Source organism: Typopeltis vanoorti, chromosome 14 (genome assembly GCF_054136105.1).
Source record: "Typopeltis vanoorti isolate ZY-2024b chromosome 14, IOZ_Tvanoo_1.0, whole genome shotgun sequence".
In the NCBI taxonomy this organism is placed as follows: Eukaryota; Metazoa; Arthropoda; class Arachnida; order Uropygi; family Thelyphonidae; genus Typopeltis; species Typopeltis vanoorti.
The window spans coordinates 45730235-46018592 of record NC_143562.1 but is presented as its reverse complement, the minus strand read 5'-3'; the positions used below and the strand labels follow the sequence as shown (position 1 = coordinate 46018592).

The following is a 288358-nucleotide window of genomic DNA, read 5'->3' as shown; positions in this document are numbered from 1 at the left end:
TCTTCAGTAAAAATTGTGCCTAAGTAGCTGAAATGTTTTACTTGTTCCACAGGTTCTCCATTCACAACACAGTTGACATTTTCAATGATTCTGCCTATTTTCATTGTCTTTGTCTTTTTATTGCTGACCTTCATACCATATCTATTACAACAGCTATTCAATTTAGTCAGAGAATCTTGCAGACTTGTAGCGGATTTATTTAGAAGTATAACATCATCCGCATAAAGCAAAGAGCTGACATTAACATCTCCAATTTTAATATCAGGTTTAATACCACATTCCTTCATAATGTGATCCATATAGATAATGAATAACAGAGGGGATAATGTACATCCTTGTCTCACACCAGATTTAACATTAAACCATCTTCCTGTACTTCCTTCAATTCTAACTGCTGACTCACAACTCAAATAAAGACTAAGTATTGCTTGATATAATGCCCCATTGACACCATATAACTGCAGCGTATTGAATAGATTCTCTCTTGGCACCTTGTCATATGCCTTTTCCAAATCGACAAAACTTAAATACAGATCTTTGTTATATTCCCATGCTTTCTCGACTATTTGTCGTAAAGTGAAGATCTGATCCTGACAGCCTCTATTTGGCCTGAATCCAGCTTGTTCTTCACCAAGCTTTTCTTCCACAATTCTTCTCAACCGTTTCTCAAGTATACTTGCATAGATCTTGCCAGGAACACTCAGTAGGGAAATACCTCTGTAATTCTCACATTCAGTTTTATTTCCCTTTTTATATATGGGTACTATGAGAGCTCTACTCCAATCATCGGGAATTCGTCCCTCTGTCCAGGCTTTCTGAACTATGCAGTGCAACCACTGTAAGACTCTTATACCCCCATACTTCAGCATTTCTGGTCGAATATCATCTACTCCTGCTGCCTTTCCACATTTCAAGCCTTTGATGGCTTTTTCTACTTCAAGTATAGATATGTATTCCTGACTGCATGCCTGGTCAGTGTTTTTTATCACTGTGCTGTCATCACTGCTTGTTTCATTTAGCAGTTTTTCAAAGTAATTACTCCATACTTCAAGGATATCTTTTTCTCCTGTTTTCATTTCACCTTTATCATCTCTAATTCCTTTTACAGCACTCTTTCCTCCATTCCTAAGCTTCTTCAACAACCTCCAGAATATTTTGCCACCTTCTTGATATTTATTTTCTATATTCTTGCCAAAGTCCTCCCATGACTTTTGTTTAGCTAGTTTTACACACTGTTTAGCTTTCTTACATTTGTCTCTGTATTCTGTAAGAGTAAAAGCTGACTTATTTGCCAGGAACTTTTGATATGCTTTCTTCTTTTCCTTCACTGCCTCTTTAACTTCCTGTGTCCACCAGGGAGTTCTGATTTTTTTATCTTTGCACACAACCTCACCACATGCCTCTCTGGCAGAATCAATCAATGTTTCCTTCAGAGTTTGCCACTGAATCTCCAAGGTTTGATTCCTGTTCTCAAACTCTTTCATTTTCTTTTCAATAATATTTCTGTATTTTAGTCTACAGTTTACATCTGAGAGCTGCTCAACTTTTATTCGCTTTAAAACTTTCTTACATGTTATTCTTTTCAATATGAAATTCAATTTTATCCTGCTCAAGACTAAATAGTGATCACTTCCAATTTCAAATCCTCTGTACACTCTGGTGTCCTGCACCAGGGAGAAAACATCACTATCAACAATAACATAGTCAATGAGACTTTTCTTATTCCTAGCCTCTTCTCTCCATGTGAATTTGTGCACATTTTTATGTTGGAACATGGTGTTAGTAATAACCAGTCCATGTCCTGAGCAGAAATCCAACAGATATTTGCCATTATTATTAGCTTTGCTCTTTTCTCCAAATTTTCCCAAAATATTTTTGTATGTCTCACAATCATTTCCTACTCTACTATTTAGATCCCCAACAAGGACCAACTTTTCCTTTTTCATTGTGTCAGTTGCTTTTTCTAAAGCCTCAAAAAATTCCTCCACTTCTACCTTAGTAGAACCTTCTGTGGGACCATAGGCACAAATAAGTCTCATTGTCCAGTTCCCCATTCTCATATTTGCCCACATTACTCTACTTGAGACTGATTGCCATTCAAGAAGATTAGCCTCGTATTTTGTGTTGAATACTATGGCTACTCCTTCTTTTCCTTGATTGTTATTGCCTGAATATAACATTTTGTATTTATTGCTCAGAAAGATCTCACCAGTTTTGGTCTTTTTTGTTTCAGTCACCCCTATTATGTCGATCTGGTACTTATCTAATTCCTCAGCTAGCTCCATTTCTTTGCCATTCAGGCTTCTTACGTTGATAGTACCGATCTTTAACTCTGGTGATGTTGAGTTGGGGTTTGTTTTCAGATTTGTTCCAGTAGCTGACTTTTCGCTGTTCGCCCTGGTTCCCTGGCGAAAACAACGGGGGCCTTGTTTAACCGGGCGACGCCCCAGCCGGCATGAAATTTTGTCATGTTGTACCATCATTTTTTATTTTGGTTTAACCAATAAGAATACAATTTGGTCGGCTAAATCCCAAATTGCCAGCCCATCCTCGTTCGTTCAGTATCAAAGTAGATACCCAACAGGGTGCACCACGAGAAGGTGAGGATTGGACATTAGGTCAGAAGCCCTGGTCGGTTCTCCGCATTCCTTTAAAGGCTATGTGGAGGTCTCCTCTCAGTTATACAGCTTTGACCCTTAAGCACAATAAAAAATTGGTATTTTTTAACAAAAACATTTCTCAATCCTGGAAGCTTTCTACATAAGTATGTTGTAATGTTTGCTCATTTTGAATGGTACTTGTTTCAGTCTGAAAAAAATAGTGTTAAATATGTTAACAGTTACTATGCTACATACTTGAAAACTAAGTTTCTTTTCTTTATACTTTATTAACAAAGTATAGATATAAAATTATATTGAAACTATAGTGACCATCATGCTTGCTCACACATGTACAGAATCTTAAAACATTGAATCAAATCCTTTCTGACATTAATTACAAAATGTCTGCAAAAGCAAAAGTTAAGATCTATTCATTCAGAGATTAAACAGATATAACAGAAAACATGGCTAATTTTGCAGGCATGTCTTCCACATTGGGAAGCAGTGACAATAAATTTCCTTGCTCACAGTTAGCCAAGAAAATGACAACTCATACCTGTAACTTCATCATACCTTACTTACAAGCAATATCACTTTCTATTTAAAAGAGGTACCAAAATCATTAAAAACAGTTGATTTCATGAACTTCAACTATCCAGCAATGAAATAAAATACAACTATTTTGCAATGTTCTTGTGTTAATACTTGACAGCTCTCAGTTTCATAAACATGGACTAGCTTTCTTTCCAATCTTCAATCACACAGAAATACAAAATTGAAGATTGGAAAGAAAGCTTGTCATCAAACATCTGTTTTGCTAACCTTTCCTCACCCATTCTATTTAAGTGTCCAATGCCACCTTAGATTAGCCCTAGTCATACATTATTGAATGCTAACAGTGTCAAGCTCCTTTCTAATATCTTTACTTCTAATGATTCTGCCACTGATGCCATCTTTTCACTCTCCCAATTTTTCTCAGAACTTTCATGTCTGTGGTCTTTAGTTTTTGATCAAGTGCTTTATTTCTTACCCAACTCTCAGATCTATGACTTAAAACTGGTTTGAATAGTGTCTTCTATACTGCTAGTTTGGAGTTTTGGCTAATTTCTCTTATTTCATGTAAATTTATTCAACTGGCTCCCCACCATACCTTTGCTTATTCTATTGTATATTTCCAAATTTGATTTGTCCTTTTCACTAAAAACTCTGCCTAAATAGCTGAAATATTTTACTTGTTGTATAGGTCCTTGATCACGAGCTATTTTGACAGAGGACTCTATCCACCATCCCTCCCCCCCAGGACCCTGTAATCCATTACCATCAAAATGATACAATGTATGTAATGTTTTCATCCCAAAGTGCATTAGCTTACATTTTGCAACATTAATTTGACAACCAATGTCCTTTACCCACTACCATGTTATTTATATCATCCTGCAGGATATCTAAGTCACCTTTATCAATTATTGTCCTCCCTAGTTTTGCATCATCAGCCAACAGCTGAATATACCCCTTTAAATTTTCTACTATTCTATTAATATGTACAAATTAGATGGTAGCAGCCTTAGTATAGAGCCCTGGGGGCACTCCACTGGTCACCCTCATTTGCCTTGATTCCAGTCCACCATGGTAACCTTCTGATGTCTGACCCCACCCCCATTCATGCCACTTGCCTCATATCCATTCCCATTTGCTGCAACATACATAATTGTTTTCTATGCAGCATTCTGTCATATGCAGTGTCCAGCAGTATCCAATTCTGCTGTCACCTCATTGTAAAATGTGAATAAATTATTAAAGCATGACCCACCTTCTACAAAGCTGTGCTGCTGCCACCCCTTCCCCCCATGGAGTATCATATTCCTGTCCATCTATTCCTGAGTGTTACCTTTTACAGGGTACAAAGGTAGGGAAGAAAAAAAAACATACAAAGCAAACATGGGTTTTTCTCAGGCACCATTGTATACAGTAGAAATAGTCCAGTAGATTGAAGAGTCTCGGCATATCTTGGAAAGTGCTGAGAGAGTGGACAAAGGGCAAAGTAATTCTGTTACATAAAGGAGGCTCCAAGACAGAGGTAACACATTAACAGACCATCAGTATGTGGGGAGTGGTGGTTAAAAATATTGGAGATGTTGGTAAAAGCCGGAATTATAAAGTGACAACTGAGTTGGATAAAGGAAATGGCTATAGAGTGAAAGGAGATCACAAAGCTGGACTTTGCTAGGATAGCACATGGAACCCTGTTACATAAATTTGAGTGAATGAAGTTGATGATATGGATAAAATAGTAGCAGATGGGCAGGCATCAAAGAATGAGGGGAATTAAATCCAGGAGATAACAAGCAGGTGATTAGTAGTGTACTGCAAGGCTCTGTATTTTTGCTGCTGCTATTTAATTTGTACATCAGTGATGTAAGAAATAATTTAAGAAGAAATGTCCAGTTGTTTGTTGAAGATGCAAAACTGGGAAGGCTGGCAGTATTGGCAAAGATAATGGCTGGCAGTTTAATGTTGCAAAGTTTAAGGTCATGCACTTTGGGAAGGAAAGGAGATCACAAAGCTGCATACTGCATTGATGGAACTGAAAATTGATACGAGCAGTGAGCCATGATTGTGGCATATGACACAAGTGACTAAAATAGCTCATTAGATTGAATGTTGAAGAACACACTGACAAGCAGGGATAGGAAGGTTATTATTCCTATTTATAAGGCTTTAATAATGCCACATTTAGATTTAATGTACTCAGATTTGGCCTGATTTTGTTGGGGATGCGGACATAGCGGAAAGGATCCAGAGACAACTGACTAAGATAGTAACAAGCCTGTGGAATGCTTCCTATGAAGACATATTGAAGGTTATGGGTTACATAACCCATAATGGTTATGGGTTACAGTTGATAGATGGAAAAGAAGGATTTGACAGAAATATATAATTTATTAAGGGGGTTTTGTAGGATTGACACAGAAAACGTTTTTTCAGTATATGGCAGGAAGTGAGAAAACTTGAGCACATCTTGGAAAATGCCATGGGAGTGGACAAAGGGCAAAGTAGTTCTCTTGCATAAAGGAGGCTTCAAGACAGAGGTAACACATTAACAGACCGTCAGCCACTCCCATTCATGCCACTCGCCTCATATTCATTCCCATTTTATGTGTCTGTTATGGAAATTATGTGTGTGTGGTTAGCAATTGTATGTAAGTGTTAGATTTTTTCTTGGAGGTTAGTGAATAGGTAGCTAGAGGCAGTTATGAATGTTTCATTGGTGAAGTTGTTGAAGGAGACATATGACAGTTTCATTTTAGACAAATTATGGAGACCGTGACCATGTTAGAAATGATTACTTTAATTTCCCGATGTTTCAACCTTCATATTAAGTTCATCATCTGGAGTATACACACACACACACACACACACACACACACACACACATATATACGTATGTGTGTGTGTGTGTATATATATATATATATGTTAAGAATACCAAGCAATTTTAAACTTGGTTTTTTATATATATATACAAAGAATTGAATGAATAGAACCGAGATTTAAGTAATAGGGTGTTGATATAAAAACACAACTAGTTTCAGCTTGTAATAGCCTTCATCAGGTGACTTTATAAAAGAAAGAAAAAACACTAAAACACTGAAGCTTAAATAAACCATGAACATCGTAGAGAGTCTCTATACATAATTGACATTAAATCGTTGTGGTTGTATTTAAAGCTGTTCTTTCTTTAGTTGTATTGTTGGGAAAGTGCGTGCTAGTAGCATCTCGTGAATGCCAGTACATGATTACAGCTGAATGACAATCTGGGAGGTTGTAGCTCAAGTTATTATTTAGATGAACAGGATTGAAGATGATTTCTCTAGATTCCACGATTTTTCTCTCTAGTTCATCATTGCAATGGAAGATGTTAGTAGATTTTTCCCAGCAGACTTTGTGACTTTGGTTTTCATCATTAGGATTAGCCGAGAAAAGGATATGACTTGATAATGCACTGACTCGTGTCTCTTGTAAGTAATGTCCCTCATGTGTTCTTCCATACGCAATTCGACAGATTTGTCTGTCTGCCCAAAATAAGGAATATCGCAATCACACAATATGTTATATACACCAGGGTATTTGAGTTGATGATGACAAGGTTTTGGGTGGCTTATTAAGAAACGGATCTTTGGAAGTGGAGTGAACAAGGTTCTGATATTGTATTTTCTTAGAGCTTTTGCTAATTTATGTGAAACTGTACTTATGTAAGGAATAGATATGTTGCCTTCGAATCTATTTGTTTCTTCTCAGTGATGTCTAGGAGGATTAAGAATGAATCTTTCAACAATTCTCTTGGAATATCCATTAACTTCGAAAGAAGTTTTGAGATGGTTTATTTCTGTAAGAAGTTCATTTTGGTCATCCAGAAGAGAATGGGCTCTATGTCCCAAGGTGAAAATTATTCCAAGCTTATGAGGAGGGAAGTGATAGGACTGAGTATGCAGATATCTGTTGGTATGTGTAGGCTTTCTATATATCGATATTTTGAGTTTACCAGAAGAGCGAGTTAGTTTGACATCAAGAAAAGGCAAGGAATTATCCATTTCAAGCTCGGCAGTAAACTTAATACTTTGATGCCGGCTGTTGAGATGTTCGAGGAAAACCATAAGGGAATCATGTCCATGGCTCCAAATAATGAAGACATCATCTATATAGCATTTCCAAACTTTAGGTGTTAAAATGAAGGAAGAGATAGCCTTGGTTTCAAAATCCTTTAAGTAAATATTTGCGAGTACAGGGGATAAAGGATTACCCATAGCCAGTCCATGATTTTGGTTGTATATAGTATATTGAAATTTGAAGTAACCGGACCTAATGCAATGTGTAAGCAAGGCTAACATTTTTTGGATAACTTGTCCTTGAGTAACGTTAGGACTTCATGTGTTTGGGACATTAGTGAACAGAGAAGTTATGTCCAAGCTAGCCATGATTTCATCTTCGTTAACTGTAATATCCTTGATGTATGTAGCAAATTCTGTAGTGTTCTTGATGAAGGATGGTGACTTGCCTGAAAAACTTTTTAAGTATTTGGCAAGATATTTTGAAAGGTTGTACGTCAGAGAATTGATACTTTCTACAATTGGGCGTAGTGGGGTGTTCTCTTTATGGATTTTTGGAACACCATATATACGAGGAATTAATGGATGGAGAGAGTGTAGAGATAAGCGAACGTTTCGGGATAATTCAGTTGTTTGTATGATTTTGAAGTTCACGAGTTGGATCTCTCTCGAGTATTGAGTAGGTATCATTATGTAGTAATTCAAGCATTTTATTCTGGTAATCTTCAGAGTTGAGGATGACTGTTGCATTGCCTTTATCCGCAGGAAGGATAATTATATCTCTGTTGTTTTTATGGTTTTCCTCGAACATCTCAATAGCCGGCATCAAAGTATTTAGTTTACTGCCGAGCTTAAAATAGATAATTCCTTGCCTTTTTTTGATGTCAAACTAACTCGCTCTTCTGGTAAACTCAAAATATCGATATATAGAAAGCCCACACATACCAACAGATATCTGCATACTCAGTCCTATCACTTCCCTCCTCATAAGCTTGGAATAATTTTCACCTTGGGACATAGAGCCCATTCTCTTCTGGATGACCAAAATGAACTTCTTACAGAAATAAACCATCTCAAAACTTCTTTCAAAGTTAATGGATATTCCAAGAGAATTGTTGAAAGATTCATTCTTAATCCTCCTAGACATCACTGAGAAGAAACAAATAGATTCGAAGGCAATATATCTATTCCTTACATAAGTACAGTTTCATATAAATTAGCAAAAGTTCTAAGAAAATACAATATCAGAACCTTGTTCACTCCACTTCCAAAGATCCGTTTCTTAATAAGCCACCCAAAACCTTGTCATCATCAACTCAAATACCCTGGTGTATATAACATATTGTGTGATTGCGATATTCCTTATTTTGGGCAGACAGACAAATCTGTCGAATTGCGTATGGAAGAACACATGAGGGACATTACTTACAAGAGACAGCGAGCCAGTGCATTATAAAGTCATATCCTTTTCTTGGCTAATCCTAATGATGAAAACCAAAGTCACAAAGTCTGCTGGGAAAAATCGTGGAATCTAGAGAAATCATCTTCAATCCTGTTCATCTAAATAATAACTTGAGCTACAACCTCCCAGATTGTCATTCAGCTGTAATCATGTACTGGCATTCACGAGATGCTACTAGCATGCACTTTCCCAACAATACAACTAAAGAAAGAACAGCTTTAAATACAACCACAATGATTTAATGTCAATTATGTATAGAGACTCTCTGATGTTCATGGTTTATTTAAGCTTCAGTGTTTTAGTGTTTTTTCTTTCTTTTATAATGTCACCTGATGAAGGCTGTTACAAGCCGAAACTAGTCATGTTTTTATATCAACACCTTTTTACTTAAATCTCAGTTCTAGTCATTCAATTCTTTATAAAAATATGTATGTTAACCGAGATAATGATCATTCTTTCATATATATATATATATATATATATGAAAGAATGATCATTATCTCGGTTAACATACATATTTATATATATATATATATACATACAGAGACAATGATTTGATCAACTGTTATTCTACTGGCCTGACCTCTAGTGAAAAAAAGAAAAAAAAATACATCAAAGCTATATTCTATTTATAACATTATCAGAGAACAAATTCATATAGATAGTTTTATTACAGCAAAAGTGGTGTCCTAATTTATCATGAGAGGTTTATATTAGAGTTAACATCCTAGATTATATACTTACAGTTCTATTTATAATTAACTCTTGGACTATGGACTTGGACTTGGGTTATGTGGGTAGAATATGTGCCTTCCGTGTTCTTGGAATGACCATCATTATTGTTAAGATTAGGTGGTTGATAAGAATTTCACAGGCCTCCTTAAATTTACTTTCTTACCTTGTTTTGGTGGGATGTAAACAACAGGTGCCTTTCCAGTCAGTTCTATGAAGGGTATTCAGGAGATGATCAGGAAGGCCTGCTTTACCATAGTTATTAAATTTAATGTGCCCTTTATGTTCCTTTTTTCAGATGGGGATTGTGCATCCTGTTTCACCTATATAGGACAAATTACAGGTGCAATGAATACGGTATACTCCAGGGTGTGCCAGCAAAGGAAGTGGATCCTTGGATGAGTTGAATAAGTTCTTTCATTTTGCAAGAAGTTTAAAGGTGGCATTAAGGTTGTATTTCTGTAGTATTCTGTTTATTTTATCTGATATCCCTTTAATGTATGGAATGGTTAGTTTTATTGTAATCCAGTTTATTTTTGTTTTTAAGTGAGGTCTTGTGAAGAATTTTGTTGATAGTATTTATACTATAGATAGTATAACACTACTATATGAATTTGTTCTTTGATAATGTTAGAAATAGAATATAGCTTTGAGATATTTTTTATTTTTATTTTTTTTTTATTTCTATTTTTTTTTTCACTAGAGGTCAGGCTAGTAGAATAATGGTTTATCAAATCATTGTCTCTTTGGCATACTTTGAAAGGTAATATTGCTTGTCTCTGTATATATATATATATATGTGTGTATAATCCAGATGATGATGACCTTAATATGAATGTCAAAACAACAAGAAATTGAAGTAATTATTTCTAACACAGTTGTAGTCTCCATAATTTGTTAAAAATGAATGCTGATCACTGTATAACACTAAAGGAAAGTACATATGACAGATGTTATGTGAATAATGGTTAGTACAGGCCTCCCACAATTAGTTTTTGAATCCCTGGATATTCCCTAGAACTTAATAATAATAATCTTGATAGCATGCTAATGAACAAAGTAAATTCCCAAAGGTATAGGCAGAGCTCGTTTAGCCCTAGCTAACATTTTAGAAGATAGTGGATAGCCAGCCTCCACCATAGGCCATCACTGATAAATGAATCCAAGGTGGCTGATTATGATCTCACAAACTTCTTTAAATTTGCATTCTTACTAGGATATAAGGATCAAGTCCCTTTCACTCAATTCTTTTGGAATTCTGGGGCCAATCTTCCAGAATTTTGAGCATGCATTGCTGTTTATTTCATAAGCATACAAGACAAAGAAACAGAAAAAATCATCAGTATGTCACCTTCCCTTTTAAGATTAAAACAGATTAAGCCATTGCTATTCAGATATTGCATGAATCAGTGTGTGTGCGTGCACATGCACATACACCACACACACACACACACACACACACACACACACACACACACACACACACACATTCAGTACTTCAAGTGAGATAGAATGTCGTCATATTTCTTCTCAGCAAGGCCTTAAACTATCTCATTGCCATTACCAGTTTTCCAGAATTATTCTATTTCCTTTCAAATCACAATTTGAAGCTTCTTTTTTTTTTTCCTTCTCAAGAACTGTAGTTTTACTGTTTTTTTGTTTTTTTTTTGTGAAGGTTTCATAATTTTACTTGAGAGGGATTATATTCAGTCCAGCCAAGCTATAGGATGCCAGAAAATCCTGTCACAAATTCTGGGTACTGTAATTCAATAGTACTACAGTACTGAATTACTTTTGAAATGTTTAAAGTTTTTTTCACTTGGTTTAATCTTTTATCCAAGTGTAAGCAAACAATATTTGCACATGAAGTATCTTCATGACTGGACTACTTTTATATAGAGGCTGATGACGTCATATCAGTTGCCTTAGTATCCCATATTACCAAGCACACACACCCTTTGGGATGTGTATAATGCTATGAATTATGGGAGGGGCCACTACCCAGGCTGGTTTCAACCTTTATTGAGGTCTCATCAGTGGGAGCCAGACCCATAAGAAATACCAAAGTTGAAGTAATACAGAAGTTATATATTTCCCATATAAAAATAGTAAAAAGTTAATGCACCATATTATTTAAATACTCTGGATTAGAGAAAGATGTTGAAAGTTTTTACTTCATGCACAAATATTGTTTGCTTGTGTTGGATCCTACTTCTTCTCAATCTATACTTTGGATCCGACATGATTACTATTACGATGTTCTTAACTAATTGATAAGTTGTAAGTTGATTTCTAACTCAAATATAAAGAAAATTTATATTTAAAGACTGTGCCACTTTATATTTGAATTAGTTCAAGAATTGAAGATAAACCAACTCTCAACTACCCTTCCTTTATATGTTGTTACTATATATACTGGCCGAGAATATTCTTATAAAATATTCGAACCCGCTTTGGTTCGAATATTTTATGAATGGTGCAGTAAAAGAGATTCATGCAAAATACAACTTTTGATTAACAAAAACAAACATTTAATTTTAAAATCACAAAATTTATACTTAACTTCAAATCAGTAATTAAGATATCACAAACATTTTTGCTTCTCTGATAAGTACAATCATACAAACTCAGACTATGGTAAATCTGTTATCTCTATAATACAGTCTTCTCACAGTTCCTTAAGTTCCAAATACAATAAAATTTGCAGTAACACCTCTTCACAAACAAACACTTTTAATTTTACACTTCAGCTAATTCTCCGCAATAGTTACTGTTAGTATAAGGAAATTCTAGGATGAAACTCGAATACCACTGTATAGAATTATTAAAGGTTGGAATAATCTTACCGATAATCTTTTTTCTTCATCAACTTACACACAAACACTTTTTATAACTGTAAACACTTTATACAATAAACGGCACTCATTGAAATAAATCTTCTAAGTAATAACTGAATTAATTATCGGTCACCATACACATAAACAAACGTTCTTGCATGAAGTACTACTGATCACTCATGAATTAAGGCAACACACAATAATTCTTAACTTGAGGTTTTATATGCACAGTTGTTCATTCCTCCTGCATTCAAATAATTCTTTAGGCACTATAATTCTAAACACAGCTAACGGTAAACTTCAACTTTACAGCCTCTACTATTCTCTAGTAACTTTGTACTTTGCTTCAAGGTTCTGTATGTCCTTGAAAGGTCGGCGCTGAAATTAAATCTAAACTCCAGTATCGCTAGTCTATTTAATAGTCTCTCTCTCAGCTGTTTTCCATAGCTATAATTGTTATTCTACAACTTATTAGCTAACTGCTTCTCGACTAGTAGACTTAAATTAGCCGCTTGAGTGACTTGCCGACTCACCAATATCGCACTTTGATTCCCCGAATGCTGAATGCTCCGATTCCAACCGAATGCCAATCTCTCTCTTTTCACTCTCTAATCTATGTCTCTCTAATCTATATTTTCAGCGTTCTTCCTTTTTATATCCATTCTTCCCGCCTAAATTGTTCTTGTGATTTCTTTAACTAAACTTTCAGCTTTTCTCCCTCACGCAGCGTTCCAAACTCGCGCTCGCTCACTTACATACTTCTCCATGACAACAAAACAAAACAATAAAATTGAGCTATTGCATAATGTTAAGCTTCTACAAATAGGAATAAATAGAGAATATTTAAATTTCAATTAATGCGCAGTTAAATTATCAAATACAAATTCTTATAATATTAACATAGTAATAAATAAAATAGCTTAATAATATTTAATACAGTCTTTTCATTATTAATACATATATCTTTGGATAATTAATTAAATATTAGATAAAATTAAAGGTAGTTATATGAATATTAAATTATGAACAAGTGATTTACATTAATTAATTACAAGTCTAGCCTTCGTGTATGGTAGATTATGTTAACTGTGAATGAAGAACAAAAACATACAAAATAATTTCATTCATAGTTTAACACTTGCACTTGGATAATAGATTAAACCAAGAATGTAATTTCTTGGCAACTTTAACTTATAGTATAACCAAGTGAAAAAACTTAATATTTCTTCTTGGTCTGCTCATCATTCAGTTTGCATATTTCCTGGGGAGTAGAGAGGCTCTACTCAGTGGCAGGTTTTTCTCTGTCACTCAGTAGAGATGACAGGCAATACACTCAGATGAAAGATAACCAAGGATATAATTTCTTGGCTGCTTTATTGAATTACTTTATTACAGTATATATATATATATATATATGCTTCATCCTGACATTTGTTATGATAGAATTCTAGATAGAATCTAGAATTTTGTTATATGCTTCATTTGGCACATTGATAATAAAATTTTAAGCAATTTATCTTTAATATTTTAGGTGCCATGTGTGAATATTGCACTAATTTTCCTTATTATTTCAGTGCAAGGTAATGCTAAAATAGATGAAATCGATATGATCTATGAAATAAGTAAGCAAATAGAAGGTCACACTATATGTGCTCTTGGTGATGGAGCTGCATGGCCAGTTCAGGTTGGTTATATATATATGTGTGTATTTTTTTTTTTTAATTCTTTTACTTTACTGTTGTAAAATAAAAATATTTCAGATTCATCTTATCACTCAGAAATTTGATGAACTAAAATAAGAATATTAAAGGTAAAAGAAGCAGACTGGAACTGCATACAGATAAATATATTAATATAACCACAAAGTTTCATCTTTGTAATAGAGATATGTTTGGTATAGAAACAATTGGTTTAAATGATTGAATAGTGCAGTTAGTTGAAGACAATACAATTAAATCTGGCAGTGTTATATTTAGAGTTATATTTGAAGCTTTCATTTTGCTGTAACATTATTTTAATGAAATAAATGGATAAAAGTAAATTTGATGAATACGTAAGTTTGTGGTTTAGCAGTTTTGTAGAATTTCTAGCATTGAGACCACATATTTTTAGATGGAAGTTTTTTCACTTGGCTATGCTACCAATTACATATTTGGTTTAATCCTTTATCCAAGTGTAAACAGATATTTACGCTTGGACAAAAATATTTTCAGGAGGCAAATTGTGGTAAAGGTGGTATAAGTTCTGATCACTTGCCTTAGTATCACATAATGCAAAGTACATATCCTTATGGGTATGTACAATGCTATGCATTATGGAAAGGATCACTACCCAGACCAGTTTTGACCTTTATTGAGGTCTCGTCAGTGGGAGCTAGACCCAGAGGTGGTGATACTAAGGTGGAAGTAATGCAAAAGTCATATCACCATATACCAGTCAAAAGGTGTCAACACCTTATTATTAAAATTCTCTTGATTAGAGGTAGTTGATGGAAGTTTTTTCACCTGGCTATGCTACCAATTACATATTTGATTTAATCCTTTATCCAAGTGTAAGCAAATAAATTTTGCGCCTGAAATACTTTCAGGATTGGGGCAACTCGTGCTAATAATAATGTGTTGACACCTTTTGGCATCTGGTATATGGTGATATGAATTTTGCATTACTTTCATCACCTCTGGGTCTAGCTCCCATTGACGAGACCTCAATAAAGGTCGAAACCAGTCTGGGTAGTGATCCTTTCCATAATACATAGTGTTATATATATATAGCCATAAGGATATGTGCTTTGCATTATGGGATACTAAGGCAAGTGATCAGAACTTATACCACTTTATCACGAGTTGTCCAGTCCTGAAAATATTTCAGGTGCAGACTTTGTTTGCTTACACTTGGATAAAGAATTAAACCAAATATGTAATTGGTACACATCTTTTTAGACAAATAACGAGCTCGAGCTCAATGAAATAAACAAATATAACCCTACATGTTTCGTATGTTTTCAGACTTACATTGTCAGGGATACTAGCAAAACATACACGTAAAATAACAATGCTAGAGACAATTACACATATTAGATGTTGTCAGAACTTCACAATTGGCACATACAAATAAGTAACCAGAATAAAAAAAATATTAAATGAATTACTGTATAGATGTTGGAATACTGCTAATGGTTGCTGTCATGTTTTGTAGCATGACGTGTTGTGTTCTAGGTCTATGGTAGTTAGATTTTTTAAATAAATGATCTAACTACCATATCAAATTTGATGTAGTATTAAGCCTTGATTTTTGTTACATTGTGTGGGGATCTGTAGCATTTCAGAAGCTTCCTTGAACTTTCTTGTAAAACAGTTATGATCAATATATGGCATTTTTGTTTCTTGCCAAACTACCTGATGGTCTGTGTTAGTTGTGTAGGATGCCAAACCTGATTTATGCTGGTGTTCTTTGATCGTTTTTTATTCGAATCTCCCCTGTCTAGCCTACAAACAAATGCCACAAGAGCAAGAGGAATGAATCTCATAAATACTTGGTTATTTCGTGGGATGATATGAAGGTAAGAACCTGAAGATTTTATACAGTGGGTAAAAAAAACAAAACACACACTTTAATACTGTAATCATGGAGCAACAGTGCCACTTTGTAATATTCTTGATGTAATGTGATTGCATTCTAAAAATTTTGTTTAAGTAAAGTAGCATGATTGCATTTTAAGAATTTTGTTGATTGTTTTGGACCCCTAACCATGGAGGGTGAGAGTATGCCTCAGGTTGTGCAGTTCTTCATCCCCATTAATTGACAACAGCTAGTATTTCTCCAGTCTGTTATGGGCATAGTGACTAAGGAAACAGTTAAAGAACTTTAAAATTAAGTCATTTAGATAATTATGTTGAAAATGCAAAGTGGCTCTCTTAAAGAAAATACGACTTTAGTACTATATTAAAAGATATGCTTAAGATGTCTCTCAAATCCAAGAAACCAACATAGACTCATTCTTGTTTGGATTTAACTGGTGTAGAAATTTTAACAAGATTTCTTCAGTTATCTCACAAATTTGAAGGAACTGCAAATGAAGAAGTGCCATTTAATATGGAAGTCAGTGTTTTTGCCATTATTACCTACTTTGGACATACTTTGTTTTCAGAAGTAGATGTAATCCACATCGTCTTCATGTCTGAACTCAACAGAACATCTAGTTTGACAATAGTAATTGGACCACATAAGCAAAGAAATGATTTGTCAACATGGAAGTTAAAGCAGAAACCAAAGATGCATTTTGTTTTTGGTAGAAGGGAAAAAGGAAGCTAGTATTTGAACTGGGGGGGTCGAATTATTTTCCATTTCCATTTTGAGTAGGAGGTGAGCACTTCTTTTAGAAACACCTTTAACATAAGTAATAGTTATCTGATTTTTATTCTCGTCGGGTCATTTGGGCAAATAGTTATTTAATGTCTCATTAAAAATGGATAGATTTTAGGCATTTAAAGATATATCATTCTGTATGTAGTCATGTTATATGATATCTGTTATCATATCTGATATCAACCGATGTGATATCAGATATTCACTCAACCAAATAATATGGGCTCAAGTTCATCTTTAGAGACAAATCAGATAGCAGAGGCATCATCATCGTGAAGTTGCAGAAATATAGTGGCAAAAAATTGTTCTTCAAAGTGAAGAAAATTGCTAGTTTTGACAAGTAAGGGCTATTGTTGCTTCCACTTGCTGATAGAACTTTCCTCTGTATTCTGTTATTCTGAAATAGCCAGAATAGCAAAATCGATATGTTTGATAATATCAGGAGAAAATTTCTTCATTAATTGTGTACGGTTATCCTGTAATGATATATCAGTGAACAACGATGTAATTCAAAGCTTGCTATTGTCATTTTGAGTTAGTATTTTATATATATAAATTCCTGTTTTATGTATTTTTCGTAATCCATAAATTTTGGGTGGTCTACCATGAAAACTACAGAGTTGGGCTAAAGAATCTTTATTCCAAGATGTTAATGTTATCCAAAATTTTGCTCAGACTTACAATTTTTGATGATCATTAGAAAGCATTCTGTTATTAGTCATGTCACATAACAAGACATCTTTTTTTGTAATATTCTTAGGATTTCTGATGGCAGCTTTCCTTTTGTCAGCCTTAGTATCAGGTAACCAAAAAGTTTGTGCAGTTTTCGGTAGAGTTATCTGCAATGATTTGTTTTATTATGTAGTGGTTTGCAGAGTGCAATTTTTATGTACGTCATATGCATCAGTCAATCAGTACACTCTAACTTAGTGTGTACTCTTTTTCTGTGACTTTGAGCTCTTTTAAAATTTAAAATGTCATTTGAACCTGGTGTAATTTGGGTTTGTTTCCTTTACGAATTTAAACTGGGTTCGAAGGCTTCAGAAACATCCCATGAGATATGTGTGGCATTTGGAGAAGATGCGGTAGCAGAACGTACTGCGCAGAAATGGTTTAAATAATTTGCTTCTAGTGATGAATTACTTGAAGATGCACCACATTCAGGAAGACCGTCCATTATTGATAATAAAGAATTAAGTGTCACTGTTTGTTGAAAATAATTCAAGATTAACATGTCAAGAACTTTCACAAATGTTGAACATGAGTGGTGAAACAATTTGTTTATACTTGCATCAACTGGGAAAATCACGGAAGCTAAGCAAATGGTCTCACATGCATTATCAGATGACAATAAACTTCAAAGGTTATCAATTTGTTCTTCACTTCTTTCAAATCATAAAAATGAGCCGTTTTTGGATTACTTGCTCACCTGTTATCAAAAATGGATCTTGTACTCTAACAGAAAGCAAACTTCTCATTGGTTGTCACCAAACGATCCAATACCGCACACTCCAAAGGCATCGCTTCATCCCTAGAAGACTATGCTTTTGTGTGGTGGACTGGAGCTGGTATTGTTCACTACAAGTTTCTCACTGCACGCCAAACAATTATGGCCGAAATCTACTCAATGCAACTTGAGTGTGTGCAGGAGGCGTTACTTCAGAAAGAGTCAGGACTAGTTACAGGACAATGCAAAACATGCTCACGAGAAGATTTGTGCTTTAGGATGGGAGATACTCCCTCATCCTCCATATTCTCCTGACATTTCTCCAAGCGATTATCACTTTTTTTGTGCTAGACAATCACATGCGAAATAAACAGTTCTGCAGTAAAACATAGATTGAAGCAGAGGTTGCTTGGTTTATTACTTCTAAAGACAAAACATTTTATAAAAGCGGAATTTACAAATTTGTATCTCATTGGGAAAGAGTTGTAGATAGTGAAGGTGCTTATTTTAATGAATAAAACATTTTATAAAACTTTAATTTTTATTATGAAAAACCACACGAATATTTTTTGGTTACCTGATAATAACTGAATTGCTGTTTGAGGCTAAGCTAAGTATTCATTTTTAACAGTGTTACAGCTAAGGATATTAACTTGCAAAACTTGAGCAATTTCAAATTGTAATGTATGAGCACTTGGAAAAAGAAGGTCATGAATCTCTTGAAATTAATCATGCAATCAGAAAATGAAATCCATTGAGGTGTAGCCATGTTCTGTATACTTGTTAACTAAAACTTTAATGGACTAAATGATTAAGTACCAATTTATTAAGAGTATCAGAAGATAAATCATGCAGTTTGTATTTCTTCTGGAAGTGATTTTCAGATTTTTTAATTAATTTCCCTTTAATTTAAGAGAGCAGAACAACAGATGATTGATTTGAAATTATATAAACAATTATAACAATAGACATGACTGTTCATTAACATCATTCAGCAAGTTTCTTTTACTGTTAACTATTTTTTGTATTCAGAAAGGCTTAATTGTGTTACAATATGCAGTCGATCAAGAAGTAGTAACTTTTTGGCATTTGAAATAAGTTTACTATTACCAACAGTTTACTATAGTCTCTTGTTTGTTTGTAAACTTCTCCACCATATGTCTGTTTTTATCCATTTGATTTCATTAAAATAATGAAAGATGCTATACAGCATAATCCAGCATTTTCACTAGAGTTGTAGAGAAAGCAACTTTCCTCCCAGAATTGAGAAAGATGGAGACATTCATTTTGGTTTATGTAAAAGGACCTTGCAACTTCTCTTGTATAGTTTAGACAGAAAACAGGACTTATGACTGAGTGACACAGCTTGCTCAGTTAAATTAGATTGAAATTTGTGACAATGAATGTAATATTTGATTTCTTCACTTTCCTTCCACTTTGTTCTTCCCATAACCATCCAGTTTGACCAGAATAACATGAATGTGTAGAAAATGTTGGTGTTCATTTTTGTTATGTTTCATATTTTGTTTATTATTAACTTGCAACACCATTTTAGGATGAAATAAACTATGGGGAAGAGGATAAAAAAGTAGTACCTCCAATTTTTTTATTCTTTCAATTCAAGCATGGCAGAAAAGCTTTGCATGCCAATGAGTGGCATTGCAGTTGATTATGTGTGCAGAATATTAGTAGATCCAAATGGCACCGTTATAAATGCATGTATGAAGCAGAGTGATGATTGAATTCCTTTCAGAAGATGCGAGTCCAACAGAAATTCCTACCTGCCTAAAAAGTACTGTTGACATGAGCACAGTTACACAGTCAAACACTTTTAAAGTGGTGAAACCAAGGTCAGAGACAGCACTGAAGTAACTGGTCAGTAACCTTAATGATGACAGACAACAAGAATTTCATTGATGTACTGATTAAGGTGGATTATTGCATCACAATTTGAAATGTGCAGTACAATCAGTATCAGAAAACCAGTTGTGATGACCATCGTTAACAACCTCAGCAACAAGGCTTGTGAAGAGTGGGACCCAGAAATGCTTATGACCAATACACAAAGTCCTGGAAAGTCATCTATATGGAATTTCTCCAGTGCTATGGGAATGAGGATGATGATTCATGAATTCACCATTATGACCTTGGAATAAAGAGGCAGCCCATGAAATTGCATCCTCTCAACTCACTGCACACAAAGAAATTCAAAAGATAGTCTTCTGTGGACAAATTTATTGCAACTATACTCTAAAACAAAGATGGGGTCTTGTTTTTGGACTTCTTGGAGAGAGAGAGAGAGGCACCATGAGTTCAGAATGATCCATGGAAACATTGCAGAAATTGAAAAAATGCATCCATAGAATTCAGCCCACCAGAAACACAAATGAGGTCCTCTTCCATGATAACATCAAATTTCACACCAGTATTGCACATAAGGGATCCAATTGCAATATTTTGGCTGGACTGACCTTCCTTATCACATAGCCTGGACCTAGCATCCTCTGACTACTAGTTTGGCTCATAAATGTACTCTGAGAATACCATTTTGCTAATGACAAGGAGCTGAAACAAGCTATTAGTGAAGAAACCCATGATTGAAGTAAAGACTTTTACAAGAGCAGCCTACAGAATCTCAGTGATGAGATATCACAAAAGATAGAGAATTAATCAATGTAAAAGCCACTCTTAAAACAATAAATTGATATGCTTTCCTATTTTCCGAGAAAAAAAAATAGGAAAGAATCATATGAATTTATTAGATCTACTAATTGTAGCTCAAAGCTTAATATAATAAATTTAGTTTAATCCTTTAAGTGTGAGCAAACAAAGTTTGCGCCTGAAAGTATCTTCAGGACTGGGGTAAGGTGGTACAACACCAGGGCAACTCGTTGCAAAGGTGGAGCAAGCTACCAACATTCCTATCTCAGTATCTCCTATAATGCAAAACACATCTCCTTGCGGCTATGTCTAATGTTATGCATTAACGGAAGGGCCACTATCCAGACTAGTTTCGACCTTTATTGAGGTCTCTTCGGTGGGAGCCAGGCCCATGTGAAGATATCAGGCAGAAGCATTAGCAGGTCATCTCTACCTATAGGAATTGCCAATTGGTGTGCCACCCTTTTTTAATAATTTACTCTGGATTTAGAGAAAGATGTTGAAAGTTTATTTTTCACTTGGTTAGAGTATAATAAATTTAGTTTAATCCTTTATCCAAGTGTGAGCAAACAAAGTTTGCGCCTGGAAGTATCTTCAGGACTGGGGTAAGATGGTACAACCTTATGAGGAGAATGGTGGAGAATCCTCTCCACCATTCTCCTCATCCCCAGGAAAACCTGGTGACCAGAACTGAGCACAGTGATCCAGATAACACTTTATAAAGAGGAATGATAATGCCCTAATTGCTGCAATATTATTGAAGAACACACTAATCAAGTAATCCTGGCTACTTTATCAATATGCCCTCTAAAATTCAACTCTCTGTCTCCTGCTCCTCCTACTACTACTCCTAAATCCCTGGCTTCATCAGTTTCCTGGAGTACAGTTCTCTTAGTGTGGTACACAGCTTGTAACCTTTTTACTCCAAAATGCTTAACTTTACACTTTTTCACATTAAATTGACATCCATTATGTTTTGCCTGTACTGTCAACCTATTCAAATCATCCTGCAAGCTCTCTACATCACCTTGATTAACTATTACCCTACCCAAATTTGCATCATCAACAAACAACTGAATAAAGAGTGAACAACTCCCCTTCAGATTATTTCCTGTATCACTTAGGTACAGGAAATAATAATGGTTTAAGTTGGTCCAAGCACAAACCTGCAGCACACCACTAGTCACCTGACTTCTACTTTTTGGTATCTGTCCATCAGCCACCCTTTTATCCATATCACCAGTTTCAAATCCATTCCCATTTGTTGCTGTTTGTGTAACAGAGCTCCACGTCGAACGCTTTTGCAAAATCCAGCAGTATCATCGTGTAGTCAGTTCCATTATCCAATTCAGCTGTCACACTACTCTGTTCATGCGTCTCTGTCACATATGCTACAACAGTAACCTCACTTGGATGAATACCCTTGCAAACTGGTCATTCTTTAGCTCAACAATTTTGTCTGCCTCTGTTACCTCTCTACCATCTGCACTCATTAAAGTTATCCTTCCATAATCATTCTTCCTCTTACTTGCCACAGAAAAGCTCTTTGGAATTTTCTTTCATCTGTTTGGCTAATTTCTTCTCATAATCTGATTTTGCCTTCCTTACCATGCTGGTCACCTATCTTGCCTGATCCTTGTACTGTTCATGAGTTAGCTGGTCAGCTTTCTTCTTATATACCCTCCACAATATTTTCTTTTTTTGCAGCTCATTTTTAATGATACTACTCACCCATCTAACTCCTACCTGATTTACCCTCCTGACTTTGGATATGCAGTGTGATATTGCTTCCACCAGATATCCCTTGACTATCCCCCATGCACTGTGAACATCCTTCCAGAACTTTATTCAGTGGTACTGCTTCAAGCAAGCTGCCTCCTTAGTGTATCGTAATCATCTGCCTTATAGTTCAAATATGTCCTTTCTTAACTGGAATTTTCATGTTTTGCTACTTTACAAGTCGAGACCACATGATCAATTTTCCCAAAATTGGAAGTAATATAGCCACCTTAGTTATGGACAGGTCTTCTGGCCTTATAACAAGATCCCACACTCTCATACCCAAAGTATCTCTCCATCACCTTCTGCTTCAATTACTGTATTTGCCAGTGTATAAGACGCACCCCATTTTTTGTACATTTTTTTTTAGATCTCATTCTGATTCTGCCAAGTTCTTATCATTTTCTCAGTTGGGGGTGGCCCGAAATGCCTCTCTGCAGCCCTGTTTCCATGTTCTTTGGCATACGCAAGCACACGTAGCTTGTATGGAATATTGTAGCAATGCTGACGTTTTTCAGCCATAATTTGCCAAGAAATTTAGAGAAAATTTAATGGCAGAAATTTATTACCATTCACAACAACCGCGACAACAATTGGAAAGTTTAAACTAACAAGAACACAGCTGTGATTGTCGATGACAGCGCATGTGTATCCACTGAACTCTACGTAGCTGGAATGCTCTCACACACCGCAAGCAAAAAAGAAATCGCTTAACTCAGAATAGAGAAAATTTCCAGAAATGAAAGTAATAAAAAACTGATTATCGGCATATAAGACGCGCCCTGTTTTTCAGACCTATTTTCAAAGGAAAAAAGTGCATCTTATACGCCGGCAAATACGGTAATTATCTCTTAGCAAGTGTATAAATTCAATTTCCTTTCTGCTATGTGATTTTCAAACAGACTAAAATGGTGAATTACCCTTTTAGTCTGTTTGAACTCAAAATTTTACTATTCAGGGTAAAAATTACATTATTAAGTCTTGTTCACGGTATTTATTTAATTTTTTTTATTTTATTTATTATTTGATTTATTTATTTATTGCTGTACTTAATTTTTATAAACCATAGATGACAAAAAAAAATTCCAAGTTGTTTGTCATCCATGGTTTATTAAAAATAATATTCTAAAAAAGAAATATGTGAACTCACCATGTTTCTAAAATTTGAAAATTCACATTTAAAAAAAAATACTTTGAATTTGCATTGCAAAATTCCTCAAGGATTAATGCATTTTATTAACATTAAAAATGCACTTAATAAGATTTACAATTTAGTATCCAAGGTAGAAACCAACAATAATTGTAATGTAAAAAAATCTGTAAATAAAAAGCTTAGGATGAGGACTGTATGCCTTTTGCAACATCTGAGACTAGAAATTAAAAAGAAATTACTAGGTTCATGTCCCACTGACTGTATCCAGTACTTATTTCTTTTACTAACACAAATATTACTTGCTTAAGTAATTTATTACCTCAGTAGGTCAAGTGGTAAAAAAGAAATTTTCAGTACTGTCATTAAGGGAACTTAAAATGCTCATTACATTTAAATTTTTGTCTTAAGTAATACCAAGTATTCAGTCAGTCTGCTATAATTTCATGCATAAGTTAAAATTTTAATACATTCCTTAACTTATATATATCTAGGGCTTAGTTCGACACTTCAGGTCCCTTATTGAAGCACGTATTAAAGAATTTGAAGAGAAGAAACCACAGCATCATCAAGCAAGAATATAAGCTGTGGTTCAGTTTGCCTTAAATTTTAAAAGTAAAATTTAATGAATGTTGTATATTGTTGCTACTGTAGTATCCAGGATATGTGTATGTGAACAATGATGAAAGCTTGTAACTTATGCTGTCCAGCTAGACTAATAAAGCTAGAGTTTGTAAATAAGATTTCAGATTTCAGATAGTGTGCAGTGAGGAATAAATTATTTAAAATGACTCTTGAAATATGTTGCATTATGAGTTGTTTAATTATATGACTAATTTATGCTAAAAATGAACTAAGTGACAATTTAAAAAAAAAAAGTACCGTATTTTTCGATAGCTAATGCGCACCCCCGACATTTTCATTGCTTCTTTTGATGTATAGATAACGCGCATGCACCAACTAGCGGTAGAGTTAGGAAGTACAGACAGAAGATGGAGGAATTCTTTAAAAGCATGTGCTTTGCTATTAGCAGTGGTCGATTATTCCGTACATCCTGTTTTAAAATATTTCATAAAGTAAATCATTATTTGTTTATATTTTGTTATTATTGGTAATTCAGATCTAATTCTTGGTGAAAATCTTACACAGTGCAGTTCAAGCTTGAAGTGGTAGAAGTAGCAAAGGAAAAAGGAAATCATGAAGCTGGTAGGTTGTTCAGTGTTGGAGAAAGTAGTGTTCGTGAATGGCAAAAGGCTGAAACAGTCCTGAAATGTTTACATACGAGGAAATGTGCTATGAGGTTTAGAAGGTGCTTGTGGCCAACTATAGAAAAAAAATTTGTTTGATTGGGTTGTTAGTGAAAGAGCTAAAGGTATGAGAATATCTATTGTCCGTGTGTTGCAGGAATTGAAAAGAATTGCGCAAAACAATAATATAAAGGATTTCAAGGCCTACCCAATTTTAATGCGCTCCTCCACTAGTGTTGGACAAAATTTGCCATGCGACTGGGAAGAGAAAGTAGCTAAATTTCGTTTGTTTCTAAGAGAAAACTTGTATGGGGTTGATGCTTGTCACTTTGGGAATATGGATGAGGTTCCCGTAAGTTTTGACATGCCTAGTTCTAGGACTGTGAATCTGAAGGGAGCAAAAGAGGTTTCAGTTGCCACAACAGGGCACGAAAGGTCTAACTTTACTGTGGTTCTCTGTGTAACTGCAAATGGTTCCAAACTGCCACCGATGGGGATTTTCAAAAAAAAGACTGTTCCAAAAGATTGTGATTCCAAAGATATTATTCTTACTGCTAATGATAAAGGTTGGATAAATTCCGAGGTTATGAAATTTTGGTTGAAGAATGTGTGGCGAAAGAGAAAAATGGCATTTTTCAACCCAAAATCTTTGTCGTGTGTGCCCACACGACAGCAGAAGTTAAAACAATTGTAAGTATTTTAAATTGGCCGACATTCCTGGTGGTTTAACAAAAAAACTCCAACCCCTTGATCTTGCAGTAAATAAACCATTCAAAGACAATTTGCGGGCTAAGTGGGAAGACTGGATGATGAATGGCATCCATGAATTATAACAAAACAGATCAGATGAAAAGAACATCATATAAAGATATAGTTACATGGATTGTAGAAAGTTAGACTGCTGTAAGTGAAAACTGTGTTAGAAATGGATTCATTAAAGCACAAGGGAATGCAGTGGTGTCCGGTGACAATGATTATGAAGCTGAAGAAATACCAAACAAAATTTTTAACGCAATTGATTTTTTAGATATTGAATCTGATGAAGATTTTTTGGATTTGAATAGCGTAATGTTCAATAAATATTAAGTAATACTTCTACCTTAGTTTTGTTATTACATTTGATTTACCTCTCATACCTTTTTAATGTATACCATGCATGTTCATTTTTGATGAATTTAGACTTTTTTGTATAGGTAACGCACGCGTTATCTGTCGAAAAATATGGTAATAACACTCCACTCTGCAAGAACATTTCAGGAAATTCTGTTTGTATACAAAAAAGATTAAGTGATATGATCCATAAGTCAAATATATAGTAACTATTATTAGGAAGAGATATCTTTATAATATTAACTTTGTGCCATATGTTCAACCTGAACATTTATCAACACAGAAAAAATACTGTTTAGTTCACTGGGACCATTCATGCAATAATTTGTTATAAACTTTTACACTAACAGTTCTTGAATTGAGTGAACACATTCTTATTTTTTTATTCTGATAATCTTTTGTATACAGCCTTCAGTATTATACAGGGTTGCACAAAAGTCATTCACCATAATGCCAATTAAAGTAAATCAGTAATGATTACTCAGTTTGTAGCTTTAGTATTCCACATATTACAGCTGTCTTCATTTTCTCATTCTTAATTAATTTTGCAGCAATTCACATATCTGGAATGTAAGAAAAAAAAAAAAAAAAATACAGTAATTACTAGACTGGTTATAATGCAAGAGTTTTGCAATGTCCTGTTTAACAGTTGTACTCTGATGGTAATCTTCATTTGCCATAGTGCCAATTAGGAGTCTCCGTAGCTTTGATTGGAACGACCTGGGTTCGATTTCCATCAGTGATGTGAGGAAACTTTATCTGGTCTCGTTCGACTAAAGATGAAATAACTGGTTCAATATGGAGGTGAAGGGTTTCTTTCCCCCAGTAACTCAGATTTTTTATCCCTCAAAACAGGCAAACTGCTCCCATGAACACACACGGCTACAGTCATAAAAAATATACTGTGACAACAGGGAAACCACCTTGCTCATAATCATCTCCCTAGTATGGTAGGATATAGCTACCACCAGCCGTATGCTGAGGGAATAGGATAGGATAGGGCCAATTAAATCAGTAGCAATTACTCGATTTGTAACCCCAAATTTTTTGCACTTCAATTTTGTAGCCATTCACATACCTGGAAAAGAAGAAAAATACTGCTATAATGCTGGAGTTGGGCATCAACCAGTATTAAAAAAATAGCCAGTTAATGAGAATAAACTATTATTTAGATATTGGTCAAGTGTAGGTGAATAACTATTTTAATTACCAACTAGTTTCGCCTGCTTATGCTGTCGGCTTCATCAGGGTACAATCAGGAAAGCAAAGAAAATGAAAATTACAAGCTAAACGTTAACTGACAATTCTATTTCAATAACAAAATAGTGCGTGTGAAACAATACGCGTGTCACGGATATATGACTTACTTCACATGGTGTTTTCCGGTAATTGGATTGTATTTTTTTATATAATAAGCTATATAAAACACATGAACTGATAAAAGACCCAACTAGTTTCGTAAGTCGTTTGACTTACATCTTCTGGGGAAAGAGGTAACTTAAAGTTAAAACACAAAGAAAAGAGAAATTATTAGTAATAGTTCACTAAACAGTTGTAGCCATCTGATTATTCATAAAATTAAAAATCAGAGTGCAGATTCAAAGTAATGATGAGTTACTTGTTGAGATGCATTTTGTAGTTTGCACTGAAGTTCATTTCTTGTGTGTTTATTGTTCTAATTAAAGTCTTGGAAATGTCTGGTAGGATTAAACCATGGTTCCTGTTGAGGCTATTTGTGGAACGGGCATCTGTAGCAGCTTCTTTGAAGATTCTGGAATGGTAGTTTTCTTCTATATATGACATAAGGCTTTTATTCCATTAAATTATGTGGTTGGTTGTAGAGAAGTGGGAAGAAAGGCTAGAGATATCTTGTCTGTTGTTTCTAACATAGCTGATGTGTTCCTTTTGTCTCACTTCGAGGCTTCTAGACGTCTGACCAATGTAACTTAGATCACAGGAACAACGGATGTTATAAACTCCTGCATGTTTGTAGGCAGGATTGGAATCTTTTGGTGATCTTGAAATTTCTGGATAGTTTCAACTGGTTTGAAGGTCACTCTAATATTGTTTGGTCTTAGGAGGTGAGCTATTTTTTTGAAGATGGTACCAACATATGGAATAGTTATAGTAGATATATATTGGGTGTCATCACATTGTCTTTGTGGTATATCAGAGAAGAGAATCTTGTTAACAAGTCTTCTAGGGTCGTAGTAGATATATATTGGGTGTCTGGGTGTCATCACATTATCTTTGTGGTATATCAGAGAAGAGAATCTTGTTAACAAGTCTTCTAGGGTAGTCATTTAGTAAATCGTCATCATTATCATCAAATTCCTGACGTACAGGATATGATAGTACTACATGAAGGATTTACATCATTACTAACTTCCTATCTACAATTTTCCTCCAAATCAGTCTGTTACTTGTCAAGACTCCAACGTTATCAGATCTTATATTTCTATCGTCTAATGCACTTTGTACTGTATCAATCCACCTCTATCTTGGTCTTCCTCTTGGTCGTTTTCCTGCCAACCTGGCAGAGAACACTTGTTTTGCTAATCTTTCCTCACCCATTCTGTTTAAGTGACCATACCACCTGAGATTAGCTCTGCTAAAGCATTCTAGGATGCTGACAATGTCAAGTTCTTTCCTAATATCCTCGTTTTTAATATGATATTGCCATTGATGCTATATGTTCACGCCTCTAATCTTTCTCAGGACTCTCATATCTGCGGTCTCTAGTCTTTGGTCAAGTGATTTACTTCTGACTCAGCTCTCAGATCCACAAGTTAAAACTGGTTTGAACACTGTTGTCTTGTATACAGCTAATTTAGTGTTCCGACTAATTTCTCTCTTATTCCATATGAATTTATTCAATTGACTTCCTACCCTACCAGCTCTGCTGATTCTGTTGTCTATTTCCATATTTAATTTACCACCTTCACTAAAAATTGTACCTTAATACTGAAATGTTTTACTTGTTCTATAGGTTCTCCATTCACAATGCAGTTGATCCCAGATGAGTCCTTGGCTCCATGAGGTCTTGAGATAATAATATTTTCATTGCTGCCTATTTTCATTGTCTTTGTCTTGTTATTGCTGACCTTCATACCAACTGTATACCATATCTTCATACCAACAGTTATTCAACTTAGTCAAGGAATCTTGCAGACTTCTAGCAGATTTATTTAGAAGTATAACATCATCTGCATAAAGCAAAGAGCTGAGATTAACATCTCCAATTTTGATATCAGGTTTAATACTACTTTCCTTCATGTAATCCATATAGAGCAACAAAGGGAATAACACACATCCTTGTCTGACACCAGATTTAACATTAAACCATCTTCCGGTACTTTCTTCAAATATAACTGCTGACTTACAACTGAAATAAAGACAAAGTATTGCTTGATATAATGCCCCATTGACACCATATAACTGTAGCGTATTGAATAGCTTCTCTCTTGGCACCTTGTCATATGCCTTTTCCAGATAGACAAAACTTAAATACAGATCTTTGTTATATTCCCATGCTTTCTCAACTATTTGTCGTATGAAAATCTGATCCTGACAACCTGAATCCAGCTTGTTCTTCACCAAGCTTTTCTTCCACAATTCTTCTCAACCGTTTCCCAAGTATACTTGCATAGATCTTTCCAGGAACACTCAGTAGGGAAATAGAAATTCCTCTGTAATTCTCACATTCAGTTTTATTTCCCTTTTTATATATGGGTACTATTAGAGCTCTACTCCAATCATCGGGAATTCGTCCCTCTGTCCAGGCTTTCTGAACTATGCAGTGCAGCCACTGTAAGACTTATACCACCATACTTCAGCATTTCTGGTAGAATATCATCTATTCCTGCTGCCTTTCCACATTTCAAGCCTTTGATGGCTTTTTCTACTTCAAGTATGGATATGTATTCCTGACTGTATGCCTGTTAAGTGTTTTTTACCACTGTACTATCACTGCTTCTTCCATTTAGCAATTTTTCGAAGTAATTACTCCATACTTTGAGGATATATTTTTCTCCCATTTTCATGTCACCTTTATTATCTCTAACTCCTTTTACAGCACTCCTTCCTACATTTCTAAGCTTCTTCAACAACCTCCAGAAAATCTTACCACCTTCTTGATATTTATTTTCTATGTACTTGCCAAAGTCCTCCCATGACTTTTGTTTAGCTAGTTTTACACAGTGTTTCGCTTTCTTACATTTGTCTTTGTATTCTCTAAGTGCACAAGCTGACTTATTTGCCAGGAACTTTTGATATACTTTCTTCTTTTCCTTCACTGCCTCTTTAACTTTCTGTGTCCGCCTTGGAGTTCTGATTTTTCTATCCTTGCAGGCAACCTCACCACATGCCTCTCCGGCTGAATCTATCAGCGTTTTCTAGGCTTGCCACTGAATCTCCAAGGTCTAGTTCCTGTTCTCAAACTCTTTCATTTTTTCTTTAATAATCTTTATGTATTTTAGTCTACAGTTCACATCCAAGAGCTGCTCAACTTTTATTCGCTTTAAAACTTTCTTACATGTTATTCTTTTCAATATGAAATTCAATTTTATCCTGCTCAAGACCAAATAGTGATCGCTTCCAATTTCAAATCCTCTGTACACTCTGGTGTCCTGCACCAGGGAGAAAACATCACTATCAACAATAACATAGTCAATGAGACTTTTCTTATTCCTTGCCTCTTCTCTCCATGTCAATTTGTGCACATTTTTATGTTGGAACATGGTGTTAGTAATAACCAGTCCATGTCCCGAGCAGAAATCCAACAGGTAATTGCCATTATTATTAGATTTAGATTTTCTCTTTTCTCCAAATTTTCCCAAAATATTTTTGTATGTCTGACAATCATTTCCTACTCTGCTATTTAGATCCCCAACAAGGACCAACTTTTCCTTTTTCGTTGTGCCAGTTGCTTTTTCTAAAGCATCAAAAAATTCCTCCACTTCTACCTTAGTAGAACCTTCTGTGTGACCATAGGCACAAATAAGTCTCATTGTCCAATTTTCCATTCTGATATTTGCCCACTTCACTCTACTTTAGACTACCTGCCATTCAAGAAGATTAGCCTCATATTTTGTGTTGAATACTTTGGCTACTCCTTCTTTTCCTTGATTGTCATTGCCCAAATCTAACATTTTGTATTTATTGCTCAGAAAGATCTCACCAGTTTTTGTCTTTTTTGTTTCAGTCACCCCTATTATGTCGATCTGGTACTTATCTAATTCCTCAGCTAGCTCCATTTCTTTGCCATTCAGGCTTCTTATGTGGATAGTACCGATCTTGAACTCTGGTGATGTTGAGTTGGGGTGTGCTTTCAGATTTGTTCCAGTAGCTGACTTTTTGCGGTTCGCCTTGGTTCCCTGGTGAAAACAACGGGGGCCTTGTTTAACCGGGCGACGCCCCAGCCGGCATGAAATTTTATTATGTTGTACCATCATTTTCTATGTTGGTTACAATTTGATCAGCTAAATCCCAAATTGCCAGCCCATCCTCGTTCGTTCAGTATCCAGGTAGATACCCAACAGGGTGCACCATGAGAAGGTGAGGATTGGATATTAGGTCAGAAGTCCTGGTCGGTTCTCCGCATTCCTAAGTAGATAGTTTGATGTTTTATTTAATTCTTCTTGTAGATCATTATGGTCTGTGGAGAATTGTATAGCTCTTTTCTTTAACATGTGAATGTATACTGAGTTTTTGGGAGATGTGGTGTGATGAGCTAAAGTTTAGATAACGTCCCGTATTTGTTGGTTTTCTATAAACTGATAAGTTGACACTGTTATTTTCTTTTTTCTTAATTATGATGTCTAGGAATGGTAGTTGTTTGTCCTTTTCAAGATCTAGTGTGAATTTGATAGTATGGTGGAACATATTGATTTTGTTTAGGTAATCTAATAGCTCTTCCTTTTTGTGGTTCCAAATGATAAAGATGTCATCAACAAATCGAGAAGCTGAACCATGCCTTAGGTTTTGGATTAATTTGAAATAAGATTTTACTTTCAAGATCTTCCATAAATAAGTCAGCACAAGAGGGTGAGAAGGGGAGGGTGGGGCTGCCCGTTGCCATTCCGATTAATTATTTGTGAATTGTTTACTTCCATACAAAATAGTTAGAAGATAGACAGTGGCTAAACAATGAAGAGAAGTTTTGTGGGAATAAATTTTCTAAGATGTTGATAACTTCAACCACTAGAATGTTGATAAACAGGGAAGTGACATAAAGGCTGTCAAGTATATCGTTTTCAGAGATAGAGATGTTTTTTAATTTTTCTATAAAATGTGTAGAGTTTTTGATATAAATATCTGAATTATGAATGTGTTGTTGTAGAATTTTAGCTAGATATTTTGACAGTAAATACATTGGAGAGTTGATTCCGTCCACTATTGGGCGTAGTGGGGAGCCATCCTTATGTAATTTTGAAATGCCTTATAGTAGGAGTTAGAGGATGCATGAAATCTTGTATGTTAGAAACAACAGACAAGATATTTCTGGCCTTTCTTCCCACTTCTCTACAACCAACCACATTATTTAATGGAATAAAAGTCTAATGCCATATATAGAAGAAAACTACCATTCTAGAATCTTCAAAGAAGCTGCTACAGTTACCCGTTCCACAAATAACCTGAACAGGAACCATGGTTTAATCCTACCAGACATTTCGAAGACTTTAATTAGAACAATAAACACACAAGAAATGAACTTCAGTGCAAACTACAAAATGCATCTCTACAAGTAACTCATCATTACTTTGAATCTGCACTCTGATTTTTAATTTTATGAATAGTCAGATGGCTACAACTGTTTAGTGAACTATTACTAATAATTTCTCTTTTCTTTGTGTTTTAACTTTAAGTTACCTCTTTCCCCGTAAGATGCAAGTCAAACGACTTACAAAACTTGTCGGGTCTTTTATCAGTTCATTGTGTTTTATATAGCTTATTATATAAAAAAATACAATCCAATTACCTGAATACACCAAGTGAAGTAAATCATATATCTGCAACACGCATATTGTTTGACACGCACTATTTTGTTATTGAAATAGAATTGCCAGTTAACGTTTAGCTTGTAATTTTCATTTTCTTTGCTTTCATGATTGTACCCTGATGAAGCCGACAGCATAAGCCGGCAAAACTAGTTGGTAATTAAAATAGTTATTCACCTGCACTTGACCAATATCTAAATAATAGTTTATCTCATTAATCCTTGTGGTCAAAAATCAACAATTTTGAATAGCCAGTTAAATTTCCAATCCATATTGTATTTAATTGGCATGTGAATGTTAAAATCTTTGAAACATTATTATACCAGCAGGCATACTGGGACCTCCCTGAGACAGGACATAGAGCTGGCCAACTAGAATTGCTGCTAGTTATAAACATGCAAATGGTACTTAATAGCGTTTTTTTTTTCTCCCTGAAGCAACTAGACATAGCATCACACAAACATATGCACCTTCAGGAGGTGTACAGGATAATTATGATATTACTAAATGAAAAAGTTACACCATTACTAACTTCTAATCAACAAATTTCCTCCAAATTAATTTATCTATCAAGATTCCAACATCATATTATCAGATCTTCTATTTCTATCTTCTAAGGCACTTTTTATTATCAATCCATCTACATCTTAGTCTACCTCTGGGTCTTTTTTCCAGCTATCCTATCAAGGAACACTTGTTTTGCTAATTTTTCTCTCCCATTCTGTTTAAATGACCATACCATCTGATTTACTCTATTAAAATATTCCTGAATGCTAACCAGTGGCAAGTTCTTTCCTAATATCCTCATTTTTAATGTGATACAGTTATTGATGCCATTTGTTCACTCCACTAATCTTTCTCAGAACTCTCATATCTGAGGTCTTAGTCTTTCATCAAGTGTTTTATTTTTAACCCATCTTTTAAATCCTTAAGTTAAAATTGGTTTGAATACTGGCTTATATATAACTAATATGGTGATTTGACTAATTTCTTTCTTCTTCCATATAAATTTATTCAGCTGACTTTCTACCATACCAGTTTTGCAAATTCTTTTGTCTGTTTCCATATTTAATTTACCATCTTCACTAAAAATTGTGCCTAAATTGCTGAAATGTTGTTCTATACATTCACCATTCAGGATACAGTTGATGTTTTCAATGTTTCTACCTATTTTCAAAACTACTTTGTCTTTTTCTAGCTGATTTTCATACCAAATTTATTATAACAGTTGTTCAATTTACTCAGGAAATTTTGTAGATTTGTAATGAATTTATTTAGAAGTTTAACATCACCAATATTCATATCAGATTTAATACCACTTTCCTTCATAATGTGATCCACATAAATAATGAATAACAGTGGAGATAATTTCTACCCTTGTTGCACACCTGATTTAATATCAAACTATCTTCCTGCACATCCTTAAATTCTGACTGCTGGCTTACATTTTAAATAGAGACTATGTATTAGTCAATATAATATCCTGTTTACACCATGTAGCATTTTCAAGAGCTTTCTTCTTGAACCTTGTCATATGCCTTTTCCAGATCTGCAAAACTTAAATACAAAGCCTTGTTATATTCCCAAGATTTCTAATCTGTTTGTCATAAAGTGAAAATCTGATTCTGACAACCTCTGTTTGGCCCAAAATCAGCTTGTTCTTCACCAAGCTTCTTTTACACAATTTTTCTTAGTCACTTCTCAAGACGTGTATAAATCTTACCAGAATTCTCACGTTCAGTTTTATTTCCCTTTTTATGCATGAGAGCTCTACTCCAGTTATCTGGAATTCAACCCTCTGACCATTCCTTCTGAATTATGCAGTGTAGCCACTGTAAAAACTTTTATACCTTGATATTTGAGCATTTCTAGATGAATTTCATGTACTCCAGTTGCCATTCCACATCAGGTTTTTGATCACTTTTCCTACTTCAAGAGCGGATATTCAAGAATCCCAATTCCTATTGGGAGTTTTCTACTGCTATGCTGATGCTGCTTGTTTCATTTAGCAGTCTTTCAAAGTAATTACTCCAGACATCTAGAATATCTTTATCTTCAATTTCAATGTCACCTTTATAGAGGAAAGAGTACTTTTACAGTACTCTTTCCTCTATTTCTAAGTTTTTTTAATAGCCTCAAGATTTTTTTGCCACCTTCCTGATATTTATATTCTACGTTCTTATCAAAGTCTTCCCATAACTTTTGTTTAGTGAGTTTTACAGTTCTCTGCTTTCTTACAGTATTCTCTATGAGCACAAGCTTGACTTACTTGCTATGAACTTTCGACATGCTTTCTTCATTTCCTTGACTGCCTTTTTAATTTCTTGAGTCCACCATGGAGTTCTGATTTTTCTATCCTTGCAACCTCACCACATGCCTTCTCTGGCTGAATCAGTCAATGTTTTCTTCAGGGGTTGCCATTGAATCTTCAAGGTCTGGTTCTTTGTTCACACTATTTCATTTTTGATTTGAATAATGTTTGTATATTTGAGTCTTACCTCAGAAAGCTGATTAATTTTCTTACATACTCATCTTTTCAATATGAAATTCAATTTTATTCTGCTCAAAACTAAATAGTGATCACTTTGCATTTCAAATTTCTTGTATACTCTTGTGTCCTGAACCAGTGGAAAACATTGCTATCAACTATAACATAGTCAATGAGAATTTTTTTATTTCTTGCATCTTCTTTCCATGTTTATTTGTGCACATTTTTATGTTGGAACATGGTGCTAGTACTGACTATTCCATGTCCTGAACAGAAATCTATCAGGTACTTTCCATTATTATTAGTTTTGCTCTTTTCTCCAAATTTTCCCAAAACATATCTATGTCTGGTAATCATTTCCTACTCTGCTGTTTAGATCTCCAACAAGGACCAAAATTTCCTTTTTCATTGTGTTAGCTGCCTTCTGTAATGTCTCAAAAAATTCCTCCATTTCATTAGTACAACCTCCTGTTGGACTATAAGCACAAATAAATCTTATTGTCCAGTTCTCCATTTTGACATCACTTTACTTGATATTGTCTGCATTCAAGAAGTTTATTCTCGTATTTAGTGTTGAATACTATAACTACTCCTTCTTTTCCCTGATTGGTATTGCCTGAATATAATATTTTGTATTTGTTACTTAGAAAGATCCTACCTGTTTTTGTCTTCTTTGTTTCAGCCATGCCTATTATGTCAATCTAGTACTTATCCAATTTTCTTTTGCTAGGTCCATTTCTTTCCTGTTGATGCTTATATTGACAGTACCAATCTCGAACTCTGAGTTGGGATGTGTTCTGGGATTTATTCCAGTAATTGACTTTGCAATGTTCTCCCTGGTTCCCTGACTAGAAGTGGGGCCTTTTAATTGGGCGACACCCTAGCCAGTATGAAATTCTATCATGTTGTACCATCATTTTTGATTGTGATTTAAGCCAATAAGAATACAATTTGTTGGCTAAATACCAAATTTTCAACCCATCATTCATTCTGTATCTGGGTAGATACTAGGTCAAACAGTATTAGATCTGATTATGTTGTCAGAGGAGTTTCAGTAAAAGACATTACGGCTTCGCTTCCGTTTGGTGACAGTGATCATGCTCTACTAATATGGAAGGTGGCTAAGTGTATGAATATTCCATTTAGAAAAGGTTACATGCTGAACTAAAGAAAATTATGACCAACTCTCCGTTCTTGCCATTCCCTCCATCATAATCTAGTTTCCCCGACTGTATTACATATATAAATAAATAATTTCTGCTGACTCCTGATACAAGTGCAGGCAGTCCCTCATATAAATTCTTTCTTTCAAACTCACTCACATCCAAAAACTCAACCATTCTTATCTACACAATTTCAAACTTGAATTTCATCCCCCCACCGTTCCTTGTTCTTTTATTCTTTAAGAACTTTTATTCTGTCCAGATGGTCTATTTAATTACAACATAACAAATGTTCCCTCATAATGCATAGCTAAAAATGGCTTGCCAAAAAAAAAAAAAAAATATCCAAGGTTTATTTTACTAGACAAATAGTTTTGAACATGTTGTGGATTACTATTTTACTGTAATTTAAATTTAGTAAAAATTTAATGATTTTACTAATAATTTAAATCAAGTAATAATGCTACCATGTTTCATTTCATTAACCAGTAGTAAAAGCTCAGTATAAAGAGAATAATTCTAGCACACATGAATGGTTACTATGAAATGAATATCCGAAGATATATCTCAATCAGCTGCAACATACAAACCAAAAAATACATTCAGCACCATAAAAAAAATAAATAAAAATCTACTCATGCCTTTTATTATTATTACGTGATCCCTCCATGGGGTCCAAAGACTCATCGAGGGAGGGCACCTACTCTACAGCTCTCTCCACCACTCAATCCATGTACAACTACCATCATCATCTACACTAACACCATCTATTGCCCACCACCACCACTAGTATTTTTTCAGACAATCACGAACATCCATGCCCACAGCGGAATTTGAACCTGCAGCCTTTTGGCTTGAGAGCAGATATGCTAACCGCTCCACCAACCCAACCAGGCTGGCCTATCTAATTCTTGGAGACTGAGGCGGGGGGGGGGGGGAGTTCAGTCTCCACTTGTAGCAAATCAGACAACTGGCCCAATATCACTAATTATACACCCATCCAGTGGTGAAGAAAGGTGGCTGAAAAGCATCGCCATCTCTTGGTCCTTGATCCTAACAGTATGTTTACTGTCTGAAATAGTGTTGCTTTTCTTGAGTTTATTAGAGAAAATCAGTTGCTAGCCCATGCTATAGATCGACTAACTCAGGAACCTTGACACAAAGATTTAGGAAACGTTCCTCAAGTCAGCATCTGGAAATGAACATACAGCACCCTTCCTCTAGGCTGTCTAGCAGCATGGATGCTACATGTCTCTTCCGCTGAGCTACACAGGCTCCCAATAATAATATTCCAGTACGTAATTTTTAATAATGAACATTTTTGGACACAGTGATTTAGTACTTGAACACAATTACACTAGTGGTCAAAATTGTCTTTTTGAAAAAGTGTATTTTTGAGATTTGATAGCTCATAACACCACTTTTTTTTTGGTGTAATACCATGAAATTATATATCAATGGAAAGATAATTTAATCAAGAATGTAATGCAATAACTTTTATGAAGGATTTTTTATTAGAACAGCAGTTATAAAGAAGAAAAATGAGATATACAAAAATTCTCACAATATGAGTTAATACTTAGTTGAGTAACCTTTAGCGTTAATTACAGACTTACAACGCCTTCCCATGGAGTGAACCAAGTTTTTTTAGTTCTGCAGCTTTTATAATATGAAACCAAGATTGAACTATTGCTTCTATTGATTGGGTTTTATTGTTGGGTTGCTTTTGACTATCAAGTTTCTTTAGTCAGCTCCATAGATTTATGATTGAGTTAAGGTCTGGGCTATTCCCAGGCCATTCCAGCAGTGGAATATGATTATCTTGAAACCACTTTTTCACACAGCAGCAACATGACATGGAGCTGAATCCTGTTGAAATATAAATGCTTCATTATCTTTCAAAAGATCACGTGCGGAAGGCTTCGGTTTGGACTCAAGTATTTCATTTATGTATTTTTGGGCATTTATATTCCCATTAATCACACAAATTCTCTCCACACCTTTTGATGTCATACAACCCCAGATCATAACACTAAGTGGGTGTTTCACAGTAGGTGTAATGCAATCAGAATGCAAATCTTCTCCGATTCTTCTCTTTACGTATTTTATGCCATCACTACCAAACAGGGAGATTTTGGTCTCATCACTCCAAATAACAGTCCCATTGTTCTGCTGTCCAGTTAGCATGGGTTTTAGCCCAGTTTAATCTTTTCAACCTTTGCTTGAGAGATAAAAATGGCATTTTTCGTGGAATTCTAGCATTTAGACCAAATTCCTGCAGTCTGTGCCGAACAGCCCTTGCACTCAACTTCACATTTCATCTTGTATATACCCAGATTATTTTCTTCCGTGAAGTAGGCACAGTCTCTCAATTCTTCTATCATCACTTGCTGTTGTGCACCTTTTCCTGCCATTACCAGTCTGGTTTTGTAATGAAAGAGTCTTCTTATACCTTTTCAAAAATTTAGAAATGCCACCTTTGGTTAAGTTCCTACCAATTTTTCTTTTAATTTAATTTCTTCATAACTGTAGCATTGTTCACTTAATAGTACTATTTTACACCACTTTCTGGGGTGACCAGTCAACTCTTTGCACCATTTCTTTAATTTTATTACGTTTTGCAAACTCACTAAATGAAAGAACAAAAAAAACCAACCAACTTGATAGCAATCACATAACACACTGACAAATGTCCTCCTCTCAGCTCCAATACATGACATCAATAGCTGAATTCTACTGTGACCTTATTGGCTCATTGTCAAAACAAGATGACACCTGATTGTCTCTCCAAACACTCGTGCTCATTGGCTACGTTCAAATGAAGGAAAACTACTTCATATCAACCTAAGCAAGTTGTGCTTCTTTTTTCTGGTTATTTGGCTATAACTTTTCATAGAATACAGATAATTGAACGGACTTTGTTGTATTACATTCTTGATTAAGTTATCTTTCCATTGATATATAATTTTATGGTATTACACCAAACAAAAGTGGTGTTATGAGCCATCAAACCTCAAAAATACACTTTTTCCAAAAGGTTTCCACAATTTTGGCCACTAGTGTACTTGTTAATCGACACATCCATTATTAATAATAATTTGTTGCATTCAAGCATTATGTAGAGATTGAATACTTATTACTAACCACCAGAAGAAAAGGAATGCATATGTGAAAAATGCAAACAGATAAATTCCTATCACTTTTAGTTTTGCTAATGTCAAATGATATTGATGTTTATGGAAGCAGCATAAGATGAGTGGTAATAACCAGTTGCAGAAGTGCATAAAGAGAAGGCAAGGGAGGTGGCTCTCTTGGTGAGAGTGGCAAGAGGGCAATACGAGCAATGGCTAACTCACGAGGGTAAAAAGAATGCGAGGGAATTTTTTTTTTCGATACATTGTCAATAGAAGAAAGAATGATTATGGAAAGATGATACTGGTTGGTGAAAATTGTAGGATGATAACTACAGAGGACAGGGCCATCGCCAGATTAGATCGCACCCTGAGGCAAGCAATTAAATATTGCCCCTGATGGATTATGACAAAAATATAAGAAAATCTTCAATTGCTATTTTGTTTTTATTACAACAGAAACGTTAATGCAAAACATACATAATAATATTAATGAAATGTTTGCTCTACAGGGATATCACACAATAAAACTGTTTATAAGCTCTTCTAAATTTAAATTATACGCTATGTCCGCTTCTATCGATATAGTTGCTAAACCAACCAATCTTTCTTAGGTTAATGAAACATTTCTGAACGTTGCTGTTTGCAAATAATTTTTAATCAGTTTAAGCTTGGAAAAACTTCTTTCAACACTTGTTATGCTAACAGGAATTGTAAACAATATCCTTTGGGCAGTGGTTATGTTGGAATAAATTTCTACAAGATTTTGGTTTTATATATACATATGATATAATTTGGTGAGGAGCACTTTTCCCTTGTATTATTTTTGAGAGAATTTTTAATCCTTGAAATAAATCTATTGCATCTACATCAGATGTAAAATATGTTGTCCTAATACGGCTAATACCACAATATGACTGAACGAGCGCCCTTAATTAAGCGTGCTGTGAGGCAGACTGCCTCTCTGCTACCCTGTCGACGGTACTGGCAGAAGATATACTTGAGATGTTTAATGAACATTTCACAAAGGTATTTAATTCTTGAGAATGTAACGTCATGCAGTGGGAAGGAGATAGTCATGATAAGTGAGCAGAAGGTATATAAGGAATTGAGTAAATTTGATGTTGATACTGCTCAAATGACATACCACCATGTGTTTTGAGGGAACGTTCCAGGAAATTAACATCGTGGACATATCTTTTTAACATGAGTCTTGCACTAGGCAGAGTTCCAAAAGAGTGGAAAGAGGATTAATTTGTTCTACTTCATAAAGAAGGTGATAGGATTAATGATTCGAATAATAGGCCAATCTGTGTGTCTGGAGTTGTGGTTAAAGTATTAGATAAATTAGTCAGAACCAAGATTCAGAACTGGGTTGATAACAGCAGCATTCCTTTTGATGGTCAGCATGGGTTTACTAATTGGGAAGATTGTGTTTTAGTAATCTGCTTATGATAACAAGGTGAACAATGCGCATTGGATGAAGGTGATGCATACACAGTGGTATATTTAGATTTTGCAAAAGCCTTTGATAGATTTCTACATGATAAGCTGGTGAATAAACCAGAAAGCATTGGGTTGTATAGTAGATTAGTGCATTGGATAAGAGATTTAACTGTCTCATAAGTATCAGCAAGTTGTGTATGGAGAAATGATATCCAAGAAGAGTTACTGTTAGTGTACCCTCACCTCTGTTATAAAGCTGTGCTGTAAGGTTTGAATGGTGATATGTGGTTGTTTGCAGATGATGCAAAGTTGGGGACAACTATGAGGAAAGAAGCTGATATCATGGCTTTGCAAGGGGAAATGAATGATGCTGGCTAAATTGGCAAGTAATTGAAGTTACATGTTCAATATTGCAAAGTGTAAAGTTATAAAATTTGGAAGCAAAAATGGGATGTAGAGTACACAGGTAGAAATATCTTAGAAAGAGGTAGAGGAGATGAGAGATCTAGGAGTGATTGTGGACAAGGCCTAAGACAGATCAGTGGGAAAAAATGCAAATACAGAGACTAATGGATAGGAGGAGAAGAGGGGTGGGGGATGATTGAGACACATTAGTTATTAAGGGGTTATTACCTGATTAATATGGTTAATGTGTCATTAGTGGACGCTGTATAAGAAGGGTGTGAGGAGCAGGTTTTCTGCATAGTCAGTGGTGCATTACCTAAGAGTTTGTGAATGCAGAGAGCGTAAATTAATTTAAGGCATGGTATCATGAACTGTGTGTGTGATAGTGGAATCTCCCACAATGAGTCTCTACTCCACGCAGGTCTGATAATAATAATATGTAACAAGAATTGCAGTCTCAGTTTCAAAAGCCAATATCTACATCAAAAAATAAATAAATCAGCTGACGCCGTTTATTCCCTTATGGGGAGTAGATGATGCCTTTACATCCTATCTCACTTTTGGAGACTGAGTGGGCAGTTCAATTTCCACCGCTAGCCAATCAGCGATAGCTGACCCATGAATATCACTAATTATAAGTTGCCACTGATGAAGAGATGGGCAAATAAGTGTTGCCATCTCTTGGTACCTAACCTTAACAATGCCTGAAATAATCTGGATTCTACCGTCAATTTTCTCGAGTTTATGGGATAAAAAGCCCGAGTTTCTGATGAGGAAAAAATCCATTTGCCTATGCCAAAGATCTACTAATTCATGAACCGGTCAAAGATAGGCTTAAAAAAAGTTGCTCCAGTCAGTGACTAGACTTGCAGTTTGTAGTGAAGTTAACACATATTCCAAATTTTCTCATAGCATAAAGCAAATGGAAGAAAAAGAGAATCTTGAACTTTTCAACAGATCAAGAGCCATTTTCTCTCTCTCTCTCTCTCTCTCTATATATATATATATATCATCATCATCATGCATATCAAGGATTTAGGCCTACCATGGCCTGTTCTGGCCTTAGAAGTCATTGTTGAATCGTTTAAGAGGACGTCCTGGTTTTCTTTTTCCTAATGGCTTGTACTTTAAGACCTGGTTTGGTAATCTTTTTGTTTTTTCTTTGAACGTGTTCCATCCATTTATGTTTATATTTTTTAATTTTTTCTATTACTGGTTCTTGGTTTAATTCTTTCATAATTTCTTCGTTTCTTTTGTGATCAAATAGGGTATACTTTGCAGTTCTTCTCATAAACTTCATTTCTGCTGTTGTTAATCTTTGTTTGCCTTTTTGTTTTATTGTCCAGATTTCGCTTCCATACGTTAAAACTGGTAGGGCTAATGTATTGTATACTTTTGAGTCTGGTTTGTTTTTGAACTAGGTTTGGTTTAAATATAGAGTTAATTACACCTGTTATTTTTAAATATTTTGCAATTTTTAGGTTTATATCTTTTTAATGATATAAACTAATTCACTTGTTCTAAGATCTTGTTATCTATTGCTATTTTAGTTCTTAATGATATAATCACGTAATCACAAGAAAGATATTTATTTAACCAAATATTTCAGTCTGGAAATAGCAGACCATCGTCAGGTATTACAAGAACAGTTTAAAAAATACAAGCTAGAATACTAACAATAGATCGTTAAAATTAGAACACGCCTCGTGATGTTATATCACTAAGTATGAAACAGACTATTTTGAAGTAGAAACATGATTGAATTTGCTATTAAAAAAAATAAAAAAATAAAAAAAATTAATTAATGAGTAATCTTGATTAGACTTTCCCAGATTTTTGATATAGATATACAGTCATTACAATTCAAGGTGGGGTGATGGAGCAAGGCCTCCATGCTTTCCTTGAACAAACGTTCAAACCTATAACGGGATCTATGTAAGAGGCGAGTCCTGGACCAAAGAATGCTGTGGTCAGTTTCAATCCCGTGTTGAGCCAATCCAGATTTTTCAGGTTTGTTATGAAGAATGGATGATTGATGTTCTTGGATTCTTTTTTAAAGAGAACTTCCAGTTTGTCCAAAATAAGAGATCACAGTTGCATGGAATTTGATAAACTCCAGGAAGAGATAAAGTTGAGCGTTTGTCTTTAGGAGAAGGAAAATGAGAAGACAATTTGTTAATAGGTGAATACGTAGTTGTTAAATCATATTTCTTTAAAATTCTTGCGATAGGTTCTGAAATACCGGAGATATAAGGAATAGTCACTCGACATATTGAAACTTTGTTGTTTTGTGGAGGATTATAAGAATTGAGAAGACATTGAATACTTTTTTCAGAAAAGCCATTGAGTTTCATGTGTTGCTGGATAGTAGAAAGTTCTTTCTGTAGATAATCAAAAGTAGAACAATTAGTTATGGCTCTTCTGATGAGGCATTTTATAATTCCTGTTTTTTGACATAGATGATGGGCTGATCATCTGTGTCAAAAATATTTGAATATTTGAAGGTGATCGGATGAGGAGAACGTCTAAAAAAGATAACTGGTTGTTTTCTTCTAATCCCATAGTAAACTTTATGCGATGATGCAAGGAATTAATACTGTTTAAAAAGGAAGGTAAAGCGTTTTTGCTGTGAGGCCAAATAGTAAATATGTCATCTATATATTTTACCCAAAAAGATGGTTGAGGGAAAATAGATACGAAGAGGACTTTTTCTAAATGTTCTAAATAAAAGTTGGCTAAAGCCAGAGAAAGAGGACTTCCCATGACCGTTCCTTCTACTTGGCTATAAAATTTGTTTTGACATACGAAATATCCAGAATGTATTACGAAATCGAATAGTTTTATAATATCTTGAGGAAAGATGTCAGCAAGTAATTTTAAAGTTTCCTTGAGAGGTACATTGGTATATAAAGATTCTATATCAAAACTAACCATAAGATCTGTAGATTGTAATGAGACTTTTTTAATTGTGATCTCTCTTATTTTGGACAAACTGGATGTTCTCTTGAAAAAAGAATCCAAGAACATCAATCATCCATTCTTGACAACAAACCTGAAAAGTCTGAATTGGCTCAACACGGGACTGAAACTGACCACAGCATCCTTTGGTCCAGGACTCGCCTCTTGCATAGATCCCGTTATAGGTTCGAACATTTGTCCAAGGAAACCGTGGAGGCCTTGCTCCATCGCCCCAACCTGAATGGTAATGACTGTATATCTATATCAAAAATCTGGGAAAGTCTAATCAGGATTACTCATTAATTAATTAATTTTTTTTTTAATAGCAAATTCAATCATGTTTCTACTTCAAAATATTACGTTTCATACTTAGTGATATAACATCACGCGGCGTGTTCTAATTTTAACGATCTATTGTTAGTATTCTAGCTTGTATTTTTTAAACTGTTCTTGTAATACCACTAACGATGGTCTGCTATTTCCAGACCGAAATATTTGGTTAAAAAAATATCTTTCTTGTGATTACGTGATTATATCATTCAGTCTTATGTCGCAAGACTGAATGATATAATCACGTAATCATAAATGATATAAACCTTGAAACAACAAATTTTAGTTCTTACTGGATCTTGTCCTTTAAAGGCCATAGTTTTTGATTTTTCTGTTGATATTATCATACCATAATCTTTGGCTATCTCATTTAGATCTAAAATAGCTTTCTGTAAGTTATCTTCAGAATTTGTAATTATTATTTGGTCATCAGCAAAAAGGAGAGTGTTTAAGTTCACAGTAGGAGAAAGTTTAATACCTTGATGGAAATTTTTATTCCATTTTATTGTTATTTCATTTAGGTAAATATTAAAGAGAGTTGCTGAGAGGGGGGCATCCCTGTCAGACCCCTTGGTTTATCTCTTTCGTATATGATAGCTCATGATTTAATCTTATTTGTATTTGATTATGAATTGTGAAGTTTATAATAAATTAATTTATTAATTAATACTTTAAGAATACTTAAATATTCTTAAAGTTGGACCTCAGTAACTATTACCAGATATTTGTAAAAAAAGGAAGACATTATTTTGCTTTTACTTCTTGGTCTATATAACTTACTAGATTTTCTCATGATACAATCACTCTGCATAGTTATTTGTGATACCAATGAATTTCTTACTTTCAAAATTTCTAGAAATCAGTGTTTTCTTGTATTTCAAAAGATTTATACTACTATAATGCTCCAGAGGTAGATTACATGTCTAGCTGGCATGGTTGGCTGAGCGATTAGTGTATCTGCTCTCCAACCAACAGGCTGCATGAATCCTGTCATGGGCATGGATGTTAGTGATTGTCTTTAGGTGGGAGTTGAATTTCGTTGCCTGGTGTGAGAACACTGTCCCTTTACTTGGAGGTCTGGAGTGGCTTGAAAAAGTTCCATGTTTGATTTGTAGAGTAGGATTTCAGATTATGTAAAAAATGAATAAAAATACAAAAAATGATAAGATTAATAAAAAAAAAGGAAAATATCATTGGTCCATTCATGGTACTAATTATTATAGGCTTTACAACTGTTCACAAGTGGGAGTTATATAAAAAAAAATAAAAAAAGATTTGAAAGAGGTAATATGAAAAATACACTAGGCAAAGCCAAAGACCTTAAAATATAAACTATTTTTTGCAAAAAAAAAAAAGTGAGTTAATGGGCACATTATAGACAAGAAATTTGTGCCTGAAAGTATCTTCAGGACTGGGTTAAGGTTTTCCTGGGGATGAGGAGAATGGTGGAGAGGATTCTCCACCATTCTCCTCATCCCCAGGAAAACCTTAACCCAGTCCTGAAGATACTTTCAGGCGCAAACTTTGTTTGCACACACTTGGATAAAGGATTAAACTAAATTTATTATACTCTAACCAAGTGAAAAATAAACTTTCAACATCTTTCTCTAAATCCAGAGTAAATTATTAAAAAAGGGTGGCACACCAATTGGCAATTCCTATAGGTAGAGATGACCTGCTAATGCTTCTGCTTGATATCTCCACTTGGGCCTGGCTCCCACCGAAGAGACCTCAATAAAGGTCGAAACTAGTCTGGGTAGTGGCCCTTCCCTTAATGCATAACATTAGACATATCCGCAAGGAGATGTGTTTTGCATTATAGGAGATACTGAGATAGGAGTGTTGGTAGCTTGCTCCACCTTAACCCAGTCCTGAAGATACTTTCAGGCACAAACTTTGTTTGCTCACACTTGGATAAAGGATTAAACTAAATTTATTATACTCTAACCAAATGAAAAATAAACTTTCAACATCTTTCTCTAAATCCAGAGTAAATTATTAAAAAAGGGTGGCACACCAATTGGCAATTCCTATAGGTAGAGATGACCTGCTAATGCTTCTGCTTGATATCTCCACTTGGGCCTGGCTCCCACTGAAGAGACCTCAATAAAGGTCGAAACTAGTCTGGGTAGTGGCCCTTCCCTTAATGCATAACATTAGACATATCCGCAAGGAGATGTGTTTTGCATTATAGGAGATACTGAGATAGGTAGCTTGCTCCACCTTAACCCAGTCCTGAAGATATAAACTTTCAATATAGACAAGAAAGGCAATAGAATTGATAATGGAAGCATCAAGGCCATTCTTTCTCCATACGGTTCTATTAATGTTATTCACATTATTTGCTAATTTGTCTAGTGAACTGTTATATGCATTTTATCTCCAAACTGTCTAATCTACCTTATTTCTTCAGCTGATATTGCAAATAATGGAATAAAGCTTTCTTAGAGAGAAGCAGAACAACAAACTTTTAATGATCTTAAATCTGCTTTGATAGGCCCACCTTTTATAAGTCATCGCTCTGCATTAGAATTAGTGTTTTTCAATTCATTAGGATTGTCACATTATAAAAAATAAAAAAAAAAAGGACAAAAAATAAACAAAAAATTCGTTCTACATTTATAAGTAGAATTTTATTATAATATTATATGGATATTACACCACATAAGAGCTCAGCTTTAAAATTTACATAAACATTTTTGTTTCACTTTGCAGCTTCTGTTGGACATATAAGTTTCTCACGACAGGGTGCAGTATACAGTTGATGTTTGCAATGTTCGTGTTTTCATGTTGTCTTTTTGTTGCAGCAGCTGTTCAATTTAGTTGAGGAATCCTGAAGACTTGTATGGGATTATTTAGGAGTATAATATCATCAGTATAAATTATGCAAAGAGTTGAGTTTAACTTCTCGAATTTTTTACATTCTAAATGATGACATATGGTCTATGTATTGCTCTGTATAATGCCCCATTTATGCTATATAATTGTAGTGTTTGAACAGCTTTTCTCTTGGTACCTTTGCATGTGTGCTTTTTCCAGATCTACAAAGCTTAAATACTGAACCTTGTCATATTTGAACCACAGCGGGATTTGAACCTGCAGCCTCTTGGCTGGAGAGGGGATACACTAACCACTCAGGGCATGGATGTTTGTGATTGTCTGTAGAGATAATAGTAGTGGTGGCAGGCAGTAGTTGGCATTGGTGTAGTTGCAGTTAGTTGTAGTTGGTGAATTGAGTGGTGAAGACAGAGAGTTGTAGACTAGGTGCTCTCCCTCGATGAGTCTTTGGACTCCCTGAAGGTGTCACGTAATAATAATAAGATAAAATCTGATTCTTACAACCTCTATTTCACATCGACCAGTTTGTATTTTTTCAGGTTTCCTCTCCCCAGTTTTTCTTAGCCTCTTGTCAAGTATGCTTTGCCTGGAACACTCAGCAGGCAAATTGCTCTGTAATTCTCACATTGTTTTATTTCTCTTGATACAGATGGATACCGTGAGATCTCTCAATGTTTCACTTTCAACGTTATGTCCAAATTGCTGGATGATTTACAGTCTTGCATTGTGTTGTTGGAGTACAACCCACTTTTAATTCCTTACTAGGTAGCACTCATGTAAAAAGAACATAGTCCAGTTTCTTTACTTCCCTCTCAGCTTATAAAAGCTTAAGTGCTAGTCCATGTTAATTCACTATTCATATGCAAATCCTGCTGAACCAACTTTCCATCTTACACTGTTTCATGTATCTGATGTTAGGCTCATTCCTTCTAGAATAAAAACTTTATGATTCACAGTCTCAACGATCTTATGTCCACATTGCTGGACAATGTGCAATCTGACATTGCATTATTAGAGTACTATCACTTTTGACTGACCACTGCTGGTAAAATTCATACAAAAGAGCATGCACTCACTCTTTACTTCACTTTCCTCTAACTCTATAAAAACATAAGCTGCTAGATCAACGTTCATTTACAGTTGAAGTGCATACCCACTGAACCACCTTATCTTCCAATTTCTTCTCTCAACCTCTCCTCTTGAACAACCTTTCATGTGTAATGTTCCTAATGTTCCTGGGATTATAATCTTCACCTTAAATCAGTAAATTTCTTCTCTATTTTTTTTTTAAATTTTAAACTATACATGAAAATGTGCTTTATATATTGTGCTATAGGTTCTGAAACCTTTAAGTATCAAATTAATGGTAAAAAAGAATTTTTTTTATTTTCATTGTACTGTAATTGTCTGATTTGAATTTTAACCTGAGAAATAACTTTAAATTTGATAGACTTTTTTTTCCTTCACTTGGCTATGCTACCAGTTATATAACTGGTAACGCATATGAAGCATATTAATTAAAGGCAACTTTAATGAATAACTTCTATATTTCGGCAATGTCACGTTGCCATCTTCAGGAACATAAAAATATGGTATGTGCACGCAGGCACTAACAAAAGCAAATGAGGAAGAAGGCAAGAAACTAATATTGTTCCTAAAGTCCTAATGATACCCTCTGGCGGGCTAATTTTGTTGTGTTGGCCGTTGGGCTGAAGTTCTCATAATGTAAGTCTCCCAAATTTGGGGAAGTTTCATGCACCCAAATTTGTTGAGGTTTGGAACGTTTTTAGAGCTTCTGCTGATTCCTTGAATAATCTTTCATACTTAAACTTGCTGCGGTGTGTTATTTTAGCACTCACTGCACTATCACGTGGCCACCGTTTCGCCCTAGCTCCTAAAAGAATACCTGCCGAGGAAATCATGATCCATATAGAACGTGGGATTCGCAACCTTCCTAACCATATCGCCAACAATGTCAGACTGGTGTAGCTGGTGTTCTCACCAAAGCAAAACCTCCAAAAACCAACTTATCCAAAGACGAATATGCAGCCCTACTAGAAATGAAGAAAAACAAAAAAACAGTAATCACCAAAGCGGATAAGGGAAACGGCACTGTGCTGCTCAATCAAAAGGACTAAAAGGTAAGCTTAATGCTTTAGACTGTACTACTTACCTCCCTATTGAATATAATCCTACCAGCTCTCAGATTAGAACTCCACAGACTCCTTAAAAAAATCACTTCTTGGCCTGTGGAAGTCACTAACAAACTAAAACCTTATAACTCTAGACCCCCCCCCACGATTATATGGACTCCCAAAAATACATAAACAAAATGTGCCATTATGTCCCATAGTGGATGGAATTGATTCCCCCACATATGAATTAGCCAAACATTTAGCCAAAACGCTCACACACTATACTGGCAACACACCATCACACATAAAAAACTCAGCCCACTTTAAAGCCAGTATAGAAAACCTCTCGCTCCAACACACTGACATAATGGTCAGTTTTGACGTCTCCTCCCTATTCATTAATGTCCCACTCAAAGAAATCCTAGAGCTCATCCAAGCCAAGTTTCCTCCCGATATCTCAGCCCTATTTCAGTTCACAATGAACTCAGGCTGTTTTGTTTGGCAAGGAAAATTCTACAAACAGATAGAGGGGACAGCCATGAGTTCACCACTCTCCCCACTCTTGGCCAATTTCTTTATGGAGACCTTTGAAGAGAAAGCCTTAAACTCCGCCCCACAAAAACCCACTATTTGGTTTCGATACATGGATGATATGTTCGCTATTTGGCCACATGGCTCAGATCACTCCACTCCTTCCTAACACACTTAAACATCCAACACCCCAGAGTCCAGTTCACCTTAGAAAAAGAGGAAAACAACACCCTCCCCTTCCTAGACACTTTAATCACTCGCCAGCTTGATGGATCTTTGGTTTTCTCTGTTTACAGAAAACCCACCCATAATGGCAGATACATTCACCAGCAATCCCTCCCGCCTCACAACAATATGGGTTTATAAAAACACTATATAACAGGACAAAATTAATTTGCTCAGATGACAAGGCCCTAACCACTGAACTAAACCACATCCACAACACTTATTAGCCAATGGCTATGACCCCCCAAAAAACAAAAAATACTAAAACCAGTAAACCACAAACCCCCCTTTCACAATAAAGATTGCACCAAATCTATCACCGTTCCCTACATCCAGGGCACCTCTGAAAAAATAACCAATATCCTCAAAAAATATGACCTTACTTCTTGTTACAGACCATATAAAAAAAAAAGTTGGCATCCCTTATCTGCTCTACCAAAGACCAACCAATTCCCCTAGACCTACCTGGTGTATACCAGGTGCCTTGCAGCTGCAAATTGTCTTACTTTGGCCAAACCGGCAGGACAGCAAATATCAGGATTTCAGAACACAAAGACTACATCCGGTTTCACCAGTACAGCCACTCTGGGCTGGCAGCCCATGTCTTAGATACCCACCATAGAATTCGTTGGAAGAAAACTAAAATAATACACAGCAGCAAGTTTAAGTACGAAAGATTATTCAAGGAATCAGCAGCAGCAGCTCTAAAAAACATTCCAAACCTCAACAAATTTCGGTGCATGAAACTTTCCCAAATTTGGGAGACTTACATTATGAGAACTTCGGCCCAACAGCCAAGACAAAATTAGCCCACCAGAGGCACCATTAGGACTTTAGGTACAATATTAGTTTCTTGCCTTCTTCCTCATTTGCTTCTGTTAGTGCCTGCATGCACATACCATATTTTTATGTTCCTGAAGATGGCAACGTGACGTGCCAAAATATAGAAGTTATTAAAGTTGCCTTTAATTAATATCCTTCATATGCGTTGTTAATTCCGTAAGCTAATTACCAGTTATGTATGACCAACGTATAAGCCTTGCTACTAGAATTACCAGTTATATATTTTATCCAAGTGTAAGCAAACAAAGTTTGCACCTAAAGTATTTTCAGGACTGGGGCAACTCATGGCAAAGGCAGTATAACTTCTCATCACTTGCCTTAGTATCCCGTAATGCAAAGCATATCTCCTTGCAGACTTGTATAATGCTATGCATTAAGGGAAGTCACTACCCAGACCGGTTTCGACCTTTACTGAGGTCTCATTAGTATCACCACTGCTGGGGCTGGCTTCCACTGATGCGACCTCAATAAAGGTCAAAACCAGTCTGGGTAGTGACCCTTCCCATAATGCATAGCATTATACATGTCTGTAAGGAGGTGTGCTTTGCATTATGGGATACTAAGGCAAGTGATGAGAAGTTATACCACCTTTGCCATGAGTTGCCCCAGTCTTGAAAATACTTCAGGTGCAAACATTGTTTGCTTACACTTGGATAAAGGATTAAACTAAATATATAATTTGGTAACTTCAGATTTGATAATTTAATTTCTGAGCTATTAATTCTGTTTGTCAGCTCCACCCAAGAGGTTGTGATTTATGTGTCTTATATGAGCTAGAGCTTGAGAAAATATGATGTTTTTTTAACAGCTAGTATTATTATTATGAATGGTCCTCTAGGAAGTCCATGAACTCGTCAAGGGAAGGTCCATCTAGACACTCATACTTAATATCTCTTCATATCTTAATATCTGTCATATCTCTTCTTGGACACATTTTCTGAAGAAGCCCATTCCGCATAGTCACTACATGTGAGAAGAACCTGGGCCTCCTTAACCACACCTATCAGCTTATAGGAATAACCATGAGTTCCATCTCCTACCATCTATAAGTTGAAAAATCTCACTTGTGTCTGCCTGTAAGATCCCTATAGTAACTTGTATGTTTCATGTTATTTGATGTATTATTTAGGGAACATAAAACAGTTCCATAGAATAGAGGAAGATGAAATGAAAGGTAACAAATCCCAGAAGCAAAGTATCCCAATCTTCAAAAAATCGGCCTCCGACTACTCGCTGTTTCTGTAATAACTTACTGCTGTGAATCTCTCTTCTCTGTAATGAAATTTGTCAAGTCAAAACATCGTGATATCCTCCCTGACATCCACCTAATCGAACTTCTTAAAACAGCTTTGACATCCTACCTGCCAGATTTTAAACTATTAACTGCATAAATGAATAACCAATCAAAGCCATCAACTAGTAGAGATTAAGCATATTCTTGGGTGAGTAGGACTACTATATAGTTATATTTTTATTATTATTTATAAATACAATTTTACAATAATATTTACTGCAGCTGTTGAACATTCAAAATTGTATTATATGCGGCTCGTATTACCGAAGAACTTGCCCACCCCTGCTCTATAATAAAACATGCTATAGATGAGCGAGTTATAACATCGAGTTTTCCTAGAACAAAAATTACAAAAATAACGCAAGTAATTCAAAAACAGGAAAGAAAAGTAAACGAAATTGTAGTTGTAGGAGGTACGAACGATTTAACTGGCGATAAGTTCAGTATGAGAGAGGACATGAAAGGGTTGTTAGAAGAAGCGAGAGTGATGAGTGAGAAAGTGAAAATCGTCAGTATTTTAGCTCGCAAATAAAAAATGAATTAACAAGAAGGGCTATGATGGTAAACGATTCAATGCGTAGGCTGTGGTAAATAGAGTAGGAGTCAAATGGATGTGTAATCTTATTATGCAAGAGATTCATAAGAAAAGGACGATATGGAAGGAATACTGTTTGCATAAGGATGACGTCCGTTATGAACGCTATAAGCAGCAGGCTAGAATAGTTAGAACTTGTACGGAAAGCAAAAGTCTGAGTATGAAAATAAACTGGCGCTGCGTACTAAAGACAACCAACAAGAATTCTATCGCTATGCTGAAAGTAAAAGAAAGAATGAATAGGAAAGAATAACTCTTCTAAATCCAGATGGTGTGAGAGTTACAGATGCAGAAGAGGTTGTTTAGTTAATGGGTGTCCATTTTGTTAAAAGCTATCCACCTGGTGAACGCAACAGAGAGCTCACTGTTACCTCTTCACTAGATGAAGAAATCCAGGTGGGTGAGGACAAGGTGTTAGAGCTGTTACACAAATTGAATAAGAATTCAGCAAATAGGGACTGATGGAATATCTGCATGTGTGCTAAGAGTGTTCAGCTGAACTGGCCATTCCTTTGACCAGGCTGTTTAATATTAGTTTCAGAACAGGGAAGATTCTGCAGGAATGCATCGTAATTCCATTGCACAAGGGTGGTGCAAAGACCGATGTATCCAACTATCGACTAATTAATATCGCAAGAGTGGTGGTGAAGATTTTGGAAAAATTTGTGTGGACCCCGCATTCTGAAATGGGTTGACAGTGAATATCTACTTTGCAACGAACATCATGGGTTTACTAAGGGAAGGTCATGTTTTAGCAACTTGCTCACATTCTATAACAATGTTACCATTGAACTAGACAAGGGGAATGGATACACCATGATATTTTTGGATCTATGTCAGTGGATTAGACTGACTGACAGACATCAAAAAGTGGTATACGGGAGATCTGAGTCTGAAAGGTTTAAGGCCTGGGAATCCGAAGCGTTGTCTTGGCTTGCACATCCCCTGAGACACTTCGCAAGTGCGGCAGTAGGCGGCCTCCTAGGGGCGATTCCTGGATACTTTCGGGTGACGAACTGGCTTGCTATGCTATTCCTCCATTCCAGGGTTAGCAGCCCTGGTAGGGTTAAGTTTCCTCGCTTGCAATAACGCATCAGATGAAGGCTCCGACTCTTATTGGCCGGAGCCAGGAAACTCGTCGAGTGTGAATCAGGATGTCTGTTTCTTGTATGGAGGTGATCCTGCCACCCATTCCAGCGGCGTCTTCAGGAAGAAAGTTGAACGAAAGCTCTGCAAAGACTGTCATTAACCGATTTATTCAAGTTCTCATCATGCTTGTTCTGGCGGTCGAGACGTTCCCAATCTCAGACACTTCGTATATCAGGTCTGCGATCATGCATTCTCTACTGCAGTTGGCCTTGACGTGCATCGCACCTCGAAACATCCCGCCGAAGCCAACGCTGCAATAAGAACAGAGCGCGTCAAAGCACGTTGGACTGACGAAGAAGAAAAGATCCTTGCCGCTCATTAGATTGAGTTGACGGCTCGAAGGATAAAGAAAATCAATGAGGCTTTATTTAAGGCGTTCCCATTATGATCCTTGGATGCCATCATGTGTCATAGACGGAAAGCCAGTTACAAAACCTTACTTCAAGAATTGGCAGCCCATCCGCCACAGGTAGGGACAGGTAATATCTCCTGCCCCTGCCTCTCCATCTTCCAGCCACCATCCTGCTGTTGAAGAAGAGTCTTTGATTCTCAGACTGACATCATCTCTAGATGATCCCCCTCTTCCAGAATATAACCATCAAATTCTTAAATGTGTCATTCAGACTCACCTGGGAAAGAATATCACAAATCAGTTGAATGACTACCTCCACGCTGAATTCTCTGAACACTTCATGCCTCGTCAACATCAGCCTACGTCTAATTCTACAATGACTTTGTCAAATAGGAAGCAGAGGAAGAGAGCCTATGCAGGCCCTCTATTAAAAGAATAGAGTGCAATGTGCCAAAACCATCCTTGACAGTGCCTCCCCTCCACCTCTAGCAGACTTACATGATGATTTTGTCAAATCCTGGAGTACAGTATCTTTTGCTCCACACTACAATATTGATGTCCATTCCTACCCTTCAAATATACCAGCCTGTCTCCACCCAGGAGATTAAAGCAGCTCTTCCATCCAATTTCTCTGCCTCCAGACTTGATAGCTTTCCTGTGTCTAGGCTTCGGAAGGTGCCATTGAAGATTCTTCAAGACTTAGTGGACATTCTACTTTCCACTAAAGTAATACCACCATACTTACTTGCTTCAAGAACAATCTTCATTCCGAAGAAAGAATCTTCAAGCTGTGCATCAGACTTTAGACCTATTACCATCTCCCCTGTGTTACTTAGATGCTATCACAAAATATTAGTTAAATGACTTCAGCAACATATACAGAATGATTATAGACAGTGAGCTTAAGCCTCTATATATGCCGTCGCTGGACCTCCACAAGGCCTTTCATAGCGTCTCAGTTCATGCACTCCTTTGAGTGCAGTCTACTTCTGGAACACTTCTGGAACGGATATAGCCTAGTGTTGCTTTTTGCACCCATGGGGTCCGCGTGAGGAGGCATGATGCCGTGGTCTCCATTCTGAACAACCGCTTTAAGAACAAAGGTTGGGAGACTGCAGTGGAACCACATTATAGGACCTTCGCGGGTTTGCGTAAGCCAGACTTAGTGATTAAAAGAGATGGTGACGTTTGGGTAGTTGATGCCCAGGTGGTGGGAAAGTGCGCCCTCTCGCCTACAGCCATAATAATAAAAAAAAAACCAGCTAACGCCTTTTTATTCCCGTATACGGGAGTAGGCGAGGCCATTCAGCCCTATCTAACTTTTGGAGATTGAATGGGCAGTTCAACCTCCACTGGTACCCAATCAGAGACTGATGGCCCAAAGCTATCACTAATTCAGCGGTATGCAGTGAAGAGAGACGGCTCAAATGTGCCGCCATCTCGTGGTCCCTAACCCTAACACAATGTATTTAATGTCTGAAATAATGTGGGTTCTACGGTCGATTTTCTTGAGTTTACAGGACGAAAAACCCGAGTTTCCGGGAGGAAAAATCTGCTTGCCCGTGCCAGAGATCGACTAACTCGGGAACCGGTCGAAAAAAGGCTTAGAGAAATTTCCTCTAGTCGCCGACTAGACTCGAAACGAAGTCTTCCTTCGTGCGACCAAGCGCGGTGGTGTGCAAACGCCATATCCACTGAGCTACACAGGCTTCCATAATAATAAAGTAAATTATTATAAAAATAATCAAGATCTAGTTAGTAAGATACGGGAGGAGCATGTGGCACTCCGAGGTTTACCAGCGTCATCATCTCTTTATGTTTGGAGTGCAGATAGTTATAAGGACATAAAACAGCTTGGGCTTACACAAAAGGATATAAAAGTTCTTTCCTTGAGGGCCGTACAGGGCACACTGGTTGCATGGTGTTGCCATCAGAGAATGACTACAATGATAACTAGAACAGGCATAGGGTAAAACACTTGTAAAGGCTTAGCCCTATATCAAGTCTGGACGTGATTTAAGGGTAGTACTGCCCATTATCAGTTCAAAGATTAATAAAAAAATAATAATAATAATAATAACAAGTGGCATACCACAAGGATCAGTGCTTGGTCCATTGTTGAATCTGTAGAGTAATGATATTGGAAAGGATTTGACAAGTGACATGCAGTTATTTGCTGATGACGCAAAGATAGGTAGGGTAATAAGGAAGTTGCTGATATGCAGTCTTTGCAGAATGATTTGAATAGGCTGGAATTGTGGCCATGGGTAAACCGGTGTTAGTTCAATGTCAGTAAATGTAAAGTCATGCACTTTGGCGTGATTAGATATCCAATTCGTATTATATTGGTGGGATTAGGCTAGAAGAAACTGATGATGGTAGAGATCTTGGAGTGTTAATAGATAGGAAGTTGAAGTTTAGGGGGCATGTGGCAAAGATTGCAAGTACAACTCAAAAGATAACTGCAATGCTGAAACGAACGTTGACATGTAAAGATAAGGATGTTATTTTGCCTCTTTACAATGCCTTGATAAGACCTCACTTGGACTATTTGCACAGATCTGGTTTCTGTTGTGATTTTGATATATTGGAGAGAGTAAAAAGGAAAATGTTAAAAATGAAATCAGGATTGTGTATACTGATTATGAAGACATATTTAGAATTTGTAGACTGCAGACACTAGCAAACAGGAGAAAGAGGGGTGATATGATTGAGATTTACAAACTTCTGAAAGGGTCATACAGGATTTCGATTGATGGAAATTTTTAATTTATGTAGGGTGACGAAAGGACGAGATGCCATCCTTGGAAACTGAGAATGAAGGCCGCCAAGAATGGTGTGAGAGCTATATTTTGCTCTCACAGGGTGGTGCGTGATTGAAATGGTTTGCATTGGATGTTGTGAGTGCAAGCAGTATGAATGAATTCAAGAATAAGTATGATAGCTGGTGTATGTAATATGTGACCCCCCCCTCGATGAGTCTCTGACTCCCTGGAAGTCTCTCTTAATAATAATAATAATAATAATAATAATAATAATAATAATAATAATAATAATAATAGAAGCCTGTTTAGCTCAGTGGAAGTGACGACGAAAGATTTTGGTTCAAATCTAGTCGCCGACCAGAGGAACACTTTCTAAGCCATTGACCGGTTCCCGCGTTAGTCGATCTTCGGAACGGCAATTGGGTTTTTTCTCCCGGAAACTCGAGGTTTTCGTTCCGTAAACTCAAGAAAATCGGCCGTCAAACCCACACTATTTTCAGAAATTAAAAATATTGTGTTAGGGTTAGGTTCCTTGCTAATCGCTTTCTTCACTGCGTACCGATTAATTAGTGATAGCCTTGGGCCAGCTATCTCTGATTGACTACCAGTGGAGATTGAACTGCCCACTCAGTCTCCAAAAGTTAGATAGGGCTAAAACGGCTTGCCAAAATGGAACAAAAAGGCGTTAGCTGATTTTATTATTATTATTATTATTATTATCTGAGACCTCACCAAATACCAATACGCTATTTACGCAAACCTATATACGATGTGCTCAACCTAAATATCATAATATAAAAAGAAATACTCCACAATAAATATATTTCACTAAAAACATGAACAAGTTTACAGTATTAAATCAACCTCCACCCACACTCATCATTCTTAAACTTAAACATTCTTAAGTTACTTAGAACACTTGGTGACTCACGTAACAAAATATTCTGCAAATACGCTGAGGAAGAAACATTTACGGACATCTGCATAAAGGTTTCTAATTTAGTGTCTGGTATATGTATAAATAAAAACAAAACAAAAATAATGTATAATAAATACTTCACCAAAAAGGCAGTACATCTGGAACACCAAGAGATTGATATAGTAACCTCCTATGTTTCCTTAAGACAAAAGATCACAATAAAGGGAGACTATGAAGAAGAAGAAACTATATTTAGAATTCAACTTAGTGGGATTGGTTATGGAAAACACCATAAGCTCTCAAGAACATCTGAATCTGCCTAAAAAAAATCGATAGTTGTATAGTTCAGTCATGACATGGAAGTGAAACGTGGACTTCGACTAAAAAATTGACCAACAAGTTGAGAATTACCGAGTCGAAATCCCATTATTTGGTATGCCCTTCTAGATAGAAAGCGGAGAACTTAGGTCAGAGCTCAAACTAGTATGAGAGATGTCATATCAGCCATTAAAAGATCACTGAAAGAACATTTCCTAAAAATCCTTTTTCCATTTCACTCCCATATCATACTAATCTAATGATATTTAAAAAAAAAATCAGGTGACGCCTTTTTGTTCCCGTATACGGGGAGTAGGCGAGGCCATTCAGCCCTATCTAACTTTTGGAGACTGAGTGGGCAGTTCAATCTCCACTGGTACCAATCAGAGATAGATGGCCCAAGGCTATCACTAATTAAGCGGTACACAGTGAAGAGAGACGGCTCAAATGTGCCGCCATCTCGTGGTCCCTAACCTTAACACAATATATTTAATGTCTATAATAATGTGGGTTCTACGGTCGATTTTCTTGAGTTTACGGGACGAAAAACCCGAGTTTCCTGGAGGAAAAACCCGCTGCCCGTGCCAGAGATAGACTAACTCGGGAACCGGTCGAAAAAAGGCTTAGAAAAATTTCCTCTAGTCGCCGACTAGACTCGAAACCAAATCTTCCTTCGTGCGGCCAATCGCCGTGGTGTGCAGACGCCACATCCACTGAGCTACACAGGCTCCCGTAATGATATATTTTCTATAAACATTTCATAAAATTCATTACTTTTATGGGGATAGACTCATACTGGCCTCTTTTTTTTTTTTTTTTATGATCGCTGAAACACATCAGTTTTATCTGGTTATACGCGCTCTACGTCGTCACAAGAATTTGTTTATACTAAGAAAGATAACGAAATAATCAGATGTTATTGAAAAAGGTGCATTAAGAATTACAATCATTACTCATTTTCAGTAAATACAAGGTCTACTAACTAAAATAAACTAGCTTTATCTATATCTCTTGAGAATTTGTACCTTTTAAGGATTTCTTAGAAGTGTTCTTCCTAGCCGGCAAAGGTTGGTCGATTGGTAGTGGCTCTGCTACTAATGGCTCAGTTAAGTAAGTTTGAGCGCGGTTAGTAGTTGAAAGGTGGCCAATCGTTCTATGCTGTTGGCACACTCTCCCTCGATGAGTCTTTGGACTGCCTGGAGGTTTCAAATAATAATAATAACTTAGAAGCATTTTATCTGCATTTGCCAAATTTAGAATATTTATCTGCTAATGACTTTTATTCCCTATAGGTGAAATGAGGCCGTTTTGGTCTATCTAACTTTTGGTGACTGAATAGAATTTCATCTCCACCAATAGCCAGTCAGATAGTTGGTCCAAGGCTATCACTAATTATAAAGGACATCCGGTGAAGAGATGCCCGACTTTCCTGGAAAAAATACGTCTGCTTTTACCCGAGATAGACTATCTCGTGAACAAGTCAAAGAAAGGAATAGAAAGAGTTCCAGTCCTCTAGTTGGGGAGTAGATACTGGAGTTACACAGGCTCTATTAATCCCAGTGGTAGTTATCATTTGTCATATTCAATTTTTGGTCGAAAAATCTGAATACTCATCACTAAAAAAATATTTTCTTTCATGTAACAAAGTGAGTTACTTTGTCACAAGGATATAATGACAAAGTATCGAGTTGTCGGGAGAGGAGAACCTATCTCACTGTACCAAATATCAACTAATTTGGAAACGGTCTGAAAAAGGCTTAGAAAAGGTTTCTGTATTTGGCAAACAGTATGTATTGAACTTATACTTTTTTTTTATTCTGGAAGTCTAGCACTAGATTTCGGTAAGTCTAATGCTATGGAATTAGATGCAGTTTTCCACATGGCTACAAGCATCGGATCATTATTATTGTTATCTTATATTGCCATTAAATGTTTTTATAAATAATCAACCTGACAAGTATTTTATTTAACTAAATCGTATTTATTAATTAAGTCCTGTACAGTCATGTGAAATGGTATATGCATCGATAACATTGAGTAGCTCTAATAAAGACCGCTATAAGTTTAATTCTAGTCGACGACTAAAGGAAATTTTCTTAATCCTTATACGATTGTTCTCGAGTTAGATAATCTCTGGAATGGAAAATCAGGGTTATATCCAACAAACTTGAGAGATTTTAATCCCTCAAAATTATGAAAATCGACCTTAGAACTCACAAAACTCCTGAAAAGAATATATAATGTTAGGGTAAGGGACAACGATGTGCCGTTAGTTTCTTGCCATAATACTTTAGATCCAGAATGTGTATTTATTTATTTTATAAGCTAACGCCTTTAATTCCCTTATAGGGAGAAGGCGAGGCTTTTTTTTTAACCATATCTAGCTTTTGGAGACTGAATGGGCAGTTCAACCTATTAAAACAATTATTGATAGCCTTAGCTGTCACACCACCGCGCTTGGCCGCACGAAGGAAGTCTTGGTTTCGAGTCTAGTCGGCGACTAGAGGAAATTTTTCTAAGCCTTTTTTCGACCGGTTCCCGAGTTAGTCGATCTCTGGCACGGGTAAGCAGGTTTTTCCTCCCGGAAACTCGGGTTTTTCGTCCTGTAAACTCAAGAAAATCGACCGTAGAACCCACATTATTTTCAGACATTAAATATATTGTGTTAGGGTTAGGGACCACGAGGTGGCGGCACATTTGAGCCGTTTCTCTTCACTGCGTACCGCTTAATTAGTGATAGCCTTGGGCCATCTGTCTCTGATTGGGTACCAGTGGAGATTGAACTGCCCACTTAGTCTCCAAAAGTTAGATAGGGCTAAATGGCCTCGCCTACTCCCGTTTACGGGAATAAAAAGGCGTTAGCTGATTTTTTTTTTATTTATTGACGCAAAAACAATATAAAAAAAACATAAAATACAATCTGAAAATAAAATAATATAAATATATCTGCTAACACCTTTTATTCCGTTATAGGGAGCAGGCGAGGCCTTTATGCAATATCTAACGTTTGGAGACTGAGTGGACATTTCAATCTCCACCGGTAGCCAATCAATGATAGGTGACCCATGTCTATCACTAATTATAGCAGCCACCGATGAAGAGGCTAGCAAATAAGTGCTGCCATCTCTTGATACCTAACCCTAACAAGATATGTTACTCTCTGAAATAATGCTGGTATAGTACGCCCACAGATGCGAGACCCTTCGACACCTCTGCGCATGTCACAAGAAGGAGAATCCATTCCGATAATAGGGTAATCAATCCCTCTTTTGGGATGAGTTTGTTTATTATTACAGGTCGGAAAATTTAGCTTTTCTTTTACACACATTGTAGTTTTCAAAGTAGTAACTATTTTGCTTGTATAACAGTTGAAATAATTTACGTATAATATTAACAAAATTAAAAAAGTATAACATAAAATAAAAATTTAACGAAATTTATTTTAAGGAATGTTTTGTATAAAATTAAAATAATTATACAGAAAAACAGAAATTTTTTTAAATGAACTTAGATATTGTAAACTTATCTTTGAGAGAACTGAGACACTTTAATGTCCTAAACCGATTAATTATTTATGACTTGTTGTGATTCTTTAACAAAACCATGCAAAATAAAGTTTGAAGGGGGAAAAATACCATGATCAAATCCTTTTAATCTTCAATATTCATCTGAATCGATGTCCGAATTGCCATCACTTTCTCTTAAATTGATCACCAAAGGTTCGCATAATTCTTCGATAATTCCGTTTCTGCCCCAATACATATTTTTCAATGAGATGACATGAGAGCAATATTTTCCCCAGTATTGAACTGTAATACTTTCAATCGCCTGTTCTGAAAGCTTAAAAAGTTTGAAATATCAATATCCCCAGTTACGTTGCGATGACGAATGAAATTTTTCACTTCTGCGCAAACATACTCAATAGCATTAATATCATAATGGCATGACAGTAGCCTCAAAGCTAGGAATCCATGCTATTTGAGCATCGTGTCGAATTTAAATAGTTTAGTTGTGGGCTAGTTTCTTTTGACCAAGTTAAGTAATTCAATTTTTCGCATATCTGGGGAATGAGAAATGTTATTTTATTTGTATAGTGCCAATCCATAGGAACTTGCTTCTTATTAGACCAATTTGGAACTTGGTTTAATTGAATGGAGCGATATGAAGCATTATCAATTATAACAACAGCATTTTAAGGAAGATTTGGAATCAGTTTTTCTTGTGCCCACTTTTCGAAGATCGTAGAATTCATTTGCCCGTGGTAATCGCCAGTAGTTGTATTTTTGCATAGAAAGTTTGAAAGCCTGTGTAGCTCAGTGGATGTGACGTTTGTACACCACTTCGCTTGACCGCAAGAAGGAAGACTTGATTTCGAGTCTAATCGGCGACTAGAGGAAATTTTTCTAAGCCTTTTTTCGACCAGTTCCCGATTTAGTCGATCTCTGGCACGGGCAAGCGGGTTTTTTCTCCCGGAAACGCGGGTTTCTCGTCTCTTAAACTCAAGAAAATCGACCGTAGAACCCACATTATTTCAGACATTAAATCCGAGATGGCGGTACTAGTTGAGTCGTAACTCTTCACTGCGTGCCTTGGGACAGCTATCTCTGTTTGGGCACCAGTGGAGATTGAACTGCCTATTCAGACTCCAAAAGTTAGCGCTAAAAACGGTCTCGCCTATTCCCTATATATACGGAAATAAATAGGCATTAGCTGATTTTTTTAGCTGAAGTTTGAATTCAGTAAAAAAAAAAACAAAAAAACAAAAAAACATTCTCCAGCCGCACACAAAATTATTATGCGTCGCGAGGCATTTCCTGCTTGTAGCACTCCACATTCTTCTTTAGATTGCCAACATTTTCCAGAAGTTAAATTACTGTCAATCCAAGTTTCATCTATATACACAATCGTCTTTTCTGCTCCCTGAAACGTCATATTGCTCTCAAATTATATCTCAAATGTAACTTAATATGTATAAACTCCACTGTATTGAATAAACTAATTACACTTATGGGAACATATCAATATTGCAAAATATACCGAGCAACTAATTAAAAGTAAACAATAACAATTAATCTAAAAATTAATGGCTTCCTTGGGCATGTGTTGCCAAACAAAGTTTATCATATGATGGTAATATATTGGAAATTGACAATGTTAGTTCTCTTTCTATATTTAACTACGATCTATATTTTGTTTTTAAGGCAGCCATTGCAGAAAACTGGATTTCACAAAGATAAGATGTTGGAAATGGCAAAACTGCACGAAAAGCTCTTGACCTTAATGCAGAAAGTCATTATCAACATTGGTCCAAAATTCAAACAGCGATTTAGATGCCAATTGTCTTTTGATTTTGCCGCTTGACGCGATGTCTATAAATTGTTTCTCTTCTTCAATTGAAAAACCTTCAGGACTAATTTGAAATGGGGTTCCAACCCACTTCTTAGGGTTAGAAACCCATTTCAAATTACTCCTGAAGATTTTTTAATTGCCATTATGTTGTCGTCGGTTATAAAATAGTTTCTAAAATTCTTCGTCAACATCGTTATGATTGATTTAAATAGGCTGGACTTGTGGGCATGGGAAAATAGATGTCAGCAAATGAAAAGTTATGCACTTTGGCGTGATTACATATCCAGTGTCGTATTACATTGGTGGGATTATGCTAGAAGAAACTGATGAGACTGGGGATCTTGAAGTGTTAGTACATAGCAAGTTGAAGTTAAGGGCCATGTTGCAAAGATTGCAAATACAACTCAAAAGATAACTGCTGAAACGAACTTTGACATGTAAAGAGATTGACATTTTGCCTCTTTATAATGTCTTGATAAGACCATACTTGGACTATTGTGAGCGCGTCTGTCTTTTTGTTTCCATTGTGATTTTCATACAGTGGAGAGAAAGAGAGAGAGAGAGAGAGATAAAGAGAGAGAGAGAGAATGCAAACGAGGGTGTTAAAATGATATCAGGTTTGTGGAATATTGAGTATGAACAATTGAGAATTTGTAGACTGCAGACACCAGCAAACAGGAGAAAGAGTGGTGATATGATTAAGACTTATAAATATTTGTAAGGGTCATACAGGATTTCATTGATGAAATTGTTTATTTGATGGAGGGTGGGGAGAGGACAAGCGGACAACTTTGGAAGCTGAGAATGAATGTCGCTAAGAAGGGGTAAGGGCTAGATTTTTCTCTCATAGAGTGGTATGTTATTAGAGTCAATTGCCATTAAATGTTGTGAGTGCAAGCAGTGTAAATGGATTCAAGAATAAGTATGATAGCTGGTACATGTATTATGTGGCCTCCCTTGATGAGTCCCTGGAGGTCTCTTAATTATTATAATTATAATAATAATAATATTTTGTTTTATTTTTTTCAATGCATTGTGTGTGTATGTACTAAAGTCGATGTATAGATTTATCATGGAAAGTCTCCCTCGTCCAGAAAAAGAGATAGAGCAGCTGGTATTAATTTACAATCCAATACCGACGTTAGTACACACACACACACACACACACACACACACACACACACACACACACACACACACACACACACACACACACACACACACACACACACACACACACACACACACACACACACACACACACACACACACACAGTGTACTTTGTCCTTTGAATCTTTTTCCATACCCAATAACCTGAAGAACACATGGTAAAGCTGAATGTTCTGGTATGAATATACCAGTTCTTCACATCAGCGCATTTAACTTGCATACACCCACCCCAACAAATATTCACAAATTCTGACTCATAGAGTCCTTCCTTTATCTCTTCTGCAATACCCCAGATACCTTGGAGCACACACATATCTTACTTGTCCTGCAAACAGAAGGGTAATGCACATTCCATCGGTGCTGCATAACACCTGTAACTATACACATAACCATGACGATTACTGGCATCTACTTCATAGACTAGAAAATGCAGAGGATACGTAACTCGCTGTTTATTCCTGTCATCTACAATTTTCAATTAGGAAACACATCAGAAAACCAGCACCCATTCATCGCCCATTCCAAGCAACACCTCAAGCAAAGCTTACGTAGAAAGCTATACAGTCGATTGTTGTTCGAATACCACCACAGAATACAAGATACCCTAGTCCAATTCAATTCAGAGTGGAATCCCAACGGTGCTCTTCTCTGGATTGAAGAATATAAATAAACTTTCTTGTATAGACGAGAACCCCATCCAGATCTGAAGTGTGTTCTCAATATCAAGGGAGAGTTATCCGTCCTTTCTTCTCTCTTAATTTTTGTTTTGGATAATTTAAAAATTATCTTTATCCTTTTATATGTATGATGTAAAATGTAAATAATTTGTTTGCTTCATATTCTTCAATGTATAAATTTTACTATTAAATAAGTAAAAAAAATCAATCGTACAAGAAACAAGAATCATTCAATCCCATTTTGCATGTGTATGTGCGGGCGCGTAGTTTTCTTCGTCGGCTCCACTCATCCCGTCACTCACTTCATGCGGGGAAAACCTGGAAAACGGGACGGTGGTCTCACAGTGACTGATGAAATGAAACTTTCCCCACCTAAACCTGAACATCCATGCCCACGGCGAGATTGGAGAGTGTTAAAAATGATATCAAGATTGTGGAATCGAATTAGTGGCTTCTTGTTTAGAGAGCTGATTTGCACACACACATAGTATGTGTTATTATATACAGTACTCAAAAATCTACATCACTTACTTGGTACATGTTTTTAAAGATAATTTTTTGCCCTGATATATAATTTATAATTTGCAATATTGTTATTTTATATCGGTTTGAAATTATTTTATAATTTGTAATTTCCTTTGGGGAGAAGGCAGTAGACGATTTAGTTAATTTAATTTCTAATTTGAAAAATTTGTAATTTCATATCAGTTAGTAATCATATTAAGAAATAATAAAAAATATTTTGCAACGTTTGATTTCTAAGTCATTAAAATTTAAACATGAGCGGTGATTGTAAAAATTTCATAATGATATGTACCTCTGATGATTCATTCGGGTAGTAGATTTGTAACTTTTAGTTCCTTTAAGCAATTCCAAGTTAATGGTACACGGATTGCAACACTATAGCAGCTTGCGTCAGTAATCACAAACCTTGAATGATTTCGTGTCGTAATAGCATATATGCATCACGATGACGTCACAAGCAATTTCTTGCTTTGCGGGTGTATATTCACGCTTTATTCTTTGAGATCGTGTATGTGCTTAAGTTTCTGTGGTTTGCAGCTTATTTTCGTTCTGAATCAAATTCAGGAGTTTTAACCAATTTGGAATTCATTTATTCAATAAGGTATCTTTTTTTTAAATAATATATTTATAAATTCGACTTTAGCTTCCGGGAATAGTTTCCCACTTCAAATTACGCTATTAATATGTCTCAGAGATTGTCTCCCATTCTTTAAAAACTACCAGTTTGGTGTTGAATGATATTCTTTAGATCCTAAGTTAAATAGCAACCTTCGAACAGGTCATTGTCAAATGTATTTCTGGTTGAAGTATTGTTGATGATACTAGGTGAAAATTTCTTATTCGAATTTTAAAATACTTCATGAGTAAAAATCGATATTTTTAAAAAATAATAGCATGAAATTAAATTAAATCGCTATCGGATGTAATATCTTTCTAATTAATTACACGTTTAAACTCAAAAGCCTTATTACTTAAACAAGTTGTTTTTTTGTTTTTGTTTAACAATAGTTTTGGTATCTTATCCGAAAAAAGTTTTGCTTATCGATGTTAAGATAAAATTTAAGAAGCGACTAATATTCTTTTTTATTTAAGTTTTTTATTATTATTATATATGCTGTAGTTGTGTTTTAGTAATAATTACCCGTTTAAGTCAGTGGCTTAATATAATTAAGCCACTGACTTGAACGGGTAAATATTAAATTTCTGACTGAAGGTTTTTGGCAGACTAAATATAGTGAAAAGCTTGGCCTTGCATAATAGTAATTTAATTAGGTTTGTATATTATTGTTTAAAGATTCTCCATAAGCGACGTATTAGAAATTTTATAGCCACAGTGCACGTTAGCTGTTCATCGCTTACACTTACTTCCGGATAGGCGGAATTTTCAGTACCAATTGCTAATTATGGAGACCAGATGACGCAATCAGATTAGTGTAATTTTATGTATTGGCTGTTATAAATGTCATCTTCATAGTCTCCTTTCGAAATCGATGCATTCTCCCCTATTGTTTGCAACATTGGAAAACTTGTAATAAGATTTGTCAGTTTATTTTATTTTTTCTGGTCTCAAACTCGTCTAATCGAATGGTCATCAATTATTTAAGATGATGGTTGCTCTAATAAGTTATTACTTATTAGTTATACTCCAAGCGAGGTAGCGAATGAGTTATATTTTTTCGCTGTTAACGCCCATGGATAGAGTAATTATGTATTCACTGTCTGTGTACAATAAATTTATACGTTTTGCACGTTTACGAAAAAACTGGAAGCAGTTTGTATGGTATTTACTGGATTGGACATCAAGGAGTGTGTTAACAGAATGCGCAAAAGAACCGAAAGTTCTTCTGACATTGTTGTATAACAAGTCCAGCAGTGGGGAAAATAGTGTCACTCTTTTAGGAACGTCGAAGTTAGTGGCTTCGTTTTTATTTCTGGGCAGAGATCTAATCATTTAGATATGTGAATAATAAGGAAATATAGAGATGGTCCCGAGTTGAGTGACTGACCTTGGACAGCAGAATGATGAGGAAAGATTTAGGGAATGGTTGTGTTCTGGAGAACTTGCCAGACAGAAGAGCATAGGCGTAATATGATTGAAACATGTTGGTGAGGATGGCCTATTGGGAATTACTGCTATGAGGAACCATTCCTGAAGCTATACACGGATCATGTCAATAAGAAAGTGAGAAGAAATTTTTTGCATAGAGGGTAGTAAATGAGTGGAATGCATTGCAGTTTGTAGAAATTTTGACCGAACTGTGATGAATATTGTGACACAATGGCAGCAGCATAGCTTGGTTGTTATCAGTGTTCACAGATTTGCAGTTCAGCATCTTAAGAATTTCAATAATTGATAAAATATCTTGGCACTTGCACACTTGGTTAGCACAGTTTTTTTTTCACTTGGTTATACTATAAATTAAAGGTGCCAAAAATTATATTCTTGGTTTAATCCTTTATCCAAGTGTAAGCAAACAAAGTTTGCATGTGAAATCACTTCACAACTGGGCTACTTGTATATAGAAGCTAATGACTTCATGTCAGTTGCCCTGGTATCCCATAATGTGATGCACACATCCTTATGGACATGTTTGTCCATAAGGATATGTGCATCGCATTATAGGAATGCTATGTATTATGCACTATGTATTATGGGAATGACCACTACCCAGACCAGTTCTGACTTTTATTGAGGTCTCATCAGTGGGAGCCAGACCCAGAAGTGATACCAAGGTTGAAGTAATGCAGAAGTCATATTTACATATACAAGTAGCCAAAAGGTGTCACATCTTATTACTAAATAATTTGGATTAGAGATAGATGTTGAAAGTTTTTTCACTTGGTTATGCTATAAATTAAAGATGCCAAGAAATTATATTCTTGGTTTCATCCTTTATCCAAGTGTAAGCAAAGAAAGTTTGCATGTGAAGTTACGTTATGACTTGTCATTTTTAATTTATAGTATAACCAAGTGAAAAAAACTTTCAACATCTATTTCTAATTTAGAGTATTTAGTAATAAGGTGTGACACCTTTTGGATACTTATGGAAATATGACTTCTACATTACTTCAGCCATGGTATCACTTCTGGGTCTGGATCCCACTGTGATGAGCCTTCAATAAAGGTCAAAACTGGTCTGGGTAGTGACTCTTTCCATAATGCATAGCATTATACATGTCTGTAAGGATTTGTGCATCGCATTATGGGATACCAAGGCAATCGATGTGAAGTCATTAGCCTCTATATACAAGTACCCCAGTCATGAAGTGACTTCACATGCAAGCTTTGTTTGCTTACACTTGGATGAAACCAAAAATATAATTTCTTGGCATCTTTAATTTATTGTTTCCTTTGGTAGCTCCCCACTTCCAAAGTGTTCCTACATCTGTGGAGGCCTGGAAATTATGATTAAAAAAAAATGTTATAATTATCATTGGTTTCAGCTGCTTATATTGAATTATTATTTTCTAGGTGGTGTAAACAAGGAGCTCAAAAGTAAATTATTTTCGTTGCAGATAACTTTAAGAGGATCTCAGTGTTCATTACCTGAAACATAAGTTATTTTTCTTTAAACTAAAAGAAATGGTCACAAGTGCCACCAGCTGTTCAAGATGAACCACATGTAATTAACACAAAGCAGGAATTTTTAGACAAAGAATATGTGCAGTGAGCTTTAAGAATACTTCCACAAAAAAGTTTTCAACTATTTAACTTCTTAAATTCCAAAACCTTGTTCAGATTTCTCATGAGTGTTATGCGTCCGTTGCGACTGAACATAAATCATGCTAGGCAAAAACAGGAGCAGACTTTCGAAAAATTGCCATTATCTGGTGCTGGTTGTAGTGGAAATCTCAGCCCAGACTTACAACCTGCGACTCCTGTATATCCAGCAAATGGAGAATTACTTAGTGCCAGTAGAGTGGGTAATTATTTGCTATGGAAACCAACAGAAGGAAGCTCACTATATCCCTGTTGCAACATTCAGACACAGGAACAGCTTGCTTGTAAGGTAAGGTTTTTATTTATTTTTAAATGAACATTTCTTGAGAACTTTAATAATTTCAGTAAGATTTATCAGCTTTGTTTCCAGGATATTTTAAATGTTAGCTCATTCTTAAATTTTTATTTATTTATTTTTATATTATATAATGATAACATAAAAACAGTTTTAGTAGTAGTTATTTGGATGCTACTGTTATTATTTTCTAAATTTATACAATCTGGTATTAACTGAGTTTGCACTGCAAGTTCTGCCTCTCTAAAATCAAGTTTGAGATGGAAGAATGCTATACTACTTTGATTATTAATTTGTCTTCTGATTGCCAAACATTGATAATTTCAAAATTTTATAAATGAGAGAGAGAGAGAGAGAGAGAGGTTAAGCTGAAAAGGTTTTATTCTTATCTATCTTATCTTTCAGTGATCGAGTTTATTCGCACCAAATCATTGGAATAAGTGAAACATGGTTGAATGAAGGTGATATCATAACGGGAATAGAAATGGAAGGGTACAGTATTTTTCATGAGGATAGAAAAGGCAGGAAGGGAGAGGGAGTGCTCATGATAGCAGGGGAATTAAGTCCATATAAGGTAGACGTGAAAGGGGGAAATAATGGCAATGGTTATGAGGCAGTGTGGTGTAACGTGGAAGTTGAGAGGAAGACATTTAGTTGGATGTTGCTATAGGCCTGGGAATGTGGAAGGTGGTGATGAAGAAATGTATAAACAACTTGGATTAGTGAACAAAGGAGGGTAATTATCATGGGTGATTTTAATTATAGATTGGAATGAAGAGAAAGCATTTGGGAATAAGGAAAGTGAATTTCTCGAGTTCTTGAGAAATAACTATCTCAGGCAGCACGTAAAGAAAGGCACGCAAGGATCATGAGTTCTAGATCTGATCATTTCATCAGAGGATGTAATTGTTAGAGGGGTTTTACATTTTCCTCCAGTTGGTGAAAGTGATCATGAAGTAATCACCCGTGTTGTGGCTAGTCATATGCAGGCTTTTGCAAGGAAAGGATATATGTGGAATTATAAGGCTGGTGATTATTATTATTATTATTTCGACACCTCCATTATGACAAGCTTAGGAGACTACTTCGAGTTATAACATGGAACGAGTAGTTGAGCGGTAAGGAAATAAATGCTGCATGGGAACTTACAAAGAAATACATAACAGCATCAATATACGAATGTATCCCAAAGGCAAAAAAAGGCTGAATAAGATAGGTGTAAAATGGATGAATGTGGAGCTAAAGCATGAAATCTGGAAAAAGAAATTATGTTGGAGGATGTACAAGATGAATAATGGTAATCAGTCACACAAAGAATATAAAGAACAAGCCAGGAGAGTGACTCAGTTATTAAGGAAAACAAAAGTAGAGTAGAAATTTCCAAATCAGGCTAAGAAAAACCATAGAGAGTTTTTTAGATATGTGGCAAGTAGAAGGAAGAATGATCATGGCAAGATGAAGTTAAGGGATGAAAGTGGTAGAATGGTAACTGCTGTAGAAGACATTGGTAAGGTAATCAGTGATCAATTTATACGTGTGTTTCATCCTGATCAGGGTGGAATCATGGGGATCTTAAGTGTAGAGGACATAGGAGAGGATAGCTTAATTGTGAGTGAGCAGGAAGTATTTGAGGAAATAAATAACCTTGATGTTAATAAGGCGATAAGATTTGATGACATTACCACACATCTTAAGGGAATGTTCCAGGGAACTGGCAGTAGCATTGGCACGCCTGTTTAATAAGAGTTCTGTAACAGCACGGGTTCCAAGGGAGTGGAAGGAGGGTAAAATTGTTCCACTGCATAAAGGTGGTGATCAGGCTGTAGCTTCCAATTATAGGCCAGTCTGCATATCTGGAGTTGTGGTGAAGGTCCTGGAGAGATTGGTGAGAAGTAGGATACAGAAATGGGTTGATAACAGCAGTATTCTCTGTGGTTATCAACATGGGTTTGTTAAGGGAGAGATCATGTTTCACTAACTTATGTGCTATAACAAGGTGACAAATACCTTGGACAGAGGAAATGCATATATAGTGGTGTACTTGGATTTTGCAAAGGCCTTTGATAGACTTCCACATGACATGTTCTTAAATAAATTGAAATGGGATTGGATAACAAACTTCTGTGTTGGATCAGTGACTGGCTGTCAGATAGGTATCAGAAAGTGGGGGTGCAGTATCTCTAAAGAGAGAGGTCACCAGTGGTGTGCTGCAGGGATCAATTTTGGGGCCATTGTTGTTCAATTTGTATGTTGATGATATTGGGTTGGGTTTAACTAGTGATAAACCTTTACCTATAGAAAAGGTTTAACTAGTGATAAACCTTTACCTATAGAAGTTGCAACAAGGTGTTTTTATTTTTAATAAAAATCTCTGGAGGAGATATAGATGTAATAAATTTTTTAACTTGGGGATATTGTATATTAGGATAACCAAGTAATTTTATAAACTTAGTTATAAAATTACTTGTATCCTCCAGAGATTTTTATTAAAAATAAAACACCTTGTTGCATCTTCTATAGGTAAAGGTGATAAGGCTCTGTATTACTAAAACCTTGGTATTTAGGGTCTAGCTACTCACTGAGGAGACCTCAAAAAAGATTGAAACCAGTCTGGGTAGTGACCCCATCCATAATGCATTGCAGTATACATCTTCTAGTGAGATGTGCTTTACATTATGGGAAAATACTAAGAATAGTGATCAGAGCTTTACCCACCTTTACAATGAGTTTCCCTGGTGTTGTATCATCTTTAGACTTGAACTTTGTTTCAGGCGCAAACTTAATTGTTTGCATACTTGGGATTAGGAATTAAAATAACCAAGTTTATAAAATTACTTGGTTATCCTAATATACAATATCCCCAAGTTAAAAAATTTATTACATATATATATCAAATTATTAATGGAAAACAATACTAAGATATCCAGTTAACCAGAAAAACTATTATTAATACAATGATGTATGCAGGTGATTTAGTTTATATTATAAAACAATGGAGATGACCAAAAATCAGTTTATGAATCAAACAAAATAAGCCAACAATATCATTTAAAAATTCCACAGAAGAAAACAAAAGTCATGGCATCGAGATCATATTATTATTACATGACACCTCCAGGGAGTCCAAAGACTCGTTGAGGGAGGGCACCTACTCTACAGCTCTGTCTCCACCAACTACAATGAACAAATGGCAATGATACCAACGGCATCCACCGTTCACAACCACTAGTATTTTCACAGACAATCGCAAACATCCATGTCCATGGTGGGATTCGAACCTGCAGCCTTTTGGCTGGAGAGTGGATATGCTAACCACCCAGCCAACCAGGCCGGTATTAGATCATGGTTATAGAAGATAAAATAATAGAACAGGTGACAGTATAATTATTTAGGTTGCATAATAACCTATCTAAAAGACAGAGATATAGATGAAAAAAATAAAGAAATTTGAGAAAATCTGGAACAAATTAAAAGGATGCTGAATAAAAAAAACAAGACAAGAAACCCAAGTTAAATTTTATAGAGTAATGGACACTCCCACTCTATGACTCTGAAATATGGACTGTTAAAAAGAAAGATTAAAGAAAAATACAGGCACAAATGAGATTTTTAAGAAATTTAAATGGTGCACAAAATTAGACCATATAAAAAAACAGACATTAGAACTGAGCTAGATATTTACATTATAAATGAAAGATCAAGGAATATATATAGAGAAATGGAAAGAGCATTTATATAGAATGGAAAGATATCAGCTACCAAAAGAAGTGCATAAATATAGACCAAAAGGAAAGAGAGAGTCAGACCAGTGAAGCTGGAACAGGCAAATGCCTAATCCTTGATGAAAAGAAGCTTTACATATTGTAGTTTTTTGGAAATGCAAAAGATGTTCCAAAAGACAACAGTAGAGGTGATGAACAAAGAGGGGAAAAAATTTCTTTGAGTGGAGTTGAAATGTGAAGATATTGTGATTATTGCTGCATATATCTTAAGATTTGAAAAACAAATACCATTGCCAATCCTTCTGAACAGTGACTTTGGAAATGTCTGTAAAAAAATGGGCACAGCTGAAACTGAATGCCTTTGTCAAAGAGAGTGGAGTAATTTTAAAATATATCTTTAGTCAGCTTAATTGTCCTCTTCTGTACTGTCAATGATTTTTAGGGAACTCTCAGGTGTACATCTAAAAGGAGTATTAAGTGGACTGTTATTTGTGAATCCCACTTGCAGTAGCTTATTGTAAACCTTTTACATTTAGTATTGTGCATGGGCCAGGGATGTAATCCAGAACCTGCTCTTGAGTTAGATCAGGTTGCTTTAGATATCCAGTAAGCAGAATGACATTCTTAAACTGGATGTTAAAATTTAATACCCACTCAACGATGGTTATACATATCTGTGTCATACTAGATTTCAAACTTTTTGATTACAGAGCAGAGATGCTATCCACTTGGCCAGCCAAACTACCTCTACCAGCTGGTAGATTTTCAGAGCTTAATGTCTGAAACAAAAAAGGAAACCTAATTTCTTGAATGCAGAGGAGATGATAATTATGTTCATAATCAAAAAAAAGACTAAAGACTTGTTCAGGTTAGCCAAGTGGTTAGAGTACCCGCTCTCCAACCAAACAGGTCACTGGTTCAAATCCCACAGTGGGCATGGATGTTTGTGATTGTCTTTAGGTGGTGATGAATTTCATCGCCCAGTGTGAGACTTCCACCATTCTTATTGCAGGCCTGAAGTGGCATATAAAAGTTCCATGTTTGGTCTCTAGAGCAGAGTTTCTAGACTATTTAGAAATTTTAAAAAAAGTACAAAAAAAATTAATAAAAATGGGGGGGGATCCTTAACCCACCCATGGTACAAATGTACTATACGTTTACTAATAACCTTTCTTGGGTTATTAAATAATTTTTTTTAAAAAAAATATGGTGAGAACCACATATTTAAAGAAAAAAAGTTATCTCAAAAAGAGAAATATCTTATCTATGGCTTTGGGTATATATTTAAAATTTAGTCTGGAAGAAAAAAAGCTTTTTCATTTGAAAAAAATATGACAGTTGAGTTTTGATATTAATGTAGTTAAGTTAAAGGAATTATCAGAGCTCCAGAGAATGTTTGGAGATCAGAATTTATGATTGCATACATGAATATTTAAGAAGTTTTGCTCGTTTGTGTAGTGTGAAGTTTGTCAAATGATAGAGTGCAAAGTAATATCATTACCACAACTACAGATTCAAATTTTTGATCAACTGGAAGAGGTTGGAAGGAAAAGAGTAAAGAAATAGCTTAGCTCTTTGGTATTAGCATTACTATTGCAGAGTTGGAGAATAAAGGTTAATCCATTCACCACATCACATATTGGGCAGCCAGAGAGAGAGGGAAATTGACAGACATATCATAAGAGAGCTTGCTTAATTAGGCTTCTGCAAAACATAATCAGATTCCTTGGAGACATCACTTGAATTTCTCTAAACTTTTCCATGGCATTTGTCCAAAAGCGGATGGCATGCACAGAACAGATCCTCTGGTAATCAGCAGTGCAGGATTTTATTACCTGAAGTTTCATAGTGTAAAAGCAGACTGCTAATGAATTTCTCCATTATTTTAGAAAGAATTTAAGCGAGTGGAATAGTATAGTAATTTGATGGTAAAGATTTCTTGTCTTAAGAATAGTTTAAGCATAGACCAGTTTGTAAGAAAATTGTGCACTGTTTTTAAAGTATTATTATTATTATTAATATATGACCTCCATGGAGTCGGACTCATTGTGGGAGGTACACACTATTACACACAGTGCTGATTCAATATGTACATATACAACACACTCAGGCAATGCATTCTGCTCACCATGTAGTCTTGCCATTATGCTAAGATTTGATCTGTTCTGTTTGTCTTTCTTAAATGGCTTACCACATTCAGTGCCACTGACACTTCAAAGCATCAAACTGATATTTGCTTATGTGCTACTTTTAAGTATAGTAAGACTGAAGTGTTTCTATGCTGCATTACTCAGTCTGGCTTGGGTCGTGATTGTGTGGATGTGTAGGCACTACGGCAAAGTTATTCTGAATGGCCTGGGACATTCTGTGATAAATGAGTGGCAGTGAATATGTTAAGCATATGAACTGAAAATGATTACAACATCCCTCTCTTAATGTTCAAGTGCTGAAGGATGATGGCAACTTTTTTACTTATTAGAATGATTATCTATAGTTTCTTCAGTGCACATGGTGATCTGATAAATAAATAAAAGTGTAAAATCAGAAACTGTAATCAGCAAAGATAGTCTTTAATGAAAGCTAAGTTCTTTTTCATACTCTTCTTTTGAATAATTATAACAAGTACTTAAGATGCATCCTATTAAATGGCATTTCATAATCTAGAAGTATGGATTGTGTCACCCAAAAAAGTTGCATTTATTCAAGAAAAATGGAAAAAAATCATAAAGAAAAGATAGTATATAACCAGTTTCCTTCACGAAGCAATAATGTATGCAATGTTCATGTGGCAGTTGAGTTATTTGGAGATATGCAAGAATATTGGAATTATTGAAGAAAGGAAAAGTTGACTGTTACTGATTATTGATAGGTATTACATTCCATTGACAAAACACTGCCCTCCTTTTCATTCAGAACATGCAATCGTGGATTAATTGTGGCTGAAACAGATTAAAAAGGTGACATGTTCAGAACATCCAGTCCCTTCAGCATTTGGATTTTGGTTGTTAATCAAGAAACTGAGGCTATGTAAGCTTTAATAACAATGCATGAATAGCAGTAAATTTCATTTTGGAGAGAATTTCTATGTTATACTATTCCTTTACTGATTTCATTTAGGTAATCACTGTACTTAAGATACCAATTATACTCATAATAACTGTTTCATTATATTCATTTTATGTATTTAATTTCTTATATATCTCTTTATAAATCTTTATTATTGTTAAGAGAGGCTTCCAGGGAGTCGGGGACTCATCGAGAGAAGCTATATACTACATGTACCAGCTGTTATATTTATTCTTGAATTCATTCATACTGCATGCACACACAACATCCAATGGCAGTCCATTCCAATCACGCACCACTCTATGAGAGAAAAATCTAGCCCTAACCCCCCACTTCTTAGTGACATTCATTCTCAGCTTTCACGGATGCCCTCTTGTCCTTTCCCCACCCTCCATAAATTGAATAATTCCATCAACTGAAATCCTGTATGACTCTTTCAGAAGTTTGTAAGTCTCAATCATAGCATCCCTTTTTTTCCTGTTTCCTAGTGTCTGCAGTCTACAAATTCTCAGTCTGTCTTCATAATCACTATTCCCCCAATCTTGATATCATTTTAATGGTCTCCTTTGCACACTCTCTCTCTCTCTCTCTCTCCATTGTATCAGAATCACAACAGGAGACAGGACCTGTGCATAATAGTCCAAGTGAGGTCTTATAAAGCCTTGTAAAGAGACAAAATGGCATTTGTATCTTTACATGTGAAAGTTCATTTCAGCATTGCCATTATCTTTTGAGTTATATTTGCAGTCTTTGCTACATGGTCTCTGAACTTCAACTTCTTATCTACTAACACTCCAAGATCCCTAGCCTGATCAGTTTCTTCTAGCATAATCTCACCAATATAATATGACATTGGATATCGTATCATGTCAAAGAAGTGCATGACTTTGCATTTACTGACATTTTCCCATGCCCACAATTCCAGCCTATTCAAATCATTCTGCAAGTTACTGCATATCAGCAACATTCCTGGTTACCCTACCTATCTTTGCATCATCAGTAAATTTATATTTCATAACAAAAATGATCAACTATAAAAATGATATAATATTCTTATTATACCATTTTTATAGTTTATGTAGTCTATAACGGTCTACATGGTAACTGTGTTACCTTACAGATCATTCTGGGAGAGTCCCTTTCTGAAGTAAGATGAAGCATCGTCATGTTGCCACCATGATGTGGCAGTATTTTTAATCTAAGAACATTATCATAGCTGCATATTTTCTTACTTCTTGGCCAGTTTTATAAAGAAAAAATTGATTCTACAGAATTTTTATTTTTATTTTTTTTGAAATTTTTTTCTTTCTTTCTTTGTGGTAAATTTTTTTAAAAAAAATAATTTTATAGTGAAGTAATCCAATACTTTTAATTTACTGTCACTGACAATATTTATTCATTCATTCTGAATTTTATTATAGTGTAGACCCATATAAAAATACCTTGTAATAATGATGTACTTACTGCAAAAACAGCAGTTGATTCTAATGGAATTTGATTTAATCCAGAGTTGAAAAAATCTCGAAGTCTGTTCATCTGAGTAACTACATATTTCATACTGACACCTTAAGTGCTTCCTGCCATGCAATAATGCTATTTTTTTTGTGGCCATCAGATATTATTAGAGTACATATAATAATAAATCATCATTAAACATTTTAATCGGTTTATCCCAAACAAATTTTCCAGATTGGATGTATTTTCATGTCATGCTTAAATTCCCCATGTTTTGAGTCTAAATTCCTAACAGGGATACACACCATGTTATAGCAATGGTCAATATTTGGAGTACTATCAAAATCAGTTTTTCTTGTTATAGTAGAGTACTGATAAGTACATGAACTTTGCCATCTTTTGTCATTAAAAAATATATTTTTTTTGGATGCCATCCAGAACAGTTTTCTGGTATCATTCAAGAAAATGATCTTTTAAATGCACTCAAATATTTTTTTCTCATTTTTAATTGGTGATTTTCATTCTTTTTCCAGGTAATTTCAAAAGATCACTATCGAGAAGTACTTTTGGGGCACTTTCGATTAGATATCCATCCTCATATCAATCCAGTTGAAGAAGTACTAATAGGCAAGTCTAATATATATATCTTTTTCCTGTGTTCATATGGTGATCTCCATTCATTTGTGAGGAGTAAGCGAAGACTTAGGGAGCAGGAAGCACAACCTCTTTTTCGGCAGATAATATCTGCAGTTATTGCATGTCATGAAGCAGATATTGTTTTAAGAGATTTGAAATTGCGAAAATTTGTTTTCAAGGATCCAGAAAGGTTTGTACTTCTTAATCTTTTTAAAATTTTTTTAATGTTCCAAGCAATGAAATTGTATTTGGTATATTTTTTTTCTAATTTGAATTTTCAGAGAATGTTAACCAATTAGATAGGTGAGCAAATTCAGCAACGATAGCTAAGTTTGCAGTGACTGGAATGTTTTAATGCATTTAGCTGCTTTTTTTTTTTTTTTTTTTTTTATTGTTGCAAGTATGATTTTGCATCTTTAGCCACATGTCATTCAAGATATGTAGCTGAAGTGTGCTTTCATAAAATACATGACTCTACTACATGCTATTATTCTCTGCTCAAATAGGAAAATAACTTTTTTTTTTTTTTTTCCAAGAATAGATGTCTCTAGGATGTGGTCAACTGGGACAATTATAAAGACAAACTTTTCCACTGTCATCTTTGTGTAGTGACATTATCACAGCATTTAAGTATAGAAATGCTTTCGTCTTATGTACTGTAGATAGCTTATTCATTGTCATTTGCACATATTTTTTATATCCTTTTGCCACTAAAAATTCTCAATTTAAACAAATTTAGATAACGTGAAAGATTTTATTAGAAATTTTTAAATACTGCAATTTTTTTTAAAGGAAATTGCCACCACATTCCTAGGAAGAATGTAATCAGTATTTCATTAAAAAAAAAAAATTAACATGACATTATAAATCTTTATATCCCTCATAAAATTCAGATAATATTTTGAAAATTAGCATGTCCAACAGTGAATAAAACATGCAGATAACAGGAAACAATCTTGATATACTTGTACAATCAATGTTCAGAGACATTTTGGTACTGCTAGAATTTTTGTTGTAAAACTGCTAAAAAGTACTAGGCAAAGTCATATTGGACAGTAAGGGAGTTTTCTGTATCAAAACCTTCCACTATGACAAATTAATCTTTTAGATCCTTATGTTTTATGTTATGTTTCATATGTTTAATTCTCACTCCACATAACTCCATATTTGAACATCAGAAAGTTTTGCAAATTTCTGGTTATTAGACTGATTCATGCAAGACAATGGGTTAAACTGCTTATTAAAAATTATGAATCATATACAGAAGGCCAGAGGGTGGGTTTCCTCATTCTCTGATGATAAAATACAAGAATAAAATGCAGGTAGACCATAAATGATGTGAGTGATTACAAAAGTTTATTTCTAAAACAAACGTATTGTAAGTCAAATACTATTAGACCATGTTAATGAGACCCATGTGCTCAGTATTGAATAGCATGTAGAAATGTTGGTCTTCTTACTGCATAATACCAGTCTTCAACTTTTCTCCATTCCAAACCTTGAAAAGAAAAACATAATTATAGTATCACCATGGGTGCAACATACAATGCCAGTGTACTATAGATTTGAATTTGTCCTAATGCCTAACTTCTTATCTAGATTTTGCACACAAACTGGAGATTTTCAGTATATATTTGTTTTTGAATATACAGTAAAGGAGGATAAACCAGGTTGGCTGAATGCTTAGCACATCCATTCTCCAACCAAGAGGTTGTGGGTTCAAATCCTGCCATGGAGATTGATTGTTTTGATTGTCTTTAGGAGGGAAATCATAATCATCGAATTCCTACCATGTACCATCAAGGGGGTGTACAGGATATGATAGTACTAAATGAAAAATTTATACCATTACTAATTTCCTATCTACAATTTTCCTCCAAATCAGTCTGTTACTTGTCAAGACTCCAACATTATCAGATCTTATATTTCTATCGTCTAAGGCACTTTTTACCATATCAATCCACCTATATTATGGTCTTCCTCTGGGTCTTTTTCCTGCCAACCTGGCAGAGAATACTTGTTTTGCTAATCTTTCCTCGCCCATTCTGTTTAAGTGACCATACCACCTGAGATTAACTCTGCTAACACATTCCTGCATGCTGACAATGTCAAGTTCTTTCGTAATATCCTCATTTTTAATATGATATTGCCATTGATGCCATCTGTTCATGCCCCTAACCTTTCTTTGGTCAAGTGTTTTACTCCTGACCCAGCTCTTAGATCCATAAGTTAAAACTGGTTTGAACACGGTCTTGTATACAGCTAATTTAGTGTTCTGACTAATTTCTCTCTTATTCCATATAAATTTATTCAATTGACTTCCTACCATATCAGCTTTGTTGATTCTGTTGTCTATTTTTATATTTAATTTGCCATCTTCACTAAAAACTGTGCCTAAGTAACTGAAATGTTTTACTTGTTCCACAGGTTCTCCATTCACAACGCAGTTGATATTTTCCGTGATTCTGCTTATTTTCATTGTCTTTCTCTTGTTATTGCTGACCTTCATACCATATCTATTACAACAGTTATTCAATTTAGTCAGGGAATCTTGCAGACTTGTAACAGATTTATTTAGACGTATAACATTGTCTGCATAAAGCAAAGAGCTGACATTAACATATCCAATTTTGATATCAGGTTTAATACCACTTTCCTTCATAATGTGATCCATATAGATAATGACTAACAGAGAGATAATGTACATCCTTGTCTCACACCAGATTTAATATTAAACCATCTTTCTGTACTTCAATTCTAACTGCTGACTTACAACTCAAATAAAGACAAAGTATTGCTTGATATAATGCCCCATTGACACCATATAACTGTACCGTTTCTAATAGCTTCTCTCTTGGCACCTTGTCATATGCCTTTTCCAGATCTACAAAACTTAAATACAGATCTTTGTTATATTTGCATGATTTTTCAATTAACTGTCATAAAGTGAAAATCTGATCCTGACAGCCTCTATTTGGGCTAAATCCAGCTTGTTCTTCACCAAGCTTTTTTTCCACAATTTTTCTCAACCGTTTCTCAAGTATACTTGCATAAATCTTACCAGAAACACTCAATAGGGAAATACCTCTGTAATTCTCACATTCAGTTTTATTTCCATTTTTATATATGGGTACTATGAGAGCTCTACTCCAATCATCGGGAATATTTGTCCCTCTGTCCAGGCTTTCTGAACTATGCAGTGCAGCCACTGTAAGACTCATACCAACATACTTCATCATTTCTGGTCGAATATCATCTACTCCTGCTGCCTTTCCACATTTCAAGCCTTTGATGGCTTTTTCTATTTCAAGTATGGATATGTATTCCTGACTGCATGCCTGGTCAGTGTTTTTTACCACTGTACTGTCATCACTGCTTGTTTCATTTAGCAATTTTTCGAAGTAATTACTCCATACTTCAAGGATATCTTTTTCTGCAGTTTTCATGTCACCTTTATCATCTCTAACTCCTTTTACAGCACTCTTTTCTCCATTCCTAAGCTTCTTCAGCAACCACCAGAATATCTTGCCACCTTCTTGATATTTATTTTTTATGTTCTTACCAAAGTCTTCCCATGACTTCTGTTTAGCTAATTTTACACAGTGTTTAGCTTTCTTACATTTCTCTCTGTATTCTCTAAGAGCACGCGGACTTATTTGCCAGGAACTTTTTATATGCTTTCTTCTTTTCCTTCACTGCCTCTTTAACTTCCTCTGTCCACCATGGAGTTCTGATTTTTCTATCCTTACAGACAACCTCACCACATGCCTCTCTGGCTAAATCAGGGGGGGGGGTGCTTAAGGGTCAAAGCTGTATAACTGAGAGGAGACCTCCAGATAGCCTTTAAAGGAATGCGGAGAACCGACCAAGGCTTCTGACCTAATGTCCAACCCTCGCCTTCTCATGGTGCACCTTGTTGGGTATCTACCTGGATACTGAACGAACGAGAATGGGCTGGCATTTTGCTATTTAGCCGACCAAATTGTATTCTTATTGGCTTAAACCAAAATACAAAATGATGGTGGGAAATTATCCACTGTGAAACCATTGTTGTGCTTATTAGAGACCTGAATGGGCTTGAAAAAGTTCCATGTTTGATCTCTAGAACAGTTCCCAAACCAGATAAAAAAATAAAATAAATAAAATTGCCAAAAAATTATAAAAATAGAACAAATCCTTAGTCCACCCCATTATATTAAAGAACTGCTTGGTTTGCAACCGATCTTGGGTGGAGTCACATAAGGAGAAAAAAATCATGTATATTGAACTGAAAGTTATTTTTATTTGCTCAGACTTGTATATTATGTGGAAATAAATCCAGGATATGCCTTTATTTCTTACGTCCCCCAAATCGGTAAATGCATTATTAGGCAAAAACCAAACAAACTGTCTTGATTCACAATATATCATATTGTTTTTCCTTGACTGTATAAATATAGAAAAGAAAAAATAACTAGGAGTAAAATAATATCTTTTTTTTGTGTGAGGTTATTCAAAGTTTTGCCACAGATATTTTTCAGAATAAAATATGTATTAGAAACAGCAGAAATTTAGTGTACGCAGTTATTGAACTATCCAGCTCTCGATTACTAGGTTTAGCAGATTTCCAGTGGATGTTATCATGGTGAACTTCAAAATGCAGTCAAAGGAAGCATGGAGAATATCATTTCGTGACACTGCCAAGGACTCATTGCAGGATGACACTCCACTCTACAATGCACCATCCACAGTACTTAATCCACCATCTAATGCCCACCGATAGTATTTTTTTATCTGTAAATTGCATATGTTTTCTGGTCGATTTGCTTGTATGCAGGATGAGAAACAGAGCTTCTGAGAGTGGAAAAAATCCTACTACCTCTGAAAGAAATCGGGTAACTTTTTTTTTTCAGTTGAAAATACCTATATAAAAAATCCTATCATTGCAACAATCAGACTTCGGTCTTTTCCCATTCAAAGCATACAGTGTCCTGCAGTTCTTAAAATTGTGCTATGGAGATGCATATGTAGATATCTACACTAGGACAAAACTGAGATTTATCTAAACAAGAGAACTCTAATCTCTATATTCATTAATACTGTATCCATCTGACCTTAGCCATAATGCCTAAAAATATTCAAAGTACAGATAATATTATGAACTTCATGAGTTGTTGGCAAAATATGAGGCAGCTTGGGGAAGATTATTAGGACACAACATGAATGTGCCATTTCAGGTCTCGCCAACCAATAATCCATGAATTTGCATTATAACAAACTTCTCCCCATGCACATTCAAGTTCATGCAAGTTTAAAATAGCTTCCACTGTAGAAAAAGTGATGGCTGATATCTTCATTAAAGAAGTGATTTGGTTGAGGTTTTCCCATATCACCTTCCTTTTGCATTTTAAGATCAGTGTCTGCTATTGGCTAAGTAACCTGGAACTTTGTAAGTCGAATTTTTGCTAACAATAGGTTCGGCCTTATGTCTTTCATTGTTTCTATTCTCTAGTTGGTTTGTCTGCCTTGTATAAGAAAACCTGGAAAGGAGAAATCCTGCTGCCTCTGTATGAGACTGTTTAACATTAAAACACTTACGTTTATATATATATATATATATATATATATATATATATATAAAAAACATATATTTTTTTTAATATTTTCAAATCTCTTTCACCAATATCCTGCTCTCTCTTGCGCTCACACACATACACACATGTGTATTAATAAACATTAATATATCATTTTGTAATATCATTGATAAATTAATCTATTTATTTATAACTAATATGAATAAAGTTGCTCATTTAAAATAGATGGCATGCTAATAACAGTTATTGTTTCTAATTATTAAAAAGTTGCCCTTTCTACTGTGCATTTTGTTCAACTAAAATTGAAGTTGATGAATAAACTTGTGTATGGATGGACAGATGGTCAAAACCAATCTAATGGGTGTTTATGTATTTTGCAAATGGAGAAAATCGTACTTTTTGGCATATGTATGATTGTGTAGGTGATCAATGAACATCACCTCTGACTAGACACACAATGATCTTACCGCATACCTCATGTAATCCTTTGCCAGAAAGACATCAGAAATATCTTTCAAGTCTTGGATATTGTGATGTGATCTTGGCAGCGATGTCGTTCCTCACAGACTGTCTTAGGACTACAGTTATGCCCCTTAGACAAGAAACACAAGTTATTTTTCTGCTGATTAAACACCCAGGATATCTAACTTTTTGAGAAACCAGTCAGCTCTGCCTTTTTCAAAATCATGGCTCCAGCCAGATGGGTACCCACAATAACCCTTTTTCAAACTCCGAAAGATACTTTGTTTTTTCCATTGTGATCAACACTATTGAAGTTTACTGCACAGCACATTCTTAAACAGTTGCCTAGAACAGGGTTTCCCAAATTGTGTTCCCCCGGAACATTCGTATTCTGCGGAAAGTGAATAAGTGTTGTGTGATGTCAGTGACCAAGCCTTGTATTTTTAAAGATGGAAGTAATTCGGAAAAAGGGAATACCATATTTATGACTGGTCATAAAAATTGCCTGCAAGCTGATTACAACATTTGGCGGCGTATCCTCTGTTCTCAAAACTGAACGAAATAACATCTGTGTTGCAAATGTTGGTGACCAATCAGCAAGGAAATATAAAGAAAATTTTTCCACTGAAATTGATGATCAAGGTAATCTGTATCTGGTTCTCAAATCTAGTAATACTGAATACTTTCTTTGCAAGTTTGTATGGTAGGGTGAAAGTGCTTGTTTCAAAACAGTAGTGCCATTATTTTTTAAAAATAATAGGCCTCCAGATTTAAATTTTAATATGAATAAGAGACAAGGGACTTTGTTTAATTTTGGTGTTAAGAAATCTCTTATTGAAGGTTTGTGACCACAGATAGCGATTCATCCACATCCTGGAGATTGCTGCAAAGCGATCTCCAGGATGTATAAAAGGTGGGGAAAACTAGCAGCACACAGAAGAAAAAATCTGGATTCACTCGTAAGTACTTAGAATAATGTTATAAATTTTTGGTGATCAGAATGGGATATGTCAATGAAAATCAGCACAAATTAATTTAATGATGTTGGCCCAAGAAAACTACAATATGCTACAAGATTTCATTAGTCCAGTGATCGATAACTGATTTAAATGTAATTTTATATTTGTCAACATGTTACACCATATACATAAGTGTACTAATATGCTTTGATTATGTCATAATTAATTATTAATACATTACAAAATAATCAAGGTGTTCCATGAAAATTTCAGGATTTGTGAAGTGTTCCGTAGTAGGAAATATCTGGGAAACACTGGCCTAAAACAGTGATGCACATGACCAAGTAATTTGCATATACATACACTGCATAAGTAACGATTACATACATCTGCATGGATGTTTCTAATTCAGTGGCTAGTATGTGTATATACTAATTCTAGAACCATCGGCATAACAGGGAGGTGTTTTTGGCATTGTTTACTGCAACCTTGCCAGAAGTTATAGGCATTAGTGATATTTGGCTAGCAGCAGATGATGTAGTTACAGGAAAAGCATGCTACGGTACAAAGTGCCTTAGAAGATAGAAATATAAAATCTGATAATGTTGGAGTCTTGACAAGTAACAGACTGATTTGGAGGAAAATTGTAGATAGGAAGTTAGTAATGATGTAAATTTTTCATATAGTACTATCATATCCTGTACACCCCTTGAGAGTACATGTCAGGAATTTGACGATGATTATGTTTTTCAGACAGAATGCAGATCAGTTTCTTCCAACCAAAAAAATATACCATAGCTCCCAACTGTGCCATGGAGATTGGCATTTCTGATGATGTTGACATCAGAACCTTAAATTCTGAAGTATATATTGCTCTCCTACAAAAACTAGAATGCGAGATTCACTGAGTTTCATTAGTGAAATTTAAGGGGAAAAATGTCCTGCATGATAGTACAATATAAGGTAGCACATCACGTTGCAGAAAACAAAGCTAAATTATGCTTCACAAGGAATTATATGGCTTTCATCTTTATTTTCTCTAAGCACGAACAAGCAAGTTTCTGCATGAAATATCATAATGACCAGACTACTCATATATAGAGAGCAGTTGACTTTACAAGTTGCCTTTTGTGTCTCATAATGTCATACATTATGGTAGGAGTCTTTATGCCAGTCTTGAGGTCTCATCAGTAATAGCTAGATACTAAGAGCTATCTCATTGTTAGTCATTTCCATATGTAAGTAGCAAAATGGTTGATAAGCATCTCATTACTCTAGATTAGAGATAGTTGTAGAAAGTTTTTCTGCTGTGAAGTAAATTTATACTTGACAAGAAATTGTATTCTTGTTTTTATCCTTATTCTTCCAAGTGTGATTAAACTAACGTTTGAGAAAGATCTGACTATGTTGCTTGTATACAGGCACTTGACTTCACATGAAGTTTTCCTTTGTATCCATAATGCACCACACACATCTTCTTTATTACAAAAGACAACTGGAAGTGAAGCCAACTACTCTCTATATTCAAATAGCTTAATTGAAGATATGTCATGCAGATTTGTTTGCTCATGCTTGGATAAAATAGAGATGAAAAGAAGAATATAACTACTGTTATCCCATATGGCCTGTCTATTAGCCTTCCTTTCCTTCAGACCTTTTTGGTTTTTGAAGAATGCCATAAGGAAAAAAGTTTAAGGGTTTAAATAAGGGGGGGGGGTTGGAATTGAAGTGACTGCAGAGGAATAAAATAAAATTTCACTCACTAGAAATACCATCTCATCTTTTGAGGTGAAATAAAATTTTTTATACAAAACAAGGAGATATGGTGCAAATAAAATATTTATTCATTCATTCATCTTCTTTATACCCTCTTTTTACCTTGCGGTGTCGAGGGTCCATTGATCATCGGACCTCAATCCGTTTACAGGATAAGGTGGTCAGCCTTATGCCCCGGTGTATCCTATGGCCTGTAGTGTTGAGTTCTCAAGGCCAGTTTGCCTGCTTTGCGGGATGAAAAACCCCAGAATAAACTGAGGAAAAAACCCTGCTGTCCACACCCAAGACTGGCTAACTTGGCTATGGCCGAGGAAGATCCTTCAGCTCCTCACGTCACCGACGGGAATCGAACCTAGGACACTCCTTCCCCAGGCATATGGTTGCGAAGTGCATAGCCACTAGGCTAACCGCGCGGACCAAATAAAATATGCAAACTAGAAATTCATCTCTCATGAATCTGTTTCTTCTGAGAGAAAAAAATTGTACAGCAACATGTTTGATTAACCCACATAATTATTAACAAAATTAATGAATTAGTTTTTAAAATATACTATTTGAACTTTAAGATTTCAATAACTACACAAGATATTATTTAGTCAGTTAGTTTTTATTCTATTTGACAGAACCCAATTGAAGCTTGAAACTTTAGATGATGCTGTGATTTTGGAGCAGGATGATGATGGACTAAAGGATAAACATGGATGCCCAGCATATGTAAGTCCTGAAATTCTTACAACAACAGGTAGTTATTCTGGCAAAGCAGCAGATTGTTGGAGTTTGGGTGTAATGCTATATACAATGCTTGTTGGACGGTATCCTTTTCATGACACAGATCCAAATGCTCTTTTTACAAAGATTCGACGAGGGAGTTTTTCTATTCCAGATGCACTGTCTTCCAAGGCCAAATGTTTAATCAGAAGTCTCTTAAGAATGGATCCACTAGAAAGGTTGACAGCTGAGGAATTGTTGGACCATCCATGGTTGAAATTGACATCATCAAGTGATATACAAAACGAATTTAATTTTCGTGACATTTCAGATAATTCAAGTACTTCAGACCAGATAGTACCAGACATTGGTCTTCTCTGATTATTATTCAAATTTTAGGTTATTTGATAAATAAAACTTTGTACAGTAGGTGTAAAATCATTTGACCTGTTGTGATAATTCAGTTTTATGTAATAAGGCAAAATTATACTTGTTACTTAAATATTTTGTTGTTGAAACCTACAACAACGTAAGCTGGGCTAGTTTTAAAGCCTGTTGTATAGTTGCCGTTGCTCTCAGGAATTGTCGTATTGGTAAGTTCACCATTTTTCGTGTTATTTAAATCGGTACTTTGTTCCTTTTGAAATATATATATATATATATATATATATTTTAAAAAAAATGCCCTAATTGTTGTAATTTCCAAAAACTGATGTTTTTTCTTTTTCCAAAAAAAAAAAAAAAAAAAAGTTGGGAATACTTACATTAATGAAATTGCTATTCATTAAAGGATAAATTCTTATGTCTTTTATGTGTCTTTTATTATCAGCTGTTATATATCTATAGTAAAAAAGATGTAGTAGTTCAAATACAACAATTTATCTAGAAACACAAACAATTCAAAAACAGAAAAGAAAAAGTAAATGAAATCGTAGTAGGTGCGAACGACTTAACTGGTGATAAGTTCAGTGTGAGAGAGAGGACATGAAAGGGTTTTTGGAAGAAGCGAGAGTGAAGAGTGAGAAAGTGAAAATCGTCAGTATTTTACCTCGCTATGATAAAATTGAATTAAGAAGGGCTATGGCAAACAATTTGATGCATAGGCTGTGTAGAAGGAATGGATGCCAGTTTTTGGATGTGTGGAGCGAGTTTGAGGGAAGACTGGATTTGTATAAGAGGGGCGGCCTATACCTGAATGCATTTGGTATCAGGAGTTTTGAAAAACTAATAACTGGTATGAGACCTAACACAGAGAGTCAGGGAAACTAAATTATAAAGGGAGGAATGGTTTGAATTTGAGCGTAAGAGTGACAATGTTATATAAATATGTTAATGACATGAATGGGCTTTGTCATGGAAATATTGACGAGGAGAGAATGATTTTGGGTTTGTGTTCGTCCGGTTCTGACCCATCAAATGCATGCAAAGATGTCTACCTGTGTAAGGCATTAGAGGAAAAGAGAGAGATCTGCAAGTTGTCCAACTGCGTCAGGCAGATTGCAGACAAGACAATACAAAAGAACAAACAGTTAGGAGTATCAGATACAAAGGGTTAGTTTGTTGCCTTAGTCAATATGTTGCAACCTCAGATTGTAGGTATTAGTGTGACCTGGCTATCAGAATCAGACCTACTAACTGGTATCGAGTGTCAAGGGCACAGTATTTTTAGAAAGGAGAGGAGGGGGTGTGCTGCTAATGATATCGGATGACTTGAATCCAGTTAGAGTTGAGACCTATGATTGTAGTAATACTACTAACAATATTTCATGTGGTATTGAGTTTGAAGCCATCTGGTGTGAGGTGGAATCTAACAAGATCAATTATATAGTGGGGTGTTGTTACAGACCTGGTGGATTGGTTGCTAATGATGAACAAAGGCATCACCAAATAGAAATGTGTGCAAAAAGAGTAATCATAATGGGAGACTAATTAACTAAATATTGATTGGGTAGCAGTAGAATCTCAATGGAAGAATGAAAATGCATTTATCGAGCTGTTGCTGGACAACTTCCTCAAGTACCATGTGATGTAAGGAACTCAAGGGCAAAGAGTGTTAAATTTGATTATAATGTCAGAGGGAGTTTCAGTTAAAGACCTAACTATTCTGCCTCTGGTTGGTGACAGTGATCATGCCGTACTCACTTGGGAAGTGACTAAGTTTATGAATGTTCCATTCAGAAAAAGTTACATGCTGAACTACAAAGCAGAAAATTATGACCAACTGAGGAGTATACTGAGTTCAGTGGAATGGGATCGGTTGCTGAATGGAAAGAATATCGACAGTGCATGGGAAGCATTTAAACAATACTTAATGATGCAATATCAGAATGTGTCCTTAGAGTTCAAGGAATAAATAGAGTAAGATTTAAATGGATGTGTAAGCTTATTAAGCAAGAGATTCATAAGAAAAGGTCAATGTATAAAAAATACTGTTTGCATAAGGATGATGTTCATTATGAATGTTATAAGCAGCAGGCTAGAATAGTCACAACTGTTGTACGGAAAGCAAAGTCTGAGTATGAAAAGAAACTTGCTCTGCATGCTAAAGACAACCAACAGGAATTCTATCGATATGCTGCAAGTAAAAGAAAGAGTGAATATGAAAGAATAACTTCTAAATCCAGATGGCGTGAGAATTACAGATGCAGAAGAGGTTGTTCAGTTAATGGGTGCCCATTTTGTTAAAAGCTATCGACCTGGTGAACACAACAGTGAGCTCACTGTTACCTCTTCACTAGATGAAGAAACACAGGTGGGTGAGGATGTGGTGTTAGAGCTGTTATACAAATTGAATAAGAATTCAGCAATAAGGACTGGTGGAATATCAGCATGTGTGCTAAAAGAGTGTTCGGCCCAACTGGCCATTCATTTGACCAGGCTGTTTATTATGAATTTCAGAACAGGAAAAATTCTGTAGGAATGTATGGTAACTCCATTGCACAAGGGTGGTACAAAGACCAATGTATCCAACTGTCGACCAATTAGTATCTCAGGAGCGTGGTGAAGATTTTAGAAAAATTGGTTAAGGCCTGCTTTCAGAAATGGGTTGACAGCGAATCTTTACTTTGTGATCAACATGGGTTTACTAAGAGAAGGTCATGTTTTAGCAACTTGCTCACATTCTATAACAATGTTACCATTGAACTAGACAAAGGGAATGGATTCTCCATGATACTTTTGGATTTTGCTAAAGCTTTTGACAGGATACAGCAGCATGGTAGACTTACATAAATTGGAGAAAATGGATTTAGATTGTACAATATTAGAATGGGTAAGAGGATGGCTGACAGATATCAAAAAGTGGTATACTAGGATCTGTGTCTGCAAGGTTTAAGGAGGAAATGTCTGGACATGATGTAAGGGTAGTACTGCCCATAACAAGATTAATAATAATAAAAAAAAAAAAAAAAGTGGTGTACCACAAGGATCAGTGCTTGGTCCACTGTTATTTAATTTATACATTAATGATATTGGGAAGGATTTGACAAGCGACATACAGCTATTTACTGATGATGCATAGATAGGTGGCGTATTCACGAATGCTACTGATATGCAGTACTGTAGAATGATTTGAATAGGCTGGAATTCTGGGCATTAGAAAATGGATGTCAGTTCAATGTGAGTAAATAAATGTAAAGTAATTCGTTTCGGCATGATCAGATATCCTGTGTCGTATTATGTTGGTGGATGAGGCTTGGGATCTTGGAGTGTTAATAGATGGGAAGTTGAATTTCAGGGGCCATGTGGCAAAGATTTCAAATACAAGTCAAAAGATAATTGCAATGGTGAAACGAAATCTTCACATGTAAAGATAATTTTGCCTCTTTACAAGGCCTTGATAAGACCTCATTTGGATTATTGTGCACAGGTCTGGTCTCCTGATTTCCATTGTGATTCTGATATGGAGAGAGAGCACAAAGGAGAGTGTTAAAAATGAAATCAGGATTGTAAAATACTGATTATGAAGACTGAGTATTTGTAGACTGCAGATACTAGCAAACAGGAGAAAGAGGGGTGATATGATTGAGACTTACAAACTTCTGAAAGGGTCGTACATGATTTCAATTGATGGAATTTTTCAATTAATGGAGGGCGGGGAAAGTACAAGAGGGCATCCTTGGAAGCTGTGAATGAAGGCCACCAAAAAAAGGATGTGAGGGCTAGATTTTTCTCTAAGAGGGTGGTGTGTGATTGGAATTTAGTGTCTTAGGATGCGAGTGCAACTAGTGTGAATGAATTCAAGAATAAATATGATAGCTGGCGTATGTAGTATGTGGCTTCCCTCGATGAGTCTCTGACTCCCTGGAGGTCTCTCTTAATAATTTTGATCTCTTCAAAAATAAATATTGCCAGACTCCATGGAGTCAAAATGATTCTCATCAAACTGCAGCTTAAACCTCTGTTTCTGTAATAGCCAGATTCTAAATATGTTAGTGTCATAGTAGAGAAATATTCACCTTCTATGATGAGTTAGTCGATGGCCAGTGATAGCAACGTAACATGGATTTATATAAACTTAATATCGTGGAAGTGTGACTAATCCTTTCAAGACAGCCTTTTATGACTATCAAAGTAGTCATTTAGCCAGTCTGTTTTGTAAGATGAAAACTCCAGTTTTTATAAATACAGAATCCTGCCACCAATTCCATCTCGATTGTGAAAAATTATTCCTATCCTTTAGATGGGATTGAGATCTGTTCTTTCCAACCAAAAAGGCATCATTATACGAAATGAGTTATGCAAACACTAAAAAATTGTTATCTGTAGTAAAATTATATTTTACTGAATTCATGTTGAAATCCATAAAATTGATTTGCATGACAGATGTTTAATTTCAATGGTGATTCTTTCATAACTTATGAGTTCAATCCCTCTTATTTTAACTAACATGATTGCCCATTAGTCTTTCTTAAACATCAGTGTTACTTCTGCATGCCATGGTCTTAGTGCTCGATTATTGGTATATCATTAATATATTTTATGATCTTGTCATAGAAATTCCTTTTTATTTTTATATGGGTCCACTTAAATGTCAATGCTAGATAACTGAGAAGAAACTGCCACATCCTGTAAGAAATGCAAAGAACTGACAAGCTTCTGATAAAATGTTCATCCCTCACCTTTTCATGGCATGTCCGATTATTAGATATCTGCTTGCACAATGAATGAACAAGGATAAGTTGACAGCCTGGGACTAAGCCAACTACTTTGTATTCTGTATCGACTGCAACAACAATAGACAGGATGGAACAGTGTGTGTGATGAAAATGTCATGCTGGTTTAACAAGGCACTGTTATTTGCATCAGGAAACCAGTGTAAACATGATAAACATGATAATTCAGGTACTGGAACAAAAAAATTCTAAATTAGAGAAGTGCGATGTTGACATAATTGGCATTACCGAGATGAAGCGGACAAACACGTGAGACTACCAAATGATAAGAAACTATATATTCACAACAGTGCTCAGAGAAAGAAATCTATAATACATATTTGACCAAAAATGCTTAAATATGGAGGAATAAATGTTTTGCAGTGGCTGCACTGCATAATTCAGAGGACCTCAGTAGGTTAAATTCCAGATGATTAGAGTAGAACTTGTAATTCACATGTAGAAAAAAAAAGGCAAAGCTGAATTTATTATTATTTGTATAATATTTCATTCACCTCATATGATCTTGACTGTTTTCGAGATAAGATTCATGCAAGCATACTTGAAGTTGAAAAAAATTGTGGAAGAGAAACTTGGAGAAGAACAACCTAGGTTCAGGCCAAATAGATGTTGTCAAGATCATATTTTCAGTTTATGACAAATAGTTATGAAATCGTGGGAATATGACACGGATATGTTAAGTTTTCTAGATCTGTGAGAGGCATAATGGTAAGGTGCCTAGAAAAAAAGCTTTTCAAAACAATACAATTATATATGGGGTAAATGGAATATTATACAGAGCAATACATAGTCTATCTGAGTTGTCAGTCAGCAGTTAGAACCAAAGGAAATACAGGAAGATGGGTTGATGTAAAATCAGGAATAAGACAAGAATGCACATTATCTCTTCTCTTAATCATTTCTATGGATTGCATTATGAAAAAAAATGTGGCATTAAGCCTGATATTAAAATCAGAGATATCAAACCTATGCTAGTGGCCAAAATTGTGGAAACCTTTTGGAAAAAATATTTTTGAGGTTTGATGGCTCATAACACCACTTTGTTTTTTGGTGTAATACCATAAAATTATATATCAATGGAAACATAATTTAATCAAGAATGTAATGCTACAAAGTTTGTTCAATTATCTGTATTCTATGAAAAGTTATAGCCAAAAATAACCAGAAAAAAGAAGCACAATTTGCTTAGGTTGATACGAAGTAACTTTCCTTCATTTGAATGTAGACAATGAACATGAGTGCTTAGAGAGCCAATAAAGTCACAGTAGGATTCAGCTATTGATGCCATGTTTGGAGCTGAGAGGAGGACATTTGTCAGTGTTATGTGATTGCTATCAAGTTAGTTGGGGTTTTTTTTTTTTTTGTTCTTTCATTTAGTGAGCTTGCAAAACATAATAAAATTAAAGAAATGGCACAAATAGTTGACTGGTCACCCCAAAAAGTGATGCAAAATAATACTATTAAGTGAACAAGGCCACAGTTATGAAGAAATTAAATTAACAGAAAAATTGGTGGGAACTTAACCAAAGGTAGCATTTTTAAATTTTTGAAGAGGTATAAGGAGACCCGGTCACTACAAAAAAGACTGGTAAAGGCAGGAAAAGATGCAAACAGCAAGTGATGATAGAAGAATTGAGAGACTATGCCTACGTGACAAGAAAATAAGCTGGGTGTATACAAGATGAAATGGCGCAATACAATACAATGTGAAGTTGCGTGCAAGAACTGTTCAGTACAGACCACAGGAATTTGGTCTAAATGCTAGAATTCCACGAAAAAAGCAATTTTTATCTCTCAAACAAATGTTGAAAAGATTAAACTGGGCTAAAACCCATGCTAACTGGACAGCAGAACAATGGGACAGTTGTTATTTGGAGTGAAGAGACCAAAATCTCCCTGTTTGGTAATGATGGCATAAGATACGTAAGGAGAAGATTTGTATTATATACCTACCGTGAAATACCCACTTAGTGTTATGATCTGGGATTGTATGACATCAAAAGGTGTCAGAATTTGCATGATTAATGGGAATTTAAAGGCCAAAAATACATAAATGAAATACTTAAGACCAAACTGAAGCCTTTGCAACGTGATATTTTCTAAGATAATGAAGCATTTATATTTCAACAGGATTCAGCTCCATGTCATGTTGCTGCTATGTGCAAAAAAGTGGTTTCAAGATAATCATATTCCACTGCTGGAATGGCCTGGGAATAGCCCAGACCTTAACCCAATCGAAAATCTATGGAGCCAACTAAAGAAACTTGTTAGTCAGAAGCAACCCACCAATAAAACCCGATTAATAGAAGCAATAATTCAGTCTTGGTTTCACATGATAACAGCTGCAGAACTAGAAAACTTGGTTGACTCCATGGGCAGGCGTTGTAAGGTCATAATTAACACCAAAGGTTACCCAACTAAGTATTCACTCACATTGTGTGAATTTTTATATATCTCATTTTTTCTATGTGTTTCACATTTCTTCTTTATAACTACTGTTCTAATAAAAAATCCTTCATAAAAGTTATTGCATTACATTCTTGATTAAATTATCTTTCCATTGATATATAATTTTATGGTATTACACACAAAAAAACTGGTGTTAGGAGCCATCAAATCTCAAAAATACACTTTTTCCAAAAGCTTTCCACAATTTTGGCTACTAGTGTATCTTTTTGCTTTATGTAGATGATAATGTAATCCTAAATGCATCCATTACAAGTTTCCAGGATTCTCTAACTAAATTCATAAGAACTGTAATAAATTTGGCAATAAAAAGACCAAAGCTATGAAAATAGGCAGGAGCATAAAAACTTTAGCTGCATTCTCAATGGAGATCCTATAGAACAAGTAAAATATTTCAGCTATTTAGGCACAGGTTTTAGTGAAGATGGCAAATAATTAAAACTATCAGTATACAAGACTTCAAGCTAGTTAGAGATCTCAGAGTTAGGTTAGAAATAAAACACTTGACTGAAGACGTGAGACCACAGCTATGAGAGTTCTGAGAAAGGTTAGGGGAGTGAATCAATGGTAGAATATTAAAAATGATATCAGAAAGGAATTTGACATTGTTAACATTTAAGAATGTGAGCAGAGTGAATCTAAGGTGGTATGGCCACTTAAATAGAATTATTATTATTACAGGCAACACCAAGGAGTCCATGGACTCATTGAGGAAGGCCCTAACTTGTCAAGAACAACTATTCGACATTCACACAGTATCTATCATACCTTGTCTTGAACTCGTTTACAGTCATGGCATCCACAACAGATTCTGGCAGCTTATTCCACTCATTCACCACTCTCCAAGTAAAAATCCTGGCTCTAATACCCCTGCTAACCACACTCTTGCCCAGCTTTCATGTATGGCCCCTAGTCCTCCCACCACCAATCCTATTCTCAAAAATATCAAAAAGAAAAAAATCAGCTAACGCCTTTTTATTCCCGTATACGGGAGTAGGCGAGGCCATTTAGCCCTATCTAACTTTTGGAGACTGAGTGGGCAGTTCAATCTCCATTGGTACCAATCAGAGATAGAAGGCCCAAGGCTATCACTAATTAAGCGGTACTCAGTGAAGAGAGACGGCTCAAATGTGCCGCCATCTCGTGGTCCCTAACCCTAACACAATATATTTAATTTCTGAAAAAATAATGTGGGTTCTACGGTCGATTTTCTTGAGTTTACAGGACGAAAAACCTGCTTGCCCGTGCCAGAGATCGACTAACTCGGGAAGCAGTCGAAAAAAGGCTTAGAAAAATTTCCTCTAGTCGCCGACTAGACAAGAAACCAAGACTTCCTTCGTGCGGCCAAGCACCGTGGTATGCAAACGCCACATCCACTGAGCTACACAGGCTACCAAAAATATCAAAAATATCTTCTGAATTAATCTTATAGAAACCCTTCAGTAATTTGAATATCTCAATCATATCACCCCCCCCCTCTTCCAGCTATCAACCAATTTCTGTAACACACAAACCTTCGACCTGTTCTCATAAAGTTCATTCCATAGACCTATCATCTTGGTCACTCGTCTCTGGATCCTCTCCTCCGCCTCCCCATAAGAATAAACCCTGGCGCCCAAATCTGGGCATAATAGTCTAGATGGGGTCTTATCAAAGCTCGATACAGAGGAACAATAACTTGCTTTGTCTCCACTCGTGAAAGTATTCTTCATTAACCAAGTGATTTAATGAGCTGATTTAGTCACTTTTGCAATGTGCTCCCTATCCACCAACACTCCCAAATTCCTGGCCTCGTCAATCTCCTAGATCACAGTTCTACCAATGTGGTATACTTCTGCTAATCTTTCTCACCCCCAAAATGCATAACCTTACACTTTGCCACATTAAATTGACATCCATTCTCCTTAACCCAGTCCTCCAAATCATCCTGCGAAATTTTGACATCCTGTGCATTCACTATTGCTCTACCCAACTTTGGATCATCAGCAAACAAATGAACAGTTCCTCTCAGATCCTTCCTATATCGTTAATGAATAAATTAAACAGTAGTGGTCCAAGAACAGAACCCTGTGGCACACCACTAGTCACAGGCCTTCTTTTGGACTCTACTCCTGAATAAACTACTCTCTATCTCTCCATCAACCACCCTCCTATTCATTACACCAACCCTATATCCATCCCCATATGCTGCAGTTTACTGATTAGAATTCCATGTGGTATCCTGTCAAAAGCCTTAGCAAGGTCCAGCAAAATCACTGAAAACGATTACCATTATCCAGTTCAGCCGTCACTGTGTTAAAAAACGTGAAAAAGTTACTGAGGCATGATCTACCCTTCACAAAACAATGCTGTCCCCCCATACAGTATCCCATTTTCATCTATCCATTCACGTATTTTCCTCTTGACTACTCTCTCCAGAATGGTTAAGGAATGGTTAGCAAAATAAGTGTTTGATGCCAAGACGTCAGGAAAGAGACTCAGGGGTAGTCGAATCTAGTGTTTACTTTATTTAGGTATAGTTTCGTCTTTGGAAGTACAATTTTCGCTGAAATGTACAACTGCCTGATGTAAATAACATGGCAGTAAATGTCGTTTGTTGTAAACAAAACTGAAGTTCTTCAATGGCATCCTTGTAAAGTTCAATATTTTCTTCTCTCAAGGTTAGGTTATACAAATAAACTAAATTAGAGGTGAGTCTTTTATACAAATAAATATCGCAACGAAACAGTTTGCGATGTGCTATAAGTGTAAAAAGATTTCTTACACACAGTAAGCATTTCTAATTATAAGAAAGAATAGCTTGAAGTCTTATATGCTGATAGTTTTAATTTAATTTGCCATCTTCACTAAAACCTCTGCCTAAATAGCTGAAATATTTTATTTGTTCTATGTTCTATAGGATCTCCATTGAGAATGCAGCTGAAATTTTTATGCGTCTGCCTCTTTTCATAGCTTTGACCTTTTTATTGCCAAATTTGTTAGTCACAGCTCTTATGCAATTTAGTTAGGCCTTTGTAGCTCAGTGGAAGTGACGCTTGCATCCTCTGCGCTTGGTCGTTCGAAGTCAGACTTAACTTCAAGTCTAGTCGTCGACTGGAGGAACTTTTTCTAAGCCTTCGTTCCACCGATTCCCGAGTTAGTTGATCTCTGGCATGGGCAAGCGGTTTTTCCTTCAGGAAACTCGAGTTTTTTATCCCGTAAACTGAAGAAAATCGATCGCAATACCCACAGTATTTCAGGCAGTAACATATCTTGTTAGGGTTAGGTACCAAGAGATGGCAGCACTTGTTTGCCTGCCTCTTCATCGGTGGTTGCTGTAATTAGTAATAGAATTGGCCAGCTATCTCTGATTGGCTACCGGTGGAAATTGAACTGCCCACTCAGTCTCCATAAGCTAGATAGGGTATAAAGGCCTCGCCTGCTCCCTTTAAGGGAATAAAAGGCGTCAGCTGATTTTTTTTTCTTCTTAATTTTTCAGTAATTCTTGGTTCCTTTTGTGATGTGACACCTTTTTTTAGCGTCTCAATATATTTACCAGATTGAAAAAGACCAAATTTCAAGAGGAATGTGAAAGCTTTACTGCGAGTTCAAGATGGCTTGACAGTTTGAAATCGAGCTGGACTGCATAACATAAGAATAACTGGGGAATCTGCTAGTGCTGATAAAGATTCTGCAGCCAAGTTTTCTGAAGAATTGCAAAGGATAATTCAGGAGAATGATTATGATGATTGTCAAATATTCAACGTCGACAAAACTGGTCTCTTTTGGAAGCGTATGTTGACAAAAACTTTCCTAGCTAAAACTGAAGCATCGCAATACAGATACAAAGTATCTAAATACAAAGTATCTAAAGATTGTCTTACACTTTTATTAGGAGGTAATGCAGAAGGCGATTTTAAACTCAAGCCTATGTTAGTTTATCATACGCAATAATCCAGGGTCTAACATTATAGACGAAATCAGCACAACGGGAAAAGAGCTTGGATTTAATGAACTGGATGATGAAGATATGAAAAAATTTGTTCGATTCCCATTCAGAACACTTAAGAGAGAGAGAATGATCTCCTTCAACTAGGAAAACAGGGTGCATATGAATAAGAAGATAAGGAGTGCGAACAAGAACAGAATGTTACGACTGAGAAGCAAACTGAAATAAAACTTGAGCTAGTTTTCAATCACATTGAGCATTCAAAGGAAATTTTGTTTAATGCTGATATGGAACGAAGCTTCGAAATCTTGATAAAGCGGTCGCCAGATATTGCAAATTGCAATGCAAGATGGAAAATTCGAGCACTATTCAGACATCTTTACTTAATCTTTTTTTTTTTTTTTGTAAAAAAGTAATTCCATCAAATGTTTAGATACTACATAAAAATTTAAGCAATTGATTTTTAGCTTTGAAGATTTTATCCTTTAATATAATATAGCTTATGCAGTATTTTTTTTTTTTTTTCAAATTTACGCTAACTGAGGGATGAATTATGATTATTCCTATTGTTTATTGTATTCGCTTAACGATTTCGCTTAGCGCACATTAATTGATGGATTAATTAATAGCGTTAAGCGATGTTTTCCTGTATATTTAGGAAATGTTCACATAAATAATAAAACGAAAAGTGTTACAGTAGCGACCAAATTAATCCCGACAATCCGAATTTTCGTCAAGTTTTTGGTTTTTGTTTCAGTTATAATTTTGGTTTTGGTTTACTGTATTTTCGGTTGTGAATTTAGATCACTATTTTGGTTGAGTGCCGCCTGTTTTAACAGTCTCTACGATGTTTATTAATAGTGTTGTACTTTTTTTAATAGTGTAAACAAGTTGACATTCCGTGTTTTATTCATTTTGTGTAGCAATAAATACATCTCTGAGAAAGTGTTCAAAAATATTTACTTTCGCAGCACATACCAGGACTCAAAGACAAATTGCTAAGGAGTGTGGTGTTGGTTTCGATACTGTTAATGCGATTTTAAAGACGTTTAGGGAGATGGTGACAAAAGGAAAATGTGAACGAAAAAGGAATACTACACTTAAGATTGTCTACTAGGTAGGAAAAGCAAAATGAATCCAAGATTGTCTCCTATAGACTTAAATAGAGACTTGGAGCTAGTGGGATTAATGTTTTTGACATGACAGTGTCGAAAATTGTCAGTAGCAAGGTGGACTTCCCCCAGATCCCCCCCCAAAAAATTGAAGGCTATGCAGGAAAAAAGGCTCCAATAGGCTAAAGTGTACAAAGATTAGACTTGAGAAGTGGAAGAAGGTCATATTCTCGGATGAGAGCCATTTCTTTTGTCCAAGGAGGGCAAGTATCCTATGTTCGCAAATCAGAGCAGATAAGAAGACTTCAAGTTTTCTCAGCTGCTGTTAACTACACCCACTGGGTGTAGTTAAACCGGTGTAGGTAACAGTCTAATCTTTGTACACTTTTGCCCATTGGAGCCTTTTTTCCCTACATAGTCTTCAATTTTTTTTTTTTTTTTTGAGTGTGTGGGCAGTGATTGTTGGTAGCATCCTTGCTACCAACAATCTTCGACAGACTCTCATGTCAAAAACATTAATCCCACTAGCTCCAAGTCTATTTAAGTCTATAGGAGACAATCTTGGATTCATTTTGCTTTTTCTAACTAATAGATGATGTTAAGTGCAATTTTCCTTTTTTCGTTCACATTTTCCTTTTGTCACCATCTCTCTAAACTTCTTTAAAATCGCACTAACAGTATTCAAACCAACACCACACTCCTTAGCAATTTGTCTTTGAGTCCTGGATATGTGCAGAGAAAGTACATAATTTTGAACACTAAACAAATTGAATAAAACACCGACTGTCAACTTGTTTACACTACAGAAAAAGTATTTTGAACACTACACAAATTGAATAAAACACCGACTGTCATCTTGTTTACACTACAGAAAAAGTACAACACTATTAATAAACACTGTAGAGACTGTTAAAACAGGCGACACTCAACCAAAATAGTGATCTAAATCCACATCCCAAAATACAGTAAACCAAAACCAAAATTATTAACTGAAACAAAAACTTGACGAAAATTCGGGTTGTCCAGATTAATTTGGGTGCCACCCGGTTAAAACGATGTTCTTTGGTAGTTTTACACATGATGGATGATGATCACTTCTGTCTGTTGATAGCATGATGAAAAGTGACAATACATAAAAATATTGGATTGGAGAAAAGAATGGGCATACAAATCCAGAAAGACCAAGAACTCATATTCTAACAGGTTCTCACGCCATATGAGGAATTTTTAAAGAATTTCACTTCAAAAAAGTGAAATTCCTCAAAAATCACATCAAATGCTTCAGTGGCCATGAAACTCTGCCGATATTAGCGAATTAATGAACTTATTAGGAACAGAGGAGCACTATAAATTATTACGTAGAGTTGGAGTTTAATTTTTGTACTTATTTTCTTCGAAATTAAAATATTTCTTTAAAATATGAGTGTTAATATTAATTTTTTTGCTACTTTATCATTTACTTTTTATTTATTTAATCATAATCAGCCGCCACTAAAAAGAATGTAAGATAATTTGATAATGCTAAATAGCAAATATCCTATAGCCCCATCTAATTTTTTTTTTTTAGATTGAGGGCAAAGTTCGAAATCCACTGGTAGGCAATCAGATAGCTGGCCAGCAGTAGTGAGGCCACTTTGAACCAGATGAAGATAAGATAAGAAATCGTAACGTCATTGGTTGATAAGGTGATGACGTCATGAGTTTGGAATGTTTGGAATTTCCTTGGGGGAATATTTGTCAATCTCTTCAGTTCTTATGTTTTGGTTCGCTATGGTATTATGGGTGATGGTAGACATAAGGAATTGTGTCGTCGGTATGCGTTGTTATCAGATGTAGATAAGTGATGTAATTTGTTAGTGATGTAACTTGTAATTTACAAATTACATAAGTGATGTAATTTGTAAATAAGTGGCCTAATTTGTTAGTTGTAAATAAGTGACGTTATTGTTTTGAATGGAAAAGGGAGATATATTAGTGGATAAGTATTCGTGTCGTAATTAGTGGGACACTATAAACCAAATAGGGGTAGGGTGAATGGGGGAAAGCGACGTCAGTGTTTTGGAAGTTGTATTGTTATGAGTTGTAGATAAGTAAATGGTTTGCATATGGCATTATGGGTGATGGATAGTGATAAGATAAATTTTGGAATGTTTTGAATTTCGCTTCCCCCCCATTCTGTGAAGGACATCGCGTGGTGTGTTGGGTTCGCGTGAAGCATTGTGGTGTTTTTAGAGATAAGGAGTCATCACGTTAGTGCTTGGAAATTTCTGGGGAGCATATGTCTCTCTGTGATATTATATGGTGTTTTGGTTTGCCTATGGAATTGTGAGCTGTTTTTGAGATAAGATATCTTGGAATTTTCCCAGGGTGACACACATCCGTCATTGTCGTGAAGTTTTGTGTTTGGTTGTCTATAGATGGGTGTACTAATTTTCAAATACAGTTTGGGGGTATTTCTTTCCTGTTAAACGGTGGGAATTCTTAGAATAGAGTCGCGATGGCGGCAGTGATTAGGCTTTTCTGAATAAGTTAATTACATGTATATGCTGGTGTCCCTCAAAGACACACGCACACACACATCAGACATGAAAAGTTGCTAATGTATCCATGTTGATACTCTAATATGTACCTTATGATTATTCTTATGAAAAAAAAACTATTGAGTATTAGAATTACACTTATCAAAACATATAAGCATTGATTATTGAAATTACAATTATCAATTGTTATGTTTAAGTTAAAAGAAAACTTGACTTACATTTCTTTCCAGAATGGGAACATCTTGGTACTATCTAGGTTTTCTGAATATTCCAAATTGTTGATTTTTAACATATATTCACAGCACAGAACACAAAACACAAGTCTGAAAATGCAGTTGATTTTTTCATTATAGGTTACTATAGCTAACATATATTCACAGCACCAAAACACACAAAACATAGGAGTTGAAAGATATTTCTGTAAATCATCAGAAAAGCTAGTTAATTTAGATTACTATTCGATTGGTTCTCTATATTAATTCCTTCCCACACTTGCTCATGCTATGTTTTCCCAAGCTTGGTGTGAAAGTCTATGCGCCGTTTTGTTTAGGGTAAGTGTTATTTCCTGTTTCGAATTCAGAGTGCTGTTAGAGTATGGAATTCTGACAAGTGAAATTATTTATTTTTTATTTTTTTTCAAATTGATTGGTTATTTTCTCTATTTTACTTTTAAAATTCAGTCTAACTATCAATTCTAACAGAATAACTGAGCAAAATTAATAAATAAATAAAATATATGTGAATTTATTTTCCAACACTGTAGATTTCTCATTAAGTCTTATCTTAAAGATATCTCTCTTATCTGGTTGCCAATTTTGTTGTTCGTAGGTGAGAAAGTGTGTGTTTATGCTGGAACTCTTCGTTTCCCATGGGAAATTATTGCTTTAGTAAATTAATGCTTATATTTTTTTAAAACCAATATGACTATTAATTTAACTTTGATTCCTTGTGCTCTTGACCTATTTCTGTAACTGAAATTTGTTTATTTATTTTTTCTTTAGCATTAGTAATTTTAAGTAACGAATATGAGAAGACAAACAAGGTTTTGAACTTGCCATAGCGTTTTCTTTTAGAAAACTTTTTGCCAGCACGACAAATAAATAGTTATTTCTTATTATTTCAAATTAATATTAGCTCTGTAATATAAAAAAAATCAGCTAACGCCTTTTTATTCCCGTATACGGGGAGTAGGCGAGGACATTTAGCCCTATCTAACTTTTGGAGACTGAGTGGGCCTTTCAATCTCCACTGGTACCAATCAGAGATAGATGGCCCAAGGTTATCACTAATTAAGCAGTACACAGTGAAGAGAGACGGCTCAAATGTGCCGCCATCTCGTGGTCCCTAACCCTAACACAATATCTTTAATGTCTGAAAAAATAATGTTTGTTCTACGGTCGATTTTCTTGAATTTACAGGACGAAAAACCCGAGTTTCCAGGAGGAAAAACCCGCTTGCCTGTGCCAGAGATCGACTAACTCGGGAACCGGTCGAAAAAAGGCTTAGAAAAATTTCCTCTAGGCGCCAACTAGACTCGAAACCAAGTTTTCCTTCGTACGGCCAAGCGCCGTGGTATGCAAACGCCACATCCACTGAGCTACACAGGCTCTGTAACATATACTGTGTTAATTTCTATGTTGCCTTTTATTTGACTGTAATATTATTAACAAATTGTATTTACTGAATCTAACATGTAGAAATTAAAGAAAGTGAAAAAGACAGTATTTTTTTTTCTTATTCTTCTGATTTAACATTTGCACTGATGTTCATAGTGTACGATTTTCCACTGGTGTTTACACGTAATTCATGTGATTTTTCTCCATGCGACATTTCAAAACAAGTTGAACTATGGTTTTTACATAATTCAACTATGTAAAACTCATTTCCGTTAGTCCCAGTTGACTGTTGTCTTCTCAGCCCAAGATTTATTTCACAGTAAAGATATTTATATATATATATATTTAACACAATTTTTATATTAGATATTCTTTCCAATACAAATAAATAATTATTTATTCTTATTTCAATGAAAATTAGCTCAGAAAGAAAGAAAGAAAAATTGTAAAGAAAAAATAATGTTTACCCATCAAATAAATATTTATAAACGAAAATTTTCTTTGTTGAACTCTTTGGAAAATGTTAAGAGTGCAAACTAAATATTGTGAAATATTTTTAAGTAATTACATGTTTTGATTTTTTCTCTGTGAATATACTTGTAAATCATATTTCAGCAAAATAAAATATGCAATTCTAAACTGAAATGAACAGAGATGTGTGTCTTTGTTGTTGTGTTTTCCACAGTGAATTTTTTACTCGGTTATTCTGATTAGAATTTGATATTTAAATCCACAACTTTATATCTTAATGCATTCTGTTTAATTATTGTAAAAAAAATCACTACTGTCAAATTAATGCCAGAAATGGGGGGGAAAAGTGTTGAAAACTAATATCCATGTAATTGATTATTTTAGAAATTGTCTACTGCTACCTATTGACATTGTTTGAGTTATATGAAAACATTTCGTTCATATAATCAAAAATCTGAACTGTTAGAATTTGGTTGTTTTACAGAGAGACAGCAGATGATTTAACCCAAAGACGTGACTTAAACTCTCATATTATCTTATGAGTTGTATTTGCAATCTTTGCTACATGGCCCTGTGAACTTCAACTTGCTGCCCTGATCAGTTTCCTCTAGCATAATCCCACCCACATGATACATTCAATATCTAATCACTCCAAAGAATTTCATGATTTCACACTTCAAATAATTTTGCAAGTATTGCATATCAGCAGCAGTGCTGATTACCCTACTTATCTTTGGATTATCAGCAAATAGTTGTATGTTTCTTATTACAGCCTTCCCAAAACATAAAATAGCGTACAGATCGAATAACAGTGGACCAAGGACTGATCCTTGTGGTACGCCATTAGTTACCTTAAATCTTGCAGAATCACACCTCCTGTATTCCACTTTTTTGATATCTTTAGTCAGCCATCCTCTTATCTACGGTAATATTTTATAATCCAAATGTATATTCTCCAATTTATGCAATAGTCTTCCATGCTGTATTATGTCAATAGCCTTAACAAAATTCCAAAGTATCATCGTATATCCATTCTCCTCGTCTAGTCCAATGGTAGCATTAGAATGGGTTTCATAACATAACACATAATGCGAGTTTAGATCTTCAACTTCTGTCCAAAAAAATCCTAGATTTAAAAAAATTATTGTCATACTTTCTTTTAACTTGCGCTTTTCTTTTCAGTTTCGTTTTCTTTTCTTGATCATTTTTCAATTCAACAAGTATGTCAATAATTTCCTTGCTATCCTCATTTTTGCAATAGGATTGTCATTCGCCTTAAGTTCAATTTTATCTTGACTGTTTTTCACATATTTGTACTGTTTTCACCATTCACTAAATTTGTGCTTCCAAGTTTTAATGTTGAGTTCCGTATTGTTTGTACTGAATCTTTTTCTATTGATTAACCTTCTTTTCCAGCTAATAGGACTGATATGTAAAAATAAACTAATTTTGCATTAAATTATTACAGCGAAATTATATTAAGTTATTACGCATAAGCGTATTCCTCTAAAAAATCAAACACGATCATTCCCGGCAGTTTACTACCCTTCAAGCGGGTAATGAGACAATGCATTTCTCAGTGTGTGACACCGCATTGCCAGATGTCATCTACCACCACATTGCCAGATGTTATGTACCACTACACTCTCATGGGTTGAGATATATAGTGTGTGACAAAATATTATGAATATTATTGTACTGAAATTAAACAACTTATGTAAAACAATTTTCAAATTAATAGGATTTTAATATATCATATTTTAAAATGTATTTAAAAACTAGATAAAAATATTTATTGACTAATAAAATTCTCTCACTTCCAAATATAGCGACTGCGGACACACTTTCAGAGAGGCTGATCTAAAGGATTAAAAAATATAACTGCATTCAAAGTGTACAAAATGTGAATATATTTTCATCAAGAGTTTAAATTAAATGCAAAACATCGAAAAAATTATTAAGTCATTTATTAATTATGTGCATTTTGGACTTTCTAGTTTGAAAGTGAGTAGTACGAAGGTGGTAGGGTTTTTCCTACTGGTAACTCGGGTTTTTTTGCCCCGCAACCAGGCAAACCGGCCAGTAGAACAAACGTAGTTTATAGACAAAGAATATTATAGGCATAGGAATAATTAGCTCCTTATCTTAGAATTTCATAGAGCCACTAATAATGATGATGAACTTTCTAATTCCCTACAGTTTTAGGTTTCTAATTCCCTACAGTTTTACCTTCTATTCCCATAGAAGGTAAGGCATATAAAATATTCGCCTGATTGTGTGTCCTTTTGAATAATTATTTTCAGTTATTTAATAAATTTCTTTCTTTTTTTTGTGTGTGTGTGTGTGTGTGTGTGTGTGTGTGTTTTGATATGTGGAGCCAGAGCAGGGATCCCCATACCCAGGTATAAGATTATTATTATTTCTCTAATAGTTTTCGATATCAAGAAGTGCTCGAGACATTTTCCTTCTCATCGACACTTCGCTTTTGTAGTTGGTGGCGCTTTGCTCTGCCGGGTTATTTTTTATTGTGGTGATGATGGGAGTGTGTCATTTCCACATTGATATATTCGTAAAGTGAAAAGTATTTCCGATAGTAGTATGATGTTCCAGTTGTTTTGTAGAAATGTTGAATCAATCGTTATGTATGAGTAACACAACTTGGACGATGACTGAAATTTTTTTAAAGCATGTGGTGCAGTTATTATTACTACTAGAAAACTTTCATTGCAGTCTCTCTCACACACGTGTGGAATTCATTTCACGAGTATTTCACAATCTTTCAAACATCTCATTAATGAAAGAAATTTAGTGACTAGCATTTACATGAGTACGGTGATCGAAATAAATGAACTGTTATTGGTGATGATTGCTTACGTTAGTCGCGAAAGCGATGAGTGTTGGGATATCTTCAAGCACGTTTGACACTTGTTAGAAATAGTAATTGGACTCGAAAGAGACTGTTTTGTAACCGCTAGAAATTAAAGTTTTTCTGTTAATATTTTGTGGAAGTTAGTTTGGCTTGTTTCGTCACTTCAACGTATTTCAGAATTGTATGATGCATCTTTCTAGTACATTGGAAAAAATTCGCAAATTTGATGCATATCCGAAAACACTAGAGGACTTCCGTATTAAAACTTTTGGTGGTGCTGCAGGTAAGTGTAGAGTTAATTATGATAATATACTTGCAGCTAACTACTTGGTATCAAACAGGATGTGATTACCCGGTTTGAATTCGGTATATGACCTGAGATAAGGGTTTTTAGCTGAAGGTGATAGTGGATCCTAATGGATGGTGGCAGGGAATTTCGTCTCGCAAAACAGGCGAGTCAGCCAGATCACACATAATTAACAGACACAATATACGAACTTCACAGCCTAATTTTCTTGAGCTGTTATTCAAACCAATCCATTCCCAGAAACACACCATTGCATTGGTCAAGTAATATTTTCAACTCTATTGTGCCCTCCACCGATAACCATTAGTTTCAATTTACACGGTATATATAGATGCCAAAAAAATGTCATCCTAGAAGGGGGGGGGGATAGGGAGGAGAGAAAATAAAATAAATAATTTTCGAACTATTTACTTTGGTTATATGGTGCGTGTGTATATATCTATTCTATATATATAAAAATATAAGCCGAAATTTGAAACATTTTTATGTAACGTTTTTTGTCTTACCGGCTTACTTGGGGTGGGGGATTGGGCGCCATGGGGGCGGAGTCCCCTATGTATAATAGAGAAATGCGCTCATGTTTTGTCCAGTGGAGAAGTATTATAAAGAAAGTTCTCCACAGAACAAAATATGAGATCCACTGGAAAAATGATGATGGATGTGACACAGGTGCAAAGAAGGGGAGAAAAATTGTACAGTGATTCAATGATAAGAGGAGTGCTTGAGGAGAGTATGACAAAAGTGTGTTTCCCTGGAGTCCAAATTAAGGATGTTAGCAATGCTGTAAAGAATGTAGAGAGTGAAGGAGATATTTATTTTGATTGTTATGATTGATCTATCAGGTGGCAAGTGTGGTGTGCAACTTATTGAAAATGAAATGAAAAGTGCTGGTACAAATGAATAAGAAGAATGAGAAAGTAAAACGTTGCAAGAATGGTGTGGAGTTGAGTTTGATGGAAGGAAGGATTTATATAGGTTGATCGTTTGCATTCAATGGATTTGGAGTTTGGTGTCTTGAGAAAGTAAGTATTGTTCACTGAGAGTTCAGAAGTGCAGAGTCATTGAAACTAGAATACAGGCAGTGATAGAAGAGATTTCAGTTCCGTGGCATGGGTCATGTGGTCTGGTGCACTACATTAAATTCACTGGTTCAGACAACTTAGAGGTTAGTAAGTCGGAGAGTGATCACTTGATGTTGAATGTTGCTCTCCAGGTTCATAACTTTAGTGAGTTATGAACCTGGAGAGGTTCATAACTCACTATAAGGTGTAAGGAAAGTTGCGGGATGAGATTGGTATTGCAGTTTATGTATACTAATGCCAGAAGTATTCAGGATAAGGATGAAGAGTTTTTGGCATTGATTAGCTTAACTTGGCCAAAAGTTATAGGCATTAGTGAGCCATGGTTGACTGAGGATGATATACTCATAGGGATAGAATGCAAAGTATTTTCAGAGGGAACAGCAAGGGGGATTGTTAATGATAGCAGAACTGAAGCCAGAAAGTGTAGAAGTACATCAGGAGGATAGGGATGCAAAGTGCAGTTCATTTCAGGTCTGATGTAAGATAGAGGTCAACAGAATGATATAATTAGTTTGCTACGATAATCTAGGGGTATAAGATAGATTATAGGTGGCATGCATTAGTAAATTAGCATGATGAGTTCAGGCCAAGTAATTATTATTTGGTGGGGGGGGGTTCAACTATGGGGATATAGATTGGGATGAAGAATGGTCACTGGGAAGGAAATGAAATTTATACAGCTGATAAGAGATACTTATGTGAGACAACAAAGACATTTGAGAATGTTGGATCTGATCTTGAAATCAATCATTCATTCTTGACCTGGAAGATTGCATGCAGAATTTTCTGTTAAGGGGGTATATGGGAGTTGCAAAGCAGTTGATTTTAACAAGATGAGTCAGTTTCCAGCAGTGCCATAGCATAAGATCGAGGAGAGAGATAGTGGTGCATGGGAGCTGGTCTAACTCTTATCTGATTTATCCTGCTGTCTCAGAGTCTGATATTTCTTTATTAAAACAATTTAAAGAAAGCAATGTCAGTCTCTGTACCTAGAGTCAGGAGGATAAATCAGGTAGGAGTTAAATGAATGAATAGCATCATTAAGCCAGAGTTGCAGAAAAAAAGAAAAAGATTAGAATGTCCATGAGTAGTACAAGGCACAGCAAGAAGGGTGCCCTATATGATAAGGAATCAAGCTAATTATGAGTGGAAGCACTGTAAGGCCAAAAAAAATTTCCAAAGAATTCTTTTACTAATGTGGAAAGTAAAGGGAATGACTTTAAAAAGTGCTGATGGTAGGGAGATAACAGAAGCAAACCAAACAGTTGAGTTACTGAGTGATCATTTTGCAAGGATTTGCCATCTAGGTGGTGATACTGAATTAAACCTTACAATGTGACTCATTCTAAGGTTTAATAGAATGCATACAGCATATATAAATAATTAAACACTAGTTTAATTGAACCTATATTTCGTTTCAGTCACTGAGACATCATCACGGAAGCAATATTAAAAATTGCAAAACGCACAAAAATGCACAAAACAATAAGTGGAAAACGTAGACTAAAAGCCCAAAGTGCTATGCTACGAGAGCATCCTCTATGGGTGCTGTTGAGTAGGAGACCTAAGTTTCCCAAATCTTGGGAGTTTAATACAACCACATTTATTAAGATTAGATTGTTTTTTATTGATTCTAAAAAAAAGAAGTCAAGTTTCTATTTGTGGTGTTGCAGCATAGTAGTTTTCTTCCATTTGATTCTGTGCAAAGTATCCAAGTCATGGTCAGCTAGACCTGACTAATCATACAAAGAGTGGCAGATGTGTTTTTTATGCTCTTATAGGCAGATGTTTGCAGATCTCTGTTTGATCATAATATGGTAAGTTGGAAGAACATGGAACTTTGTAAACAGCTGCAACAGGGAGAGGTTTCTTGGGAGAACAGATGAGGGCAGCCAGCTTCAGATGAGGTTTGAATGCAGTACAGAGATTGTACGTTTTTAGAGTTTTGGTTTTTTTTTTTTTTTTCTGAGGTTCCCAGATATAAGGAACAAAATGGCATTACTAGAGTCTGCATGTTGAGAGGGGTCTGAGGAACAGTAAATTTGTTGATACGTTGTCATTGTGGGTGTCCTCCTGTGATGAGTCTACGGACTCCGTGGAGGTGTCATGAATAATAATAATATAATTATTAAAACTATAGAAATAGCTGCTGTGTTATAGTAAAACTTCAGTTTAATATAAACCAAAATAACCACTTGACATTTCAACCTTAATATCAAAGTCATAATTTGGAGTATTCAAGTTTTCCAGCAAACTTTACTTTAGGACTCTAAGCAATAATTTCAGCTCTTATTGGCCACCATATATACTATTTTGTTATGATTTATGTGAGAGCATGTTGCTCTTTAGCCTAATATATTCAAAACAATTTGAGAACCTCTAACTCGGTTGGTATCGACAATGCCCTTTGGCTGAAAAGACCTGGGCTCGAATCCCATCCGAGATGTGAAGAACATTTATCAAGGCTTTTCATCGGAAGGTGAGGTGTAGGGTTTTCATCCTGCATAAAAGCGAACTGGCCAGAAGAACACCCATAATTTACTAACATAATTCACTGTTCTCATAGCATTAGTTGTTTTGGCTGTAAATAAAAAACAATCAACTAGCCAACAGCCCACAGAAACTTGAATAAACTACACAGTTTATTCATGTTTTTGGGCAGGAACATGAGCATGTATTGTATGTAAGTGTGTGTTTATGCTGGTAGACATGACAACCTTATGAAAGTTCATTTTTTTCATTAAAAAAAATTTAAATAAAAACTCCATCACACTTGTGCAGTAACTTGTTACAACCTCCCATATCATTCAGGTGATTACAATTTTTTAGGAGACCAGTGCATCAGCAATAGTGAGATCAGAACATAGATTACTGATGAGGTTTTCAAAGTTCATTTGCTACTATCAGCTGGCTGAAATAAATTCGAAAACTTTGAAGGATATATATAAAACATGAAATAGAATAAAGTTTTATGTTAAGGCATTTTCAACCTGGTTCAACATGCTTACTGCTACAAGCCACTAATTGGTAAATATTACTATTTAATTAAATTAAGAAAAACAACATGTGTAAGCTAGTTTATTTGTTAATTCCTAATTTCATTTTCATGTTGAGGATTTAAGAAAGGGAAATAATACAGAATTGGTATCCATTTATCACTGCTGTAAAAAACAAATGTTGATATATTTCAACAGTAATAAGATTTTATCTTTGGAATGCAAGAAAGTGGAAGGATATAACTAGTGAGCATTTTAGTACTATAGTGACTTGTATGCTTTTTGACCCAGGATACTACATATGTCCTGTTAGCTGAGTAGATAGCATACCTACTCTCTAACCAATGGCTGGAAAATTCAAATCCCAATATCGTGTGAATGCTTGTAATATCTTTAGGTGACAGATGATTTTCATCAGAAAGATCTGAAGTAGTTTAAAAAAAAAGTAAGTTTGATCCATGGAACAAGGGAACTGGATTATCTAACTTTACTGTTCGACTTAAAATGCATAAGAGTTTTAAACTTTTTGGTGGGAGTCATGATCATGTAAATTAATTTACATGATCTTGACTGTAAATTGACATGTAAATTAATTTATACGACTGTGAACAAACTTAACTTATGTGGATGCCCCTATTTTCTCTTTTCACCTTCCATATGTAACCAAACACCTATGCGATAGTGGGGGGGGGGATGAGTAGTTAAGACATTTTCAACCTGGTTCAACATGCTTACTGCTACAAGCCACTAATTGGTAAATATTAATAAGTCTAATTGCTCCTCTGTATTAAGTCAAGCATTTTGAGGGAGCTTTTAGGGACCCTACCCATATGTGAGAGCAGTATTCAATAGCTGGGCGAATTTGTATAAGGTTAACAGTTTTCAGGGGTGAAGTAATGCCTTGAGAGAAAGAGAAATCCTAGTTTTTTTTTTTTGGAAGCTGAGGATACATTGGTTGTTATATGTTTATGCCAGGAGAGGCTTGATGTCAGGGTAATTCCAAGACGGGAAATCTCAAATTGTCTGGAAATTTGGGTGTTGTCCAAAATAATACTGGGAGAAAATGGTTCTTTTTTATGAGAAATAAGACAACTGGGTTTTATTAGCATTGAAATCGACAAGGTTATCTGAACCCCGTTGGAGGATGGCTTGCAGATCAGAATTGAGGGCAATGGTGGTAATTCCGTAGTTTGAGGTGAGTTGTGTAGAGTAAGGTTTATCAAATATAAGGGAGGAATGCAATGTGCTGTCATCTGCAAAACTGCTTATTGGTTTGGAGGTCATTGATATATATCAGGGAGAGGGGTTGGTAAGAGGACAGAATCTTGTGGAACCCTGGCATTAGTTGAATGGTGAGAGGATAGGGAACCATTTACCACCACAACCACATAGGGTGCATCCAGATGGAAAGCTGGCAATCCAACTACAGAAGTCCAGAGACAGACCAAATGGTGGTCTCTTAAGTAGTTCGCTTAGTAAGCCTTTGTGCCCGACCCGGTCAAAAGCTTTGGAGATATCAAGTGCAACCACTTCAGATGGGTGACATGTGAGTAGATCCTCTTGATTGGCAGTAACAGAATATATACTGGCAGTTGTGTATTAGGTAGTATAGTGTTGTTTATTATCTCTTCAAAGTAGTATAGGAGTTGAGAATTGATGATTTTTTTCCATTACTGTAGACAGGACTGAGGTGAGCGACATAGGATGGTAGTTGAATGGCAGCGACTTGGCGCCCTTCTTGGGAATGGGTTGAATATAAGCCAATTTCCAGGCTGTGGGATAGATCCAGTGGAGTAAAGGAGTATATACAGGCAACATAGGATAGGAGTCAGTTCTGGTGCACAAACTTTCAGGGAGCCAGGAGACTTTTTTTTAGTATTTTTCAGATCTTTTTCTGCCAAAAGGATATATAGGGAGCATTATATGTTGAGCATCTGGAATGCTTAGGGAGCATTTACCACTGTCAGTAATGCATGCATTGGAAGCAAAGTGTCAAGCCAGAAGATTGGCTTTTTTGTGGGTGATGATGCAGTAGAGCCATCTGGGTATGATAGGAGTGGGACTAATCACTGGGCATCTTCCACATCCATTTGATTGGTAAAGGGTGTAGTTGTTAGCTTTGCTCTTTTGCTCAGATTCATTGCTCCATAACACAGTTTTCCAAGCTTCCACGTCTCACTGTACATGCTCTTTGTACCACTGAAGACGACACTGCATGTTGGTTTGGGTAATGTGGGGCTTGCATATTGTGGTTCTACCATGGAACTCATGCTGTGAGCCTAGGTTCTGAATGTTTTTGTGTAGATTCATGTTCATTCCGGAACTCAGCATTACATTTATCTTTCGTAGCACCCTACAGTCACGTTTAGTGAGTGTGGTGGGTCCACTGCAGGTACCATTTGCTTCTCTCGTATGGTATCACTGATCATTAACCTGGTATGGATTAATTTGTCAACAGTTTGCCAAACAGATCGACCTGAAACATGGCATCTTCTCACATTGCCCCTTTCAAACTTCATCAGTTCCCTTCTTGCAGCCATTTCACCCAGATGCAGTGTACTGATTTGGGCACATAATATTCCTGAAATTTATACTGGCTACAAACTCTTGACTCGTTACATAGCTCAATTCATCTTGCCCATGGGGATGTCCAATGACTTCTTGACAAGTAGTGTATACATATGAAGGTGGTCTGAAAAAGTTTGCGGCTTAACAATGTAAAAACAAATTTATACAGAACCCCCCCCCACACACACACAGGCAGATACATTCACAAACTCTCCCACCACCACCACCACCCCTCTCAATAATATGGCATTATTAAAACTCTTACCAAGAGAGCCCACAATCTTTGTTCCAGTGGAACCACCCTCACTACTGAGCTTAACCACATACACAGCACTTTCCTCTCCAATAGCTACAGCGAACACAGTATCAAAAAAATAATCAGTTCTTCCCCCATTCCCCGTCCTTCTCATCAACAAGAATTTAAAAATGCCATCACCATACCCTACATCCGTGGCACATCCGAAAAAGTAGCCAAAATACTAAAAAAAGTACAACCTACACACGGCATATAAGCCCCACTGCAAACTTGCTAACCTTATCCATTCTACAAAAGACCAGCTCCCTCCTCTCTCTCTCTGCCTGGAGTTTACAAAGTACCTTGTTCCTGTAAGCTGGCGTACTTTGGACAGACAGGCAGATCAGCATCCATCCATCTAGAGGAACACAAGTCTTACATCTTCAAACACAACTATGGCCATTCAGGCTTGGCTGACCATGTTTTGGACACCACCCACAGGGTATCATGGAAGAAAACCACCATGCTCCACCACAGCAAATTCAAGAAAGAGAGACTTTTCTTAGAAGCAGCTCTCAAAAACCAACCAAATCTCAATAAATACGGTTGCATTAAGCTTCCGAAGATTTGGGAAACACTCATCACCAGAGTTCCCACCTTACATTCCAGGCCACCTACTACTGCCCTTAGAGGGCGCTCTACCTAGATAGGACTTTAGTGTCACTCACGTGGTTGGGCTTAGTATTGTCTGTTATTTGTGTATATGTTACATTAATTGTTTTTGTAATCGCCGTAGATGTCCTAGTGACTAGGACGAAATATAGGTAGTATTAAATTCTATTTTAATTCTTTGCTCTGATGTTGTCTTGGTTTAATAATCTGATAGACAGAGAGAGAGAGAGAATTATACATAGTGCGAAGTGAAAACTCAAACTCAGATTACTGAAAATATTAATTCTCATTTTAAAATTTTTATTCTCACTAGTGACTGTCATCAGTGGAATAATCATGATTGTCCTGTTTATATCAGAGTTACAGTATTTTATGACCACAGAAGTGACAGAAGAATTATTTGTAGATATGTCTCATAGTGAAAAGCTTCGGATTAACATCGACATTGTTTTTCCACACATTTCCTGTAATTGTAAGTATATATCTAATTTCTTTTGATACTCTTATGATTCCTGATGTATTAAATTTGAAGTAATGAACCTGTGAAAGAGTGTACAACAAACTATAATGGTAAATCTAGGATTGAGTTTGCATACTATCTTTCTGTCAGTAATTTTCTTTCATATTTGTCAGATCTCCACTAGTATTCAGACCTTTCATGGCAGTCTTCTAAGGCATGACTCACTGTATCAATCCACTGAAATCTTTGGATATTTTTCCTGCCATCAAACATTTCTATTATTGCTAACCTCTAAATCTCCCATTCTGTTTATGTGACCACCAAAGATTAGCTTTGCTCACAGATTCTTGAGCAGATTCAAATTCAAGAATCTGACACTAATGTCAGTTTCCTTTCTAACATCCTCATTTTTCATATTCTGCACACTGATACTATCTGTTTTCACTCATATATGTGTGTGTGGTCTGTAGTTTTTGATCCATCATGCAGATCTATAAGTTAAAATTGGGTTTGAACACTTGTCTTTTGTCTTGACTGCGTATTTTTTCGAATTCTTTTCTTGCCGAAGTGCATGAGACGTCATAAAGAATTGTCCAAAGATCATGGCAAATAGTAATTACCAAAGCGGATAAGGGAAACGCCACCGTGGTGCTCAATCAAAAGGACTACACAGGTGAGCTTAATGCTTTAGTACTAGACCGTACTACTTATCTCCCTATTGAATATAATCCTACCAGCTCTCAGATTAGAACTCTCCACAGACTTCTTAAGAAAGTCACTTCTTGGCCTGTGGAAGTCACTAACAAACTAAAACCTTATAACTCTAGACCCCCCCCCCCCCATTATATGGACTCCCAAAAATACATAATGTGCCATTACGTCCCATAGTGGATGGCATTGATTCCCCCACATATAAATTAGCCATACATTTAGCCAAAATGCTCACACGCTATACTGGCAACACACCATCACACATAAAAAACTCAGCTCACTTTAAAGCCAGTATAGAAAACCTCTCACTCCAACACACTGACATAATGGTCAGTTTTGATGTCTCCTCCCTATTCACTAATATCCCACTCAAAGAAACCCTAGAGCTCATCCAAGCCAAGTTTCCTCCCGATATCTCAGCCCTATTTCAGTTCACAATGAACTCAGGCTATTTCGTCTGATAAGGAAAATTTTACAAACAGATAGACGGGACATCCATGGGTTCACCACTTTCCCCACCCTTGGCCAATTTATTTATGGAGACCTTTGAAGAGAAAGCCTTAAACTCTGCCCCACAAAACCCCAAAACCCCACTATTTGGCTTCGATACATGGATGATGTGTTCGCTATTTGGCCACATGGTGGCTCAGATACACTCCACTCCTTCCTAACACACTTAAACAACCAACACCCCAGAGTCCAGTTCACCTTAGGAAAAGAGGAAAACAACCCCCCCCCCCTTCCTAGACACTTTAATCACTTGCCAGCTTAATGGATCTTTGGTTTTCTCTGTTTACAGAAAACCCACCCATACTGACAGCTACATTCACCAGCAATCCCACCACCACCGCTCACAACAATATGGAGTTATAAAAACACTATATAACAGGGCAAAATTAATCTGCTCAGATGACAAGGCCCTAACCACTGAACTAAACCACATCCTCAACACTTTCTTAGCCAATGGCTATAACTCCCCAAAAAATACTAAAACCAGTAAACCACAACCCCCCCCCCCCTCCCCAGTAAAGATTACACCAAATCTATCACGATACCCTACATCCAGAGCACCTCTGAGAAAATAACCAATATCCTCAAAAAAATATGACCTTACTTCTTGCTACAAACCATATAAAAAGTTGGCATCCCTTATCCGCTCTACCAAAGACCAACCACTTTCCCTAGACCCTACCTGGTGTATACCAGGTCCCTTGCAGCTGCAAATTGTCCTACTTTGGCCAAACAGGCAGGACAGCAAATATCAGGATTTCAGAACACAAAGACTACATCCGGTTCCACCAGTACAGCCACTCTGGGCTGGCATACCATGCCTTAGATATTCACCATAGAATTCGTTGGAAGAAAACTAAAATAATACATGGCAGCAAGTTTAAGTATGAAAGATTATTCAAGGAATCATCAGCAGCTCTAAAAAACGTTCCAAACCTCAACAAATTTGGGTGCATGAAACTACCCCAAATTTGGTAGACTTTCATTATGAGAACTTCAGCCCAACGGCCAAGACAACCAAATTAGCCCATCAGAGGGCACCATTAGGACTTTAGGAACAATACTAGCTTCTTGCTTTCTTCCTCATTTGCTTTGTTAGTACCTGTGTGCACATACCATATTTTTATGTTCCTGAAGATGGCAACGTGATGTTGCCGAAATATAGAAGTTATTCATTAAAGTTGCCTTTAATTAATATACTTTATATGCGTTGTTAATTCCGTAAGCTAATTACCGGTTATTGTTAGCTTTGCTTTTTTCTCCAAACATTTCTGTATATCTGGCAATCATTCCCTGCACTACAGTTTAAATCTTCAACAAAGACCAACTTTTCCTTTTTCATTCTGTCAGCTGCTTTCTGCCATGTTTTGAAAAATTCATCTACGTCTTCCTTAGAACCTTCTGTTTGCTCATGGGCACAATAAATCTCACTATCCAATTCTCTATTCTGATATTGTCCACATCACTGTATTTGGGACTTTCTGCAATTCAAGAAGATTATCCTCATATTTAGCATTGAATAATAACTACTCCTGTTTCTTTGATTTGCTTGTTTCTATGCACTGATGATGTACTGTTATTTTCAGTACAAAATATCTGTACTTTCATTTTATTAAAGTTAATTATTGTGGTTATTGTGTAATTTGTTGTTTATAGTCATGCCACAGGTATACCTTTGATATTAAATTTGATATTAAAGATATTAAATATGAGGATATTAGGAAGGAACTTGTTAGCATCCAGAATTGTGTGAGCATAGTTAAGCTATGGTATGGTCATATACCATAGCTTAGAAAGAGGGAAGAAAATTAGCAAAAGAAATGTTTGTTGAATAGATCAAACAGTATTGGAATCCTGACAGATAACAGAGTAATTTGGAGGAAAATTATTGATAGGAAGTTAGTAATCATGTAAACTTTTCATGTAATGTTATCATAAATATTTTATATGATTCTCTTTACCCCCTGAGGGTACATATCAGGAAGTTGATATTGATGACAATGATAACTTGCATTTCATTGACATTGTTTAAGCTGCCAGAAAAATGCAAAACATGGAAATTAAAATTGTACTGTGTAGAACTAATTTAAGTTTTTTGAGTGTCAGAGCTAGATATCTGTGAGGTTACCTCACATATATGGACTATAAGGAGTGCAGAGAACAAACTGTGATTCTGATCTATTGTCCGGTCCTTCACTTCTTGTAGTGCACTTGATTATTAAATATCCTCATGGATACAGAACAAATGAGGATGGACTAGCAGTTTTTTTTTTTTTATGTGGCTCCCATCCACAAAGGGTTTTTGTAAACCTGTAGTACATTTGTACCATGGGTGGTCTGATGATTTTTTTTCTCTTTTTATTAATTTTATATATTTTTTTTAGTCTGTAAATTCTGCTCTATGGACCAAACATCGTATTTTTTCAGGCCTTCAATAAGCAGGGTGGTGTCTCACACCAGACAGTGAAATTCATCTACCACCTAAAGACATTTGAAACATCCATGCCCTCAGCAAGAATCAAACTTGTGGACTTGTATGTTAGAGAGTGCATATGTGTACCACTTGGCCATCTAGGATGGCAGCATATTCTGTATGATAAAGCTTGGTTACCACAAACTCTTTGTGAGATTTATAGTCACAGATTGTTCTAGTAGGGACAGAGTAGATGAGTTTTTCAAGTCTTCAGAGAGAAAAGTTGACATAAAGGAAAACTAGTTCCTCTTGGAGACCTAGAGTATGATATAAATACATAAATAAAGATGTTTTGGAAAAAAAAAAAAAAAACTGAAAGAAATGTGACCTGACGAGAATGGTAAATACTTGCTGGATTACTTTTCTGAACATAGACTGTCATTACTAACACCATGTTCCAACATAAAGGCGAATTAAGACTTCTCTTATTTCTTGTGGGTGAACTCACATAGAATTTACCAATAAAAAATAAGAGGTTTTATTGACTGTATTATTGTTATTGATAGTTGTATCTTCACCTACACTGTCTGAATCCTGAAATGCAGGTGAAGATACAACTATCAATAACAATAATACAGTCAATAAACCTCTTATTTTTTATTGGTAAATTCTATGTGAATTCACCCACAAGAAATAAGAGAAGTCTTAATTTGCCTTTATGTTGGAACATGGTGTTAGTAATGACAGTCCATGTTCAGAAAAGTAATCCAGCAAGTATTTACCATTCTCATCAGGTCACATTTCTTTCAGTTTTTTTTTCCAAAACATCTTTATTTATATCTGAATGTTTTAAAAAAGAATGAGAGTTCAGCAGCTTTCAGAGGTGAACTCTAAACTTGATATATCCAAATATTATTGGAAACAAAAATGATAGTTGGAAAACAAGAATCAAATACTAATTGGAAACTCAGTGACAAAAAATTTGAAAAGTGGTATCGATTGATTCAGCCAGGGAGCCATGGTGAAGTTGTCTGTAAGGATAGAAAAAAATCACAACTTCGTGGTATATTCAAGAAGTGGCAGCTCTAGAAAAGAAAAATTCATATCAAAACTACTGACAAGTAAATCAGCATGCCCTGAGACAGTACAGAGAAAGAAGAAAGAACCAGGGCAAAAAAAAATAAAAAGAAAAAAAAGTCAGCTACTGGAACAAACACATCAAGAATTGAAGATAGATACCATCATCATAGGAGGTATCAGTGGAAAGGAAATCAGACTTGCAGAAGAACAGGTAAAGAATCATTTGGAAGTAACTGGTTTTACTGTGACAAAGAAGACTAAAAACAGTGTTGGGCATTAATGACCAAGGAAAGAAAGTAGTAGCAATAGGCTTAAAACCAAGCACAAAGATAAACTTTTTGATTGAAGACACCTTCAAGTAGAATTATATGGACAGAGTTCAAAATGGAGATATGGACAATGAAACTGGTTTGTGCCTGTGTTCCTTATATAGAAGGTTCTCCTAAGGAAGAAGCAGAGGAATTTTATGAACATTAGAGAAGGCAACTGGCAAAGAAAACAAAAGGCTGGTCCTTATTGTCGGAAATGAATCCAATGCATATGGAAATGTTTTGAGAAAATATGGAGAAAATGGCAAGGCAAATAATGGTAAGTACCTGCTGGATTTTTGTTCAGAATATGGACTAATCATTACACATAGAAAACAAACAAAAAATAAGAAATGCCTCATTGACTATATTATTGTTGATACAGCAAGGATAAAAAAAAATAAGAACACCATGGTAGACACAAGAAGTTAAAGAAGAAGCCTAGAAAAGAAGACAGGACTGAAAAATGTAAGGGAGCTAAGCTATGTGTAAAAGTAGCTAAACAAAAGTCATTGGAAGACTTCAGTAAAGTATAGAAGATAAATATCAGGAAGATGGCTAAATGTTACAGAGGCTATTGAAAAAGCTTAGACATTCTGAAAAGAGTACTGTAAAAGAAATCATAATTATTAAAGATATTCTAGATATCTGGAGTAATTACTTTGAAAGTCTGTTAAACGAAACACACAATGATGGAACAGTAGTAAAACATATTCAGGAGGAATACAAACAGGAGTACATATCACTACCTTCTTTAGTTAAAAAAAAAAGCTATCAAATGTCTCAATGGAAATGCAGATGAAGTAGATGATACTCAACCAGATATGCTCAAATATAGAGGCATAAAAGTTTGTTTTGCATAGTTCAGAAAGCCTGTAGATTACAGAGTTTAGTGAATAGGGGAAAGGAAATGATATGACAGATGTTTAGGTTAGCAAGGAGACTTTACTGGTTTAATACAGAAGGCATTATAATGAAAATGCAAAGGTGAAAAGAGAAGAAGGAAAAGCCACCTCTAGAAGATGCTGTTAAGGTTTGGTGAGGAAGAGTATCAGGAATTGATTTTTATATGATTAGTGAAACATGTTACCAAAATGTGTTCTTAAATGTGGGGAGCATAAATGTGTTCATAGTTCAATATGATAGACATGCTGTTAGTTAAGTGAGCCTCCTACATTGAGTCTGCTGACTCCATGGAGGTTGCTTTAACAACAACAATAATAATTTATAAATTACAGTAGACGCCACTTATTGTGATCACTTTGGGACAGTCGCTTTTCAATAACAATAACCAGCTGATAACATTAAGCAAAGGATATAAAAAATTGCATCATTTATTTCAATTTATTGTTATGAACAACATTTTAATAATCTACAACATAAAATTTATTTTAAAAACTTATCTAGTATTATCTGTTATGTAGTTCATTTATTCATGAACTACTGTGTTTGAATACAGTATTTCATGAATAAATTGTTCATACTCATAATGCCTTTTGAAGTTTGTCGCTCTATGTTGCACACACACACACCATGATGAGGTACAGCAATCTCTCGATTAGTGCGCCTAATGCGTTATTTAAAACAGGCGCACTAATCGAATATAATAACCTATGGGGAAAAGTATAATTCATTCCTCAAATTTCTTTCTTGAACCTTAATTTTTTTATAAAAGAATTAAGGTATGTCTCAGGGCCTAGTTAAAGGAAAACCATGAAGCTGAAAAACAATAAAACATATTCAGAATATAAATTTTATTATTCTACTTCTTAACAAAGAATTGAGCTAATGTAGTTTGGAGGTCATTTTGTTTCTTTTTTTCATGCAACCGACGGTATGGCCTTATTGCCTCTTCTACTCTTCTGCAATTACTGCTTCTCTCTTCATCAAGGTCAGCTCTAAGCATTGCTGCTTAAAAACTTCGATTGTACGAAAAATATTTTCAAATTGTTTCTGTGAAATCTCTTTTGGCTGACTATCAGTGGTTAAATTTTGTTCATATTCTTTGGGATCTTCCTGCTGTGCATCTAAATTTAGCAGGTCGGAATCAATCAGTTCTTCAGAATGAGATTTAATTAACTCTTGGCATACTACACTACTTTCATGTACACTATGTTCCAAATTTTTACCGCCAAAATTTATGTCGTCTGCCATAGTACGCTCACACATTCGAGACCCTTCGACATTATCATTGAAGGGGAGAAAGAAAGGACGTACGAATTGGTTGCCAATATGTGAAATCACGTGCTTTATAGATAAAGTTTCCCAACTGTTATACAAGCTAAATAGTTATCACTTTAAAAACTACAATGATCATAAAAGAGAAGTTAATTTTCCGATGTGTAATAATAAACAACTCATCCCAGAAAACGGATTTATTACCCTATTATCGAGTAATCAATCCATCTTCTGAGAAATGTTGCATATCACAAAAAGGAGAATGGATTCTCCTTTTTGTGACATGCACAGAAGTGTCGAAGGGTCTCGAATGTATGAGCGTACTATGGCAGATGACATAAATTTTGGCGGTAAAAATTTGGAACATAGTGTACATGAAAGTAGTGTAGTATGCCATTAAAAATATCTTTATAAAATGTTTTAAATCAGTAACTAAATTCTGATGAGTGATTTTTTAAAATAGTTAGCCATAAAAATCTATAGATAGAAAATTTTTAAGATCTGTAACATTTTAATTAACATGAAAAGCCAAACGGCTATATTTTCTGGCAAAGTTAATTAAATTGAGGGAATAAAAATCCCTTATTATTTTACAGCCAGTATGCTAAACTCTAAGATCTTAGAGTTTAGCATACTGGCTGTAAAATAATAAGGGATTTTTATCCCCTTAATTTAATCTGTAACATTTATTTTTAAGATGTATATAGGCGCATTAATCGAATTTGGGTATCGAAAAAAAATGACGCACTAATCGAGGGATTACTGTATTCGTAAAGCTTCTTGCATCTGGCCATTGGTTGCAGCAGCTTCTAAAATTTGTTATTCTATACTTGTATTAGGTTCACTTTCTTCTATTAGTTTCAAGTTCTCTTCAGAAGCAGCTTAAGATATTTCTGACACTGTCATTGTAGCCGCCACTTCAACGTTGTTATCAATATCTGACCAATTTTCAAATTCTTCTTTTACATACTGACTGGGGTTTTATCAAATATTTGTAAGATATTCAAATTCTTAGGAAGAAGGAGTTTCAGAGTTTGTTTTAAAAAATCCAACATGGGAATTTTCCCAGAAATAAAACCTATAAAAAATACACGTTTTTTTGGAAGCAGTTTTTAATAGTCTTCTCTGAGACTATTAAATGAGACTTCCATGACATTGCTACCAAATGCAATCCATCAAGAAGATAAATCTCTTTTGCAATTGCACTTGCATCAGATTGGTCTTTTATATAATCAAGTTCAGTTATAATTCTCGCACGAACTTCCCTGCGATAATAAGCTTTAAAAGCTCGTACAATACCTTGGTCAAATGGTTGAATTAACGATGTAGTGTTCGAAGGCAAGAAAATTACTTTGATGTTCTTTAATTTAAGATCCCACTTAACTAACCAATTTTTGAAAATGTCATTAGTCATCTAAGCATTTGAACTAGAACAGTAGTCAACAGGCAAACTTTTGACACCTTTAAAACAACAACAATTTTTCCTTTTTCTAATCACTAGGAGCTCTCGTTTCTCACCTTTTATATTAGCACAACAAAGAACTGTCACTTGCTCTTTTGAAGATTTAAATACTTTAGTACAGTACTTTCATTTTTAAACAAATAAGTATGCTCAGGCATTGTACAAAAAATAGTCCTGTTTCGTCTGCATTGTAAATATCTTAGGAAGAATATTCAGCAATAATTGTTGGCCACTCGGTCTTAATCCATGCATCAGCTGATAAAAAATCAGCACTTTTTTCTTCACCATGAATATGCTTATACACAATATTCTCTCGCTTTTTCCACCTTAAATTTCACCACAACTGATGGATGTTAAATCATCCATCAGTTGTGGTGAAATTTTCTTTGCCCATTGTTTTTGCAAGTTCTACTTTTTGACGCATCAAAGGCCCATTAATTGAAGCATTCTTTCATGAACATTACTAAACCAAATTTTTAATGCTGATTCAACTCGAGTATCCTTACCAGATCAGGCTCTCTTCCGATCCATGTTTTATTAGTAAGAGCTGAAGTGTCAGTGGTTGATGTTTTTTAAGATCTTACACAAGAGTGGTTGTGAAAATTTTAAATGTACAGCCACAATTACGCTGACTCATTTTGGGCAACTTATCATAGCACTCAAAATTCTTTGCTTTTCTTGAAAAGATAAATTTTTACGTTTTTTTACTTGCTTCTGCCATAATGCCAAGGGCTGTTTTAACGAGCATTTAAAGTCAAATTCACTTACTGAAAGAGAGCATGAAAATAAACTGGAAAATTCACAATTAGACTATTTATATCCCTCCCTGCATTTGCCCGGAAGATTTAAGATTTACAGAAGATTAAGATTACCCACCTGCATTTGCCTGGGGATTAAAGGAAGATTAGCAAGAAAGTCAGATTTCAACAAATGTTCTTTGTCAAATTTTCTCCTGATTAACCCTTATTTCTTAGAATTCTGAGACACAAAAGGCTAAACATTTGAGGATTTTGATAACAATAACCAGAACTTTGATTATAATATATGGATTATTTTCAATTCATTTTAAATGGTGTTTTGGGACTGACCGATTTTGATAACGATAGCTGATTGATAATATTATCCGTGATCACAATAAGCAGATTCTACCGTATCATGTTCTTCAAAGCCAGCAGCATCATGAAAATAGTATACACATTCTGTGTATACCATATGCAGTTTATAAGTATCTTCCCTTTATTTTATTGAAGTAGCATAGTATGCAATAGTAAATTCTTTTTTTAAATTATAGTTTTGTAGTTTAACTAGAATGAGTTCTTAAAATAATAAAATTCAACTTTAGGTCTATAAGGTCTATTCTATGGACTGCTATAAGTTTGTGAAGTTCTCTCACTGCAGTATGACTACAATGATACGAGTGAATTTTTTGGAATCATTTAGTATTGAAATCAATATATATGTTATTTAAGGAGAAAATCTTTTACAACTAAAGAACATTCAATAACAACAAGGAAATTTATTAGTCGTTAAAATTCAAAAAGTACACTTGCTAGTTTGTGCACCTAAAAAGAACTGGTGTCTCTGTTGGGACTTAGTAAACATCAAAAATATATAGAGAGATAACAGAGTTGACTAAGCACTGAAAAACCATTGCAAGAAAAATAAATAGTTCATGCTAATAGATAAATATGAAATCATGTGGCATGCATAGCTGTCTGCAGTTAATAAAAGAAGGTGATTATTAGCAAAATTGAAGTCTGTGATGTTAAAAGATTTATTAAAAGTGATTTCCATGTGTGACTTAATATCAGTCCTTGGTTTTTATTCAGTGATCTGCTTGAATGGATAACTGTAAATGATTCCTTCAGAAGTCCGTAATAAAAAATTTTTTCTACATAAGGCATGGTTGATATAAGTATAGTTGGCCAGACCAGATCAATCTTTTCTTTTATGCTCAACATCTGCAACGTATTCCTTCTTTCTTACTCTTCAAATCCATGGCTTGTCTGTCCTGTGTAAGTTAAATAAAAAGAGCATGGAATTCTTTATATCCCCGTGTATTTGTAGCACAGCATGCTATCTTTAGGAGATCTCATTAGCTGTCTTTGTCATGAGGCTGCAAACAGGTTGCTCTGATGTGATTTTTGAAAAGAGATGCTATTTTAATTGATAGACTGCCAATATATGGAATTGTAACTGAGTCTTTATATTGGATGTTCTGGTTATTGAGAGAGAGGTAGGTTTGAAAATGAAACCCTGTCAACTGTTTTTTTTTGGAATAGCCCTTGAGAACCAAAAAAAAAAATCAAGAGAGTCTGAAGTTCAATCTTGAGTTGATCCTCATTTTGCATGATAGAAATTGCTTGATTCTTTAGGGCAGCATTTCCCAAACTTTTCCGACAATGGAATACTTCATAAATCCTGAAATTTTCATGGAACGCCTTGGTTATTTAGTAATGCATTAATTAATAATTAATTGTTAATTTAGCTGATTTTTATTATTAATTAATAATTGATCATTAATTATTAATTGATGATTAATTAAACATCAATTAAACATAAACATTAAATTAATTTGTGCTGATTTTCATTGACATATCTCATTCTGATCACCAAAAATTTATAATATTATAAGTACTTATGAGTGAATGCAGACTTTTTCTCCTGTGTGCTGGTAGTTTTCCCCTCCTTTTGTAAATCCTGGAGATCGCTTTGTAGGCTGGTGGTGGATGACTCACTATCTGTTGCATCACAAACACCTTCAATAAGAGATTTCTTAATACCAAAATTGAACAAAGTCCCTTGTCTCTTATTCATATTACAATTTAAATCTGCAGGCCTATTACTTTTAAAAAAATCACTGCACTATGGTTTCGAAACTTTCACCCTACAATACGAACTTGCGAAGAAAGTATTCAGTATTACTAGATTTGAGAACTGGATACAGACTACCTTGAACTTCAATTTTAGTGGAAAAATTTTCTTTATACTTCCTTGCTGATTGGTCACTAACATTTGCAACACAAATGTTAATTCTTTCAGTTTTGAGAACAGAGGATATGCCGCCCATTCTTGTAATCGGCTTGCAGGCAATTTTTATGATCGGTCATAAATAGCGGTATTCTCTTTCCCGATTGTTGAAAGATTTCGATATGTGAAAATTAATGATAATTCATGAATATTTCCATGTTTAAAAATATGCCGCTTGGTCACTGACATTTGCTACACAGATGTCATTTCCTTAAGTTTTGAGAACAGAGGATATGTTATAATCCACTTGCAGGCAATTTTTATGACATGTCATAAAGCGGTATTCCCTTTCCCAAATGTTGAAAGGTTTTGATGTGTGAAAATTAACTGTAATTCATGAATACTTCCACGTTTAAAAATACATGGCTTGGTCACTAACATTTGCTACACAGATGTTATTAGGCGTTCTGGGTCTGAGCTTTTCGACATATTCATGAATATTATTCTTCTCAGAATATATTTCCGCTATAAAATATTTATTCATGAAAAATGCTTAGAAAACTAAAATGACAAATTCCAGGAGAACTTCTCGCGGAACACAGTTTGGGAAACCCTGCTTTAGGGTGTGGATTATGCCTAATTTTTGAGAAGGATGGGGAAGAATGAAGCATGAAGATAATGTCCCATATGTGTAGACTTACAATACACCTCAATAGTAAGAAAGGGTCTAATATAAATTTGATAGCAGGTTTGTAAAAGTTAAGAGATTGGAGAAAGTGTTGCAGACTTTAGATGATCATGTTTACAAATGATAAAAATTCCATCATCACATCTCCACCAGTCCGCTGGTTTTAGCCTTGTTCCTACCAAGAAAGTTCTCCAAGTTCTTAAAAATGCCAGCTGAAGGAGGAGGAGAGAGGGGGTTGCCCATCAAAAGTCCCAATAGTTGCTTGTAAAACACGTTATTCCATTGGAAAAAATTGGACTGGAGACAGTGTTCAAATAAGCTAGTGATGTCTGGTGGGAAAAAAGTCTTCAATAAGGTTTCATTAAGTTACCCTATTAGTAAATTGGGATAAATAGAGATGCTATGTCAGGACTTGCAAGGATGTCAATGGGTGATATGTGATGGGATGAATTTTTGATGTAAGAGTCAGGTGACTTATGTGATGTCCTAGTAGATTTGCCAGATGTTTAGATAAGGTAAGAGCTAATGCCATCTATGATTAGTCACAAAGGAACACCAGGCTTGTGTGTTTTAGGAGACCTGTAAATTCATGGAGGAATAGGATGCAATGACTTCAGCTTTCATAATAATTCTGGAGGCCAGTTTGGGACATTTTAAAGTAAATCATTGGTCTTGAGGTATATCATAAGCCTACACATAAGGGATGTTGTCTTTATGCTCACACTTTCACCATCCTTCTTAAAAATTAGGTATAATTCACACCCTAAAAAATTTGAGACATTTCTATTATAAAAATGAGGTTCAACTCAAAACTAAACTTCAGACTCTCTCAAATTATTTTGTTCTCAATGTTTGTTCCCAAAAAAAAAAAACAGTTGACAGGATTTTATTTTCAAATCTACATCTCTCAGCAAGTAGAACATCCGATATAAAGACTCATTTACAGTTCCATATATTGACATTATATCAATTAAAATAGCATCTGTTTTTCAAAAATCACAACATCAGAGTAACTTTTAAAACTGATAAACTGTTTGTAGTCTCGTGAGCTCTCCTAAAGATGGCACACCCTGCAACAAATACACAGGTATATAGAATTCCATGCTCTTGCAGTTTAGCCTACATAAGACAGACATGTCATGGATTTGAGGGTGAGACAAAAGGAACATGTTACAGAATGCTGATCACAAAAGAAAAGATAGATCTGGTTCTATCTAACTGATTCTGAAGGAATCAGTTACATTCATTCAGTCACGCTGATCACTGAATAAAAACTCAAGGACTGGTATTAAGTGACATATGAAAATCACTTATTAAATCTTTTAACATCAACTTCAATTTTGCTCCATCACCTTTTGTTAACTGCAGACATTTAATGCATGCCACATGATTTCATATTATCTGTTAGCATAAATCTGTTCACTTTTCTTGTAATGGTGTTTTGGTTAGTCACTCTGTTATCTATTTTTGATATTTGAGGTGTGAATGAAGTAACTAGTGTTTTTAGGTGCATGAAACTGGTAGGTATATTCAAATTTTAATGCATAATGAATTTTTTTGTTGTTGCTATTGGTTAATGTATGTTAGTTGTTAAATTTTATGAAATCATATATTTTTCAGTTCTTAGTATTGATGCAATGGATGTTTCTGGAGAACAGCATCTGAATGTGGAGCATAATATTTATAAACGCCGACTAGATCTTGAGGGAAAGCCACTGGAAAAACCAGAAAGGGGAAGTATGTTGAAAACTATCATATGCGATCATTTCTTCTTTTGTATTTATATATTTTAAATTTAATGACTGTTCCTATGATGATACTAGTTATAAGGTATATATTTGGATATATACACATGCACAAACCTATCCATAGCAAAGTATAACATGGATATGTTGTAGTGTTTGATTAAATCAGCTTTGTAATATCAACATTTTTGATGTGTCATTAAATAGGATCATTTGTCATATCTGACTTCTTATTCTACTGTTCTTAGGCCTTTAAGCACCCATAACCATCCAAGATGGTATCCTTGAATTTCGTAACCATGCTTTCATGTTTACAAAATCCAGGATAAGGTAGTTAGCCTAAGCATTTTAATTATATTTTGTATATAAATTGCATGTGTTCTGATGGCTGGTTTGCTTATATGTGTGATGAAAAACCTTTCTGATAAACACTGGTTTTAGAGAAAGATGTTGGAAGTTTTTTCCCACCTGGTTAGACTATAATAAATTTAGTTTAATCCTTTATCCAAGTGTAAGCAAACAAAGTTTGCGCCTGAAGTATCTTCAGGACTGAGGCAACTCGTGGTAAACGTGGACCAAGCTCTCATCACTCCTTGTCTTAGTATCTCCCATAATGCAAAGCACATCTCTGGACATGTATAACATTATGCATTAATGAAGGGGCCACTACCCAGACCAGTTTCGATCTTTATTGAGGTCTTGTCAGTGGGAGCCAGATCCAGAGGTGGTGATACCATGGTGGAAGCAATGGAGAAGTCATATTTACCTATACGAGTTGCCAAAAGGTGTCTCACCTTATTATTAAATTACTCTGGATTTAGAGAAAGGATTAAGCTAAATTTATTATAGTCTAACAATTGGAAAAAAACTTCCAACATCTTTCTCTAAATCCAGAGTAATTTAATAATATGGGTAGACACCTTTTGGCAACTCGTATAGGTAAATATGACTTCTCCATTGCTTCCATCTTGGTATCACCACCTCTGGGTCTGGCTCCCACTGACGAGACCCAATAAAGGTCGAAACCAGTCTGGGTAGTGGCCCTTCCCTTAATGCACATAGCATTATACATGTCTGCAACTGAGTGATGAGAGCTTGGTCCACCTTTACCACGAGTTGCCTCAGTCCTGAAGATACTTCAGGTGCAAACTTTGCTTGCTTACACTTGGATAAAGGATTAAACTAAATTTATTATAGTCTAACCAAGTGGAAAAAAACTACCAACATCTTTCTCTGAATCCTATCTAATCTAATCTGATCTAAAAGTATTAAACTAAATTTATTATAAACACTGGTTGACAAAGTACCAGAGGCTGCTTTGTGAGTAAGTAGGATATCTGAAAATGGTAAACTACCAGAATTTTCTTTTTTCATGGTGAATTGAATGTGTGGGTGAAGACTGTTGATCCAATTTAGTAAGGTGGTAAGTTCATTTTGGAATGAAGCCAAATCAATGTAACAAAAACACAGAGAACATTAGGGATGAATGGACAAGAACAAGGTATTTTCCAGATGGTTCAAAAAATAGTTTGCCAAAGGTGAAGATAGAGGGCTACTCATGGTTGTATCTTCAATCTGTTTGTAGATAATGTTTTTTTTAACCCACACATTCATTTCACCATGGAAAAAGAAAATACTAGCAGTTTAACATTCTTGGACATCATTCTTACTTGTACAGTCGCTGTATTTGTCAGCTGGTGTTTATCAGAAACTTATCTTTACTGGCAGATACATTCATCAGAAGTCATCCCGCTACCCAAAGATTTGTTGTATCAACTTATTAATTAATAGAGTGCATAATTTGTCCTCCTCTCCCTCAAGCTTACAACAAAAACTTCTCACTCTCAAAATTTTAATAGAATTAAATGGTTACAGCCCTCATGAAATCCAACAAATAAAAAACTTCAATGCTCCAATACCTAAGGATCCTTCAAGATGATTTCAGGGTTCTAATCCCTTATATTTCTTGTATCTTTGCATCTGTTGCTAGAATTTTGAAGAAGTATCACCTTAATCTTTAAAATTTGGTCACCTGGTTTTCAAAAGGATGAGAGATGTTGGAAAGGGTCCAGAGGTGGCTGACTAAGGTAATTTCTGATCTCTGGAATGTTGAATATGAGGAAGGGTTGAGAAGATGCAATTTACAGTCTAGTGGATAGGAGGAGGAGAGGTGATATGATAGAGACCTACAAGTTAGTAAAGTGATGAAGAGGTTTTACAGAAAATGGTGGGAGATCAGGATAAAACCAGATTTCATCCCTGGAAGCTGTATAAGGAGGGTGTGAGCAGGGGAGTGAGAAGCAGGTTTTTTGCATGCAGACTTATGAATAATTGGAATGCCTTACCTGAGAAGGTAGTGTCTGCAGAGAATTTGACCGTGTTTGAGGTGTGGTATGATGAGCTGTATGTATGACAAAAGGACCTCCTAGATGAGTTTTTAACTCTGTGTGGTCTTAGGATAATAATAATCCCACATGTTTGCCTATCAACAAAATTTCTCATCTGTTACCATCTACAAAAGACAAACTGTCACCCCTATCTTTAGCTAGTGTTTACCAGATCCCTTGTGAATATAATTTGACATAATTTGGGCAGACAGACCATTCTGTGGGAAAATCAATACAGCATTAAATATGTGTAACCTCAAAAGTCTGGTCTGGCACAACATAGTATTGACACTAAACACAGTATCCTGTAAGGAAGCTCTCCTTCTCCATAAAAGCAGTTTTAAATATGAATGCCTTTTCAAAGAAAGTTGTAAATCCATTTATATCAGCTTAACCTGAATTGGATTGATTGTCTCTCTCTCTCTTAAAAAGTTTATGTAAAGTTTGTTACATAAGAAGAGAATCTCCCAAAATCTGGGAGATTCTCATCTTAGGTAAATATCAAAAATTGTTTTAATATTATTTTTTAATATTAATTTCTAACATGTACAATTATGTTTAATTGGTAAACTGATTGCAGTATGTATCCTGTTCTTTGATTCGATTGTTGTTTCCACACAGGGGTGATGGTCTCTTATTTTTGCACAAAATATTTGTACTTTCATTAAAGTTTATTACTGTAGTGATTGTGTTATTGTGTATACACAAAATTAACAGCTTACCAATATAGCAGTAACACTCGAAAGTTAATTATTGAATTTGTTCTTTTATGCAAATTCCTCTACCTGCAGGTAATTGTGGCGGTGGAATATATATATATATATATATATATATATATATATTATTTATATTCTTTCCCCTCTTTAATCCATAAAAAAAACTAGTTTCTACTATATTTAACACACATGGTTTATCAAATACTGCTGACTTCTTCAGGAATAATAACTTATATACAAACTACAAGTTCAGGTCACATCACAGTGTAAATAAGAAGTGTAAACAACAATTAAACTGATGCAGGGGCAAAAAACTGAATTGAGCCATTGACTCAAGTCTCTTATTAAGTACATTGTATGAGCAAAATGTAATTGTTGCCATTCAGGAATTTGACTTATATGAGACTAGCGGCATCCTTAAAAAGCATTTCCATTCAGGAAATTCATCTGTGATTTAATTACCTCAGCTACCACTTCAAAATGTGGCTGGTGTTATTGGCTTGTTCCAGTAGTGTGAACATTACTATATTGGATTCATATATTATCATTCTGGATACTGCATGATGGCATTTCACCTGGTACTCCTGTCTTTTTGCAGATGAAAAACCCAAATATATGGGAGGCAGAAACCTTGCCATCTCTGTATGAAACTGGTTGTCTCATCATCATTTGAGAAAAGCTCATTAAGTAGTTAAGTAGTCCTCAACTTTTTTGTTTTACATGATATAGGTCTTCTATCATTATATTAAGGTTTTCTGGAGTGTTTGCAAAAATTATGATATCATCTGCATATCTTAGGTGTGTTAAGTTTCTGTTATTAATTTTCATACCAAGGTTGGAAAAAATTGGTTGACCATTGCCAAGAACAGAGAAAGATGGAAGGAACTGGAGGAGGCCTTTGTCCAGCAGTGGACAGAAAATGGCTGAAAAGAAGAAGTAGTCTTTCCCCTTATCTGTGGGGGATATGTTCCAAGACTACCCTCATGGATACCTGAAACTGTAGCTAGTACTGAACCCTATATATACAGTTAACCCTTGAACAATGTGGGTTTGAATTGCATGGATCCACTTAAACAGAATTTTTTTCAATGAATATAGTGAAAAATTCTTTGGAGATCTGCAACAATTTGAAAGACTTGCAGATGAACATCATAGCCTAGAAATATCAAAACTATTAAGAAAGAATTAAGCATGTCACAAATTCATAAAATTATATGTAGATACCAGTCTATTTTATCATTTACCACCATAAAGTATACACAGATCTATTATAAAAAGTTAAGATTTATCAAAGCTTACACAGATAAAACATAAACAAACACAAGCTTATTATTTTATTAAACTATTAAAATTAATATTGTTGAAAGTACCTCCTTTCTTTTTCAGCATTAGGAGAAACTTCTAAGGAGAATGGAGAAGTAAGTATCTAAATAAGAATTAGTTTAAAAAAAATAATAAATGTATTTACTTTAATGCATTAATTAAAAATTAATTATTTGTCTTAAAAGAAGTTGAAACTACATCTATAACATGTTCAGCTAGTACCTTTGCTTATAAATATCAAGAAGTCAGAAATCACCAGTAGTTATCAAACTTAGAGACAATTCTCTTATGAATGGACAAATTTCTTGAAGTTCTCAATTCTTTGCTTAATTTTTTTTTCTGATGATGCAGCTGTTTTGCTACATTAGTAAATATATCAGGATCATCCATACTACATATAATAATTTATTTGACAAAATATTTAATCTGAGGAGTGACAGTACGATGATGCTGAATTTATTCCTGTATCATTTCATGCAGAACATTTTGGTAGTTTCTGTTGACCTTGTCGGCTGGTTAACATGACATTTTACAGTTTTCTTTGGTGAATACCTTGTTCATTAAAAAAAAAATAATAGAAATAAAAAGCTTCTTTTGGCATGGTTAGCTAAGTAGATTGCTTGTCTGAGCTGAACTTGAAAATATGACATGTATATCTTTAATAGTAAATAATTATTATTGCCCATTGTAAGACCATCTGACTTAATAGAAACCTAAAGCTCAGGAAAAAATATGTGATCTCTAGAAGGTATACTAGATTATCTAATCTTTAATCCACATGTGGATTAAGTATTAGCTCATGTTAGTAGCTGCAAACAGGACAACATGGATATTTTTTATTTAATAAAAAATAACTTTCTAAATGAAATTTTTTTTTTTTTTAATTTTGAGAAAACATAAAAGAATATGCATAATATAAAAGGCCATTCCAGTGACAAAAATTATGAAACTGCGAGTCTTACCCAGTGGAAATACTAAAGAATGCCATCAGTGATCTGCCATCAGATAAACCTATTATCACAACCATTAATTTGCAGTTAGACCAAAAACCACAGACAAAGAGATCTTGGAACTTCAGAGAAACAAATTGGCCTAAATACACACAACTATTAGAAACATATTGCACTAGCACACCCACTAGTAAAGAACTTGATCAGCAACTACTAAAACTAACTAACAACATACAGAGAGCTGCAAAAAATTCAATTCCCAGAGGACTCAGGAAAAACAATTGGGTTCCATTTTGGAAAGATCATAATACGAATGCTGTGATCACTGAAAGAGATATTATTAACTAACAGTTAAAACAAAATAATACAGAAGACAACAGAAAGAAGTTAATAGAATTAACTCAAAACATAGAAGATGAAATTTCTAACTGCAAGCAAAAAAAGTGCTAAGAATTCTGAATAGACTAGATCCAAGAAAAGACTCATAACACTGGAACATCATCAAATTATTAAACAATGCAACGCTACCTGATACTGATCACTCTTCAAACACAGTCTCCACAGGAACCAATACAGCAGCAGCAACAAATAAACAGATGGCAAATTTACTAGCTAAACATTACTCCAATGCAAGCAAGCTACAATACAACAAAGAAGACAAAAAGCGCAGGAAAATTGCAAAACATCTAATATGATCCAGAACCCATCCTTCTAAAGACATCTTTACTCAGGATCTCACAATGACAGAATTAGAAACAGCAATTAGTCAAATTGACCCTGACAAATCACCCGGAATTGATCTTATCTTTGGACATATGATTAAAAACATGGGGAAAAATAGTCAAAAACTGCTTTCTGAAGATATTTAACATTTAATGGAATGCAGGTAAACTACCAAAAATCTGGAAAACATCAGTCATTATGCCCTTACTAAAACCTAACAAAAACCCTAGTGACTCTAAGAGCTACAGACCAATAGCTTTGACTAGCACTCTCTGTAAACTAAACGAAAGAATAATACATACTAGACTTATGAATTGGCTCTTAGAAAACAAAATCAACTTCTACCAACTGCATACAGGTCTCAACACAGTACAGAAGATCAATTATTTTATCTTTGCCAATCAGTCATAGATGGCTTTCAAGAAAAACCATCAAAGAAGACGATAGCAATATTCTTGGATCTCGCAGCTGCCTACGATCGTGTCTGGAGACAAAAATTAATAAAAATTGCATATGAAACAGGAATAAGGGGGAATGCATTACTTTGGATTTCAGATTTCACGAAAGGAAGAAAAATGAAAGTAAAAGTTAATGGAATTTATTCCAACATGCATCGAACTTGGGCTGAAGTCCCACAAGGTTCTGTTTTAAGCCCACTCCTATTTCTCATCTATATGAACAATCTCCATCCTCACATAATAAATTACACAAAAATAGCATGCTAATGAGATGACATAGCAATCTGTCCCACAAGCAGTAATCCTCAACAATCTGAAAAAGTCCTAAATAATTCAATAAAAGGTTAGAAAAATGGGCTAAGGAACTTAAACTACAGATAAACCAATAAAAAAACAAAACTGAGCATCTTCTCCACTGATAGAAAAAATAGACACAATTACAATCCCCAAATCAAAATATATAATACCAAAATAGAAAAAAAAAAAACAGTTTCCAAAATACTTAGGCCTAATCCTAGATACTGAACTGAGCTTTTGTGATGTAATGGTACTTTGTTGTCATAGTATACAGTCAATAAGATGATAGGATATGTAGGCATTATTAAAATATTTAGCCGGCCTGGTTGTCCGAGTGGTTAGCATATTGCTTTCCAGCCAAAAGGCTGCGGGTTCAAATCCCGCTGTGAGCATGGATGTTTGTGATTGTCTGTGGAAATACTAGTGGTGGTAGATGTGGTAGGTGGTGTTGGTGTAGCTGCGTTTAGTTGTAGTTGGTGGAAGAGCTGTAGAGTTAGGCGGAGTTGTAGAGTGGGTGTTCTCCCTCGATGAGTCTTTGGATTCCCTGGAGGTGTCATATAATAATAATAATATTTAAAGTGCACCAAAGCATAACACAAAGTAACCAGCTATTCATGATACAGTAAAGTGTTATATTTTAATTTTGTTTGAATTATTTATTTAATTAATTTATTTATTTTTTCACGGTAGCATAAAATAGAAATAAATCAGTTACCAATAGCAATAATCAGCTTATTTTAAATCCAGTGATGGTATATGCAAAATTTGAACCATTAAGAGGACATATTCAAACTTGGAAGGATAAAAAAAAATATTACCGGTTTGCTTTATATTTTCCCAACACGTATAATATTTTTTATATTGATCCTAAAAACAGAACCTAAATGTTTTTCAAATGTTTTCTCAGTTGCTCCTGCATCATGTGACATCACTGGCTCTGTCCATCTGCCAGAGATTCAGAACCAGTGAGAATTCAGAAAATCCACTAGTGTAGTTTAATGTGTGTGTAGACTTAAGTGTTGACCCAAGTTTCTTTGATTGCAAATGTTTTACTGTCAGTATTTGTTTGTGATGGCACAGAAGAAATTGACTTTTTTTTTTCTTTTTTTTCATAGAATTGAAAATGTGTGAGCAAATGATTATGTATCATTAAAAAAGTCATGTGTCACTAATAAAATGTAGGTTTTTTCTTCATGTCTCATAAACTGATAAATATACTAAAATATAAGTTGTTCACATATTTGCTTCAACAGACTAAAAATTAGCCATATCATTAACTATAGGTTTTAAAATTACCAGCTCCACAATTGAACATGCTACTATGATATATCAGGTGACCCAGATTGACATTTGACTGACATATTTGCCTGACTGGTGAGCAAGCATAAAATTTTTCAAGCCCTGCTGATATATGAACTGTTTGCGAAGTAATTTTAGCTATGTGTTATTAATACAATCAACAGTCTAATCCAGTTGTTTCCAACCTTTTTCCACTTACATACCCCTTTTAAACCCATTTCTATAAATTGTACCCCTTATTTTAGAATAGCTGTTTTTAAATATTGACACTTGTTCAGTGCTTATCTTAATGTAAAATGGTGGAAATGAGGCCATTTCCATCATTACTGATTATTTTTCATGTACCCCTAAATGGTTCAGCATGTACCCCCTGGGGGTATGCATACCACTGGTTGGGAATCAATGGTCTAATCCAAAATTGGACTTTCTATATGTTTGGTTATTATTATTTGAATACACCATGTTTCACAAATTTTGTCATGTTGTACCATCATTTTGTATTTTGGATATTAGGAAAAGAGGATATTAGGAAAGAACTTGACATTGTCAGCATCCAGGAATGTGTTAGCAGAGCTAGTCTCAGGTGGTATGGTCAGTTAAACAGAATGGGTGAGGAAAGATTAGCAAAACAAGTGTTTTCTGCCAGGTTGGCAGGAAAACGACCCAGAGGAAGACCAAGATATAGGTGGATTAATACGGTACAAAGTGCCTTAGACGATAGAAATATAAGATCTAATAATGTTGGAGTCTTGACAAGTAACAGACTGATTTGGAGGAAAATTGTAGATAGGAAGTTAGTAATGATGTAAATTTTTCGTGTAGTACTATCATATCCTGTACTTTCCTTGAGGGTACATGGCAGTTATTTGATGATGATGTTTCACAAAGAGAACCTTTCATTTTAAGCAGTAAATGAGAAGTTAGTGCAGCATGTTAGCTAGATTGAAATGAACTTGCAATAAGAAAATTTATCTATTTATGGTTGACTATAAATTTGCTTCTGATGCACTAATCCTTTGGTGTTATCTTAAAGATGTTTTAATGGGTGCATTCCCTTACAGATTTTGAGATGGGGTGGCGTCTTTCAGATAAATTTTCCACAGTCATTATTAAAAATGGGAACTGTTTTAAGTCCAGTTTTTTCCCATGGAACAGGCAAACTATCAGCACACATGTAGTTGACAAACATAAAACACTACCATCATAGTCTTAGTGTTGGTTGTTTCAGCTATAATTCAAATGAATCAAATTTAGAGTCTACAGTGACAGTTGTGGAATTTTTTTTCTTGGTTATAAAGTATATTATACAGAAAAGGATATTCTTGTTTCCATTTTAAAAATTTTATGGAATTTACAACCGTGTTAAAAAAACTTTTTATTATCCCGACGTTTCGATCTTCACATCAAGATCATCATCTGGATCGTATATAAATATACAGAACAAGCTGAGTTACATCATTAACTGTAAGCTAGAGAAACAATGATTTGATCACATGTTATTCTACTGGCGTGACCTCTGGTGGAAACAAAAAAAATAATAATAAATTTTTATTTATTTTTTTATTTTATTTTATTTTATTATTATTATTATTATCATTTTTTTTTTTTGTTTGTTTCCACCAGAGGTCACGCTAGTAGAATAACATGTGATCAAATCATTGTTTCTCTAGCTTACAGTTAATGATGTAACTCAGCTTGTTCTGTATATTTATGTACGCTCCAGATGATGATCTTGATGTGAAGATCGAAATGTCAGGATAATAAAAAAAGTTTTTTTAACACGGTTGTAAATTCCATAAAATTTTTAAAATGAATGCTGATCACCCGTGTAACCCTAAAAGAAAAGATATTCTTGTTTTTGTCCTTTTCTCAAGCATTAGCAAAGAAAGTTTGCTTGTGAAGTACAGTATCTTTACAACTTCTGTGGAAAAAGAAAAAAAAAACTTTTTCAAAAACTATCTCTAATCCAGAGTATCTTAATAATAATTTTGCTACTTCCACATGGGAAATGACTCCTGATTTAGCTTTCAGTATTCCCATGGATCTAGCTCCAGCTGATTAGATCTGGATTCTATAATAGTCTGATGTGAGGTCATCTGCATCCATATCCAAGTAGCCTAGTCCTGAAGAGGCTTTATGTGTAAACTTTATTTACTCTCACTAGAGTAAAAGATTAAAACAAATACAATTTTTTGTCTAGTGTAATTTAACTTTGCAACTAAGCAAAAAAACTTTCCACAACTATCTATAATCCAAAATATTTTAATATGGAATATGCCATCTCTGCTTGCATGCAAAAAAAGCCCTGCAGTCATTTACCCCGCAGTATCTCCCTGCATCTGGCTCCCACTGATGAGACCTCAGTTAAGGTAGAAACCAGTCTAGTTAGTGACCCTTCCCATAATGCATAGCAGTATCCATGTTTGAAAGGAAGTTTACTATGCATTACGTAAACCTGCTATCCACGTAATGCATTACCATGCATTACGTGGATAGTAGGGCAGACTTTGTTTACTCTTATTTGAATAAAGGATTAAAATAAGAATATGTGATTTCTTGTCTTGCATAATTTACTTTTTTTAGAACATCTTTTAGAAATTTTATGCTAAGGGATTGTGAAAGAAAGAAAATCATATCATATGAGTAGATAGGGCCTCATAATTTATTCAAAAAAGTAATTAATGAATTAAGGTCACTAGAATTTAATGAAAATAACAGAATAGTAGAATCTATGTTTTGTTATTATTTTTGCATTTGATATCATTCGGATTTGGAATTTTGTCTTGTTACTTGAGAAAAGAAAAGATAGGTTGTTACTTTGACATATTTTAATTCTTCATTTGTTTTTGTCTGGATTATAGTATCTTTTATTTTCTACCAAATGTGAAAATGTGAAAGAGTAAATTGTTAAAAATATAAATAACTACATCATTATGAAATATGCCTGGAATGTATTACCTTCATTTCAGGCAACCACAACTGTGTTAGAAATAATTACTTTAATTTCCCAACATTTCATCCTTCATATTAAGGTCATAATTTCAGACCACCCTCGTAGTCTATGAGGGTGGTGTCTGAAAAGTTCTCGGCCTTGTCCATAGATGGCAACACTATTGGCAAGATTTTTTTTTCCTAAGTTGGTACATCTGTCATAAGCATCCATGTGAAAATTGCAAGTATTCTAACAAGTAGCTTGTTTTATACAGTTGTCTGAAGCAAAAGTGTTGTCTGTATCCCTTGAAATGGATAAAATTAAGTATCGTGCGGTTATAAAATTCTTTGTAAAGAAGGTTGAATGCCAAAAGAAATTAATTCGAAGTTCATAAAAGTTTATGGGCACTCTTCTCCTTTGTTTTCGACAATTAAGAAATGGGCTGCCAAGTTTAAACATAGCAGTACCAGCCTTGAAGATGATACACGTGAAGGATGTCCAAAAAGTGTAACAACACCAGAAATCGTTGATCAAGTGCATGATATGGTATTGGATGACCGGCGAGTCGAAGTGCGTGAAATTGCTGAGACTATACTATCTTTTATTATTCATGAGAAAAGACTCGGTTTGCAGAAGAAAAAAAGTATGTTTCATCAGGATAATGCACCTGCCCATAAAGGTGTTTTGGCAATGAGAAAATTAAGGGTTCTGCACTATGAATTATTGGAACATCCACCCTATTCCCCAGATTTGGCTCCCTCTGATTCCCAAAACTAATTCTCTTCCTCGCTGGTCATTGTTTTTCTTCAAATCAAGAGGTGATTGCAGCTGTCAAGGGGCATTTTGCAGATCTTACTGAGAACCACAGGATAATGGCACTGGAGCATCTCTGGAATAAATGTATTAGTCTTAAGGGAGATTATGTTGAAAAATAAAAATAAGTTTGAAATTATAAATTTCATTGTTAGGCCGAGAACTCTTCAGACTACTCTCGTATTTCTCTGTCTAATACTGACTACAAGATATTTTTCTGCATTATCAGTAACAGGCTCATAGCAGGAGCGAGATACATATTTAAAAGCACGTAGGTGTTTGGAGTTCCAATCTGAGCAATAGAATTTAATCCATTTCTGCTGTGTGATCTACTCTTCTTAGTTAACACGAAAAAGCAGCCAATGACAGTACTATCAGTAGACCTTACTCACGCATTTGATAATATCTGGTATCCCTTTCTGTTCCACATCCTCCAGCGAATTGGTGTGGGTAAAAAGCTGCTATCCATCATTGAAGGAGCCTATTTAATGGGTTCCTATCAGACCTGGTCAAAATTCAAAAAGGAGTTGAGCAAGGTTGCCCTCTTAGTCCATTGCTCTTTGTATTGGTTTTTGAACCTTTCTTACAGGAAGTCGACAATACATGTGCTGTTCATGGAATAACAGTTCCTTCAACTATGAAAGAAAATAAGGTATTTGCATATGATGCTGATGATGTAGTGGGCACTTTGAAGGCCCACTAATGCAGACAAGACAAAAGTTTTTGGAGAGCAGGATCTTGGAGGCATTCCTTTTGAACTAACCCCCTAAGAGAATCCCTCATTATACTTGAAATTCCCTTCTCCACTTATCCAATATTACCAGTTCAAGTACTTATATACAAGAGCATTGAAACCTTAGAAGACTGGAAAATTAGACCACATTCCTTTTTTTTTCCCTAAAGCCATAGCACTCAAAACCATAATCTTCATTGCTCAGTTGTACATAATAAATATTACAGACATCACAGAAGCTGAAGAAAAACAGTTATACAGCAAGCCTGTGCAATTTTTTTTATCCAGCTGATACCACGAAGTTTAAAAGGAATTTTTTCAACTGTCAAAGAAGCACAAAGGATTGCTTCCAAGTCTTAAAATTCTGCTATCCAAGCCATACAACTTCAAAAATGCATAAAATGTTGCAGACCAATCACACATGTGCAGACCTTCTCTGTTATTACCTGGGTTTTTATCTTCCCCTGTTTGGAGTAAATGATTATAAAGGTCCAAAAGCTGAGATTTTTCCTGAATCAACATTCAACAATACGACTTACTATTGTATAATTAAGAAAATAACATTTGACGGTTTCAGCTCTGTATTGAGGTCATCATCAGGAAAACATGTGTACAGGACACGACACAAAAGTAAGATGAATCTAAATGCTTTGTTAATCATTTACCCTAACCTCAGGTTTTAAAAAATAAATAAATAGAAAGAATATTACTAAATAAATTATATACATAAAAATTCATACCACTATCCAACATAAAAACTAGGGATCATCAGCACCCTCAAACACAGAACCCCAACAATTTGTTCCAATGAACAGGTTCTGAACAAAGAATATGAAATTAGTAGTGAAACATTTGTAAAAAATAGCTACATAAAAGAAAAAAAAAACGTTCACAAGATCTGCACAAAAATGCCATTAACCCGGTGAGGTGGGAAAATATACCAAAAGTTGTAAGGTGGGATCCCACAAAATAATGTATTGTATTTATAGACATCCATATCTTTTTAATCAATATTATTTAACCTGGACATTTAAACATTACATATTGTTGAAGTGTCCTGTAATTTTACAGAATAAAAATGCAGATCCAGAGAATTAAATTTTTCATCATCATCATCATAAAATTCCTGCCATGTACCCTCAAGGGGTGTACAGGATATGACAGTACTACATGAAAAAATTACATCATTACTAACTTCCTATCTACAATTTTCCTCCAAGTCAGTCTGTTACTTGTCAAGACTCCAACATTATCAGATCTTATATTTCTATCGTCTCAGGCACTTTGTACCGTATCAATCCACCTACATCTTGGTCTTCCTCTTGGTCGTTTTCCTGCCAACCTGTCAGAGAACACTTGTTTTGCTAATCTTTCCTCTCCCATTCTATTTAAGTGACCATACCACCTGAGATTAGCTCTGCTAATGCATTCCTGGATGCTGACAATGTCAAATTCTTTCCTAATATCCTCATTTTTAATATGATATTGCCATTGATGCCATCTGTTCACGCCTCTAATCTTTCTCAGGACTCTCATATATGTGGTCTCTAGTCTTTGGTCAAGTGTTTTACTTCTGACCCAGCTCTCAGATCCATAAGTTAAAACTGGTTTGAACACTGCCTTGTATACAGCTAATTTAGTGTTCCGACTAATTTCTCTCTTATTCCATATGAATTTATTCAATTGACTTCCCACCCTACCAGCTTTGCTGATTCTGTTGTCTATTTCTATATTTAATTTACCATCTTCACTAAAAATTGTGCCTAAGTAGCTGAAATATTTTACTTGTTCCACAGGTTCTCCATTCACAACACAGTTGACATTTTCAATGATTCTGCCTATTTTTATTGTCTTTGTCTTTTTATTGCTGACCTTCATACCATATCTATTACAATAGCTATTCAATTTAGTCAGAGAATCTTGCAGACTTGTAGCGGATTTATTTAGAAGTATAACATCATCCGCATAAAGCAAAGAGCTGACATTAACATCTCCAATTTTGATATCAGGTTTAATACCACTTTCCTTCAAAATGTGATCCATATAGATAATGAATAACAGAGGGGATAATGTACACCCTTGTCTCACACCAGATTTAACATTAAACCATCTTCCTGTACTTCCTTCAATTCTAACTGCTGACTTACAACTCAAATAAAGACTAAGTATTGCTTGATATAATGCCCCATTGACACCATATAACTGCAGCGTATTGAATAGCTTCTCTCTTGGCACCTTGTCATATGCCTTTTCCAAATCGACAAAACTTAAATACAGATCTTTGTTATATTCCCATGCTTTCTCGACTATTTGTCGTAAAGTGAAGATCTGATCCTGACAGCCTCTATTTGGCCTGAATCCAGCTTGTTCTTCACCAAGCTTTTCTTCCACAATTCTTCTCAACCGTTTCTCAAGTATACTTGCATAGATCTTGCCAGGAACACTCAGTAGGGAAATACCTCTGTAATTCTCACATGCAGTTCTATTTCCCTTTTTATATATGGGTACTATGAGAGCTCTACTCCAATCATCGAGAATTCGTCCCTCTGTCCATGCTTTCTGAACTATGCAGTGCAGCCACTGTAAGACTCTTATACCACCATACTTCAGCATTTCTGGTCGAATATCATCTACTCCTGCTGCCTTTCCACATTTCAAGCCTTTAATGGCTTTTTCTACTTCTAGTATGGATATGTATTCCTGACTGCATGCCTGGTCAGTGTTTTTTACCACTGTGCTGTCGTCACTGCTTGTTTCATTTAGCAGTTTTTCAAAGTAATTACTCCATACTTCACGGATATCTTTTTCTCCTGTTTTCATGTCACCTTTATCATCTCTAATTTCTTTTACAGCACTCTTTCCTCCATTCTTAAGCTTCTTCAACAACCTCCAGAATATTTTGCCACCTTCTTGATATTTATTTTCTATATTCTTGCCAAAGTCCTCCCATGACTTTTGTTTAGCTAGTTTTACACAGTGTTTAGCATTCTTGCATTTGTCTCTATATTCTCTAAGAGCACAAGCTGACTTATTTGACAGGAACTTTTGGTATGCTTTCTTCTTTTCCTTCACTGCCTCTTTAACTTCCTGTGTCCACCAGGGAGTTCTGATTTTTTTATCCTTACAGATAACCTCACCACATGCCTCTCTGGCAGAATCATTCAATCTTTTCTTCAGAGTTTGCCACTGAATCTCCAAGGTTTGATTCCTGTTCTCAAACTCTTTCATTTTTTCTTCAATAATCTTTGTGTATTTTAGCCTACAGTTCACATCTGAGAGCTGCTCAACTTTTATTCGCTTTAAAACTTTCTTACATGTTATTCTTTTCAATATGAAATTCAATTTTATCCTGCTCAAGACTAAATAGTGATCACTTCCAATTTCAAATCCTCTGTACACTCTGGTGTCCTGCACCAGGGAGAAAACATCACTATCAACAATAACATAGTCAATGAGACTTTTCTTATTCCTTGCCTCTTCTCTCCATGTGAATTTGTGCACATTTTTATGTTGGAACATGGTGTTAGTAATAACCAGTCCATGTCCTGAGCAGAAATCCAACAGATATTTGCCATTATTATTAGCTTTGCTCTTTTCTCCAAATTTTCCCAAAATATTTTTGTATGTCTCACAATCATTTCCTACTCTGCTATTTAGATCCCCAACAAGGACCAACTTTTCATTTTTCATTGTGTCAGTTGCTTTTTCTAAAGCCTCAAAAAATTCCTCCACTTCTACCTTAGTAGAACCTTCTGTGGGACCATAGGCACAAATAAGTCTCATTGTCCAGTTCCCCATTCTCATATTTGCCCACATTACTCTACTTGAGACTGACTGCCATTCAAGAAGATTAGCCTCGTATTTTGTGTTGAATACTATGGCTACTGTTTCTTTTCTTTGATTATCATTGCCTGAATATAACATTTTGTATTTATTGCTCAGAAAGATCTCACCAGTTTTGGTCTTTTTTGTTTCAGTCACCCCTATTATGTCGATCTGGTACTTATCTAATTCCTCAGCTAGCTCCATTTCTTTGCAATTCAGGCTTCTTACGTTGATAGTACCGATCTTTAACTCTGGTGATGTTGAGTTGGGGTTTATTTTCAGATTTGTTCCAGTAGCTGACTTTTCGCTGTTCGCCCTGGTTCCCTGGCGAAAACAACGGGTGCCTTGTTTAACCGGGCGACGCCCCAGCCGGCATGAAATTTTGTCATGTTGTACCATCATTCTATATTTTGGTTTAACCAATAAGAATACAATTTGGTCGGCTAAATCCCAAATTGCCAGCCCATCCTCGTCCGTTCAGTATCCAAGTAGATACCCAACAGGGTGCACCACGAGAAGGTGAGGATTGGACATTAGGTCAGAAGCCCTGGTCGGTTCTCCGCATTCCTTTAAAGGCTATGTGGAGGTCTCCTCTCAGTTATACAGCTTTGACCCTTAAGCACCCCAATTAAATTTTTATTAGCCAAAAATACTTAACTAATTAAACATCTTTATTTTTACTTTTAGTGTCATCTATAAGTTGACGTAACCTCTGTTCTTTCTGCTCGTAACTGATCTGGTAAAAAAAAAGATATTGTTCTCAAAATACCCTCTAAATATTTACAAAAATGCATTTCCTTATAGTTGGTATGTAAAAATATAAAAGACACAGCAGTAACGATAATATTTTAGTAGAATATACATGAAAACAACTTACATTTCGGAAATAAATATAGTCACACTTTTGGTAAGGTGGGGTCTGGTGGATCCCAGCACACTTTACGCCTCTGCACACTAAACTTGCTTGCGTGCAACAGCCTGTCGTCTATGGCATTGAATAGCGAGTTACGGGAGGGGAAGCTATACCGAGGCATGACTCACTGCCAAGCATTGTTAAAAAAGTTATAGTCAATTTAAAATCTTTGGGGTCAGTGACACCCCCACCTTACTAATGCTGGGTTAAAAGCAAAAAAAAGATTACCATGCCATAGCCATACCATGCATTAGGGGAATATCAGAAAAAATAGAACACTACATAAATACAGTAGTAAGGCAACCTTCAAACCTCCTGCAAAATTAAGAAATATACTCAGCTCATCCAAAGATCCTCTTCCAAACCTTACTCACCCAGGAGCTTACAAAATTCAGTGCACATCTGCAACTTACCTTACATAGAGGAAACAGGGCACACCATTCCAATAAGAAAGGATGAACACAAATGCCACATTAAATTCCTACACTATGATAAAACAGGCCTATCAGACCACAGACTGGAAAGGCACCAAAACCTGGTTTGAAAGAAAGTTCAAAGAAGCCTGTGAAATGCTGAAACATCATCCAAATCTCAACAAGAATGATGGATTAATAATTCCAAGAATTTGGAGGACCCATCTTCAACCTGTATAGTATCCAGAAACCCCAAACAGAAGAAAACCCTAATATGAGAAGACTGTAGAAATTGTTTAATTTCTACAGTTCTGCTATAAAACCTTTTTCTTTTTTTTTTTTTATCTCATATGTATGAAAAGTTTATTTTATTTTGTGAATTAATTTTAAATTTTGAATATAATTTATTTAGTAATATTTATTTTTTTTTAGTATTTTTTTTTTCACCAGAGGTCAAGCTAGTGTAAATGATTAACTGATCATTTAGATTCATCTTACTTTTGTGTAGCATCCTGTAACTTGTGTCCTGTACATATTTATATTTTCCTGATGATGACCTCAATATAGGTCGAAATGTCAAATATTATTTTCTTAATTATAAGTAAAGTAATTATTCTAACACGCATGTTATTATAGCATTAAACATTATGGGACACTAAGGCAATTGATATGAAGTCATTAGCCCCCTATATCCAAGTACCCCAGTCATGAAGACACTTCACATATAAACACTTGGATAAACGATGAAACCAAGAATATAATTTCTTGGCATTTTTAATTTGGAAAAGTTATCAATAGCCAATTGCTTCACTACTTTAGACCTACTGGTTACTTTATGATCATCGCTATGGATTCCACAGTTCTTGTTCCACAGCAGACCTCCTTGCTAACCTTACCCACCTTTGGACACAAGCCATGGAAAAGTTCTGAAAAACTTAAGTGGTCACTTTCTATATTTTCAAGGCATTTGGTCGAGTCTGGTAACATGGCCTTCATACCAAGCTGCTATAAGATGGTAGCTTGGTAAGATTTATTTGTAAAGAGAGGTATTCCTCCCTCTCTTTACGAATGGATTGCCAGTTTCCTTGCCAGCCACTCACTGCAGATTATGGTGGAAAGTTTCCTTTCATCAGATTTCTTAATTGATGCTGGTGTACCCTAGGGCTCAGTACTGTTACCTACATTCTTCCTTCTGTACATTAATGATCTCTCCTATTCCCAACTTTGCTGATGACAGTACTCTCCACTCTTTTTCATTTTCCAAAATTTGTAATTCTCAGGTAACTTGCACATCAAGATCTTTAACAGTCTCCTAAACACTGATCTCCTTTCCATTCTCAGGTGGGGGCAAGGATAACCTGCTGAATGTTAATGTCACCAAAATGCAATCCTGTTTCATTTCTTGTTCTGCTTTCTCCCTTGTTTTTGACAATATTCGTCTTACCAACCTAGACCAGATTTCTCTCCTTGGGGTAACTCTCAGATCCAATCTATCCTGTCATGAACATCAAGTCCATTGCTTCTTCAACCTCCAGAAAATTTGATATTCTCTTCCGTTCCAAACAGCACTTCTCTCCTGCTCAACTCCTGACACTTTTTTTTAAAGTTCAAATCTGCTTAACCTTAGAATACTGTTTCCACATTTGGAGTTGTGCACTTAAAACTCCTCCCATAATGTTTGATTGTATACAGAAGTGAGCAATTTACTTAATTGATGACCCCTCCCTCCAGTCACTTTCCTGTAGACTTTCTGTTGCTGCCTTATGTCGCTTCTAAGGTATTTTCACAAGCACTGCTCCTCTGAACTAGCCACAATCCCTCCACTTTCTTGTACTCATATATGAACATGAGTAGTAGTTGTGTACATATACATACCCCCCCCCACACACACACGTGTATAGCCAGCCTGGTTTGCCGAGTGGTTAGTGTATCCACTCTCCAGCCAAAAGGCTGTGGGTTCAAATCCCACCGTGGACATGAATGTTTGTGATTGTCTGAAAATATTAGTGGTGGTGGGCTGTAGATGGCATTGGTGTAGTTGTGGTTCATTGTAGTTGGTGGATTGAGTGGTGGAGATAGAGATGTAGAGTTCGGTACTCTTCCTCCAGGAAGTCTTTGGACTCCCTGGAGGTGTCACATAATAATAATGATAATAATAATAATATATAAAATTAAAAAAATTTAATGACCAGAAGCCGAGAGATTCCAGTATAGAAAAACTATTTATTATTTGAACACACAACTAGTTTCGCCTTCTTAGAAGACTTCATTAGGTTCATAACATGTAAAGAGAAATACAGAAATATACATTACAAGAGAACAACAGCTATAAATAAACTTGCAAATGTATTGCTAACATTTGAAGGCATTCTGGATGCCATAGTATTGTTGGGCACATTCACATAATCTCATTTATGCCAAAGTTGGATAGCTGAAAAGTGACAATTAGATAGGTTATAGCTAAGGTTAATATTAAGATGGACCAGATTGAAGACAATTTCTGTTGATTTCACAATTCTTCTTTGCAGCTCATTGTAGCATCTAAAAGTGTTTGCTGATTTGTTCCAGATCACTGGATGAGTGACAGAATCTTCATCATTAAGGTGAACAGAATTAAGAACATAATTAGATAGTGTGCTGGCTGTAGTTCTTCCATAGGTGAACCTGTTCTTTCATATGCAACTCAGTGGATTTCTTTCTATGGCCAAAATAGGGTACATTACAAATATTTTTTATATTTTTGTATCTCTTGACTTCTAGTCATGAAATTTCTTTAATTAAGTTGTATAGCTGAGTAAATCCATTGAATCAAACACACACAAACAGATGAGTATGCTTCCGAGACATGTTATTAATGTGACTTGTAATAAACAGAAATTTAGCAAGTGCTTATTATTAGTTTCTTTTCTTTAGATTTTCCTAAAACATTTCCTATCCTGCTATTTAGGTCTCCAGTAAGAACCACTATTGTATTATACTTTTACATCTAAGTCTTTTTTTAAGTGTAGCTCTGTTTTTTGAAACAGATTTTTTCAGGATATTTCATATCAGCAAGATAATTTTTTGCAACACAGCTAATAAACAAACAAGATAAAAAGATCTGCCTTCCTATATCCTTTTGGAACCATATGCAACAAAGTGTGACAAATATATGAGAATGATCGTTAAAAACAGATCAGTTAAGCTAACTTAATCAGGATTGAAATGTAACAATAATTTAAAAATTCTAGCTATTAAAAGGTTGGATAAACAGAACTTTACTGTATTTGTTTTATTAAACAACGTATTAGTGGAAACAATTGAAATATTGAACGTCAAAAGAGGTAAAGAAGCTTTCATTGGTTTGCAAAGTACAAAAGAAAACAAATCAAAGAATCCTCTTCATATTTCTTGAAGCTTTTTTTTTTTTTACAGGTTACTACCACCACCTTAGATCCAAACAGATGTGAAAGTTGTTATGGAGCAGAAACCGAACATAAAAAGTAAGGTTCCTTGCTTTACACTGACCTGTTTTTTATATTTTCAAGTCTCTTTCACCATTATCCTGCTCTCTTGCTCTCTCTCTTGCGCTCACACACATACACACACATGTATTAATAAACATTAATATATCATTTTGTAATATCATTGATAAATTAATCTATTTATTTATAACTAATATGAATAAAGTTGCTCATTTAAAATAGGTGGCATACCAATAACAGTTATTGTTTCTAATTATTAAAAAGTTGCTCTTTCTACTGTGCATTTTGTTCAACTAAAATTGAAGTTGATGAATAAACTTGTGTATGGATGGACAGATGGACAAAACCAATCTAATGGGTGTTTATGTATTTTGCAAATGGAGAAAATCGTACTTTTTGGCATATGTATGATTGTGTAGGTGATCAATGAACATCACCTCTGACTAGACACATAATGATCTTACTGCATACCTCACGTAATCCTTTTCCAGAAAGACATCAGAAAAATCTTTCAAGTCTTGGATATTGTAATGTGATCTCGGCGGCGATTTCGTTCCTGACAGACTGTCTTAGGACCACAGTTATGCCCCTTAGACAAGCAACACGAGTTATTTTTCCACTGATTAAACACCCAGATATCTAACTTTTTGAGAAACCAGTCAGCTCTGTCTTTTTCAAAATCATGGCTCCAGCCAGATGGGTACCCACAATAACCCTTTATCAAACTCTGAAAGATATTTTGTTTTTGCCATTGTGATCAACACTATTGAAGTTTACTGCACAGCACATTCTTAAACAGTTGCCTAGAACAGGGTTTCCCAAATTGTGTTCCACGGAACATTGGTGTTCTGTGATGTCAGTGACCAAACCATATATTTTTAAAGATGGAAGTAATTCGGAAAAAGGGAATACCATGTTTATGACTGGTCATAAAAATTGCCTGCAAGCTGATTACAACATTTGGCGGCGTATCCTCTGTTCTCAAAACTGAACGAAATAACATCTGTGTTGCAAATGTTGGTGACCAATCAGCAAGGAAATATAAAGAAAATTTTTCCACTGAAATTGATGATCAAGGTAATCTGTATCTGGTTCTCAAATCTAGTAATACTGAATACTTTCTTTGCAAGTTTGTATGGTAGGGTGAAAGTGCTTGTTTCAACACAGTAGTGCCATTATTTTTTAAAAATAATAGGCCTCCAGATTTAAATTTTAATATGAATAAGAGACAAGGGACTTTGTTTAATTTTGGTGTTAAGAAATCTCTTATTGAAGGTTTGTGACCACAGATAGCGATTCATCCACATCCTGGAGATTGCTGCAAAGCGATCTCCAGGATGTACAAAAGGTGGGGAAAACTAGCAGCACACAGGAAAAAAAATCTGGATTCACTCGTAAGTACTTAGAATAATGTTATAAATTTTTGGTGATCAAAATGGGATATGTCAATGAAAATCAGCACAAGTTAATTTAATGATGTTACCCTGAGGAAACCACAATATGCTACAAGATTTCATTAGTCCAGTGATCGATAACTGATTTAAATGTAATTTTATATTTGTCAACATGTCACACCGTACATAAGTGTGCTAATACTCTTTATGATTATGCCATAATTAGTTATTAATACATTACAAAATAATCAAGGTGTTACGTGAAAATTTCAGGATTTGTGAAGTGTTCCCTCGTAGGAAAAATCTGAGAAACACTGGCCTAGAACATGTCATGATGCACATGACCAAGTAATTTGCATATATCATGCATAAGTAACGTTTACATACATCTGCATAAATGTTTATAATTCAGTGGTTAGTATGTGTATATACTAATTCTAGAAGCATCAGCATAACAGGGAGGTGTTTTTGGCATTGTTTACTGCAACCTTGCCAGAAGTTATAGGCATTAGTGAGATTTGGCTAACAGCAGATGATGTAGTTACAGGAATAGAATGTGATGGATTTAGTATTTTCAGGAAGGATAGGGTAGACAAGCCAAGGATGGGGTACATCTGATGATAGCAAATCAATTGCATCTAACAAGAAAAGGAGTTAGTCAGGCAGATGGCAGTTCTTTCGAATCAATCTGGTGTGAGATTGAGGCCAATGGAATTGATTGATTGATTGCTGGAGGGGTGAGAGGAATGATGTGGAAGACATGCATCAGCAGATTAGTCTAACGAGTGCAAGTTGTGTAATTATTATAGGGACATCAACTTTGGAGACAAATTGAAAGGAGGAAATATCACGTCACAGGAAGAAAAAAATGGAATTTATACACTCATTGAGAGATAATTACTTGAATCAAAATGTGATGGAGAGGATTTGGTTGCCTAGTGTTGGATGCTGTTATAAGATCAGATGAAGTCGGTTGATAGGTGAGAAAGGGAGGAATAGATAGAAACATTTAAGTTACTTAAAGGATTTTATAGGATTTATGCAGGAAAAATGTTTCATCACTTGGCTAAAAGGGAGGAAGAACAAGTGGTCATCCCTGGAAATTGGGTAAGAGTGGTTAGCAAAGGTGTGAGGACTAGATTTTTCACTTGGATAGTAGTGAATGGGTTGCCTGAGTCAGTTGTTAGTGCTTTATCTGTTAATGGTTTCAAGGAGAAGTACATTAAGAATCAGCATCTGTGAAGTACTTGCTATTTTTTGTTAGATTGAACTCCTTGAGTGGCAGGAATTGCATGAGCAGGACCTAACTTGCCATCTTCTTGATATTTAATGTAATCTTGATGTTCTAAGCAAACAGCAGTTGACCTTATTGTTTGACCAAAGTGAGATAGACCATTATGATTCAGTTCCAGTAAACCCCAGTATATGAGGGTTACTGGATTCCACAAGAAGGTCAGCGAGAGTAGGTGAATTAGAGGGTCCATCATCATCATTCCCTTCACTTTTTTTCTATAGATGAATCTTGACATTTGATATCCTGTATCTCTAACAAATCTGAATTGTTTTGACCTGTCTGCAGAAAATATTTTTTCACTAATTCCAGAGTATCAAACAGCTGAATATTTGTAATGAGAGAAAGTGTTTAAATTGATTAGAATACTGGGATCACTTAAGGGTCAAAACGAGATAACTGAAAGGAAACTTCCTCATAACCTTTTAAGGAATGTGGAGAACTGACTGGAGCTCCTGATCCTTACTTTCCAATCCTCACCTTATTGTGTCACACCCTATCAGTAAGTATCTACCTGAATACTGAATAAATGAAATGGACATTTGTGTGAAAATGGCAATTTGAAGTTTAACCAAACAGATTGTATTCTTTTTTGGCTTAAAACCAAATGACAGTGGTTGATTGTTTTAAGCCAATTTAAAACCAAATGACAGTGACGATATAATAAGATAAAAGTCATGCTGACTGGGACGTCACCCAATTTAAAAAGAACCAGGGCAAACAATGAAAAATCATCTACTGGAAATTCTTAACATCTGCAGAATTCAAGATAGCCACAATAAACATAAGCATTATCATAAACATATCAATGGAAAAGGAGTGAAATTGACAGAAGAATTAGAAAAGCACACACTGACATAATTGGTGTTACTGAAATGAAAACAAAAACAGGCGAGATTCTTCTAAATAACACCTACAAGATGTTGTATTCAGGCATTGCTTGGGGAAAGGAAGGAAGGAAGGAGAAGCTATAGTCTTCAACACCTAACACAAAGGTTATCCTCTTGAATAGTAAGCAGTATCAAATATAGTGATGTTAGCAAGTATCAGAAAGGGGAATTCGACAATGCAACTTATTTTTGCCCATGGTCCAAAAGAATACTCTATTAAAGAAGACTTGGAGGAATTTTTCAAGTCAGAGAAGGCAGCTGATATATATAAAAAAGAAAAGTTGGTCTTGTTGGAGATCTAAACAGCACAGTAGGTAGGAAATAAATACCAGGCATATAAAAAGAATAACAGAGATAGAAAACTGGTGTAGAAATCTTGATATTTAATTATAAAATATTTGCTTATATTTCATGGGCATCTTCAGTACAGAAATGGAACACAAATTAATACAATTTAGTTAAGAAAGAATTGACTGTTTTTGTTACCTTACTGTAGCTACTATGATAGTGCTTTTTAAAATCTTTGTTATTTATTTAATTTGCTGTTCCATTTCTGCACTGAGTACAGAAATAGAATGTCAATGATGCCTGAAAAACATAGGCAAAATTTTTACCACTGAATGTCAATATTTTTATGTGAATTTTATTTTATTATTAATATAATAATAAATTATTAGTATACCAATAAATTAGTGCTCCAATTTAAAACCATCTAGAAATGTGTTAGTAATGTGGTATGGTGCAAAAAAAAAAAAAAAAAAAAAAAACAGTACTGAACTTCGACACCCCTACTGTACACACAGTATGAGATATGCTGTTTGACTGCATACACATTAATAGAAGAACATGTGTAAAGGCTACGCCATTACCTTTAGCTATAGCAATGGTGACATTGGATTTATTTTTGAACATTATTTTCGTTCACATGGAGTTGGTGGAGCAAATGAACCAAGCCTATCATGTTTGTGAATTACACTGAATATCATATAGAAAAGAAAAATGTGTGTTTTAAAAAGAATCAAAGCTTTCAGAGGTTATCTGCAGACTTGGTATACAAATATTATTGGAAGAAAAGTGAAGGAATTTAAAAACAATAATCAAACCTTGGAGACATTGGCAGTCTCTGAAGTAAACATTCATTGATTCAACCAGAAAAACGTGTTGAACATCTCTGTGAGGATAGAAAAATGAGAGCTTTATGATAGACTCAAGAAGTGAAAGAGGCAATCCTGGAAGAGAAGAAAGCATATTGAAAGTTCCTAGCAAATAAGTTCACAGATGCCCTAAGTGAAAACAGAGTAAAATATATGAAAGCAAAGCAGTGTGTAAAAGTATCTAAAAGTTTTGGGAAGACTGGTAAGAATATAGAAGATCAATATCAGGAAGTTTTAAGATGTTCAGGAGGCTGTTGGAAAAGCTTAAAAATGGAGGAAAGAATACTGGAAAAGGAATCCAATATGATAAAGCTGATATTATTTATATGGGTACTCTGTAGAGTTAAGACTCATTGCAGGAGACCCACACTATCCATTAAGACAATACCTATCATGTATCTCGTTAAACTTATTAACTGTTGGGGCACTCACAACTACCTCTAGCATTCCATTCCACTCCACTCATTCGCCACTCTCCAAGTGAAGAACCTAGTTCACGCCCTCTTAGACAATTTCCAAGTGTGACCCCTTGTTTTTCCCCCCCCCTTCTTCCAATGTATTGAAAAGTTTCTTTTGTGAATCTCATAGAATTCCTTGGGTAACTAAGTTTCTATCATATCCCCTCTCCTCTGTCTGTCAGCTAAACTCTGACAGGCAGAGGAGAGGGGGGGAGAATATCCCACAAACCTTCAATCTATCCTCATAGGAAACATTCCACAGATCCCTCACAAGCTTGGTCACTCATCTCTGAATCATTTCCATTAGAAATGCAGATAACCAAATCCGTGCATAATAGTCAACATATGGCTGAATCATAACCTTATAAAGAGGAATAATAACCTCGCTATCTTTATTTGTCAATGTGTTCTTCAGCATCCAAGTATTCTTGCGAGTTATTTTGCTAACACTTGCAATAAGTCCTGTGAATTTCAAAACTCTATCCACCAGCACTCGCATATTCCTATCCTCATCAATTTCCTGTAATCTGGTACCATCAGTATTGATATAAGTATGTAACCCTTTCATCCCAAAGTACATTACTTTCCATTTTACAACATTAAATCGACAACCATTGTCCTTTTCCCACACTGCCAATTTATTTATATCATCCTGCAAGATATCTATATCACCTTTAGCAACTATTGCCCTCCCCATTGTTGCATCATTAGCAAACAACTGAATGTCTTCTCCCCCCTTCAAATCTTCTGCTATACCATTAATGTACAAATTAAAGAGTAATGGTCCTAGTACAGAGCCCTGGGGCACTCCGCTAGTCACCCTCATTCTCCTTTATTCCACTCCACTATACATCAACCTCTGTTGGCAATAGGAAGTTAGGAATAATGTAAACTTTTCATGTATGCTATCATGGTATGCTGTATATATACATCTTGAGGGTATATATCAGTAATTTGTTGTTGAAGAATACTGGAAAAGTGTTTTTGATATATGAGGGGGAATTAACTGAGACACAAGAGGGCTAATAACAGTTGTTTCACTAGCTTATATGTTGGACCAGTGCAATTCACTAATGCCCTCAATGGAATATTGGCTTTATAAATTTTAGCAGTTCGCACGTTAGGAGTTTCTAGTAAAGTGTGTCGTAATTTTATTTATTAACTCTGCCTCATGATATCATGTCATTTAAGAGCTTTGTTGATCTGTGATTGATTGGCATTGCAGTTGCAGATCAGCAAAGCTCTTACAAGGTGGGTTCCAAAGGTTTCTGGTCTGACATATAAAATTGATGCCAATTTTGAAACAGCGTGCATGACAGATAATACCATCTATGGGGAGCTTAGTCTATTAGTTTCAACTCTCTACTTGCATTATTCAGTTGGAGGCACTCATTTGACTAACACATGGCATGCTAAGTGGCTATAATGTTAAAAATTGAGTACTATGCTGTGATAAAGTTTTTCACCAAAGAAGGGCTTTCTCCAAGTTCTATCAAACAGCAATTGGATAGAGTTTATGGGGAAGCTTCCCCTTTATATTCCACTGTGAAGGAATGGGCTAAACAGTTTTGCCTTGGATGAGAGCATCAAAGATGATCTTGATGATCAGTCTATGGAAGCGATGACTGAGGAAAATGTCTCTTTTGTTGAGGAGGAACCTCTGAATGACATGGCTGAAGTTCAAAGAAATCTCAGTGAGGTTGAGGCTTTCTATAACAACTGTCTTTCGTATCATTCACGAGAAGCTTCACATGACGATGGTCAGTGCAAGGTGGGTTCCCCGACTTCTCTTTTTAATTCAGAAGGAGCATTGTGTGACCTGTTCCTGCAAGTTTTAGAGCTTTTCTGAAGGAATCAGAGAGAAGTGCTGGAATCCATTGTTACCAGGGATAAAACCATGGTCCTTTATTATGATCCTCTTTCCAAAAGGGAATCCATGAAGGGTGCAAACCAGGCAAAGCACCACCGAGAAAAACCAAGGTCACTCAGTCCACCAAGAAGATCATGGCAACAATCAAACAAGAGAATTCCATGCCAGGGAATTCTCTTGATTGACTTCAAGGAAAGGAATACCACCGTGAATGCAGAATATTATGCTTCATTCCTGCACAAACTGCATCATGCCTCGAAGGAGAAGAGACGAGGAATGCTAAGTCATGGTGTTCACCTGCTTCACAACAATGCTTCAGTCTATATGGCTATTGTTGTGAAGGCTGCAGTGAAGGGCTGTGGCTTCCAGGAGTTTGAACACCACCCTACAGCCCAGATCCAGCACCCAGTGACTACTATCTCTTCTCAAAACTGAAGAAAGACCTTCATGGAAGAAAATTGCTAGATAACAGTGAGGTGAAAGATGCAGTTTTAGGCCATTTTGCAGACAAAAGTACAGACTATTTTTTCAAGGGCATAAAAATGTTAATTCAAAGATATGAAAAATGTATTGAAGTAAAGGGAGATTATTTTGAAAAGTGACAGTTGTTTTCTTTCTATCACCTCTAAAAGTTAAGCCGGGAACTTATGGACCCACCCTCGTAGATGAAGTAATTCTTAAATTCAAATCAAGATAGATTAATAGGGGGCTCTACTTTATATAAAATTTGTGTACCTTCAAAAAGTATTTTTCTGGCAGTATTATATGGAATGTAACAGAAATTTGCTTCAATGTAATTGCAAAATCTTATGTATAGAACTAAATGCCATGACACAAGCATATATGATATAATATTTAAAAAATAGTAACAGAATGACATTTAATTTTTCCTTACATGAGTGAAGATCGAACTCCTATCATGGATAAACAAAAAATAATCGATAAATGGAAATCTTACGCAACCAAGCTTTTCCAAAAGGACCCTCAACTGACTAACGATATTTTAGACGGAATTTTGCCAGGAGGTTCGGAGAAAGGAGATTACCCAATATTAAAAGAAGTCATTGCAGCAGTTAGCTCCTCAAAAATAGGAAAATCACTGGGAATTGATGGTGTTACAATGGAACTGATATACGAAGGAGGTGACATCATTATAGACACCTTGCTAAATTTATTCCAGGACGTATGGAACACTGACTTGGCCCTCTGATTGGCAGACCTCTGTCCTTGTACCTATTCCTGAAAAGGGATGTAGCAACTATAGAACAATAAGCCTTATTAGTCATCCAAACAAATCCTGTTCAAATATTATTGTCAAGAATCGAAAATAAAATAGAAAGCAGACTATCAGATGAACAAGCAGGTTTCCAGAGGTCCAGAAGTACAATCGACCATATTTTTACAATACACATACTAGGTGAAAAATACATAGAACATAACAAAATAATCTGTCACAACATTTTAGACCTTCCAAAAACTTTTGACTCAATATGGCACGAGGCATTATGGAAAATTTTAGAACATTATGGTATTGACAACAAAATCATTAGGATTATTAAATCTCTTTATTCCTCATCTGATATGAGAATTCAAATTAAAAATTACAGCAATTAACCGTTCTGGGCAGAAAGAGGGGTAAGACAGGGATGCATCTTGTCCCCTCTTCTTTTTAATTGTTTTCTAGAATATATCATAGATGAAGCTCTTCATGAATATGACACTGGAATAGTAGTTGGCGGACTAAGAATAAATAACTTATGTTTTGCAGACAATATCGATCTTCTGCAGAAAGTGAAAAAGAATTACCGAGGAATTGTAATTGAGATCGAGGCCGACCATGATTACAAGAGATAACCAGCCGCGTTTTCAGAACATTAAAAAAATATGGATTATACATAAATCTACAAAAAACAATGACAACCTCAAAATCAGACATTGAACTCTTCAAGATATAAATGTAAACAAGTTCACTTATCTAGGAAGCATGTTGAGTCAAGATGGCCTCTCAAAAACCGACATTAAATACCGAATTGCTAAGGCAACCGTGGCCCTACAGAAGTTAAAACCATTGTGGGGAGATAACAGAATAGCAATCACAACCAGACTAAGACTAATTGACACCTTGGTGAATTCTATCTTCTTGTATGGTTGTGAGGCCTGGACTTTAAGATGAGAGGAGACTCCTGTCTTTTGAAATGAAAACTTACAGAAGACTTTTGAGAATTCCCTATACTGCTCACGAAACCAATGAAAATGTCTGAAAACTGATTGATTCGGTAGACAGGAGAGAAAGGGAAAATATTCTGACAGTCATCAGAAGAAGACAGATGAAATGGTTTGGACATGTAGAGAGGAGCTAATGGCATTCCAAAGCAAGCCTAGAAGGAATCGTTCTGGGATCAAGGGTTAGGGGCCGACCTTGATTAAAATGGACAAATTCCTCTCTTTCTCAACTGACATCAAGAACAAGAGACCGAGATGATTGGAGGAGACTAACAAAGAATATCACCTACCAGCCACGAGTGACCCAATGGTCCATTTAGGACTATGGGAGAGAAAAAAAAAAGACATGAGTGTCATTCTGTATTTTTTTTTTTTTAAATGTGATACATTAGTGCTATTGAGTGGGTTAAAGATTTTTTTTTTTTTTTTACATAATCTGGAAACCCTGCTCTAGAGACCAAAAATGGAACTTTTTTTTCCCTAAAGGCACTCAAATATCCATGCCCATAGTGGGATTTGAATAACCTGTTGGTTGAAGGGCAGATACTCTAACCAATTGCTCAGTCATACCATTACTATTTTTTATCAGTATTTCATTGTGTGTGTTTAACTTCTCATATTTCTTGTATGCAATTTTTAAATTCTTTCTATGTACTGATTCTGTATTTAATTTTACAAACAAGCATTGGTTATTATTTCCTCCTTTCTGATTTAGATGTTGTAATACTTGTGATGATGTACAAGAAGCATACAGGATTAGAGGATGGGCTGTACCAAATCCAGAAAATGTTGAACAGTGCACACGAGAAAAGTGGAATGAAAAATTTAAATCAGTTGACAAGGAAGGTTGTCAAATATTTGGTTACCTTGAAGTAAATAGGGTTAGCATAGACATTTTAATTTTCATTACATAAATTTATAAATATATTTATAAATAACTCACCGATAGTTATTATAAATGTCTTTCATATTCCAAGTCTATATAGAGAGATATATATATATATATAGACTTGGAATATGAATATCTTTTTACCTACCATAAAAATTTGCACCATTGAATTTAGATGTCTCCTCATTTAATAGTGTGAAGTGTGGTTAGCAGTTCTGAGAGCAGCATAATGCACAAACCAGGAATGTGACAGCCTTAGTAAGGAAGGCAAAGTCAGAAAATAGATGCAGCTCATTATTCTAATTATTACTAATTATGCCCCTTTTCTGGATTGTCGCTTTCCCATACATAATTAGTTGAAATCTTTCAGTCAACAGTCTGCTATCTTTCATATTGATCTGTTATTCATTCCCATTTTCATCACATACTGTATGAAAGAGTATCAGAAAATAATGTGTAAACTGAGTCTAAGGGAATGACCACCACCAGTGGTATATCACAGAGTTCTTTCTTTGGGCCATTACTGTTCTGTTTGTAGTAACGATTTTGAGAATGGCTTGAATGGCAATATTCTTTTCTTTGTATGATGCAGGGTTGGTATGGATTATGAGGAGTGTTTCTGATAATTTGAACAGTCTCTGCTAGTATCTCTGTTACAAGAAAATGATAATCAGTATCATTTTGATGGTGCCAATCACAAGGGACTGGTGAGATTGTTAAAGAGTGAATTTTAGATTGATAGAAATTTGCTACAGTTAACTGATCAGATTAAGCACCAAGAGTGATATATAAGATGAAGTTAGGAACATCTCGCTAAACTGGTAAATTCATCACAAAGAATATGATGTGATGTTGAAGAAAACCAACTTTGAGGGATAAGGAAGTGTTTCTCTTCTCTAGAAAAGCACTGGAAAATAGCAGGAAAAGAGACAAGAAGTAAAGGAAGTTTTAGGAAAGAAGAATGGACAGAAAAGGATATAATGATATATGACAACTCCATTATCAGAGATATACTTGATAACAAGCAATGAAAGTGTGTTTTTTGAGAGCCAAGATTTGTAACATAACTGAAGCAATGTCCAAGCAAGTAGAATGAGTGGATGATGTGATTCTTTTGGTCAGAATGAAGGATCTGAAAAAAGATAAGTATGGCATGTGAGAAGAGTTGTTGAGCGACTCTTCTCACAGTGAAAACATGAACAGAAGAGTCCAGATTATTAGTCAGTTGTCACAGTATGATAGGAGGGGACTATGATTGCAAAAGATTCAGTAAACAAGCTGTATAGGAGAAATAGTGTGCACTTATGTTAATGTATGGAAAGACTTGGATGGGCAAAAGGTTGTATGTGCAAGCTGGTTACACTTGAATGGCTTCAGTATCAGGCACTTGGAGAAATTGTTTGGTGAAAGAGTGAATGTGAATTCACTCTTTCACCGAAAGGGGGAAACTAGATATGTCTAGGTGGATGCATGCATTAAATTAGGTGGTAGAAACTGTGAGTAGAAATAACGAATAATAACTTGCTTGGAATGACTGGAAAATGCAGGAATATTTTTTCAGGAACAAAAATGTAAACTATGGAAGTAGGATTAGGGTAAAAATTCAATTCTACTTTCCTGTATGAACCAGTTATGTTTTAGAGTTCTCCAAATATGCATCGGCATAGCAGTTGGCAGTGATATTATATGAGATGATCTCATATGAGAATTAGTGTATGTACTAATGCCAGAGTCATCAGGAATAAAAGTGAGGAGTTCTTAACATTGGTAGATGAAATCAAAAATTATAGGAAATAGTGAGAGCTGGTTGACAGAGGAAGATATCATTACAGAATAGAATATGATGGGTTTAGTTTATTCAGGGAATGCAAACAAGATAAGAAGAGTGGGAGTGGTGTGATACTAATGACTGCAGAAGAATTTAATTCATTCAAGATTTTTCCTCTGGAAAAATCTTGAATGAATTAAATAGTGTCAGTATGAGTAATACAAGAAATGAATTTGAAGTTTTTTGTTGTGTGAGATAGAAGTTAACAGGGCAAAACACACAGTTGGTTGCTACTACACACCAGGATCATCTGAAAAGTACTGCTATGAATTGCATAGACAGATAAATCTTATGAACACAAAGAGGACTATAATGGGTGATTCAGCTATGAGTGTATACCCATAGCTGAAATTGAAGGGGAGAAAGAATGCAAGATGAAGGAAAATTATTTTATACAATTAGTCAGGGATAACTGTCTTAGCAGCATATAATGGAAAGAATTCACAGTACAAGAACATTGGATCTAATAATAACATTTGAGAATCTGTCTATAATGAGTTTGTCATTATGCCTCCAATCAGTTAGAATTTTCATGCAATTTTGATTTGGTAAGAGATAATATATGTAACAGTTTTAACTTAGAAACAACATATGTGGATATGTGGAATTATAAGGCAGGTGATTATTATTAACTGAGAAATTAGCTGAAGCAGTGCCTTGGCATGAGAAACTACATGATGAAGGAATCAGCAGTGAATAGGATCATCACCCATCATTAGTCAAAGGGTGTATGAAGGAAGCCACCATACCTGACTGCATCCTACATAGAAGTTAAATGAATGTATAAGACTAAAGCAAGAACTGCATAAAAAAGAGACTGTTATAGATCCAATAGCTTGAGAAGAATAATGATGATACTCAGAAGACTGAAGAGTAGGCTAGGAGAGTCATTGCAGTGGCTAGTTTGAGACAAAATCAGATTATGAAAGAAGATAGGCAAACAGGCCAAAACAAGTCTGAGAAAATGTTATTGCCGTGGATCAGATAAAAAGAAGAATGATCATAGATAAATAACTTTCATGAATATTAATGTTAGAAACATATCAGTGGTGCAAGAAATAGCTGAATGAAAGTGTTCACTTCAATAAGGTATATACTATTAGCTCTCTGGATGCCATAGGAAAACTAGGATGAAAGAATAAATGAGTAAGAGAAGTATTCAAGCTGTCACAAGAGCTTGATTCATATATAGCCATTGGACTGGAATGTGCTTAGCAGTTCCACTGAACAGGGTTTAACTTGAGTCTCTTGGCATATGCATGATACCTAATGAGCAGAATAAGAGCAAGATAATTTCACTATGGCATGATGGAACTAAAAATGGATGAATTATTGACCAATTACTATACTTGATGTGATCATCAGGTTATTGGAAAGGTTTAGAAATCACATCCAGATGTGGGCAGATAACACAACAACAACAACAACAACGAACTGATAAGAAATATAACTGATACAGAATTCCTGCAGGCTAGTTTGAATAGATCAGTTTTGTGAGTGAATGACAATGTAGATATCATTTTGTTGTTGTCGTGTAAAGTTAGGCATTTTGAATGAGGATGTAATAGGCAGAGAATTATATTATTGGGAATTTCTTGGAAATAGTTAGCTAAGTTAGAGACTTGAATGTTACTGTGGACTGTGAGTTAAAGTTTAGGAGTCACATGGCTAAGGTAGTTAAGTCATGCAATTAAAGAGAGCATTAACTGGTAGGATAAGGAAGTTATTATCCCACTTTACAAGTCTTTGATTTGACACATCTGGTAATGTGCAGTTATAGTCATATGGCTTCTAAGGAGATAGGGAGACAATTGAAAAGATATAGCAGCAAGTAATCAAAATGATAATGCCTGGAATTGTGCATATTAGGACAGATGAGGAAAGGCTGCCTTCCAAGTTTGAGAAATAGATAGAGCAGAAGGTATGATAGACCCTTGCAAGTTAGAAAGGTAGAATCGTAGCTGATATAAGATTCCTGCAGGTTGAACAGTTGTTTATGTGAGCAGATGACAGTGAATGTCATTTCAATGTTGCCAAGTGTAAGGTTATGCATTTTGGATAGAGGACATTGCAGGTGGAGTATTATATTAATCAAAGTTTGTTGGATGTTGTCAGCATAGCCAGAAACTTGGGAATTATTATAGATAATGAGTTACAGTTCACGTGCAGCATTGGTAAGGTGGTTAAATCATTGCATCAGACAAGTGCTGATAAAGCGAATACAAATTAGTGATATCTTGTAGGAATAAGGAAGTTGTTCTCCCACTCTGAAAGACTTTGATAAGACTCAGGGCCAGTTTTATCATTAGGCGAACCTAAGCAATCACCTAGGGGCGCCAGATTTTGCTACATAGTTGGGGGGAAAATTACAACCTTCGAAAAAAAATGAGTAAAACCTTGATTAATAATAAAAAAACTGAAATAAGTCAAGCTGCGCTGGTGTTCACTGATGATCCTACATTATTTTCGCCTTTCTCTATTTCTTTCTTTATTATTTTTATAAATATCCAGATGTGTAGGTGTGCATGTGCTTGTGTGAGTATGACAAAATATATATATATATGGAGACAATGTATAGGGACACCTAAATTTTCTTTGCCTAGAGTCATCAGATACTCTTGGACCGGCCTTGATAAGACTACATCTGAATTAATGTGTTCAGATATGACTTGAGGAGATAGGACAACAGTTGAAAAGATCAGCAAGTAACCATGATCATAATTAGGTATATGAGGACAAATTGAGGGAATGTGGTCTTCAAAGGTTGAGGAATAGATGGACTATGAAAAATACGTTAGTAAGGGGATCTTATTGCAAGATTTTGCTGCTTAGGGAAGACAGAGGTAGAATTTAGGGTCATCCCTGAGCTATTCAGGGATGTTTTTAGAAAGTATGTGATGTCCATGTTCTTCTCAGCAGCATGCAGTAAATGTATGGAATGAGCTACCATCAGATGTTGCTAGTGTGTGATCATTAAATGTGTTAAAGGAGAGTTATGATAGTTATTATTACGGGCAACTCTAAGGAATCCTTAGACTCATCGAGGGATGCCCTAACATCATGTCAAGAACAACTATTCAACATTCACACAGTATCTATCATACTTCGCCTTGAACTCATTCACAGTCATGGCACCCACAACAGACTCTGGCAGCTTATTCCACTCATTCACCACTTACACCTCTAACACCCTTTCTAACCACTCTTGTCCACTTTCCATGGATGGCCCTCTAGTCCTCCCACCACCAGTCATCATCATCAAATTCCTGATTTGTACCCTCAAGGGGTGTACAGGATATGATAGTACTACATGAAAAATTTACATCATTAATAACTTCCTATCTACAATTTTCCTCCAAATCAGTCTATTACTTGTCAAGACTCCAATATTATCAAATCTTAAATTTTTATCGTCTAAGGCACTTTGTACCATATCATTCCACCTATTTCTTGGTCTTCTTCTGGGTCGTTTTTCTGCTAAACTGGCAGAGAACACTTGTTTTGCTAATCTTTCCTCGCCCATTCTGTTTAAGTGACCATACCACCGGAGATTAGCTCTGCTAACGCATTCTGGATGCTGACAATGTCAAGTTCTTTCCTAATATCCTCATTTTTAATATGATATTGCCATTGGTGCCATCTGTTCACGCCTCTAATCTTTCTCAGGACTCTCATATCTGCGGTCTCTAGTCTTTGGTCAAGTGTTTTATTTCTGACCCAGCTCTCAGATCCATAAGTTAAAACTGATTTGAACAGTGTCTTGTATACAGCTAATTTAGTGTTCCGACTAATTTCTCTCTTATCCCATATGAATTTATTCAATTGACTTCCTACCATGTCAGCTTTGTTGATTCTGTTGTCTATTTCCATATTTAATTTACCATCTTAAGTAAAAATCGTGCCTAAGTAGCTGAAATGTTTTACTTGTTCCACAGGTTCTCCATTCACAACACAGTTGACATTTTCAACGATTACCACCAGTCCTGTTCTCAAAAATATCTTCTGAATTAATCTTATAGAAACCTTTCAGTAATTTGAATGTCTCAATCAATTTCTGCAACCCAGAAATCTTCAACCTGTTCTCATAAGGTTCATTCCATAGACCTGCTATCATCTTGGTCACTCTTCTCTAGATCCTCCCTACCTCCTCCCCATTAAGAAGAAACCCTGGTGCCCAAATCTGGGCACAATAGTCTAGATGGGGTCTTATCAAGGCTCGATACAGTGGAACAATAACTTGCTTGTCTCTGCTCGTTAAAGTATTCTTCAGTAACCAAGTGATTTGATGAGCTGATTTAGCCACTTTTGCAATGTGCTCCCTAAACTTCAACTCCCTATCCAACAACACTCCCAAATCTCTGGCCTCGTCAATCTCCTGGAGTACAGTTCCACCAATGTGGTATACTGCTGCTAATCTTTTCACCCCAAAATGCATAACCTTACATTTTGCCACATTAAATTGACATCCATTCTCCTTAGCCCAGTCCTCCAAACTATCCAAATCATCCTGCAAAATTTTGACATCCTGTGCATTCACTATTGCTCTACCCAACTTTGCATCATCAGCAAACAAATGAACAGTTCCTCTCAGATCCTTTCCTATATCGTTAATGAACAAATTAAACAGTAGTGGTCCAAAAACGGAACCCTGCGGCACACCAGTAGTCACAGGCTGTCTTTGGACTCTACTCCTGAATAAACTACTCTCTGATATCTCTCCTTCAACCACCCTCCTATTCATCTCACCAACCCTATATCCATTCCAATATGTTGTAGTTTACGGATTAGAATTCCATGTGGACATTAGAAATAAGTTTAGCATATTGGCTAATTTCTCTCTTACTTCATATAAAATTATTCAACAAAACAGCAATAAAAAATATCACTAGTTTTGTTTATTCCATTATCTATTTCAATATTTACCATTTCACTAAAATTTGTATTCTAAATAGCAGATAAAATAATTATTTTACTTATTCTAAAGGTTCTCCATTGAGAATGAAGTTGGTGTTTTCCATGTTGCTGCCTATTTCTGTAGTTTCATAAGGAGTATAACATCATTTGCATAAAGTAACATGTAGAATAGATTTTCAATTTCATTATCAGGTTTAATGTCCCTTTCCTTCATAAGGTGATTCACATTTGCTGGCGTGGTTAGTTGAATAGTTAGCAACTGTTGTCTAATCAACAATCTGCAGTTTTGAATCCCACTGTGGGCATGGATGTTTGTGATTTTTCTAGAGAGGAAATGAATTTCATCACATTGTGTAAGACTACTGCACTGCCTGCTGGAGGCTTGAAATGTCTTGAAAAAGTTGGGTGTTTGGTCTCTAGAGTAGGGTTTCTGAACTATGTAAAAATATAATTAGAGATGCAAAATTAAAATAATTTTTTTTATCCACCATTGTTTACAACAGTTTGCAGATGGGAGTTGCATGAAAAAAAAAATATATATATATATCATCAGCATCATGGTTTTCAGGGATTTAGGCATAAAGTGACCTGTTCCAGCTTTAGAAGTCATCGTTAAATCTCTTTAGAGGAGTGTCACCAATGTGGTCGATATAACATTGTTAGGGGTCGATTGGGGATCGATAGAAAAATATAAGATATCATTGTACGGGTAATATTTAATTTGCTTAGCTTGAATTATCTCCATCCTGAATGACAACGCAATTAAGAGTGAATTGTGGGAACAGCAACATGAATAGGATGTGTAATGAATAGAGAATAGCGACATGTAAGATGGAGCAAGGTCATGAAAATAGTTACGGAGGCCAATCAAGTAGGCCAAAATGACGTATTTACCAACAAGCGTCTTTTTTGTTTATCCTATTATAATTACATAATAGTAAAATAGAGGGGGGTGGTCGATAAAAAGTCAAACTCTTGAAGGGGTCGACGGTCAAAGAAGTTTGGCGACCCCTGCTTTAGAGGATGTCCTGGTTTTCTTTTTCCTAATGGTTTGTAATTTTAAACTTGTGTTTGGTAATCTATTTTCATTCTTCCAACATGTACCATCCATTTATATTTATATTTTTTTATTTTTTCTATTACTGATCATCATCAAATTCCTGCCATGTACCCTCAAGGGGTGTACAGGGCAGGTATAAGTTTAGCATATGATAGTTCTACATGACAAATTTACATAATTACTAACTTCCTATCGACAATTTTCCTCCAAATCAGTCTGTTACTTGTCAAGACTCCAACATTATCAGATCTTATATTTCTATCATCTAAGGCAGGGTCAAAGCTGTATAACTGAGAGGAGACCTCCACATAGCCTTTAAAGGAATGCGGAGAACTGATCAGGGCTTCTGACCTAATGTCCAATCCTCACCTTCTCATGGTGCACCCTGTTGGGTATCTACTTTGATACTGAACGAACGAGGATGGGCTGGCAATTTGGGATTTAGCCGACCAAATTGTATTCTTATTGGTTAAACCAAAATAAAAAATGATGGTACAACATGACAAAATTTCATGCCGGCTGGGGTGTCGCCCGGTTAAACAAGGCCCCTGTTGTTTTCGCCAGGGAACCAGGGCGAACAGCGAAAAGTCAGCTACTGGAACAAATCTGAAAACAAACCCCAACTCAACATCACCAGAGTTAAAGATCGGTACTATCAACTTAAGAAGCCTGAATGGCAAAGAAATGGAGCTAGCTGAGGAATTAGATAAGTACCAGATCGACATAATAGGGGTGACTGAAACAAAAAAGACCAAAACTGGTGAGATCTTTCTGAGCAATAAATACAAAATGTTATATTCAGGCAATGACAATCAAGGAAAAGAAGGAGTAGCCATAGTATTCAACACAAAATACGAGGCTAATCTTCTTGAATGGCAGGCAGTCTCAAGTAGAGTAATGTGTGCAAATATGAGAATGGGGAACTGGATAATGAGACTTATTTGTGCCTATGGTCCCACAGAAGGTTCTACTAAGGTAGAAGTGGAGGAATTTTTTGAGGCTTTAGAAAAAGCAACTGACACAATGAAAAAGGAAAAGTTGGTCCTTGTTGGGGATCTAAATAGCAGAGTAGGAAATGATTGTGAGACATACAAAAATATTTTGGGAAAATTTGGAGAAAAGAGCAAAGATAATAATAATGGCAAATATCTGTTGGATTTCTGCTCAGGACATGGACTGGTTATTACTAACACCATGTTCCAACATAAAAATGTGCACAAATTCACATGGAGAGAAGAGGCTAGGAATAAGAAAAGTCTCATTGACTATGTTATTGTTGATAGTGATGTTTTCTCCTTGGTGCAGGACACCAGAGTGTACAGAGGATTTGAAATTGGAAGTGATCACTATTTAGTCTTGAGCAGGATAAAATTGAATTTCATATTGAAAAGAATAACATGTAAGAAAGTTTTAAAGCGAATAAAAGTTGAGCAGCTCTCAGATGTGAACTGTAGACTAAAATATAGAAATATTATTGAAAAGAAAATGAAAGAGGTTGAGAACAGGAATCAAACCTTGGAGATTCAGTGGCAAACTCTGATGGAAACATTGATTGATTCTGCCAGAGAGGCATGTGGTGAGGTTGTGTGCAAGGATAAAAAAATCAGAACTCCCTGGTGGACACAGGAAGTTAAAGAGGCAGTGAAGGAAAAGAAGAAAGCGTATCAAAAGTTCCTGGCAAATAAGTCAGCTTTTACTCTTACAGAATACAGAGACAAATGTAAGAAAGCTAAACAGTGTGTAAAACTAGCTAAACAAAAGTCATGGACGGACTTTGGCAACAATATAGAAAATAAATATCAAGAAGGTGGCAAAATATTCTGGAGGTTGTTGAAGAAGCTTAGGAATGGAGGAAAGAGTGCTGTAAAAGGAATTAGAGATGATAAATGTGAAATGAAAACAGGAGAAAAAGATATCCTTGAAGTATGGAGTAATTACTTTGAAAAACTGCTAAATGAAACAAGCAGTGATGACAGCACAGTGATAAAAAACACTGACCAGGCATGCAGTCAGGAATACATATCCATACTTGAAGTAGAAAATGCCATCAAAGGCTTGAAATGTGGAAAGGCAGCAGGAGTAGATGATATTCGACCTGAAATGCTGAAGTATGGTGGTATAAGAGTCTTACAGTGGCTGCACTGCATAGTTCAGAAAGCCTGGGCAGAGGGATGAATTCCTGATGATTGGAGTAGAGCTCTCATAGTACCCATATATAAAAAGGGAAATAAAACTGAATGTGAGAATTACAGAGGTATTTCCCTACAGAGTGTTCCTGGCAAGATCTATGCAAGTATACTTGAGAAAAGGTTGAGAAGAATTGTGGAAGAAAAGCTTGGTGAAGAACAAGCTGGATTCAGGCCAAATAGAGGCTGTCAGGATCAGATCTTCACTTTACGACAAATAGTCGAGGAAAGCATGGGAATATAACAAAGATCTGTATTTAAGTTTTGTCGATTTGGAAAAAGCATATGACAAGGTGCCAAGAGAGAAGCTATTCAATACGCTGCAGTTATATGGTGTCAATGGGGCATTATATCAAGCAATACTTAGTCTTTATTTGAGTTGTGAGTCAGCAGTTAGAATTGAAGGAAGTACAGGAAGATGGTTTAATGTTATATCTGGTGTGAGACAAGGATGTACATTATCCCCTCTGTTATTCATTATCTATATGGATCACATTATGAAGGAATGTGGTATTAAACCTGATATCAAAATTGGAGATGTTAATGTCAGCTCTTTGCTTTATGCAGATGATGTTATACTTCTAAATAAATCCGCTACAAGTCTGCAAGATTCTCTGACTAAATTGAATAGCTGTTGTAATAGATATGGTATGAAGGTCAGCAATAAAAAGACAAAGACAATGAAAATAGGCAGAATCGCTGAAAATGTCAACTGTGTTGTGAATGGAGAACCTGTGGAACAAGTAAAACATTTCAGCTACTTAGGCACAATTTTTACTGAAGATGGTAAACTAAATATAGAAATAGACAACAGAATCAGCAAAGCTGGTATCGTGGGAAGTCAATTGAATAAATTCATATGGAATAAGAAAGAAATTAGTCGGAACACTAAATTAGCTGTATACAAGACAGTGTTCAAACCAATTTTAACTTATGGATCTGAGAGCTGGGTCAGAAGTAAAACACTTGACCAAAGACTAGAGACCGCAGATATGAGAGTCCTGAGAAAGATTAGAGGCGTGAACAGATGGCATCAATGGCAATATCATATTAAAAATGAGGATATTAGGAAAGAACTTGACATTGTCAGCATCCAGGAATGCGTTAGCATAGCTAATCTCAGATGGTATGGTCACTTAAATAGAATGGGAGAGGAAAGATTAGCAAAACAAATGTTCTCTGCCAGGTTGGCAGGAAAACGACCCAGAGGAAGACCAAGATATAGGTGGATTGATACTGTACAAAGTACCTTAGACGATAGAAATATAAGATCTGATAATGTTGGAGTCTTGACAAGTAACAGACTGATTTGGAGGAAAATTGTAGATAGGAAGTTAGTAATGATGTAGTTTTTTCATGTAGTACTGTCATATCATGTACACCCCTTGAGGGTACATGGTAGGAATTTGATGATGATGAAGGCAGTGCTTCCCATACTTCTGGATGTCACGGCCCCCTTTAGAAAAATTTTAATATTTCACGGCTCCCCCTCGAAAAAAATCGTAATATAGACATATTATTATAATATTTATTGTATTTATATTCAATACAAAACATACACAGCAAATACTGCAAAAATCAAATGCAAATAGTATTACATTTTTAGAATCTTACATACACATTTGACATTATCTCATATTTTTATATATATAGATATATTGTTATTATACATTTGCAGTACAAGCACATGAAATGTTTAATGATTAATAATAAAGAAAGAATTAAAAACATAAAAGAAGTTTAATAACAATTTAATGTAATGGATGTGTTTCAATACTGCTACACAAAAAGTCAGTAACAGATGAAATATTTGAAAATGCAATTCTCAGATTTCTGCTTTGAAATGAAACATATGAATAAGCATATATTTACTAATATTCATTAATCGTGGAAACAAAATTTGTGAACCAGCACCAATGTTTGATTCTTTTTCCATTAAAATATAAAAAATAACAAAAAAGAAATAATTAATAAAAATGAAATACGTTTCATTTAAGATAAAAAAAAAATCTACTTAGTCTTAAAACATTTTCAATTTGTTTTTATTATTTCACAGGTCCCCTCTACAAAATCTACGGCCCACAGTTTGGGAAGCGCTGGTCTAAGGCACTTTGTACCGTATCAATCCACCGATAACTTGGTCTTCCTCTGGGTCATTTTCCTGTCAACCTGGCAGGAAAACACTTGTTTTGCTAATCTTTCCTCACCCATTCTGTTTAAGTGACCATACCACCTGAGATTAGCTCTACTAATGCATTCCTGGATGCTGACAATGTCAAGTTCTTTCCTAATATCCTCATTTTTAATACAATATTGCCATTGATAAGAAGTGATAAGAAGAATTGCCACTGGGTCAGAAGTGTTTTACTTCTGATCCAGCTCTCAGATCCATAAGTTAAAACTGGTTTGAACACTGTCTTCTATACAGTTGATTTAGTGTTCTGACTAATTTCTCTCTTATTCCATATGAATTTATTCAATTGACTTCCTACCATACCAGCTTTGCTGACTCTGTTGTCTATTTCTATATTTAGTTTACCATCTTCAGTAAAAATCGTGCCTAAGTAGCTGAAATGTTTTACTTGTTCCACAGGTTCTCCATTCACAACACAGTTGACATTTTCAATGATTCTGCCTATTTTCATTGTCTTTATCTTTTTATTGCTGACCTTCATACCATATCTATTACAACAGTTATTCAATTTAGTCAGAGAATCTTGCAGACTTGTGGCAGATTTATTTAGAAATATAACATCATCCGCATAAAGCAAAGAGCTGACATTAATATTTCCAATTTTGATATATGTTTAATACCACTTTCCTTCATAATGTGATCCATATAGATAATGAATAACAGAGGGATAATGTATATCCTTGTCTCACATCATATTTAACATTAAACCATCTTCCTGTACTTCCTTCAATTCTAACTGGCTTACAACTCAAATAAAGACTAAGTATTGCTTGATATAATGCCCCGTTGACACCATATAACTGTAATATATTGAATAGCTTCTCTCTTGGCACCTTGTCATATGTCTTTTCCAGATCGACAAAACTTAAATACAGATCTTTGTTATATTTCCATGATTTCTCAACTATTTGTTGTAAAGTGAAAATCTGATCCTGACAGCCTCTATTTGGCCTGAATCCAGCTTGTTCTTCACCAAGCTTTTCTTCCACAATTCTTCTCAACCGTTTCTCAAGTATACTGGTATAAATCTTACGAGGAACACTCAGTAGGGAAATACCTCTGTAATTCTCACATTCAGTTTTATTTCCATTTTTATACTTGGGTACTATGACAGCTCTACTACAATCATCGGGAATTCACCCCTCTGTCCAGGCCTTCTGAACTATGCAGTGCAGCCACTGCAAGACTTTTATACCACTACTTCAGCATTTCTGGTCGACTACCATCTACTCCTGCTGCCTTTCCACATTTCAAGCCTTTGATGGCTTCAAGTATGGATATGTATTCCTTACTGTATGCCCGTTGAGTGTTTTTTACCATTGTGCTATCACTGCTTGTTTCATTTATCAATTTTTTGAAGTAATTTCTCCATATTTCAAGATATCTTTTTCTCCCATTTTCATGTCACCTTTATCATCTCTAATTCCTTTTACAGCACTCTTTCCTCCATTTCTAAGCTTCTTCAACAACCTCCAGAATATTTTGCCACCTGCTGGATATTTATGTTCCATGTTCTTGCCAAAGTCCTCCCATGACTTTTGTTTAGCTTTCTTACATTTGTATCTGTATTCTCTAAGAGCACAAGCTGACTTATTTGCCAGGAACTTTTGATGTGCTTTCTTCTTTTCCTTCACTGCCTCTTTAACTTCCTGTGTCCACCAGGGAGTTCTGATTTTTTTATCCTTGCAGACAACCTTACCACATGCCTCTCTGGCAGAATCAATCAATGTTTTCTTCAGAGTTTGCCACTGAATCTCCAAGGTTTGATTCCTGTTCTCAACTCTTTCATTTTTTCTTCAATAATCTTTGTGTATTTTAGTCTACAGTTCACATCTGAGAGCTGCTCAACTTTTATTCGCTTTAAAAATTTCTTACATGTTATTCTTTTCAATATGAAATTCAATTTTATCCTGCTCAAGACTAAATAGTGATCACTTCCAATTTCAAACCCCCTGTACACTCTGGTGTCCTGCACCAGGGAGAAAACATCACTATCAACAATAACATAGTCAGTGAGACTTTTCTTATTCCTTGCCTCTTCTCTCCATGTGAATTTGTGCACATTTTTATGATGGAACATGGTGTTAGTAATTACCAGTCCATGTCCTGAGCAGAAATCCCACAGGTATTTACCATTATTATTAGCTTTGCTCTTTTCTCCAAATTTTCCCAAAATATTTTTGTATGTCTGACAATCATTTCCTACTCTGCTATTTAGATCCCCAACAAGGACCAACTTTTTGTCAGTTGCTTTTTCTAAAGCCTCAAAAAATTCCTCCACTTCTACCTTACTAGAACCTGTTTCAAAATTAATAAATGTGATATGTATTACTAAATTCTGTTCTCTTCCTTTCTCTATTATTAAGTTTAGGCAAAAGGCTGGGTTTACACCTGATCGACCTTTTCCAAATCCATTTTGTACTTCTAAAATAAAGCCATCAAAATATTTTATTTAAAATTCTGCTATATATTTTATAATTAGGAATTCAGAATACTTATACCTCTATAATTTTTAGGGTCATCTCTACTACCTTTATTTAAAGACAGGGATTACTAATGCTTTTTTCCATTCAACTGGGAGGTTCTTTTTAAATAGATTTTATTTAAAAATAATAAGTCTTTCTTTAAGCCTTATTCCTGCATATTTATATAATTCTAAACCTAACCGATCTTTTCTAGGCGATTTTCCATTTCTTGTTTCTTTCAAGCTGATTTCTATGAATGGAATTCTTCTTTAGTTATTTCCTTTTTAATTTTCATTAAATGTCTGCCAGCTATATTTTTTAAAATATTTGTCTGTCCATAGACAAATATTTTAAATAAAGCAGTTGATGAATGATTAAAGATCATAGATATGCAAGTAAGGAAGTGAACAGATGGCATCAGTGGCAGAATAATATAAACATTGTTAACATTTCAAGAATTATGTGAATAGAGCAGATCTCTGGTGGCATGTTATTAAAATGAATTGGGGAGAAAAGTTTTATAAACCAGATGAAAAGACCAAGAGGATGGATAAGATCTAATTGGATTGATGTAGTTAGTAGCGTGCCTTTGAAGACCAAAATGTTACTGTCATATTGTTAGAGACCTGGCAAATAACAGATTGATTTTGAAAAAAAAAGAATTTGAAGCTAGTAATAATGGAAACTTAATTCTGTAATGCTATCACTTGTACATCCCGTGGATATGCACATATCAAGAATTTGATGATGACTATTAGTATTACAGTATAATTATCGTTATTGCTAGTATTATCAAAAGTTTAAAGTTACTTAACATTTTTAATAGGTAGCTGGCAATTTTCATCTTGCACCTGGGAAGACATTTTCTCAACATCATGTCCATGGTAAGTACTTGAATCCATCAATTCATATGTAAAATTTGTATCTTTGTTAAAATTTTTTTGTGTAATTTTTTTTCTTAGATGCAAGAATAATTAACTATGATTTGTAGTTATCTGTTTTATAGTTAGGTGGATGATGTCACATATGATGATATTGTAGGATTGTTAATATTGTGTTATTTACATAAATAACATGATTTTTTCTTTTAATTTTTAAATATATATATATATATATACAGTAAACCCTCGATTTAATGGACTAATAGGGGCTAAAGGGTGATTGTTAAATCGCGAATTTTTTAAAATAAAAATATCTATACATTATACTGCAATATTATCACTATTAGCACTGTAATAACAAAAAAATTGTTTTACACACAATTTTCACACTTTTGGATAAGTTAATGTTCGATGTTGAGGCACTTGGTTTAGGTAATCCTGCTTTGAACTTTTGAATTTTGCTGTTTTTTTATAATTAACTCACTAAAATTATGAAAATGTGTGTAATAAAACTGCCACAGTCATGCCACGTGACAAAAGAACCAATTACAGTGCGATTGGTGTGATCACATCCTAATCATTCGGCGAACATGTTTTATGAGCAATAACTCATTTATGTCGACTAAATTACTGCAGTGTTTTTTCAACATATGATGGCCTATTCGCCAAAATTTGTTAAAAGTAACAGGAAATTAATAACAAAAAATAACCTCTTAATTTAATTATAAGCAAATCTTGGTTAAAAGCATTTTAAAATTAACAGTGTTAATTTTCACGTGACATACGGACCGGAAATTTTGTCCGTTAAATCGAGGGTTTACTGTGTGTTTAATAAAATATATATATATATATATATATATATATTTTTATTAAACATAGTTTCAAATTATATGAAGAGCCAAAGGCTTCAATTCAGCGATGTGAAATTATTTAAGTTAAGGGATATTACATCCCTTGTTTCATAGCCGAATAAGAAACTCAAAGAGTTTCATGCCGAATATAGAAACTATATAAAGTTTGGAGAGTCCAGACTTAAGCAAATACCTGGATAGTGCAACACGGGGCAACTCATAGTAAAGGTGGAGCAAGCTCCGATCACTGTTCTTGGTATTTACCCATAATGTGAAACCCAGCTCCTAGGAGCTGTGTTACTGTTCTACATTATGAGAGAAAGTCACTACCCAGACTGGTTTCAACCTTTATTGAGGTCTCATCAGCAAGTAGGTAGACCTAGATAATACCAAGTCTGTAGCGAATAGAACTTGCATACCCTACTATAAGAATTGCGAAGAAGGTGTCCTAATAAATTACTAATTATATGAAGAGCCAAAGGCTTCAATTCAGCATGAAACACTTTGAGTTTCTTATTCGGCTATGAAACAATATGGGATGTAATATCCCTTAACTTAAATAATTTCACGTCACCGATGATGAGTTCTCACTGATGAGACCTCAATAAAGGTTGAAACCGGTCTGGGTAGTGACCTTCTCTCATAATGTAGAACAGTAACACAGCTCTTAGGAGCTGAGTTTCACATTATGGGTAAATACTAAGAACAGTGATTGGAGCTTGCTCCACCCTTACTATGAGTTGCCCAGTGTTGCACTATCCAGGTATTTGTTTACGCTTGGACTCGCCGAACTTTATATAGTTTCTGTATTCGGCATGAAACTCTTTGAGTTTCTTATTTGGCTATGAAACAATATAGGATGTAATATCCCTTAACTTTTAATATAGTTTCAAGTATAATTTAAACATGAAAGATCTCTCCCAAATAAACTACCTGACCTTTCAAAAAAGATGCAGAAATATTCAAATTTTTTGAGTGTTGTGATGATTAAAGAAGACTAACTGCATCAGTTGCAAACCTTTCCTTGCACTTCTTTGGGAAAGAATCTTCTACTAGTTATTGAGAAATTGGACTCTTTGTGCTTTAATTTCTAGTGCTCTCTTGCTGACATAATTAACACTGATCTGTGGGACACTATTGGCACATACCAACCATTCATTCATTCTAACTTTTCTCTCATATAAAAAAAACACTTAAAGAAAAAAATTTCATATGTGTACAATATGAAGTCTAAAAAAAACTTTACCCAATGAAAATTACTCATTAATCTATCAGCTTATCCGTTAACATGTTTGAAGATACTATCTTAAAAAATGGCTTTGGTTTTGCAATTACTCCTTGTTATGTTCCAAAGATTCATTTTATGCAGCATACAAAAAGCTGTTCATCATTATTATTATTATTATTGCACAGACATCTCCGTGAAGTTCTAAGACTTGTCGTGGGAGAACCAAACTATCAGCAATATCTATTGCACCTCTCTTTGAAACCATTAACAGATAAAGCACTAACATCTGACTCAGGCAACTCATTCCATTTATTCACCACTCCTCAAGTGAAAAATCTAGTGTTCACACCCTTGCTAACCACACTCTTACCAAACTTCCAGGGATGACTTCTTGTTCTGCCTCTTTTATCCAAGTACTGAAACATTTCCATTGAAATGTTGATTTTTGAAAGTGGACATGAATTTTGGATGGAATGAGGAATGATTGCCTTCATGGCAGTGGACGATTTTTGTGACTCACTCAGTGCAGGTGTCTAGGTCAGAACAGCAGAAGTAATAGTCATGCCATTGAAAAGAATACCAGTAGTTCCAAAGGTCATCCCATTTGCAACCTTTATAGTGCCAAAGGACAAGGTTGGGTGTGGTCAGAGGAGGGGGGGGGCATTCCGTGAGACTGAAAACTTCCACAACATGATTGTGGTCTAAGTTGCTGAGAGGAGAGGTAACCTCTACAGTGTGTCTGGAAGGAGAACTAGTTAAAAAAAAAAAAAAAAAAAAAAAAAGATCAAGCGGATTGGGAAAGTGAGAGGATTATGTGGAATTTGGATCGGTAAATATACAATCTGTGTGGGATTATTGCTTATAGTGAAAACTTCCATATTACTTTCAGTTGGAGTTGCAGACATTCAGGTCGCCTAGGGAGATTACTTCACTGTTTTGATAGCTGGATTGAAAATGTTTGAGCTTCATGGAGATGAAGGTGAAGAGGTCTGAGTGGTTTTTCAGAGTTTGGAAACAGGTAAATGCAGCACATGAATGTTACTAAGTGGGGCAAGGAAACATTTAGCCAGATGAGATCAAAAACAGGAGTTGTAAATTTGGCTTTCTCTAGCAGACAGTATCAGAATGCATAAAGGCACAGGTGCCACCCTTATGGCAAAATGAATCATGAAGGGTATGATATGAGCATTGAAGATGAACTGTGGTTGATGTAGCTGCAATTTGGGTTTCTCTAAAGAGGAGGAGGTCTCGTTTGGATGTCTGTAAGTGATCAATGTCATTTATGTTAGAATTTATGTTGTGGATGTGGAGATGATTTTTTTTTTTTTTTTTGGTAGGGATATCAATATATTTGGAATAATGTTTGGTTTGATTTGTTTGAATGAATCGGTTGTTGAGGGAAATTATTTTAATTGCTGCCATCATTGTTTATCTGTTTCATATTTGGTTTATTGTTAGATGAAAGAGTGAGGACATGCATTGGAAGGAGATAAACACATAAACATAACACCCATACACAGCGACCCATCTCCTTGCTGTTCTGTGGCCTCAAAAATGCCTCTCGCATACTACTCCTTGGATTCCCTCACCAGGCACATTGGCAGAAGTATGTGGCAGTTGAGTGGGAAGCCTTCTGACTCATTACTGACCAGTCCACACCATATACTATCTGGTGGCCAGCCTGCATTACCACCATTTTAACTTATGTACCCTCGAAATGGAGGAGGGTCTGGATCTCTAAGTATGTTAGGTATGTCATTGAAGAGTATGACAATGCATGGAGAAGAGAGGGAAGAATGGAAAGTATGGTAGTAAAAGTTTTCAAGGCAAGCAGCTGCTAGGTTGTACACAGGACTTAACTTGTTGGTAGCACTTCCATATGCTTCCTGACTAGCTTGTGAATAATTGTACTGCTACTTACTCTGTAAGGTTGTAGGGCTGTGGCACTGTTGATGCCGCCAGGCTTGAATTATAGTCTGGGCACTTCATCTGTAAGGTTTTTTTTTAGGTCCATTGCCACTACATGCTCGTGCTATATAGCTTTTTCCCTTAATCCATTACCACAAAAGTTTCTAACAAATTATAGTATCCCTGCAGTTAAATTAAAATCTCCCACTAAAAAACCAACAGAAAAATTTCAGATATCAACAAAAAATTGTAAAAAATCAATGAGAATATACAAAAAAAATTTTTTCATGGGACCTCAATACTATTGTTACTGATGTTCACCACCACCACTTGCAGACATCTAAACTAATGACATGGGATATCCAGGTCTGATATCCCATTTCAAAGGTCATCAGACCTGGAAGCTCTATATGATCTGCTTTGCTTCAAGGTTTCTAAGCCTTACTTTGTTGACCATACTTGCCTTTTGATTATTTATCTCTGAAAGTTGATCACATATAGTTCTAATTACCAAATAGTGAAGTAATCTTCATTAAAAGCCTTAGCTCCGTTGGTGTAGACGAAGCCCTTTGGTCAAAAAGACCTGGTTTGGATTCCCATTCATGATGTGAGGAACATTTATCTGGTCTCTTTCGACTGAAAATGTATTAGCTGGTCTCATATGGAGGTGGAGGTTTTTTCCCCCTGGAAACTCAGGTTTTTCATCCCTCAGAACAGGCAAACTGGCCCTGTGAACACACTTTTCTACAGACAAAAACACCTTTCTCCCCCAATGTCAGGCTCTGCGACAAGTCAGTTGGGATCACGTGTGCACAGTCACATCATGTAAAAGGCCAATCCCAAATAGATGGGATAAGCCATAAGAGGAAGAAGAAGAGTGAAGTAATCTTCCTTGGAGATTTCCCTTCTCTAACTTCGCAGACCAACTGGAAGAGAAGCTGAATCATTTGCTGTCAGTAATGATCTAACAAAAATTGTTCACAAACATACCAACATACCAGATAATCCTCGTCATCCATCTCCCACCCACAGTATGAGCCTCTGTAGTTAGTTCATTCAGGTGATGCTGTTTGGTTAGAAAGACCTGGTTTTGAATTTGATGTGAAGAACCTTTATCAGGTCTTTTACCGTACATTGGTGAAACAGAATGTACAATCCCTATACGTAAGAAAGAACACATGAGACACATTAAATATAACCATTTTGGTGAAGCAGGCCTCTCAGATCACGTGCTCAACACCTTACACCAAATCCACTGGAAAAGCACCCGCTCTTTACACCATACAAAAACCTGGTATGAAAGGAAATTTAAGGAAGCCTGCGAAATTCTGATAAACCACCCAAATATCAACAACGATGGCAGCATGAACATTCCAAGAATCTGGATGGCACACATTCAGCCTACCTAATACATAATATCCAGCATAAGTCAGGACTCCAGCCAACTTCTAGCTAGTATTAGAAACCATTCCATACCAACTGGTTGGAATGTACATGTATAATCATATTATAAATATGTGTGTGTGTATATTATAAAAATTATATTATAAATGTGTGTGTGTGTATTATAAACATTGGGCACAACAACAAGTGTGTGTGTGTGTGTGTGTGTGTGTGTGTGTGTGTGTGTGTGTGTGTGTGTGTGTGTGTGTGTGTGTGTGTGCGCGCACACACACACACACACACACAGACTTGTTGTTGTGCCCAATGTAATTCTACAACCAACAGATTAATAGTAGGATCCTTTCTTTTAGGCTTGCACACTGTGATCCGAGTACATTTTTGAAAATTATGGAGACAACTACCGTGTTTGAGTAAAACTTTAGTTTAATATAACTAAACTCTACATTTGACGTTTCGACCTTTATATCAAGGTCCTCTTCTGGAGCATATGCACTATATACAGAGAACAAGCTACACTACAATCTATCTTGGTTTGTTAAAGTTACTGACCAACCGTTACAACAATTATTGGCCTGACCTCTAGTGAAAAATAAAATAAAATAAAATAAATAAATAAAATAGAATATACATTAACACGCTAGAGTCCTATTATTAATATTATCTGTTGGTTGTAGAATTACACTGGGCACAACAACAAGTCTATGTATGTATGTATGTATATATACACACACACACACACACACACATACATACATATATTTACAATATGATTATACATGTGCATTCTAATCAGATGGTATGGAATAATTTCTAATATTAGCTAGAAGTTGGCTAGAGTCCTGACTTATACTGGATATTATGTATTAGATAGGCTGAATGTGTGACATTCAGATTTTTGGAATGTTCATGTCACCATTGTTGTTATTTGGGTAGTTCATCAGAATTTTGCAGGCTTCCTTAAATTTCCTTTTGTTCCAGGTTTTTGTATGGTGGTAAGAGCGGGTGCTTTTCCAGTCGATTTGGTGTAAGGTGTTAAGTGTGTGATTTGAGAGGCCTACTTCAACAAAATGGTTATATTTAATGTGTCTTATGTGTTCTTTCTTACTTATAGGGATTGTACGTTCTGTTCTACCAATGTACGGTAAGTTACAGGTGCAGCGGATGCAATAGACTCCAGGATGTGCCAAGGGGAGGAGAGGATCCTTAAAGAAGTTGGATATGGTTTTTAAGTTTTGTAGGTGGCTTAAAGGTGGCATTGAGGTTATAAAGGTGTAGGATTCTGTTTTATTTTTTCTGATAACCCTTTCATGTATGGGATGGCTATGGTTTTACTGTAATCTAGATTCTTTTTTGTTGATGTTTTATGGAGTATTTTATTGATAGTATTTTTGTTATAGCCATTATTTATGAATGTATCGCTGATGATTTTTAGTTCTTGCTTCAGGACTTGCTGGTTAGAGCAAATCGTTATGGCCCTGTTTTTAAGGGTGTTAATGACTCCATATTTTTGTGATGGGTGGTGGTATGAATTAACATGTATGTATTGACCCGTGTGTGTTGGTTTTCGGTAGACTGTGAAGGATAGACTGCCTGAGGGGAGACATGTAATTAATGTGTCTGGGAATGGTAGCAAGTTCTGATTTTCAATTTCGATGGTAAATTGTATGTGTTCATGTTGTTTGTTCAGGTGGCTAAGGAATGTGTTTATCATTTGTCACCCATGCGGCCAAATTGCGAACCCATCATCAACGTATCTAAGCATTATTGTGGGTTTTAGAGTGGCGGAATCAAGAACCCTTTGCTCAAAAGTTTCCATGTAAAAGTTAACCATTGTGGGGGATAGTGGGGGAGCCGATGGCTCTACCTTTTTTTTGCAGGTAAAATTTGTTTTGCCACACGAAGTAACTGGACTGTAGTACGTGGGCAAAGAAGGCCGTAATGTCGTGCGGTAATTTGTTCTGTAGTAAGAGAATGGTGTCATTGATGGGAATATTTATGAAAAGGGCAGAAATGTCAAAACTGACTAATAAGTCATCTTTGTTGAGTGTTATGTTCTTAATTTTGTTTATAAAATGTTGTGTGTTCTTTATGTAGGAGGGAGAATGACCTACCAACTCCTTGAGTGTCGATGCTAATTTCTTGGCTAAGTGGTAACTAGAGCTATTTATTCCTTCCACAGTAGGTCGGAGCGGCACATTTTGATTGTGTATTTTCGGGACACCATATATTTTGGAGGGGCAAGCATAGTGGGGTATGAATTTTTTAACCATGTCTGGTTTTATTTTGTTATCGGCTACTAGTTGATTCGTCATATAGTTGTCTCTAGAATTTTCAAAAATGTATTAATTATAGGACTCTAGCATTGATCTGTATTCTATCTTTTTTTTTTTTTTTTTTCCACTAGAGGTCAGGCCAACAATTGTTGTAATGGTTGGTCAGTAACTTGAATAAACCAGATCGATTGTAGTGTACCTTGTTTTCTGTATGTAGTGCATAGGCTCTAACAGATGACTTTGATATAATGGTTGAAACGTCGAATGTAGAGTTTAGTTATATTAAACTAAAGTTTTACTCAAACATGGAAGTTGTCTCCATAATTTTCAAAAATGTACTCGGATCACCGTGCAAGCCTAAAAGAAAGGACCCTTCTAGGTCTATATTTCATCTCTGAAATCTGCTCAAATTTGATTCTTTAAAAAAACATACATATTGTTTTTTTTCGATGTGATACTCATATATTTTAAACTATATGGTGATCACTTCCTATTTTATTTCTTTTAGGGTTACACGGTGATCAGCACTCATATTTGTAGATTTAGGGACTCAAAAACACACATGTTGAACAGATTATTTTATTAATTACAAATAAAATAAAACTTGACGTTTTGACCTCTATATCGAGGTCATCATCGGAAGAATACAACTGTATGCAGAACCAAGCTACATGCTCATGCTTTCTATACCAGTAAACTAAATCTACGTAGTTAATAAATCTTTTTTCTAGCCTGACCTCTAGCGGTAGAAAAGAAAAGCAAAAATAAATAAATAAAGAAATAAAATTATAAAAAAAAAAAAATATATATATATATATATATATTATAAATAGATAAATGCAACTACAATAAACTGTTAGAGTCCTCATGTATTAATATTCTGGATGGTTACAAAATGATTTCTTTCAGTTGCTATTGAATGTTCTAAACACTTCACCAAGTCACCAGGTTGTCTTCTTGTAGTGAGAATTTTTCTAATGCTAGTTTAGGATGTTATACAGGTTGTAGATGGGTCCTCCACATTCTTGAAATGGTGAGGCCATCATTTTTGTTGAGATTTGGGTTGTGTTTGAGCATTTCACAAGACTCTTTAAATTTTCTCTCAAACCAGGTTTTGGTGCGGTGTAGGGACTTGGTATTTTTCCAGTCAATTCTATGGTATGTTTGGAGTGCATGGTCAGAAAGGCCTGTTTTACCGAAGTGGAGGTATTTAATGTGTCGTTTGTGTTCGTCTTGTCTGATTGGGATAGTTCGCCCTATGTATGGTATGTTACATGTGCAGTGTATTTTGTATACCCCTGGGTTTCCTCCGATGATGACCTCAATATAGAGGTCGAAACGTCAAGTTTTATTTTATTTGTAATTAATAAAATAATCTGTTCAACACGTGTGTTTTTGAGTCCCTAAATCTACAAATATGAGTGCTGATTACTGTGTAACCCTAAAAGAAAGAAAGAATCATAATCCATGGAGATGTGACCCACAAGCAGTGCAGCCTCTACTGTAAGCTGAAGATACGTGTTTCTTTATTAACGAATCAACTAGTCTTTTTGAAACGATGTAGAGACAGCAACATAATTCCAAACTGCATTAAACTAAAGAAGAAGTTTAAATCAGCCAAAGCGCTCCGTATTTATGCCCGGTTAGAAAAAAGCCTTGTTACGAGAACAAATCCACGAGGCACGTAAAAATCTACCATCCACCCAAACCAAAGTTCGGCAACTTAAATTTGAATTATCTGACTACGTTATTCCAGAAATTTGGGAGATTATAGATAGGATCACTGACGACTCAGCCAAGCACTTACTACTGAAAAATAAAGAAAAACTAATAATGAAATTTCAAGCCCTACAACAACAGAAAAGCACAAGATCATCAAGACGCCATTACGAAAGGAACAGCCAATCACGAACCGACGTCATAAGGAGCAACCAATCGCCCGCAAACAACGTTAGGAGCCACCAACCACCATCTGATCAATGCTCAGTTATCAACCTATCAAACCACATTCTCACTGAAGGTGAACTCTCGCTGCTAAAGAAAGGTTTGAACTACGCCATTGCTCCGAGGTCAGTAAACAAGCTTGATATCGTGTATCATATCGAGAGAGGTTTACGATCCCTCCCCACCATTCTGGCTGATAAAATACGAATGGAAACATCGTGTATACTAAATTCTAACAAAAAACTAAACACCAACATAAACAAAACCGAAAATCTAGCCCTTAAATCCTTAAAAAAATAACCAGGATATTATAATAACGAAAGCCGATAAAGGCAATTCCACCGTCCTGTTAGACCGTACGACACACATCGAAAAAATGAACCAGTTAATATCGGACCATAACATCTACCAAAAGGTTAACTACAATCCCACAAAATGTAACAAAAAGAAAACAACTGAATTAATCAAATCCGTCCACACATGGCCAGAAGAAACGACAAAAAAATTAATACCTCAGTATGCCCGTGCACCCAGAATTTATGGCCTGCCAAAAATACACAAATCTGGCACACCACTTCGCCCGATCGTTGAAGGAATTGACAGCCCAAATTATCACTTAGCAAAAAAAATTAGCTGCCACACTCAAGGAATTGGTAGGTCAATCCCCTTCCTACATAAAAAATACTTTCTTACATAAAAAACACAATATTTCATCAGTAAAATCAAAAACATTACACTCACCGGCCAAGATTTATTAGTCAGCTTTGACATAACTTCCCTTTTCACCAATGTCCCAATCAATGACACGATCTTGCTCCTACAGAACAGATTTCCACATGACATCACGGCCCACGTACTCCGCTCCGGATATTTCGTATGGCAAAACAATTTTTACCTTCAAAAAGAAGGTACAGCCATGGGCTCACCACTTTCTCCCCCAATAGCTAACTTTTATATGGAAGACTTTGAGCAACGTGCTCTAGAGACAGCATGTCTAAAGCCCAAAATTTGGCTCAGATACGTCGACGATATTTTTGCCATTTGATCCCACGGCCGCGAAGCTCTAAATACATTCCTTAGCCACCTAAACAAACAACACAAACGTATCCAATTCACCATTGAAATGGAAAAAAACGACTCTCTTCCTTTCCTAGACACACTTGTCACACGTCTTCCCTCTGGCTGTCTCTCCTTCTCAGTTTACCGCAAACCTACACACACAGGCCAATACATACACAAAAATTCTTACCACCACCCAACACAAAAATTAGGTGTCATAAGCACGCTTAAACACAGAGCCCTAACTATTTGTTCGAATGAACAGGCTCTAAACCAAGAATACAAAATCATCAACCAAACATTTATCAAAAATGGATACAATAAAAAAACTATTCACAAGATCCTCCATAAAGATACCAGTAAGAACAAAAAAGATTTCAAGAATGCTATTGCCATTCCTTATGTTAGAGGCATTTCTGAAAAAATAGACAGAACACTTCGCAAATACAACATTAAAACCACCTTTAAACCCCCAAATAAGCTAAGACACCTACTCAGTTCCTCTAAAGATCCTCTTCCACACCTAGCACACCCAGGGGTATACAAAATACACTGCACATGTAACATACCATACATAGGGGAAACAGGGCGAACTATCCCAATCAGACAAGACGAACACAAACGACACATTAAATACCTCCACTTTGGTAAAACAGGCGTTTCTGACCATGCACTCCAAACATACCATAGAATTGACTGGAAAAATACCAAGTCCCTACACCGCACCAAAACCTGGTTTGAGAGAAAATTTAAAGAGTCTTGTGAAATGCTCAAACACAACCCAAATCTCAACAAAAATGATGGCCTCACCATTTCAAGAATGTGGAGGACCCATCTACAACCTGTATAACATCCTAAACTAGCATTAGAAAAATTCCCACTACAAGAAGACAACCTGGTGACTTGGTGAAGTGTTTAGAACATTCAATAGCAACTGAAAGAAATCATTTTGTAACCATCCAGAATATTAATACATGAGGACTCTAACAGTTTATTGTAGTTGCATTTATCTATTTATAATATATATATATATATATATATATATATATATATATATATATATTTTTTATAATTTTATTTCTTTATTTATTTATTTTTGCTTTTCTTTTCTATCACTAGAGGTCAGGCCAGAAAAAAGATTTATTAACTACGTAGATTTAGTTTACTGGTATAGAAAGCATGAGCATGTAGCTTAGTTCTGTATACAGTTGTATTCTTCCGATGATGACCTCGATATAGAGGTCGAAACGTCAAGTTTTATTTTATTTGTAATTAATAAAATAATCTGTTCAACACGTGTGTTTTTGAGAAATAACAAATCAATAAGATTTAGCTCATATCTCATTTATTGTGTACTTAAGTCTAATAGGTCCCTTTGCATTTTGCAAAATAAACCTAATAAGATAAAGAAAAACCAGAAATTTAGCAAGTTTAACAAAAGGGAACAATAAAAACCAACCAACCAATTCAAGCTTGAAATTAGCTTTCAAGAGTGTAAAACTGACTAAATGAAAATGAAGAGTGTGATGAAATGGCTCAAATGCATTCAAGACAATATTATCACAGTCTGGAAAAAGGTGACCAATTAAAATTACATAAGCAATTTAAGACCATTTAAAAGCAGGAGTTTTTTCTAGAAGAATTTTACTAGTTGCACTGTTTTGATTTTAGGTCCATTGCATCATTTCATATGAATACGATAACCAAATAATACAGCTAAGTTTTATGTGTTTTTCTGTAGATTGTGTGTGTGTGTGTGTGTGTGATTACAATTTTGTTTCTTTCATTGTGCTGCTGAAAATGATGATGATTATCGTCATCATTTTGATTCTGATTGTTTTGAAATATGGCCAAAACATGTAAGGTTATGAAGCCATTATGTTATATCTGTTAAATGTGTGTGTTTATTCTAATTGCCAGTTTGCTTGTTTTGCAGGATGAAAAAATCAGAGTTTTAAGAAGGTAATGCCCTGCTACCTTCATATGAAACTGACTAACTCACTTTTCCTTGAAAAGTCCTTATATAAGTTCTTCACATTCCTAATCGAGATTCGAACCTTGATCTTTCTAACCAAAGGGTATTTTTGTTATTGACTGAGTTACAAGGCACTTCATTTTCTGGTGTACACTCTCATTCACAGTCACTGTACCAGATATTATGACATTGTAATACAATGAGAAAGAGGTGCAAGTAAGGTCATGAAAGTTAGAATTGTCAAAGCAGTAGTATTTCCTGTAGTGATGTATGGATGCAAAAGCTGGATTATTAAGAAACACAGAAAGCGAATTGATTCATTTGAATTATGGGTGGGGGGGTGACCAATAAGAAGGTTTTAGAGAATATAAAGACAGAATGCTTCTTAGAGCTTCTGATTGCTAAACGGAAGTTGATGTACTTTGGTCATATTATGCAAGCTGATGAATCATTGAAAAAAGGCAGTTATGTTGGGGAAGATTGAGGGAAATGAGAAGGGGAAGATCACAAAAGAGTTGGATTGGCAACATAAAAGAACCTACCAATTTGCAGTTACAATTACTGAAAGAAAGGACAAGAGACAGAGTAGGATGGAGAGAGCCTTTGTTCACAGGATCACCAGGAGTCAAAAATGACTGGATGGCACATAACAACAACAAATACAATTCATGACTAGTTTCCATAAGCAGCTTTTTTTTTTCCCCAATTTATTCTTATTTTTTAGGTCTCTGATTTGATCCTCTAACATTTCAGTCTTGCAAAGCACTCCTAACTGCATTATTCCACCTATATCTTAGGCCTTCTATGGGTCTTGTTTTTCCTTTGGATCTGGGCTTTTTCTTTTGCCATCTTGGCATCAAATGTCTGTTTGACAGCCTTTCTTCTCCCATTCTCTTTAAGCAAACTTTACATTATTAGTATTCTTGAATGCTAATAATGCATTTCCTTTTTCTGATATGTTTGTTTTTACTGATTGTGTCAGTGATGCCATCTGCTCCGCTCCCTTCTGATTTTCCCCTAAAGTTCTTGTATGTGTGATCTCCAGTTTTGATCAGCTGTTTTATTTCTGACATAGCTGTCTGTGTGTTAAAATGGGTGCTTTGAACACTGTTTTCAAGACAGCTTCTGTGGTTGTTTATCCTATTAAATCAATTCAATATAACCATATTATCAAAGTGGAACAAATCAACATTTATAAAAGGCATGAAATTCACAGAATAATGTTATAATGGACATTATGCAGCACAGATCAACAATGAAGCATGTGTATGTAATATTTCAGCTACTATCATTCACTTTCAGATATATCACTATCAGCATTTTTAACAGCAATTCTATTAATTGGTTTATTTTTCAAGGTTTATTTATTCTCATTTTATATGTTTTCAATCTGTTAAAAAACTGCATATTCTTGAGGGAGTATGCCATGATGTATAGGAAACTAGTGAAGTTATTTAATAGGATGAACACTATCTTGTATACTGCTAACACGATCTTTTGACTGATTTCATCGGTGGCAGCATATAATTAGAGAAGACCTAACCCTAATAGGATATGTTACTGTATGAATTAATGTAGGTTCTACGGTCGATTTTCTTGAGTTTATGTGATGAACAACCCAAGTTTCTGGGGGAAAAAACCCGCTTGCCTGTGCCAGAGATCGACTAACTCAGGAACCGGTTGAAGATAGGCTACAGTTTGACATCCATCTGAAATTGCAAGTCATTCTGTCAAGTAGTTTGTTTTATACAGCTGTCTGAAGCAAAAGTGTTGTCCGTATCCCTTGAAATGGATAAAATTGAGTATGGTGCAGTTATAAAATTCTTTGTAAAAGAAGGTTTAATGCCAAAAGAAATTCATTTGAAGTTCATAAAAGTTTATGGGCATTCTTCTCCTTTGTTCTTGACAATTAAGAAATGGGCTGCCAAGTTTAAACATGGCCATATCAACCTTGAAGATGATCCACGTGAAGGACTTCCAAAAAGTGTAACAACACCAAAAATCATTGATCAAGTGCAAGATATGGTATTGGATGACCAGCGAGTCAAAGTGCATGAAATTGCTGAGATTATAGGCATTTCAAAAGAACGTGTAGGGTATATTTTGCATGAAGAATTGCAAATAAAAAAGCTTTGCACATGATGGGTGCCTCGCTTGCTCACAGCAGATCAAAAACACACTCGCATAAAAATCTCTGAACAGTGCTTTGAGTGCTTTAACAAGAATAAAACTGATTTTATGCATCAATTTATTACTATGGATTCACCATTACACACCAGAATCCAAACAGCAGCCAAAACAGTGGACAGAAGCCGGCTGTTCATCGCGAAAGAAGACAAAGTCAGTTCCATCAGCAGGAAAGCTCATGGCATTATTGTTTTAGGATGCTAAAGGCATTTTGTTTATTAATTATCTTGAAAAGGGTAAAGCAATAACCGGAGAATATTATTCCGATCTAGGCAGAAAAATTCGTGAGGAAAAGACCCGGTTTGCAGAAGAAAAAAATCATTTTTCATCAGGATATTCCCCACAAAAGGGTTTTGGCAGTGGGAAAATTAAGGGATCTGCACTATGAATTGTTGGAACATCCACCCTGTTCCCCAGATTTGGCTCCCTCTGACTTCTATCTCTTCCCAAAACTAAAACTCTTCCTCACTGGTCAGCGTTTTTCTTCAAATCAAGAGGTGATTGCAGCTGTAGAGGGGTATTTTGCAGACCTTACTGAGAACCACTACAGGGACGGGATAATGGAGCTAGAGCATCACTGGAATAAACGTATTAGTCTTTAGGGAGATTATGTTGAAAAATAAAAATAATTTTGAAATTATAAATTCGTTTTTTCATTGTTAGGCCGAGAACTTTTCAGATTACCCTCGTACATTAATATTTGTATTATGAGTGCACTATGGTTTGTATTATCTGGGAATTCTGCTCTAGAAACAAAATATGGATGTACTTCAAGCTGCTTTCTGCATCCAAGAAGTAGGGGGGGGAGGTCTCACACTGGATGATGAAATTCATCCATCACTAAAATCATCAGAATCATCTATGGCACAGCAGAATTTGAACCCACAGCCTATTAGGAGAGTGGAGATGGTATCCACTCAGCTGTGAGTGTCGTTAATATATATCTTCATGTTTAACATAGTTCTGATATTAATGATGATAGGTGGTCCTCATTTTCAGATTTCGTACCGTTTGTTGCTGGTTTTTATGCTTAAACTTTTGTGTCTAAAATGTTATTAACTATTTTTAATTAATTTTTTTAATTCTTTCACTGTAATTATTTGTTTCTTAACTCATAACTTAAAGCATCATAGTTTAATATCCTACACTTCAAAATCTCTATAAAAATTTTAATATCACAAAGTATTTAATTAAGCATTCACTTACTCCTTTTGTTAAGTAATAAGAGCAAGAATATACTAATCTTGTACTAATTAATATTTTAATTTTAAAACTTCATATGATTTCCAGTTTCCTTTCAGTGCTTTTACCCATAGTATTATTGACAGTCATATTTTATGCAGTTTTCAGAATCCAGTTGCAAACATTAAACATCACTAAAAGGAAACCCATAGTATTATTATTCTACCCATAGTATTATTGACAATCATATTTTATGCAGTTAGTTTTCAGAACCCAGTTGCAAACATTAAACATCACTAACCTTTTGTCTTGGTCATTGCAACCTCCTTTCACATCCACTGCCACAGCAGCACGGTTCTTTGACATGGCTAAAATGCTGTTAGATTCAGTTAAAAAATAAATGACTCTTCATCTGATGTTTCAAGCTAGTAAATGCAGTTTACTATAGGGAATTTGAATTTCTCATTGTTTACAATATTGAGCTGAAAGTGTTGCTATGGCTTCTTTTAACTCAGTATTGCAAACAGTAATAAATTATTATTAAGCCAAATATATTGTAAAATAATGCTGTTGCTGTAGGCTTTATTCATGAATAGTGTTTGTAGTACTTCATTTCATTATGATATTTGCTGTAGTATTTATCTACTGTAGAGGTTGAGAATTATTATCCATGGTTTTTGTAGACAACATTGAGTAAAATTTTGTAGATTTAACATTGAAATGTGGAAAGGCAGCTGGAGTAGGTGATATTCGACCAGAAATGCTTTTGTTCCTCCATGCTTAAGCATTTCTGGTTGAATATCATCTACTCCAGCTGCTTGTGAGAATTACAGAAGCTGAATGTGAGAATTACAAAGGAATTTCTCTACTAAGTGTTCCAAATAAGATTTATGCAAGCATACTTGAAAAGAGGTTGAGAAAGATTGTGGAAAAGAAACTTGGAGAAGAACAAGCTGGGTTCAGGCTAAATTGTTTGTCAAGATCAGATTTTCACTTTAAGACAAATAGTTGAGAAATCATTAAGAATATGACAAGTATCTGTACTTAAGTTTTGTAGATCTGGAAAAGACATAAGACAGGGTGCCCAAAGAAAAGCTTTTCAAAACATTTCAATGTTAGCAGTTAGAATGGAAGGAAATACATGATGGTTTGATGTAAAATCAGGGGTAAGACAAAGATGCATATTATTTCCACTCTTATTCATCTTGTATGTGGATCACATTATGAAAGAAAGTGGCATTAGGCTTGATATTAGAATTGGACATGTCAAATGTAGCTCTTTGTTTTATGCAGAAGATGTACTCCTCTGGGATTCTCTAACTAAATTAATAACGGTAATAAATTTGGCATGAAAATCAGCAATACAAAGACCAAAACTATGAAAATAGGCAAGAGGAGCAGAGAAAACTTCAGCTGCGTTCTAAATGGAGATCCTACAGAACAAGTAAAATAGTTTTCAGTGAAGATTAAATCCGGAAAGAGATAACAGAATAAGTAAAGCTGGTATGGTGGGTAGCCAGCTGAATAAATTAATATGGAATAAGAGAGAAATTAGCCAAAATACCAAACTAGCAGTGTACAAGAAAGTGTTCAAACCAGTTTTAAGTTATGGATCTGTGAGTTAGGTTAGAAATAAAGCACTTGAACAAAGACTGGAGACCACAGATATGAGGATTCTGAGAAAAATTAGGGGAGTGAACTGATGGCTTCAGTGGCAGAATCATATTAAAAATGAAGATATTAGAAAGGAACTTCACATTATTAGCATTCAACAATGTGTCAGCAGAGCTAATTTAAGGTGTATGGCCATTTAAATGGAATGGATGAGGAAAGATTAGCAAAATCAATCTGCCTAGACCTTGGAAAGGTCTAGGCAGATTGATTCAGTCAGTTCAATCTGTCCCTTAGAAGCACAAAATGTTAGATATGACAATTTTGGAGTTTTCACAAGTAATTTTCACTGATTTTGAGGAAAATTGTTGATAGGAGATTAATAATATTGTAAACCTAATCGTGTAGTGCTGTCATATAACCTGAACACCCATTGGGGGTACATATCAAGAAATTGATAATGATGATGATTTTCTTTGATAATCTAAAAGTACACTTTCAATTACAGATGATATGGAACCTGTTTTTTTATGGCATTGATAATGGGTTGTCAATATTAGAATTTATTACATTCAGTTTGTTTAACACGTTCGCTGCCAACTACGAGTATACTCGTAGTTGGTAAACCAGCCACACAAACCAGCTACGAGTATACTTGTATGACGCTTACCGCCGGCAACAAGATTACTGTACTGACCTTGAAGAAGTGAAATTGCTTGGCTTGTGGAGCTAGCATCAAAACTGTATTCTCATAGATGGTATATGCTCTGCGCAAGCCAACTACGAGTATACTCGTATGATGCTTACCGCTGGCAAGGAGATTACTGTACTGACCTTGAAGAAGTGAAATTGCTCGGCGTACGGGAACAGACTATGCTGCCGAAGTAGCGTGGCAGTGAACGTGTTAATAGATTAATTAATTTTTTTAAAAATTAAAAATTAATTTGTTTAATTTTTTTTAATATAGCATTTTTATACTGTCAGCTATATTTTTGGCCGACGGTATAAACAGTGCTGCTCTTTGAAACATATTGAGTACTCTGAAAGAAGATATTTTTCTCTTCTTCTTCCTAACATGGATTTTAGGCCAGGTAGACTGTTCCAGTTTCATGCCATCTCTTCCGATTCTTCTTTTTCCACTTACTTTATATCTGTATAATATTTTTGATAGTTTGCTGTTCATTTGATTTAAACATTCTATCCATTTTTGTTTATACTGTCTTATGTAATACTTAATTGGTTTTATATTCAGGAATTGTAAGATTTCTTCATTTGTTTTATGCTCCCTCTCGGTAACTTGGTATATCCAGTTGTTTTTCTGAGAAATTTCATTTCTGCTGTTTGGATTTGTTTTTCATCTTTCCTTTTTATGATCCATGTTTCACTCCCGTATAGTCAAATTAGTTTTGACAAGACATTGTATGGAAGAAGATATTAATTTAATATATTTAAGTAGCATATATGTCATTCTGAATGATTTTTATATTATATAGAACTAGACAAATACTTTATTCATTTCTTTAATTAGAGAATAAACTTATTAAGGAGCTCATTAGAAAAAAAGGCTTAGTTTATTGATTAATGCTAAAGATACCCATTTAGAATTAAAAAAATAATTTTTTTTTCATACTGGATTTTTATTATTTCAGTTCATGATCTACAACCATTCTCTACAAACCAGGTAACAAATGCTTTATTTTAAATATTAAAAAAAAGTTTTGAAATGTTTTACACATTAAAAGTATAATAAGAGCATTAATATGAATATTAAATATATTTTCACAACATTAATTGCTTTAATTTATATGCTTCATTTATACATTTTAAGTTAATGCAGTTATTTTACAAAGTATAACAGCTGCACTAATATTGTTATACATGAAGGATTTTCACTTCAGAACAACATAATGAATGTACTAAGCAAACTTTGAAATATGGGTAATGGATGTCAAGATAATATGTGCTGTAGTGTAAAGCACTGATATCCAAACCAGCCTGTTTCTTGCTTCTATATAGCTCATAAAGTAGGACTTTTTTCCTGCAAATTAATTTTCATGATGCATAACCTCAAATAGAGTTAAGTTTATACTTTTACATAAATGTAGTGAAATAAATTAGGAAAGTAGAATGGTTATTGATAAGAAACTAATATAGTATCTTTTAAATCCTTTGAGGAAGCATATCAGGAAGGATGATTGAAATGATGATAATGCAATAAAGTTTTTTTTTAATAAAAAAAACTTTATTGTTTTCTCATTTAATAACTTTTCAAATAATTTATTTTGGGTTTTAAACTGGCTCCATACTCAAGAGATCACAAAATCTATAAATGTTAAGAATAAAAAAAGAAGAATCTGATCATGCTTTTCTTGAACAGATAGAATTCATAGACCTTGGGCAACATTCCTTCCACATGGAGCAACTGTTGTTGGAGAGGCCTCTCAGTGATGATACTGGCCGTTTTCATTTTTCATTTTATGTTTTCTTCCTATATTCGTTTCTCCATTTTCCTGAGTCTTTTGTACTGTCCTATTTTCCAGACCACCATCCCCAGGATACAATGTTCTGCTACCATTTTACCATGGACTCATGGACATTCAGAAAGAGGATGAAAGAATCTTGATAGTTTCATACTACTTCTCTTGCCTACAAAGGTCAGCTGTGTTGCAGTAAGTCTCCTTCCCCGTTGTCAGGAACAGGACCTATGGTTTGATCTGTTGCTGATAGGCACCCAATGTAACCCTTCCATTCTACTTCCATGTGCAGATATCTTGTCATATAGTGGGCATCCATGTGTGGCTTTGTGTTGGATTCAGAGCTGTGTGGCTAAATTCTCTCTCTTTATTTGAAAATGAGTCTTTCGTTATCAAGTGCGCATCAACAGATAACAAGAACATGAAACAGAAAGCATCAGTATCACCTTCAAATATACTCTCTTTTCTCATTATATGTGCAGCAGGTTCACCTGCTGCACATATCATCCTTTTTTAAACAAGAAGTGTTGACAAGTTCCCTGAAATCTGTGAAAAAAACTCTTCACAAGACCTTCTCATTGAGACATCCTCACAGAAAGAATATGGGAACATCTGCAATCAACATCATCTAGGGAAGACCAAACACAGTAAATCCCCAGCAAACTTTGAACTTTTCTCAGAGAGTAATATGGGTGATCTTCTCAATGTTTGTGATGAGGAGATTTGCTCCAAATTCAAAGATCAAGGAAAAGACAGCCATAAAAAGAAGAATTCTCTTACATTAGGGATGTTATTCACGGAATACATATTTAACATCTCCTAAATTAGGTGGGAGATTAATGCCACCACCCCTTATTGGAGACCTGAAGTGGTTATCAATAGAATGGCTAGGTTAGGATAGTTGAAAAAGTTCCATGTTTAGTCTCTAGAGCATGGTTTCTGGACTATGTAAAAAGTAAATGAAAAATATAACATTTTATATATATAAAATTGATAAAAAAATAGAAAAAAAATCCCTAGCCAGCCCACAGTAGTGAATGTACTATAGGTTTACAAATAACCTTTCATGGGTTGTTTGTAAACCTATAATTTGGGTGTTTTGCACATGCAGTCTTTATTCTCATGTTATTACTTTCCCACTACACATAGATGGTAGATCCATGACATTCAGTTTGATCATGGCTATATTTCTGCCATTTAAAGAAGTGCAAAGCATTTGGGATATAGAACCTAACAGAGCTATTAAAATACCTTTTTTTTTCAACATTAAAAAAAAATGCCCAACCTCAGTGAAAAAAAGGTATTTTTATAGCTCTGTTAGGTTCTATATCCCAAATGCTTTTCACTTCTTTAAATGGCAGAAATATAGCCATGATCAAACTGCATGTCATGGATCTACCATCTATGTGTAGTGGGAGAGTAATAACATGAGAATAAAGACTGCATGTGCAAAACACCCAAATATACTATCGCAAGGGAAAACATCCAGCCTAATCTGGAGTAAACCAAAGGTAAAAGGATGAAAAGGAGATTCAATAGACCAAGCAGAACATACCATATCAGGAGATGAAGAGGAAGTACAACAGTACAGCTTCTAGTGGGAACCCTCTTATGCTGAAAGTGCCCACCTCATAATTTCGTCATTTTTGAGTGGCATGATTTAATTTACTTGTGGTCTTCAATTAGAGAAATAAAAATGAATATGGCCTCACTCCTGATAAGACATAAAAAATGGTTTCACCACATTTAAACTTCTTCTTCTTATGGTGCTATCTTCTATCGAAGGTCAGCGACCATCTTGGCTAACAAACTGCATTCTTGCGTTAATCGGAGCAGTTGTGCGCTGCTCTTTCCTGTCCACGTCTTGATGTTGTCAAACCATGATATTCTTTTTCTTCCTCTAGTTACTTTGCCATCAATTCTTCCTACCAAAATAGTTTGTAGAAGTTGGTATTTGCTGTTTCTCATGATGTGGCCAAGATATGTTTTTCGTTTCTTGATTATATGTACAAAATCTTTAGCTTTGCCAATGGATTTTAAGACATCTTCATTGGTAATTTTTTCTGTCCATGATATCTTTAGCATTCTTCTGTATAACCACATCTCAAAGGCTTTAATTTTCTTGATGGTTGTTGCCTTCAATGTCCATGTTTCAACTCCATAGAGCAGAATAGACCACACGTAGCATTCGGCATCTGACTTCCATGTTCAGGTCTTTATTGCAGAATAATGTTCTCATTTTCATGAAGGACTGCCGTTCAGCTTCGATCCTTGTAAGCCAGCAACCAAGATATTTATATCTTGACACTTGATCGATATTTTTCCCATTGAGTGTCAGTTTCATTGATGAGGTTGGATGTGTTGCTGATGACCATGTATTTTGTCTTGTTGATGTTTATATTTATTCCCATTCTTTGGCTTTCTATGTATACTCTGTCAATGAGTTTTTGGAGATCCATAATGTTATCTGTAATCAGCACGGTGTCATCTGCATATCATAGGTTGTTAACAATCTTTCCATTTATTGTGATTCCCTCTGGACATTCTTCCAATGCCTTTTTAAAGATTACCTCTGCGTATATGTTGAACAAGAGTGGTGAGAGAGCACACATCCTTGTCTCACTCCTCTTTTGATGTTAATATCACTGGTGGTAATGTTGTCTAATTGAATGGTAGCTGACTGATTCCAGTACAGATTTCTTATTAGTCTTATGTCTTGTTCATCTAGCCCTATTTGTTGAAGGACTTCTATTAAGTTAGTGTGTCTGACTTTGTCAAATGCTTTTTCAAAATCCATGAAACACATAAAGACAGATTTCTGTTTTTCTGTGCATTTTTGTATCAATATTTGGGCACAGAAAAGGGCCTCTCTAGTACCAAAACCATTCTGAAAGGCGAATTGCATTTCACTTAGAGTTCCTTCACTTTTTCTATAAATACGATTCTGAATTACTTTTAAAAATATTTTTAATGTTTGGCTCATTAGACTAATAAATCTGAAGTCGCCACAGGAATTCGCTTTAGGTTTCTTTGTGATAGTGATAAATGTAGATTTGAGCCAATCTGATGGAAATTCATCACTTTCATATATTTTATTAAATAGTTTTTCAAGAAGCTTGATGTTATCTGGTTCTATTAATTTTAAAAATTCTGTTTGCACACCATCTGGTCCACTGGCTTTTCCTGTTTTACTTGATCTTATAGCATTCTCTATTTCACATTTCATAATTGGTGGTCCTTGAATGTTATCTTTTATATTTATAGGCTTCTGTCTAGTATCACTGAAAAGTTCTGTTACAAATTTTATCCAAATCTGTGCTTTATTCTCTTCTTTTAGAACTATTTTTCCACTTTCATCTCTTAGAGACACTGTTTGCTTTTTTTCTGAGTTTTCCGGAAATTTTGTTGATTTTCTTATACAGATTGAAATTATCATGTTTCTTCTGAAGCAGTTCAATCTCAGTACATAAATTCTTCATCCAATTTTCCTTGGCTTCTTTTTTTTTTTTTTTTTTCTTGATGATATGTGTTTCTGTATATCTGGGCAGGTCTTTGTTTTGTACATTCTTCTTGTATCAATAAGAGAAAGAATCTCATTTGCATCCATTCCTGTTGTTTTACATTATTCACATAACCTACTTTTTCAATACTTGTTGTTACGATGGCATTCTTTAAGCTATTCCAAAGAGATTCCGCTCTTTTATTTTCTTCTATGTTAATCTGTTGTAATTGCAGGTTAAGCTGTGTCTCGGCACTTTTATTTATCTTCGGGTCTTTTAGTTTTTCTACATCAATTTTCTTTTTCTTTTGTGATTTTTTAGCTGATTTTAATCTAAGACATATTTCTGCAACTATGGGATTGTGGTCTGATGAGATATCTGCTCCAGGATAAGTCTTTGCACTCTTTATACTACTGTGGAATCTTTTATTTATCAATATGTAATTAATTTGATTTCTGACAATGTTATGTCGGTTATCTTGAGGTGATTTACAAGTGTACAGTCTTCTGGGTGGAAGTTTAAACCAGGTATTTGCTGTTGTTAGATCTTCTTCCTGACAGAACTGGACAAGGTGATCTCCTCTATCATTTCTGATGCCTAAGCCATGTTCTCCAACAATTTCTCCATCACCCCCTCTTCCCACTTTTTCATTGAAGTCACCCATCACTGTGTTTATATCATGTTTCTTTGTTAGGTTTTTAATCTCTTTTAGGTGTTCATAAAACTCTTCAACATCTTCTTCACTTTTGTCAGCTGTGGGTGCATAAGCTTGGATGGTATTTATATTAACAGGGTTTTTCCCTTAAGTTGTAACAACATTATCCTTTCAGAAAATGGGATCTAATTTATTACTGATTTATTGATTTCTTCATCTACTATTACAGCTACTCCATGTCGATGTTTGTTCTCGTCATTCCCAGAGTAATACATTGTCATATTATTTTGTTGACACATTCCAGATCCTGGCCATCTTGTCTCGCAAATTCCCAAAATGTGGATGCCCAGCCTCTTCATTTCTCTTGTGGCATTTCTTAATTTGCCAGCTTCATATAGAGTTCTGACATTCCAAGTTGCAATTTTAAAAGTTGACACCATTTTGAGCCCGGAGATTCTTCACACCCTCCCATTTAAGGGATGCCGGGAACTCGGGGCCAATTGTAAGAGTTTGCTCGCCATGGTGGTTGTTCTGGAGATAAGGTAGAGCAGTAGTTTCTCCATTTGCTTTCTGTTCTGCAGTATTACAGACATACACAACTTAATCATATTCAACCTTGTGTCAGTACTGACAATGCTGCTTCCCACTGTCAGGGGCAGTGGCCCCAGCAGATGCTTATTTAATGGCGGCACTACTCACCATGTCACCAAGTTGTCATTGGGCTTTGTGAGGTTTTAAGTGAGACAGAGTTGCCACTTCTGCTCCTCCATGCCTGATAGCTCAGCTGCTGTTGGTCCACGGCTGCTTATATTGCATCTAGCCTCCATATCTGAAGGCTGTTCCCTGATCTGCCACCTGGGGATGCACCCAGTAGTAGTCAGCTCTGCCCCGGGCATTTAAACTACTAATTTGAAAAATAATGGATTGTTTTCTCTCCTCTCCAAAGTATAATGACACACCTCCACATCCCTTAACAAATGGGATGAATACTATGAGTGCAGACAGGGTAGAATATGATGACCTAGTGCTCTAGACAGAATAGAATATGATGACATCTTGGGAAATCTTTCCTGAGGAGGAAGATGGACACTAGTTCCACATTTCTCTGAAAAGGAAAAATCCAAGACATATCTAAAAGCAAATTCTCACAAAACCAGAAGCCAGATGCATCTACTTGACTTAATTAAAAAATCATGGAACTGTTGTGGATGACATCAAGTTCCTCTTACAGAAACCTTTAAGCCAGTATGCACCTGCTTGCAAGAGGTGTATTTGAAACCTAGTGAGGAGCCTACATTGCAGTAGTATCTCCATTATATGCAAAGATGGGATATGGGATGGACCTGTCCATGGAGGAGTTGCCATCTCCATGTGGGCTATATTCTTTTCAACAAGTCTCCCACTTAATATGGACATATAGACATTTGCTTCCCAGCTGCAAGTGAGTAGGATCTCTTATTATAGTATTCTGCATCTCCCTACTACACAATACAGATATTTCCTAAGACGATCTTGATGACCCTCATGTTACGGTTTCTACTCTTAATGGGCAATTTCAGTGGGTACAGTACTCTGCAGAATAGCACACGCGCACACACACCAAGATTAGAGGAAAAATTGTGGAACATACTTGATAACAGTAAACAATCCCTTTTAAATGCTGAAAGTAACACCTTCTCATACATGCTTACCCCAACATGCATTGTTATCAATCTAACAATTTGTTCACTATCCCTCATCACAATCTTCAACTTTTATCACAGTCCATTCTCTTACATGGACAGCCATTTATTCCATTACAAATATCATAATGGAAGACAGATCAAGCTGGATGGGCTTCTTTTCCTGCACAGAAATGAATTCTGCAATAATAAACTACTCTCCTATTAATAAAACAGTGATTCACATCACATACTTTATAATATAAGCTGCTATAACTGGTGCTCAAAACATCAAGTTTGTTTCTGCCTTTCTTCACACTACAGTAGAATTCAGAATGTACAGTAGCCAAGAACGCCCAAAACAAAGCTTGAAGTACCTCTGCAGATATCCCCCCCCCCTACACACACACACAACACAAAACTTAATTGCTTTCAAACATGCTCATGCCTAAGCACAATACATTCATTGTTAGAGCCTAAAGGACTTGTGGATTCAGTTAATATCTATCACCAGATCAGCAAGCATTAAAGAGGTCTAGAAAAAATAGAATAATATATGAAGAGGTGTAGAAAATTACAGAAAAATATGAATAAAAAATGAACTAGTTTGAAAACAAGAATGAAACCTAGGAGATTCATTGACATCTCTTGAAGAAAACATTGATTGATTCAGCCAGAGAAAGGTTTTCTCTCTCTCTCTGTGTGTGGTGAAGTTGTCTGTATGGATAGAAAAATCAGAACTTCATGGTAGACTAAGGATTTTAAAGAGGCAGTGAAGGAAAAGAAGAAATCGTATCGAAAGTTCTTGGCAAGTTAGTCATCTGGTGCTCTGAATACAGAGAATAATGGTGAAACAGTGTGTAAAACTAGCTAAACAAACATCATGAGAAGACTTTGGTAACAACATAGAAAGTAAATATCAGGAAGGTGTCAAAATATTCTTTAGGCTATTGAAAAAGCTTAGAAATGGAGGAAACAGTACTGTAAAAGGAATTAAAAATGATAAAAGTAATGTGAAAATTGAAGATACAGTATTCTAGATGCCTGGAGTAATTACTTTGAAAGACTACTAAATAAAACAAGCAATGTCAGCATGATGGTAGTAAACTCCCAATAGAAATGCAGTCAGGAAAACATATTCCTACTTGAGGTAGAAAAAGTCATCAAAAACCTGAACTGTGGAAAGGCAGCTGGAGTATCCTTTCAGCCAGAAATGTCAAATATGGAAGTATAAAAGTTTTACAGTGGGTGCATTGCATAATTCAGAAGGCCTGATCAGAGGTCAAATTCTTCCAGATGATTGGAACAGAGGTCTCATAGTACCCATCTGTAGAAAGGGAAATAAAACTGAATGTGAGAATTACAGAGGTATTTCTCTAGTGTTCTTGGTAAGATTTATGCAAGTATACTTGAAAAATGGCTAAGAAAAATTGTGGAAAGGAAGCTTGTTGGATTCAGGCCAAATAGAGGTTGTCAGGATCAGATTTTCACTTTAAGACAAATAGTTGAGAAATCTTGGGAATATAACAAGAATTTGTATTTTAGTCTTGTTGATCTGGAAAAGGCATATGACAAGGTGCCAAGAGGAAAGCTCTTCAAAATGCTGCAGTTATATGGTCTAAACGGGATATTATAATCAAGTAATGCATAGTTTCTATTTATGCTATAAGTCAACAGTTAGAATTGAAGGAGGTACAGGAAGATAGTTTGATGTTAAATCTGATGTCAGACAAGGATGTACATTATCCCCTCTGTTATTCATTATCTATATGGATCACATTATGAAGGAAAGTGGTATTAAACCTGATATCAAAATTGGAGATGTTAATGTCAGCTCTTTACTTTATGAAGATGATGTTATACTTTTAAATAAATCCAGTACAAGTCTACAGGGTTCCCTAACTAAATTGAATAACTATTGTAATAGGTTTGGTATGAAAATCAGCAATAACAAGACAAAGACAATGAAAATTGGCAGAAACATCGAAAATACCAACTGCATCGTGAATGGAGAACCTATAAAACAAGTAAAACATTTCAGCTACTTAGGCACAATTTTAAGTGAAGATGGTAAATTAAATATGGAAATAGACAACAGAATCAACAAAGTTGGTATGGTAGGAAGTCAACTAAATAAATTTATGTGTAATAAGAAAGAAATTAGTCAAAACACTATTAGCTGTATACAAGACAGTATTCAAACCAATTCTAACTTACGGATCCAAGAGCTGGGTTAGAAATAAAACACTTGATCATAGACTATACCTCTGTTATGAGCATTCCAAGAAAGATTAGTGGAGTGAACAGATGGCATCAATGGCAGTATCACATCAAAAATGACGATATTAGGAAAGAACATTGTTAGCATTCAGGAATGTGTTTGTAGAGCTAATCTCGGGTGGTAATGGTCACTTAAACAGAATGGGAGAGGAAAGAATAGCAAAACAAGTGTTCTTTGCCAGGTTGGCAGGAAAAAGACTCAGAGGAAGACCAAGATGTAGATGGATTGGTACAGTAAAAAGCACCCTAAAAGACAGAAAAATAAGATCTGAAAATATTGAAATCTTGACAGATAACAGATTTATTTCAGGAAAATTATTGATTGGAAGTTAATAATAGTGTAACTTTATGATATAGTACTATCATAATTATTCTATACACCCCCCCCCCCTGAGGGTGCATATCAGGAATTGATGATGATGATGATCAGAAAAATATCCAGTATATAAAGGGCAGATGTTCTATCCATCTTTCTTCAGTCTTGGAACAGAATGGATGTGTAATTGCTAACATAAAAGAAATTTTGCATACACTCATAGTTTCGCCAAAAAAAATCAGCTATATCCTGTTATAGCTCAGAATTCCTGTCCCTGAAAAGCAAAGCAGAAAAACTTCAAATTCTGTTCATTATTTTTGAATGAAAATGACATCAATTACGAGATTGTTGACCATCTCATAATGGATATCACCATTATGAGATTATATCTGTCATTATATTCCATGAATCAACAATCTACTTATTCAACAGAATTTTCTATGAAAATGAATTTCTGGAATTCTTCAAAAGATAATTATTGATGCCTTTCTGATGTACCAGTTAAGCATCCAGAAATACCAACAGATGATTGTCAAAATCTCTTGACCAGCTGCTTGTGCAAAAGCTTGGAAAAAATGGTTAATGCTCATCTTTTATGGTTTCTGAAAAGGAACAATGCAAAGACCTTTTTCCAAAACACAATCTAGCTTCTAAAAACATCATTCTTTACCTAGATCATTTAATTCAACTGGAATCATTCATTAGAAATGTTTTTTTTTTTTATGAACACATTAGCATGTAGTGTTCGTGCGGTTAGCCTAGTGGCTTTGCGCTTCACAACCATATGCCTGGGGAAAGAGTGTCCTAGGTACGATTCCCGTTGATGACGTGAGGAACTTAAGGATATTCTTCAGCCATAACCAAGTTAGCTGGTCTTGGGCGTGGACAGCAGGGTTTTTTCTGCCAGTTTATCTAGGGGTTTTTCATCCTGCAAGCAGGCAAACCAGTCTTCTGAACACACGAATTACAGCCAGGAATATTGACCCAGCCATAGGCCTGACTCATCAGTCTATGCCGGTTCCGGAGCCTGGATAAAATTTCAAGCAATACACTCCTGCAAAAAAGGAGGGGTACTGTACCATCACACGGAAAGGAAAGCATGTAGTGTTGGTTTTCTTTGAGGGAAAAAGCAAATAACACAGCTTGGAGGTTTTGTATTTTGAAAGACCTGCCCAAGTTTGATCTTAGAGGGGACCTCCTTCTTTTTATTTTTAATTTATTTTTATTATCTTTTTTCCCTCTTTTTAGTAAAATCTTCTTCACTAAGTCTTCTGAATGGGATCAATCATATCTTGACCCTTTTTCCAAATGCTGTTTTCTGTTAAAGTGAATTCAGTAACAGAATAACTTCCAACTGTATGTAATGTTTTCTGTGTAGATGACTTTACCATCTTTCCTCATTCTTGCAGTATGAGTGTCACAGAATGTCAGTTGTAGCAAACCGGTTACCATCTCAAACTGCTTGGTTTCAAATAGACATAGATTTTCACCACAGAAAATTGTTTGTGTTTTTCTCGAAAAAACATGGCCTTCATCCAGACCCAGAACTAAGACTAGGACAAACAATTATCACAGTTGCTCAGAAACAAAGTTATTTAGCAGTAAACTGACATTTCTACCTTGTATGTATGTCAGTTGTTGAGATAACTGCTGAAGAACGATGAACATCCTTTGCATACTAGTCCCAAAATGAACATCTGTCTTTGCAAAAAAGACAGATGTTCATTGCTCCACTTATATTAAACATTGCTTATTCCTAGTCTTTATAATATGTGACTAAAATAAAATCCTTGCCACACCATCCCAGATGGCTAATTAGTTTTTTATTTATTTTTCTGGATGCAAAAAAATAAGTCGAAGGAAATGATTGTCTTGGTTGGCACAAAAGATATAAGAACCGAGATGCTGATAGACTGCATCTAAATGGTTTTGGTGTTAAGTGTCTAGAGAGAGAGAGAGAACTTTGGTCACCGAGCATGCTGAAGCACAAATTCAGGAAAACTTAAGTAGTTAGGGTGGAAGCAGGTGAGTTTATGGGTGCTTACCCATGAGATTGACCAAGTGTGAAATCTATCTCAATCAAATATATTGAATAGGATAGTCATTTCATAAAGTAAAAGTGGGTGGGGGTCTAAAAGGATGTTGCAGTTTCTAAATACTAATGCCAGAAGTATCAGGAACAAAGGGAGGAGATTTTGGCATTGGTTAGTGCAACCTCACCAAAAGTTATTAGGCATTAGTTAGACTTGGCTAACAGCAGATGATGTAGTTACAAGTATAGAATGTGGTGGGTTTAGTATTTTCAGGGAAGATAGGATGAGGGGATGGGTACTGCTGATGATAGTACATGAATTGCAGCATGGCTGTTCAGTTGAAGCAGTCTTTTGTGAGATTAAGGCCAGTAAGACAAAATATACAGTTGGTTGTTGCTATAGGCCAGGGAGTCCCACAGATGATCTGGAAGACATGCATTGCCAAATTAGTACAATGAGTACAGGTCAAGTGATTATTATGGCGGACTTCAACCATAGAGATATAGACTGGATGGAAGAAAGATCACATGCCAGGAAGGAAATAGAATTTATACACCTATTAAGAGATAATTACTTGAGGCAGCATGTGATGGAGGGGGGCTAGGGGCATAAGCATATTAGAACAGGTCATAAGATCAGAAGTGCTATCCATGACCAAGGTAACCACATTGCCTCCAGTTGATGAAAATGACTATGAAGTATTGACTTGGAGACTATACAACATGAGGAATATTCTATCGAGAAGGAGTATATGCAGAACTACAAGGCAGGTGGTTATGACAAGCTTAAATCTATGCCATGGCATAAAACACTGCTGGGTAAGGATGTATTAGATTGTTTCCTATTGCTAAAATCTTACTTTTACATCTTCCTATTATCTACTGTAGTCGTATCTATGCTTACCAAAATATTGAGTTTGTCCCCTTTTCGGATATATGCAAATTTGTTTTTTAATGCTGCGCCAGCTTATATCCTATAATAGAGTGGATTTCTATTCAGTGAGACATTGAGACATTTGACTTCATATTCAGGCAAGACTCAGAATTAAACAAAATACATGTTTATTTGAAACTTGAAACACATTTATAGTATGTGTTTCAAATCTAAGTTATATCAATTCTAAGTTATAAGGTCAATTCACACTAAATTAGTTCAAAATGCATATTAAACAAAACTAAGCATATCACTAAGCACAGTACTACCAAAAACAATAACTCTCTCTCTCTCTCTTCTAAATTTTACTTCTAAGTTCTGAGGCTTATTATCAAAGCAATCTCAATTCAATTCTACCTGTAACATATATCACACAAATTTGACTCTGTCTCTCTCATTAATAATCGGTCCAGGACAATATGCCAATGGACATCAATTATGTTACATATCACAAAATTCTACTTAGAGTTCATTAGCTAGACTGTCCAAACATCATATCACAAAGTAATTTCTTCTCTCCAATGCGAACTAATTAACATGAAACAAAAAGTCTCCTTTACCATCACTGAACTGGAATCAGGTCTGCTGGTCTTTTCTACCTTTTGTGTTGCCCGCGAATTAGATCTTCCATCATGCCACGTGCAGGGTCTGGTTACCACTCGGTAGGCCTATCTTCGTATACAGCATCGTTTCTGCATTGTCAAAGGTTAGCTGCAGACATGCTCGTGCCTGCAACCGCTTCCAAGGAGAGCGTTCACTATCACATGCTGATACTCCGTCAGAAGTTCACTGAACGGACTGCTTGAATCTCCCACTGTTACACATCGCTGTCTTGTGCACGATCGACTCGAACAGGAAGGCCTGGGGTGAAAGTAAAGGAAAACTCATCATCGGCCTATAAAGGGGGGGGGGTAGAGTACCCCCCGAAGTGAAGAGAAAGAGCGGTAGGGAAGTGACAGAGAAGTTAAGGAGGGGTACTGGGGGGATGGGAGAGGGGAAAAGGAGAGGAAGGGGAATAGGATAGGAAGGGCGGGTGGGGAGTAGGGAAAAGAGAAAAATAGGCCTCAGCTCATCCTACACATCCTACTAGCTCCATGCTATCAGATGATAACTGTTCACCTCGTGCCATTGCCTGTTTCCTAAGATAAAAAAGACCACAGAGGTAGTGGCACCTAGGTGACTTGCCCTTTCAGGACAGCCCGCCTCGAGTAGGCCTGCACTGCCTGGGTTCTTCGTCCGGACTATCTCCGTGGGAGACCAGGGAACAGAACAAAACTCATGGGGGATGCAGAGACCAAGGAAATGACTAGAAGCGGAGCTGCTGCTGTAGATGGAGATCTTAAAGCAGCAGCAAGCAGAACTTGATGGTGTTATTTCTGATATTACACAGGATTGGAGGTGAACACCACTTGTTCTTAAATGTGCTGTCACCCAGAGCCTCTTTTTCAAGATGTAAAAACCTCCTCAAGGAACCGTAAAACATATAGAGAATGATTCGAGAGATCCAACAAACTGGGAGGATTAGCAGAGTTAGAAAATTTTTTTCCTACCTTCCAGATGTGATACTTAAGCTCATTTATGATAAAGATTAGTAACTTCTGGAAAAACTTTTTTTTAACATTTTAGTAACTTCTGCTTGTTGTTGGCTGGTGGAGCGAACTGCAGGAAGATGACCTGCTCCTGCAGCAGGAGGGGGGGGGGTGCAGAGCATGTCACTTAACCTCCTCCAGATGAAGATGGAAATGGGACACTGGTAGATGGCGTGTTCCACAGTGTCCGGGCTTTGGCAGAAGTCACATGGGGGGGTTCAAGGTGTTGTTGAACCACCACCTGTTCACATTGACTGGAATGTGTCCACGGGCTATCCTCCATGCCAGGTCCTTTCTCAACAGGTAGCCTCGATGTTTGGAGAGGTGACCGAAGAGGATGTTGTTGTTGTCAGTTCCTAGATCTGGAATGTCGGTACGGAGGATGTTCAAGAAATGTTCATACCAGGTGTGGCCGTTCCAGATCCCACCGATGTTCACACCCGATGAGCGAAGTTGTTGCATAAACTGGCAAAGTCTGTTGTAGTCCTCTGGAACAATGTTCACCTTGGGACCCTGATGGACTGGGATCCCATAAAGGGGAAGCATGAAGCCTAAGAAATACCACACAGGATACTGCAGGGATGTTCAGTCTGCAGTATCCTGTTAAGATGGAAGGTGGTATTACTTAGGTACCCGATGTTGAGGGAGGCCAAAGCCCCCAGCTTCTCTGGAAGTTGAAGGATTTTGATTTCAACCTCCTGGCGTAGATTGCCCCAGAAGAACTTCTTCAGGGACTTCCTGTAAAGCCGTATTTCCCGATCCTCGCTGATGTTGGTGATATTCAGGATGTGCTGAAGTGCAGGGCATATGATGGTCTTGATGACAGAGGCCCTGAAGGAGAGTGACAGCTTTCCATTTTTCCAGTCCTCGAGCTTCTCGATGGTGTTGTCGTCGAGATGTTCGATGTTGAGCACTAGCTGTTCAGCAAACGGGATCCCCCAAGATGGTGAGGGGGGGGTTGGCAGTAGGGATGAGACCTGCTGGGATGTTGTTCAGGTCCCAGACTCCATATGTCTTGATCTTAGTTTTGTCGGGGTTTGATGTTAACCCCGACACTTTGAACTTCTGTAAGATGGTAAAGAAGTTCCGTATGGAGTCATTGTCCCTAAAAGTGGCCACCACGTCATCCGCATAAGCAATCACTTTGGAATCATCCGTGGTGAGAGGGAGTGGAATTCCTCTAACTGTATGAGAACTGTTGACAGCCCGTAAGAATGGCTCAAGGGCTAGTGCGAAGAGCAGCGGACTAAGAGGACACCCGTGTTTGACCCCTTTCTGGATGGTAATAGGGTCAGATAGGTGTCCGTTAACGAGGAGACGAGTGGAGCTGTTGTAGCCTGCTCTGATGATGTTAAGGAATCCACTGCTGACCCCGACTTTCTCCAAGATGTTAAAGAGAAAGGAGTGCCGGACGCCATGGAACGCTCAGTTGAGATCGATAGTCAACAATGCCATGGAGTACTTTTTGATGTTAACCAGACGTAGCAGTTCTCTGATGAAGATGAGATTGAACTCCATCGATCGGCCAGGAACGCCGTACACTTGTCTGCTTTTGATAACGTACCTCCTCCCGATCTTCAGCCTGTCATTTAAAACACGGGCGAGGATCTTATAATCCGTGTTTGACAGACTGATGGGACGCCAGTTTTTGATGGTATAAGGGTCCCTGTTGGTTTTCGGGATGAAGATGGTGTGGCATTCCGTCTTCATCCAGGCTTCTTGGTAGAGTTCTGTGCTTAATCCATCTGGCCCAGGCGCTTTCTTTGTATGGCATTGCTTGAAGGCAGATGTTATTTCTGCCACTGTGATTGGTGCATCCAACCATGCTTGGATGTGCGCAGGGAAGGGGTCAATTCCAACAGGAGTAATCTTTGGGGGGCACTACTGTCTTGGTAGAGGGTGGTGTAGTACACCCAGAAGGTATTCATGATGTCGGGTGTGGTGGTGTAATTACACCCGCCTTCTGTGATGGTAGTAATGGTTCGTTCCTGTTGGAAATTAACATAACGCCTGTTGTAAAATGCAGCCGATTGCCTGTCTTCTGAGCAGAGGTGGAGACGGATCTTGGTGTTCTTTTCTTCCACCTGCTTCTGTTTCTCCATTTCGATGTCAAGATTAATGTCATGGATGGCATTGTGACATGGAAAACCTTGGCGTTGGCTGGCCACAAACCAGCTTCTCTCCTTGTAGAGATCACGGAGCCAAGCTCTTCTAAGGAAGGCACGTTCCTGGTCCCATTTTATCATGTTATCTTTGATGTTAGATTTTAGTCATGCCCATGTGTCCCAGCCAGCAGTGCTCCAGGTGGAGCACAGTTGGTTAAGCTTTGCCGAGAACAGGGACGGGAACCTGGTGGTAACTTCCAGGGGCCTGGACTAACTTCTACAGCTTCTAGTGAATGCTATGTGAGCACGACTAATTTGTGGTCCGAGATGAAATAGTTAATCGGAACGTTCCTTATTGTCTCGGCTCTGGAGACAACTAAAGGTGACAAATAGAAGCAGTCGATCCATGTGCCAATGCCTTGGCTTGTCCAAGTATAATCCTGACAGTAGGAGTTGTGAGCCCTCCAGATGTCTGTCAACTGGAGATTCCTAAGTTGAATTTCCAAGTCCCTGTAGCCACCTGTACCTGTGTTGGGATTTCTCTCTACTTTTTCGTAGGCCAGGTCCGCCACGCAGTTGAAGTCCCCCATCAGGATGACATGATGGGTGGCATACAGGTAGTTGTGGAGCGACTGGAAGAATCTTGACCTAGATGTTCGGTCTACCAGGGCGTAGATGTTAATGTACCTGGTGATACAGCCCCAGTACTTCCAGTCAGTGGTGAGAACTCTCCCTTCTGTGTCCCTCTGGATGTTATGGAAGGCTCTGAGGAGGGAGGGGGGGGGCTAGCATAAGTACCCCGACCCCGGCGCTGTTACTTGTGCCGAAGCTCCAATATGATAGTACGGGGTATTTATGGCTCAATTCCTGCATATCTTTGTAATGAAAGAAGTGTGTTTCTTGCAGGAACAAGAGCTGGATGTTGTGGGCTAGCATGAGCTTCCACACCTCTTCTTGTTTTGGTGGTGAATGGAGCCCTCTGATGTTAAGAGCAATACAGAAGGGGGTGAGTGGCGGCATTACGGTGTTTTAGGTAATTAAACCTAGCCTAAGTTTTTGAGATGTAGTCTTCTTACGTGTTTCGTGAGATCGTCAATCTGTAGGGGGGAGGTAGAATATCCCGCATCCTGCAGGCCAGCTTCCAGTTTTGTACATGAGTTCGAGAGAACCTCGAACTTGTGCTGGGTGTTTATAATTTTGAAGCTGACGATTTTGTTGTCCTTTTCTTCATAATCGTACAAATTAAACTGGAAGCCAGTGAGTTTTTGTATTTTTGAATTGACACTTTGTTTGTGAGAAGAGGTTTCCACCTCCATCTTGGACTCTGATGTTGTTGAGTCCAAACCTCCCTTGGGGTGACTTCGATGATGTTTTTTCTCCAGTTTTGGAGAAGCCGCCTCTTTTCTTTTCTTAGGGAGGTCTTTGGGGGTGCGGAGATGTTGTTCCCCCCTTCCGTGTTCTTCTCTTCTGCAGGAGGGGGGGCTGCTGACTACTGCAGGGGAGATCTCTGAAGCATTACCAGAAGAAGCTTCCTCTGTTGTTGTTGAGGGGAGGGGGGATAGCTGGTGTACTGCTATCCATGGCTTCTTCTGTGCTACCCTCGGCTGTGTGTTGTTCTACTTCCGTTGGTGGCAGTGGAATAGTAGAAATGGCCAAAGGGGAGACTGTTTCCTCAGCTGATGTTGTTGCTGAGGGGGGGGATAACAGTTTCTTCAGATGGTGTTGTAGCAGGTCGCTTCTTGATTTTACCCAGTACTGTTTGTGAGAATGTTTTCTCCCCACTGGTGGTGGGTAATACCGGAAATTCACTGGCGTCTCCTGTAGGCTGCGGATTTAGAGGTTCAATCAGCACCCCTGCCCTCTCTGTGAATGTGCGCAGAGGACACGATGTAATTTTGTGCTCCGTGCTGGAGCACTTTCAGCAGGGGTGTGGGCACTGGTTTGAGATGTGCCCGATGCCTATGCAGTTGAAACACTTGGCTCGGGGGCAGTCACTTCCCAGATGTTCTATCGAACCACATCGCAGACACTGTCTCTGTACCTCGGGATAATTCACCATTACACGTGATGTGCCGATGGTAACAAGGTTGGGCACTGGCTGTCGCATGTCCATGGTGAAGGTAACTTCACCAGAGTACCAGTGGGGTTCTCCTGGGAGATGCTCTTTTTGATGTTGCTCACTTTCCCCCACTTGTATGAGCATGTCGTCTCTGGCTTCTAAAACTCCATAGGGAAACGGCTGATCTTTTAGCTGGCGCACTTGTGACCCCACCATGGTAGGGGTCATTTGCTTCCCTTGGATTTGGTAGCCCTCTAAAAGTTTATCCCTCATCGTCACGTTCTTCACGACGAACAGAAATCGTCCTCCTCCGTAGATGGTGAAGGAGAAGATGTTCTGTACTCCTACGATCTCCTTGAGTACTTTAGTCAGGACTCTGGGTCCTCTAACCCTGGAATCTTCACTCCTAAGGTCTGGGTCCTGGGGGGGGGGGGGAGAATCACTCTGCTCATTACTGGTCTCTGCATCTAAAATAAAAAAATAAAAAAAAGAATTAGAGTCTGAAGACTCTAAAATAATCCCGTAGCGCTAAAACGTGCTACCAGCAGGTTAGTGCAGTCAGTACAAGATACACAAAAAGGTCAATAGGTAACAAATGTTAGTAACGGAATTTTACAAAATAGCAAAAAAATCTATGGTATCCTGGCTCAGGCAACGAGCGTCTGCGGTCCGCGCGAAAAAAGTAGGAACAACAATCGATGAGATGAGAAAAGTGGGCTTCGTTGACCTCATGAGCCCCTTTTATTTCTCTTGTTAGCGCCCTCTTTTTCCTTCTGAATTTCCCACACGGCACTATGATAGTCTCATCCCCAGGTTGGTCCCTTACTTTCTCCCTGCTTTGGGAGCACTCTTTCTCGGAAGGCAAACGTGAGTTGCTTTCCGTGTACGTCACTGCCTCGGGCTTTTCATTTAACATGCATGCGAACATTAGACCTTTGCTCACAGGTTACTCAGGGATTCACAGAAAAATAAGTCATCTCAAATGAACGTGATATTTGCAAATAATTCTCTTCTCATAAATAAATAAAACAATATAGTATTATGATATCTTACATGAAAGGAAAATATTTTCTTATACATTTAGAAATTTACCTTGTATTCTTCTGGAGTGCAAGTTTTTCTTCCTTCAGCCTTCATTTTAAACATGTTAAATCCTGAGTGAATGGTCTGTCCTTTCAGACACATCAATCAGGATCTAACTGATGTTAGTAGTACATGGGAGATAGTTAAGGGTCATCTAGAGGAAGTAATATTAAATTGTATACCGAAGGTGAGGAGGATTAATGAGGTAGAAGTTAGCTGAATGAGTGATATCATTAATGTTGTGGAGGGTATATGAATTGAAAGGTGACCAGCAAACTCACAAATAGCAAGGCTCAGGCAAGGAAGGGCAAAATCAGATTGAGAAGAATCTAGCTGAGCAGGTCAAAGGAAATCTCAAAGAGTTCTTTTGTTATGTGGCAAGTAAGAGGAAGAATGACTATGGAAGATTAATCTTAATGAGTGATGATGGACATGAGGTGACAGAAGCAGATAAAATGGTCAAATTGCTGAGTGACCACTTTGCAAGGGTATATCATCCTAGTGAGGTTACTGCTTTAACATATGTGACAGACACTAATGTGAAAACAGAGGCGGATAAATTGGAGGTTCTTAGGATATTGCAGAATCTCAATGTAAATACAGCTGTGGGATTAGATGGGATATCAGCTAGAGTTTTGCAAATATGTGCAAGGGAACTGGCGATGCTTCTGACTATGCTATTTAATTTAAGTCTCAGTTCTGGTAGAGTTCCAAGGGAGTTGAAAGAAGGCAAAATAATTCCCTTACATAAGTGAGATTCTAAGACTGCAGCAGTAAATTGTAGACTAATCAGCATCTCTGGGCTAGTTGTAAAACTACTGGAAAATTTGGTCAGAAAGAGAATTCAGGAATGGGTGGATAAAAATATGATATTGTATGAGGAGCAACATGGCTTTATTAAGGGCCAGTCATGCTTTATTAATTAACTACTTTTTATAATAGAGTAACAGTTGAGTTGGATAAAGGAATATGCAAGGGAACTGGCAATACCTCTGACTAGGCTCTTTGATTCTCAGCTTTGGTACAATTCCAAGGGAGTGGAAAGAGGGCAAAATAATTCCCTTACATAAGAGAGGCTCTAAGACTGTGCTAGCACATTATAGATCAATCAGTATCTCAGGCATGATGGTAAAAGTACTGGAAAAATTGGTCAAAAAGAGAATTCAAGAATAGGTGGATAAGAATATAATACTGTGAATATGATAAGAATATGAAATGGCTGTGCGATGATTCTGTGAAGGCATTTGACAGAATACCACATGGAACTCTTTTATGCAAATTCCAACAAATGGAGATTGATAAGTCACTGGTAATGTGGATTTTGTGTGCACTGAACCTTGCGGCATATCACAGTTACCTATTTTTGCCTGCTGGATGGATATCAAAAAGTGGTATATGGAAGGGCAGTATTGAGGCAAAAACAGGTAACTGTGATGTGCCGCAAGGTTCAGTGCTGGGATCATTGCTGTTTAATTTGTACGTAAATGATATAGGAAATAAATATTCAGTTGTTTGATGATGATGCGAAATTAGGTAGAGTAATAGAATCAAGGTGATGTGTAGAGATTGCAGAAGGATTTAAATAGGCTGCCAGTTATGGGCAAAAGTTAATGGGTGTCAGTTTAATGTGGAGCAATGTAAAGTTATGCATTTTGGAATAAACAGATTACAAGCTATGTATCACAGTGATGGCACACTGTACTTCAGGAAATAGATGAAGCTAGAGATTTTAGGGGTGGTGGTGGACAGAGAGTTCAAGTTTAGAGGACATGTTGCTAAGATAACCCATAAGATTACTTGACTATTGAAGAACACATTAACAAGTAGAGATACGGAAGTTATTCCTCTTTATAAGACTTTGATATGTCCACATTTGAATTACTTTGCCCAAGTCTGGTCTCCTGGGTTTTTTGGGGATGAGAAAGTAATGGACAAGATTCAGAGACGAGTGACCAAGATGATAAGTGGTTTGCGGAATGTGTGTGGATTGCAGAAGTTGGTTAATAGGAGAAAAAGAGGGTTCATTATAGAAAGTCTTAAGTTGCTTAGAGGGTTTTATAGGTTTGATGCAGGGGAAAGGTTTCAGCACTTGGCTGGTGGGGGCCAGAACAAGGGATCATTCCTGGAAGTTGAATAAAGGTGTAGTTAGTAGGGGTGTGAGGATTACGTTTTTTGCTTGGAGAGTTGTGAATGAGTGGAAGGGGTTGCCAGAGTCAGTTGTGAGTGCTTTATCTGTTAATGGACTCAAGGAAATGTATGATAGATTTTTGGGATAGTTTGTTTCTCATGTCTTCGGACTCCATGGTGCCTGTGCAATAATAATAATAATATCCACATTGGGAAAATTTGCAACATCTGTCAGATGACCATATGTCCCTTTGGATTGATAAATCTTATTAGATTCTCTAGACATCAGGGTAGGCAATACTGCATGAATAACACCAAATATGCTTCCACCGTAGCATTGCTGCTTTCCAGAATGCAGCTTCTCCTTACGCAGATTAGGTGAAATATTCCATCCCTCCCTCTGTCTATCTGCAGCTCTTTCAAACACATATACACAAAAAGTAGAATACTCAGATTTTGTACTTTTATATATAGACAGTTCCAAATCATTCTCTATTGGGAGTCTACAGGTGTCTTCCCAGATAGCATAAATATCTAATCAAATCCATTAGAATGTACCAACTGTACTGCAGAGCTGTACACAGCAATGCTTGCATTCAGTTACATTAAACTGAAATGCTATTAAAGGTACTTTATTTTGAAGACAGAATTTTACAAATCGTAAAATTATTTTTCTAAGATTTGTTATTGTCATTGGACCTTTTGTCCTATCCTTCAAAAGCTGGAATTCTTGAAGCATGGCATTATCCTTACTGCATTGTTGATAGTAAAGCTTGAGCAGCAATGCACGTTCTGATAAGGTAAGATTCATTGCACTTCAGTCTTATCAGATTGATGCAAATCCGTTGTGGTCTTCGTCATATCCACCAACTCGTCAGTAAAAACAGTGAGATTATGCAAATATCATGCGATTCTAGCACCAGTTGTCCACTGGTGGCAGAATTTTGTATTTTTTTTTTCCCTGTAAATCAAAGCTCCATGTTCCAGAGTGTACTTACACCAAGTTTATAACACACACACACACACGACTAAGAGTTTATAATTATGGCAGAAAGACCAGGATATATATATGTGACTGAGAAGTTATAAGGTAGAACAGAATAAGATGATCACATTTATTTTAATTGACAATACGAAGTATATACAAACTAGTAGACAAAATAGTAAGGGCTAACAAAGATAATAACTATTATGCACTATAGAAGATGCTGTACTACTTGAAAATATTTCTAATTGTTGCATTGTTGTATTCAGAAAAGTTGATGCTTGGGCATTTATTATATTACATTTATCTAATGCCATTTCCAAAGACTACAGACTTATATATTCATTAGTTTTTTTTTGTTTGTTTTTTTTTGACATATAGCCTCAGATGCTAATGCACTACAAAAAAATCAAGCTAAAGAAAATCTTTAAGAAATTTTTTCATGTAACTCCCATCCACAAAAAGTTTTTTTTGTTGTAAACATATAGTACAATAGTACTATATGTTTGTTTGTTTGTTGTGTTTGTGCCATCTCCTATCAGAGGTCAGTAACCACCTTGGCAAATTTTGAGCAATCCTCAGCCACTCTGAACAATCCCTCAGAACTCATGCCAGTCCACTAACTGATGTCTGCCAGCCAAGATTTTCTTTGTCTTTCTTGTCCTCTTCTTCCATTTATCTTCCCTTTTATAATCAATTGAAGTATCTTATATTTTTCATTATGAAATAGGTGACCAAGATATGCAGTTTTCCTTCTTTTTATGGTATCTAAATGTTCACATTGTTTCTCCATTTGTTCCAGTACTTCCTGATTGGACGTTTTTACTGTCCATGGGATTTTTTACATTCATCTGTATAACCACAGATGAATGTTGAAGTTTTTTTATTGATGTTGTCTTCAAGGTACAATTTCTGCACCGTACAGCAGTACAGACCATACATAGCATTTAACCATAGTTCTTTGATCAAAGAAATGTGTGCGAAATGGGGTGAGGTGCAAAGTTTTGTGGCAAGATACCACCCTCACAAAACTGTAGCAAATGGCATCATAAACCATTTCAATGACAGTGCCATGTCTCACTTCAGAAACATTTTAAAATGCAGGCAAAAACAAATGTTTTTTCCAAGAAATAAGACAAGACAGTGTTTTGGTATCATCAACATTTACTAGATTATCCTCACCACCACTGGAATAAGAACATCTTTAAGATAGTGGTTATCGAAGATTTTGAGGCATAGATATAATTTGACTACTGTGAAGTTTGTCAAATGAAAAAGAGAAATGGCATGTACTCTCATCATGAAAACTTAAGGATAAGTTTTGAGGTTAGTGAGAGAAGATCATTAATATATAGGAAGAAGAATACGGTCAAAAGTACAGAACCCAGAGAAACTCAGCCATTGTGGAAAAACTTGAAGAGAGGAAACCATCTCATCAATCATAATATGCAGTGAATGACCAAATGGGAAAACTGAACCCATTTGTAATGAGTGGATGGCAAACTAGAAGATGTTAGTTTGGTAAATGGGCCTCTATACCAGACTCAATGAAATGTTCTGGAAATGACAAAAGCAACTGCACCAATTTCTCAAAAACTTTTCTTGTGTGGATTAAGTTTGGTTTGCTAGGAGACATGTTTTGCAGCAGGAGTGACAAAATCCATATCGGTGAGCTTTCAGGCACTGAAGAATTTGATGTCCTCCATTGTTTTTTAAATAATTGAAGTAAAGTCATTGAAATGATAGTTCAATGTCTGACTTTTACTTCTCTTTGAGATGGACTGAATATATGCATGCTTCCATAGTGTTAGGTAGATGTAACCTATATCATTTTGTACAGATGATAACAGGATAGTTCTGTAAAATCTCTCATGATGTGTTAATTTTTTAACTTATCAGGTTCGATTTTACAAAGGTTTCCATTCATATATTTTGTATGAATTTATGTAGTAATTGTACGAGTTCAATTTTACTGTAAAAGTGCACAAAAATAAGCTTTATTAAGTTGTATGTAAAACGAAGGAAAGAGGATTAGCAGAGATTATAACGATGACTGTGCATAAACAAACGTTCTCAAGATCTTGCAAACATAAAAATGTGCACTCACGATATAGTGTCTTGCACGGAGCCTGCTGATGTGACGTCAGTGTGCCTGCGGGTGATTCTGGCAACAATTACATGGTTACATAGAATTAAGAGGGCTGAGAGGGCTCTCAAGAATATAGTATAGAGGATTTAGAAGACTCTCACTGGTCACTCTATCACTCTCCTTCCTGAGTTTTGGAGGATTCTGGTGCCAGTCCCTTTCAGTGGATGGAGTTCTGGTCGTGAAGGCAAGGCCATATTTCAATGGAACTCCAGCCAGATTGCAACGACATGCTTGGAGTGTACAGCTATCCATGGGCATCGTGGAGGACATTGGCAGTTCATTTCCTGTTTCCGACAGAGAAATCTACCTAAATTTCCGGGCAGCTGCAAGAGTGAAGAATCACCGTATCATTCAGTCAACAGTCATATTCCAGGAAAAGGTTACAAGGTTAAGCAAACCTAACTGAAAAATTGTTCATGTTAACTGGACTCTATTTGTAAAGGCTACTGTAAGCAAGCATAAATTTTGTTAATGTTTTAAAAGCTTACTGTTGGAATTTATGTATGTAATGAAAGTGCTTACAGGAAATTGTTAATAACTAGTTAAGTAAACGAATAAATTTTGTATATAGAATGAATGGAGATTAGCTAAGTTAGCACATAAGGAATAACTGTATGTTAAATTTAGATGAGTTAACAATATAAAGGGTTAAGCAAGTGTTATATAAGAGAAAGTTAATTGTTTGTTACACTTAATGTGTATATGACTAGGTTGAGAAAGAGATTTTCAACCTCTTACATTGTGATTTGTAATTATTTGATCTTAGTTTCATACTAAGATCAAAATAAAATGTTTTGTTTGTATAACTATCTTGCCTGATCTATTGCTTTTTTGATTAAAAATCGCCATCACTAGCTATAAGAGATTGTATATGTTAAATTTAAGTGCCTCCGTAGCACATTTGGAAGAACGACGGTACATTGCGCCCTTCGATTGGAATAGGCCTACGTTCGATTCTCGTCGCAGGGAGGAATCTTTATCTGGACGATTTCAATCGAAGGTGAGTTAGCCGATCTCATACGGAGGTAGCAGGGTTTTTTTTTCCCGGAAACTCGGGTTTTTCATCCCGCATACAGATAAATCGGCCCTTCAGAACACACGCAACTTACAGACAAAAAATACTAGTTGTGGTGGAGGTGGGCAGTAGATGGCGTTGATGGAGATGATTCGTAGTAGAAGTTCGGTGTAGTGGTTGAGACAGTTGTAGGTGTCCTCCCGCGATGAGTCTTCCGACTCCTTGGAGGTGTCAGGAATAATAATAATAATAATAATAATTTTATCTTGTCTATGTTCCATACTCTCTCAAGCTATATATACAAATTAAAATGGCACAGTCATTAAACAAATAAATTTTTCTAATTGCATAGTTTGAGAGTTGGTCTGTTTATCATGGATAGACTAATAATAAAGGTCACTAGCAGTGGGAACATAAAGAAGATTATAAGGGATTAATAGAGAGGTCTATTTTAAGCAGATTATAGTAATGACTGAGTAAAGTAGAAGTAAGTAAGGTGCACGTGTAAAAGAATAACAAAGGTGTGGTTCATAATAGACGTAGAATATTAGAATGGTGCAGTCGGCATCAATTAACAATTAAATTATAAACCAATATTATATTTTAACAGTTCTATATCCTTAAGGTTCTTCTGATGTCTTTCTGGTGAAGGATCAGATGATTTGTTTGTCTATGCAAGAATCAGAAGAATAGATTATATAGTTGACACACTATATCAAATGCAATTAAAAGAAACTTACTGACCATAACAAACTAACAAAAAATCCCAAAGTCCCATAGGTGCAATGCAGTACCAAAGGAAATTCATAACAAACAATTCATGTCGGCCCCTAGGGGTTTGCTATAGTGAGAGGCAACTGTATTTCAGGTGGTAAGTATGATGTTACAATACAGGATGTTCCAATAGTACCATTTGTGTGTGTGTGTGTGTGTGAGAGAGAGAGAGAGATATGAAAATGTGTATTTGTGTGGGAGTAGTAATTTCCACTAGTAGCATTGTCAAGGGTCTAGAAGTCTTAAATTTAGTCTTTTCAGAGTCAGATTTTTTTTTTTTTTTTTTTAAAGAGATGTCATGGTGAGTAGTGTAAGTTGAGTGGAAAGCTGGGTTTATGTCTCAAGCTAAATGCTTAATTTTTATCTTTAACTACTTGGCCATGCTTGAAAAACCAGCTGTTTGGATAGTGGTCAAGCATAAAAATCTTATTACAGCAAGGATTATTTCTGTCATTTAGTTATAGTAGGTGTTTAGATCAGAAGAATCGAAACAGTTATTAGACTATGGAAAGGAGAAGCATATATCATAGGTGTTTTCATAGGTACTATCAAACTGACTACCATCATTCCTCCGCTTTCCTTTAAACAGTTACTGGCCAGTATCCATACACAGTTTAGATTCAAATTTATTGAACCAACTGCTTATCCACCTCTTTCATACCATTTTCCCTTAAGGACTGTGACCTGTAACTGTTCCAGAAACACATCAACAGACTCCATTCCTCTAATTACTTGCCAACACATGGCATGATCGTGTTATAGGTGTTACCGTCTTGTATTGGTGTGTAGCATTGATATTAAAAATAAATAAATAAATAGAAATTGTCTCAGGAGACAGAAATGTAATAGCTGATGATATTGGAGAGCTAACAAATAATAGCTCAGGAAATAAATCAGGTAAGCTTGATTGTATGTATGCTTGGAAATTGCAATGATAATGAATTAATAATAATAATAGTCAGATATAACAAAAGAGCATTGCAAAGGTTTCGTCTTCCATGATTGCTTCCAAGAGAATAAAAATGACATTAATTTCTCTTTATTCCATTCACACTCATGAAAGCAGTTTCACATTTTTGTATTTTTTTCATAGAATGTTTTTGTATATTTTATTCTGATGTGCACATGTGCATTTTATTTTATTTATTTATTTTATATTTTTATTTTTCAGTTTAATGTGTCCCACAGAATCAGACATTTGTCATTTGGGAGAAACATTCCTGGAAAAACAAATCCATTAGATGGGACTGAAAAACTTTCAGAACAGGGTAGGATTAATATGAGCTTAATATTGTTTATTTGATTTAATCCTGATAATTTTTCAGATCTCTTTGTGAAATCTGCTTTTCCTTTTACCCTCTGGAAAAAAGTAGTATAGGTAAGTAATATTAACTACTGTAGTGCTATTATTAAATTACTGAAATAATTATTTCAATAATAGCATTCATTATTAAAAGTAGTGTGTTATATGTTATTATTTATACGGGCACTCCATGGAGTCAAAAGACTCATCATACATCTTAAACTTATTTAATGTTGGGATGCTCACAACCACCTCTGACAATTCATTCCACTCATTCACCACTTGCCAAGTAAAGAGCCTAGTCTGCACACACCCATTACTAACCACGCTCTTAGACAACATCCAAGTGTGACCCCTTGTTTTACCCTTGCTCCCCGTGTATTGAAAAATTTCTTTTGTGCTAATCTTATAGAATCTCTTTAGTTACTTATAAGTTTCTATCATATCCCCTCTTCTCCACCTGTCAGATAAACTCTGCAACCCACACACACAAACACACGCACACACACACCTTCAATCTATCCTCATAGGGAACATTCCACAGACCTATCACCTTGGTCCCTCATCTCTGAATCATCTCCACTACCTCCTGATCTTTAGGAAATGCAGGTGACAAAATTTGCTCACAGTAGTCAACATGTGGCGAATCATAGGCTTATAAAGAGGGATAATAACCTCCCTATCTTTACTTGTCAATGTGTTCTTCAACATCCAGGTAATCCTGTGAGCTATTTTGCCCAACTCTTGCAATGTGTCCTCTGAATTTCCAATCTCTATCCGCCATCATCCACAAATCCCTAGCCTTATCAATGTCCTGTAATCTAGTACAATGCAAATGAGAAATATGCAATTGTACAACATTAAATTGACAACCATTGTCCTTTGCCCACACTGCCACTTTATTTGATCCTGAAAGATATTTATGTCACCTTTATCAATTATTGTGCCCTTCCCAGTTTTGCATCATCAGCAAAGAACTAAATATCCCCGTTCAAATCTTCTACTCTATCATTAATGTACAAATTAAAAACTAGTGCTCCTAGTACAGAGCCCTGGGCACTCCACCCTCATTTACTTCAGCCACCAAATTTCTCACATAATTCTTATAAAAAATGCTGCATTTTTTTTTAAAAAAATCTGTGCAGGGAATTTTTAAAAGACTGAAAAGGAAACACAACCCTTTAGCTCTGACATTCAACTGCAATTGGAGAAGTAATATGAAACTGGTGTTAACTTTTGTAGTACAAGATTTTAACACAATGAGGTGGGGGGTTACATTAATATCAAATGACTAGTTTGTCTATGTTATTCAGGTTCTTCCAATTTCTTTCATAGAAGAATAGGGATGGAATGAAGTAAGAAGTGGTAAAGAGGGAGGAACTTTGCCTTGGTCATAAATACAAGAATTGAAAGAGAAGAGCAGTGTCAGTGCCTTGTCTTTGGATGACAAGATTGACCTACTGTGTAGTGCCACCCAGATGTGAGAGCAGTGAAAACATGGATGAGCAAAAGTTGTACCCAATGATTTTTCCAAGGGACCAGAAGGTTCAAGTGCCATTTGAAACAGGAGACAAGTTTTTGTAGAATTTGCCCTTTCAGAATTGGATTTGCTGATAGCTTTTGTTGTAGCTGTTGTCATGTAATTCTGAGATGCTGGAGCTTTGGTCTCAAGTCACTCATGGTATGCCAAATTTTGCAATTCACCTGGCATTCATCCTACTCATGGAAAGATGCTTACTTTCAGCCCATTACAGAAGAAAAAAGATCATAAAGTTATCTAACAAACTACCATCCAGTTACTCTCACTTGTTTGTCTGAAAAAAAAAACAGGGAGAAGGTTATCAACAACCAACTTCTTCAACACCTGGAGATCCATCAGCTAATTATTGACCAGCATGAATTTCAAAACTCTCGATCCACAGCTGATCTTCTAGCCATTACCATCTACATTTGGACCCAACCCACTGAAAGGATCAGAGAAACTCGCATAGTTGATCTTTGACATTTCTAAGGCATATGATCAAGTCTGGCACAGAGACCTGCTCGTGTGCTTGCTTTTCCTCCCAAGGCACTGTTTCTTTCTGATCTGTACAACTAATAACACTGTATAATTTTGAAATCTCCACAACTATTGAATACTGCTCACAAATCTGAAATGGTGCACCAAAAGCCTAGGATTGCTTGTTGCTAGTCAGAAGAGAGCAATCCAAATTAATTGATAACTTCATTCACAGATCTACTCCATTCCATTTCTGCCTTATATACCAATTCTACAGATATTTTTGTGGACAATGCTCTGCTGAACTGGTCACCATCACCATCCCTCTCCTTCCCCCCCCCCCCAAAAAAAACTAAAAAACAAGAGCTGTTGCAAGTCAACACCCATTTACAGTTCAACTCTAAACCTACCAAACCAAGTTTTCTTCCTCCTATTTCCCTTACTCTGTCTTCCAAAAGACTACAATCTTCAGCTGTTTCAAAAAAATACTTCAGCAGATTCTGCCTTCTTAATCTCTTGCCCATACATGGCACTGATGTGTTACAGGCCTTGTGACCTTTTATGTGTGAATCAAATATTATTATTATTATGTGACCACTCCAGGGAGTCCAAAGACTCTTCGAGGGAGAATGTGCCAACAGCATCGAACGATTGATTTCCATCCAACAACTAACTGTGCTCAAACTTGCTTAACTTTTTGCATGAGCCATTAGTAGCAGAGGCTCTACCAATCGACCAACCTTTGCTGGCAAATATATTAAAAAAAGTTATTCTCATGTGTTCTCCAACCAGTTAACTGTTATTCAGAATGATGAACTTGGTTTTTTTTTTTTTTTTTTTTTTGAAAATTTCAGTGGGGAGAGGGTGAAGGAAGAATCAGAAGCCAAATTTTGGTCATTGACTAATACAAAGTTTACCTGAATTTAAAGCTGGATGGCATAGATACCTTAATATTGAATCCTTATATTTTCAGGGTAGAATCGATGAATAGATTCATTAATTAGATCTTGAAATATACAAATTTGGCCATCATAATGACTTGCAATGTATTAGGCAAGTAACATTAACATGGTCCCCATGGTTAGCTAAGTGATTTTGTGCTTTGCAACCACATACCTGGGAAAGGAGTGTCCTGGGTTCGATTCCCATCGCTGACTTGAGGAACTTAGGATCTTTCTCAGACATAGGCAAGTTAGCCAGTCTTTGGCCTGGACCACAGGGTTTTTCTCCTCGGTTTATCTGGAGGTTTTCCTCCTGCAAGCAGGCAAACCGGCCTTAAGAACATAACGCTTCTACAGACATTTGATACACTGGGAGGCATAGGGCAAACTCTCCTATCCTCATATAATGGTTGTGATTATAAGGAATAGAAATCCTTGACACCATAAAGATAAAAGAGGAAAAGATTAAGAAAGAAAGAAAAATTAACATGGAAGCACTTAAGCAAAAACTAATCAGGCAATGAAAAATTGATAACTTTTGTGGTACAGCCTAAATTTCTATCCCTTCTACATAAAAACAATCTGGTATGTACTCTCAAGCAGTGAATAGGATACTATGACAGTACTTGCAAGATACAGTTTACATTATTTGTCAACAATTTTCCTCCAAATTAGTCTATTACTTGTCAGAATTCCAATATTGTCATATATTTTATATTTCTGTTTTTTTATGGCATTTCTGACTGCATCAATCCACCTAGATCTGGATCATTTTACTGCATCAGACACCTATTTTGCTAACAGGTGTTTAGCAAAACACCTGATTAGCTCTGCTCACATATTCCTGAATGCTAACAGTGTTGAATTCTTTCCTAATAGCATTATTTTGAATATGATTCTACCATTGATGCTTTCTGTTCACTCTTCCATTTTTTTTTTTTTTTCTTCAGAACTCTCATATCTGTGGTCTCCAGTCTTTGATCAAGTGTTTTCATTTATGATCCAGTTCTCAGATCTATAAGTTAAAACTGGTTAGAACATTGTTTTGTATATGCTGGTTTAGTGTTTTGACTATTTTGACTAATTTCTCTCTCATTCCACATAAATTTGTTGCTTATTCTCTTGTCTATTTCTGTATTGAATTTGCCATCTTCACTGAAAACTGTGCCTAAATAGCTGAAATGTTTACTGTTCTATAGGTTCCCCATTGAGAATGCAGTTGAAGTTTTCCATAGCTGATTTTCATGACAAATTTATTACATCATTTATTCAGTTTAGTTAAAGAATCCTGGAGGCTTGCATAGAATTTATTTAGTAATACATCATTTGCATAAGCAGAGAGTTAAGTTTGATATCTCTGTTCCTGATATCAGATTTAATGCCACTTTCTTTCATAATATGATCCATACAGGATAATAAATAAGAGTGGATATTGTGTGTATCTTGTCTTACACCTGACTTTACATCAAACTGCCTTCCTGTACTTACATTTTAAATATATACCACGTGTTGCTCTGTATAATGTTTTCTGTTTACCTGATGTAATTGTAGCATTCTGAACCATTATTTTCACTTAGCTTCTTTTTATGCTTTTTCCAGATCTACAAAACTGAAGTACAGATCCTTGTTATATTTGCATGATTTCTCGGTCAATTTTCATAATGTGAAAATCTGATTCTGATAACCTGTTGGCTAGAACCTGGCATGTTCTTCAAGTTTCCCTTTTACAGTTTTTCTTAGCCTCTTCTCAAGTATGATTGTGTAAATCTTACCCATTCAGTTTTTCCCTTTTTAAAGATGTGAACTGTGAGATCTCAACTTCAATCATCCAGAAATGAATCTGCAAAATAGCTTCTGAATTCTGCATTGTAGCCACTGTGAAACTTTTATAACTCCATATTTGAGCATATCTGATTGATTATCATCTACTCCATCTGCCTTTTGCATTTTAGCTTTGTGATGCCCTTTTTCCACCTCAAGTATTGATATGTACTCTTGATTGCATTTCTCTTGAATATTTTCTACCACTGTTCTGTCACTTCTTGTGCTGTTTAACAATCTCTCAAAGTAATTACTCAAGATATCCAGAATAAGTTTAGTTTTAGTTTTCATTTCACTTTTATCATTTCTGATTGCTTTACTGTACTCTTTCCTCCAATTTTTAGTTTTTATCAATAGCTTCTAGAACATTTTGCTATGTTTCTGAGATTTATCTTCTATATTTTTACCAAAGTCTTTGCATGACTTTTGTTAAGCTAATTTTACACATAGCTCAACTCTCTTATTTATTTATTTTTTTTTTTTCGTATTCTCGAGGGCATTTCCTACCACACTTAATAACTTTCGATATCCTTTCTTCTTTTCCGGAACTGCTTGTTTAACTTCTTGCATCCACAGTGGAGTTCTGATTTTGCTTTCTTTGCAGACACTTCATCTACCTCCTTAACTGAATCAGTCAACATTTTCTTCAGAGTTTGTAATGTGACTCCAAGGTTTTATTTCTCTTGTTTTCACATTTTCTTGCATTTTTTCTTGAATAATATTTGAGTAGTTGAATTTACAATTCACCTGGAAACTGCTCAACTTCAAGTATTTTAAAAACTGTCTTACATACTTTTCTTTTCAGTATGATATTCATTTTTATCCTGCATAGTGATGATCACGTCCAGTTTCAAATCCTCTGTCTTCTCTTGTATCCTGAACCATTAGATGTGAATATATACTATCAATAATAATATAATCAATGGAGCTTTTCTTTTCTCTTGTGTCGTCTCTCCCTGTGAATTTGTGTACATTTTTAAGTTTGAACGTGGTATTAATGATGACTAGCCTGTGTCCTGAACAGAAATCATTAGCTTTGTCCTTTTCTCCAAATATTCCCAGTGGGACCACACAGGCACAAATAATTGTCTGTTTCCCCATTTTGAAATTTGCTCTTATAACTATTTGAAATTGTCTACCAATGTTTGGTGTTGAATGTTATCACTGCTTTTTCTTTGATTACTGTTACCCAGATTCTAGGAAATGAAGAATTATAGATAGCAATATAATGGTTTGGGATGAAGGAGAAATCACCTGCCATACTGGTTTAAATCTGTTGAATCATTAGGCTTTGAACAAGTAGGTATGGTGGAACTAAGATTTCAGATCTCTGTAGTTTGCTTTTGTGACTCATGCAGATATTCTCCTTCAGTTAAACACTGATATTTAATCCAGTCCAGCTTTCGTATTAGGTTTCATGTTGTGGAAATCAATGTTAAAAATATGTAGCATAATTCTTATGTTCTTAGATTCTGAGTGAATAGAATAGTGATATCTGCTTTTTTGCAGGATACTCTGTGGTTATTCGACTCAACAAGTTTCCAAACAGAAGCAGCTTTAATTCAGCAATATTTGAAAATGAAACAAATTATATTCATCACTAAGGATTGCAATACTCAAAACTTTGCTCTTAGTTGTCTTAATCTTCTGATCATGACTTTCACACAGAATTTCACATAAAAGAAAGTTTTCTCTCCATCTCCTGCAAAGTGACATGTGAAGATTTAAAAAACATTTTCTATCCTTTTTCAGTTAAAGTTGAGTTTCATCTATGAACTCCAAAAAAAAAATGAAATAAAATTCACTTTGGAATTAGGAAGTGAAGGATGGTACAACATGACAACATTTCATGTCGGCTGGGGCATCGTCCGGTTAAACAAGGGCCCCGTTATTTTTGCCAGGGAACCTGGGCAAACAGCAAAAAGTCAGCTACTGGAACAAATCTGAAAACACACCCCAACTCAACATCACAGAGTTAAAGATCGGTATTATCAACATAAGAAGCCTGAATGGCAAAGAAATGGAGGTATCTGAATAATTAGATAAGTACCAGATCGACATAATAGGGGTAACTGAAACAAAAAAGACAAAATCTGGTGAGCTCTTTCTGAGCAATAAATACAAAATGTTATATTCAGGCAATGACAATCAAGGAAAAGAAGGAGTATCCATAGTATTCAACTAAATATGACACTAATCTTCTTGAATGGCAGGCAGTCTCAAGTAGAGTACTGTGGGCAAATATGAGAATAGGAACTGGACAATGAGACTTATTTGTGCCTATGGTCTCACAGAAAATTCTACTAAGGTAGAAGTAGAGGAAATTTTTGGGGATTTAGAGAAAGCAACTGGCACAATGAAAAAGAAAAAGTTGGTCCTTGTTGGGGATCTAAAGAGCAGAGAAGGAAATGATTGTCAAACATACAAAAATATTTTGGGAAAATTTGGAGAAAAGAGCAAAGCTAATAATAATGGCAAATACCTGTTGGATTTCTGCTCAGGACATGGACTGGTAATTACTAACACCATGTTCCATCATAAAAATGTGCACAAATTCACATGGAGAGAAGAGGCATGGAATAAGAAAAGTCTCATTGACTATGTTATTGTTGATAGTGATGGTTTCTCCCTGGCACAGGAAACCAGAGTGACAGAGGATTTGAAATTGGAAGTGATCACTATTTAGTCTTGAGCAGGATAAAAGTGAATTTCATAGTGAAAAGAATTACATGTAAGAAAGTTTTAAAGCGAATTAAATTTGAGCTGCTCTCATATGTGACCTATAGACTGAAATACACAAAGATTATTGAAGAAAAATTGAAAGGGTTAGAGAACAGAAACCAAACCTTGGAGATTCAGTGGCAAGCCTTGAAGAAAACCCTATTGATTCATCCAGAGAGACATGTGGTGAGGTTGTCTGGATAGAACAAGGATAGAAAAATCAGAACTCCATGGTGGACACAAGAAGTTAAAGAAGCAGTGAAAGAAAAGAAGGAAGCATATCAAAAGTTCCTTGCAAATAAGTCAGCATGTGCACTTAGAGAATACAGAGACAAATGTAAGAAAGCTAAACACTGTGTAAAACTAGCTAAACAAAAGTCATGGGAGGACTTTGGCAAGAATATAGAAAATGAATATCAAGAAGGTGGCAAAATATTCTGGAGATTGTTGAAGAAGCTTAGAAATGGAAGAAAGAGTGCTGTAAAAGGAGTTAGAAAAGATAAAGGTGACATGAAAATGGGAGAAAAAGATATCCTTGAAGTATGGAGTAATTACTTCGAAAAATTGATAAATCAAACAAGCAGTGGTAAAAACACTCAACAGGCATACAGTCAGGAATACATATCCATACTTGAAGTAGAAAAAGCCATCAAAGGCTTGAAATGTGGAAAGGAAGCAGGAGTAGATGATATTCGACCTGGAATGCTGAAGTATGGTGGTATAAAAGTCTTACAGTGGCTGCACTGCATAGTTCAGAGGGACGAATTCCTGATGATTGCAGTAGAGTTCTCATTGTACCCATATATAAAAAGGGAAATAAAACTGAATGTGAGGATTACAGAGGTATTTCCCTACTGAGTGTTCCTGGTAAGATTTATGCAAGCATACTTGAGAAACGGTAGAGAAGAATTGTGGAAGAAAAGCCTGGTGAAGAACAAGCCGGATTCAGGCCAAATAGAGGCTGTCAGAATCATATCTTCAATTTACGACAAATAGTTGAAAAATCATGGGAATACAACAAAGATCTGTATTTAAGTTTTGTCAATCTGGAAAAGACATGACAAGGTGCCAGGGAGAAGCTATGCAATACGCAACAGTTATATGGTGTCAATGGGGCATTATATCAAGCAATACTTAGTCTTTATTTCGACTGCAAGTCTGCAGGATACTTAGTCTGCAAGATTCCCTGACTAAATTGAATAACTGTTGTAATAAATATTGTATGAAGGTCAGCAATAAAAAGACAAAGACAATATAAATAGGCAGAATCATTGAAAATATCAACTGCATTGTGAATGGAGAACCTGTGGAACAAGTAAAACATTTCAGCTACTTCGGCATGATTTTTAGTGAAGATGGTAAATTAAATATGGAAATAGACAACAGAATCAAGCTGGTATGGTAGGAAGTCAGTTGAATAAATTCATATGGAATAAGAGAGAGAAATTAGTTGGAACACTAAATTAGCTGTATACAATATAGTGTTCAAACCAGTTTTAAGTTATGGATCTGAGAGCTGGGTTAGAAGTAAAAAAATTGACCAAAGACTAGAGCCTGCAGATATGAGAGTCCTGAGAAAGATTAGAGGCGTGAACAGATGTCATCAATGGCAATATCATATTAAAAATGAGGATATTAGGAAAGAACTTGACATTGTCAGCATCCAGGAATGCGTTAGCAGAGCTAATCTCAGGTGGTATGGTCACTTAAACTGAATGGGCGAGGAAAGTTTAGCAAAACAAGTATTCTCTGCCAGGTTGGCAGGAAAACGACCTAGAGGAAGATATAGGTGGATTGATACAGTACAAAGTGCCTTAGACGATAGAAATATGAGATCTGATAATGTTGGTGTCTTGACAAGTAACAGACTGATTTATAGGAAAATGTAGATAGGAAGTTAGTAATGATGTAAATTTTTCATGTAGTACTATCATATCCTGTACACCTCTTGAGGGTACATAGCAAGAATTTGATGATGATGATGGAAAACTACCTTTCCTAGATGTTTTAATTTCCAAAAAAAGCTGAAGGAGGTTTCTCTCTTTCACTCACACACACACACACACAAAGCATATACCATAAATCCACTCATACTGGTCATTACCTACACTCATCCTGATAGCACCATATATCACAAAAACTAGGTATTATACATACACTTAAAAAAAAAAGATTCTCTACTCCTGCTCCACTACAAAATCCTGACATTCTCTACAGAACTTCTGTTTCCTTCTTTTATATTGGTAGAATTTCACTCAAAATTGCTAGTCTCCTCAAATCTGATGATAAGAGTGGCCTTTAAGCTCATTTTAACTACATGATGTTTACTTTGTTCGCCTAAGACCACAACCCTTTTTACAAACATCCTGGAGTTTTGGAGTTTATAATATTCCATGTTCTTGCATCCTTTCTTATATTGGGCAGACATTTAGAAGTTTGGAAATTATACAGAAAGAGCATATTGGAGACATTAATAACAACTGAGAAGATAGCGTGGGCCTAGGTTTTCATTTCATCATGTCATGGATGTGATAAGAGTTGTATGCCTTACATAGAAGACAACTTTGCTGCATGTATCATAAAGGAATCTACTATGATCATCCATTCACAAGGCACACTCAATAAGAATTAAGGGTTGAACTTGTGTGATATTTTGAAATTGTTCATTAGATCTTGCTGCGTATCAGTCTTCAGTGTTTCAGCCTACTATCTTGCACCTGTGCCAGCTCCCACACTTCACGTGGTTTTGGTTTTTGTTTCAACTTATATTGTAACATTTCCTACATGTTCTGTATTTTAGTAATTATATAGTTCATGTTAGCATTCTTATTGCATTTTTGTTTGTCCTAACCCAGAAGAGGTCAGAAGTATCTGTAACAAAACTAATCAGTTTTCATTTTTATATTATTACAGCCAAATAAACCCATGTATTTTTCTTTATAAGGCATATTATTGTATTAAGTTCCATTATATCTTTGTTTATAAGACATGTAATATCAAGAAACTTACAGAAGTTCATATCATAGATTTTATACTATCAAATGGTGCAGCTATCTCTGCATTTAACATTTTCTGATTAAGAGAAAGATAGATCTAAAGCAATCATTTGGGGTGAGAGGGGAAGTGTTATCACAACAACTGAACTTAGAGCCATTTTTAGATTATGTACTGCTGACTTAGATTTTATTTTGTCTAGTGATGCTACTAAAAATGGGCCAATTGAAATCAAAAATAAGATAACAGATTTTAGTGAAGATTCTGAATACCAAATTACAATTAAATTTCATTATGCCAGAGAATTATTGCTGTTAAACTGGTCAGAGTAATCAAATCAAGATGAGTGGACATTTTATTGCACATATAATTTTTATTTAATTCTGTCCAGTCAGAGCAGAGTTATGGCTGCTAATAATTTCAAAAGATTTTGCAAACTTTTGCACATTTAATTGGATTGATTGAATTGAAAACTGAGATCAATCCATCAAATTTTTGTAAGGATTCCAAATATTAAATTTTAGTAAAATCCATCTAGCCAGAGCCAAAAAATAATTTACATACAGATGAATGAACAAAATTAATCTAATTGCATTTTGTGAAGCATACTTTAAAAGAGCCTAGAAAGCAGGCATAACTTTCTGACATATATTTTTCTATTTATCTCTGGTTCCTATATCTTCTACAAATAAAGCTCTAATGGAACCTAATTAATACACCAACTATAGACAATTTATGGACTCAAGGATAGTTTTATTAACACATTGACTGCTGACTATGAGATAATTTGTAGTTAACTCAAAACTAGGGAGTTAATTATGAATTATCTCATATTTGTTGTCTTTTGACAAATATTAGATTTGTTATTGATAATTTATAGTTGTCAAACTATAAGATAATTTGTAGCTAATGCAGGTATTTCAAATGGTGGAAACTCTGTTTGAAAGCTAGATGTACATTATAGTAATATTGAAGTAATAGCAAACTTGAACTAAATGTTTACAAGTTAATAAATGAGAGAAGTAAGAACAGACCTGTAAAATAAATACGAAAATTGCAACACTGGAGTTTTTCAAAGCTTGCATGTTTATTTTACTTGCTCAATTTTTCTTAGACTGATGTGAGAAGGTATAATATGGCTCATTAGAAGCAAGCAGTACCAAGGTGCACTAACATCAACATGCAGTTACTATAAGTCACTTATCTTTTTATAGGTTTAAAATAATTTTTCTTCAAGAGCCAATATACTTCCATCTACTAGATGGAAGTATATGCCATCTACGAGATAACTCACCTTGAGTTATCTCGTAGATGGCATATATGAAAGAATTATTTATTTAAATTCTAGTTTCTTTACCAAAACAAAAAAAAGTTTGTAGTCCTAGTGACAAAGTAAAAAAAATCTAACAGCAGTTATATATATTTTTTGAAAGGAAAAATACTAATAACCTATTGGCTCTATCAGCAAGTTGACAAATTAGGCCAGTGGCAATCAATGTGTAATGCAATAATACCAATGCAACCTTGCCAAAGGTTATGTTCTTATGTATACACTACCAGAACCTTTGTTTTTTTTAAAACTGTTGTGTTTTTAAAGCAAAAGTCCATTTCTTTATTGGCAGCCATTTTGATGAATATTTTATCCACATTGATATAAAGCTAATAGACAAATTGAAGCACTTCTGGGCACATTGTTATATATGATATCATTTAAAAAGAAAAAACAACAAATAAATTGTCATCTGTTAAGATCTCCCAAAGTAAGCACATGCACTTTTTACATAGGGGTGACTGAAACAAAAAAGACCAAAACTGGTGAGATCTTTCTGAGCAATAAATACAAAATGTTATATTCAGGCAATGACAATCAAGGAAAAGAAGGAGTAGCCATAGTATTCAACACAAAATACAAGGCTAATCTTCTTGAATGGCAGTCAGTCTCAAGTAGAGTAATGTGGGCAAATATGAGAATGGGGAACTGGACAATGAGACTTATTTGTGCCTATGGTCCCACAGAAGGTTCTAGTTCTACTAAGGTAGAAGTGGAGGAATTTTTTGATGCTTTAGAAAAAGCAACTGACACAATGAAAAAGGAAAAGTTGGTCCTTGTTGGGGATCTAAATAGTAGAGTAGGAAATGATTGTGAGACATACAAAAATATTTTGGGAAAATTTGGAGAAAAGAGCAAAGCTAATAATAATGGCAAATATCTGTTGGATTTCTGCTCAGGACATGGACTGGTTATTACTAACACCATGTTCCAACATAAAAATCTGCACAAATTCACATGGAGAGAAGAGGCTAGGAATAAGAAAAGTCTCATTGACTATGTTATTGTTGATAGTGATGTTTTCTCCCTGGTGCAGGACACCAGAGTGTACAGAGGATTTGAAATTGGAAGTGATCACTATTTAGTCTTGAGCAGGATAAAATTGAATTTCATATTGAAAAGAATAACATGTAAGAAAGTTTTAAAGCGAATAAAAGTTGAGCAGCTCTCAGATGTGAACTGTAGACTAAAATACAGAAATATTATTGAAAAGAAAATGAAAGAGTTTGAGAACAGGAATCAAACCTTGGAGATTCAGTGGCAAACTCTGAAGGAAACATTGATTGATTCTGCCAGAGAGGCATGTGGTGAGGTTGTGTGCAAGGATAAAAAAATCAGAACTCCCTGGTGGACACAGGAAGTTAAAGAGGCAGTGAAGGAAAAGAAGAAAGCATATCAAAAGTTCCTGGCAAATAAGGCAGCTGTTACTCTTACAGAATACAGAGACAAATGTAAGAAAGCTAAACAGTGTGTAAAACTAGCTAAACAAAAGTCATGGGAGGACTTTGGCAAGAATATAGAAAATAAATATCAAGAAGGTGGCAAAATATTCTGGAGGTTGTTGAAGAAGCTTAGGAATGGAGGAAAGAGTGCTGTAAAAGGAATTAGAGATGATAAAGGTGAAATGAAAACAGGAGAAAAAGATATCCTTGAAGTATGGAGTAATTACTTTGAAAAACTGCTAAATGAAACAAGCAGTGATGACAGCACAGTGATAAAAAACACTGACCAGGCATGCAGTCAGGAATACATATCCATACTTGAAGTAGAAAAAGCCATCAAAGGCTTGAAATGTGGAAAGGCAGCAGGAGTAGATGATATTCGACCAGAAATGCTGAAGTATGGTGGTATAAGAGTCTTACAGTGGCTGCACTGCATAGTTCAGAAAGCCTGGACAGAGGGACGAATTCCCAATGATTGGAGTAGAGTTCTCATAGTACCCATATATAAAAAGGGAAATAAAACTGAATGTGAGAATTACAGAGGTATTTCCCTACTGAGTGTTCCTGGCAAGATCTATGCAAGTATACTTGAGAAACGGTTGAGAAGAATTGTGGAAGAAAAGCTTGGTGAAGAACAAGCTGGATTCAGGCCAAATAGAGGCTGTCAGGATCAGATCTTCACTTTACAACAAATAGTCGAGAAAGCATGGGAATATAACAAAGATCTGTATTTAAGTTTTGTCGATTTGGAAAAGGCATATGACAAGGTGCCAAGAGAGAAGCTATTCAATACGCTGCAGTTATATGGTGTCAATGGGGCATTATATCAAGCAATACTTAGTCTTTATTTGAGTTGTGATTCAGCAGTTAGAACTGAAGGAAGTACAGGAAGATGGTTTAATGTTAAATCTGGTGTGAGACAAGGATGTACATTATCCCCCCTGTTATTCATTATCTATATGGATCACATTATGAAGGAATGTGGTATTAAACCTGACATCAAAATTGGAGATGTTAATGTCAGCTCTTTGCTTTATGCAGATGATGTTATACTTCTAAATAAATCCGCTACAAGTCTGCAAGATTCTCTGACTAAATTGAATAGCTGTTGTAATACATATGGTATGAAGGTCAGCAATAAAAAGTCAAAGACAATGAAAATAGGCAGAATCATTGAAAATGTCAACTGTGTTGTGAATGGAGAACCTGTGGAACAAGTAAAACATTTCAGCTACTTAGGCACAATTTTTACTGAAGATGGTAAACTAAATATAGAAATAGACAACAGAATCAGCAAAGCTGGTATGGTGGGAAGTCAATTGAATAAATTCATATGGAATAAGAAAGAAATTAGTCGGAACACTAAATTAGCTGTATACAAGACAGTGTTCAAACCAATTTTAACTTATGGATCTGAGAGCTGGGTCAGAAGTAAAACACTTGACCAAAGACTAGAGACCGCAGATATGAGAGTCCTGAGAAAGATTAGAGGCGTGAACAGATGGCATCAATGGCAATATCATATTAAAAATGAGGATATTAGGAAAGAACTTGACATTGTCAGCATCCAGGAATGCGTTAGCAGAGCTAATCTCAGATGGTATGGTCACTTAAATAGAATGGGAGAGGAAAGATTAGCAAAACAAGTGTTCTCTGCCAGGTTGGCAGGAAAACGACCCAGAGGAAGACCAAGATATAGGTGGATTGATACGGTACAAAGTGCCTTAGACGATAGAAATATAAGATCTGATAATGTTGGAGTCTTGACAAGTAACAGACTGATTTGGAGGAAAATTGTAGATAGGAAGTTAGTAATGATGTAATTTTTTCATGTAGTACTGTCATATCCTGTACACCCCTTGAGGGTACATGGCAGGAATTTGATGATGATGATGATGATGACTTTTTACTTAAGCGAACAGCCAAAGGAAGTATATTATTATTATTATTATTATTATTATTATTATATGTAACACCTCCATGGACTCATTGCAGGAGGGCACTTCACTCTACTCTGCTACACATATCTCACCATCGCCCTTGCTGCTTATTTCTCCAAATGCACACAATGACACTACAACTACTTTCAATGCCATCTGCTGTCCATCACCAACACCAGTATTTTTTGTCTGTAAATTGCTTGTGTTTTTATTGCCAATATGCCTGTGTGTAGGATGAAAAACCTGAGTTTCCAGGAGAAAAACATCTTACTGAACTGCCAAAAGTTATTCTGATATATGTTAACAAAATTAAGAAAGGCACTTTAGTATCTTAACCTTCCATACATATCAGTTTAAATTAAATTTTATTTTTCCTCTGAGATGCAGTTTTTCATGTTCTGTTTTCAGATAAGGAACACTTTAATTGACAGTTTCTATAAACATTGATTTTACTGTGGTGTAATACTTTTTTTTTTTTTTTTTGTAGGAGGAATGATGTTCCAGTATTATGTAAAAATTGTTCCCACAATGTTCGAACATGCAGATGGAAGTGTAAGTTACCACGTTACCTTCTTTCATGATATTCAATTTCTCCTAATTTTTTTTAGGACTTTCCCAGTCTGAAGGTGGAGGGATGTAATTAAAAAAAAAAAGATAGAGAGAGCAATACAGAGTAATCACATTCCAAATAGGATCATGAATATCACCATTTATTTCTTTGTTTATTGGTAATAAACAAATGTATCCTCAAAAGTTGAATACTGTGACATTTCAACCAAATGAATGGTTCTTTACTAATGTTACTCCTTCGGTAAGGTTGGTTCCTTTTTTTTTGTCTCATTAAGCACTCAAACTGCATCTCACCTCTTTATCTTTCTGTGTCTCTTGCCATTTTTGCTTCAAACACCTGTTTTGCTAATCTTTCACTTCTCTCATTCTGTTTAAGTGAATGTGTACATTTTGCAAAATGCATAGCACCTGTTAAATTTGTTTTGTTATTTGTCCATATGATATATAATTCTTCTTAACCACCACATGGATTTAGGTGTTTATTCAACTTCAAGTCATTTCAGTTTTTGTTTGATTTGTTTCAATTGGACCAATTTTAATGCAAAATGATACAGCCATTAAAATTATGTTATGAATAGCATCATATAAATAAACTACGGTATTCCTTATCTGATTTGATTTAATTTGATTTTTTTTTTTTTTTTGGAATTTTTTGAATTTTGATTGGAATTTTTGTTGTTGTTGTTGTTTTTCCTACAGAATAATACAGGGAAAAAAAAGGCTTCTACAATATGCTCTATTTTTTTTCCCTCCAAGTCACAAAGCTTTTTATACAAACCCTCCTTATCCTCTCAAAATGAAAGTTTCATGAACTTTGCACTAGAGTAGTTGTAGGAGAAACCCAAGCCAGATATCCAAGTTGGTATCCTCTCCTGGGAAATGCTGAATATATTCCTTATCTGATTTGATTTAATTTGATTTTTTTGTTGTTGTTGTTGTTTTTGCTACAGAATAATACAGGGAAAAAAAATCTCCTACGATATGCTGTATTTTTTTTTCTTCAAGTCACAAAGCTTGTTATGCAAACCCTTCTTATCCTCTCAAAATGAAAGTTTCATGAACTTTGCACTAGAGTAGAGTCAACAAATATTATTACAATCTGAATCCAAGCAATAGTTAGAGAATTGATTTTGAATTGAATGAAATTGTATCAAATGCAAAAAAAATGGACTTATCTTGTACATCAACAGACACATCTAGTCCTGGAGGTGTTGGGGCTATTGTCAATAGAAGGATTTATAATAGATCACATTCATCTCCAAATCTCTGATAAAATAGCAGTCTTAAATTTAAATTCATTTTAGTAAAGTAATTTCATCTGTGCCCCCACCAGTACTTTATGAAAAACTTCAAGAATACTTTCTGCTTGTTGTTTTAAGGATACTTGCGACATAAGACTGAATGATATAATCACGTAATCACAAGAATAACAAACATTCATGCCTATTGTGAGATTAGTAAATAATACCAGTGTATTGATCTTCACAGATCAATACACTGGTATTAAACACATTATGCAGGCACACTTCAGTAACAAAGATGGAACAGGAGAGATACAGGAAGATCTCAAGTCCTATAATTATGCCATCTATTGGCTTTGGTTGGATGTTCTTGACTGTTGGGCTGATTGTCTGCCAATGAGGATTTTCCATATGAGAGGCAGTTTGATACAACCATATTTGTTTAGGTTGGTATAGTTGGTAAGAGCTGCAGCAGATAGGAAGTAATAATTGGATATTTTTAGTGATTATCTAGTCTATGTTGTTAATTTCCTTAAACAACACAATGCTGGAGAATCAATGTATAAGCCTAAACACCAGAATTAGTCTATTACTTATCAGCACTCCAATATTGTCATACCTAATATTTGGTCTTCTAGGACACTTCAGACTAAATCTATGCACATTGATCTTGATCTCCCTCTTAGTATTTTTTTCTGCCATCTTAGCATCAAATACCTGCTTTGCTAATTTTTCCTTTCCCATTTTCTGAGTAAATGACCAATATCACCTTAAATTAGCTCTGCTCACACATTCTTGAATGCTGACAATCTCAAGTTCCTTCCTGATATCTTCATTTTTAATAATATTTTTCTATTGGTGCCATCTGTTCACTCTCTTGGGTTCTTCCAGTCTTTGATAGTGTTTTATTTCTAAGTGCTAAGATCCATAAGTTAAAATTTGTTTGAGTGCTGATTTGTATACAACTAGCTTACTGTTTTAATAAGTTCTAACTCCATATAAATTTATTCAGCGGGCTCCCCACCATACCAGTTTTACTTATTCTGTTGTCTATTTTCATATTTAATTTACCATCTTCTATAAAAACTGTGTCTAAATAGCTTAAATATTTTATTTAAGTTAAGGGATATTACATCCCATATTGTTTCTTAGCCGAATAAGAAACTCAAAGAGTTTCATGTCGAATATATAGAAACTATATAAAGTTCGGCGATTCCAAGCATAAGTAAATACCTGGATAGTGCAGCAACTAACCCTTAAGGTAGTGCGAGCTGAGGCAACTCATAGCAAAGGTGGAGCAAGCTCCAATCACTATTCTTGATATTTACCAATAATGTGAACTTAGCTCCTAGGAGCTGTATTACTGTTCTACATTATGAGAGAAGGTCACTACCCAGACCGGTTTCAACCTTTATTGGGGTTTCATCAGTGAGTAGGTAGACCTAGTTAACAATACCAAGTTCGTAGCGAACAGAACTTGCATCCCTTTTATGAGAATTGCCAAGGGGTGTCCTAATAAATTACTAAATATATGAAGAGCCAAAGGCTTCAATTCAGCGACATAACTTATTTAAGTTAAGGGATATTGCATCCCATATTGTTTCTTAGCCGAATAAGAAACATTGTTTCTTCACACTTCATCACACTTCACTTATGTGCAATCGTATTGCTACGTCTGTCCTTCGTAGAATCTATGGGTTATAAAAAAATGTAAATATAATAATGTATTGATTACTAGTTTAAATTTGTGACCATTAACAACTGTGCAACTATTCAAATGCATTCATTACCAACAAGCGATTACTCACCATAAGATGTACTGGTTTATAAGACAAATTTGGCTTACAGGATGCATACTAATTTTCAGATAAATTTTAGGCACAAAAAGTGCATACTATAAGGAGTAATGTTGAGTACATTCAGGAAGATTTAAATAGACTTTTAGCTTGGGTGGATAAGTGGAGATAAGTTTTAATGTTCATCATCATCATCACATTCCTGATATATACCCTCAAGGGGTGTACAGGATATGATAACACTACATGAAAAATTTACATCATTACCAACTTCCCTATCTACAATTTTTCTATAAATCAGTCTATTACCTGTGAAGACTTCAATATTATCAAGTCTTATACTTCTGTCTTCTAAGGCACTTCTTACTGTATCAATCCACGTATATCTTGGTCTTCCTCTGGGTCTTTTTCTTGCCAACCTGGCAAAGAATACTTGTTTTGCTAATCTTTCCTCTCCCATTCTGTTTAAGTGACCATACCACCTGAGATTAGCTCTGCTAATGCATTCCTGGATGCTGACAATGTCAAGTTCTTTCCTAATACCCTCATTTTTAATATGATATTGCTATTGATGCCATCTGTTCATGCCCATAATCTTTCTCAGAACTCTCATATCTGCGGTCTCTAGTCTTTGGTCAAGTATTTTACTTCTAACTCAGCTCTCGGATCCATAAGTTAAAACTGGTTTGAACACTGGCTTGCATACAGCTAATTTAGTGTTTTGGCTAATTTCTCTCTTATTCCATATAAATTTATTCATTTGACTTCCTACCATACCAACTTTATTGATTCTGTTGTCTATTTCCATATTTAATTTACCATCTTCAGTAAAAGTGCCTAAGTAGCTGAAATGTTTTACTTGTTCTATAAGTTCTCCATTCAAAATTCAGTTGATATTTTCAATGCTTCTGCCTATTTTCATTGTCTTTGTCTTTTTAATGCTGACATTCATGCCATATCTATTACAACAGTTATTCAGTTTAGTCAGGGAATCTTGCAGACTTTTAGCGGATTTATTTAGAGGTATAACATCATCTGCATAAAGCATAGAGCTGAGATTAACATCTCCAATTTTGATATCAGATTTAATACCACTTTCCTTCATAATGTGATCCATATCGATAATGAATGACAGAGGGGATAATGTGCATCCTTGTCTGACACCAGATGTAATATTAAAGCACCTTCCTGCACTTCCTTCATTTCTAACTGCTGACTTACAACTCAAATAAAGACTAAGTATTGCTTGATATAAAGACCCATTGACACCATATAACTGTAGCGTATTGAATAGCTTCTCCCTGGCACCTTGTCATGTCTTTTCCAGATTGACAAAACTTAAATACAGATCTTTGTTATATTCCCATGATTTTTCAACTATTTGTCATAAATTGAAGATCTGATTCTGACAGTTCTATTTGGCCTAAATCCAGCTTGTTCTTCACCAAGCTTTTCTTGCACAATTCTACTCTACTGTTTCTCAAGTATACTTTCATAAATCTTACCAGGAACACTCAGTAGGGAAATACCTCTGTAATGCTCACATTCAGTTTTATTTCCCTTTTTATATATGGGTTCTATGACAGCTCTACTACAATTATTTGGAATTCGTCCCTCTGTCCAGGCCTTCTGAACTACGCTGTGCCGCCACTCTAAGACGTTTATACCACCGTACTTCAGCATTTCTGGTCGACTATCATCTACTCCTGCTGCCTTTCCACATTTCAAGACTTTGATGGCATTTTCTACTTCAAGTATGGATATGTATTTCTGACTGCATGCCCATTATTTAAATTAAGGGATATTAAATCTCACCTTGTTTCAAAACCGAATAAGAGTATTAATTTAGTATTAATTTGGTCTACCTACTCACTGATGAGACCTCAATAAAGGTCGAAACCGGTCTGGGTAGTGACCTTCCACCATAATGTATAACATCATACATCTCCTAGAAGATGGGTTTTACATTATGGGAAATACCAAGAACACTCAGTGTTGGACTACGTGCTTTGGCTTACGCTAGTATTTGCCAATATTTTTATAGTTTACTATATTCAGCATGAAACTCTTTGATTCTGAACTTTGAGTTTCTTATTCAGTTTTGAAACAATGTGGGATTTAATATCCCCTTAATTTAAATAATGTTACATTGCCGAAATGAAGCCTATTGGCTCTTTATCTTTATATTTAAGTAATTACTCTATACTTCAAGGATATCTTTTTTTCCTGTTTTCATTTCACCTTTGTCATCTCTAATTCCTTTTACAGCACTCTGTCCTCCATTTGTGAGCTTCTTCAACAACCTCAAGAATAGCTTGCCACCTTCTTGATATTTATTTTCTATGTTCTTACCAAAGTCTTCCCATGACTTTTGTTTATCCAGTTTTACACAGTGTTTAGCTTTTTTACATTTGTCTCTGGATTCTCTAAGAGCACAAGCTGACTTATTTGCCAGGAACATTTGATATGCTTTCTTCTTTTCCTTCACTGCCTCTTTAACCTCCTGTGTCCATGGAGTTCCAATTTTTCTATCCTTGCAGACAATCTCACCACATGCCTCTCTGGCTGAATCAATCAGTATTTTCTTCAGGGCTTGCCACTGAATCTCCAAGGTTTGGTTCCTGTTCTCAAACTCTTTCATTTTTTTCTTCAATAATCTTTGTGTATGTAAGTCTACAGTTCACATCTGAGAGCTGCTCAACTTTTATTTGCTTTAAAACTTTCTTACATGTTATTCTTTTCAATATGAAATTCAATTTTATCCTGCTCAACATTAAATAGTGATCGCTTTCAATTTCAAATCCTCTGTACACTCTGGTGTCCTGCACCAGGGAGAAAACATCACTATCAACAATAACATAGTCAACGAGACTTTTCTCATTCCTTGCCTCTTCTCTCCATGTGAATTTGTGGACATTTTTATGTTGGAACATGGTGTTAGTAATAACCAGTCCATGTCCTGAGCAGAAATCCAACAGGTATTTGCCATTATTATTAGCTTTACTCTTTTCTCCAAATTTTCCCAATATATTTTTGCATGTCTGACAATCATTTCCTACTCTGCTATTTAGATTCCCAACAAGGACCAACTTTTCCTTTTTCATTGTGTCAGTTGCTTTCTGTAAAGCCTCAAAAAATTCCTCCACTTCTACATTTGTAGAACCTTCTGTGGGACCATAGGCACAAATAAGTCTCATTGTCCAGTTTCCCATTCTCATATTTGCCCACATCATTCTATTTGATATTGCCTACCATTCAAGATCAGCCTCGTATTTAGTGTTGAATACTATGGATACTCCTTCTTTTCCTTGATTGTCATTGCCTGAATATAACATTTTGTATTTATCCCAAATTGTCAAATTGTATTTATTCTAAATCCCAAATTGCCAGCCCATCCTCGTCCATTCAGTATCCAGGTAGATACCTAACAGGGTTCACCATGAGAAGGTGAGGATTGGACATTAAGTCAGAAGCCCTCGTCGGTTCTCTGCATTCCTTTAAAGGCTATGTGGAGGTCTCCTCTCAGTTATATAGCTTTGACCCTTAAGTACCCCAGAAATGCAAAATACTGGAATGCAGAGTTATATTACTATATACTAGATTGGTGGAACTGTCATGAAGGATGTGGAAAATGTTCATGATCTGCGTATATGCCAGCCAACTCAGACCTGAATTTTGAAGAACATGTTACAAAAGTTCAAAACTTCATAAGGGTCAATCCAAGTAAAATCACCAAATTAAATTGAAGTTGCATAGTTTTTTTTTTTATATGAAAGTGAATTATTTGGTTATCCTTCCTTTAGATGGAAGATAAAATATATATTTTTGGAGCGACGACTAGGGGCATCCCTGGAAGTTACGAAAGGAAGCTGTGAGCAAGAGGGTGAGGAGTGGTTTCTTTGCATGGAGGGTGGTTGAACCATGGAATGCATTGCCTGATAGAGTAGTGAGAGCAAGAAATGGTCAATGAATTCAAGGAGTGGTCAATGAATTCGATGAGTCTTTTGACTCCATGCAGGCATGAATAATAATGATAATAATGCTTTTAATTATGGTGGCCATTTTGTCCAGATCCATAGAAATTGCACTATTTTGGTGGGTTTTTAAATTTATCATAGTTTATTTTCATATTGTCTAATTTCTGATTTTTTAATGCCATTTTAATTCTCAAGGGCATACTTTTTGATTTCATATTTATATTTTCAGACCAATTAATTTTTTTCAGGGTGAAAGTCACATCTTTTAGATATTCTGAGCGCTCTTTTTTGTCCATTTTGTACTCTAGCCTATAGGTCCTAAGCTGTATCTACAAGTCTGGTTTTCTTTACCTACCTGATAATAACCAATTTCAAGATTACTCAGAGAAGAAGAGTTACTAAAATTTATATTGTTCTTCAACTATTTAATAAAACATATTTACAGTATCAGTTTATTTATTAGCTTGTGGTTTATATTTACATAGTATGTTTTCCATGCATCACACTCATAGGCAGTGCATTCTAATCACCCACCAGTCTCCATGCAAAAAACTTACTCATCACTCCTGCTTCTCTGTGAAAAACCTCATCCACATTAATCAGAAATCACCTTAGGCAATCATCAACCCTTTTCAGTATTTCTTCATCCTTTTGAAAACCAGATGACCAGATCTGTGCAAAGTTATCTATATGCAGTTTGATCAAAGTCCCATACTTTGGAACCATAACTCTGTACTTCTAAACATCATTGCCATAATCTGCCGTGCACACAATTTTAGCAGTTTGTTCTTGAAATTTTAGGTCCTTATCCACCCTCAGATTTCCTATCTCCTCCACATCCTCCCTAAGATATTCCCACAAACTGTGCTTTCCAAATTTTAAAGCCTTACACTTTGCAACATAAAATCCCACTCACTTGCCTATTCACCCAGTCTGTTCAAGCCTCTTACAAAACCATATCTGCATATGACCATTCAAACCCTTCTCTGTATCATTAATATGCATATTAAACCATAACAGCTCTAAACTAAACCCTTGGAATACATCACTAGTGACTTTCCTCTTTTGATCTCTTTTTCACAAAAAATCAAAGGAGGCATTTAGTATGTTGTCTTTATTATGTAAGATGAGATTTTCCTTTAAAAAAAAAAAAAAGCAAGCAAGGGATCAAAAACAACAACTGTTATTTGAAAAAGAAGCAAATTTCCTGCTTTATGTCCTGTTGTAATCTGGTTTCAGATTCATTAGATTTGCAGGTGTCATTGATTTCCAAAATTTTATTGACTTTAGAAAGGTTGACTAATATGTGATATAGTGCATATATGTGATTGAAATTTTTATTGTATAATCGGGCAGCTGCTTTTGGATTATTATTATTATTATTACGTGACACCTCCAGGGAGTCCAAGGACTCATCGAGGGAGGGCACCTACTCTGCAACTCTTCGTCTACACCACTCAGTCCACCAACTACAACGAACCGCAACTACCATCATCATCACATATACACCAATGCCATCTACCCTACCGCCCACTACCACCACTAGTATTTTCACAAATAATCACAAACATCCATGCCCACGGCGGGATTCGAACCCCCAACCTTTTGGTTGGAGAGCAATATGCTAACCATTCGGCCAACCAGGTTCTTATATTCTTTGTTCTATTTAGGAAATAGATGCAAGTTGAGTTTGGAATTCTGACATGATCTTGATTTCAACTCTGTACAAACACAGTACTGTAAAACATTGTGAATTAAAACTACTAGAGCCTCAGGTATACAAAAAACTTCATATTTCTGTAAATAGAAACTGATAATTGTTAGGTGAGGTGACGGCTCTTTAATTTTTTGAAAATTGTCCAATTTGGGCTTTCTAATTGTATAATGAAAGCATAATGAGACAAAGAATAGTTTGTTATGGTGAATTTCATTTAGAATAGCATTAATATTATGGCATTTTACGTGGGGCTGTATTACTTTTAATTTGCAATATAAGAGTTCTCAATAACAATCATTTTTGAAATTATGGATTCTACAACCATGTTAAAATAACTCTTTTTATTATCCCGATGTTTAGATCTTCATATCAAGATCATCGTCTGGAGCATACATAAATATACGAGACAGGCTGCATTACATTTCAAACCGTAAGCTAGAGAAACAATGATTTGATCACATGCTACTCACTGGCATGACCTCTAGTGGGAAAAAATGCGATTATGTAAAGCGCTTTGATATTTTTAAGCTACATCGAGTTTTACAGTACCTTTACTCATGATAACTCCTTTTTGAAGAAACTTTTGCATATGCTTTCTAAAATTAATTTATGACAGCATTACTCTTATATGGATACAGTCAAACTCATACATTAAAACATCGTTATTGAGAATCCTTTCTTTTAGTGTTACATGGTGATCAGCATTCATTTTTGAAATTATGGATTCTACAACTGTGTTTAAATAACTCTTTTTATTATCCCAACGTTTCAATCTTCATATCAAGATCATCATCATGACCTCTAGTGGGGAAAAAAACAAGCATAACACACTGCCGTTTCTAGATACACTTGTCACACGTCTCCCCTCAGGCAATCTTTCCTTCACTGTTTACCGGAAACCGACACATACTGGCCAATATATACACATAAACTCCTACCACCACCACTAAGAACACAAAAACTAGGTTTCATCAATACCCTAAAAAACAGGGCTCTGAAGATATGCTCCAGTGAACAGGCACTGAAAGACAGATTTAAAGTGATCAGCAATACTTTTTCAAAAAATGGATACAGCCAAAACACTATTAACAAAATTCTCTACAAGACCTCAATAAAAAACAAAGACAAACCAGACTACAATAAAACTATAACCATTACCTACATTAAAGGGACATCAGACAAAATAAACAGAGTACTACAAAAATACAACCTTAAAGCCACCTTTAAACCTCCTGCAAAATTAAAAAGCTTACTCAACTCATCCAAAGACCCACTCCCTCTGCTAGCCCACCCTGGAGTATACCGTATTTACTGCACCTGCAACATACCATACATAAGAGAAACAGGATGCACAATTCCTATCAGACAAAAAGAACATAAACGACACGTCAAATATAATAATTATGGTGAAGCTGGCCTTTTTGATCATGCTCTGTGAACACCTTACATAGAATTGACTGGAAAAGCACTAGTTGTCTACATCACACCAAAACATGGTATGAACTCAAATTTAAGGAAGCCTGTGAGATCATTATCAACCACCCCAATCTAAACAATAATGATGGTCTAAAAATCCCATATATATGGAAAGCATATATTCGTCCCACGATTCCTTCCTCTCTAAGAACAACTATAAACGGGGCTGTAGAAAATCCAGGCTCTTAGATCGAAAATACAACTTTAATACTAAAAAAAATAGGACATCATTGTTAAAGAAAAAATCTGTAAGAAAGAATGTTTATTCATGTTGTAATTTATAAATAATTTTTTTTTTTAAATCAAAAATAACAATTGTAATAATAGAAATAGGACATCACTGTTACTGGAAGGAATGCTATCTGTAAGCAAGAATGTTTATTCATGTAATCGTAAATTAAATCTAGCTTGATGTGTTTTCCCCCCCCCCCCACTAGAGGTCATGATGATGATCTTGATATGAAGATCGAAACGTGGGGATAATAAAAAGAGTTATTTTAACATGGTTGTAGAATCCATAATTTCAAAAATGAATGCTGATCACTGTGTAACTAATACTAAAAGAAAGGATTCTCAATAACAATGTTTTAATGTATGAGTTTGACTGTATCCATATAAGAGTAATGCTGTCATAAATTAATTTTAGAAAGTACATATACAAAAATTTCTTCAAAAAGGAGTTGATTATGAGTAAAGGTATTTTAAAACTCGATGTAGCTTAAAAATACCAAAGTGCTTTACATTGATTTGTTACAAAAATAATCTTGTTTGTCTCTGTGTAAATTTTGCTAAATATTTAATGTAAATAACCCTATGGGAATTGATTGTATTTACCGTTTTAACTAAAGTTTCTAGAATGTCAAAAACAAAGGCAATGCCTTGCCATCGGAACTTTGTATAATGTATAATAGCTATGTATAAGAGCACAAGAAAGTTGTTTACGATTAAGTGTGTGAGAAAGTTATTTGTAAGCTCTGCGCATGAACACCTTCAAAGCTAGTGTCAAAGAGGTCTGCTAGTTTCAGAGAAGTGTCTGCTGCTTAACAAGACAAAAAAAAAAAAAAGAGCGCACAGAGGAGAAAAAAGAACGGGCCGCCCTTAAAGGATCAAGGAGAACTGCCGATTTCTTCAGGGTTTGCAACCCTTGGTACAAGGTCCCGAGAAGGCAAAAATAAAAGAGGACTGAGCCTAACATCCTGGCAGTTTTCGGCAGAGAACCAGAAGCAGTCGCGAGAAGGCGAGGTCCAGTTGCTGACTGAAGGAGAGGTGAAGTGCTGTTACCAAAGAGAGAGACAGTCGATGGGGAACCAGTATCCTTCTGGTTCCCCGTCAAGGAACCAGAAGTATCCTAACCCAGAGAAACAGACTTTACGGCGAACCCACTCCAGAGAAATTGGGAAGTCAACCAAAGCCAAAAGCTGCAGAACGATCTTCAAGCCTGTATGCTGAATCTTCTTGCCTGAGCTTTTGAGTACCGGGAAAATTGCAGTCCAAGAACTGCTAATACACCGGTGAAACCCCCCTGAAGCAAGGCCTGAGATGAAAGAAAAATCACAGAGCCTTTGATGCAGGACCTATGGAAGGTGTCATGAAAAAGAGCCTCCGTAAGTGTGTCCAACCTTTAATGTACATTCCTTTTGTAATCTAGGAGATATATCATAGATGGACTGATAAGAAATAGTAATAAGAAATATCTATATGTTAACTGGAATATAAATTGTAAGATAACTTGCCATAACTAGCTAATCTCTAGAGTCCTCTGAGTTGTTGTTAACTGGAATATAAATTGTAAGATAACTTGCCATAGCTAGGCTAATCTCTTTATGAATAATTTAGTCTCGGCAATTTGATTTTTTTTCAGCAGAGAAGTAACAGAGTAATTATATATATTGTATAGTCATTTAATATTGAAAAGGGCAAGTTTGTTTCTTTATATCAAAAGTACAAAGGATAGGTAGAGAAAGAAACCTACCTCCCTATCGCTTATTTAATGTATTTTATTTTAAAATGTAAATAAAATGTGTTTTAATTATATGTCAGTAGAGTGCTGCCTGATTGTTTATTTTACAATGCACTGTTCCTAAAAGAATATTGGACTTTTGAGCGGGAAACCAAGTGAAATAGCTGAAGCGTATAGTTAAGTGCAAATAGACCACGACTGTTTATGTAAAGTTTTACTGAAGGAATTTTTGTTAGAGAGAGAGAAATGAACCGGCCATGTTACTGAGTTTTATGCCAATTAAAAGGTATTAGTGGTGGAGTCTCAGTAAAAAAACAATTTTTCTAGTATTCATAAGCATAAGACTCATAGTGCATAGTACGCAATAGTATAAGCAAGAAAGGTTATGAGAGAGAAAGCGCGCACTGGTATTTAGAATAACAGTATTTCAAAGGCGCAATAACCAAGCAGGCATTATAAATAGCAAGTAATAGCATCACAGTTTACAGTGCCATAGATTTTTCGCTTCATTTTAATTACTGTTTTTTTTTACAGACCCTTCATACTAATCAGTTTGCAGTAACAAGACATCAGAAACAGGTGACTTCACAGCTTGGGGAGCAAGGCTTACCGGGTGTGTTTTTTATATATGAATTAGCACCATTGATGGTAAAATTTGCAGAGAAAAGAAAGTGAGTTATGAGTTTAATAACAGCTAAAATACTATGTTCATTTAACTAATTTGCATTAAGTAGTGGTATATTTTGATTATAAAGTCCTTTAACTTGTAAGAAAACAGTCAGGGCCATACTTACACTTTTCCTGAGGCACTAGAGTGCTCCAGGGGACCCCTCATTGTTTGGGGATCTTAAATTGGCCTCAATTTTTTGGGGCCCCGAACTAGAGCCTTATGTTCCTGTGCATAAGTACGGTCCTGAAAACAGTTTACCAATATTCATCATAACAGCTTACAGAAACAATTGCTATTTTGAGTAAAATAACTAGACAAACTTATGGTGATTCAGTAATAACAAAATGATGATGTAATTGAAATTATATACAAATATGCAGGAAGTACAAACTAATTTAACATTGCATGATGGTAACCTGCAGTAAGACAACTAATTACCTAGACTAGTCTGGCCTCTCATGGAAAAAATAAAAATACATCATAATCATCAGAAGTTCAAAGCTTTCAATTGGGCACTACTGTTTTTAGAAGAAATGTGTTATTTAGTACAATCCTAGTTGTAAGTCTTTAGCTTCTTGATAATTTTTCTTTTTAAATCACGTTAAACTAGATTAATTAATTCAGTTCTTTTGGAGTTTATTATAATGCAACATTTGATTAGCTCTTGTGTTTGTCTTTTTGCATGTACTCCTGATAATGAAATTGATTTGAAGATCAAAATGTTGAGTCATTAATTTTAAGTTTAATTGCTTTAAAAGGATATAAAGGCTAGAAATGTGTAATATATAGTTGTGTCTTTTACTCAGATTGAGAAACAATAAATGAAAACTGGACTGACCCACTCAGAGATTCACTCCAGTCCCATTTCCTTATTCTGTCAATCTATTTTGAAATGTGAGTAAATTAAGGCAAGACCTATCTTTTACAAAGCTGCATTGCCTGCCATGGAGTATTATATTCCTGTCCACCCATTCCTTGATTTTACCTTCAACCAACTTTTTCAATTCTTTAATCACCACTCTTGAGATACAAATTGGTTTGTAATTTGCTATTGCTGTCTTTCCCTCCTTCCATTCCCTTGGGACCTTCCAGAGCTGATGCTTGGGTTAAATAACTTTGTCAAGTGTACCAGTTCCACTGCTATATTCACATTGATATTTTTCATTATGCTGAGCACCTCCAGTTTGCCTACCTCAATTCTCATAACAGTTTGTCACATCAACAAATTCAAAATCTCCACTAGGATGATACACTCTTGCAAAGTGATCATAAAGTAATGCAACTATTTCTTCCTTTTTATCCTTCTTACCATTGGCGTTAATTAAAGTTATCTTTCTATGATCATTTTTCCTCTTACTTGCTACATAGCGTAAAATCTCCTTTGGATTTAGTTTGACCTGCTAAGTTAATTTTCTCTCATTGTTGGATTTAGTCTTTCTTATCATACTAGTCACTCTTCTTGACTGCACTTTGTACTATTCATGAATATGCTGATCACTTTTTCTTCATATTCCTTCCAGAATGTTTTTTTTTTCCCACTACCTGCTTTATATTTCTGCTCATCCACTTAATCCCCACTTACTTTATCCTCCTCACTCTGGATATGCAGCATGCTGCTGTTTCTCTCAAACAGTCCCTGACTACTTCCTGTGCACTACTGACATTCTTTCCTTGTAGCTTCTTAAGCCATTATACTGGTCCAAGCTGCTTTCTAGGTCTTCATAATCACCAATTTTGTACTTTCACATAAACCCTTTCCTAACTGAGAATTCCAGATTTAACAACCTCCAAGAACATGACTGCATTGTCACTTTCCCCAGTTGGAAGCAGAATGTTTACCTTGGCTTTGAATACATCTTCTGATGCTTTACTAAATCCAGCACTATCAAACCCCTGGTCCCCTCCATCACATGCTGTTTCAGGCAATTATCCCTCAGTAACTATATAAATTCCATTTATACAGTGCCCTTTCCTCCTTCCAATCTATGTTTCCATAGTTGAAGTCCCCCATAATTGCTCAGCCTGCACTCATTGTGATAATCTGTTGATAGATGGCATCCAAATCTTCTTATCATCCAATCCCCTTAGTCTATAGCAGCAATGCAACAATATATTTTAAGTCTTGTTGACCTCTTTCTTACACCAGATAGCCTCAAATGAACCATCTCTCTCTCTCTCTCTCTCTCGTACCTAATATCCTCTGTAAATTCTGTTTTTGTTTAAGTCAAAATTCTTCAGCTATCATTAGCAGTACCCTTTTTCCCTCATGTCCTATTTCCTCTATATTCCCTGAAAATGCATTACCTCTTATATTCTGTACCTGTATCATTTTCTATCACCAAGGTTCACTGATGCTGATCATTTTTGGCCAAATTGAGCTGACTGGTGCCAAAAACTCCTATTCTTTATTTTTTGATACTTTTGGTTCACATACATGCATTTCAACATCCTCTTGGGCCTACGATTATCCTTGCACAATATAATTACCAACCCATTTAGATTTGAAGGCTGTGAAACTACATGTACATAATCATTTTTGTATACACACACACATATATATCCCAGGGGTGGCTGAACTCTCGCTTGGCTGCATCCCCCCTCCCCCATTAGCTCTAGTTTCACTGATTTTGCACTTCCATCGTCTCAATGAATAACACTCTCTCTCCAACCATCTAACACTAAACTATTCAAATGAAGTGCATCAAGCATTTACAAATCCTTTCATTCATCAAATTCATTCGATACATTTATAAACTGTACATTATTCCTCCTGCGCATTAGCAATCATGATCCTTTTTCCCAATTTGGTCTTGTCATACCAAGGCAGTCTTTGCTTTCTCGTTCATCTGTTTTGTTTCTATCAGCAACTCTTTCATATCTTCTCTCATTGCATGTTACTCAGCTTTCAAATCATTGGTACTTGCCAAAACAATCAGCTCATTTACTTCTCCCTTCTGCAGACTAATAGCTTCATTAACATCCTTGATCTTTGCACCTGAGAAACATGCTTTCATTACATTCTCATTAAGTATGCCTCTTGTCATCAAATCTCCATACAATATCTTCTTCTTACTTCCAATTACTTCCAATTTCCCATATTACTTTCAGCCACTTGTTGGAAGAGAAGAATGCTAGTAGGCCAGCTTTGTTTTTTAGGTTTTGTAACACTGTTGCCATCTGATGAGAGAATGGTGAAAACTCTAGTTTCAAATAATGAAAACGGAGCTTTGTGTCAAGCTACTTGCAATATGCTGGCTTGTTCTTTGTCTGGCACACTTCATAGAAAAATCAGGACTTGGATAATATTTGGAATTTTGAGTGGGGTGGAGAATTTTATTTCAATATGGATAATTTTTTTAATCAGAGCAACTACTTCTGTTTGGATCTAGAGAGTGGAAACAATAGCCTGACTGTGGTAAAGGAGTTGAAGTTTCAGAGATCATGACACTTTGTGCCATTGTAATGCCAAAGAATATGAGGTTAAAAATGGCTGAGGGGTGGAAGTGTAAAAAATAATCATAATTTAAATTTATCAATATTTTTACAAATTGTTTGTTTTAGTACAGTCATTTCTCGACTTACGTCCAGGTTCTGTTCCATCCAGCAGGACGTAAGTCTATACATTAAATCCACAGAGTTATAGGGGTTAGGGACTTAACCGTAATAAGTATACTGTCATTTTAATTTTTAAACCTTATTATAAAACTGTACTGTGTGTGTTACTGCCACTATAAAACAGGAGAATAATCACCCAAATCTTCCTCCACAATCACAACTTCATTACTTTCCCTGTGTGAATGATCAGTCTGTGGCTCTTCTGGTGTAACCTTTATTTTTTTGATGAAAATGTCCAAATTGCTTTGCTTATTCCTCTTCTTCTTTGCATCATAAATTTGTTCATGGCAAGCAAACGCATTGTTTACTTTTGTTTCTATTATTAAGTAGCGTTCAACATAGGGGTCCATGTCTTCAGCCATTTTGAGAACATCGCTAACTGCAAAGAACATTTCTGCAAGGCCCTTCACTGTAAATTGTTTAACTACCTCTTCCTGTTTGTCTTTTCCCTCTTCCTTTTTTCATTTTTCTTCTGCTGCAACAATTGTTCCTCCAGTTCGACCAATTTTTCGTTGGTCAACTCTCTGTGAGTTGAATTATGTCATCATCATTCACTTCGAGATTCAGATTGTTTGCTTGGCCCACTATTACAAACTTCCAAAATCATGTACAAACCTTTTTAATGTCTTTTTCCATATGCCACTCATTATTGAGAGGTCATTCGTCCAACCAGAAGAAGCGTTGAATTTGTAGTCGTAATCGGATCTTGCTTTATCCTTCAACATGTTGAAGATACTTAGTGCCTTAGTGGTTATGGTCACAGTGCTAAGGGGTATGTGCTTTTGGTTCAGGTTCTCTATCCATGATGCAGGTAGCTTTTCCATATCACCGATAGGACCTTGTCATTGCTTCATCACTATCGTCGATTTAATGGAAGCAGATCCTTTCACAGCCTCTACGATTTTATCCGTATTTTTCAAAACGGTCGTCACTGTAAAATGAGACCATCTGAAGTCGTGCAATCACATTGATGGGCTTACCACTATTACAAACTGTGATTGTAATTTCTGTGATTCTTCACTAGGTTTTTTGATTGTGCATGTAAGGGCCAAGTTGCACAAAACATTGCAAAATATTTAACAATAAATACACAAATAACCCATTTCTCAAACACAAAATCAACAGATGAACTGTTGAAGACACATGCGACTGCCGAGGGAGGTTGCTGCTGAAAGCGCTGTTGCCACTGTGCATGCTTTACCTTATGTTCGCTTGCATCTTGTTCAAAAGTTTAGCCAAAAATGTTATTTATTCCATTATGGGCTCACGGACGTATCTTCAAGAGGCCATAACTTGAACGGACATAAGTCGAGGGATGACCCAATAGGGACGGGAGAGAAAAGGGAGGAAACTCCATATGAATAAATAAATAAATTAGTTTTGGTTTCATAACATGCACATTGGCACTTGCGATGTACCCATTATTGATATTATTGTCAAAATGAAATTAAAGCATTTGAAATTTTGATGTACTTAATAAACTCTGAAGTTGTGTTGCTTTCGTTAAGTGTCGAGGTATTTGTAGTGGTTTGTTTAGACATTCTATTTACGCTAACGGAGACAGCATGTCAGCCATTATACGTAACTTCTTGCTTGCCATTTACATGAAGTGTGCATGCTTGCTGAGGAGTTTGATGGGTGATTGACAGCTGACAGAGAGAGTGTTCTGTATCAGGATGTTCTGTATATGTAAACTTCTTAGAAAAAATAAGTTCTGAAGTTTAAGAACACAGACCTGAGAAATTTTGTTCTCAGGAAGTTTTTTAATTTTTAAATGAGGGTAGGAAGAATATTAATACAAGATTCTGAAAAGGAATCGTAGAACTGCGAGTCTTTAAACTGAAGGAGTTGAGACTGTCAACAAGTGTTTTGTAAATAAAAGAAGATATTGTAGTCAGCATGCTAATTGAATGTTCAAGGAAATGCTGATTAGAAAGTTTCATCTGTCTTAAGGATGCCGGATCTATTTGTTATTTCTACTGGAAAAGGCAATAGAATTAGTTGAACTTAGATGTGCCAATTTATGAAGTAGTAGAAGAAACTTTTTCCTCTGGTACAAAAATTAGTAAATTGTGTGTCAAATAGAACTGCAGGAGGTAAGAGTATTTATACTTCAGTGAGACAGAATGGAATAATGTGGTATGCTATATAAAGGATTAAAAAAAGGATTCTATGGAAAAGAAGAAGAAAATTTTATTTCAAAAAAAAGGCCTTAACATAGAAACTGAACTATGAACAATTTGTTATTGTGAAAACAAGGTATTAGTCTGGTAGACATGATTAAGTATATATCAAACAATCCAATAATAGGATGAGTCAGAGAATGAATGATTTTAATATTTTTGGATAAGAAAATCTCTAAAGTGTAGATTTCTTTTAGAAGGCCTTGGATCCAGTATTTTGTAGTTATGTAATTTTATTTAAAGTGTATATATTGTTTTAGTTTTATTAAATGTGTATATTTTTTGTATTTGGTCTTGAGTCAGCGATTTTCCGGATTCTAAAAGAAACATTGCACCAATTGGAATTGAACCCTTGCGTAAATACTAAACACTCGGAATAAAAAATGTCTTTATAGAGACAAGTGAATAGCCAATTGGCTATGCACTTTGCAACCATATGCCTGGGAAAACAGTGTCCTGGGTTCAATTCCCGTTGCTGACGTAAGGAACTTAGGATTTTTCTCAGACATAGCCAAGTTAGCCAGACTTGGGTGTGGACTGCAGGATTTTTCTCTCCAGTTTATCTGGGGTTTTTCCTCCTACAGAAAAACCAGCCTTGAAAACATAATGCTTCTACAGCATAGGACACATCCAGGAATAAGGAGTAACCAACCTATTCTGTAGGATGTGGCGGGAGTGTAAATTAGGATAGGATAGAGACAATCTCAAAACAGAAGAGTATTTCACAAGAAATGAAACCTGTACAAGGTTATGGTCTGAGTTACTGAAAGAGAAGTGACTTCTGCAGTATCCTTAGAAGGGGAAACTGGTTAAGAAAAGATCAGTAGTGTTAGATGAGCAGATAGGTTTATGTCTAGTGTTGTAGTTGGTTGATGGATGATTTACATTTAATCATTGCTTACTTATTATTATTATTGTTCTGGGCAACTCCAAGGAATCGACAGACTCATCGAGGGAGGCCTTAACATCATGTCAAGAACAACTATTCAACATTCACACAGTATCTATCATACCTTGCCTTGAACTCATTCACGGTCGTAGCACCCACAACAGACTCTGGAAGCTTATTCCACTCATTCACTACTCTCCAAGTAAAAAACCTAGCTCTAACACCCTTGTCAACTATGCTCTTGCCCAGCTTCCATTCATGGCCCCTAGTCCTCCCAACACCAGTCATATTTTCAAAAATATCTTCTGGATCAATCTTATAGAAACCCTTCAGTAATTTGAATGTCTCAATCATATCACCCCTCCTTCGCCTATTGACCAATTTCTGCAACCCACAAATCTTCAACCTATTCTCATAAGGTTCATTCCACAGACCTGCTATCATCTTGGTCACTCGTCTCTGGATCCTCTCCACTTCCTCCCCATCACGAAGAAACCCTGGTGCCCATAACTGGGCACAGTAGTCCAGATGGAGTCTTATCAAGGCTCGATACAGAGGAACAATAACTTGTTTGTCTCTGCATGTTAAAGTATTTTTCAGAAGCCAAGTGATTTGGTGAGCTGTTTTAGTCACTTTTGCAATGTGCCCCCTAAACTTCAATTCCCCATCCACCAACACTCCCAAATCCCTGGCCTCATCAATCTCCTGGAGTACGGTTCCACCAATGCGATATACTGCTGCTATTCTTTTCACCTCAAAGTGCATAACCTTACACTTTGGCACATTAAATTGACATCCATTTTTCCTAGCCCAGTCCTCCAAACTATCCAAATCATCCTGTAAAATTTTAACATCCTGTGCACTCATAATTGCTCTACCCAACTTTGCATCATCAGCAAACAAGTGAACACTTCCTCTCACATCCTTTCCTATATCATTGATGAACAAATTGAAAAGCAGTGGTCCAAGAACAGAGCCCTGTGGCACTCCACTAGTCACAAACCGTCTTTTAGACTCCACTCCTGAATAAACCACTCTCTGGTATCTCTCCTTCAACCACCCTCCTATCCATCTCACCAACCCTATATCTATCCCCATCTGCTCCAGTTTACTGATTAGGGTTCTATGTGGTATCCTATCAAAAGCCTTGGCAAGGTCCAGTAGTATTACTGTAACCCATTACCCCTATCCAGCTCAGCCGTCACTGTGTTATAAAACGTGAGCAAGTTACTGAGGCATGATCTATCCTTCACAGAACCATGTTGTCCCCAATACAGTATCCCATTTTCATCTATCCAATCTTGTATTCTTTTCTTGACTAATTTCTCTAAGACCTTGACAATGATTCCTGATATGCTAATCGGTCGGTAATTTACAACAGCAGTCTTGGAACCGCCTTTATGCAGTGGAACTATTTTCCCCTCTTTCCACCCCCTCGGGACTAAGCCAGACCCGAGACTTAAATTAAACAAAATGGTCAAAGGTACTGACAATTCTTTAGCTGCTTCTTGTACAACACGAGCTGGTATACCATCCAATCCTACAGATGTATTGACATTGAGGTTAAACAATATACTACTCACCTCAACTTCATTCACCACAATTCCCGTATAATCTACTGGTACATTCGTTTTTGCAATGTCCCCACATGGATGATATATTCTTGCAAAGTGCTCACTCAGTAACTCAACTATATCAACTGATTCAGTTACCTCCCTACCATCGGCATTCTTTAAAATCATTCTGCCATGTACATTTTTCCTTTTACTTGCTACATATCTAAAAACTGTTTAGGATTCTCTTTAGCCTGCATGGCCAATGTTCTTTCGTAATCCTTTTTTGCTTTTCTTACCACACTCGTTACCCTTCTGGCCTGCGCTTTATACCGTTCGTGTGCCTGTCGGTCACCTTTCTCCTTAAATTCCCTCCATAGTTGTTTCTTTTTTTGCAGCTCAAGGTTAATGGTGTTATTTATCCATTTAACCCCTTTTTATTTATTATTCGCACTCTAGGTATACAGTCAGCCATTGCTTCATGCAAACACTTCTTAACTACCTCCCATGCACTATCAACTTCTAGTCCTTGCAGTTGTACATGCCATGGCACTGAACCAATTAAACTCCTAAGCTTGTCATACTTTCCAGCCCGATAATTCCACATGTACCCTGTCTTAATTGAAAATTCTACACCTTTAGCCACATCCCAAGTCAAGACCCTATGATCACTCTCACCGATTGGTGGCAATGTGGTCATATTTGTTACAGCCAAATCCTCAGATGTAATTACTAGGTCAAGCACTCTCTGACCCCTAGTATTTTCCATTACATGCTGTCGCAGATAGTTATCCCTTAATAACTGCATAAAATCCAATTCCTTCCTCCCGTGTGTCCTCTCCTCACTCCAATCAATGCGACCATAGTTGAAATCTCCCATAATAATCACCCTCCTTCCACTCATTTCTTCTATTTGCTTGTGCATACTGTCACCACCATCTTTTCCATCACCTAGTCTATAGCAGCACCCAATTTGTATATTTAGTTCTGCTAGCCACAATCTCACACCAAATGGCCTCAAATGTGCTCTTTTCTCTATCCTGCAATTCAACTTCTATTCTCCTTGGCTGCAGCTCATCAGCTATCATCAACAATACTCCTCCCCCCATTTTATTCTCCCTGTCATTCCTGAACACACTATACCCATCACATTCAATCCCACTAGCTGTATCATCTACAGTCAGCCATGTTTCACTAATACCAATAACCTGTGGTCTGGAAGTACCAACCATGGCCAAAAACTCTTCCTTCTTGTTCCTGATACTCCTAGCATTAGTGTTCATGAATTTAAAACCCCCATTAGCCCCAACCCCTTATAATGATGCCTTATATTAACTATCCCACTCTGATTTGTTATCCTTATTTGCTTGGGCATATTATATTCATTCTTACATTCAACTGCCTCCCTAAGGACTGTTTATCTACTCCCTCCTTATGGGGAAGACCCTGCCATTTCATTTACCTTGATCACTGAAATTTAAAAGTGTGCCAGTTGAAGTTTTAGACATTGGTTCCCCATTACAAATGAAGGTTGTCATTCTCTGGCAGCAAACCAAAATGACATACATTGCATTTATGAAAATATGAAGAGTCTTCTGAAACAGTTGTAATTGTACTTCATATTCATAACAAAGCAATATTGTGAAACAGTTAGAGTAAATAAAAAATTTAATTGTGTTTTCAAGTTGGTTATTTGGAAAATTTAATACAATACAATCATTTATAATCTCAGGTTTGGTTGGGGGGGGGGGGGTGCAGCATTAATTTGTACTGTATGTGATTAGTTAAAACTGTTAGGAATGAATTTAGGATGTACTATGCAAAATCTTATTTAAATTTTGATAAATTTTTACAGTATGACTGCTTCTGTAATGCAACATATGTACACACCATGTTGAAATATATATTGGGGTGGTACTGTATTTCACAACCTAAATTAAACACATCTCATTAGCACATGGGTTTTCATTTGTTCCAGATCACATTTTTTACTCTTCCAGGCATACTTCACTAGTTTTTGGTAATGTTGAGTCACGTATTTTGAATTGTATCAGTCTTATTCTATACTCAGTATTTCACTTTTCAAAAAATATTCTCTTTGGTTGCAATTAAGACTCCCATAATCATATCCTTATGGACATGTATAAATGCTGTGCATTACGGGAAGGGTCACTACCCAGACCGATTTCGACCTTTATTGAGGTCTCATCAGTGGGAACTAGACCCAGAAGTGATACCAGGGTTGAAGTAATGCAGAGGTCATATTTCCATATACAAGTAGCCAAAAGGTTTTGGTTGCAACCTTTATTGAGTTCTGATTGCATTATGGAATAATAAGGCAAGTGATGTGAAGTCATTAGCCTCTATATACAAGTTGCCCAGTCGTGAAGTTACTTCTCATGCAAACTTTGTTTGTTTACACTTGGATAAAGCATTAAAACAAGAATATAATTTCTTGGCATCTTTAATTTATATAATATATCGTAACAGTATATCGTAAGTGCAATATACTGTTGGACCATGATACACAGAATGTGAAACTCACTGAAAATATAGATAGTGTACATGAAAGAAACAGAAATGAAATGAAAGATAGAGAGACTGATGGAGTGAAAGAATGCAGGAATGTAGAAGTGAAAGTTGCGAAAAACGGAAATGAAATGAAAGTTGGAGAAACTGAAGGAGTGAAAGAATGTAAAAATGTACAAGCGAAAGTTAGTGATAAGGGGGGGGGGGTGAAAGAAAGTATGAATGAGGAAAAGGAAGCAAAGTGCAGCCGATCGAGAGGTTGCGAGATATAGAGTGAAGTTGTCAGAATGCAAGATTTAATGAAACAGATATTGGAAATGAAAAATGAAATGAAGAATATGTTGAGTGATGTTAGGCATCTAGTGGAAATTAATGAAAGTATGCAAGAAATCAGAATGAAAGAACAAAGAGTAAAAGAAGTGACAAGTGATTCCAGTATATGGAGACGCCATAATTAGAGGGCTGGTTACTGACCGGGTCCATAAGTCTGCTATCCGGGTGGGAGAATGAGTACGATAATTAAGTCGTTGGACATGAGGAAGAAACGAGCAAGAGAGTTAGTTGTGATTGTAGGGATGAATGATCTAACTGGACATAAGAAGGATGTGAGGGCAAATATCTGGAGGCTATTGAGAAGAGTGAAAGATAATCGTGTAGTAGGAATGATTGTCTGTGTTACCTAGGTATGATGATGATTTGTTGTGACGGAGAGCCAAAGTCATGAATGGTATGTTGGCGGAGCTGTGTGAGGAGAAGGGCGGAGTTTGTGGATGTATGGCATGTGTTTGAGGGAAGAATGAAATTATACAGGTGTGATGGGTTGTATTTAAATGGCTTTGGAGTGAGTGCACTGGATGAAAGTATAGTGTGTATAGGATGAAAGTAAAGTATAGTATAGTATAGTACAGTTTGTGATGTGTGCCAGAGATCAGAAGGAAGAGATGAAGAGAAAAATCAGGAGAGTGGTACTGAAGTGACAGCAGTGCTTGGCAGTGGAAACAGTAGTAGTGTGAGAGAGGAAGAGAGAACAGGAATTCAAGAGGAACAGGGAAACGGGGAGAGCTCGGCTGGACAGGGAGACATGGCATAGAGAGAGAGAGTGAATGTCAAAAGTGGCAGTGAATGTGTGTATGAAGATGGAGTATATTGCAATGCGGGTGGAGAAGTGGAGACTGAGCAGGTATATGTGGTAAGTGGTGATAAAGGTGATTTGGCAGGTGTAGTGGGGAAATCACAACCAACATGTGACTTGGATAGGACTGGCTATAGACCTAAAAATGAACTGTTGTGTTTGTTTACAATGCCAGAAGTATCAGAAATAAAGGGGATGAAATGGTTTCAGTGATTGAGTTTATTCGCCCCCAAATCATTGGAATAAGTGAAATGAAAGTATGGTTGAATAAAGATAATATCGTAACGGGAATAGAAATGGAAGGGTACAGTATTTTTCGTGAGGATAGAAAGGGCAGGAAGGGGGGGGGGCTGCTGATGATAGGGGGAATTAAGTCCACATAAGGTAGACGTGAAAGGGAAAAATAGTGGCAATGGTTATGAGGCAGTGTGGTGTAACGTGGAGTTTGAGAGGAAGACATATTTAGTTGGATGTTGCTATAGGCCTGGGAAGGTGGTGATGAAGAAATGTATAAACAACTTGGATTAGTGAACAAAGGAAGGGTAATTATTATGGGTTAATTTAATTATGGGTGTAGATTGGAATGAAGAGATAGCATTTGGGAATAAGGAAAGTGAATTTCTTGCGTTCTTGAAAGATAACTATCTCAGGTAGCACGTAAAGGAAGGCATGCGAGGATCAAGAGTTCCAGATGTGATCATTTCATCAGAGGATGTAATTGTTAGAGGGGGTTTCACATTTTCCTCCAGTTGGTAAAAGTGATCATGAAGTAATCACCAGTGTTGCTAGTCATATGCAGGCTTTTGCGAGGAAAGGATATATGTGGAATTATAAGGCTGGTGATTATGACAAGCTTAGCAGACAACTTCGAGCTATAATGTCGTGACGTTCTTTCCTTCATGTTCGAATCCACCATCTTGTTTAAGCCACTTTCATAAAATAAAATACAACTAATTGTAAATTGATCACCAATCCAAGGGTAGAGAAATTTCTATTATACTGCACCACTCTATCCTTAGATAAGTCTATATAAAATAGCAGGATCAATTCAAAGTTAGTTAGCAGTCTCCTCATTCATTCTGGCCGAAGTATTTGTTTTCTACTTGGGATTCCCGCAAGATTCGAATTTTTGTGAACGGTGCAATAAAAAGGAATTCAGGCAAACACAATAATTAGATTAACAAAATAAAACATTTAATATAAGCTATATAACACATACATAAATTCTACTTCAAATTTTAAACAATAAAATCAAGTTAAACATTACGTCAAGTCAATCATATTAGTTCAATCTTCCAAACCTTCACATACACTTTCTCAGTTTCTGAGTCACAAAGTTCCTACACTTAATTAAATATAATAGAACTTCCTATCTAATCAGTTTTTACGCAATTCTCAACCATGCCATACGCTTAAGAACAACACAGGCACTAATTGCTGTAAATATCTCTCAAGCAATTTTTTTATTTTCAATTCCCAATCTCGAAGAATTGCCACAGTTAAAGTTAGGTTAAACGTAGCGTAACTAACACTCAATTCCTCATGCATTGAAATAAATCAATATGACAGTCCTTACCAGAAACAGTTCCTAGTACATCAATCACGTTGTGAGTATACTTTCAAAATGTGTTTATTATTCTTAAAACACATCTATAAGACTTCTTCACAGTTATAACTAAAACACTATCAATCACGCTTCACACCTCTAGACATCAATTTTAGGGTACTTTAATTATCCTTGTTACCACTTAATAACCACTTAAACTCTGTGCAGTTCTCCTTAGGGCAAATTAGAAATAAGTCGCAATTCTAGACTAACTGGATTTATTCATAATTCTTCACTGAAAGTCCAGTTTTTTATATTATCCGATTACGGCATTAATTTCCTTTTATTATTACTGCTGACTTCACCTTCAGCTAACTATAAGATTCACTTCATCTTTGCTCGCATATAAATATTATCCCTTTTAACTTCTGCCCTTGAGAACCTTTCATTTACTTCCACTTCTGTAGTTTATACCCTTGCTTCCTTTCACTTCCAAAAATTCCGTCTCAACTCTTTCTTTACTTGTTACCTTCCATTTATTTTTTTATTCTTTTCCCAGCTCACGCTCTGTTCCACTCGCGCTCGTTTACTTCATGCGTTTCCATGACAACAAATAAACGTAAACATTTCTGTTAATGTTACATAAGGCTATACCACTACATTGAGTTAATAAAAACACAATAAATAAAATATTATCAACTCTTTCATTTTGTACACAGATAACTATAATAATATTCACGTTACAATATTTATATGTCACAATAATTTATACATATATTATTGTTTAATTAATTAATAGCTGATAAAATTCAGAATAAACACTTAAATAATAATTCTTAAATAAGGATTAATAAATAACTTTTATACAAGTCATGATTAATATATAATAAACAATGTTAAATGTGAATGAAAAAGACAAAATACACAACATAGTTTCATTCACAGTTTAACAATAACATGGAACGAGGAGTTGAGTGGTAAGGAAATAAATGCTGCATGGGAACTTACAAAGAAATACATAACAGCATCAATGTATGAATGTGTCCCAAAGGCCAAAGGGCTGAATAAGGTAGGTGTAAAATGGATGAATGTGGATCTTAAGCATGAAATCTGGAAAAAGAAAGTACTTTGGAAGAAGTACAAGATGAATAATGATAATCAGTCACATGAAGAATATAAAGAACAAACCATGAGAGTGACTCAGTTAGTAAAGAAAACAAAAGTAGAGTATGAGCAGAAATTGGCAAATCAGACTAAGAAAAACCCTAGAGTTTTTTAGATATGTGACAAGTAGAAGAAAGAATGATCATGGAAAGATGAAGTTAAGGGATGAAATTGGTAGAATGGTAACTGCTGCAGAAGACATTGTTGAGGTATTCAGTGATCAATTTATAAGTGTTCAGGGTGGAATCATGAGGAACTTAAGTTTAAAGGACATAGGAGAGGATAGCTTAATTGTGAGTGAGCAGGAGGTATTTGAGGAAATAAATAACCTTGATGTTAAGGAAATAAATAAGGAAATAAATAACCTAATAAGGCAATAGGATTTGATGACATATCACCATGCATCTTAAGGGAATGTTCTAGGGAACTGGCAGTAGCATTGGCATGCCTGTTTAATAAGAGTTTTGCAACAGCACAGGTTCCAAGGGAGTGGAAGGAAGGTAAAATTGTTCCACTGCATAAAGGTGGTGATAATGCTGTAGCTTCAAATTATAGGCCGGTCTGCATATCTGGAGTTGTGGTGAAGGTCCTGGAGAGATTGGTGAGAAGTAGGATACAGAAATGGGTTGATAACAGCAGTATTCTCTGTGGTTATTAGCATGGGTTTGTTAAGGGAAGATCATGTTTCACTAACTTACTTGTGTACTATAACAAGGCGACAAATACCTTGGACAGAGGAGATGCATATACAATGGTGTACTTGGATTTTGCAAAGGCTTCTGATAGACTGTCAAATGAGAAGCTCTTAAATAAATTGAAACAGATGGGATTGGATAAGACTTCTGTGTTGGATCAGTGACTGGCTGTCAGGTAGGTATCAGAAAGTTGTATATAGGGGTGCAGTATCTTAAAAGAGAAAGGTCACCAGTGGTGTGCCGCAGGGGTCAGTTTTGGGGCCGTTGTTGTTGTTCAATTTGTATGTTAATGATATTGGGTTGGGTTTAACTAGTGATATCCAGCTGTTTGCAGATGATGCAAAACTGGAGAGAGCAATGCACAGTCAGGCTGATGTTAATGCATAACAAAAGTACTTGAATAGATTGCATGAATGAGCAGGTAAGTGGAACTGTCAGTTCAACGTTGCCAAGTGTAAGGTTTTGAGATTTGGTAAGTAATGATGGGATGCAAAGTATACACTTAGTGGGGAAACTTTAACAGAAGTAGAGGAGATGAGAGATCTAGAGGTGATGGTGGACAAGGACCTGAAATTCAGGGACCACATTGCACAAGTTGTGAAGACATCACATCGAATAATGGCAATGATGCAGAGAACCCTGACATGCAAAAAAAGAGAGGTTATGATTCCATTGTATAAGGCCTTGATCAGGCCTCATGAATTATTGTGCTGTGCACAGATTTGGTTGCCAGGTTTTCCTGATGATGAGGATATGTTGGAAAGGGTACAGAGAAGATTCACAAAGGTAGTCAGTGGTCTTTGGAATGTGGAGTATGAGGACAGATTGAGAGAATGTAAGTTGCTGAGCCTCGTGAAAGTGGGAGGGGAATATGATTGAGACAAAAGCTGGTCAGGGGTTGTTATCAGATAGACATGGAAGAGATTTTTCATAGAATGAGAGAGGGGAGAAGAACAAGAGGCCATTGCTGGAAACTGTATAAGGAGGGCATGAGCAAAGGAGTGAGAAGCAGGTTATTTGTATGGAGGGTGGTTGGTGAGTGGAATGCATTGTGTGAGTGTGTTGCAGATGTGGACACATTGAATCAGTTTAAGATGCAGTTGGATGATCTCCATGTAGTCAGAGACGATGAGTCTCTGACTCCATGGAGGTCAAATGTTGATAATAATAATAATAAATACTGTTTTGTAAATCCATAAATCTTCTCCATTATGCCATTAATATTATCTGTGTGTATATCATGCTCATGCTTTGTTCTTCTGACAAACTTTTATAGAAAGAATAATAACATATTAAATCTACCTTCTTATCAAATGGTTTTAATGATTCCTTCATCAAAAAAAAACATTTAACAGTTTTAGAATCTCTGTCTCTTCTACTCCATAAAAAATAACTCGCATTGGTATCCCTTATGTGCAAAGCATTGCTGAACACATGCTAAAATTTTAAAACTACTGAACATTTTTGTTGCCTTTTGCCATGTCGGAAAAATCCCCACCTTTCTCACAACTCCTACTAAACATCAATTTTTTTTCCTCTCAGTTTTCCCTATGTAGACTAGATTCCTTACTCTTATGGCTTATCTCATTAAGGACAAAATGGAAGATCTGTTTATATTTGTTGTGATGAACATAGTCATATTAAATATCATGAGCCCTGAACTTTCTGGACTTGCTGAGTATGCTGTCTCCACTAAACATAGAGTTCACTGGAACAAGACAAAAATCTTTCATTGGTATTTCCTTATAGAATGTCTTTATAAAGAAACATCCTAATTTAAATAGATTTAGATTCAATGATCTCTGTCCATCTCCTTTATGGGAGATAGTACTTTTTAAATCTGCTAATCTGCCCTAATTTTATTTATTATTATTTTTATTTTTCAGTTAGGAAATTTTTACCATTTTAGTTGCCTTATATTAGCTACTAAAGTGGCACTTTTTAGATTTAGAATTTTCTGTTATTGTTTAATTGCCATTCCATATTTTTTTTTTCTTTTTTTTTGTATTCGATTTGCCTATGAAACATTGGCAAAAATTCCTCAAATAAGTTTTAACATGATTTTTTTCCCCCATTTTATAGTTTGTTTTTCATATGCCCACTCAGGGTATTCCATCATTGAAACAAATATTTCATATGGCAAGCTGATAGAAATGGGAAAAAGTAAACTGGATTTTTGCTTTAGAGACTCCCCCCCCCCTCACTTCATGCTTCCAATAAGCAAAGTGGAATGATAAAGATATCTCCCAAAAGCAGTAGCTAACTTGGTAAACTACCTGTTAGTGTCTAATATATCACAGGTTTGGGGTTTCCTCTGAGATATGTAGTTGCCACCCCTCCCATGTTACTACACTCCCGGATAGTTTTTGCTCTTGGACACAGGTTTTTATCCTGCAAAACAGGCAAACCAACTAGAAGAACATGTAGTTTACTGACATAATATACTGGCCTCGTAGCCTTTGTTGCTTCAGTCATATTTCATTAAAAAAAAAAAAAAAAAAAAAAAGCGCCTTAATGTCTCCCATTCTGATGGTCTGATACTTGTTGGCTGCAGTGGCTATATCTAGGGTGACTAATGGACTTGCCAACATGAAAGTATATATAGGCAGAGCATTTGGTTTCTGCAGACTGACTAGTCTTCACTTAAGTTTGGTGCATGCCACACTGTGGTGGTCACAACATCCATTTCATCAGCATGCTAGACTTGAGGTTTATACCCAGCTACTGCAGTCATGCAGTCTGTTCTTGGCTATCCCAAGAAGAATGTCTTTGGCCCTTTTTAAGCATACATAAAAGATTGTGATAAAAGCACTGTAAAATAATAATAATGATATTGTTGTATTGAACTTGAAAAAGCTAATTTCATTAATAAGTTTTAAAATATTTCATTAAAGTTGTTAGTATCTAATGATGCTTGCATTTTAAATTTCTAGTAGTAGCAATAGTAATAATAATAATAAATTTATAAAAGTAAACCTTAAAAAAATAGAGAAGTATAATAATAGTAATTTTCATATAAGTAAGATAATAAATATAATAAATTAAAACAAAAATAAGTTGCATAATTTTAACATATTTTGATAGATATATTTTCTTTATTGCTAGAAAATTGCACAATAGACCTGAAGTTTATAGCAGTAAAATTAATTTTTGTAGTGTGTGTGTGTGTGTATATACACACACACACACACACACACACATATATATATATATATATATATTTTTTTTTTTTTAGATCATTCATGCACTTCATGACCAGTGTGTGTGCAATAGTCGGAGGAGTTTTTACAGGTTAGTATACAAAACATATTTTGGAATTTACAAGGTGTGGCTTAAAAGTTTTGAGATTAATAAATACCTACTTACTCACTGTCCTCTTCCGTTGGGGACGGATTGAGTCTTCCATGTTTCCACAGCAACCTCTAGGAGTCTCGGTTTCTTGCATGGCTGGTGAGCTGTTTATAGGTTTGTAATCCGGAGTTGACCTTTACTGATATTATCCATTTAGTTCTTGGTCTTCCTTTTTTTCTTTTTTCTTCTAATATTGCATGTAGAGCGAGGTTGGGTAGCCTTTTTTGGTGGCATTCTCTCAACATGTTCATACCACCAGTCTTCTTTTGATCTTTTCTATTAATGAGTCTGTATAGTTTAGGTCTTGTCTTACAGTTTCATTTGTTTTCTTTTCTGTCCATTTTGTTTTATTTATTTTTCTGAGACATTTCATCTCAAAAGCCTCCAGTTTTTTATCTCTGTCTTCTTGAGTGTCCAAGTTTCTGAAGCATATATCACAGTGGGTATTATAATAGCATTATATAATTTTATTTTTAGAGTTTGGAGATTTTATTATTTTTCCAGATTTTACCTAGCTTATTAAATGATGACCATGCAGTCAATATTCTTTGTTTAATAGTGGCCATGGTATCTAAGCATTCTGTTATTACTGTTCCTAAATAGTTGAATTGTTTTACTTGTTCAATTGTTGATCCATTTAAGGTGAAGTTTACTTTTCTTCATTTTTTCCAATTACCAAGATTTTTGTTTTGTCCATATTTATGGTCATGCTATATTCTTTAGCCATATTGCTTAGTTTGGTTATTAGGTTCACCATTTTTTCTTTTGTGTCTGCTATCATTACAATGTCATCTGCATATTTTATGTTATTAAGGTTATAACCATTCAGGTTGACTACTTTTTCTGCATTCAAGGCTTGGTTAACCATATCCTCTAAGTAGATGTTAAAAAGGTATGGGGAGATGGGACATCCTTGGGCTACTCCTTTACTGACGTTTATTTTATCTGTTGATACTATTAAATTTAATTATTGCTTCTGTGAGACTATAATATTTTTCTAAGAAGTCTACAGTATCTTCATCAATTTGTTTCCGTTTTAATATTCTTAATACAGTTACTTTATTTATTGAGTCGAATGCCTGTTTAAAATCTATAAAACAGTAATAGATATATGTTCCCAGTGTAATTCTGCTAGTCTTTGTATTATGAAGATCTGATCCAATGTGGAGTGATTCTTTCTGAAGCCTGCCTGTTCTTCACTAAGAATGATCTCATAAGTGCTCTTTATTCTGTTCTGTAATACTCTTGTAAATATTTTGTAAGCATGGCTGAGTAATGTGATTGGTCTGTAATTTTTACAATTTTTCTTATCAGCTTTCTTGTAAATTGATATGATAATTCCTGTTCTCCAATCTGCTGGTATTTCTCCTGATTTAATGATTTTGTTAAAAAGTGTGGTAAGGAATTTTAAAGTTGTTTGCTTTTCTTCTTTCTAGAGTTCTGATGGAATTTGGTCTATCCCTGGTGCTTTGTCAGATTTCATTTGCTTTAGAGCATTCTCTACTTCTGATGAAAGGATCATTAAGGTGTCATGTCTTAAGTTAGTGTGGAGCCTTATTATTAGGTAGTTATTGCTTTCATTCTTAAAGGTTTCTTGGTAATGGTCCATCCATATTGCCTTTATCGCATTTGGATTTCTTGTTTCCTCGCCCTGATGGTTGATCATTGCTAGAGGTAGTGATGAAAATTTTTTTGTAATTTCTTTGTGTTATGTAATATTTTTGAGTTCTGGTGTTTATATGCCTCATTGCATTTTTCTGCTTCTTATTTGTTTAGCCAATTTCTTTAGTCTGTCTGCAAAGTTTATCAATTTCGTTTTTGAATTGAGTTTTTCTTCCGAGGCATGTCTGTATATTTTTGTTTTTAATTTTCTTTTTTCTTCACATTTTTCTAAAATTTCAGATGTTATCCATTTATTATTGGATCTCTTATAAATTCCTACAGTTTCCCTTGCCGGATTAATTAATATTTCTTTTCCTGTTTTCCAAAGCTTTTCGGTTTCATTTGTTTGAGTCCTATTTATTTCTTCAATTTTCCTAATGTAATGTAATCTTATTTGGTTATTTTTTTAACTTTTCTGTGTTGAGTTTATCAATTCTATTTGTTTTATAATTGACTTTGAATTTTATCTGCACTATTGCAGAGAGGAGTTCCTGGTCTATATCCAGCTCTAGGTTTTTGAGTGTTCTTACGTTTTTGATTGAGGTTTTCGATTTATTTCTAATTAGGATATAATCTCTACAATTTTGTATTCTCTATCTGGTGAGGTCCAGGTGTATTTAAAACTAGGTCTATGGTAAAACATTGTATTTGAGATTATAGCTATTATATCTGGGAAAATTCCCATGTTACTCCTCTAAAATAAACTATTATTTTAATCGCTAATATAGCCTACTTTCATTTAGGAGTGCCTCTTTTTTTCAATGTTATTAGCTCTTTAACCAAAATTTGGGGGGTGGGCATTACTGAAGTGTTATAAAACTAATATATGAAGAATAAAAAAGGAGGAAAAATTTGAACATACCTTTTTTTGGATGTTGTTTTCTGTCTCCTTATCCCGGCAATGTGCCTTCATCTGCTGTTAAAGGAAGGGGGGGGGATAAAGTAATGTGAGGGAATTATTTGAAAAAACCTGAGTTTTAAAATAATAGTATTCGAGATGACAAGGTTGTTTTCTTTGCAGAAATTGAGCATAGTTTCTCACCTTTCATTTTTGGTTTTCCAATTCCAGATTTCCCCATTACATCTTTTAGCTCTTCTCTGAAAATTATCTTAGCATTGAAATCTCTATCTCTGATTATGAATAAGATGTCTCTGGAGTTAGTATTATCTATTTCTTTTTTGAAGATTGTTGTAGAATAATTTGATGTCTTCTTCACTGTGATGTGCATCAGGTGCATAAATCTGAATAACCTTTGTGTAGTCCTTTTTCTTTGGCTTTTAGTCTAATTCCTATTATTCTGGTTGAGAGAGGCTTGATATCTGTTATACTTGCAGTAAGATTTTGTTTTATTAGAATTGCAACTCCTTCTCTATTTACATTGTCTCTTCTTCCCGAATAGAATAATTTGCCTTCTGGCATGTTTAGGCATCCTTCTCCTGTCCAGGTTTCTGAGATTCCTATAATATCTCACTTTATCCTTTTCAGATTTTCTTGTAGAATTTGGAGTTTTCCTGCTTGGTATTGAGATCTGATATTTACAGTAGCTATATACTTATCACGTTTTGCTGACCACATAGAAGATTTCTTACCAATACTATGTGAGGCTCGTATTGGTGTGTTGGCTTCCCTGTACATGGTAGTATGAGATGTATTCCCAGTAGTCATGTAATCCATGGAAGTTTTTGGGATTTTAGTGTGGCTGGCTTGCCATTCCTCTGCCACACCCTTTGGTCCATGGTTCCTTATTCTTTATTCGGAGCAACTGTTTGGGCTCCCCTCATCCGCCACCCAAGGGACGTGTCTGGTAGGAGTCTGGTCTTCCCCAAGGATTAATAAATATAACCATGCTAATTTTAGGTTAAACTTCAAAATAGACTCCTTGTTTGCAAATTCAAACAATTTGCTGATGCCATCCTGAAACACTTTTTTTCATAATGCTATTCAGCTTCCTTGTAACTGCACTCTGAATCTCATTTACTGTTTGGAAATAGTGACTTTTTAATGAAAATTTCAATTTTGGAAGAAGAAAATTGGTTGGAGCAAAGTCTGGTGAGTAAGGTGGGTGGTAAAGGGCATTGACTTTCCTGCTTGCTGAAAAGTACTTCACTATGCAGCATTATATGAAGATGTGTTGTCGTGAAGCAGGAATCAATCTTTGGATTGATACAATGCGTCTCACTTGATTCATTCTTTGTAGTAGGCAATGCGAAATGTCTTTATAAAATTTACACATTGGCATTTTGACCATTAGGGACAAACTTGTGATGAATAACACCTTCCACATCAAAAAAAGACGATGTTGTTTCACTTGAGATTTTTGAAAATGCAGCTTCTTGGTTTTGATGAATTTTTTCCACCTACTCTGTACCCTGTCACTTGGTTGCATGATCATACTGTTAATATTAGAGATTTTTATTTAAAGAAGAGATTTTTAATCAATATAGAGGATATTTATCATAATATTAATCCTACCGGCTGCACCATTATTTAAATATAGGATTTTTATTAATTTAATCCTGTATATAGAAATGATCTCTGTTCAACATTTATTTTTAATTTATTTCTGAGTGTTTCTATATATTTATTTATTTATTGCACAAGGGTTCACTCCGATTGGTGCAGTGACCTTAACTTTTTCTTCCAGAATCCAAATAATCACTGACTCAAGACCCAAATACAAAATAAACACATTTAATAAAACAAAAACAATATATATACACTTCAAACAAATTTTACATAACTATAACTAATTACAGAATTAATTGGATCCAAGGCCTTTTAAAAAATAAACTTACACTTAAGACTAGACTAAACACTTTGTTTTCACAATGACAAAATGTTCATAGCCAGTTTCTCTCTCTGTCAAGGCCCTTTTCCAAAGATATATGACTTTATTCTTCATTTTTACAGAATCCTTTCTCATCACTTATGTAGCACACATTAATTCTTCCTAACTTAATTCTGTCTCTTTTTTAGTAGAAATAATAGTTAGATCTGGCATCCTTAATACAGATGAAACTTCTTAATCAGAGTTTTCTCGAACATTCCTTTAGAACGTAAATAGCAATTTCTTCTTTTATTCACTAATGCTTATTGACAGTCTTAACTCTTCCATTTAAAAAAAACTTACAGTTCAATTCCCTTTTTGGAATCTACTATAAATCTTCCAATTAGCATTTCCTCGAATATTCCTTTTAAAACGATCTATAGCAATATTCCTCTTTATTTATCAATACTTATTCCACATTAAAACTTCATAGTTCCACGATTCCCTTTTCGGAATATACTATTAATTTTCTTCCGAGTGTCACATAAAAAAACTCAATTTCCTCTGAATCTAAATGTCTGCCGGCCTGTGTTCTAATTTCTTTCCGAACACTCTTCTTGTTTACTCTCCGTTACTACGATACCGGACACTTTCTGTCAGCTGTCAATCACACATCAAACCTCGGCGAGCATGCACACTCCTTGAAAGTGGCAAGCGATAAACTAGGTTTGGCTGACACGTTGTCTCCGTTAGCAACAAGAAAATGTCTTCATAAAACAAACAATATTTTTAACTACAATAAATTTGTTTAAAGTAACACAACTATTCAAATCCGGTAAGTACATAAATTTTTAACTGCTTTACATATCATTTTTGACGAAATATTTCAATAACGGGCACATCGTAAGTGCCCACAATGCGTGTTATGAAACTAAAACTAATAAACATTCTAACATAAACAATACAGAAAAATATTCAGAATTTTAAATTATGATTATTTTTACAATATGTGAAACATTACGTTTCATCACCAGTAACAATTTTGTTCCAAAAAGATTAATCTTCTTCCACCATCTTAAAAGGTCTTGATATGAAGCAACCCAGTCCTGTGTCTGCTCCTCCATTGCATCAATTACAACACATGAAAATCTTCATTCACAAAGTGTGTGTTAACTCAACAACTGACACTTAGTGACGTGATATTTGAAGGTTCACTACAAATATTTCAAATGTTGGCCAACAGATGGTGCTCGCAGTGCTCTTAATTTACTTTGTTGTTTATCTTTGTAAATTAATGCTATTGGGGTTGTACTAGATAGTAATATATACCAATTTTAGCTAATGGTGCAAAGTTAGGAAGGGTGATAAAGAAGATTTCCAGTATTAAATCATCAGGCTGATCTGAAGAAACTCATTCTATGGACAAATGATAATTCTTGTCATTTCAGTAGTGCCAAGTGCAAGGTTATGCATTTTGAATGAGGAACATTACAAGAAGAGTATTATAGATAGATATATGCTACGTGTGGTCAGGGAAGCCAGTTGACTGCGGATGATGTTAGACTAAGTTAAAAGTTTAGAGGGCTACCTTTAACAAATCATCACATTAGATAGCAATATTGTTAAAGAGGACACTAATTCATAGCAACAGTAAGGAAATTATTCTTCCACTGTACAAGGTTTTGATAAGACCACATTTCTACTACTTATTCAGATATGTCACTTAGGTTCAGAAGAGATAATCTAAAGATAACCAGGATGGATGGCTACTGAACTTTATTGGACTATGGAAATATGATCTTCAAAGTTGAGTAATAGATAGAAGTGAGAGAGGAGATATGATAGAAGCATATAAGTTAGTAAGGGGAGGAGGCTTAGAGTACACATAAGTGAGTTTTAGAGATTTTACAGTGCACGGCAAATAGAGGGAAGATTCAGGTCCCTTCTCAAATCATATGATGTAAGTGTACATACTGGGCTGTCAGTAGATGTTGTGAGTGCATTCTCAGTGAATGATTTTAAAGAAAGACAAGTATTTAGGCATGGTATGTGACTGGAAGAGTCCTGCCCTCGATGAGTTCTTCAATCCTTGAAGAAGCATGCATAATATTCAAATAATGCATGAGTACAAGTGTAAAATAGCCTGCTTTCAAATATTTGCATAAAGGAGTTAAAATAAGTGCAGGTTATCTAACTATCAATACAATGAATATATAAATAGAAAAAAACGAATATAATCACAAAGGTTAGTAATATATGCATGTGTGAATTTAAATATGTCTTTAATTCTTAGACCACCTCTGGGGTATGGTGTTACTGCATAAATTGCAATTAATGCAGACAGACTATCTTGGTCCTGAATAAGAGAATGAAATAAATGCAATGATAGGTATCATAAAGTATATATGATTATTATTATTAACATCTGACCTCCATGGAGTCCAAGGACTCATCATGGGAGGTATATACTCTCTCATGCCAAACGATCATCGAACTATGCCTTGAACCCCCCTTTCAGGTTTCCATACTTGCCACACTTTCAGGCAATGCATTCCACTCACCAATCACTCTTCATGCAAAGAACCTGCTTCTCACACTCTCCCTATATAACTTTCATGGATGGCCTTTAGTTCTCCCTTTGCCACCCTCTACTCCGAAATATCTTCTAAACAATAATTTGGTACCAACCACTCACCAGCTTATATATCTCAATCATATCTCCTCTTCTTCTTCTTCTATTCACATAGCTTTGTAATTTGCATTCACTCAGTCTCTTCTCATACCTGACAACAACGTAGTAAACGTTCTCCAGTACATCCCCCCCCCTGAAAACCTGGCAACCAAATCTATGAACAATAGTTCATATGTGACTGATCAAAGCCTTATTCAGGGGAACCATATCCTCTTTACTCCTGCATGTCAATGTCCACCTCGTTATTACCATAATCCATTGGGATGTTCTTACAATTACAATGTCACTCTTAAATTTCAAGTCTCTGTCCACACCATCTGCATCCCAACCTTGCCTACCAAATTTCAAGACCTTGCACTTTGCCACATTCAACTGAAAGCTCCACTCATTCACCCACTCACAAAGTCTATTCAGATCCTCCTACAAGGCCACAATATCTGCTCTGTTTCTCATAACCCTTTGCATCATTGGCAAACAGATGCATGTCTCCAGTTAAGCTGGGCCCAATGTCATCAAAGTGTTACTTAAACAATAATGGTCCCAAACCAGATCCCTGTGATACTCCTCTAGTGACCTTTCTTTTGGGATACCACTCCTCCATATACAACTTGCTGATACTTGTTCAACAGCCAATCAGCTATCCAACTTACTGTATCCTCTTTATCAAATGAATTTGTCACCTTGTTATAATACTTAAGCAGATTGCTGAAATATGACCTCTCTCTAACAAACCATATTGACCATCACAAGGAATACTGCTATTATCAACCTGCTTCTAAATCCTAGTTCTCACTGATTTCCTTAACAACAAAACCAGGCACACAGACTGGCCTATAATTTGCAGCCTTAGTCTTATCCTCCCTCCCTTTGTGAAGTGGAACAATTTTTCCCACCTTCCATTTTTTTGCTCATGTTAAATAATTGTGGCAAAGATGCCATTACTTCCATAAGACATTCCTTCGAGATGTGATATACTGTCAAATCCTGTTGAATTATTAATATTAAGTTTATATTTTTTTATTTATAAGTTTATATAAGTTTATATTTCTTAATTCCTCATACACTTCTTGCTCATTCACCATCAGTCCCTCCTCTACCATGATCTCCACACTTCATCTTCTCCTGATGTGATGTTGCTTTCACAAGGTTGAAATACACTGATAAACTGATCCTTGAATAATTCAACTATATCCTCTGCATTGGTTACTATTCTACCAATGTCATCAACTATAATCATCCTCCCATAATAATTTTTTCTTCTACTTGCAACATCGAAAGAACTCACTAGGATTTTTCTTAGCTCATCATCAAATTCCTGCCATATACCCTCAAGGGGTGTACAGTATATGATAGTACTACACGAAAAATTTACATCATTACTAACTTCCTATCTATAATTTTCCTCCAAATCAGTCTGTTACTTGTCAAGACTCCAACATTATCAAATCTTATATTTCTATCGTCTATGGCACTTTGTACCGTATCAATCAACCTATATCTTGGTCTTCCTCTGGGTCATTTTACTGCCAACCTGGCAGAGAACACTTGTTTTGCTAATCTTCCCTCGCCCATTCTGTTTAAGTGACCATACCACCTGAGATTAACTCTGCTGACGCATTCCTGGATGCTGATAATGTCAAGTTCTTTCCTAATATCCTTGTTTTTAATATGATATTGCCATTGATGCCATCTGTTCATGCCTCTGATTTTTCTCAGGACTCTCATACTTGCGGTCTCTAGTCTTTGGTCAGTTGTTTTACTTCTGACCCAGCTCTCAGATCCATAGTTAAAACTGGTTTGAACAGTGTCTTCTATACAGTTAGTTTAGTGTTCCGACTAATTTCTCTGTTATTCCATATTAATTTATTCAATTGACTTCCTACCATAACAGCTTTGTTGATTCTGTTGTCTATTTCTATATTTAATCTACCATCTTCACTAAAAATCGTGCCTAAGTAGCTGAAATGTTTTACTTGTTCCACTGGTTCTCCATTCACAATACAGTTGACATTTTCAATGAGTCTGCCTATTTTCATTGTCTTTGACTTTTTATTGCTCACCTTCATACCATATCTATTACAACAGTTATTCAATTTAGTCAGTGAATCTTGCAGACTTGTAGCGGATTTATTTAGAAGTATAACATCGTCCACATAAAGTAAAGAGCTGACATTAACATCTCCAATTTTGATATTATGTTTAATACCACTTTCCTTCATAATGTGATCCATATAGATAATGAATAATAGAGGGGATAATGTACATCCTTGTCTCACACCAGATTTACCATTAAACCATCTTCCTGTACTTCCTTCATTTCTAACTGCTGACTTACAACTTAAATAAAGATTAAGTATTGCTTGATAAAATGCCCCATTGACACCATATAACTGCACAGTGTATTGAATAGCTTCTCTCTTGGAACCTTGTCGTATGCTTTTTTCAGACCTACAAAACTTAAATACAGATCTTTGTTATATTCCCATGCTTTCTCAATTATTTGTCGTAAAGTGAAGATCTGATCCTGGCAGACTCTATTTTGCCTGAATCCAGCTTGTTTTTCACCAAGCTTTTCTTCCACAATTCTTCTCGACCATCTCTCAAGTATACTGGCATAAATCTTGCCCAGAACTCTCAGTAGGGAAATACTTCTGTAATTCTCACATTCAGTTTTATTTCCCTTTTTATATATGGGTACTATGAGAGCTCTACTCCAATCATCAGGAATTCGTCCCTTTGGCCAGCATTCTGAACTATATAGTGCAGCCACTGTAAGACTTTTATACCACCATACTTCAGCATTTCTGATCGAATATCATCTACTCCTGCTGCCTTTCCACATTTCAAGCCTTTAATGGCGTTTTCTACTTCAAGTATGGATATGTATTCCTGACAGCATGCTTGGGCAGTGTTTTTTACCACTGTGCTGTCATCACTGCTTGTTTCATTTTGCAGTTTTTCAAAGTAATTACTGCATACTTCAAGGATATCTTTTTCTCCCGTTTTCATGTCACCTTTATCATCTCTAACTCCTTTTACAGCACTTTTTCCTCCATTTCTAAGCTTCTTCAACAACCTCCAGAATATTTTGCCACCTTCTTGATATTTATTTTCTATGTTCCTGCCAAAGTCCTCCCATGACTTTTGTTTAGCTAGTTTTACATTGTTTAGCTTTTTTACATTTGTCTCTGTATTCTCTAAGAGCACAAGCTGACTTATTTGTCAGGAACTTTTGATTTGGTTTCTTCTTTTCCTTCACTGTCTCTTTAACTTCCTGTGTCCACCATGGATTTCTAATTTTTCTATCCTTGCTGACAACTTCACCACATGCCTCTCTAGTTGAAACAATCAGGGTTTTCTTCAAGTTTCCACTGAATCTCCAAGGTTTTGTTCCTGTTCTCAAACTCTTTCATTTTTTCTTCAATAATCTTTGTGTATTTTAGTCTACAGTTCACATCTGAGAGCTGCTCAACTTTTATTCGCTTTAAAACTTTCTTATATGTTATTCTTTTCAATATGAAATTCAATTTTATCCTGCTCAAGACTAAATAGTGATCGCTTCCAATTTCAAATCCTCTGTCACTCTGGTTTCCTGTGCCAGGGAGAAAACATCACCATCAACAATAACATAGTCAATGCAACTTTTCTTATTCCTTGCCTCTTCTCTCCATGTGAATTTGTGCACATTTTTATGTTGGAACATGGTGTTAGTAATAACCAGTCCATGTCCTGAGCAGAAATCCAACAGATATTTGCCATTATTATTAGCTTTGCTCTTTTCTCCAAATTTTCCCCAAATATTTTTGTATGTGTGACAATCACTTCCTACTCTGCTATTTAGATCCCCAACAAGGACCAACTTTTCCTTTTTCATTGAGTCAGTTGCTTTTTCTAAAGCCTGAAAAAATTCGTCCACTTCTACCTTAGTAGAACCTTCCGTGGGACCATAGGCATAAATAAGTCTCATTGTCCAGTTCCCCATTCTCATATTTGCCCACATTACACTACTTGAGATTGCCTACCATTCAAGAAGATTAGCCTTGTATTTTGTGTTGAATACTATAACTACTCCTTCTTTTCCTTGATTGTCATTGCCTGAATATAACATTTTGTATTTATTGCTCAGAAAAATCTCACCAATTTTTGTCTTTTTTGTTTCAGTCACCCCTATTATTTCGATCTGTTACTTATCTAATTCCCCAGCTGGCTCCATTTCTTTGCCATTCAGGCTTCTTATGTTGATAGTACCGATCTTTAACTCTGGTGATGTTGGGGTGGGGTGTGTTTTCGGATTTGTTCCAATAGCAGACTTTTCGCTGTTCACCCTGGTTCCCTGGCGAAAACAGGGTCCTTGTTTAACCGGGCAACGCCCCACCCGTAATGAAATTTTGTTATGCTGTACCATCATTTTTATTTTGGTTTAACCAATAAGAATACAATTTGGTCGGCTAAATCCCAAATTGCCAGTTCATCCTTGTTCGTTCAGTATCCAGGTAGATACCCAACAGGGTGCACCACGAGAAGGTGAGAATTGGACATTAGGTCAGAAGCCCTGGTTGGTTCTACGCATTCCTTTAAAGGCTATGTGGAGGTCTCCTCTCAGTTATACAGCTTTAACCCTAACATTTCTTCTCATACTGCATTTTTGCTGCCTATATGCCATAGTTGAAATCATCCATAATGATCACCTTTTGTTTGTTCACTAAGTGGCCTATATATTTCTTTGTCTCTACCTTCCACATTTCATGGCTTATAGCAACACCCCACCAAATATCTGATTCTATCAAACTCCACATCACACCATGCCTGCTTCAAAACCATTGCTACTTTTTTCTCCTTGTATCTCATCCTTGTGCAGGCATAATTCCTCTGCTATCATCAGCAGCACCCCCCCCCCCTCCTTCTTGCCTTTCCTATCTTCACAAAAAATATCTTATCCCTCCGTTTCTATTCCTGTCAAGATGTCAATCTCATCCAATCATGTTTCACTTATTCAAACTATTTTCAAACACATAAACTTAATCAATGCAACAATTTCATCTCCCTTATTTCTGATACTCCTGGTAGAATCCATATTATTGGTCATTAATTAGCTGGAGGCTCTCCAGGTAGAGTAGAAGGTTTTTTAAAGAGAACGGAAATAAGAGCAATTGGATGGTGGTTTATTGACTGACTTTTATCACCTTTTTTTTTGGAACAGGCTGAGTGTAGGTTTGTTTCCATGGTGTAAGGTAGATGACTATTGAGTAGGAAAGATTGAGATGATAAAGTTGTTAATTCTAGTGAGCAAGTTTTTGAACAATAGATGGTATGCCATCAGGACCAGATGCCTTGTTCATGTCTAAGTTATTCAAGATGCTTCTGATTTTTTCTGGTAGAAAAACAAGTCATAGATACTGGTCAGGAATATTGGGAGGAGAGTAAGGAATGAAGGCCTTCATTCCAATTATAATTATTTCAATTATTCGGTCTGAGAGGTGTTTGGTTCAGAACTGAAGCAGTAGTCAGACGATGGAAAGGAGGAGACATGAGACTGAGAATGTTTGTTTGTTGCTTGTTCTGAAGTGCAGGAAATTTGGATCTGGTTGTGGTTTGAGTTACCAAGAAGAAAATTGGCATTCATGGTATGTTTGAAAAGGGAACTTGTTAGGAAGATGTCATTGGGGTTTGCAAGATAGTGTTCTTGTATTCTGGTAGGTTTATTGCTAATTGTGAATATCTTGGCATACTTACCTGTCTGTCTTGATCATTGGAACTGGAGAAGGGAAGTTGAGTTGCAAAGATTAAATCCCCAAGGAAGATTATCTATTTTTTCTTTTTTTTTAATAATATCTCCACACACAAAAGGTCCTACAACTTATGACAGGGCTAGAAGGAAGAGAGGAATTTGTTGTTATGTTTATTAAGGCATGAGGATTATAATCATTGAAGAAAACAGTATGGAAAGATTGTTCAATTAGGGTAGAGGTGTAGGGAATGCAAGTGGAGTATGAGAAGTTGGTCTGATGAGCTTGGAGTTGAACTGTATAAGTGTGTTGACTAACAGTTGCTTGTGTTAACAAGCTCGTACGTGATTAGAGAAGAGTGGAGTTTATAGTAGTGACCAGTTCATTGAAGCAGCACCCGTGGAAATACCTACAGAAAAGACATAATGCAGCAACTTCGTCTATTTGAAAGTGACTGGAGGGAGTCAGTGAGGGAGGAATCACCAATTAAGCAGATTGCTCACTGTTGAATACACTCAAGCATTCTAAGGGAGATTTTATATGCACATTCTAAAATGCGGGAACAGTATTCTAAAGTTGCACAGATCCGAGCTTCATAGAGTGTCAGTAGTTTGGACAGGAGAAAAGTGCTTTTTTGAAATGAAAAAATAATACCAAGTTTTTTGAAGGCTGAAAAAGCTATGAACCCGCTGTGCTTATGTTAGATATGTGAGATTTAACTTAAGAAGAGGAAACTGATCTTCGTTGGCAAGCAGGATGTTTTTCAAAAGTGAAGGAGAGTTAAGCATGGTCTTTCCTCCCAGAAATAAGATAGGATTGAAATTTTGGTTGCATTAAAATTTACCACATTGTCCTCACTCCACTTGTGAATGATAAAGAGATCAATGTTTACGGCATTGGTTAAAGATCTTGAAGTATGAATAACCTGAGCATTGCAAGGTTTTGAAAATGAAAAAGAGGAGTCGAGAGTACTGTCATCAGCAAAACTATGAATAGGAAAATGTCAGAGAGAGACAGAGGGCATCATTGATGCATAGAAGAAAATGTGTACTAGCATTGGTCGAAAAATCTGATGAAAGGGAACCACCCACTATGATCCACAATGTATGACCAGAGTGGAAGCTGACAGTCCATTCACAAAAGGAAGGAGAAATGCCATAAGATGGTAGCTTGGTAAGAAGCCCACAATACCAAACTTGATCACATGACTTGAAAATATCAAAAGTGATAAATCCAAAGTTTACAAATTCATCATTTTGATTTTAATTTTTTCGTCACTGGTTTTAAAATTCTTGTCTATCTTCATGTATTTTCTACACTTGTTATCTTGTACCCACCACTTTAAATTGCATATTGTCTTGGCTCCAATCAAGTCTTTAGTCAAGTTTTCACTATCCTTACCTTCAAGAACACAGGTATATATTAATTAATATCCTTCCTTTTTAAACCTTATTAAATTCAACTGTTTAAGCCTAGTCATTAAAAAGGTTTCTGCTTCATTGCCAAAAAATACCTTATCTTTTTTCTTTCATGTTATAAACATTTTAGGAGCATCATGATTTTCAGTAATATAAAGTACTGGGGGGGACCTTGTCCCCCTGACACCTACGGCGTCCCCCCCCCCCGAGTTCCGGACTCATAGGATGGTTCTCCTTGAATTCTGATGACTCGAATTTTGAAGACTCAAAAGCCCCCCCCTTCTCCGAGTTCCGGACTCATAGGACGGTTTTCCTTGAATTCTGATGACTCGAATTTTAAAAACTCGAAAGGGGATTCCATCCCCCCCCCCCGTGCGCCTATGATGCTCAACCCCCCGATTTCCGGACTGGTAGGCCAGTTCTCCTTGAATTCTGATGACTCAAATTTTAAAGACTCGAAAGGGGAGGGGGGGGGGATCCGGACTGGTAGGACGGTTCTCCTCGAATTTTGAAGACTGGACACTCAGGGTAGTTCCTGAGTTTCAAAGCGTTTCAAATAACTTGACAAAAAAACATGACACAAAAACATTACAAAAAAAGCTTATTTTATATTGTGGAGTAGATTGAAAATGATGTTTTTGAAACCTGCCTGTTATCTTCTAATGGAAATTTGATGTATTGTTTATTCTGGTGTCGATAATTTTTGTAGAAAAGCTATAAAAGTTCTGGAAAAAGAGTTATTGGCTATAATTTCTGATGTTTGTTCTATCATCTTATATAAAATCATAATTTTTACAGCATTCCAACTTTTAGGGGTTCTTTTTTTTCAAACACTATACATTTCTCCTCCGTTTTTCATATTTGTAAGTGGTAATATTTGTATTCTAAGATTAAATCATTAATTGCTGTAATCATTTATAGTAATTATTATGGAGTTTTATTTTATATCTGTTGGTGAAGAAAAGAATCATTTGCAACCAGTTTAAAGTAAACTTTACTTAATATACATAATAACTTTATTTATTTTTTATTTTTTTTTTAATTTTATTTATTTTAGTGGCTGGAATGATAGATTCAGCAATCTACTATTCCTCTTGGGCCATTCAAAAGAAAATAGAGCTAGGGAAAGCAAGCTGATTAGTAACTGTAAAACTAAAGAAAGAACGAAAAAGTTGATTTATTGAGATTGCTGAAACTGGTGTTGAAAGTGTGGCTGGCTCACCTACATTTTTTGTTGTAATAATCACTTGTAATTTGGCACAGTAATAAACAATGAGTAGGTTTGTTTCTTTGTCATAGTACTCACTGTAGTTGGTAGTATAGCAATATTACAATTAAAATTTTCATTAAAACAAAACTGTTACCAGATTAAGCAAATTCAATTTTAAAATTACACAAGCTTTATTACAATGAAACATTTAATTAGTTGTAGTAAAAATTTGGCAACAATGAGAGTAGTAACTGCCAGTTTTTTGGAAAGTGTCAATTACTAAGTCATGCAAACATGAATATTTAGGCAACATAAGTGGGCTGGTTTTAAATTTGTGATTGATTATCACTTATCTTACCTACATTTTTTAGGTGACTTCCACCCATGACTGCTGGCTGAGGATTTTATTTTATATATTCTTTGGAATTTTTTTTTTTTTTTTTAAATATTATCCTGAAACTCTACTCTAGAGACCAAACATGGACTCT

General features: G+C 35.7%; 3 protein-coding genes across 6 annotated transcripts in view; all 3 read left to right on the top strand.

Annotated features, from left to right (window-relative positions):
• Positions 1 to 24431, top strand: part of LOC150099421 (NADH dehydrogenase [ubiquinone] flavoprotein 1, mitochondrial-like) — a 242170-nt gene extending 217739 nt beyond the window's left edge. The window contains exons 11-12 of the mRNA XM_090404424.1: positions 13813 to 13922; positions 24135 to 24431. Of these exons, the coding sequence (XP_090260550.1) occupies positions 13813 to 13922; positions 24135 to 24224 (200 nt within the window). The 3' untranslated portion in view covers positions 24225 to 24431. The remainder of the gene's footprint in view (positions 1 to 13812; positions 13923 to 24134) is intronic.
• A 41979-nt stretch (positions 24432 to 66410) lies between these two features.
• LOC150099420 (tribbles homolog 2-like) lies at positions 66411 to 89416 on the top strand. Of its 3 annotated transcripts, none has more exons than XM_090403715.1 (4): positions 66411 to 66564; positions 70119 to 70612; positions 79395 to 79687; positions 88891 to 89416. In XM_090403715.1, the coding sequence occupies exons 2-4, from the start codon at positions 70349 to 70351 to the stop codon at positions 89354 to 89356; spliced, it is 1023 nt and encodes a 340-aa protein (XP_090259841.1). In that variant the 5' UTR covers positions 66411 to 66564; positions 70119 to 70348; the 3' UTR covers positions 89357 to 89416. The 3 variants fall into 3 exon arrangements, with proteins under 3 accessions (XP_090259841.1, XP_090259839.1, XP_090259840.1); XM_090403713.1 differs by lacking the exon at positions 66411 to 66564 and adding an exon at positions 67067 to 67203 and having other exon boundaries at positions 70075 to 70612; XM_090403714.1 differs by lacking the exon at positions 66411 to 66564 and adding an exon at positions 67084 to 67203.
• Positions 89417 to 108565: 19149 nt separating this feature from the next.
• Positions 108566 to 287949, top strand: LOC150099419 (endoplasmic reticulum-Golgi intermediate compartment protein 3-like). Of its 2 annotated transcripts, none has more exons than XM_090403787.1 (13): positions 108566 to 108684; positions 117325 to 117483; positions 131412 to 131528; positions 136026 to 136057; positions 152733 to 152800; positions 162778 to 162943; positions 178425 to 178482; positions 197751 to 197782; positions 225011 to 225107; positions 240818 to 240882; positions 253602 to 253738; positions 272279 to 272334; positions 287718 to 287949. In XM_090403787.1, exons 2-13 carry the CDS (start codon positions 117348 to 117350, stop codon positions 287795 to 287797), a joined length of 1044 nt encoding a protein of 347 aa, XP_090259913.1. In that variant the 5' UTR covers positions 108566 to 108684; positions 117325 to 117347; the 3' UTR covers positions 287798 to 287949. The 2 variants fall into 2 exon arrangements, with proteins under 2 accessions (XP_090259913.1, XP_090259912.1); XM_090403786.1 differs by lacking the exon at positions 108566 to 108684 and adding an exon at positions 108787 to 109434.
• Positions 287950 to 288358: the final 409 nt, after the last annotated feature.

Coding starts and splice junctions, on each gene's coding strand:
- LOC150099420 (XM_090403715.1), top strand. CDS start 70,349: ATGAGTGTTATGCGTCCGTTGCGACTGAACATAAATCATGCTAGGCAA. Junction 70,613..79,394: donor AGGAACAGCTTGCTTGTAAG/GTAAGGTTTTTA, acceptor TTCTTTTTCCAG/GTAATTTCAAAAGATCACTA. Junction 79,688..88,890: donor GTTTTCAAGGATCCAGAAAG/GTTTGTACTTCT, acceptor TCTATTTGACAG/AACCCAATTGAAGCTTGAAA.
- LOC150099419 (XM_090403786.1), top strand. CDS start 109,335: ATGATGCATCTTTCTAGTACATTGGAAAAAATTCGCAAATTTGATGCA. Junction 225,108..240,817: donor TGAAAAACTTTCAGAACAGG/GTAGGATTAATA, acceptor TTTTTTTTGTAG/GAGGAATGATGTTCCAGTAT. Junction 253,739..272,278: donor AAATTTGCAGAGAAAAGAAA/GTGAGTTATGAG, acceptor TTTTTTTTTTAG/ATCATTCATGCACTTCATGA.